The sequence below is a fragment of the Pimephales promelas genome, chromosome 5 (assembly GCF_988280905.1).
Source record: "Pimephales promelas chromosome 5, fPimPro1.hap1.1, whole genome shotgun sequence".
Classification (NCBI taxonomy): Eukaryota; Metazoa; Chordata; class Actinopteri; order Cypriniformes; family Leuciscidae; genus Pimephales; species Pimephales promelas.
This window is the reverse complement of record NC_142773.1, coordinates 27597901-27834745: the sequence shown is the minus strand read 5'-3', so window position 1 is coordinate 27834745 and position 236845 is coordinate 27597901. Positions and strand designations below refer to the sequence as shown.

The 236845-nt window shown below is 37.0% G+C and overlaps 12 protein-coding genes and 1 long non-coding RNA gene across 39 annotated transcripts; 8 read left to right on the top strand and 5 right to left on the bottom strand.

The window, feature by feature from the left end:
* Window positions 1-3636: 3636 nt before the first annotated feature.
* Window positions 3637-8549, bottom strand: and2 (actinodin2). The gene is made up of 5 exons (XM_039675877.2): window positions 8439-8549; window positions 8039-8121; window positions 7276-7314; window positions 5209-5351; window positions 3637-5058 (listed from the first exon to the last, which is right to left on the bottom strand). Exons 2-5 carry the CDS (start codon window positions 8100-8102, stop codon window positions 3757-3759), a joined length of 1548 nt encoding a protein of 515 aa, XP_039531811.2. The 5' UTR covers window positions 8103-8121; window positions 8439-8549; the 3' UTR covers window positions 3637-3756.
* Window positions 8550-15390: 6841 nt separating this feature from the next.
* Window positions 15391-26421, bottom strand: retreg1 (reticulophagy regulator 1). Of its 3 annotated transcripts, none has more exons than XM_089131231.1 (10): window positions 26079-26414; window positions 25265-25377; window positions 25152-25179; window positions 22274-22336; window positions 19703-19829; window positions 19083-19167; window positions 18633-18755; window positions 16973-17043; window positions 16722-16845; window positions 15391-15990 (listed from the first exon to the last, which is right to left on the bottom strand). In XM_089131231.1, the coding sequence occupies exons 1-10, from the start codon at window positions 26321-26323 to the stop codon at window positions 15533-15535; spliced, it is 1437 nt and encodes a 478-aa protein (XP_088987357.1). In that variant the 5' UTR covers window positions 26324-26414; the 3' UTR covers window positions 15391-15532. The 3 variants fall into 3 exon arrangements, with proteins under 3 accessions (XP_088987357.1, XP_088987358.1, XP_039533432.2); XM_089131232.1 differs by having other exon boundaries at window positions 22274-22315; window positions 25152-25182; window positions 25271-25377; window positions 26079-26413; XM_039677498.2 differs by lacking the exon at window positions 22274-22336 and having other exon boundaries at window positions 25152-25182; window positions 25271-25377; window positions 26079-26421.
* Window positions 26422-28073: 1652 nt separating this feature from the next.
* On the top strand, window positions 28074-29066 carry rnf182 (ring finger protein 182). The gene has a single exon (XM_039676264.2). It carries the CDS (start codon window positions 28188-28190, stop codon window positions 28932-28934), a length of 747 nt encoding a protein of 248 aa, XP_039532198.1. The 5' UTR covers window positions 28074-28187; the 3' UTR covers window positions 28935-29066.
* Window positions 29067-30202: 1136 nt separating this feature from the next.
* ranbp9 (RAN binding protein 9) lies at window positions 30203-43873 on the top strand. Its single transcript, XM_039676263.2, has 14 exons — window positions 30203-30861; window positions 33166-33277; window positions 35044-35096; window positions 35434-35601; window positions 36060-36082; window positions 37596-37780; window positions 37923-38035; window positions 39022-39130; window positions 39221-39375; window positions 39810-39951; window positions 40388-40509; window positions 40724-40875; window positions 41048-41159; window positions 43204-43873. Exons 1-14 carry the CDS (start codon window positions 30645-30647, stop codon window positions 43332-43334), a joined length of 1794 nt encoding a protein of 597 aa, XP_039532197.2. The 5' UTR covers window positions 30203-30644; the 3' UTR covers window positions 43335-43873.
* A 610-nt stretch (window positions 43874-44483) lies between these two features.
* nol7 (nucleolar protein 7) lies at window positions 44484-46354 on the bottom strand. 2 transcript variants are annotated; one of them, XM_039676265.2, is made up of 8 exons: window positions 46134-46353; window positions 45924-45984; window positions 45670-45725; window positions 45553-45581; window positions 45408-45450; window positions 45198-45319; window positions 45041-45118; window positions 44484-44950 (listed from the first exon to the last, which is right to left on the bottom strand). In XM_039676265.2, the coding sequence occupies exons 1-8, from the start codon at window positions 46256-46258 to the stop codon at window positions 44877-44879; spliced, it is 588 nt and encodes a 195-aa protein (XP_039532199.2). In that variant the 5' UTR covers window positions 46259-46353; the 3' UTR covers window positions 44484-44876. The 2 variants fall into 2 exon arrangements, with proteins under 2 accessions (XP_039532199.2, XP_088987360.1); XM_089131234.1 differs by having other exon boundaries at window positions 44786-44976; window positions 46134-46354.
* A 734-nt stretch (window positions 46355-47088) lies between these two features.
* Window positions 47089-48838, top strand: epdr1 (ependymin related 1). Its single transcript, XM_039675583.2, has 3 exons — window positions 47089-47461; window positions 47935-48143; window positions 48261-48838. Exons 1-3 carry the CDS (start codon window positions 47217-47219, stop codon window positions 48449-48451), a joined length of 645 nt encoding a protein of 214 aa, XP_039531517.1. The 5' UTR covers window positions 47089-47216; the 3' UTR covers window positions 48452-48838.
* A 660-nt stretch (window positions 48839-49498) lies between these two features.
* Window positions 49499-56809, top strand: stard3nl (STARD3 N-terminal like). The gene is made up of 9 exons (XM_039677680.2): window positions 49499-49640; window positions 51512-51796; window positions 51906-51983; window positions 53258-53335; window positions 53523-53576; window positions 53661-53778; window positions 53918-54016; window positions 56510-56565; window positions 56669-56809. Exons 2-8 carry the CDS (start codon window positions 51593-51595, stop codon window positions 56560-56562), a joined length of 684 nt encoding a protein of 227 aa, XP_039533614.2. The 5' UTR covers window positions 49499-49640; window positions 51512-51592; the 3' UTR covers window positions 56563-56565; window positions 56669-56809.
* A 1977-nt stretch (window positions 56810-58786) lies between these two features.
* On the bottom strand, window positions 58787-72786 carry LOC120482985 (immunoglobulin lambda-1 light chain). 15 transcript variants are annotated; one of them, XM_039677802.2, is made up of 6 exons: window positions 72680-72786; window positions 72289-72599; window positions 61999-62044; window positions 60486-60803; window positions 59670-59756; window positions 58787-59210 (listed from the first exon to the last, which is right to left on the bottom strand). In XM_039677802.2, the coding sequence occupies exons 1-6, from the start codon at window positions 72720-72722 to the stop codon at window positions 59071-59073; spliced, it is 945 nt and encodes a 314-aa protein (XP_039533736.2). In that variant the 5' UTR covers window positions 72723-72786; the 3' UTR covers window positions 58787-59070. The 15 variants fall into 15 exon arrangements, with proteins under 15 accessions (XP_039533736.2, XP_088987354.1, XP_039533737.2 ...); XM_089131228.1 differs by having other exon boundaries at window positions 61999-62041; XM_039677803.2 differs by lacking the exon at window positions 61999-62044 and adding an exon at window positions 61046-61091.
* A 1087-nt stretch (window positions 72787-73873) lies between these two features.
* On the bottom strand, window positions 73874-108678 carry amph (amphiphysin). 3 transcript variants are annotated; one of them, XM_089131223.1, is made up of 26 exons: window positions 108549-108678; window positions 102063-102143; window positions 96417-96471; window positions 96240-96334; window positions 94170-94265; window positions 93912-94019; window positions 93706-93791; window positions 89919-89994; window positions 88183-88265; window positions 87223-87361; window positions 86906-87028; window positions 86660-86761; window positions 86498-86521; window positions 86207-86233; window positions 84170-85873; window positions 83835-83867; window positions 83143-83184; window positions 82566-82718; window positions 82142-82195; window positions 81557-81604; window positions 81239-81292; window positions 80893-80934; window positions 79144-79440; window positions 77281-77454; window positions 75695-75796; window positions 73874-75132 (listed from the first exon to the last, which is right to left on the bottom strand). In XM_089131223.1, the coding sequence occupies exons 1-26, from the start codon at window positions 108615-108617 to the stop codon at window positions 75028-75030; spliced, it is 3972 nt and encodes a 1323-aa protein (XP_088987349.1). In that variant the 5' UTR covers window positions 108618-108678; the 3' UTR covers window positions 73874-75027. The 3 variants fall into 3 exon arrangements, with proteins under 3 accessions (XP_088987349.1, XP_039533163.2, XP_039533164.2); XM_039677229.2 differs by having other exon boundaries at window positions 85697-85873; window positions 108549-108672; XM_039677230.2 differs by lacking the exon at window positions 83835-83867 and having other exon boundaries at window positions 85697-85873; window positions 108549-108672.
* A 1298-nt stretch (window positions 108679-109976) lies between these two features.
* Window positions 109977-114419, top strand: otulinb (OTU deubiquitinase with linear linkage specificity b). Of its 4 annotated transcripts, none has more exons than XM_089131221.1 (9): window positions 109977-110056; window positions 110296-110460; window positions 110698-110802; window positions 111404-111474; window positions 111557-111672; window positions 111742-111882; window positions 112026-112142; window positions 112633-112902; window positions 113856-114419. In XM_089131221.1, the coding sequence occupies exons 2-9, from the start codon at window positions 110333-110335 to the stop codon at window positions 114084-114086; spliced, it is 1179 nt and encodes a 392-aa protein (XP_088987347.1). In that variant the 5' UTR covers window positions 109977-110056; window positions 110296-110332; the 3' UTR covers window positions 114087-114419. The 4 variants fall into 4 exon arrangements, with proteins under 4 accessions (XP_088987347.1, XP_039533817.2, XP_039533819.2 ...); XM_039677883.2 differs by having other exon boundaries at window positions 110593-110802; XM_039677885.2 differs by having other exon boundaries at window positions 109984-110056; window positions 110296-110351; window positions 110593-110802.
* Window positions 114420-117389: 2970 nt separating this feature from the next.
* On the top strand, window positions 117390-133364 carry ankhb (ANKH inorganic pyrophosphate transport regulator b). Its single transcript, XM_039677371.2, has 12 exons — window positions 117390-118026; window positions 120556-120772; window positions 121930-122048; window positions 123494-123577; window positions 123719-123889; window positions 124073-124207; window positions 124461-124553; window positions 126704-126799; window positions 128230-128359; window positions 129678-129801; window positions 129956-130055; window positions 132071-133364. The coding sequence occupies exons 1-12, from the start codon at window positions 117931-117933 to the stop codon at window positions 132209-132211; spliced, it is 1506 nt and encodes a 501-aa protein (XP_039533305.1). The 5' UTR covers window positions 117390-117930; the 3' UTR covers window positions 132212-133364.
* A 2701-nt stretch (window positions 133365-136065) lies between these two features.
* On the top strand, window positions 136066-138490 carry mycb (MYC proto-oncogene, bHLH transcription factor b). The gene is made up of 3 exons (XM_039675397.2): window positions 136066-136410; window positions 136674-137340; window positions 137628-138490. Exons 2-3 carry the CDS (start codon window positions 136683-136685, stop codon window positions 138152-138154), a joined length of 1185 nt encoding a protein of 394 aa, XP_039531331.2. The 5' UTR covers window positions 136066-136410; window positions 136674-136682; the 3' UTR covers window positions 138155-138490.
* A 1227-nt stretch (window positions 138491-139717) lies between these two features.
* On the top strand, window positions 139718-180954 carry LOC120481648 (uncharacterized). 5 transcript variants are annotated; one of them, XR_005623351.2, is made up of 6 exons: window positions 139718-139996; window positions 148815-148963; window positions 171116-171211; window positions 172973-173058; window positions 176556-176833; window positions 178219-180954. It is a non-coding gene; the product is annotated as an uncharacterized LOC120481648 (long non-coding RNA). The 5 variants fall into 5 exon arrangements; XR_005623352.2 differs by lacking the exon at window positions 172973-173058 and having other exon boundaries at window positions 139723-139996; window positions 178224-180954; XR_005623350.2 differs by lacking the exon at window positions 172973-173058 and having other exon boundaries at window positions 139724-139996.
* The last annotated feature ends 55891 nt before the right edge of the window (window positions 180955-236845 follow it).

The window sequence follows — 236845 nt, the reverse complement described above, 5'->3', positions numbered from 1 at the left end:
AAAGCACAAACATAGCCTACGTTTAGGCTACAGATAGCTAGGCTATTTAGGAAAAGTTAGCCTACATGTGCCACAATGCTACAGCCAGTTATTCTAGGCAACTTTGAAATATGCGCTCCAAATATTTCTGCAACAAATATTTTTCGGATTTTCAAGATTATTTTAAGTTTTTTTTTTAAGGATATGAATGCAGCCTAGAGCATGGATTCTTCATGTAAGCGAGGGCCGCCGGTATCGGAGCCCTACCTAGCTCAACAGCGCCCCACGAATTTTCAATGAAAATCTGTGGTGAAAAATGGAACTGCAGCATGCTATTGGGCCTGCTTATTTTGACAAACAACATCAGTCCACTTCAGCTATGAGTGCATCAGGTAACTAGTTGGCATGTCTGTACTTCCTATGTGGAGTAGGCATCAAATTAATGAATGCATAAACCCTTTAGTTTAAACATGCTCATGTACAAATAGCTTTAAGTCCATATAGCGCGGGCCGCGGGGTAAAACGTAACGCTGGGCTAGTTGTTACTAGGCTACTTCCACACATGCCAGCATGACAAACTTTGTGTATTTACTAGTTGCCATTTCAAGACTATATCGAGAATTAAAATTAGACAAATCGGATTTTATTTTAATCTCCACTCGTATGTAATAAAGTCTGTCAATCATCATCAGAGCGCCACCCTCAGGCTGAATAACGGAAGAACATTAGAATTCTGCCGAAACTGTGTCCAGACTAAAATGCGGATAAATCAACTCATCAACTTACAGTGTGCTTATAGCCATTGTGCATTGCACTCGTTCCTTGTGTGTTCTCAAATGGCAACCCGCACTAGTTGACGGTCGCCTTTAGTCTTTTTGGTGTGTTCAAGCGCAGCTAGTTCTTTTATGTCGCCTTGGTGTGTCCCGGGCTTTACACTTAATCAGTGTGAACACTTCATGAGTGTGAAAATAGTGCTTTAAAAAAGCCACAGGGTCAAAAATGCATAGTTCGAAACATCACAATACTGTATATATATCGGTCTGATTTCATTGGAATGCATGCATATTTCCATAATCTTCCCTGTTTTTTAAATGCATAATATAAGTGCATAGTTTAAAGCTTTTACTGTTCCACTAGTCCCAGTAAAAAAATTAAATTTAGGAATTCAGAAAATCAGTAGACCTATGTAGTTTTGCAGGTCGTGTTACAGTGATTCAGACTGTCAAAATATTCCAGAAGAGCAACAAAACTACAACTAGGCCTATATCTTAAATAAAATCTTTGAGAATAACCTGACAGTTGAAAATGTTCCTCATGGGTTATCAAGCCTTTGCACCATGTCATCACATGCTTCAGAGCCTGTATGAGGAGGTTGGACGTGGTCTCATATGCACAACAATGCTGACAATCTTCTGTTCTTCTCCCTCCTCCGTGAGCGCAAGGTTTGATCACACTAAAATTTAACTTGATCAATTTAGCCATGAATACATTTTAGCATTTTTTAAGAAACATCTATACATGTTTAAATAAACTGAAGTCTTTGATATTTATGCTCTTTCCCCAGCAGGTTTGCCTGCATGGCACAGACACTTTTTCATTTGAAGCTCTGTACAAAGAAACTGTCAACAGTTTTTGTACTGTAAGTATGTCATCCAGAGAGATTAACGCAGTTAAAACTGTTCATATAGGGCATCTCTCATTTTGGCAAAAGGTCACCTTCAGTACATGAGCCAACTTAAAATGGACATTTCTAGGTAGATATATGACCTTCGTGTAATTTTAAGGTGCATGTAACATCTGGTTTGAAAATCATTGTCAGACGCAGCTCCTTTAGGGCTAAATATAGTCAAAGTCAAACTTTATTTGTCATATGTGCAACTGCACCAAACAGCAATGATGTCAGTGCATTATTTGACAAGATCACAGGCCCTATGAACTTTGCATATATATATATATATATATATATATATATATATATATATATATATATATATACTTTTTCCAATTATATGTATATGAAAGCAACATTCTCTACTGATTTATCTATGGTCAGTTTTATTCAGTACAACACCACTAACACAGAGACTAAGTGTGCATGTTTACAAAATACTTTCATATTCATTCAAACATTTTTCAATGACCACGTTTTCATTTTGCAGAAGTGCCATCAAAGTAATCGAAATTTCTGTTCAAGGCCAGATCTGTCACTTTCAAGAATACAGTGTTTCAAACACAAACACACTTATTGACCACAATAAAATGAGAAACTCTGCAGCACTTCTGATTACAGCACACAGAAGTACACTAATTTCTGTTTGCTTATGCACAGGACATATTTACCCTCATTACCATTCAGGGCTCTTTCCCATCCACTTAATGACATTCAGCTGGTCCCGCAGGTATGCAGGCCATGGAGAGGTGCAGTCAGCACAATCCGGACTCATGCTGACTGAGGCATTAAGCAACAGTTCAAAGTCTCAGAGCCTTTTCTCAGTCCCCTCTCAAAGCCCACCTAAGGCCAATTAGACAGTAAGGAAAGAACCACAACAGACATGCCAGTGGTATGAACATGCAATGCTGCTGCTGAGTCTGCATCTGGGTAATATATCCTCACTGATTTCTAGTACTTTTACATTACATAAGTTGCCTGTCAGAATGAATTGTGTCAATAAAGTCTGTCATGCGTCCCTTGGAGAGAGCGTTGGATAATCCAGGGTATTTTTATGTTTTGTGTGCTTCATCAGTTCCCTTTTTAGGTAATTCCATCTATTTGCAGTGCACTTGCAGTATATGCATATTTTAACATGTTCACTGCTGTGTGAGTTAGTGTGCTGGCATGCTAAGCTCTTTTAAAACAGTCATCAAGATCCCTCTGGCACTTTTCATTTGCCTGAGGGATCTTTTGACCAAATGCAGTTGTGGGTGATTTAAATCGTGGTTTTACAATGAACTACATTTATATTCAACAAAGACATTTTTTTGCTGTCTACAGCAGGCCTATAGATTGAAGCGCAATAATGTATACTTGTAATACTTACTTATTTAAGTTTTTCTCTTTCATCTGTTTTCTTGCTCCCTTTTTTATAGCCTGACATTTTATCTTTACATGTGTTGATTCTGCAGGGGCATATTTCAAATAACATTAACAATTCAATACATTCATTTTTTGTCATAAGAGATGTACCAATATATCATATCAGGTGTTGTGACTTTTATATAAATCATACAGTTAACTTGAACTTAGTATCTTTTTTTTCAAATGCAATTTTTGAATGCAAGATTGCTAATTGTAGCCGTATACTGATGTTACAATATGTTTTTAATGCATACTCCAAGAAGAATTGAAAAACACCAATGTTTTATTTCAAGTAATTTATTTTTAATTGAAATAATGAAGCATAAAAATGCTGAGAAAGACATAGTTTTCATCAAAGTGGTTGAAGCTACATTAAATATATATATAAAAGGGATCTGATAACAAAACTAAAGAAAATGTAACACAGATTTAAGTGTTGAAGTCATATTCACGTACCCTAATCCTACACTATTTAATGCATAAATACATACTATTATCAATAACAAAACCCTCAAATCTATTAATTTGTTTCTCAGCATGACATTTCAGAACTGAAAATGTAATGTTAATCAATAGTTTCTAAAACATCAATGCAAAAACGATTCTTGAGTGACCCTGAATTGCTTCTTTTGCATACAGGCCTAAACTTGTGCTAAATTTGCATAAGCATGATTTTGTAAGTTCTGCTCCATTTTTTCTTCTCATTTCTTGTAGCCACCCATATATCCTCTCAGGAAGTCCTCGAATCGTGGCACTGGATACTCAGGGAGAGGATTGCCTTGACCTTGTTCTTGCTGGGCCGGCTCATCTTTGTGTTCTTTATCTTTGGATTCTGCCCTGCGCAGGCGGCAGTTGTAATCGATTTCTGGGTCACAGTCCGGATGGGGCTCGATTATGCCATCTTTAACCGTCTTCGCTGCCTCTGCTTGAGTGGACGGATTAGCGGCCAACCTCCCACAGTTGGGGTCGTACGGGTGGCAAAATGGTTTAGAACTAGCCGCACTGGCCCTCAGGTCTTGGTTGTCCACCGGGGTGCAGTCCTTATCGTAGAACATGTAGCAGTCATAACCTTCCTTGGTCTTGCCACGGACGCCCAGATGGTGACGAGTCTGGAACTCCGGGAGAACTGGAGGGGGTTTCCTGAGAGCAGCGGCTCCACCCATTAGACAATATGGGTCGTAGCGAGGGTCGCAGGCCAGATTGAGAGGCGCAGGCTCATCTTTTGGAGCGTACTCCAAGACGGGCGCACTGAGTCCAGTTAGCTTGGCAGCTGTAAGGGGGTTGCAGCCCTCTTCAAACAAAGGATTGCAAAACTTCTCTTTTGGGGTTTCCGAATTCTCTGCAGTTTGGGCTGCAGGTGCAACTACACTGGTGACGCAAAGGGGGTCAGTGGCGGGGTTACAGGAGGGGTACAGGTGATACAAACCTGAGGGGGATCTGGCCACCAGCTTGGGCTGGCAGTAAGGATCTTTGGTGGGATCACATCCAAGGTGAGCGTACGAGGGCAGAGGGCCGATCGAGGGCCTGTAGCCATAAGCAGCACGCAGGTGGTACTGCAGACACTCAGTGTCCGAAGGGTTGCAGATACGCAACAGCTCTGCTCTTTGCTCTGCCGACAGGAAAGGCTCCAGGACCGGAGCGTAGTAGTGAGCCAATGGGGTTTTCAGAGGCAGAGGCAGTAGATGGGACAGAATCGGAGCAGGGACCTTCGCTGGAGCGGGTGAAGGATCCTCTTCTGCAGCTTTTGGCCTAACGGCATAGAGACAGTATGGGTCGAGGTAAGGGTTGCACACCGTCACAGAAGCTTGCCTCACAGGAACAGGCATGACAATCTTGGCTTTGGGTTTGCTGGTGGATTCTGCAATGCAGTCCGGGTCGTTGGAGAGCGCACAGGCTTTATAAATTTCGCTCAGGTGCGTGAGGTAATGGTTGTAAGAGCGGCCCTCTTCTACTCTGTGTTTGTTTTGCAGGTAAACTCGGTACATGCGATCCATGTCCTCGATCTTTAGAGGTAATCACACAGAAACAAGATTGGGTTTATTGATTTATACTTGTCACAATTTTCTGTAAACATCTCTCAATAAACTTTTTAAAAAGAAATATATTCCAAAAGACTGTGACCATGTCTGTTAATCTCTTCTTTTGTTACTCACTCCTTCCTGGTTGTTGGTCTCCATGAAGTATTTATACCAGCCCCAGAAATCAGGCTGGCTTCTGTAATAGGCAACATTCCTCCTGTTGCGGACCAGCTTCTTCAGTGATGACATGCTGTCTGTCTTCACCTCAGAAACGGCCTCTATAATTGAACAAGGCACATGACAAAAGCAAGTTTCAACATATACAATCTCAATATAATGTCTATTGTTGTGTGTGTGTGTGTGTCGTGACGTTTATTTGTAAATGAAAGGGGTTTTTATGCATGTATACCAATTTTGAATTATAGATTAAACTTTTTATGGGTGCTTCATTTTTAGGCAAAACCAATGTTGGTTTTGCATAATGGCACGATAAAAACTTAAACTATCAGTTAAAAGTTTACACACTTGATTAAATTTACTTTTTCTCGTGGTTTTAAATTGTTTTTATCCAAAGTCTTAAACACGTTAACACTAAAGGCTTAAACACAGAATTTAAATAGAAATTGCACCAACATACGTATTTTTTTCATACACTACCATTAAAAAGTTTGGGGTTGGTAAGACATTTGATTGTTTTTGAAAGTCTATTAAAAACATAAAAACTGTAATATTTTGTGAAATATTATGAGTTATTTTCTATTCTAATAAAATAAATTCAGCATCATTACTTCAGAAATTAGTGTCACATGATCCTTCAGAAATCATTTAAATACACTCTCAGAAAAAAAGGTACAAAAGCTGTCACTGGGGCTGTACCTTTTCAAAAGGTAAGCTTTTGTCCATTTTAGGTGCTAAGATGTACATTTTAAGTGTTAATATGTACATTTTAGGTGCTGATATATACATTTTAGGTGCTAATATGTCCATTTCAGGAGCTAATATGTCAATTTTAGGTCCTAATATGTACATACATTTTAGGTGCTAATATGTACATTTAGGTACTAATATGTACATTTTAGGTGCTAAGTACATAGGTTATAAATGTCCATTTCAGGAGCTAATATGTACATTTTAGGTGCTAATATGTCCATTTCAGGAGCTAATATGTCCATTTTAGGTCCTAATATGTACATTTTAGGTCCTAATATGTACATTTTAGGTGCTAATATGTACATTTTAGGTGCTAATATGCACCACTATGGTACCAATATGCAGCCTTTGGGTACAAAAGTGTACCTTTTGAAAAGGTACAGCCCCAGTGACAGCTTTTGTACCCTTTTTTCTGAGAGTGTATGCTGATTTGGTGCTAAAGAATCCTGTCATATTATTATAGTTATATTATGATTAATATTGTTTTGGCTGCACTGTAAATCATGATTTGTAATCACAACATTTTTTCTTTTGTCAAATCAACTTAAATAATTTATGTAGTTCAGATAACATAATATTTTGAGTTTCTGATGATTAAATCAATCTCCTTCAACTACTCCTTGAACCTAAAATTTTAAGGCAACCAGGTTACTTATTTTTAAAGTTAAAAGTTAAACCAACAATATTTTTTACAGTGTGATGTCACTCTCTTTTTTCAGGATTCTTCAAAGTTTAGAAATAATTTAAAATATTTTTTAATATTTTCAGTCTTTATTGTAATGTTTGATGTCCTTGCTTAAAAATATGAATTATACATTATATCTTACAAATAAGATAGTTTAGATTCATACATGTATGTACAGACAGACATAATATTATGTCTGGACATAATTCCCATAATTCCATTTTTGTTATTTTATAGTTTTGATGACTTCACTATTTATAAATAATGAGCAGAAAAACCTTTTGACTCACAGTGTACGAGAAGTATTAATGTGAAAGAGAGGAAAATTCATTGTGGTGATTTGATTTCAATATTAAGATTCCTTTGATTCTATACTTTGCCAGTGTATCACATCCATGTGTTAAGATTAACAATTATATCAATTTAGAAGAAGGATGTTCTATTTTAGAGCCAAGATGAAGAAAAGCTATAAAACACTGAAACAATGCCAATTTAAGTGTACAAATGTAATAATGTTTAATAGCTTTATCTCACATTAGAGTATTGATATCGCTGCCATAAACACAGCTGATAAAAAAAAAACTCACCCTCTTTATTCTGCCCTACAGGACCAGCATTCAGAGAGTCTGTCACACATTGCAAAAGAAAAGAAGAAAAAAAACAGAATTGAACTAATATGAAACCAACGTCACACTTCTGAAAATAAGGAAAATGCCAACCGATAACTGACTAATATGCTCCTGTAGGTGCACAGCAGGCACTTTTCCCGTCAGTGAGGATTTGTCTTATTCTAGTGATTACTGCTCTGTCTTGGCTCTCTGAGAGCACTAAGTGCTTTAAAACGGGGCTTAAACTTCCGGGACCCCCTGCAAGTGTACCTGTTAAACTACAAAGGGATTGGGGAACCAGACCAGAGGCTGCTGCTATAATTACCATAGCTGTAAAATAAAATGAAGGATGTAAAATGTTCTGTACGTGCAACATTTGTGGCATATATCTGCACCTTGAGTTGGTCTCTTAAGATTTTTATAGCTCATGGAAAAAAGTACAGTTGGCTGATAATTGCAAGGCCAGCCTTTTTCTCTATGGAAACGGTTGCCTTCACAAAAGTGTTTACAAAAGGAGTAACAATACACAATGATCATTTGTTTTCTTAGAAATTATGCTTGCAAAATACTTTATTACAGTAACCGTTTTGTTTCAGAGCTTTCTTATTCATTTGGTTCATGCTTTCTAATGCTACAGTGATTTACGTTTTGACATCATTATGTCAGACGTGAGCTGACATTTAACTGTGCAAAATATTAAGGATAACAGAATATTTTTATTTTGATCAACATGGATTCTCACCTGACATAAATACAGTTGCAAGAGCCATTCCACAGATCATAGCAGATAGCGTAAGTCTGGCCATTTTTCTTGATTATTGAGTACTGAAAACACAAATTATCACTTGAGAGAGTGACCAGGAACATTCAAAGTAGAGCAAGACAGGGTTTTTCAAGAGTTTATTCTTAAATGACACACTATTTAACTATTTTAACTTTTAAAACATGCATGATTTCTTTAATATGACCAGATATAATTATTTTAAATATAAATCTTCATATCAGTAAAACAGATATGACAATCCTCCAGCAAAACATCTAATTTCAGTGGTCTCGTACTAACATTAATTTAATAAGAGTATTTTGGAAACTCTCACTATCAGCAACTGCATGAGAAAAAGGAACTTGTCAAAAGCACTTACCTGTTCCAGAAGAAATGTTTGAAAATACTTATAAACTGCTGGTGGGCTCTGAAGGGGCGGACTGAGCTCTTCACGCAAACCCCTTGCACTCCCCTTCAAGCCCTCTGTGGTGGATGGCTACGTTTTTAAGCAGCTCCATGATCATTAAGAACAAAAGGGCATGTCAGGAGCTTGCTGTTAGCCTTATTGGGATTGGCTCTTGCAAAATCAGCTCATTGACCAATGAGAGTCCTGTAATTAAGAAAAACAGCAAGATCCAGCTTGGAAGAAAGAGCCGGAGGGATGCAGAAATAATCAAGGATATACCTTTTTTACTGATTGATGAATGAGGTGCCACATTTTCCAGAGACAGACATGGAAAAAAAAATCGAGAAAAAAAAAAAACACACACACACACACGAACCTAGATTTTTTCCCCATTCTGCCATATACACTGTAAAAATGAATATGCTTTATCTAATTAATAGACTTGTGGCAACAGATTACAAGCAATATTATTAATTAAATTTAACAAATTAGAATTGAGTAATAATTAATCAAATTACTCCTTAAAGGTTAACCATTTAAAATGAGTAAAGTTAACACCAAAAATATTTAAGAAAAATATATCACTAACAGACAGACGTCAAAGATTAATTAAGAACTCTTTATTTTATATTGCCAACATTGAAGACACCTGATGTTAACATGCAGAATCACTGAAGGAGAAAGCCACACCGATCACCATAATGGTGACTTCAGTTTATGTTTTTTTTTTTGGTTGTTGTTGTAAGTTTTAGTCATTTTAAATGGTTAACTTTTAAGGAATTAATTTGATTAATTATTACTCAATTCTAATTTGTTAGATTTAATTAATATTATTGCTTGTAATCTGTTGCCACGATTTTTTTTTTTTTTTTTTTTTTTTTTTGATTAGATAAAGCATATTTATTTTTACGTACATAACCAGTTTGTGTAGATAAGATCAGTTTATATGTTATGGTAACATCTAAATTAGTTTTGTTCTTGGCAAAAATATTATTTAATATGACTAACCTGTTGCTAATGTTACAACAACAAAAATACATTTTGTGGACTAGAAATCGGCAGAATATGCAAATTCTACTTAATTGTTTTCATGGGTTTTGTTTTATTTTGTAGTGCATTACAATGAGAATCGATTATAAGACATGTTTATCACATTAGCAATTTTGTCACCATAAAACTTTTTCACCACATGCAAAAATATGTATGGGTGAGTTTAGAATAAGAATTTCTTCTGAACATACATTAATTATTTTTTTTTGCATTTTATTTTTATAGAACGATGTACACAATATTGTTAAATCGCCTGCATCATCTACCTCATTCAGGTGGAATGAAGACTTAAGTCGAGATGTTCATGGTGAAGTAGAAACTGTGTAATGTAAGCTATTAAAAAACAGCCCTTTGTTGTTTAAAAAAAAAATTAAACTCTCCCCAACAAGCGGATTCCTGTCAGCAGCTTTTTGAAGGTGTTATCTGGCAGTTTCTTCACACTCACTGAAGATTCCTCAGGAAAAGCAGAAAGTGTCAACCACTGTCATAAGAAACCAATGGCAACTGAAGGCCACAAGGTTAAAGAAAGCTATAAAAGATCAGAGATTACTGCTTTTTATGACCAGAACATCATAGATCAGAATTATGGCCTGTCATATAACATTGCAGGTGATTCCTTCAAAACAGCACAAAAATGTGGCTGCTTTTGACTCAGAAATGACAACTCTGTATAATATACTGTACAGTATATGCGAATAATGCGATTGGATGTTGAATGCTGTCCACTAAGATCCATTTATCACGATGAAGGGACAGCCGGATCAGCACGTCCAGTTACACATATAATTAAACTTCAGGCTTGCTGAAAACAGGTGTTTTACATAGCACATAAACCTGCAATCCAACCTGGAAGCAGCTGAGCACACAAACATGATATGGCCTCATAATTTCAACATACAACATGTAGAAGAATGCGACGTGCGCTCAGAATTTTAGAACAGCTGGCGCCACAGAGAAGACTTTAAAATCACTTAGAACACACACAAAAAAAACTTGCCCTTTGCTGTCATTAACTACCAATATCTACAAAATTTTGAACATCAAATGATTTCACAAACTTTAGTGGAATATGTTTTTCTGACAGGACTTGACATGATGTGTGGCATGATAGGTCAAGGTGGTCAGCACACCACCGGCCCATCTCACCCGGTCCGTCGGGGAGGTGGAGCGAGAGCGTGTGCGATGGTACCCGAAAGATGGTGAACTATGCCTGGGCAAGGCAAAGCCAAAAGAAACTCTGATGGAAGCCCGCAGCGGTCCTGATGTACAAATCGGTCATCCGACCTGGGTATGGGGCTAAAGACTAATCAAACCTGGTTCCCTCCGAAGTTTCCCTCAGGATAGCTGCCGCTCACCACACAGTTCCGGTAACGCGAGTGACTAGAGGCCTTGGGGCCAAAACGATCTCAACCTATTCTCAAACTTTAAATGGGTAAGAACTTGAAGCCCAGCTTGGTGGCTTCCGGTGGAGCCAGGTGTGGAATGCGAGACGCCCAATGGGCCGCTTTTGGTAAGCAGGACTGGCACTGCGGGATGAACCGAATACCGAGTTAAGGCGCCCGATGCCGACACTCATCAGACCCCAGAAAAGGTGTTGGTAGATATAGACAGCAGGACGGTGGCCATGGAATCCACTAAGGAGTGTGTAACAACTCACAAATGGTAACAAAAAATGTGCAACAAATGGATGGCGCTGGAGCGTCGGGCCCATATGTCGAAGGCAGAAGGAGGCTGGCTACTGGCTACGCGTGCAGATTTTGTTGGTTGCAAATATTCAAATGAGAGCTTTGAAGGCCGAACTGGAGAAGGGTTCCATGTGAACAGCAGTTGAACATGGGTCAGTCGATCCTAAGGGATGGGGCGATGGCCTCCGTCGCCCATGGCCGATCGAAAGGGACTCATTCTTGGGGTCATTCTTCTGCTAATTTGAAGGAGCTGCCGAATTGCAATGCATGCTCCTTACAGATGTAAATGCCACATTTTGAGCAGGTGGTGGAGATTTTTCTTTTTTTATGTTAGAGCAGAAACTGCAACACCCCCCCACCCCCTCTTGTCATGGATGTCTGCACATCCACTAGCTTTTCTTCATCTTGTCGAGTTTAAAATTGCTACACCAAAGATATGCATAGCTTTATAACTTTTGCATCAACTGCACTTGTATGAAAGGCAGACTTTGTTTTGGATCCCTCGCGGCTACATATTTGTGTTGCTGCAAGATGAAAGGTGTTATTATTGTCTAAGGACTGACTGCATGGCTGTGTTTGTGACTCTCCGCATGTCAGAAATTATCAATTAACTTAGACATAGACTGCTAAAAAAAAACAAAGCTGTGTCAAAGGTTCATGTCTGTCGGTAAAAAAATGTGTAAATCAAACCGAAAGAAAACAATGCAGTGAAAAGCACATTCTCTTGATAAATGCACAAACACACACAACCCTACACACACATCCTACACCACTGACACACACACAGAGAGAGAGAGAGAGAGGGAGAGAGAGAGAGTAGACAGAAAGGGTAAAATATGACCTTCAGGATATTGTTATTTGTCACTCGCCTAAACATCATGTATTTTATTTAGGCCCTACACACACAAACACACTTTTGTCAACGCAGACACACATTGCTCTCAGGCATCCACACATACTCAGAAACATCATTTTAGATCATTGAGCCATTGAAAATGCTTCATAAAACAGTTAGTAGTGCCCCTAGTGGAAGCCAGGAAAATAACGTGCATTTCCACCCATAGGGAATACCTATGTACAGTATGTAGTGACGTCATCTGGTGGAATAAACTATATAATGCAAATATAATGCTTTTGCTTCAAAATGAAAGGATGTTTCAACATAAATCATGATTCATGTATTAATGCTTTAAACAATGTTTTAATGGGTTTCAATGGGCCATTTTTGGTCATTATGCTGAGTGTTTCTATTTGATCTACACAGTGTGTGTTATACATATTTTACAAAATGGGATCAAACTGTTTACATTTATCCAAAAAGTCACAATTTTGCCAAATTACATACCATTTGCTTGCCAAAATGGTCAAAGAAATTATACTGCAAAAGACCAAAAATGTCCCCAATGCAGCACAAGGGTTAAAGGCCAGAGCACTATTCCTTCCCCTCTACACATAATGGCTCCCAAAAGCATTTAGCTATACAAGTCACTCCTAAAAATGCACAATGCATCATTGCATTATATAGCATTTATTTGAAGAAGAAAAAAAAACATATCACAAACACACTTTTCAAGCTCAAATTCACATGCTAAAACAATAGATATCTTGTTGAAAACAGTGGGCAGTTTCATGTCTGCAGTCAATGTGAGGAAATGCATGTTGTTTCTCTGACTGAGATGTAGCCATATGTAAAATAACTATATTTCTGCCTTGCATTTCCCAAGCCAGCAACACGATTTGTAAACAGCATTTTATGAAAAACTACAGACCTTACTCGGAAGAATTCAAGCTTGTTTTCATGAAAAAGAAAAGTAACAAACAGCCAAATATTGGATGGCACCATTTAATTTACACACCAGGAATGTGCCATGTATAATTTCATATTGTAAACCACTTTTCAAATTTCATTACATACTGCTATATTTATCGATTTAAATCGATTCAAATAATCTGTTTGTGCAACTTATCTGTATAGATTTAGATATTGTGATAAGAAAAGTAGGCCTCTCTGTGCAGTCTTTTGTTGTTTCTCTTTCTTACATTTAGAATAAATGAATGTGTGTAGCGACTTTTTGTGGCTTGTTTGACTATTATTTTGGCCCTAAGACACAAATCACACCACATTAAGCTACTCACTTCATAAAGAAATGCAGCGGTAGTAAAAAACATCTCCTGCTGGGCCTGAACCTTTAAAGGACCACCAGACGCAAAATTATGGAAGAGGTTCTTTTTAATCGTTTCAGTATGTTTAGCTATAACCATACAGTCACTCATATTGCAGTCAGACAATGTGTTAGTTTACTCTAAATCATGAATGCAATTGAAAACATTGGTGTTGTTCTTTTTATCTGCTTTAATCATGAAATGCTTTCATTTTTGTGCTGTTTGTAGCGTATACAGCTCATTATAAAATCCCACATGATGTTAGTTACCAAGCATAAATCATTGAAACATTACATTATTTTGTACTGCCGACTTGAGGAAAGGGTGATGTATGGATGGCGTGCTTTACAGGTGGAGTATGAGTAAATCACATGGTGTCATTTTTATGAAGAGGACAGTGCCTCCCCTTTACCTGGTAAACCTGCAAACATTGAAAATACCAGAGAGAATACAGTTATTATCTGGTTAATCATGCATTTGGTGACAATAACCTATACACTGAGGTACAAAAGTCTGAGCTCATTAGTGTTTATTATTGTCATTTAATTAACATAATTATAGATTTTCCAAAAATATATATAAAGGGGGAAAAGTCCCCGGTTTTTAATGTGAAATTCGCACCCCCTTTATGTTTTGAAGTCACGTCGGATGTTTTTCACTCCACCTCATTCAGAAAAAAAGAGAGAAACCCATATCTTTGATTCATATGGTTTTAATTACATTCTTGAGATTGTTTCTATCTATATTTTGATTATTCTCTTCCGCTCTGACAGACAAACTTGCACAGGCATATAAGGCGATCATATGTGCGTGGCAGCTATCTAGTAGAGATATATAGGTATAAATAATATATTTAAATTTTAAAAAATGATCAAACTGACACCTGATTAGAGTCATTTTAGGATAGCAGTCATAGTGAGTGGCTAGAAATTCATATTAAGCTACGTTACTATAGAAAGCGGTTGATACATCTCAAAACAAAACTCATAATACATCAGTAGTTTGTTAGAAACACTAAATTTAGATACACACCAAGCACCACACTGTGAACAGAAACAGTCTTGGTTATATGTGTCTCTGTACTTACATTGATGTAAAGGCAATTATGAATAATGGGTAAATTGACAAAAGACAACTTTCTTATCACAGAAAAAACAAATAATGATCCTCAAAGAGACAATTTGATTTGTATGATTGACTAAAAGTGCTATTGTCTTCTCTCTACAATGTTCTTTGGGATTAAATACATTTTCCATGTTAATTTTGACTGAAAATGAATGTTAAGGTTATTTGTGTATATTAAAGAGACAGTTCACCCAAAAATTATCCTTATTTACTCACCCTCATGTCATTCTAAACCTCTTTGTGGAACACAAAAGAAGATATTTTGAAGAATGTTTTGATTTGATCTATAAAATGAAAGTCAAAGGGGTCCAAAACAATATTAAACACCACTGATGGCAGAATACTAATTTTTAGGTAAACCATCTCTTTAAGCAGTATTTGATGAATGTTTATATGAATATAAAACATAATCTGTTCAACTTTGATGACTATCTGCTCTAGTGCCTAGTTGGTTCACTCTAAAAAAGGTGCAAATCGAAACAAACATGATTATCCAATCCATGCAAAGGATTTCACTAAGACCACCGGCTTTTCAAAAATCCTTCATAAAAAAATACAATAAAAAAAAGAAAATTAGAAAACAAAAGATTTCAAATACATATTCACCAGATGTGTACTTCACTTCAAGGTGTTTCTGTCATTTAAGGGCTGTCCTGATTGTCAGTTAGTGGGAGACCCTTTCTTTTTGGCCATGAAGCGTTTTAAGTTGAATAGAGACAAATATTTGGCAGCAAAATATGGAGTATCCTGCATCTGCCAGCCTTTTAACAGCTAAACTAATGACATTACTCTGGTCCATAACCCTCTGGTCATTGGCGGGTTGGAAGTTGACAGGAAACATTGTGAAAATAATTTCCTCAAATGACCAACTGAGATGGAGCTATGCCAAAACCAGCCACTATTGCATTCCCCGTGAAATACACAATTAACCTCCCTTCCAAAGATTGACTTTGTTTTTACTCTGGACCTTGCCCTGTAAACCTGACATTTATCCTCCCACCCACATCCCATCACAGAGGGAAGCGGACGCCCCTCTGAATAAGATCAGTGGCGCCCCAGAAGTTTGGACAGTAAGCCTGAAGAAGGTTGGCTAGGTTTAGACGGATCTGCACGGCTCGCCTGGTCCAGCCCCAGTTCACCTTCCAGCTGTTCCAGCTCTGATTGGTCCAACAACTCAAAGTCCTCTGCCTCGCTGTCTGACTCCTCCTCCAGGGCCTGGACCAGCGCAGGCGCTACCGCCGCCTCCAGGCGTTCCTGCATGGCCGCTGTGACAGCTGCCGTAATTACCTCTCCTGCCAGCCTCTGCACAACCTCCAGGGCCTGGACCACAGGTTCTTCCTCTGACTGTGTGGACCCAACCCTGCTGGGATGGGCTGGAGGGGTGGGCATTCCAATGCTCAGGTCTTCATCGTCCTCTCCGTTTGTCACTACGCCATTGTCCATGGAGGGAAACTCTGGTAGTCCACCGGCGAAGACTTCCTCGTCACTTCGCGGGTCTGAGTCTGAATGAAATACAGCAAATAAATAATATAGAAAAACAATCACATTTTTAAAAACTCAAGGCTATTCAACATCTCAAAAACATAGTTAAATGTGATTCTATTAAAAATTATATGTTGTTCTAGACATATAATTTCATTAGAAGAATATAATAGATAATCCTTTAAAAAAACAGCTATAACACATGAATAATGACTTTCTAAACAAGAGGTCTGGCTTACATTTTATTAATAATAATTTATTAATAATTTAATAAATTAAAATAACTGTATTGTATTATATTTTGAAATATAATGTATTGGTTTTTTTCAGAAAACAGAAGCAGAGAGTGCAATACGGGTACCTTTACATAACCACTGGTGGTCATTGGATGAACTGGAAGTAAACATCTAATTATGTAGACGAAATACTCCAAGGCATTCACGTGGTAAAGTTAACAGCCTTTAATGAACTGGGCTAAATCATTAAAACCAGTTAAAAGGAGATCTATGCGTTTCGGCAACAGAGCCTTCTTCCAGACCCGTTTTTAAGACAAATGTCTTGAAATACATAATCTGAACAATGTTTCGAGGGAGTAGTAACCGTAGGTCCGGGTGCACACCCGAGGTGTAACGGCCACTACGCTTCACGCCGCATCATCACATTGGGTGTGCATTATTTTTCTAATAATATGATGGCCAGTCGTCAATTATTCCTTACTTCATACATTTCTGTAAAAGATAAGAGAGCTTACCCTCAGAGTTCTCTGTCTGAGGTGTGTTTCCCTCTGAAAGGTTGAAAGTGCCATTGTCTGTCCACGTTACTTCAGAGACCTCTGTGTCTGATATAGACAGCTCTTTGCACACAGTGGAGTCCATCTGTAATAGATCTCTCAATATCAGCTCACACATAAACAGGAAATGTACATAATTATGTATATTATAATATTGCCATATCATGAAACTCTCAGAGTGTTCAGTGGCACATGATAAGCATAGGTGTGACCTTGGGGAAAAGTGCGGACAGATCTGCTTCAATGTTCTCTCTCTCGGCTTGTGACTGGAGTATCCTTTTCTCTGGAGAAGGGAAATAATATGATGAATGCAATTCAGAAATGACTTTAAATTAATCATGATTAATCACGATTTACCACATAAAAGTTTGTCAATATACTATATATATATACACACATGAGTGTGTGTGTGTGTGTGTGTGTGTGTGTATATATATATATATATATATATATATATATATATATACACATATATATATACACCTAAAGGATTATTAGGAACACCCTACTAATACTGTGTTTGACCCCCTTTCGTCTTCAGAACTGCGTTAATTCTACACGGCATTGATTCAACAAGGTGCTGAAAGCATTCTTTAAAAATGTTGGCCCATATTGATAGGATAGCATCTTGCAGTTGATGGAGATTTGTGGGATTCACATCCAGGACACGAAGCTCCCGTTCTACCACATCCCAAAGATGCTCTATTGGGTTGAGATCCATTTTAGTTCAGTGAACTCATTGTCATGTTCAAGAAACCAATTTGAAATGATTCAAGGTTTGTGACATGATGGATCCAGGTTCTCATTCTGTAAACGCCAAATTCAAACTCTACCCGTCTGAATGTCTCAAGAGAAATTGAGACTCATCAGATCAGGCAACATTTTTCCAGTCTTTAACTGTCCAACTTTGGTGAGCTCTTGCAAATTGTTGCCTCTTTTCCTATTTGTAGTGGAGATGAGTGGTACCCGGTGGGGTCTTCTACTGTTGTAGCCCATCCGCCTCTAGGTTGTGCGTGTTGAGGCTTCACAAAAACGAGTGGTTATTTCAGTCAAAGTTGCTCTTCTATAAGCTTGAATCAGTTGGCCGTTGGCCCATTCTCCTCTGACCTCTAGCATCAACAAGGCATTTTCGCCCACAGGACTGCCACATACTGGGTGTTTTTCCCTTTTCACACCATTCTTTGTAAACCCTAGAAATGGTTGTGTGTGAAAATCCCAGTAACCGAGCAGATTGTGAAATACTCAGACCGGCCCGTCTGGTAACAACAACCATGCCATCCTCAAAATTGCTTAAATCACCTTTCTTTCCCATTCTGACATTCAGTTTGGAGTTCAGGAGATTGTCTTGACCAGGACCACACCCCTAAATGCATTGAAGCAAATGCCCTACAACAGGTGTTCCTAAAAATCCTTTAGTTGAGTGTATATATATACAGTATATAGATATATTGATATGTATATAATCCATTTCACAGCACTACTTGAAATAAATATTTCATTTGAACAGAAAAGAATAAAAAAATACTCCTGTGTAGTTGAAAAAACAAACATATTGTGCTATGTTTTATATGTTTATTAGTGTAACGCTCTGTTAGCTTAGCAACATGCAAATGCCAAACTCCATTGAACTATATTTGTGGTGCAAGGAGATGCTCCAAATCGATCCATATCGGTTACTTATGAGTTTCCATATAGCAGTAATAACAGTTTCCATGAAGTTTAGGATCCCGCCTACATGGCTCATTGGTTTTTAGTAAAGCAAAGTCTAGTTAAGATGCCTGTGAGGCAGCATATGGTGACGATCTCTACTGGAAATAACGTAAAATTCAGATATGTAAAGACATTTTGTGTGTGAATGTATTTGAGACTAACCATGATTCTCCTTAATTTTCTGAATGAACTCGCCCACTCCAAAGTCCAGTTTCTGCAGAACTGGTTCCAACCACATCCCAAACTCATGTGACGACATCAAAGGCCAGAGAAAAATGCCCAGCACTGCAGTAAACAGATGTACAAACTATTAATGTAGGTGTCACACTTACCAGTGTTTATGAACCTGCTGACTGCTAGGAAGAAAGAGAAACCAGAAACTGAGAGAGAATCTCGTCCTGGTTCCATTACTAGGAATCCACTATCACATGACAAACAGACTGTCGGATGTTCTCGGGTGTGCTGGAGGTATATCCAGGATAGGGGCCGCTCTACTTAGCCATGACGCATGCTTACAATCACTTGAACATAAACTTAAATTAAAGGTAGGACAAAAAACTATTGGTTGTCTTTTTTTGTGTACAGTATAGGCAGCTCTAAATGACCACTTACCTAAGATGTATGAAATAACAACCCCTGGAATGTAACGTCCAAGTATTGCCAGAAAAGAACACATACTGCACACCAGCAGACAGAACTGCAATGACACACAAATTCACAATGTCTCAGTTCATTGCAAATGGATAAGCATGAAATATGTACTGTATGGAAATACTACACAACATACTACATGGAATACTTTGAAAAATGTAAGTATTATTTTTTTTATTAAATGACAGTTGCAAAAGCTGTCACTGGGGCGGTACCCTTTGTACACAAAGAGTGCATATTAGTACCTAAATGGTACATATTGGAACCAGTACAGGGTACTGACCAAGTAGCAGTTACAGCTTTTGAAACCTTTTTTTTCTGAGTGAATATATAAATATTAATTAAATCATATGAAATTGTATATAAATCATAATATTATTATTGATTAATACTGATTAATATTAATTATTATTATTACCATTAAAATAAAGAAATTAAGGCAAAATTGGGAAAATAATTAGAAGAAACTGAGACTTGTTACATGATACCCAAGATACAGTTTTCCTTACACATTGATACAATCTTGATGTGGGTGTCAAAAAAGAATGTGTTATGCGTCAACTACTCAAATCCATCCATACCTTGCCTGGATTCTGCTGCTTAAAAGAGGAAGTCTCCTCAATGAACAGCTTGAGGCTTGTCCAGAAGTCTGTAAAAGGAGATTCAGATCCAGACTTGCCCTCCTGGACAGAATCAATGACCTCCCAGCTACAATTAAAAGACCAGTAACATAGATGATCATTCATGCTCAACCAAAAGTATAGACTGACCCTTTCTGAACAAAGCACTTCATAATTCATTCATTCATTAAATAGTTTAAATAATTTATATTTCTTAAGGCTTAGTCATGTCAATCAGATGAAAAATGTGTGATGCTGCACAATCTGAACATATAAATGCGACAAGTTTTGACATAAATACATTTTTCCACACAGTCCAAGTCTGAATTTTACAAAATCAGGTCTTTAATCAACCGATTACATTAGCTATTCAGTGCGTATGCTTTTGAAGACAAAATCTAACACTATTGGAGTGAACGCTGCATGTTTGAAATAGTTCACAGTCTGAGTGATGATTGCAGACTTCTTCTCACTATCTACCAAAATAGGTTCATGAGATGAAAACCTGAAAAAAACTGATTTATATATAAGAAAATTATTGCACATCGAAATGCTTTGTGTATTTGAGGGTTCACCTCACGTTGCCATTCATAGATTCGGATATTCTAAAAATATATATGATTACATGGGTCCTTAACTGACAGCTTACATTAACAAACATATATTTAATCACATAAAAATGACTATTTACACATTGATGATTCTTTGAGTCTTCTGGGGTCAAAGTTAGACTCTTTGATGACATTAAATCACATTTGATGTTATATCAGCCCGTTCTCTGTTTCAGCCCATTCTCATCCCAAGGCATCATATGCTGACGCTTTTGACATTTCGTCTACATCCAACGCAATATCAGTAACCAGACAGTTTCTGGTTTCATTGACTTCCATAGTATATATTTTTTTCCTACTATGGAAGTCAATGAGACCAGAAACTGTCTGGTTACTCTGGGGGAGTTGTAAAATGAGCCTATTTCCAAGTATTTAGGCTTTTTACGGATAAAAAAAAAAAGGAGTGAATGGATTTTTTCCATTGTAGGGTGGTTGTGTCCACAGACTCCACACACGGCAAAGACACATTTATATGCAAACATATAAAAGTAAATCTTATAAAAGTAAATCTTGCATCCCATGACCCCTTTAATGCCTTTAATCTCTGGTTATGTGCCCTTACTTTTGTCCCCTGACAGCTGATGCTCATTTCCCATGACCAAAACAAACCAAACAACACCACCTAGAGTAGGTAAATGTGTCAAAACTTTTTAAACTGATCGACCCCAAATGTTAGCAAAAATATGCTATATTTTGCTAACCTAAGCAATTAGGCTGCCTCCTACAGATCAGCTCGAGCTGTGTTTCCTCCAAAAGGTCATTAACCTGTCACCTCCAACATTGCGGAGACATGTTTCCCCACCGGAGGTTTCCTATTAAACAGGGCGCATGGGGTGCATGTGACTATGAGGCAACAGAGCTCACATTAGCATTTCACCATCGACCATGTGGCAGATACAAACCAATGTGCCAGAGAAAGCGCAGCTCAGGCTTGCCCAACCCAGACCAGAGCTGATAAGTAGCGATCAATGAGGTCTAATACTCACATGACACTTATAAAAGTGTGAAGACGTTTCATAAGATAACATCTGTTACATCTTTCGAGAAATCTGGTTGTTGATTGACGGCATGGGGTGTTTGACAGTTAACACTATTTTAAATCGCATGGCATGTTTGCCACTGGTAAATACGCTGCTAAATAGGCTGCTATTACTGTGAAAACCAAAAAAAGTTAACACTTGCTGTCTCAAGCAAGTCTTAAATCTATTAAAACCAAAGACAATCTGTAGAAAAGCCTCTAAATGCCAACAACAGGTGACTCTGGATTCTGAAAACCAAACCGCTGGACTAACTGACTCCCATGCTAATCGCTAAAACAACACAGAAAGCTACTTGTCTGACACTCAAAAAGGCCCAGTGACAGGGCACTAAAATAGCCCAAAACAAACAGCTGAGGAATGGCAGTTAAAATCCAGTGTCTCTTAATTTGTAAAATAAGGGCAGCAGAAACACAGGCATTGCCAACTGCAGTATTTTAACAATGCTAATAAGCCTGTCTGTGAGTCTGTCAACTTAAACCTTATCACACATGACTGACAGGTTCCATTGCTGTGTGGCATACATGCACGTATCAATCCCTCTGCAGTCCTTGTAACAATCAACATGAAATTCCCCCTAGCAAATGTTCCAAAATAAAAGGCCATGGAGACCGCACAACCCCTGATGCATCTGATACATGATGACTGACATTTATAAAAATTCTGAAGAAGCTCATATCAGAAACATGACAACCAAGTGTGATGTAAGTAAGATTTAAGCAAGGTTCTTCAAAGACAAGTATTACTTGATATTATAACACTAAGTTATCAGAGATATACAAGACTAGCCAAGTCTAATGCACATAACACTAATGCTTCATATTCAAAGTTAACAACCACTCTGTCTAGTTTGTACCAGTTTCTTCAATACAGTTTTTTTTTACCTCAGTGCTGATCCATGATCTTCAGCGGTCATCTCAAAAGCTCTAGATTTCAACATGAAAAGCCTTCAGAAGGTAAGTTAGAAGGTGAGTGTGTCAGTGATAAGTTCCAGAGTTCAGACAGAGTCACAAATGAAGTGTCGCATGAAGCCACACAAGCTAGTGTTTATGTTGATCAAGGCCTGAGCTTCACTATTTCAACCAGTCAGGTCTAAAAATACCAGAGTCACATAGCATTCCACAAGCAGGCATCATACAGACAACGCTGGGGCATGAACACACACACACACACGTACAAACATAATACCCCCTTAATACCCCCTTTTCACAGAATGAGACATTCTAAAGAGTATTTTGAATGACTCTGAAAAATCATCTCCATACTGGTACATGCCATGGGTATCATTTTTACTGGAAAGACGTCACAAAAACTATATGTTCTTCCCATTGATTTATGATAATCTTATTTATGAATTAATTATATTGCAAATTAATATAGAACTATATGTTATGTAAATACTATATACTGGTTATACAATTGATTAATTAATTATATTTTCCCACAAATATTCATTTGGGGCAGGTGGTCACACTTTTGTTGGTTTTAAATGGTATATTATATTTTCACAAATGTCCATTCGGAGCAAATTGTCATGATTTTTTTTTTTTTTTTACATGTGTTTTGAAAGGTATACAATTTATGACTTAAAACATTTATTGAACAATTGTGTACATTTTGACATTTTGTCAAAACATTTTGACAAAAGACATTTTGTCTTTTCACAACTTTGTTGTTGTTGCTTAAAAGTCTATAATAGGCTGTGTTCCACCATGCCAGCTTTTCCTAGTAAATAATGGTGGATATATTCAAAAACATTTTTTGTAAGAGTTCAAGATATACAATATGTACAGAAACTGACATTTAAAAATTAAAATTCTCAGAGAAATATTCAGTGGAGTAAAGTGTAAAAAACTTGCCCGTCTCCCCAGTATATAAAGATAGTAACAGTCTTTTATTATTTATATCACTTATTTATTTATCTTATTATAATTTGGTCATTTGACTGTGATGAAAGCAACGTGACCGGTCAACAAACAGCTAATAACAGTAATCACGTCATAACCGTCTTCCTCCAATGGGCAGCTGAGTCTCTAACCACACCCTTTTTTAGTTAGTATACTGTGATGTGATTGGCTTATTGGTTAGGACACTCCAATTTCCTTCCAATAAGAATGGTGAGGAAATGCAAGATCACTCCTGGATGCACAAATGGCTGTGTCATTCTACTCAACCATGCACAGGCTGAAACATAAACTCAAGTTTCACAACATGACATATGCTACCACTGAACAAAACATTTATATTACTTAACTTCTGTTGGAATATAAAAAGACAAAAATAACAGACTCTTCTTAAAGCTCTTAATGTGAAAATACAATCACACTTTAACGTCTATGAAAATACATCAGTGTAAAAATGTTCCCCCTATTGCTGCCTTACATTTTGAAGTATCAAATGGCCTTCATTTCAACTAACTTTTTTTTTTTTTTTAAATCTTGCCAAGTTGCATAACTTAATGAGTTTGTAATAGGTTAAGTTTTTGATGAGTTAAAGTAATTGAAAAACATTTTGTCATGACTTATTGATCATATCAATTCTTACAGAAATGCATAAAGCGTTTTGATCCCATAGGTAATGGGGGGTGGGGGGTGGGGGGCATAGAGATCAGTGTGAAGATCCAGGCGAAGACAACTGTTGAAACAGGACTCAAATCAACAGCAGCCAGCAGAAATGAACAAGCTGAGGCAGTTCAGCAGCTGTTGGTCAAGTACTCAAGGTTTTAATGAGGCCCGCCGCACATAAACACCACACTGATGATTACTGCACTGGCATCTAACCCGCTGGGGCACAATGGTGCCATTGCATTTGTTTTCACCATAAGCATGCAAACAATGACAGAGCAAGTACGGTCAGAGTACAGCATGGCGCAACCCAGATTAAAATAATGGAAAGCCAAAGGGCAATGATAAGCAGTATTGGATAAATTCATCAAGCCTTCCACTAATCCAATACTTTAACAAATTTAGGCTGACTTTTCAATGTTCTCACATACGAAGATTTGATGAAAATATTGATTATATAATGTTTGTTGACATGCACACTCTTCAAACTGACTCATATACAAATTGAAAAAGGTCAACAGTGTCGAGCGTTCCTCAGGAGTACTTTGTTAGATTTCTTCATTAGTCTTGATCACACAACAGCGCTGGATATCAATGACATTTCTAAGCTCACATGACAGGCTATATGGATTGCTGTATGTCATCAATAATGCCAATGAGAGTCATAGGACACCCTCTAGTGGTTACAGGCTGGACTGTAGCAGTAAGGGGCATTTTTAAAAAAAAATGCTGTACAAGTTCATGATTAGTTCATGTAAACTGATCTAGTTGACAAATGTTTACCAATTAAACCTTATTGTAATGTGTTACCAAAAAAATGAATTACTTATATTCAGAACACAGTAAATTGATCAAGTTATTTATGTTACAAAATTACATTCTGTTCAAAGAAATTCTGTACATATAACACATCCTGAAAATGTGTATCAGGGTTTCCAGAAGAATATAAATATAACGGTTTTCAACATTGATCATACAATTCAGCTTTGCCTTTACAGGAATATATAGTATATATATATTAGTATTTAATATATATAACTGTATATATTAAACTGTATAACTATATTGACTGTATTTTTGACCAAATAAAGGCAGCCACGTGAGTGTAGGAGACTTCTTTCAAAAACATTCAAAACCTTTGAACTCTTGTGCATATTAGGTCAGAATTTGAAACTCGGTGTGCATGCTCTAACTTTACCTGCTTGTCATACTCTTCCATAGAGCAGCTCCTATAAAGAGGAAAAATAAACATCAGTCGAATATTGCTTCAGAGTAAAGTGACAAGTTAGAGCATTATGGGATGAAACAAACCCATACCTCTTGATCTGGAAAGAGCCACATCTCTCATTAGCTGTATCATCACTAACAGAGCTACACATATGGAGATAAAGCTGAACATTCGACAGGGACTGAGGGAAACAAACCTGCATGGAAAAATAAACATATAAACACCTGCACTGCTAAAGTCAACAGATATCTATCACGTATGTGTATAATGCTTGTTTTTTTTAAGATAAATGCCGTGAGATTATCTACATCTAATATTTGTCATCATACTTTTAAAAAAAGGAACACCAAATTACTACTTAAGTCATATTAACCCAAATACACTAGGCTATTTATCCACTTTCAACAACAAGATTTCTTTAAATCTGATGTAAGCATACATTTACAGATTTTGTGCATGCAGGGAAATGCAAATACAATTTTGAATAGAAAATTTACAAGTTTGTCTTCAACTATTTATTTATGTTATGCAAAGTAAACAATTGCACAAAAGATATGCCTGAAATACGGGCACCTACAGTATAGCAATGCAACTGTAGCCACGTTCATTGCTAACACAGATACAGAGAAGCTGGTCAAGGGAGAATGCCTTAAGCAAAAACATTGTTAGGCCTGCTGATTTAATTCGATTTAATGTAGTGCATTGGGAAGAGATAAAGACTGACCCATAATTATTAATGCAACATATAGGCCTATATATTTTTGACTCCAATATCATGCTGTCTTAAATGAGAATATGCGATATTTGCATGCATGCATGCATTCTGCATTCAAGTGATATAATAATAATAATAGCGTATGTGTGAATAAGCAAAATACGCTGCGTCATGTGTCTCACCAAAACGCTATATTTGTAGTTACGAAGAAAGCGGAAGTCCATAATGGTCTTTTCCAGTTAATCAGCTTTGATATTCGACACGCATAATTGCCTGCAGGGTGTCGGACTCCGGTAGGTTGCTCTTCCTCTTTCACCGCCATCTCTCTTCCACCTGAGTTGAGTGGTCTGGAAGAAGTCTCGCAGTCGGCGCTCTTGCCCACCGGCTCCACCTCTGAAGCATCCACGCATCCACTCTGATTAGCCATAGCAGACGATTCGCGAGCCCGCTCCCCGCTCCTCACGCGCACTGCCAGCTGATATTTATTTTGTTGTTGTTTAGTCGCTGACGTCACCCAGAGGCAGCCCCAGGTTGCTGTTGGGAACTCTTACGTCATCGTTAAATCGGCTGTGTGAATTATACCTGCTCTAGGTTACCTATTTATCCGTCTTATTGCTCGAAATTAAGCCAAATGAGCGTTTTCCTTGATTTCATTCTATACAATGAAATGTGTGCATTGTTTTCTTCTTCTTCTGCTTCTGCTTCTGCTTCTTCTTCTTCTTCTACTACTACTACTACTACTAGCCTACTACTTCTTCCTTTAGCCTAGTTCATCACCGGCCATGCACCATTCTAAAGCTTCTTCTTTATAACTATGCAACTTTTCCGGTCATATAAAATTGTATTTTTCTTCTAAAATATAAAATATGAATGATCTCAATAAACTCTTTAACCACTAGGGAGTAGTGTAGCTACATTTCTGTAAATTGATTGTAGAAGTAGTTAGCTACTAACTAACTAGCCACGTGTAAATATAATAATAATAATATAAAAATAGTCTATATAATGCTATAAAATTGCATTATTATTATTAATGTCTAAATGTTGTTTCTGCGGTTTAAAGTTGTAATGCTAGAGTGAGTGTACACACTGTAAAGTTGCTTCCTTACATTTTTAAGATGTTTAAGTTTCAACAAAAGTTGAAAACTGCTAAATGTATTTTTGATGAGTTAAAGCAATGTTTGTGAACTTATTGATCTTTATCTTTTTTTACATGCATGCACTTGGTTAAAAGTTAACATAATTGACAGCTGCTAACACTGATGACATTCATAAAAGATGTTATCTTGGCTGTAAGGTGAGAGATCATAACAGTAGTTGTGAAAATGGTTTGACTGAAAGGTCTTTAAAATATGTCATTGCTCATTATTGCACTATAGAACACAGATGAATATTGTTCTTGACTTGTCGGCTGATCAAATCTTAGTAAACAGATATTTTTGCTTAAACACATATTATTCCTGACAGCCTTAAGTCAAAACTACTTTAATAAGTAGCAGTTATATGATTTTGGCTGTACTTGGTACTGAGTCCCTTTGTTACCTCGCTAGTCACATTGTGCTCTAGTCCAATAAAGCAGAATATAGCAAAGTATGTATATATATATATATATATATATATATATATATGGAAGAAATGTCAATCAATTTTCAGTGAATTCTCATTGCACAGTAATACCTGACAATGAGAGACAGGCTCAGTGAACAGCAATGACCTAATTTTAAATGTTGCACAGTGAACTGTAGCCATTGCTGACCTGGCTGGTATTCAAAATTACAAGTTTAAAAGTTTATTTTAAGTTTAAAATAAGTTTAAAATGCTTTATATTTTTGTTTATTCTGAACATAAAGTAATTTCAGAAATAGAATTACAGAAACAAATATCTTTCTTTTTTTGGAGTAGTGTTGCATTGAGCAAGCGAAATCAGCACAGTGTACCAGAAAGTGTGGAGCTACTAATTGGACTGAATTTCAGTGGCAACAAAAGCCCTGGCTAGAAAATTCCAGCCCTGGTTTTACAGGGCCTGCTTTGTTGCTGCAGTGTTTGTTCTCTACTGCTGTGTTAACAGTTATCTTTTCGGTAGTGGCCTCTCCCCACCCTTCCACACAGTGCATGAAAGGTTCCTCGGCACAAACCCGTCCAGAGCCTCTGTGGCACAGTGAAGGCAATGCCCCGTTCTGCATAGGACACCATCCAGACACCAGGACTGACCCAGCAGCAGCCTCGCAACCATGTTCCCACACAGCTTTGATTACAACCAGCCGATGAGAAAACGTTGAGAGGAAGGAGACATGATGGGACAGCTCCCGGAGGATGTGGAGGGTTGCTTCACCACAGAGGAACTGGAATGCAAGATCTGCTACTGTGCTTACAGCCTGTCAAGTCGACGGCCCAAGGTCCTCGAGTGCTGTCATTGTCTGTGTGCCAAGTGCCTTGCAAAAATCCTCGATTTGGGCGAATCCTCTCCCAACGCAGTGGTCTGTCCGTTCTGCCGATACATCACGGACCTTCCCAGAGAAGCTGTGGATAGTCTACCGGACGAGTATAACCTGGTGTCGGCGCTGCTGTCCGTCCAGGCACGGAAACACCCGAACCAGAATGAAACCCAAGGCGAGATTCTTCTCAGTCCCAGATGCCTCAACTCCCTGGTGGGACACTCTGCTTCAGCTTCCCCCACCTCGATTCGTTCCAATTACGTGGTGATCACCATTATGGAGGCTCGGCAGGAGTCTGCTATTCCAGCTCCGGGGAGGGATTACCGCTCTTCTAGCCTGGACTCAATGGCCTCTGTTACCAATAGATGGACAGTGTGGAACTGTGCGGCCCTGTTGTGCCAGACCTCAGCGCGTGTCCTGGTCTGGTTGCTGGGGCTGCTGTACTTCAGCTCGCTGCCTCTAGGTGTCTACCTGCTTATCATGCAGCATACCACAACAGGGGTGTTGATGGTCAGTCTGGTACCTGTCAGTCTTCTCATTGTTATGGTGTACGGCCTTTGCCAATGCCTGTGTCGTGAGTTTTGGGAATGTGTGCCACCATAATGACCAAAGCAATAAGTGTAACTGTTATATTTGAAGATTGGATGTGCTTATATGGTCCTGTCGGTTTGTGGAAACTGAATTCTCCTGCTAATGGATAACCAATTTAGGCTACAGTGAACTGAAAATACAAACAATAAAAGTGTACAGATTTAATTTTGCATCATACAAATCAAAGTAATATTAGAATACTTAAAACTGGTATCCACACCAACAATATATTCACCATATATGATATATCTGTATATGATTGTTGAATGTGCCTTTTCGTGGCTGAAATGGTCAGTTCAATAACTCTATAGGCTTGCTGATGCACATTTTCTTTGTAAAAACAATTAACTTTTTTATACGCAATTCATCAGTGTTTGCAATATAACATCATACACTGAATCATGGGTAGGCCACATATTTTAATAAAAAATTAGTTTGATGTTGCCATTTTTCATTTGGAACAGAAATGCACGAAGAATGAAGAAACTAACATGCATATGTTTTTACAATTTGTGACAAACGTATGAATGAAACATTAATGTATATCACAATAATGTTGGAGATTGCACTTTATACAGTTTGTATAAAGCATCAAACCTTCAGATCATGATAAATTATACATTCCACTTCTACACATGCATTTGTTTGGGAAAGACTATTAGTCACATATTTTGTATATAAATATATTTCATATTCTGTTTTGTAAAACCTTTGATGCTGCCCCAACTAGATTAAATGCACTGACACTGTTTAACCACAAATCTTTTGGACTGTAAAACAACTAAATAAAAAATAATAATAATAAAAATGTAATTGTTAATTCATGTGGTATGGTCAATGAAGTAGCCTTATGTAAAATAAAGAAGAACTGATGTTTGTGTTTGAAGTTGTGAGGTTATGTAGCCTATATGCTTAGCAGCGACACATTAGGCTATATTTAAAATAATACATTATTTAATAATAAATAAATAAAAATAAAAAGCAGGAATATGTTAGGGTTAGATTAATGGCTAGGGGATTTTAAATTTCTTTAGCTCAATGGAAGTCACTAAAAAAGTCCCAACCTGAAAATGAGATGTATGGGGGTCCTAATCTGCACCACAACTGCGTTGTCCCATGACATGAAAAATGATTGATTAAACGAAACATTACAATTGGTAAATGTATATTCTCATTGTCCCAGCCATTTCAACTATCGTCGATAACAAGTCAAGTGAGAAAGAAGGGCATGTTATTGGTAGCTTGTGTCTAGTCCTGTACCAAGTCCTCGAGGAAGTATGACTGGACCTTGAGAGAGCCAATCAGAACGCTGTATTTCACACTAACAACAAACAAAAGATCGGGGTTCCCTTTTGCAGCTGTCTTTCTGCTGCTTTTACCTAATTTAGTCTGTCCGATCGGCTGGATGTCGTCCTAAATAACAAGGATCAACTTTCTGGATGTCATTATGTTTGTGTAAGTTGCCGTTTCGCTGTATTGGCGTGATTAATTCTCTAGCGTCTTGCTAACTCGCATCAGAGAGGCAGAGAGGTTGCGGGCTAATCGCAGTTAGCTGGCTGGCTAGCCAGGCGTCAGAACCGAATAAAACAACCCCGAAATCTCAGCGGCTATTCTCCTGCGGTGTCTGACAGTGGTCGCTTTAGCCACTGGACACTGTTAAAAAGCTGTCCAGCTAAAGATAGCTGGCAAGCTGTTGGCATCGACGGCAGAAATCGGATCGCGATGTCAGGACCGTCATCGGGCTGTGGGTTTCTGATGTCGGTTGTCGTTCACGGAGACTTGGCTCTCAATGAGCAGGAAAAAGAGCTCAACCAGCGGCTTAGACGCCTTTACCCGGCCGTAAACGAGCAGGAGACCCCGCTGCCCAGATCCTGGAGCCCCAAAGACAAATTCAGCTACATCGGCCTGTCTCAAAACAACCTCCGGGTGCATTACAAAGGTAACCAATGCTAACAGCAGCAGATGGACACAAACACCAAGTTGTTTACTAGCTAACTTAAATGTTAAAGGCATTAGCCATGTTAGCTCGGGTCAGGTTTCACATCTGATGATCAGTGATATTAAAAAGACACTTGTATTAGCTTCTGCGTACTCGTACTGTGTGCAAATCAAACCCATTGTTATTCAAAAAAGCAGCTAACAATATTTTCAAAATTGGGATGATCTTGAGTGATCATCGTGCGCATTTAGTCGATATTATTATACGAGAGTTAACAAGAAACTTTGGTTGGTAATACTAACTGCTAGACGACATGTTTGAATAAAAATAGCCTCCCTTTAGCATTATTTAGCACCATTCCTGAGCAGTCAGAATTGTATATTAATCGAAGTACTGCTTTTATATGATGTTTTATGCATATCAGTGTGTATACAGATATAGCATATAGCCTTTAAAAATGAATGATTAAGGTGTTAAGTTTAAAAGTGTAAAGTTCGTTTATTGTAATCAGCAATGAGATGGTGGTGAGTTTCAGCAGCGAGCTATAAAGATGCTTCAGTCATTTCCGGAAGCTCCTACTCTATAGAGTTTCGCTGCTGAAATGCAGTCATTGTCAACTCCTTTGATAACATGTTCTGTGTTTAAAAGGCCATGTCTTAATACGCACATGCTGATGTAGGTGCTGATCGAGCCTGTCGCATAAGCTCGAGCAAGGCCTTTGTGTGCGTGTGTGTGTTTGCGTTTATCTGCAGAGGCAGGATTTCTGCCATCGCGAGTATACAAGAAATTCATCAGATAAAGAAAAGCTGTAATATATGTATAATTGTATTAACACAATTAGTTATTAAATACGTTTTTTTAATTCTGTGAGGTGTCTGCCATTTCCCTCAGCTGAGTCATAAAGGTAGGCCCACAGAATTAATTAGGCCAGCCACAGTTGACGACAGGTAGGTTTCAGGAAGACTGCCTTAAATTACCAGTAGGCCAAGATGTCTTAAATGTAGACACTACATAACCTTATGAATCTTAATATCAGGGATTCAAGACTGAAATGTTACCACAAGTGACAAAAATGCCCCATATTAACATATGAAATAAGCCTGATATATTAAATAATAATTATAAAAAAATATTTTGGAAATGGAAGTTAAGTAAATCTTTAGACAAGCATTTTTTTGTATGTGTTTTATGTTTTGTCTTATATTTGATACATTAGGATTTTAATGGCCCATAGCTATAGTATGATATAAGTGAGAATTCAGAGCTCACACACACTTTTTATTCAGAGGGCCAATCTAATCAAAAATATGCAGTTTGTTGCAGATGTTATTATTTATATGGCCAGAGAGTAAAATGCTAACTTGTTCCAGAACATAAGAAATTGTGAAAGCTTGTAAATCAATGAGACTTTTAATAACAGGATAGCAGCCTACTTGCATACAATTTAATATAAATATCAGTTGTCATAGTACTATATGACCCAGGAATATGTCGTTATAAGATGATATTTAAATGCTTATGATTAATACTCAGTCTGTAGAACAGATAATGAAATGCAGTACAAAGAGGATTGAGAGATGTACAAGTAACATTCCCCAAAAGTATGTTGGTTCATATTTGATTCATACATTTTAACATGATTATTCTGGGGGGGGGGGGGGGGGGGAAATGATGCATGGATAATCAAGTAAACCTAAGTGGCTGAGTGGCGAATTCTATTCTATTGAGTGCCTGTCTAGTTGTGTGTTAATCATGGGTTTAATGCCTCTTCAGACACTTTAGGGACCTATAGCTTTTAAATATATTTATTTGCTGTCTTAGAGGTGAGTGTTGTTAAATATTGCAGCTAATATGAAGTGTTTTTGATGAACACACATAAAAAGCTTCCTTAATGGCATTAGAGAGATTGGCTATATATAGTATATCATACAATTATTTTCTTGTGTACATGTTTTATTTTGAGCATTATTTACAACTAGGTTTTAGAATTAACTTCCATGTTTGTTTGAGAATTTATTTCAATTAATAGCAACTGAACATTCACAATGGGTGAATGAGGGGTCAATTTCAAGGGGCAATTGTTGACAATAATAAATGCAAATTCACAAATATAGAGAAATGCATATATTTACATTAAATAAAAAAAAGCAATTGTGCAGTTAGTTGCTGTTGCTAGGCATAATATCAGCCTGAAGCATACGGCTCTCACAGCAAAAATATTGATTACTTTGCTATTTTTTTTGCTATTTCTCCTTGTGAGTGACACCACTTGCAGTTGTAAATTATTATGTTTATGTCATCCAGGTCATGGAAAGACCCCGAAAGATGCGGCTTCTGTCCGCGCAACACACCCTATTCCAGCTGCTTGCGGGGTCTATTACTTTGAGGTGAAAATTATCAGCAAAGGACGAGATGGGTATGTAAAGGATTCAGTATTTTCATGTCACTTTTTCATGGGAAACGTTTAAATGTGCACTCAGTATTTTTTGTTGATGTGGCAATGGGTTATATAACAGTTTTATATATATAGCATAATGCAAAAGTCTTCATTTAATAATTTCTTTTTAGAAATGCTGTTAGAAGTCAGCCATGATTAATTTATTCTGTGAGTGAAAATGTCAGATAATGAGAGGTTTACTGAGATAAAATGAGTATGGTCGTTCTGGTCATGTGATCTGGTCATGTGATCTTAACATGGCAGCCCTCACGAGGTGACCTGCACCATGTAAAATAAAACATGTTTTATTCAGTCCAGCGTTATTATAGTTGACTTAAATTAAATGAAACTTTTTTTATATCAGCTAGTTGGCGAAGTTCCCAACATTTCTCATGTTGTTTAACTTGATGAATGAAATAATTAAAACTGGAAAAAAATAGATATTTGAAAAGACGCAAACTAATAAGAAATTTAAAAACGTCAAAATTACTAAAACTAACTACATTATAATGAAGATGTAAAATGTAAAAATAAAAGAATATTTTATATATTTACTAAATAAAAAGAAAGTATTAATAAAATGTCACCAAAATAACAGATTCAGTCTCACATAAGTATGATTTTCAAAATCTTTCAGTCATACTGTTCATTTTCTTAAAGGAGTAGTTCACTTTTAAAAATCTTTTGCAGATAATTTACTCACCCCCATGTCATCCAAGATGTCCATGTCTTTCTTTCTTCAGTCGAAAAGAAATGAAGGTTTTTGATGAAAACATTCCAGGATTTTTCTCCATATAATGGATTTCAAGTCAAGTCAAGTCACATTTATTTATATAGCGCTTTTCACAATACAGATTGTATCAAAGCAGCTTCACAGTGATAACATGAAAGTAGTACAACACAGATCAATAATATCGTTAAATATTAAATAACCCCAACTAAGCAAGCCAAAAGCAAGGCGACAGTGGGAACCAAACGGTTCAAGGTCCAAACTACAAAAACTGTTCCGTGCAAACTACAAACTGTTCAAAGGGCTTTAAACGATTCCCAACAATGAATAAGGGTCTTATCAAGCGAAATGATCGCTCATTTAATAAATAAATAACAAAGTTTAAGTTTTATAAGCTCAAATGCTCACCTTGCTCTGTGACGCACGTTCGTGACTCTCCTGTTCAGACTCGTTCATCAAAATAAACAAATATTTTCCGAGTCAACTGGTTCATTTCGTTCGTTGAATGAACCAAATGTAACGATAAAAGGTTTGTTCATTTTGATGAACGAGTTCGAACAGGAGAGTCGCATAGAACAGAGCAAGGCGACCATTTGAGCTTATAAAACTTAAACTTTGTTATTTATTTATTAAATGAGCGATCGTTTCGCTTGATAAGAAGCTTATTCATCGTCTGGAATTGTTTAAAGCCTTTTGAACAGTTTGCACTGAAAGTGTCTTTTGGACCTTTTGGTTCCCATTGAAGTCCATTATATGGAGAAAAATCCTGGAATGTTTTCATCAAAAACCTTAATTTCTTTTCGACTGAAGAAAGAACGACATGGATATCTTGGATGACATGGGGGTGAGTAAATTATCAGCAAAAGTTTGTTTAAAAGTGAACTACTCCTTTAAGGATAAAACAATTGTAATTAGGACAAAGTTACTGAGTGCACCCTAAATGTTTAGGGTGAGCAATTTTAACTTCCTCCAATACAGACTTTTACATCAAATAAATGCTGTTTTCTGTGACCAGATACATGGGGATTGGCCTGTCAGCTCAAGGTGTCAACATGAACAGACTTCCAGGTAAAATGTACTTTTGTCACTGAAGTCACTGTACTTTTATTGCTAGTAACACATCAGCCATGTCATATTTTCAAGTTGTTAGTACTTTAAGTGTCTAGGACTCCCATTCTGTTTCTGAATCACTAAAGACAGGCAGGGTTTGAAGTTTAGATGCAATTAGTGGGCATGTTAACTTTATCCTCCACCTTGACACTCACAGACCTGGGGTGGTTCCTCTGTGAGTCTGCAGCTTGGCAGAGAGATAAGAGTTAGAACTCTTAGTGCTCTACAGTACATACATTGTACAGTACGTCTATCCCAAAAAAACAACAGTATGTGTCCAATGTTCTTCCCTTAGGTTGGGACAAGCACTCATATGGCTACCATGGCGACGACGGCCACTCCTTCTGCTCTTCTGGCACTGGACAGCCCTATGGTCCCACATTTACAACAGGCGATGTGATTGGCTGCTGTGTGAACCTCATCAACAATACCTGTTTCTACACAAAGAATGGCCACAGTCTTGGTAGTAAACATTTGTATTGCATATTATTAAGATTAAGGGTGTGATGACACTTGGCATGTTTAGTTTGATTAAAACAAACACTGGTGCTAGTACTCTGTTAGTATGGTTAATTTTGAATAAGCATAAGCGCTGAAAACGTGGGTCTCGGTCCGCTTCCAAATGAACTAAGTTTGGACCAAGTGAACCGAATTACACACCCTAAATGCCCATCTCAACTAAACTTTGGTTATTTGTTCTTTGTTTATTACTGATGTTTCAATAACAGTATAGTCCCCTCTATCAATTCAATAGGCACTTTAACATTACATGTACATCACTAGGAATAGGATAGTTTTAATTTAGGATGATTAAGGAGTTTATGAGAGGTAACACACCATGTATTCACACAGTTTAATATTGAACCTACATGGTTAAAGGTTAATTAACAATTAGTTGCTGATGTTTTTTCTTTCTTTCAGGGATAGCTTTTACAGATTTACCGGTAAGGCTATTTTTTCTTAATCACCTCTTATATTGAAGTTAAGATTGTGTTGCCATATTATATCATACCACATTATACCCTACCATTTAAAAGTTTGGTGTTAATGAGATTTTTTTTTTGTTTTTTTTTTTTTGAAAGAATGCAATTTGTATGCAATTATTTAATCAAAAAGGACAGAAAAGTTTTATTGTGAAATATTATTACAATTGAAAAAACTTTTCTATTTTAATACATTTTAAAATGTAATTTATTTCTGATGTCAAAGCTGTATTACAGCATCATTACATCATTCCAGTCTTCAGTGTCACATGATCCTTCAGAAATCAGTCTAATTTGGATTATCAATATTTTGTTGCTTTATATTTTTGTGGAAACTGTGATACATTTTTTTTTCTGAATAAAAGTATTATTATTATTATTTTTTATTTTTTTATCTTACGGGACCCAAACTTTTGAAACCGTATTGTATATTTAGTGGTTTATATAATATTATGTTTTATGTAGTTGCATCAGATAAATATATTTGGTTTACATTCCAATATGTGTATGTATGTTTCATTAAAATATCAAGCATCATTTGTATCTTCTTCACAGAGTTGTTTTTGTTTTCTCTGCCTGAAGGTCATGTGGTTATTGATCGTGTATATTTTTTCACTGTTACTGTTGTAATAATCTTCCATTTTTAGATGTTGTAGAGGAAGCCTTTGCTATTGTTTATCTTTCCTTTCTTCATCATTCAAGATGTTGGACTGACAGCCCCTAAGCATTTCTCTCGCTGACTGAACAGAGGCCTGTTTAGGGCTAAAACAATAATCCATTGAGCAGAAAACACAGTTGGCTGGCCACCAGCATTCATGTTGCTCTGAGTACTTCTGTGAAGTATGTCAGTTTAGCGGCCCTGACCTTTCTCTCTATTGGAACATGAGCACAGACCCTCTCAGAGTTATTCTCCAGAAAGCACCAAAAAATGACCAATATGTGCCTACCCCCTGATCTGACCCACAAGCAACATTTGGATTATGCCATTTACACATGATGCCAGATTGGACACTCAAGACTTGCACTAATGTTACTATCAGGAGATAATTAGTCAAGTGTTGATCTTGTAAGAATTTACTGTCCATTAGACATATTTTTTGGACTGTAATTCTTCTTCCCCTCTGAGGAACTTGTTTTATTCTGTTGATACTTTTGAAAAGCAAGTAAATCCAAATTTAGTCTTAAGGGTTTTAGAAAAAAAAAATCTTAAACATCTCATTTAGTTTTATTTTTGGAAAACTAAACCTGGCCCTCGACATGAATGTAGCCATCGAAGCTGGCATTGTGTTAAAGTAAAGAAAAAGAAAAGTTTACATTTTCGCATTTTACAAGCTATCAAGCAGTTGAGATTTGCTTTTTCCATCATTTCTTTCAAACTACTCTGATTTGTTTTATGAGATAGTCTTAAAACATTGTGCTTGCATTTACATGATTAACAAAAAAATTAAATTAACTGCATTTATTTTGCTTTCAGCCCAACCTGTATCCCACAGTGGGCCTACAGACCCCAGGGGAAGTCGTGGATGCCAATTTCGGGCAGCATCCGTTTGTCTTTGATATTGAGGATTACATGCGTGAATGGAGAACCAAGATCCAAGCCCAGATTGACCGTTTCCCCATTGGAGAAAGAGAAGGTGAATGGCAGGCCATGATTCAGAAGTGAGTACTTTTGATTTTGAGCATTTTTATAAGGTTGACGTCGTCAACATAGTTCAAAAACCTTCACAGATGTAAAGAATGCATGCTCTAGTCATTCTCCATTTCTCTTTCTGACTTATTTGCTTTCTTCTTATCTTCCCAGAATGGTGGCCTCATATCTGGTTCACCACAGCTACTGTGCCACTGCAGAGGCCTTTGCCAAATCAACTGACCAGGCCGTACACGAGGAACTTGCTTCTATTAAAAATAGACAGAGTGAGTCTCCCCAGTCGACAGAAATAGGCTGTTTAGACTCTGTCAGTCCTTTTGGGTCTGATTGTTCAAGAACAAGAAATCAAATGAACACAATTTACTTTCTTAAAGGTGCACTGTGTAACTTTTTTTGGTTCAAAATTAACAAAATTTAAATGAGACAAATACAAAAACATGTTTTTGTCTTAAAGTCCCCGTGAAATCAAAATTGAACCTATTTACTTTGTTAGCGCATATTACTAGTCTTGTGGTGAACAATTAATCTGTGCAAGTGAATATATATTAAAAAAATGTTTTACCTTAGTAATCTTTAATCAAAATATGAAAAGTTACTTCCGGTCTGGAACGGTTTCTTTTTCTGATGACGTAGGTTTCACAGTTTGGGTGGGGAAACGCTTAACCACTCCCCTCAAACCGTTAGTTTGCTATGGGCGAGAGATGGAGAGGAGGAGCGCTAGAGTAAAACCCTGCCCTCTGTTCAATATTCCGTTTCACTTGGAAATACGTCACAGCACTGGAGAAAAATCGTTTGCAACTTCCGGTTCACGTGGACTTTAATCTGATTCACTATGGTAAGCCGTTATAAGTGTTTATATTTTAGACAAAGCAGGTTACTTTTCATGTGAAATCGCGCAGGTCACTCGTCTGTGTGTGTCTCTTAAAATCCATAGACAAAAGTTGCTCCAGCTACTATGATGCATGTTAGTGTAGCAAAAGGTATTTGTCACAATAAGCGAGAAAGGTTGACATGGAGCAGCGAAATCTTTCTTAAGGAAAAAAAAAATGCAGAACAGAGGAGCTTCTGTTTGCAAAAATAGACTGCGACAGAGCTCGTTACAAAACAATTATCAACTCGGCCAACCGCTAGAGGGTCAAAAGTTACATAGTGAACCTTTAATGAAAGTTCTTGGTGTAATTCTGAATGATTCATCAATGCACGCTTTCAAGAAGTCATAAAAATCAATGCCGAGTAATGATTGTGATTGCAGAGATCCAGAAGCTGGTCCTGTCCGGCAGAATGGGAGAGGCTATAGAGACCACTCAACAACTTTATCCCAGCCTGTTAGAGAAAAGCCCAGACCTCCTCTTCATGTTGAAGTAAGAGTGATGTGTGCAGTTTTACAAGAATGGACATCAGAATCTCCTGTGAAGACACTGTATACATGATGTGTCTGTATCTCTTTCCAGAGTCAGGCAGTTCATTGAGATGGTGAATGGCACTGACAGTGAGGTCAGGTGTCTCGGTGGGAGGAGCCCCAAGTCACAGGATAGTTACCCAGGCTCCCCTCGCCTCTTTAACAGCCCTGTTCACAAAGCCAGCAGCTCCCAGGCCTACCAGACAGGCACGTGCACTACATACACACTAAAAAGAATTAAAGAAAATCTGTAATGTTTCTTCAGAAAGCATGGGTGATGAAAGTCTTACCAAACAAAAATCTCTTACGAAGAGGTAATCTTCACTGAAATAGCTATTTAGATAATAAATCAGGCCCTCTAGAGTCTAGTGGGCCCCTAATAAAGCTTACTATTATTTATTTAAGTTATATAAGCATAATCTTCATTTGAAATGCTAAAAACACTACAAATAAATAAGTTTTCATTAAACAGACATATATTATTACAGAAGTATCAGCTTAGATAGAAGGGCCTTCACATATTGTCTTGACATAGGGGGACTTTGTTTTAAAAAATTCAGGTTGAACCTAGACCAGAATGACACATTGATCATTAATAGGAGACGTTATCGCCGATAATTTGTTTTTCCATCTGTCTTCAGGTTTGGATAGTAATTACTGTAATGGAGTTTCATCAAGTAAAGGCCACACCTTGACCCACAGTCACAAATCGTGTCCCCCTACCCTGTCAAGTCCCGAGCTGGGTGTCCTGAATGGCAGTCGGAGCCAGCAGACCAACGTGAGGTATGTAAAGAGGGCATGAAATGATGAAAGGAAAATTCATCCTATCTGTTTTGTTAATGCATGTTATATATTAATTGTGAACAATTCATCCATGTATATGCTTCATTTTTTTGACCTTGTCATGTTTAGTCAAATAGTCAACTGGATCTTCCGGTGAAATGACATATTTCTCTAATCAAGTATGGCATGCTTCTCCAATCATTTAATTTGCTTAAACCCCTCTCCTCAACAATCGAATTCAAGCTCGTATTAGTTTTGTAGTGCAATGGCCACATCTCAAAAATACCTGCATTTATTTATTTTCTGTTACACATAAAAAAAGATTGGTCACTACTTCTGATTGATCGCAACTTAAATAACGAAGGGCAAATGATATAATAACATGACGATACAGCACAGAATAAGCCTGTTATCTCTTATTGGCTCTTCCTTGCAGTACTGAGGTGGAGATGGAGGTTGATCACTTCTCAAACGGAGTGTCTGAATCCTCTTCAAATGGATTTCTGAATGGCAGCTCTACACATGGGACAGAGCTGGAAGATTGTGATGCAGATATGGGTGAGTAGGTTAATTGGGCACGATCTTCTGTTAAATTCCTGTGTATCTGCAATGAGATTTGTAGTAAAGAGGTCAAAGGTTGTTGTTTTTTACCCCTGTGTGATCTGTATTACGAAACTGATGCTGTGCATGTGACTCCTAATCAGTTGGCCAATTATGTTATGCAAATGAATCCAGTGTGCCATTTTAAAAGGATTAAATGCTCTGTACACAGAAGTGGACAGCACTCAGTCTAAGAGGCAGTTGTGCGGCGGGAGCCAGGCAGCCATCGAGAGGATGATCCAGTTTGGCCGAGAGCTACAGAGCATGAGCGAACTCTTGCGCCGTGAGCGGGGGAAAAACTCGGCCAATAAGAAGATGCTGAAGGTGATTTCTTCTACTTGTTCTGAAAGTTGTATGTAGGTGCTGTTTGTATCTAATCACATTTATTAGAAAAAAATGAATGAAATGAATTTTGGTTATGATGGTAATGACCAGTAAACATGAAGATTTATCATGTGTTTTATGATAAAGCCTATTACTGTTTCCATTCCTGCAGGATGCATTCAGTTTGCTGGCATATTCAGATCCATGGAACAGCCCCGTGGGCTATCAGCTAGATTCCATCCAGAGAGAGCCTGTCTGCTCTACACTCAACAGTGCAATATTAGGTATAGCATCAGTCTTCCTATCACCTTTGATTAAATCAGAACAATTAAGTTCCACCTAGTCACCGCAATGATTCAGCACTCTTTCAGCACTGAGCAAAGCTCTTTAAGCTCCGAATTAATCGAGTGAAAAAGCCTAAGTGAGCAACATAATGCTGTTTATTGATAAAAAATCAATATCCCTGTAGTACAGCTAAGTCATGGTGCTGCAGGACCCCTATGGAAGGATCCTTGCATGCACATATCACAAGCACACATATTTTGTATGGATAACTGTCTAATTGCACATGTTGGTATGCAAATGTTGCATTACAATTTAAACACATTAATATGAAATACATGTATTTAGTTTATTATCTCATCTATCTAGGTCAGGCTCATGTAGTATTAGTAATACTGGAGTATTGGTTTATATATATCATTAGTAGCATTTGCACAACTTAAAAATAATATTTTTTTCCCCCTAACTTTTAAATGATAGTGTACACAATTTAAATATATACTCAAATGCATATCACAGTGTGATATGACGGTGTAGAAAGTTCTCAAGCTGCACGGACAGCGAAAAGAGAGTAGCAAAAAACACAAGCGATCAACAGAATACTGGAAATATTATCCTGATTTTCCTGACAATAAGCATTTAGATGTTTTTGTTTATTTTTGGCTCCGAATCCGATACAAGAGATGCAGTTTTAAGCAATATTATTTGTAGGTTTTTTTAAGAGGTTCACTAAGGCTGCATTTATTTGATGAAAAATACTGTAAAACATTAATATTGTGAAATAGTACAACAATTTAAAGATTCCCTGTGGTGAAAATCAAGTTTTTAATGTTGTTTATATGGCTAATGTGGTGTTTTTTATATATATATATATATATATATATATATATATATATATATATGCTTTAAGACAAGCCATGTGCAAATTCATAAGTCAACACGTGTTGAGTATTTTGTCGTTAGATCACTGCAGTTTTAAAGATAGTCTCAAAACGCTGTTTGAAATCACTGGTGTTTCTTGCGTCACAAACTACATTGTAACCAATCACACCAAAATACAGACGGGCTTTAGCATATCATTAACTATGGTGGGAAGTCTCAAGAGAAGCCAGGTTATCCCGGTATATTTTTGTACATAGGAAAAATTACTAATTACTGGTACATTTAGCAATATAGCAGGTGTGTTATGTATAGAATGTCAGTGGAGAAAGGCCTATAGTTCATCATAACATCCTAATATACATTATATTACGATGTTATGATGAACTATATGCATTTCTGCACTGACGTTCTAAGTTGTTCAAAGCGTTGGATGTTGATTTTTAGAAGGCAGCTGTCTGACTCGGAGATGAAGAACGGGAACATGATTTATGTAACATTAGCAACACATTAGCTGTGTGATAATGTAGTCAAGCAAAAGGCTAATCTTATTAATTACAGTTATGTGTCTGACGTTTTAAAGAGCGATACCATTGTGGAGCGTTTACCTCTATAAAGTTGACCAACCGAGTGGATCTCTGAGCTGGTTTTCATTTTTTTAAACGAAGCAAGTGTGTAGAGGAGGTGTTCCAACAAATTTTATTCATTTTGGTGATTAAAGGTGTGTTTTAGGGGTTAAATTATTGACTTACAGGGGGACTTTAAAATATCTGCTTTCCATTTTAAATAATTTATTCCTGTGATGGCAAATCATCTTTACTCCAGTCTCAATATCCTTCAAAAATCATTCTAATATGCTGTGCTCAAGAAACGTTTATTTTTATTATAAATGCTGAAAACAATTGAGCTGCTTAGTATACTTGTAAAAACCTTGATACTTTTATTTTCATTAAATAATAAGAAGTTATTTATTTGAAATAGACGTCTATTATAAATGTCTTTCTCACTCTGGATCAATTTAATGCATCCTTGCTGAATAAAATTATTTGTATTGACTCCAAATTTTTGAACTGTAGGTTATATTATTGTTTATCATGAATATAACAATTTTAATATTTTCATTTCAGCATTCAATCAATGTTTTTCTTTTTTTTTTTTCTCATACAGAGACTCATAACCTGCCAAAGCAGCCTCCCTTGGCGCTCGCTGTTGGCCAGGCAGCTCAGTGTCTGTCCGTCATGGCTCGCACGGGCAGCGGATCCTGCGCCTTTGCATCAGTGGATGATTACCTGCACTAACCCCTGGAGAATCATCCCTTTAAATGACCACGTGAAAGAGGCCCTCATCATCCCAGTCCATCCCAGAATCCCAAATAAACTGGGGCCAGCTTTGGCTTGATGAACTGAGCCTTCATATGGCCAGACCCATCCTGGCTCTCTTGATAAGACTGGATCCTCCTCACCCAGACCTAAACTGGGCCTAAAGACACATTAGGAGATGGGTCCTTAGAAGTCAGATAAAATCCCCAATCATTATGGTCTTTTTCTTTCTTTTTTTGTTCCTTTTGTCTTTTTTATTTTGGGGGAGGGGAGGGGAGGTGTTGTTGGGTGGGGGGTGCAGCAGGCTCTGATTGTTTGTTTCCTGATTTACAAGGCATGAGGAAAATTATTATGACATAATTAATGTTATTATCAGTAAACTTGCATATAAGATATATTTGTTCTTGGTTGAAAGCTGGCAGAGTGAGCGAGACCGAATAACTAAGGTCCCCCCACAGCAACACCCTGCTATTTTCAGGTCTCAGCTTGTGTACTTTACCGTTTAAAAAAAAAGAAAATATTGAAATTATATTAACAGGAGTGGAACATTTAGTTATCTTACAGTTAAAAAAAATTAAAACTGAGAAAATCTAACACTGCTGGAGTCATCCTTAGTGGTGGTATTTAGTATAGAGCGTTAGTGTGAGCTTTGAGTTATGCCCTTTTTTTTTGTGCAAGCGCACCCTCCCTCTGCCCAGCACCGCAGGATTGATGCAATGTTCGGACACTTTGATTTGTAATTGTATTGATGTCAATGGTCTTTTCATCCACCTGATTCCCTGATCTTTTAAAAAGTCCGTATTCAGGCGTTCTCTCATCATCGTTGCCTGAACTGTGTTTTTGTGCAGTTTGGATGTGCGACAGGAACGTGGTAAAATTAAGGTCATCATATCCAGTCTCTGAGAGGCAAGCCTGATCCATTGTTTTTTCTCCTCTTGTTTACCAGTCAATCTCTCAGACCATCAGTACTTTTAAAACCAGGAGAATGGTACAGTATTGTCATCAACACTGTCTTATCATTTTCAGTAATAAAACATAAATACCCAGTTGAACCAGATATACCAGTCTGTGTTTTGACACACTTCAGTGAGTGTTAAACAAATACATAATTAGACCATGAAGACTTAATAATGGCAAAATAGTTTTATTACAATATGTTAACGTTTTGAAATGCCACAACCAGTCATGTAGTTACAATGAATGTAAAACGTAACTAAAACAAGAAACTTCAGGCCGTAGATCAGGTTTACATTTATTAAAGTGTACAGTAAATATGCAAACATGAACATTTTTTTTTTACTTTCGATTTGAACAAGATGGAAGAACATAGTCCTTTCTATTTGTATGAGCAGACTGAATTTTATTTGATAATATTTTAACTATTCGTTAACAGAACAGGTACTAAATTAAAGGTGTCCTTTTGTAAAATGTGATGCATATGGTCAAAAATAGCAAAGCTCCCCAAGTTAAGGAAGGTTACAGTTCTCATGTGTTATACTTATAATTCTCCTGTTTTAGATCTCATGAAGAAACCATTTTCTGTTTGTGTATAAACCTTTTATTGGACTTTGTGATCTTCTTTATTAAGTCGGCATCTGTAGATGAAGAAAGACCACTCGGACTGTTGCTTTCCAAAATAAAACTCAAATAATATAGTTGTTAAATATGAAAATCTCAATACTCACCATATTTTTTATTCACAAACTCCACAGATGCACCTTGTCTGGCACCCTTTTTCATTTTGAGGGACAGAAGCTCTTTATCTGCAGAAAAATAAAACGAAATATTAGTTTTTCTACTAAATTTGGGTTTTAAAAAGAGGGTTTGAACATCTTATCTTACTGCTTGTTCTTTTTGTTCCTGGTCCATAAAGGCGGGACTGCATGAAGTCAATTGCACTTTGTTGCAGTGATTTGGCAGCGGATTCATCCTTCACTCTCTTTACACTGTAACTGTCTGGTAAACTGAAATCACATGTTTTTCCATTTATAAATAACATGAGGAAACCTTCCAGTAAGATGAATGTAAACAGCAAATTACTATTATTATTACCTTTCAGAGTTTGTTTCTGACGTGACATTTGTCTCCTCATCATCTATAAAATAGTTTTGTAACTCAATACTTAAATTGACCAATAGGAAAATATTTTTTTTGTGAAGTTACAGAAAATTCTGGTGTTACCGCCTTTGATTGTTACCTTTGGCGTTATCTGATAACTCAGCAGATCTAAAATAAGAAATTAACAATTTATTAGATTTCCAAAATGATACAAGGAATTAAAATGATTATTTTAATCTAACGTTAGAGAGCTTACCTTTGGGGTTCTGTATCAAATTCCTCCAGGAGGTCTTCAGGAAGACGTTTTCTCGTCTGAAAAAACAAAAAACAGATGTAACATTTCATTATGAAAAAAACATTTCATTATGGATTTATATTAAATATACAATTTATTGTGTGGATTAAGTGAAAGTGTATGTAATATGTTATTATAATATGTTTTTATTAGAAAAGTGTAACTGTTCTAATAATAACGTATAAGGTTGGTAACTTTTATTCACAACCCTATACCTTTTGTTCTTGAAACAACTGTTGCCTTTTCCTTCGCTTCTCCTTCAATAGGTTCTTCTCGCTGAAAACAAAGAGAGTATATATATATATATATATATATATATATATATATATATATATATATATATATATATATATAAACAGTTTAAACCCCATTAGCTCATGTGGTCTGTGTGTCTAAAGCTAGTGGACACACTTAACATTACAGACCTTTTAGCTGACTCCAGTGCATCTTTAACGCTCTTCAGAGCAGCACTTTTGGACGCATCAAAGGCGACCTCCTCGGGAAGTTCATCATCGCTGGACTCAAACTGACTCTGTGCCAATTCAGACATTTTATTAGTCTCTTTAAGTAAAGTACGCCTGACTCTGGTTTAGTACACACGTTGAACAGAATTCGCCATATTAAACACCAACAACGTCGAACATACATTAAAGACAGACAGACTAAAGACACAAGTATTGACTGCAATAGATGCTGCCATCTGGTGGTTCGGATGTCCCTGCAATTTCTGCGCGTAAACAAACTGATGCAAATGATAGTACTAGCATACGCCAGATACCTACACTTTTCAGTGAACAGAGATAAGTATATAACTATATATTTTTAATAATTTAATATTTGTATTTCATAATGCCCTATCATTAATTATTAGGTTACGGCAATGTAAAAAGTAATCTCTAGCCTAAATATATAATTTTTTAAATATTATTTTATTATGACTGTTACTACCACAATAATACAGACTATTATTTATAATATTGATAATTCAAAATGCTTGTGATTATTATAGCGAAATCTTATGGTTCCTTACAACAAAAATAAACAATATTATGCATTTGATTATTATTATTATTACCATACAAATTGTTGTTATTTATTATATTGATCATTCAAAACAGTTATGATTTTATTATTGTGAAATCGTATGGTTCTTTTCAGCAAAATAAAGAAACAAACACATGTAATTAATAATAATAATAATAATAATAATAATAATAATTGTATTTAGTAAATGTAATTATATAATGTTAATAGTATACATAGTAAATAGTAAAAAATAAACTATACTTATTTTCAACTAGTGGAAAATAATCTTATGAGCCGTCATACGGGTCATCTGACCAATCGGTGTTTCTGACGTGTTCGTGACATGATTGCTGGAGCTGGTGTATTTTTTCATTGTGGATTTGGGACACCAGCGCAAACACTGCGGGTGGGAAAAACACTCCAATCAAAGGCGTTGTGTCAATATTTAAATTTCATGGAATTATCGCTTTGCACTAACAGAAATGTCAGGCTTTGTGGTTTTTGTGCTGATATTGTCATTGTCCGCTATGGTGCCGTGTCTGGGCTCTCCTTATCCGTCAGTAGCGGTGGCGCCTCAGCCTTGCCTCGCGCCGTTACAGTGGGAGGGTCGGACCGTTCAATATGACCACGCCACGGGACGAAACACACGGGCAGCGGTCTCCTATGATGCACAGAATCAGCGAATTAGGGTTCTGGAGCAGAAGACAGGACACACACCTTGTAAAAAGTACGAATTAATCTTATGTTATGAATTATATTTTAATACTTTTTCTTATCACTGCAAAATACATTTTTTGTCTTCTTCTCCTGTACAAACATCTAAACATGACCCTTAGTTATTTTACGTGTACAGTCACTTAATTATGATTATTATTTAGAATAAATTGCTTCTCAAGTGAATGTATTTTGATTTAAGAATGTATAGATATTTGTACTGGAAAACAATACAGAAAAATTACAACTCCAAGTAAGATTTATTTATTTATTTTTTGCTTGCAGTGTTTTGAAATGTCTGAGGTGTTGTTGTTCACCATAGTGTGGTGGATACATATGATCCATTATAGTCAAAATTAGAATGAACACACACAGTTCTTGTGTTCTGAAATATTAGTAAAACCAGATAAAATTTAATTGATTTGAATTATATAACTGTAAATTTGCTTTGCATTCATTTATTTGTATTGTGCAATTCTCTTTGAGGTTCTTTGAGTACATCTACTTGTTCAAGAGTGGAGTGCTTTTCCAGATTGAGGAAGTTACCAAGCAGTGTGCAAAGATTGCTTTGACCGAGGCCTGGGACCCTTATGATATACCCCTGAACTCCACATATGAGGACCAGTACTTCATTGGAGGACCTGGAGACTTGATCGAAGTTCAAGAATGGTCTGATCGAAAACCGGCCCGCAAAAGTATGTTTGTTATAGTTATGTTGTAAATGTTGCATATTACATGTCCCTTGATTTTTATATAGGAACTCTAATATGGTCCTGATTAAATGAACTTTGCGTTTTCCCTGTCTCTCACAGATGAAGCTTGGGTTGGTGTGTACACTTTGAAGGACTGCTATCCTGTGCAGGAGACATACGCAAAGAACAGTAGCGTGACCACGTCCACTCGCTTCTTTGACCTTCAGCTGGGCATCAGTGACCCTGAGGTGTTCACCCCACCCAGCACCTGCCAGTCAGCACTGTCTGAGAAGATGACATCCGACTGCTGAATACATCACTCATCTCTACTCATCTCAGTACATATTAACCATAATACAGTAACAGCTTTTAAACAAACGTATAATACACCGACAAAGAGCACATGAATTGAGTGCAGGTACTGTTAAATATAATCAGCTTCGAAATAAACCAAGAATGTCAGTTTTATGTTCACTAGTTCTTGTTGATTTATAGTGTGAACTGTGCCTCATATTAATGAAGCCTCGTTTTTAATATGCCACATTTTTTGCTGTGTTGTGCTGATGGATTAATGTAGCCTAGTACTCTTCTGTTTGTTTTACAGTTAATATTTTGTTCATCTTCTTAATATTTTATTTAGCCTTTAGTTGTTGAAGAAACCTTGAATTTTAATTTTAATAAAATGGTTTACCTCACTACCGCAGTTGTTGAGTTCATTGATTTGAACAGTATAGAGCTTTTATAAGACAATTAACCAGTGATGTTTTGGATAGATAAATAATTGTTAGCTGTAGTTGAATACAAATAAATTAAATAGTAGCCTATAATGTCATCAAGTAATGTTAGCTTATTATAGCTTCTTGAGAACACAGTGACTCAAAAACTAAAATATCTGTATATGTCTTTGCATTAAATGCTATAAACATTACATTTAACATGAATGGAATAGATTTTTTGTTTAAAACTTAGACAAAAGCGTTTGGACAGCAAATAATGTGATGAACTACACTTTATTCCGCTAGAATGCTTTTGTGAATTTGTGGAGAACTGACTTCACACTTGTTTAAAAATCTAAAATGAGCAATGTTTGTTCTGATAGAAGCTCTACTAGTATCATTTGTGTGCAGATGCCACTTGTTGTTTTCTTACTAATTCACTGAATTCAAATGTTGACTTTTTGGGCTTGAGCATATGCTTTCTATAGTGAAAAAAATCTACTCAGACAGTTATATTATGTTATTGTTTGTTATTTACTTGATGGCGATGATGATTAGAACTATGAATTAATTTAAATTAGAATTGTGGGCAGGCCTGACGAAGTTCCAGATTCTACTGCATATCCCAGAATCCCCTTTCCAAAACAACATCACACTATTTCCTGTCTGACTGAAACTAAACTCATCAGAATCAGATGGTGCGGAATTTTCACCGAGATATATCCTCATTGATTTATCGGTTGACTGTATTACAACGCGTACTTTTATAAGGTTACTCACCAAGGTAAGCGACATGATCGATAACACACACATTTTTTTTGGTAAAGCAATGCTAATGTGACAAGAAGCCGCTGCTGTTTTCAGGTTGACTGCTTCAAATGTAACCGGATATATTGTTTTCAAGAGAGATTCATTGTTAGTTCAGGATTGCTTGCTTATTTCGCTTGTTGTTACAATTTTAGTTAGAAAGATAAAAATCTATGGTGTGCTATATTATGACACTATTTTTCACGTTTTGATAAATCTCGCCGGGTTTCCTGTTGCACTGGTGTATTATCATGCTAGCCCGTAGCATGTAAATTGGTTTGGCTGAGCTACAGTACGAAATAAACACTTCACAACGTAAACACAGACGAACTCATTTCAGTTAATTGTGTTGTATTTATATTTTCCATTTCAGCTAGAGTCATGGATAAAGCAATAATGCCAAAATGGACTATAATTGTTTGGGTGGTCCATATATAAATTACTGCATTTAAGTCAGTTCTCTTCTTATGTAAAGTTATTTTTTAGAGGAGGCAAAACAAACCTGCCCAGTGTAATGTTAGTCATTTGCAAACAATGCATGAAAATTCCTGTGCTCATTTTCGGTAAATGACATCAGTAAGAGGAACTTGTCCCACTAACCAAACAGATAGTTAACTTACTGTTCTCATAAACTCTTGCCTGTTTTTAAACATTATCTGGGGTACTTCTTGGTCTTCCTGGTAAGACTTGTAGGGGTAGATTTTCATCCTTGGTTTCTTTTATGAAGCCTATATTCATTCACTATAGGTGAATAATCTTTTCAATTGTGATTAAAATCGCAATATAGGAAACCTGAATCCACTTTAAGACATTTGGTTGATAGGTTTGTTTATCAGAATTGTCATGGTGTCTTAATTTAGGTACAAGTTCTTGTCTTTTTTGATCATGATCATCCTGCTCATTACACTGCTACTTAGCAAATACATAATATATAGACTCAAAATATTTATTTCAGTTTAATTACTATTGAGGTGTCAGGTGTGACAGAACATCCCATATGAGCTGTCATTTATACATGACAACCATGGGAAACGGTCATTGATGTACATTCATTATTTTACAGCGGAATGCCTCGATTGACCAATCAGAATCTAGTATTCCAGAGATGCATGTAATAGTGCAACAGTGGCCACTTTTTCAGCCTTGGTTTTGGAAGGGGTTTAAAGTTTTTATTTAACAATCAACAATGACACAAAGAAGAATCTGAAAATTGGACAACATGTACATGTGTACTTAACGTCTTTAATTAGGGAAAACTACAATCCCATGATTCATAGCGAATGACAAATTAAAAACAGATAAATATTGTTTATTCATATTGTGTTTAAACAACATACTCATGTACATTGGAGTTTGCAGGCATTTCTTACAATTTGATTGTTTTGATTCTCTGATTGGTGGAGATTTCTTTGCAGAATCATGGGTAATGTAGTCTTTCACCAGAATTCTGCTGTTAAACAAGATTACTTTAAAAGATAAGTTGAAGAAAGCAGGCTGATGGCTTCAGCAAAAGTAAATACCTTTGATCAACAATGCTGTAGGTTACAATAGGTCCATCAGTTAAATAAGTTATTGGTTAAAACCAATTCCCATATGGAGAACATGAAAGGGATTTTCACTTTCAACTGTTTCTCTCTATAATTGGTGTTAATGTTTTATTAGTCTTTTCTTTTTTCTTTTTAGATTATTATTATTTATTTTATTTTAAGTATATTCACTTAGTGACGGTACAGGATGTTTGGTGGTTTAGTTGATATGACGACGTCACAAAGTCCTGATCATACGACAGCAATAACTATAAACCTGTGACCACTGTGTGAAATGCCTCCACTTTCTGTGTCCTTTTAGAACTAGGCATGGCTACAGAGTCTGACTCTCCAGAAGTGTGAGTGTGAATGGAGTGACACGAGTGGACGAGACTGACGAATCATGGACAGCCAATGCAGTAGCAGTGTGGGGTCCCGGGCCACTCAAGGGGGTGTGGGAAACATCAACTCCACCCTCGTTTCTTCCCGTATCGAGTCTTATGAAGCAGGCGAGAAGAAGTGCATCTCCGATGTCCGAAGAACCTTTTGCTTATTCGTGACCTTTGACCTTTTATTCGTCACCTTGCTATGGATCATTGAGCTTAATGTATGTTGTGGTTTAGATAGATTCATCTCCTCTAGAGACTGTTAAGTTCTTTATATACATGTACACATACAGTATACAAATGTGTGTGTTAATTATTTTTTTCATCCAGGTCAATGAAGGTATACAAGAGCAACTGAAGGAAGAGGTGTTGCAGTATGATTACCACAAATCCTTTTTTGACATATTTGTAAGTAGTGGCCAATACGCTGCCCTCTATTGCAGGGTTTCCCAAACTGGGGTTCACAAGCCCCTTGGTTGCATAAGTTGACGCAAAGCTAATAATGAATTAATTCATAAAAATGTAAAAAAAAAATTAAAGTAATATTAAAAATAGTTTTTTAATAAAAACAAATCATTACAGTAATTAACCTAATATAATAAAATTAGCATATACATAACATCTTGTACACAAATCTATGACTTTTCTCTACAATATTTATATATATATATTTAACGATACATGTACGTGAGAAATATATATAATACCATGTGACTATTAACATCAGAGAACCCTGAACATGCAAATGAGTTATTAAATTATTGAAATATCAACATAAAGTCTCAGGATATGCTCAATTTTGACTTTCAAATTTGATTTTAAATGTTAAATTACCAACATTTAAGATGTGATTTAATATGAAACTGGTGTGGTTACAATTTAGGGCCAGTCCATTCCACAGTTCCCTTTTCAAAGATGACTACTCTCTCAACGTTGATGACCTCACTCATACCTCTTTCAAATCACAAGGTTTCTGTCCTGGAAAACTTCATTATTGATTTTAAAGGGATAGATTACCTAAAAATGTCATCATTTGCTCATCCCTATCTCTTTCCAAATGCATGTGTGACTATTTTTCTTCTGTGGAGGAAGATAATGTGAAAAAATTTGTTCATTGTTGTACAAAACAAACCTTACTGACTCTCATTATGTGGACAATTTTCAAATTATTGTGTTCCACAGAATATAGAAAACGTACAGATTTGAAACGACATGGTGGGTGAGGAAAAGATGACCAAATTTAACTATTTAACCCTTCTATCTTGGGTGACATGCTTTTGGGGTGCTTCTTTGATGTACAGATTCGGTTTTTCTTTGGTGTTTAATAGCTTTGTTTTAGTCTAAAACTTTTAGATCATTTAAATGTGCAAGTTTCTGTCTTAGTTTGATGCAGCGTTTAAAATTGAGTCAACATTTTTTTAAGACCGCTTGGTATTTGGAAAATTACCCTGTAGACTTTGCCCTGCAAGTTGCTGTGTGGATTACATTTATGCAAATACACAGTGATGTCATTTTAAAAGTGTTACCTGACAGCAATCTTTAAACAGAAGTTTTAAAGCAACAAATCTTTCATGAAATGTTGATAAACCGGTTCTGAAAGGTAGATAACACATTTAAGTGTGTCGAAAACACTACTGTACAAAAGTTTGCAGGCTCTTATGCTTGTATGTTTATCTCCTCAGCTCTTGGCTGTGTTCCGCTTTGCAGCCTTGATTCTTGCGTATGCAGTGTGTAAAGTGCGTCATTGGTGGGCCATTGCGGTAGGCAACCTTTACTTTATATTCCTCCACCAGAGGGCACTGTTGCTTTACTCACAAATAACGTGCTGGAACTTTGTTTTAGCAGTTTAATCAAACTATTAAACTGAGCTTCACGTAAACTTATATCTATAAAAATGTTAGCAATCAAATACAGATTCATGTAATGATCATCATATCTTCATTACAGATAACTACAGCAATCACCACTGGTTTCTTAATAGTGAAAGTAGTTGTGTCAAAGGTATGAGATATTTTTTTTAAATTTTTTACATTTTAGAATTACAAACTTTTTGCATTGATCTAAAAATGTTCTTCCTTTGTCCAGCTCCTGTCTCAGGGGGCGTTTGGCTATTTGTTACCCATCATCTCCTTCATTTTGGCATGGATAGAGACGTGGCTGCTGGACTTCAAAGTTCTGCCCCAAGAGGCTGGTGATGAAATCAGTGAGAATCAAATATCTAATTACAATGAGACAAGCGTTAACAGTGAAGGCTAATGGACGTAGATGACATTATAACTCATTTGCTCTTACAGTGTGTCGGTATCATTGTCTTCAGCAATCATGTGTGTCCTGTTTGATAGGGTATCTTTCAGTGCAGAGTGTGGCAGATCAAGAACCTCTTTTATACCCAGGACCTGTTTCAGAAGGCCAGTTCTACTCTCCTCCTGAGTCCATGGCAGGTAATGGCTTACTAAATGCCCACAAGCTGGACAACCATTAAAATGGTCCTCAGGGTTGCATGGAAATCTAAAATCATGTATTTTACCAATTTTTTTCTGGTTCTGGCACTTGATAAGCTTAAATGATTTGTGAATCAGCTGTGTAACATTTTGTTCTTTATTTATGTTTTATTTTTTATTTAAACAGAAATCACTCTTACAAATGAAAGATATAATGTTCTCACCACATTTTTACACCATGAATTTTCCAGGAAATACCACTGTCAGAGCTCAGGTGCACTGCGGTGTGCGCTAGAGATATTCAATGATAAATATGTATTTAGAGGTGTTGCAGTAGTATTAAATAACCTAAAAAAAATTAAACCATTACCATCTCCTATAAATAAATTACAAAGTGTGGATTTTACGCCATTATCATTTTATATCTTATACACTCTAAAACTAAATATAATATACAGACGAGTCATAGCATGTGTGTGTGTGTGTGTGTGTATATGAAGAGTTCAGATGCAAAAGCCTCTAAATGCCATTTGAAATTTTCTTCTTTAATGATGATTTTTATCAAACTCGTATATTTAAGTTCAGTAATTTCACTTAAATAACAATTAATAGGTAATTATCATTGCCATTTAAGTGAAATTACTGAACTTAAATATACAAGTTTGATAAAAATCATCATTAAAGAAGAAAATTTCAAATGGCATTTAGAGGCTTTTGCATCTGAACTCTTCATATATATATATATATATATATATATATATATATGAAGAGTTCAGATGCAAAAGCCAGATGCAAATTTTCTTCTAGAATAATGATTTTTATCAAGCTTGTATCTTTAAGTTCAGTAATTCCACTTAAATGGCAATGAAGATGACCTATTAATTGTCATTTAAGTGAAATGATTGAACTTAAATATACAAGCTTGATAAAAATGATCATTCTAGAAGAAAATTTCAAATGGCACTTAGAGGCTTTTGCATCTGAACTCTTCATATACTCGTCTCCATTTCTTTTAAAGTTTAACATTAGTTTTTCAAGTCAATCAGCAACATTTTGCCAAATATAATTAATGTCAACTGCATATCTTGCACCTATTTTCACAATGTTTGCACATTTCCCCCCCTTTTATCTTTTCTCTTTGGTCCAGTGTGGGGTACAATTAGATCAATTTGATCAGTCAGTAAAATGAGTTGATAAAGAAAGTGTACAAATGATGTTACCCTGACCTTAACTGATTCAGACTAAATTATTTGTTATATATACATACACACACTACCATTTAAAAGTTTTTAGTCTTTTGTTTTTATTAAGTAATTTTATTTCTATTTCAAATAATTGCTGTTATTTAGAACTGTTTACTCATCAAAGAATACTGATTATTGAACATTGATAATAGTAAGAAAGGTTTTATGAGCAATCTGTGGATCTATCTGTGGATTTACTCATTCATCTTCAGTAAATATCAAAATTGTATTGACTTGTCTTTGTATTGTCTTGGTAGATTGATTTGTTTACACTTCGTGACAAATTAAATCAGTACAGGGTGACCAACAGTCCTGTTTTCAAGGCCTGTCCTGGCTGTTTTTTATAAAGAGATGAAAATGTCCTGGTTTTCAAAAAACTGCTTGGAAAGATCAACTCTACAGCAAAATATAGATGGGCATATAGGATGAGGAAGAAAAATATATTTTGTTAGTTCGTTTTTGTAAGTTTGTGAAAGCTATTTTTGATCAATTTGGAGGTATTTCTTTTAGCTATTTATATATTTATTTTTCTAATACAGAAGAGATATTATTTCTATCATTATTTCATTCATTATTTTTGAAACCTGTCATAATAATACATGTTGAGTGACCTCTGAGAAGCCTTATGAATTTGTGTCTTGTAATATAACAATTTTCTATCCATACAAAGGAGGCATATCCTACTTTAAATGTATTGAAATTAATAAGGCATCTTTGAGTAAACTTCTAGTATCATTTGAGTATCTGTTTGTCGGGCAAAGTGTCCTGGTTTCAAAATTTGGTCACCCTAATTGGGGGCAACTAAACACTTTTTGACATGTGTCCCTTTATATTTAATGCACTAATTTTAAATGTTCACAAATGTCTTTGCATTACTCTAATATGCCTTTGTGTGCATTAGCATGAAAAGGGATCACTTTAAAGGGCTGATTTTATTCACACATTTGTTGCTCATCTTAGTAAACGGGGCTTCTGAAACATAGAGAATGAATACATACCCAAACGATTTTTATTTACCTTTATATTTTTGTTAAGAATATCTATCTATACATTTTTATTTCACAATATTATTTAAGTTTTTTTAGTGCTAAAAACAGCACAGACAACAAAATTATGTGTACTTTAGTAATGTGAGAAAATTGCAAGTATGAAAAGAAACATCCTTGTATTTTCGGCCCGTTTGTTGTGTGCAAACAATGACATCTTCACATGTTAAACACTCACTAAATATGATCTTTTTCTTCTCTAGATTCTGATGAAGACCTTGATGATAAACTTGATCTTGAGAAGCCCATCGTCTAGCAGGTATTCAAAAAATATGAATAATTCTTTTATCATTTTTCTATTCCTCCTTTTCTATTCCTTCATCCCAATCTAACTAATAGGATTGTATTTGAATTGTTATTAGGAGCTGACTTCTAGAATACAACAGCCTCTTTTAACGGTGCTCGACTTCGGGCTGTGTGTCTTAATATGGGTTTGTGTACGTGGGTTACAAGAACTAGACAGTCACTCTGCCTTAGATCCACCATCGCCATGATCAGCACTTTGTCACACAAGTGTAATCGCATTTTTGTCTGCGTCACTGAACAAAAACCTATTCTGCTTATACAACACTGAATTTAAATGTGTATTTTAAATTTAATCAAAAAATAATACCAGTGTTGACCAAGACATTTAGCTTTTTTTGTCACTTGACACTCTTCAACTGCTTCTGTGTAACAAAACGACTCATGCAGTACAGCTCCACATGTGTATTAACACATTGCTATGCCTCTGATCTCACATGCATCACTGGAGAAGACCTAAATGTGAATAGCAGTAAAAAGTCTCAGGTCTGCACTGCCACTCTTTAGTGTGTGAAGATTTCATATTTTCCGGTTTAATCTCTTGTGTTCGGAATGAACCGAGAGACGATAGAGACTCGATTCACTTGCAAATAAAGGACTGGCTAAGTTTTGCATGAAAAGCACTTCAATGAAGAAATACGACTTGTAATGATGCATGGATATGTAATACATTTTAATGTTTGTTTAGTTTCTCTTCAGTAAGCACTCCTAAACAAAATCATCTTAAAATAAATCTACTTCCTGTTGACTTGTGCCATGCTTACTGAACAAGGGCTTATGTACTTCGGGTCTGGGACCTTCAGTTTTCTATGATCTCCATATGTTTCCATCACAAATCCTCAAACATGCAGGATAATGGCAGATTGTATATTCTTTTTTCCGTTGTGTATTAAAACAATGTTTTTTATTAAATGTGTGTGTTTCTATGCATCAGTTTTTACAGACTGAAAGCGAGGGGAGCGGAAAACCCTGCCGAGAGTCAGTTTGCGCTCTCACGGATGCTCCTCGCCCACAAATAACAGCTTAGATTAACAAGACAAACAGCCTGCAGCCGCTAATAAATTATCAACCAATCATGCTGTGGTTAAACTGCTGCCTGTTTTTTTTTTTTTTTTTTCCAGTAAGCAGCTCCGCTAGTGGTGTGTACATACCCAACCACATTTTCCTACCGCAGCAGTTTCAATCACCAGCGTGATGTTTGCAAATTCATGTCTGAGGTTTTGATCTTTAAACTTCATTAAAACAGATGCAAGAAATGCTCTTTTTTAAAATTAATTTACACTCTAAAAAATGCTAGGTTGTTTTAACCCAATTTTGGGTCAAATGTGGACAAACTCAAACAGTGAGTACTCAAAATGTAATTTAAAATGTAACCCAATGGCTGGGCTTGTCCATATTTGACCCAAAATTGGGTTAAAACAACCCAGCATTTTTTAGAGTGGAGCTAAAACAGTAAACCATGTAAAGTATTAATAGATTAGATGATTTTTATTTTATTTTTTTAATTTTTAGGTTGTCATCTAGCAGACACATTAGTAGTACGTTTTATTATTATTTTACTCTATTTCCCAATTAGGTTTAGGGCTGTCAAACGATTAATCACATCCAAAATAAAAGTTTGTCTTTACATAATATATGTAGGTGCACTGTGTATAATTATTTTATATATATATATATATATATATATATATATATATATATATATATATATATATATATATATATACACATGCTTGTATATATTTAAGAAATATTTTCATGTATATACTGTAGATTTATATATAATTTATATTATATATAAATATTTTATATATAAATAATATTTTTTTTCTTAAATATACATGTGCATATATATATACAAAATAATTATTCACAGTGCACCCACATATATTATGTAATATCACACACTTTTATTTTGGATTAGTTTGACAGCCCTAGCTGATACACATTGTGGCACATAATTAAATATGTATCTTCTATATATATTGTATTAATGGTATTTGGATAAATACAAAGTCTAGGCAATTAATGTTTTATATGCATCATTTTATTTTAGTAGATTTTTATTTTATTTACTCTAATTCTGCAAGCATAAATTAAAAACATTTTAATTAAATTATTCATAATTCAAATTTTATTATATTATTATATTATATTTTTATATTTTTTTAAAAATATAGGTTTTGTCATATTTTATTGAACAAATTCAGAGAATGCAACAAAACAGATTATGATGGGAAAACAAAGCATTTTTATATGTTGGTATTTTAAAAATCAAAATATTGCATTTCAAAGATACAAAAATAAAACAGTTCTAAGCTGATCTACAACAAATACATTTAAAAGCAATACATTTAATCAGAGATAATATAGTTGCAGACATGCATCTTTAGAAATTAGCTAAACATACTCTATATGATAAACCTTTGTTTGCTTGATGTTTATCTTATGCCTTTAATCTCTAAGCGCTTTCTTTTTTATTTCCAACTTTTCTCTTTAATAGAACGATAAGGACAGCACAAAAATATACCCCGTTCTTCATGAGCATGACACCATACGCATAGACAAACAGGTACAGACTGGGTATTTGGTCTGAAGAGCCTGCAATAAAACAAAAACACATTTGAATACATTTAATGAAACATTTAATTTTTTTTTTTTCATATTGCACATAGGTATTTGAGGCATTACATGTTTGTGAACATTTTGTTTTTGATCAGCATCAAGAGTTTTGGATTTCAATCTACAAGGTTTTAATATTAACTAATGTCAACGACACATTTTTTGCACCCATAATGTAACAATGTGACTTTTTCTTCTCCCTTCTTTTTGGTCCATTGAGGGATAAATTGTGAATGAAATGATTCTATTCAGAGATAGATCAGAATGATTCATCAGATCAGTTGGTTAAATTACTTTATAAATGAAAAGAAAACGTACAAATGATTTTACTCTGATCTTAACTGATTCGAATGTTGGATTGGATTTTGAAATGCAAAAGTAATTAACAAAAAATCCAAATTTGTAAATACATTTATATTTTCATTTTTATTTATTCACCTGATATCTGAATTGTTGAGGTCTTATTGTCGGGGCTGCATGTTGGTTTCACAGTGGCGCCTTCATTGTTGTTCGCTGGGTCTTTATCTGGAATATAACAATACAGTCATTTTATTAATATACTGAATTGGGTAAAACAAGACAAAGCAGAATCCCAATAAAAGAGATTTATCTGAAAGGTAAAATTACTTATAAGCAGGCATATGAATATTCACATTTTTAACTGTCCATATTATAATTGAAGATATGTCATAATAGGAATCACAGTTAAATTAAATTGAATAATTTAATTCAATAAACCTATAGGTTTTAATGAAAGCAAAGATGTCTGATATATACGTTTAATTAGAAATATTAAATAATAACCCCATTAATTACAATAAGTATTAAATCTACATCTAATAAAAAATGTGTTCAAATTAAAAAATATAACTTTTACTCCACAAATACAAAAACATTGATATTGATATATAAACTTCTGAAACACATTACTTTGATACCTCTGATACCAATCACTCTAAATTGTAATGTAGAAACATTAAAAACTATATGTATTGTAAAACATTGTACTATATTATTGCATTATACAAATAAATTTGAATTGAATTTAATGTGATGTGTCCACTAATCCCCCATTAACATATAGACACAACAGAATTCAACATGCAATGTCAGATAACTATTTTCTAGAGACAAAAAAAAAAAAAAAAAAGATAAAATGTGGGCGATATACACTATAATATATATATATATAAACTTTCTTTCCAAGAATTCTAACACATTTAAATGTAGTAAATCTGAGTTTCTTCAAATTACCATTCTGCAGTATTTTACTTTGGGGACCCTTGCCTCCTTCATGGGTAAGAGTGCATTTATAGAGGTCTTCTCCAGCCGGGTTGTGATCTACAATCAATATACTTGTCACGATGACTGGATCAACATTCCTCTGCTCCACAACATTTTCCTCCGATACATCCGTCCAGTCTCCAGTATTGCTCTTCTTTTCCCAGGTGAATTTCACCAAGTCCGGAAACATGTCAGTGGCCTGGCATATCCTTGTCTGTTTGCCACTTTCTTTTGTTGTTGGTAGGTATGCTGTTAGAGTTGGTGACTTGGCCGTGTCTTTACCTTGGTCTTAAGAGAAATAGATGTTGAACATAACTTCAGTGATCATGAATGAATGTGATGTATCAGTGAGGAATGAATGGGTGAAAGTTATAGGGAAAATTTAAAAGCGCTTTGGTGGCCATTGGGTCTGTGACGGCACTATAAATGGAGTCCATTTACCATCAATAAGCAAATGAATATAAGCAAATAGAGGGTGACTGGAGAAAGTTTGCACATAACATAATTTTATGAATTTGACAGTTTCCTACCAGTTACGATCAGCCGGGTTCCAGTTCCAAATCTTTTGATCAAGCCCACCCAGATTAAGTCTATTACAAATACTTCTGAATAATAAAAAAAACCTTCTACTATGTTTTATAATTGACTAAGACAACTTGTTCACTCTTTCTGATGGTCTATACTATTTTAAAGGGTTAGTTCACACAAACATGAAAATTATGTCACCCACATGCCATTCCAAACCTGTATAAATTTAATCTTCTAGAACACAAAACAAAAGATATTTTGAATATTTTTTTTTTTTGACCATATAATACTAGTAAAGCCAGTGGAGTATAAAAACTACTTTGAAACGTACTCGGTTACTAACGGAACCTCAGTTCTCTCTAGAAATGCAGTCCATTTACCATTTACCATCAATAAGAAAATGAGAATATAAGCAAATAGAGGGTGACTGGAAAAAGTTTGCACTTGGAAATGACATAATTTCATGAATTTGACAGTTTCCTACCAGTTACTATCAGCCGGGTTCCAGTTCCAAATCTTTTGATCCTGTCCACCCAGATTAAGTCTATTACAAATACTTCTGAATAATACAAAACCTTCTAATGTGTGTTATAATTGACTAAGACAACTTGTTCACTCTTTCTGATATGTCTATACTATTTTAAAGGGTTAGTTCCCACAAACATGAAAATTATGCCATCCGCATGCCATTCCAAACCTGTATAAATTTAATCTTCTATAGAACACAAAATAAAAATAATTTTTTTTTCACAGTTTTTGACCATACAAGCCAGTGGAGTATAAAAACTACATTGAAACGTACTCGGTTACTAACGTAACCTCAGTTCTCTCTAGAAATGCAGTCCATTTACCATTTACCATTAATAAGAAAATGAGAAAATAAGCAAATAGAGGGTGACTGGAGAAAGTTTGCACTTGGAAATAACATCATTTTATGAATTTGACAGTTTCCTACCAGTTACGATCAGCCGAGTTCCAGTTCCAAATCTTTTGATCCACCCCACCCAGATTAAGTCTATTACAAATACTTCTGAATAATACAAAACCTTCTAATGTGTGTTATAATTGATTACGACAACTTGTTCACTCTTTCTACACTATTTTAAAGGGTTAGTTCACACAAACATGAAAATTATGTCAACCGCATGCCATTCCAAACCTGTATGAATTTAATCTTCTATAGAACACAAAACAAGATATTTTGAAGATTTTTTTTTCACAGTTTTTTGTCCATACAATAGTAAAGCCAGTGGGGTACAAAACTACATTGAAACCCTTTTACTTTAATGTATGGGGACAAAACTGACATATTTTTCAGAAAGTGTTCCAAAGAACGAAAGTCATACAGGTTTAGAATGATGACAATTTTCATTTTATGGGTTAACCCTTTAAGAAAATTCTCCTGTTTTATGTAAACAAGCACAAGATAGAAGTGAAACTCTCTGTTGCCAGCTGAAATCCAGAAATAATTTTGCAACCAACTTTAAAATGCTTAAAATAAGTTTAGCAGAGCTTAGTTATGGGATTTTTTTCTTACCTGTCACATATAGTCTTGTACCCGAACCAAAGACTTTCTTGTCTCCCACAGTCATTTATTCCTAAACAAAAAGATGAAGTTTGTGCAGAAGAGAATCTGCAGTTACCTTGTGTATATTGTTTTTAAAAATCCCTGAAGACTTTTTAAATATTAACCAAGAAAGTAAAAAAAAGCTATATCAATCTTGATTTTGATCACTAAAGTGCTAAAACACTTAATTTAGGCTACTTAGTGAACAGATCCAGCATGTGTTCTGTACAGTGTCATGTCACACTCTTTCCAGTAGAGGGGCTGCAATAGTTTATTTACAAGTCCTGCAAATCTGTCATCACTCACTCACGATGAACAACTTGAAACAAGCGGACAGACATGGAAAACGCGGCACGCACACACTAACTAAACTTTGAGTAAAAATGTAACACTAATGAATCATGTAAAAATAAATAGGCCAACACGCGACATCCGGTAAACACTGACTTATCTGAGCATCTTGTTGATTCCTTGAATCCTAAAGCTGAAGTTTCTTATTGTTGTATAAGTCTATATTTCATTCATAACCATTTAAATCTTCTCCCCATTTTCCATTACAGTGAATTGCATTTATTTGGGCTGAAAGAAATGCATTGAAATGGTAAACGGACTGTATTTTTATAGCGCTTCCACAGACAAAAAAATGGCCACCACATTCACTCACTCATTCACACACCATGCATGGCGCCATCCAGCTCGTCGGTCGGGACTCAGGACTCGAGAGCAGTGTCTTGCTCATGGACACTTGGTCAGATGGAACTGGATTGAACAACCAACTTTCTGGTGTGTAGACAACCGATGAACCATGTTGTTTGTTGCATTTGTTTTTATAGCCTAACCCAATATGTGGCTTTGGTTTTAGATTAAATCAGGAAGGAACCCCCGTGATGGGTTTTTGTACAGGTTTTCAGTATTTATAACTGCTGTGCTGCCTGAGACCCAGCAAGCACAGTAATACATTGCTGAATGCTCTTTTTTTAGTTCAGGTATTTTCAGAGCCAGGTTTTCGCGTTTCTTATCCACTTTAAACGATTCAAAACCAACATCATTGTATGTGCTACCATCTGCTATAGATGAATACAGTATTCTTTTTAAGGTTTGTCCCTCTTTTAGTTGATACCAGTGAATGTAGCTATTGCAGTTTGAAGGAAAACGACAGTCAATAACAACTGTCTTGTCCTTAGATTTGGTCGATGAGATTTTCTGTTGCAACTTCACATTTGCATCAACTAAAAAAAAAAAGTAAAGTTAATGAGAGTTATCATGTTTGCTTTTTGTGATAACATAATCCAATAATGGTATGATTGCAAATAATTATGATTTAAAAAAAAAAAAACCTTACCTCTACATAAATGTTGAATGAGGAACAAAAGACATAGCTGTATTTGAAGACTCATGATAGCAGGGAGTGTCTGGAGAGCGTCTTAAATCTGTGATGAGGAGAGATCATATGGGAGGTTTATTATATTAAGTTTCCGGCCCCTCATGCTAATTTGAGTTTGTTTTGTGGTTCATGATTCAGATGTAACAGATTATATACCGCTTCAACTCAGTCCTTCAGTATACACTAATATAATACAATTAGCACATAACATGTTGTCCACAAATCTATTACTTTTCTCTACAATATGCTGATTGGTAATGCAAAGTATTATCACATCATCAGCAGGGTATGTATATTTTCAAAGCCCAGACAACTGTTAATCATTTCCTGTAAATTCACCAGTCATTTAAGAACGAGGTTTGTGAGGAATCTTTTTTCCCCCACAATATTTTAGAGACAATCATCCAGCTGGCACAGCACCACACCAGAAACCTTTTCTGAACAGAACGGCATCAGAAGCAGAGCCCGATTTCTCTAACCTTTTTTAAAAAAGGTTGCTCTAAATACATTGTTTTTAGTCTAATAGCACTTACATTTTGATAGTTGACTGCATTTTAGTAGCAAATGCAGTGCTGTTGAGTTTCCTGTCGAGTTTGTATTTAGGGTCATTTTATAGATGTGACCCTCATTCAGAGCCCCTCATTCAAGAACAAGTTAACTAAATCTGTTTACTTTATTTCCGCTAAGGAAATAAATAAAATGAAACATGTTACACATATAATAGAAACATTTCTATTTATGAATTTGGCTGACACAACTTAAATTGTATCAAGACATACATTTTATTAGTTGAGTACATTTATTTATTAGTCCATTTTATTCCCAATTCCTTGAGAATTAAACTCATGGTCTTAATGTTATGTTCTTTCAAGAAAGGTTTGTGGTGTCTGATTCTGACAGGAAACCTTGCAGAGTTTTTGTGCAAGACTTTAGTATTTATGTGTACTGTGCTGCTACCGCTCCAGATCCAGCAAGCACAGTAATACATCGCTGAATGCTCTTTTTTCAGCTTGGTGATTTTCAAAGCAAAATGATTTGATGTTTTCTTTTCTGATTTTATGGACTCAAAACCTGCATCATTTTGTGCAGATCCATCATTTATGTTAGCATAAAGAATCCTCTTCAAGGGTTCTCCTTCTTTCTGCTGATACCAGTGGATGTAGGTCCAGCAGTCTGATGAAGTGTAGTGACAGTCGATAATGGCTAACTTTTCCTCTGCTTTGGTCAGTGAGATTTTCTGTTGCAGATCACCGGCTCCCACTGTAAAAAGCAACGACTCACAAATCAAACTACCTAGACTATTCGGTTAGATGTATCATAATGGTTATTATTATTATGTAACATTTTTTTTCTTTAAAAACAATCAATTACATTGCCAAATAATAAAAAAACTTGCCTCTGCATATGAACTGAAAAAGCAGGAAAAAGTAAAGCATCAAAAGAGCATTCATGGTAGCAGAGACAGTTTGATTCTGTCTTTACTCTGTGAAACATAGGAATTGAGCAACAAACAGGAAGTTACAATGCTAATAACTAATCTGGGTTACAGATGTGAAATACCCATACTGAGCTTAACCCAAGAAAAAGTTTGTTCCTTTTCAAGGATTTCAGTATTTCATTAATGGACTTTTCCACCACTTTTGAGCTCTCTCAGAAGACCTTTAGGGGTCACTGGGGTAGTACCATTAAAAGACATATTTGTACCTTTTTTACCCCTAAAGGTGCATGTTTGTACCTTAGAGTAGCAATATAGGTACCTTAAGGTATTACTCTGAATCTACAAAGTTGTCCTTTTAAAAGTACTCCAGTGACAAGCTGTTGTACCATTTAAAGTAAAATGTTTGCATTTTTTTTATGAGAGTGAATGTTTGGAGCACCCTATTAGTCTGCAACTAAAATGACTTCCAACTAACATGAGATTTCTATTCAAAGTCCTTGGACTTGCATTATGTTCATATTCTAAAGTAAATTTGCGACACACACAATGAACATTTCTGCCTATTGATAGTCTAGAAGGCACTACACACCTCGCAGGGGGGACATAACTAGGGCCCGAGCACCGATGGTGAGAGCACCATATTGGAATTGCTCCGTTTATTATTATTCTCATTTATTTCCATATACTTCTTTGTCTTTTTCTTGAAACACAATCAAAGCCTTTGAAACATACTGACTGCACTGCTGACATTACAGCATATCAGTGGCCCATATGTTATTGTTTAATGTTTTTAAACTCTGCATTGAATTGCATTTTGTTCATGAATTCCTGTTCATGTAACACTGAGAAGATGAGCACGTGGTGATTCAACTACATTTAATAACTATCATCCTCTCCTCTGTGCTGTTGTTTTTATCTGCAAGCATATTTGCTATACACCAAACCCATCTGTTTTGGGGTTCTCCTCATGCAGACAGCATCTGTCAAATGATTCAATATAATAAAGGTTTATTTTGATTTTGGCATTGTTCATGTTGTGGAATAGTTTCTCATGGTTTATGTCAAGGATGTCAAAGCCTTCTCTCACTGTGGCTGCCATCCCAGCATGCACAGTAATACATGCCAGCATGTTCCTCCTTTGTTTCTTTGAGTTTTATGCCATATGAATTTCCAATTTTTTCAGAGACAAAGTCTTTTGCTTCACTTGTAGCAATCCCAGACGCACTGATGTAGAGTAGTCTTTTAAACGTTTCACCATCTTTCTTGTGGTACCAGTGGACAAAATTACCAGAGCCCAAGCCAGTTACCTCACACCTGAAGGTCACAGTTTTACCCTTTAGCTTCACCAAAACCTTTTGATTTTGATTTAAACTCAAACCTTCCACACCTGTAAAGAAATAAAATGAAAATATTTATATAGTTATTTTAAATAAGTTTTTATTATGGTTATAAAACATAGGTATGTCTTATCATATTAACCTATTTCATTTTACAAATGACCTATTTAACCCCCTTTTAAAGTTTACTTACCATGGATCATTATGAGAACAACAGTGCACAAGTTTATGAGCATTGTTCAGTTGGTTATGTGAGGCAATATATGTTCATAAAGTTCCCTGTACACTTCTTTGCTCTCTTCAGCCAAAATATTCCATGCAGATAATTGTTTAGTGATGTAATTTCCTGAGGTGGAGCTCTGAAAATATGTGATGTGATTTGTTGATTAAAATATTTTAAAAGTTTGATACATTTCTACCTCACTAGACAAATATTCTCACTTACATTTCTATCTCACTGTATAAGTTCTATATCTCATCAGGATTCTCTTAAATTTTTCAGAAGTAATTTAGCAAAATGCAATTTTATCTAATAATTTATCTTAAAGCTAAAAAAAAAATGTAGCTCAATAGCACCATCCACTGGTGAAGACCTACATGTCAAACAAACAACTGTATAAATATTACAAATATAGGATAACATCTGAAGGGCTTGAGGGAAGTAAATCACACTGGTTGCATTGAACTTCAGGGACTTATAATAGTGGAGGTGAAATTTGGGTTCATATGAAAAAATTAGCTCCTATTCAAACGTGTCAATCTAATGAATACTAGGCTATCTAATGATAGTTTCCATGAGTTCATGTACAGTATGTGAGTAAATGTTCTCACTGTGGTTGCCTGTGTCCCAATAGGCGCAGTAGTAAACTGCAGCATGAATCGGCTTTGTGTTGCTCAGTTTGAGATTAAAGAGCTGTGTTCTGTCCACAGTGAAGTCATTTGCTTGGGGATTGTTGGTATCATAAATAAAGCTACCGCCTGCATTGATATAGAGTAGTCTTGATGGGGCTTCACCCTCTCTCTTTTGGTACCAATGGATGTAATTCCAAGATTGTAAATCGGTCACTTTGCAGGGCAGATATGAAGTTTTGCCCACTGCTTTGACCAATGTTGATTGACCTTGTTCCAAAGTCACTCCCAGAACAGTTGCTTCAATTGAACAAAACAAATGTCATACATTTAAAAATAATAATAATAAAGGCTTAATTTTAAATGGAACCTACCTGGGATCTCTGAGAGAAGGACAATATAAATGTATGCAAACATCATTCATCTGTGTAGTTGAAAAAGACGTTTGGAGAGCAATGCTCTTTTTTTTTTAGTCTTGAACCCAGCCCCGTATGCCATTCAAAAACAGTTTGCTGATGTCATTTCCTGATTGTTTTCAGCACATAACATTTCTTTCCTATTTAATTTCAGTCATCATGTTTCAGTCAATACATTTTAATATTAAGGCCATTTAGTTGATCTGAACTTGAGTAACTTCACACTTTTTACACATTATTTTTCAAAACATACACTTTAAAATAATGTACACATTTTTAATATCAATGTTTTCTTATTTAGGCTCAAACAATCGTTTACTTTTATAAACAATATGCATGTTTTCTGAAAATCATTCATTTTGTCTTCCATTATTTCAATCACATTTAAAATGATGTATTTAGCATTCTTAGATGATTTTTTTTTTTTTTTTTATAAACTTGACTAAATGGCTGCCCCATTTGTCATGATTAATTGTATTAGCCTTTTAATAAAACTAATGGTTTGGAACTTGCATATGTTCAATCAAGTGCTTTACCCCATTTATTTATGATCTTCACACACCATGTCTCATATTTCTTTTTAAACAAGCTCTTCATTGATACTTTTGTTACATAATAGCCATCCATTTTTGATGAAAAATGTTCGATTGTGGAGGAAGTGATGCCAAAGCTGTGGGACAGTAGTATTTTTAATGTAGATTCAAAATGTATTTAAAAACTAATTTTACACAAAAAATGGTCAAATGATTGTTTAGCTAAGATTGTTATAATCCCTAGTGTTATAATAAATGTAAATGTTAAATGTTCATAAATTAAGTTATACAGTAGATTAGAAAAATAAAATCTAGGTTATAGGATGGGATAGCTACATTTTAGAAAAGTAAAATTCAAGACATGATAAAACGTTTGAAATGTGTAAATGTTACCTTATTCACATACAAAAATAAAATTTTCATTTTAATAAAAATTAACCCAATGGGGTATGCTATAAAGATGACTAGACAACAGTTGAAGAAACCATTTTATTGTAGCATAGTGTTAACAGTCTGCACGGTAGGCTACAGTAGTTTTAGGGTTTAGAGACAATTTTGAACATTTACAGTTGTTATATTGACTACAAAAAGAAAAGTCCCAATTAAAATATTCGGAATGTCTCCCCCTTGCTGCTACTGTTTTTGTAAAGCAGGTTTTTGTAACGATTTCCTCTTATAGTCAGCACTGTGTTGTTATCATTCCAGAGCGCGCAGAAATACCATCCTTCATCCTTGAGATGCACTTTGGGGATAGTTATTGTCACTTGCTGATTTCTCACCGATCCAGCAAAATTACGGGGGGCTTCTGGGTCGATTGTATGTGTTTTTGCTCCTGCTTCAAAATATATTAATCGCTGGAAAGCTCCTCCTGGTTGAACTCTGTACCAGTGGACAACGTTGGACTGAAGCGTCGATGACTCCACATTGCACGTGATTATTGCAGATCTATCCTTTAGCCTAATGATCACAGCTTCAGGATGTATGGGAATATTTTGTCCATTTAAACAATCTACAACCACAAGAGAAAGTTAAAATGTGTTGAGTGTATTTGAAATTCGAATTAAGTCACTTTGTAATGGCTTTTTTTTAACGTTTAATCAACGACGAGTTAGTCAGAACTCAGTAAAATAAAAGCTCAGCGAGCGTTTTCTGTTATAATCCGTAGGCCTATTGCACATTACATCTATAAAAATGTAGTATTGTCATTATTTACGACTTTATGACATATTTACCTATCATAAAGGCACGTAGCTTACAAAAATACTGTTTTGTTTAAATTATTGTGTTTAAATGTTTTAAGATAGTTGTCAAATTAAGCCTGTGCGAGACGAACCTCAAAATATTATGGAAAAAAAAAAAAAAAAACTTTTAAAAAAATAGAAAATCATGAGTGAATAATCATAACCAGAATATACCAGAATACTAAAATCTCACCTATTATGACTATTAACAACCCAAATGTTATCATTCCAGACACTGCCATGTCTACATCTGTCATCCAGGAGTCTGAAGAATTATGAACATCTGCCAATCAGAAGGTAGCCTAATGATAATGACCTTGTGGTTTCCTCTTTATGAATATCTCATCGTCATCACTATCACAAGATGGTTTCTTACACAAGCTAAACCACGCATGGGTGAGGCAGCATTTAACACATGTAATTTAACCCTGGTTTATTAAAACTTCCTCCAGAACTTACACTGTTTTGCCATGGATTTAAAAAGATGGTGAACAGATGAAAATGTCCTATTGGCTGTGTTGGCAGAATATTTTTAATATTTATTTTTAATATTTAAAAATATTCTGCAATGACACTGTGATGATGACACTATGGGACCCAGAAATAGACTTTTGCCCTCTGTAGTGGTCATTGTATTTTAGTGAATTTATTTGACAGCATACATTTCACAGTTCGGATGTCATGTATGAGCAAATGCAGGGCTTTTCAGAGATGCCAAGTGTTTGGATGTTTCACCATGACATCAACTTCTCCTTGGTCTTAAAAAATGACTGAATTGTAATGGACTGCATTTATATCGCTTTCACAGACACAATTGGCCACCAAAGCACTTTACATTTTGCCTCACATTTAACCATTCAGTCACTCATTCAAACACCGACAGCAGTGTCAGCCATGAAAAGTGCCGTCCAGCTCATTGGAGGTTAGGTGTCTTGCTCATGGACACCTCGACACTTGGTCAGGTGGAACCAGGGATTGAACCACCAACCTTGGTTTGTAGATAACCGATAAACCACTGAGCCACTGCCACCCACTAAATTCATCTAGTGATCACATTTAGCACAGTTATGGAAACATGATAATAGTTATTGTTTAAAACAGACTACTTTTCAAACTGTTTGTCATAAATCAATATCTCAGGAAAATATTATGGGGTTTATAATCAAAAATATGACTCTCTCTTACTGTACAGTGCATTGATTTCATACATGACCTCCTTGGTCACCTGCGGCAGTTGCATAAACATAGCTGACAAGAGACTGACCAACTAGTTAGTTAGGGCTAATCACTCTTACACTTTATATTCAAATCTACGTTTTCATGTAACTGACTTTAAAAAAAAATATGACAGACTTAAAGACAAATTTTGATGACTAACTAGTAAATTAGTAAAACTAGTCTGATCATTTTATGCAACTGGCCTATTACTTAAATGTTGTATTTTGGGAGACACAGCAAGTGAATAGGGAAAGTCAATTATATATCACTATTCCAATGAAATATTACATATTTTGAAAATGCTGCCAAATATTACTACCGTTATCAAATTGTTTTCATTATATGTTGGCCCAAGAACACATTCATATGCAAATTAGATACATTTTATAGATACATTATTGAATGGGACTATGGATCATTTTACACACATATTTCATAAAGTAAAATGGTATATCAATTCATTTCTATAAATCTTTCAAGTTGAGATTTATCTTTATACAAAGTTTTGTTAAAAGTTCAAATTAATTGGTGAATGAAAAAAAAAAATTTTTTTTTTTGTATGACATAGTAAAATATATTTAGTCAAAAATGCGAAATTCACAATGTAGTTTAAAAAGTGCTATTACAAATTGGTCCCAGAGATACATTTGATACATAAAAGAAAAAAAGAGTCACTCATTTCTGCACTTTTATTTGTAAAATACTATTTTATATTACAGCCTTTACTCATGCATTTTTTCAAGTTTGGTTAATCCAGTATATTTGTTATGTCTGTCAGCTTCTGTAACTTCTCCAGTACCTTTTCAAAAGATTTGATACAGAAATGATTTGAAATGCATGTGAAAGGCACACTGCTGAATTGAGGACATGTGATATTTTGAGCAACTGAAAATTACAAACCTGTAAATGACCATAAATACGAAAAATAATTGTAACATAGTATAATTCTACTTATGTGACAATGATAAATACTTATTTATATCTTCACAATGTATAACAAATATGAGATACACCTGACATATTCCAAAATCATAATAATACAGTGTGTAAAATAACTTCTTACATACATATCAGTGCACAGCTGGGCAATAAAGTTCAGATCAGAAAAGATGCAAATACCATCATCCAGTCATCCTATAAAGCTTAATTCAAATTAAGATCTTAAACAGAAAATGACAAGTATATAAATATTAAAGTATTTGATTCATTAACATTTACCAGTATAGTTCATGTATAGTATGTGAGGAAATGTTCTCACTGTGGTTGCTTGAGTCCCAGTAGGCACAGAAGTAAACGGCAGCATGACTCTTCTTAGTGTCACTCAGTTTTAGATTATAAAGCTTTGTTTTGTCCACATTGAAGTCATTTGCTTGGGGATTGTTGGTATCACGAGCGACTGCACCTTCTTTACTGATATAGAGGACTCTTGACGGGGCTTCACCGTCTTTTATTTGATACCAATGGATGTAATCTGAATTGCTCAGACCGCTCGCTTTGCAGGGCAGATACACTGTTTTGCCCATTGCCTTGACCAACGCCTTTGGACCTGGTTCCAAACTTATTCCTAGAAATACTGTTTCGACAAAACCAAATTCAATACATTTAAATCAGTTTTTAATTTTGTATTGCTTTATTATTATAAATGTCACTTACCTGGCATTTTTAAGAGCAGGACAATATAAAGGTATAAAAACATCCTTAATCTGGTGAAAAATATACCTGTGTAATGCTGTCAGTCAGGGTTTCACATCTTTTGTATGATCTTCAAAAATAGGGTTCTGATGTCATTTCCTGAAATTGAGTTACCATAGAAACCATTTTAAAATGTTTTTTTTTACACTAACTGATTTTCAAGTTACATTAGATTATCCTCATATATCTGTAAGATATTAGATTTTTTTTTAGATTATGAGAATCAATACTTTAAGGTTATCAATACTAAGGTTATTTTAAATAATTAAACTTTTATAGTCTCTTATGCTCACCATATCTGCATTTACTTAATAAAAAACACAGTAAAAACAGTCACATTGAAAATATTATTAAAATCTAAAATAAACTTTTCAGTACCATACTCCAGCTTTCAGTGATCCTTCAGATATAATTTTAATATGCTAATTTGGATGCTTTTGTGAAAACAGTGGTGCTTTTATCAGGAATCTTTGATGAATAGAAAGTTCAATGAACAGCGTTTATTTGCATTTATTACATTTTATTTATTAAATATAATTTTGAAGGCATTTATAATATAAAAAAAATCTTTAAATGTCTTTACTGTTACTTTGGAACAATTTAATGCATCTTTGATGAATAAAAGTATTAATTTCTCTCTCTTTTTTTAAATCTTAACAAAATGTTTGAATTTTATTTAAAAAAATGTTAAGCAGCAAAAACTGTTTTCAACTGATATTAATAATAATAATGATAAATGTTTCCTGAGCCCCAAATCAGCATATTAGAATGATTTCTGAAGGATCATGTGACACTAAAGAATGGCGTAATGATGCTGGAAATTTAGCTTTGCCATCACAGGAATTATCGCATTTTTAAATGTATTAAAATAGAAAACAATTATTTTAAATTGCAATGATATTTCATAATATTAAATTTTTTTACTAAATTTTTAAAGAGCAGAAAATGCAGCCTTGGTGAGCAGAAGAGACTTTCAAACATTAAAAAAATGTAATAAATATACACTGCTAGTTCACAGGAAGGACAAATGTCTCCCCCTTGCGTTATATAGTTGCCATTACAAACAAAATAAAAAAAATTGTATGCTCTACAATGACCTTCTTTTACATTACATTTATACTAATGTTGTTTCCATTTGTGAGGATGAACCAAAACTCATATGAACTATTCTTTATTCACTTTACAGTTAAATTAGCACAGATATGTACATCACAGAAATGCTCTACAGTGAGGCTAACAATACGAACACAAGAGTGATGCTGTTTTTTTTTTTTTCAGAACCAAACAAAGACAGTGATTACTCTATGAACCAATCACATATATTGCATATTGTTTTTGATTTCCCACCCCAAACTTTCCCACTCATCATTGGCTTAAAAAATATAGAGTTGAATAAATACAATTTCTCCAAACATAAAACATCATTCACAAATTAATGTTTCCACGACCATTCAAGGTTAAGTTCTGCATTTATGTCATTGTAAATATAATACACATAATATCTGTAATTATAGGGAGCTACATGTTGTGTTTTGCCAAGCTGTATGAGCTAGGTGCAATATTTCAGATTTCTTCTCACAACATTTCTCATGCTGTAAACTCAACACATATCCATATTCATCAAGAGGACTCGAATCGATTAATTTGGCATAAACACTGAAAGTCTCCAATATCAAATATATGCCAAATACCACCACCATAGCCGCGCACGGCCAGCCGTGAAACTACAGAGAACACTAACGATGATGCAATGTCACATTTATATATCTCAGAAATATCTCAAAGAAAACACCTAAGTTTTGTGTAACACTTAGAATGGTTAAATAGGTCATATCACTACAAATTCTGATAAAATTCGCTGCAGAGCAACAAAGTCAATACAATACACTTGGTGCAGAGAGGGTAAGGTAATGTTTTTTTTTTTGTCTTTAGAGGGGAAACTCTCACTTTTGTTCTTCTTTCAACAGACAGGGATTACATGTGGAGGTCACCAGAGTTCCAACAAAGCACACATCAATTCGTTGCTGCTCACAGGTAAACAAACAAACAAAAAAAAAAACAGGGACTTTATCTTGGTTTTGCGAGAAAAGGTTGACCATACTATCACGTCATGCTTGGTTATTTTCTTTATGCTCCGAGTAGGTATTTGTGTCTCCGCCTGCTTCGTTTAGTCGCTTGTGTTATTTCCTCTTATGTGGTTTTTGCCTGGTCTGATTGACAGCTGTCATCAGTACATCAGACTTCACGGTGGATGGCTCTGTCTGTAAACGTCCATGTCCACAAGCCTTCTCGTGACACACTGAGGTCTTTTACTCCAGGCGCTTCGTAAAGTTTTCAGGAAACAGTCCTTTCTTAGCTGAGCTTCCGTGCTGTTGCCAGTCGCTCTCTCTGATGCCAGTGAGCCAACCAGCATCCTGCAGAGGGAATCAAAGGAGTATTCAAGATTCTGATTATCATAATGTCGAAACAAGAAAGCATCATAAAACAAAACAAAAGTTAAAGCCACACTATGCAGGATTTCCGTTTTTGTCAAACTGTGACCCCTAGAGTTGACTTGTACTGTCGTGACTAGCGCTCACGCAGAGATGTCTCTGCACTCACGGCCTGATCCCCTCCCCCTGTATACCGGACGATACCTCTTCAGTAGGATGAAAGCTGTAACGAGTGGAAATAAGGTGTGGTCACTTTAAGAGCTGCGCCCTGTTGAACTGTCGGCAGTCTGTATTGTATGCGCCTCGGCTCGAACACCACATGTATACGGCGCCGGGTTATTTCTTTTTGATGCTCATTTTAGCAGATATTTCTTGCCGTAAAGCAATTCGTTACACGAAACCTGATGTCATGTGACCCTTCCTGATGCTGCGGCCAACATTCAACCCGAAAATAGTCATATAACCATTGCAATAACTCCGAAGCTATTCAGTTAAGGTAAAACAAACTGCATAGCGCTGCTTTAAACATTTAAGCAAATCATACCTGATCTTCAGCTAGCTCTGTAGGTACCACCAAAACAATGTCTCCTTTCTTCAGCTCCAGTTCGTCTGGGTTTGCTGCTTCAAAATCATGCAACGTTTCAACCTACGAGTGTAAGAACAAGACTCATTAATACATGTGCATAAAAGCTCTGTTCGTTTTCAGCGCATTCATCTTAAAGTCACTATAACATCAAAATTGACTATTTTAATTTTTTTTTATGGAATATTGCTTTAATTATTATAAATGATTTATCCGTGCACACTGGTATTGTGCGTATCCCGTTTGCAGCGACATCTCTTCTCAGATGACACGACAGATGTTTACTGGCTACCCTACATTTTTTTCTGATTCAAGAAGTCGTTCCATTCGGATGTACTTGACAATAGGGAAGAATTGACGATCGTGGTAGCCTATCTAGCAGTCACATGTTTCCTGCGTAAAACATCCACTACTTTCACGTTTCTCTTATTTCATAAATGCAGTTGTCGGCATCTTTTGTCTCAGTTATCGATTGTAGTGAAAATGACATTAGAGGACTTCAGTAATTAATATTACTCTAGGATTGTAACAGTGTCTGATGTGTTGCTAGGCCAAATGTTTTGTAACCTGTAATGGATATATATATATATATATATATATATATATATATATATATATATATATGTGTGTGTGTGTAAGGTAAGAGTAGGTTTAGTCATTTTTAACTGTGCAAGGCTTCTGGGTGTCCGCCGCTTCCAGTTGTAAAAAACAGTTTGTTATGCTGCTTGATACTGCAAACTGATAATTGTTATCATGTTGTTTTAATATATCATCATAATCATGAACACACTGATTTGTAGCACAAATAGTTTTATTTTTTACTGCACATTCTTTTATTTATGGTGGCTAATGAATTGGAAGCCCTCCACATTGAAGTTATGGTGGATATGGGCAAAATCAATATTTTCTGGGCCACTGTGATTTTGCCAAGTAAGAAATGTTCCTGGATCAACATATTTTGTTGATCCTAGAAAAACATTCCTGTCTGAAAACCTTATCCCCACCCCACACCTAACCCATAACTTTTCCCTAAAATCAGAGGGAAATGATAGCTAAATAAAACTGATGTTTTATGATGCACCTAACCCTGGTTATTAGAATAAACTTGTCATAAACTGTAAACTTGTCCCTCAAATCTGATTGGTTGATTGGAATGTTATTTCAGCAAAGATGTTGATCCAAGAACATGTTGTACTTGGTAAGATCAGGTTCACCATATTTCCTGACCACGTGTTTACATTTCCATTATTCATTTAGCTGACGCTTTTATTCAAAGCGACTTACAATTGCTTTATATGTCAGAGGTCACATGTGTCTTGCTCAGGGACACATTGGTGTCTCACAGTGGATTTGAATCTGGGTCTCTCACACCAAAGGCATGTGTCTTATCCACTGCGCCATTACCACCCAAACTTAATTTACTTATTTGGCGAGTTGCTGTGTGATTAACAGGATAATGTACAGTCATTCGGTCATTATGGCAAAATAAATGTCTGAAAATGATTGTCCATTATCCCTTACTTCAGTGGTGTTTGCTTTATATTCACCTTGAAAATATATCCAGTAGGCATTCCAGAGGAGTTGTCAATGGTTGATTGGCATCCTGCGATCACCCCATTGTCAATGGATGCGATTGGAGATGTGAGATCACCATCCCGGTCATCATCACCCTCATTACTAGAGGCAGGCTCAATAACAACAGAAGGGATAGGCATCTTCTCCTGAGGTGAGGCAAACAAACAGCATCAATCAAGTGACAAACTTTAAAGGGATACTCCACCAATTTTTCATATTAAACTCTGTTATTCCCTTAACTAAGACGAGTTGATGCATACCTCTCTCGTCTCAGTACGTGCACTCAATCGCTCTGGCGTGCGAGACACTTTGATAGCACTTAACTAGCCCAGTTCATTCAATATGGGCCAAGCAGAGAAACGATCAAACACCTCCACATTTTCCCTACTTAAATACAGGTACACGAGTGACACAAAATAAAATGTTCCACTTTTCTAAGCGTGTAAAGTGGATAACTATAATGTATGGCGAAATACCATAGCTAGAGCTAGCATACCAGAACAACTGAGTGCACGCACTGAGACGAGAGAAGTATGTATCAACTCATCTTAGTTAAGGGAATAACATAGTTTAATATGAAAAAAAAAAAAAAACAGTGGAGTATCCCTTTAAGATTTTTAAGTATATTTTTGACCAACAACTTGACAGTTACATAATACACATGGAACAGATCACACATACTTTATACACATAATACTTGAGAGAATGTAATAAATTGAAAACAACTGAATAAAAGAACAATACCGCTTAACAATAAGGTCACATTTGTTACCATTAGTTAACTACATATGTTAACATGAACTAACACACTGAACAATACTTCTACAGCGTTTATTAATCTTCCTTACCGGTTAGTGCACCGTGAATGAACAATGCACAAATGTATTTTTGATTAACATTAACAAAGATTGATAAATTGTGTAAAAAATACATTGTTCATGTTAGTTTATGCTAGCTAATGCATTAACTTATCAAGACCTTGAATAATTGACATTTTAACATATCATGTTACAAAATAAACACTCAGTATAACATGTTTGTTCTTAAAGCATTTTGATTATAATTCTAAGTATCAGTGAGTTTAAGAGTGCAGTCCAGAACGGTTACAAAAATAAACCAGGGTCTTGTCAATGGTCTGCATACCAAATAGGGGTGGGGGAAAAATCGATTCTTAGATGCATCGCGATGCCAACGTAGACGATTCTTATTCGATTCACTAATGTCAAAAATCGATTTTCAAAAAAAAAAAAAAAGATTACATATATATGTGTGTGTGTTTTATATACATTTATAACGTAATATTGACAGAACGCAAAAGACGGAACTCTGAAGCGTGGAAGTGCAAACAGTCCGTCTGTGGCGTGCACATAGACGCGATAGCTGAGAGCGAAATCCAAGCACCCTCCTCGTTAAAAGCTGACGTGTGGAAATATTTTGGCCTCTATGAAGTTGAAGGGGGAAAGGGGCTGGACAAGAGCCACACTATTTGTAAGCTTTGTAGAATAAAACTAAACATTTCAGAAACACAACGAATATGAGAAGCCATTAGACACGTTTCCATCCATGAGGTCGTTGACGTTTTCCACGTCTCTACCGGTCGTTGTTTTATTATCAATTTACTACAAGTATGGTGCTAGTTCAGACACACATTTATTTTCATTTTTTGTGGTTCTTTGCAATGTTAATAAATTATATTGTACGTTAATTCTTTTTGGGTCATTACTTTGTACTTTTAAAGCAAAGTAATTAGTCACACGCACACACAATAATCGATAATCGCTTTAGCATCGAATCGCAGCCCTCTCCAAAGTGCAGAAACAAAGGGGAATATCTACCTCATCTTTCCCATTGTTTGCCGCACCCTCCTTACTGGTTTCATCCCCTGGTTGGGGCTCAACATTATCAGGAGCATCTCCTGGTTTGGGCTCAATATTATCGGGAACTTCTCCTGGTTGGGTTTCAACCTTATCAGGTTCATCTGTTGGTTGGGTCTCAACCTTATCTGGTTCATCTGTTGGTTGGGTCTCAACCTTATCTGGTTCATCTGCTGGTTTGGGCTCAACATTATCTGGTTCATCTCCTGGTTTGGCTTCTATTGAACTGGCCTCTTCCTCTGGTTTGGCATCTATAGTCTAGAAGAGGTGCCCAGGAGTGAGTGCCAGTGTTTGAACACTTAACACAAGCCACTCATGTGGATGGATTGGTGTACAGTACCACAGAGGGGAGCACTCAAGAGTGTCACAATGAGGGGTGCAGGGACCAGTTTAACTTCGGAAGTTAAAACTGTCCCTGATGTGGAATGGCAAGTCAGTTCTCAAAAAAAAAAAAAAAAAACTGACTTGAGTTTTACCAACAGTCAAGTACTTTGGCTGGGGGGAAATGTTCAATAGACGGCATGAAGGATAGGGGGTCATGATTCAAAGCGGATAACCACTGTCTACTGAATGAAGTAGCATGGATGAACATTCCTCAGATCATAGAGACAATATGATCTCAATATACATATGACGAACTAACTAAAAAGTTCAGCCTAACTCCAGAATATGTGTAAAATGCCCCCGCCCCCTTTTTAGTGTAAAATTCCAGAACCCTCTTTCATTTAAAACTGCTGAATTCAGATTCAACAAAACATAGATGCTAAGATTATATTGACACCTGAAAATGTTTGCCACAAGAACGTCACTTAAACAAAGAGAGAATATAAAATTACTGCCCATTACGGTGATGTAAGAATGGAGTCACCATAGAAACCGAAAATGGTGATTAGAGGGATAATAATAGTCATCTGTTAAGGCACTATTTAAAGGTTCAGTAAGCAGGGGAATTGTCGGGTTAGAACATCAACTACTAAATTGGCTTTAGTGTGTGCATCCTTATGTGGTCCAAAGCGATTGTAACATAAAAGACCAGGGGGAAAAAAAAAATGAAATGAAAATTAAACAATAAAGGTACAATCAGATATGGCAAAAATAGTGGCAGTGTTAGGCTTCTGATGATCTCTGGATCTAAAAACAAAGCTTTGTGCTTTGGGAACAAGAATAATAATTTATGAGCTGGACGGTGTTTGTTATTGTGCTGCCAGATGTTGCAACAGCTGATTGTACCCTGAAAAACTTAACATAAAACATACAAATATACAAAAAAGGTGGGTTAAAGGTTTTGATAAATGCCACAATGCATGTTAGAAATCCATCAACACATACTATTAAAAAAGCATTCTGCAATACTAAACAATGACCTATGTGGCTACCATCCTGTTCCATTTTTTTTCTAGCCATCAGTTTGGTAACCACACAAAGTTGAATATGAAGCCAGATGATGATTTAATATCAGACTAAGACTCTTTAAAATATTTGAATTATACTGTTACAAGATATTCAATAGTACGTACTAAAAACATGTCAGAAATTATCTGCCAATTACAGCGATTGAATAAAATAATTAAATGTATTTGCATGTGGCTTCATGAGACAAAACAATGTACAAACAAAAAATAACAGTAAATATGTACAGAGTAATGTTGAAATAATCACAAAATTATTTTAAGACTTTTTGATTTTTGATCTATTAAGACAAATAGTTACCGGAGTCTCGTCAATGGGAGACTCTTTATCTTCAAAGGTAGCCTACACACAAAGAAACGTGGTTATCAGCATCATTACACATTCATTTATTCAAATTAAAGACATACTGCAGTGATGAGTCAACAAATCTGTATCTGGTCATGCGAGTATCTGGCTTTTCTTCGTAACCGTTAATATCATCTGTATCAGAGTTAGGACGTTTATAATCATCTCTGTGAATTATTTCTGAACCTAAAACATGTTTAGAAGTAGGAATGTGGAATTGAATAATTAGTCTTCTTAACTAATAATGGAAAGTATTACTGATTTCATATTCGGAAGGCAATGATTATAGAAGTGAAATTACCAGAGCCGCCTCTGTAGGTGACTCCTTCTCTGTTTCTTGGACTGGAACAGATTCCTACATGCAAATAAAAAACATTCATGCTATCTCCAATTTCTGTTATACTTCCAAATAACACCACCTGTTTTTCTTTCACATCTTGTATCTCATACATAATTCATTTGGACACATTGCAAATGCCAAAAGGCTGTTTCTGTACAGAAAATGAGGATTTGCTAGATACAGTATGAAACCAAGCACATATGCGACAGTGCTGCATATGACTTGAGTTTCTCTTATGCCATTCATTATACATAAGTTATAAGTTTTTCTTATAGTTACCAGGGCTTCTTCACTGGGTTGCTCCTTTTCTATGTCCTCAACTGGGAGCTAAAAAATGGTTGAGACTTTTTCATCAACATTTAAAATCTCAAACTCAACCAAAGTCTTTGTAAAAACTGTAAATTTGTTAAAAAAAAAAAAAAAAAAAAACTGTAAACAGTATTGTTTTTTTAAATCCACTCCATAACTGTGCTTCTGACATCCTACTTTAGTTCAAGCAAAATAATAATAATATATATACTGCAAACTGATCCCAAAGCATGTGTACGTAAAAAACAAATAATAAAAACATTCAAAATTCACCACCATAAAAAGAACATTAAAAAAAAAAAGAACTGGCAACTGCATAAGAAAAAGAAAAGTCACACTCAGAGCTTGCACTGGTATAAAATATGTTCAAACGATATAATAAAACATCTATATTTACAATAGCATAAAAATAATAATAATATTAATCAAATATGTTTGAGTTACAGAACCCCAGAAAAACCTAGACAAATTTTTTTTTTTATAACAAACAAGATGGTAAGATGGACAATATGCAGGCACTGTTTTGAATTATTTTGAGAGGTTTAAGGCACATACCTCAGCCTGCTCTGATGGCTCAGTCTCAGCAGATACCGGAGACTCCACAGTGCTCTTTATAAACAACAGTACACAATAAATGGCTACAGCTCATTTCTGACCATTTTGATGTGTATAATTACATGTATATGTAGCCAAAAATGTAACATGAGGATTGTATCATGACATCAAGGGCAATAATAACTTTTATGCTCTGATGGAAGACGTTGATGATGAAGATGCTAACAAGACTGATGTTGAGATGAAAATGATGAAAATAGTATCAATATATTGATGACAATGATCACAACGACTATGAAGAGGATGATAATAGCAAAAATGGAAAGAATTGATGTGAATGACAAAAATGATGACAATGGTGTTGATGATGACGGTGATGACATTATTTCTGATGACGTTTAGAGTTTGACGCTTTGTCACTCACTGTGGCTGTCTCTGCAGGGGGGGTTGTAGCAGTAATCTCTGCTGGTTGTGTATCTGTAGGGGGAGTGGTGACGGGACCCTCACCACCCTCAGGTACTGAGGCTGGGGGTGCTTCACCTTCTCCTTCAGCTACATCACTCTCTGGGGCTTCACACTTTATATACATTTACAAGAAGACAATAAGAAACACTGCCTAATGACGCATTCACTACTGGACCAGTATCAAAACCCATAAGTTTAAAACAACAGTCCCTTTCAAAGTACCATCAATTATCTAGACTTTGCAACAAGCAATGACAGATGTATCCATGTACTGTAATGCAATCAGACTTCAAGGCACTATAACCATGGAGGAGCATAACAATAAAATGATTGATGAAAATACATATTAATTTTTTTATACTACAAAAAGGGGAAAAATAAAAAAGAGGAAAAACTATCCCAAAAAATATAACAATATTACAAAGAAACATTTATGGAACATACCTATTGACACCCACTGAGTATGATAAGTTATTTCTTGGATAGTACAAAGTATTACAGTCAAAATATTTACTATCAAAAGACTGTCAACTCACCATCTTATCAAATTCGGCCACAAATGTTGGGACTGTTGCATCCTAAAGAGAGAATAAAGGGATGGAGGTAAGCAAATTGAATTGTATGAAATCTGAAACATATAACCAGCTAGGATAGACTGGAGTTTTTTTTTTTTTTTTTTCGAAATTCCAGTGAGAAATATTTTAATGGATCTTTCAGGGAACAGGAATTAGTAGGGTTCATCATTAGTATTAGTCATAAAACAGGATTGTGTACATTAAAGCAGGGCCACAATTATTTTTAACACCAGGTTCTGCATGTTCATTGTAAAATTAGTGTCATCATTTGTGAAAATTAATTATTATTATTTTTTAAATATTCATTAAAATGGACCAATTAGTGTTATTGTTTGTTTCAAATGATGAGATTCATAATTTAATCTCTTTTTTACTAAAAGAGGCCTATTTCTTAAACTACGGGACACAATTTTTACAAAACAACACTATGAAAACTATATACTCAAAATATACTATTCAGTATCCTATTAACACTTAAAAATCAACATACTTTTTCAGCACCTTAAGGCAGCAAACTAAAAGCACTGCTAAAATACTTGCACAATCACTTTGGCCAATGTAGCTTCTGTGTTTGGCCACATTGACAGTAATTCATAATGGTATGAATTCTCTTTGAATCTACTGAAAAGCAAGCGTTCTAAACTCTGATTTACCTTAGAGAATCCATTAAAAGCTTTGTTGGACACCTAAACCGAATTAAATGAGTAATTAGCATGTAACCCGTCAAAGACATGTATTTTAATTGCACAGACTTGGAAAACTGTAAATTCTACTTGAACTTAGCAAAACCAACAAACGATCAAAGCAAGCAAAGGAGAGAGAGGAGAACAGGTCTTGGGGCTGTGGACTGTGGGAGGGGTTCCAGGGTCCGAAGGGTTTTGTAGCAGGAAAATAGTACTTCATCTGCAGGCAGGAAAGGAGGGGAGTATTCTTGCTGTAGTCTACTCTACACGCTAAGCTAAGCAGATTGTGGCAGGAAGTCAGGTACCTCTTCCAGCTCTGTATCTATTTCTTGGTATAACTTTCCGTATCTCCGGTTTGCAACTTCATCTTCAGACAGGTCTGAGTTCTCTGGCTCTTTATGACCGACCTGGTCTGCTGCAATGGTACCTTTAGGATTAGAGGGGTCTTGTGGTCCAGGGAGGGAGGCAAAGGGGTCTTGGGGTGGAACAGCCTCACCTGGCCAGCCTGCTGTAAAGTTACCTTGGCCATCAGAAGAGAAGAAGCCACTGCTATCGCTCACCTCTTGCCAGGAGCCCTTACTGGAGTTCTCAGAGTCTGCAGCTGGCGCAGGAAAGGCTGCCCACTGAGCAAACCCATTGGCATGTCCAGTTTTGTCATCAACAACATCAGAGTCTTTTCCTTCCTGAAAGGCCTCCTTTGTCCCAGTAGTTTCCCAACTCCCTGCCCACCCCTGGTAGTTTTCAGTGGTAAATGGACCCCCGCTGCTTTCATTGGCAAAAGGATCAGATGTTATCTCATTAGCAAATGGGTCTTGATTGCCCCCAGTGGCAAAGGGATCTGAGGGGAATTCAGCTGCAAAGGGTTCTGCTGCACACTGCCCTTCACCTCTTGACTGGGTCTCTGCAAATTGATCGGAATCAAACATACTCTTCGGACTCTCTGTTGGTAATCCTTCAGTAGCGAAAAGATCACTGCCTGTTGTAGAAAAAGGATCACTTCCAGAAAAGCCACTGGGATCTTGGTCTGAGGTGGCAAATGGATCGTTTCCAGTGCCAAATGGGTCATCCCCTGAAGCGGCAAAAGGATCATTCCCTGCACCAAATGGATCATGACCTTCAGCGCCAAATGGGTCTGAACTCAGAGTAGAATCAAGAACATTTTGAGGCGTATTTGCACTTGCTTTGGCTGGGTCTGAATGCGGCTCATCCGAGCTTTCATTTTCAAGCTCTGAGACACATGGTACTGCTTCAGGCTGATCGAAGTTGGCTGCAAATGCATCACCACCAAACACAGAGTCAGCAGGGGTAATCTGCTTGGGGAAACTGTCAGCCGTGTCCCAGTCTGCAAAGCACTCTTGGGCCACAGTGCCTCGTTCTGGTGCCACAACTGGATTCTCATTCTCGGCAGATTCAAGTTCATCATCTGCACTGACCCACCCACCGTTCTGTCCTGGAACATCACCCCATTCTTCGGCAGTCTCGTATTCTGACCCGGATCCATCTAAATCCACCTGGCTAGACAGGCCCCATCTGGAACTATCTCCCCCTACTCCCTCCGTGGCATCCTGAATCACCTGACCAAACTCATTGGTTAATATGATTCCAGGCATTGGTTGCAAGTCTACTGTCCCCTCTGCCCCTGTCTCTTCTGATCCGCAACCTGCCTTTTCTTCTGCCCATTCCACTTGATTTGTAGCCCAGTCTGTCTGACCTTCCTCTACACCCTCCTGCCCCTGTCCTGGATGCTGTTGCTTGGCCTCGCCACCCCCCACAGCACAAGGATCATAGTCTGGGTTTGGCTCAGGATAGTTTTCCGTATCCCAGGCTCTAACCTCATCTGTGGCCACCTCTTCCTGTGGCTCTGATGCTGCCTCTGTAGGCCAACCCTCGGAAGGTGGCCAGCCCTGTCCATCCAATGCAGGTTGATCATTTTCAGATTCCTCCGTAACTGCAGTGGCAGCAGAACCAAAGTCAGCTGCCCAGTTGGCAGTGAAGCCAGCATCTGCTGCCTGATCAGGGAAAAAAGGTAACAAGTGGTTAATGTCCAAAAAAAGCCTCCAACAGAGGAGGGGTTAAAGAAGACTTGTCACTGACAGACACAGTTTTGTCACAGACATGGATTAAATAAACTAAACATTAATATTCTGAACTAGAGTACACGAATTTGTGTAAAAAATGAGAAATGGCGGACAGATTTCTGTAACTGAAATCCTTTCATTTGAAAAATTAATGAACATTTAAGAAGTTATATTCTCTTGAAAGCTGGAGGTTAATTCTGCCATGAACTTCAATTATATTCGCAATTGCTTTCTACTGAGACACTCTCATCAGTCATTACTTACAGGCTCCGCAGGCTGTGCAGCATTTTCCTGGAAATAAACAAAGATATCAAAGGTATTTGCTGTCAAATTCATGCTCAACAGGAGCAATTGTAAGCTTTTCATGAAAATACAGCAACATCTTCACATTTCATGCCAATGCAAATTTATTGTTTCAAAAGAATACAAATCTAGGCCACTTCTTTTGACATCAAGACAGGAGACAGGATTCTGTCACCAAGTTACTGATAGCACCAAGATTTCCAAGAAATCAGCACGCATAGATCAAAGAGCAAGCAAAGAAAGCAGGCTCACCGTCCAAAGATCCCAAGGTAGTGTCTGTGAGGAAAAAAAAAATTCTTACTGATTGATTAATATTCCATGATCATAAAAACAGAGAAATTATTGCTAAACCTTTTATTTGACCTCTCACTGTCTCCCAATAGTAATACAATAAAGCAGAATATGAAGAAGAACCTGAGATATGGGTGATTGGGTCTGCCCGATAGGTGTACTGGCATCAGGCTTGAACGGATCAAAATCCAAGTCCAGTAGAGATTCTCCTGGTTTCTCATTTTGCTAAAATAAATGACAAAAATAAAATGGAGTTACTATTAAATAAGGTAACATGCTGTTCAATGACACTGCTTTACTCATAATGTCTCTTCTCTTTTTACTTTTTACATAGTACTTACAAAATAAGGCTACAGAATGTTCTCTCACCTGTGGTGATGTAACACTGATTTCTGGAAAGCCTCCATCGAACAGGTCGATTATCTGCTCTTGTTGGAGCTCCTTGGTTGGAGTAGCTTTTGGAGGAGGTGGCTTTGGAGGTCCCATCTTGAGCTGAGATGAAGATATACCATATGTGCCTTTGAACTTCCCAAATCATAACCTCACAAATGCTGATCAAGGAAAATAATTGTGCTGCAAATCATGAATGAACTGCAAACTTTATAGTTGCATATTCATTGTAAATGATGTGGAAAACCAGGAAAATCCTGATAAGCATTGTGTCTTGGAGGTGTTTCAGGTCCTACCTGTGAAGGTGATTTGGGTCGAGGTGGGCCTGGAGATATAGGCCTTAGTGTGTGGTTAGGGCTGGCAGCTGGGCTGCTGTCTGGGCTCTCATCATCAGGTGGGGTTGGAGTCCTGGCTAATCGCAGGGGCCCTGAGTCACTGTCAACACACACACACAAACTACATGAGCACTACTTGACAATTCATTATGACTTCTTTAATTCTGAATAAGAAGATCACAGCCCTTAGTGGATATTTTTAAGAAGAACACGTTTTAGCATAATTGCTAAAGGATAAATTCCTAAATGTTCCGGACACCACCCATCACCCATCACCCACCGGATTCACAAAACTAAACACAATCATCATTTGCCTCAAGCACAGTGCTGTTGAACTATGGGATTCTTCTGAACTACAAATCTATTTTGTGCACAGGACGTTTACTTACTTCTTCACTAAAGCATATTTTTTTACCTACTAAACTAAGAAAACTTTAGAGGAATTAAATCTCCAAAGCCTACACTATTGTCTATACTATTCTACTTACCGTTTCACTCTGTAACGGCAAAAACACAAACACAAACAGAGCCAAACCGTAGAAATGTTTGATTACAAGTATTAAAGTCAGTGATTATGACAAGATTCTTGTTTTCTTGTCATTTTTCAAGGTGGAAACTAAAATAAAACATTATGACATCAAGACTATTCAACCTTTCGCACTTATGTAGAACCATCAGTGCACATTATAGAATAAGTACATTATGTGAATAAGTACATATCATACAATAAGTACATTATAGGTCACTTGATGGAGTTTTTCGGTTCCTTGCCACTGTTGCCTTTGGCTTGCTCAGTTGGGGATATTCAAATTAATTAACCAATCATTAATACCATTGATCAGCTATACCAAACGTGGATGTTTTTGCACTAAGAAATGACATGTGCAGGGAGGTTAATGAAGGTTAAAACCTATTCCTTACCTGGGTGCTCCTTGAATCGTGAACATTTTGTCAGAATGCTGCTCAGCGAGCTTATTCATCACTTCATACAGCTTATGACAGAGCTAGATCCAAAACACAGAGAAAGAAAGAAATAATAATAATTATGAGAAGAAACTTGCCCTTGGCAGCCATTGATCTCTCTGTTCAGGAACTTTGGTGCTACTGAATAGGCTATTGAGCTATTCATGCATTAATGACCATAAACTTGTACAGAATCTCAATATAAAAACAGTATGCAAATAAATTAAAATGCTAATAATAATATAATCACCATCATAAACACTTAATGCTCAAATTATTTCACAAAGGTTTTCTGAATGTGAAATGAAGGGAAACAAATGCTTCTCACTCCTTAAATTAACGTAAAAATAGAGCATGTGTCAGTAGAGAGATGCATTGGCCTATGTGCTGATAACACTGACACAAACATAGCAGACCTTTGCAGTAGCTTCTGTGCCGAGCTGCACTGTATACCCCTTCAGGCGATAAAAGTCTTTAACAATGCCCACTGACGGCCACATGCTGTGTCTAATAATAAACACAATACCAGCCAGAGTTCCCTAGTCAGTGTGAACCCAGAATGACAGATACATTGTCCAGAGATAGTGTATCTAAAGAGGCAAAAATAATCAGCACTCAGTAATGTCTCTAACACTAGATGAAGAAAGTCTACAAAACCAGCATTCCAAAATGGCCTTAGTTATAATAATAATAATATGAAGAAGAAGAAGAATGATGCAAAGAAGAAAAAGCCCGGTCACCCATAGAGTGTAAATGAGTTGCAGGGATAGTTAAAAAGCCAGAATCAGAAGAGCGGAGATTACACCTTGGGGTGTAGACAGTTAAAAGTTCAGACAGGTATACTGGCGATAACTCACGCATGGCCTTGTAGATAAGCACGAGAATTTTAAAATATATGCGAAACCTCACAGGAAGCCAGTGCAAGGACTCCAAGATTGGAGTGATGTGTTCACTTGTCCTGGACCTTGTCAGGATTCTGGCAGCTGAGTTTTGAACATACTGCAATTTATTTGATAGGATCTGTTGATTTAGAGACCCCAGTGAGCATTACAATAGTCAATGTGAGAAAAAAACAAACATCTTGATCAGTTTTTCCACCATGGAGGAAGATAACATGGGGAGCCGTCTTGCAATGTTTCTGAGGTGACAAAATTATACTTTAACTGTGTTTTGGACATCAAATGTTAAGTTTGAATAATAAATATACCAGATTTTTTTATTTTGTTTGAAACTCCAAAGCAGATCAACCTTTAGGGTTCATGTGTCAGCTTTACATATTTGGTGGAGTGAACCAATCAGCATAACCTTAGTCTTGTCACTCATGTTGTTTAACTTGATGTATGAAATAATTAAAACTGGAGAAAAATAGATATTTAAATATTTGTGACATCCATATTTTTACCTCCGATATGCAGCGTTCAAGAAAGGCAACTGACAAGTTATCACCAGGTTTTGTTGTGAATGTGAATGTAAATCTGAGTGTCGTCTGCATAAAAATGAAACTTAAGACCAAGGGATCTTAGAAGTTGCCCCAGGGGAATGTAGCAGGAAATTTTCCCCGGACGACAATCACTGGTTACTCATATGTGACTAGAAACAAGTATGACTCAAAAGAAACATTTGCTTTGTGTTTCCTGAGCACCGTTTTTGTTGTTTGTGACATTAGGTGAAGACTATAAATTAAACCAACTCACAAAAGAGATCTCCCTGTGGAATCGAGCTTCCAGGCCGGAGACGTTCTTGAAGGTGCTCACATAGAACCCCACCCGACTGCAAAGAGGAAAGGAGAAGAATAATGATTAGGCTCCGGCATCCAACAAGTGCGCAATATCCTGAAGAAACATATAGACATTTAAGAGAAACAGATGGACACTGATGTTCTGTGGTGTTCAGAAATTCCTTGGTTTTATTTTTAAGTAGAAGCTCTTTACAAACCAATGGTGCATAGAAATATATATTTGCTCACACAAAGAAAACTTACAAGTAGTTTCATATAGAGTTTAATCAAAATAAAGATTCAAAGATTCATGATTTAAATCGTAACAATGTCTAAAAAGTATCAAAATTACTACATATGTGAAAAAGCATCCAAAGGCAAATGTGACGCACTAGCTCTGCGATGCATCCACGACTTCATGCATTAAATAGTCACGTTGGAAGGTAAGGTAGGGCGAAAAACTTCTTAAAAATCATCCGACATTGTTTTACCTTTAGTCTTTGCACATTCGCTTTTTAAACACTGGGTTGGTACTTCCACCGTGACACGTGACCTTTCCAACATGACAACGTAATGCATTGAGTCGTGGACGCGCATCGCAGAGCTAGTGCAAGACAAGCATTTGTGGTTAAAAAGTATATAATTTTTTATTTTTTATTTTTTTTTAGAAAATGACAGATTGTTCGGCTAGATAAGACCCTCGGCTGGGATCATGTAGAGCCCTTGGAAGCTGCATTGAAACTGCAATTTGGGCCTTCAACCGTTGAAGTCCACTATATGGAGAAAAATCCTGGAATGTTCTCCTCAAAACCTTATTTTCTTTTCGACTGAAGAAAGAAAGACATGAACATCTTGGATGACATGTGGGTGAGTAAATATCCTTCATTTTTAGGAAATTTTAATTGAAGTGAACTAATCCTTTAATCCTTATTTAACAAAGAATGGGGAAATCATATACTGTATGCAAGTCACTCCTATAAGCTAAAATGCACCAGTCCATGCTTGAACAGTACATCAGTAAAACCCCTAAAACTAAATAACACAAATCAAATGTAAAACGGACATTTTTGATGTCTGCAACAGTTATAAATGTATCTCGGGCATCTTTCTTTCTGTGCCGAGCTGAAATGAGCGTGGCTGGAGGGCCTGGTGCAGAGAGGAAGCTGATTGGATGGATTATGTAACCAGGCTGTTGCTTCAGTGAGCAGAAAGAGCCTCTCAGCTCAAAACAGAATACTGTTTACCAGAGCATATTCACCACACCATCCAGATGAACACAAGGTACATACACATTACTTCACTTGTATTATTTACTATGTTTTATTACTTTAAAACGTACTATAATTAAAATACTGTCAACAACAACACCCAAAATACTAACTACATCAGTTAAAGGGTTTCAAATTAAAATACTGTCATCATTTACTCAGCCTCATGTCGTTCCAAACCTGTATGACTTACTCTCTTCTGTTTTTCAACTGTTTTTGTCCATATAATGAAAGTCAATGGGGTCCAAAATAACATTGAATCCTATTGAGTTTCATTGACTGAAAAAAAAAAAAAAACACACAACAATTTCAACATATCTTCTTTTGTGTTCCACAATAGAAAGAACGACTTTCATTATATGGACAGGTTTATCATGCAGGTTTGGAATGATATGAGCAAGTTATATATATTTTTAATGTTTTTGGTGAACTATCCACAACACATATTACGGCAACACATCGCATATTGCTTAGCACAGCATAGCTACAAATATTTTTGGTTTCAACCACACAGAGTAAGTCAACGCAAATACACTTACAGCAAAAATCGATTTGTGCTCTAAATAAACTGATGACTAATTCTAGATATTCTCTTCTTTGTGACAAAGCAGATGACTCCTGTTGTGTAAACCAGCTATTTCTGGCAGGTTAACACATCTATCATTATCAATCCTGCAATTATCATCGACATGATTGTCGTCCATATCCAACGCATTCAATCAACATTTCAAAAATACACTTCCCTTTATCTCACACAACACATTTATAGCAACATAATTCCTTTAAACATCCAGATTAGCTCCAGCCAGCCAATCTATTGCTCTATAGCACAAAAAGCAAGCATTTTTGAAACAAGACAAATAGTATTCAATCTACATGCATTTGACAAATTTGCCCCAATGTCTTCTGCAGCATATTCCATTCTCTTTAAAAGTGACCTTACCTCTTCTATTGTATGTAACCGCTGCGATGTACTTTGCAGCTAGCATGCTGTGCAACTAATGGATAAATTTAAAAAACTGGGATGTAAATGTGCATTCCAGGAAGGCCTTTGGTCAAATTAAATCAATATTATCGGCCTTGTATTGTCAGGGCATCAGGCTGTAACTATAACTGCCACCCCTCTGAGAGTACAATAATTATACTGGGCATGAAACAGCAAGGCTTTAGTTATATAAGAGATTGGTGCTAATTATTGAGCTAGTCTTGCAAATAATGTTGTACACCAGTCAGTGTTGGATGTGAACAAAGGGTCAAAACGTTACCCACATAAAAATGTCCAACTAGAACAATGAGAACAATGAGAGTTTTGTCTCTGTTCACACTAAGGACAATTAACTAAATATAACGATAAAGAAAAAACATGAATGAAAAAAAATTTGACAGCCAATCAGAATCCATCCTGCTGTAACGAGCTTGCGCATTTAAAGTGACAGACAAGTACGCGCTTAGAATGAACAGAAAGATATCATCCGCTAGTGTGGACGCTAATATAGTTACAGTATCTTTATAGTTATCGTTCTTGGTGTGAATGGGCCTTAAGTCGTTTCCACATCATAGACATCGGTAATGAATCCATACAATCTTTAATCTGGTGGTTTCGTCACATCAAATATTTATTAAAAGGATAATTAACACAAAAATGAAACTCACCCTCATGTCGTTCTAAACCTAAGACTTTCATTCATCTTCTATACAAAAAAATAAGATTTTTTTTAAATAAAAAAACTTCATTGACAGTCTACATAACTACCACTTCAAAAAGTTCATGAATCAAGCGAGTTTTTCGAAATGTTCTAAAGAGACACAATCACTTTACATGATGAAGACATTGAATGCATCATGTCTTCACCTTTATTCACATTTAAACATTTATCAACTCACACATCAGTTGTGGTAAACAGAAACTATGTTCACTTCACGTGTGAGAACCAATGAGGTTCATTCTCGTGTTACGCATCACGTTTGAGCTTCTGCAAGAACCAATGAGGTTTGTTCCCTGTGTTACGAAGCACGTTTGTGCTTCCTCAAGAGTTTTGTTCTTGCATGTCCAGCAGATTCGTTTGAGCTTCTGTTTATGTTTGCTGATCAATGTTTTTATGTGAATAAAAGCCTAAATTCAATCTGTCCAACTAAACAGCTTGATTCATATGGATTAGTTTTACAATCTCTTTATAAACTTTTTGAAGCATCAAAATTGGTAGTTGAGCAGCTGTCAATGGAGGAACAGAAATCTCTCAGATTTCATAAAAAAATATCTTCATTTGAGATCCGATGGACACAGTCTTACAGGTTTGGAAGAATATGAGGGGGAGTAATTATTAATTTTTCATTATTTCACAATTTTCATTTTTGGGTGAACTAACCCTTTAATAGAATTAAAACAATAAACTAGCAAGAAAAAAAATCAGGAAAGCTCTTTATGAATGCTCTTCATTAAGAAAGTGCAACAATTAAACTCAGATTGCAGTAGCAGCCAGTCTTAAAATGTCTCACCTATCCCAGAGTGTGGGCAGCTCATCCTGCAGGCCAACGTTGAGTTCATCAAAAACCCTTTGGGCCTTTTTCAAGTCTTCCTCTGCCTACATGCACACAGATATGGCATATACGTTCAGGCAATAGCTCGGATCACAGCATCCCATATTTTCAGCAATAACAAATTGTATTCAGTACGTTTCAAAGGCCATACAAGACTGACATACTTTTGATATCTTCTTCTCATTCCTCATGGCTGAAGTCTGCAGGGTCTCAAGATGGTGTCTTGCACTGTCATAGTCAATTAACTTCCTGCTTCTCTTTGCTACGCGTGTCTGAAGGGAAGGAAAACACTTGTGGTTACTATGGTGACCCTTCAGCTGAATGTTTTTGCATTTACTTACAGCACTGTGCTGGCACATGTGTCAGCTTAGACAGTACTGATCATGAAAATACTTTAAAAAAAAAAAAACCAATTCAGGCACCTTGAGATCTGGGAACTGAGTCAGATATGATTCCAGTGTGTTGATGGTAGAGTCGACCAGCTTCTGATGGAAGTCCTCCCACAGAACATCACAGTTCTGTAGAGGAGACAGGACAGCCATTAGTAAGATTAACTGAGAGCGCTTGACAAGCATGGGAGATTTCACAGAGAATGTACTGTATAGCCCTCTTTAAACATTATTCAGCAGCTCCTGTAACATAAACAGATGCGTTTGGGTGTTGGATTTATGATTCAGCAGCAGGGAAATTAAAATCTAATTATGATCCTATTCATTCCCAGAGGATGCAAATCAGATTCAGGAAGCTGAATTCATTGCGCTCCCCCTCGGGGAGGTGTGAGTAAACAAAAATGAGCGTCCTTGGGTAAATGAAATTAAAATTCTCTGAGGACAGTGTTGAGTCACTGCTCCACTCCATACTAAAAATGACATATGCCATTATCCACTATTAATAACTCCCTCCCTCAAACCACATCATCTGTGTGTAGCAGGACAGATGGTATGGTTTGATTTTTTTTTTCTTGTTTTATGAATATGAAGTCATTAGTTTGTCACCTGAACTTGTTTTCTGTCCAAGTCAGTATAAAAATGTTCTGTCTCTGCTTGTGTAAAAGGTGTTAATAAAAACAATATGCAGTCCTGATATGTGGAAAAACAGCATTATTGCTTGTGTGATTCTAATAAAATAATTGTATTCAATTTCATGCAATCTTCAAAATGTATATCTGTATTAATTATAATATAATAAAACAATACATATAAAACATCATAGCATATCAGTATAAATTTTCATTAAAAAGTATTTTACAATAAATGTACATAATAATAAAATAAAAATAATAATACATTAATGTTGTTATTAATAATAATAATGAATATTATATATAAAACATAGAATTCACATTCATTCTGTTTCCTCCAAAAAATGGTTTTACAATAAACGTATATAGTCCTAAAATGCAATAAAATCAAATCAGAAATGTAATACAATAACAAAATCGAAAATAAACAATTATGATAAATTATCATTACATTAAAAAAAATTAAGCCTTTTTTTACGATTTACGCAATTGACTTAATTATAAAATTCCATCATATTGAATCGAATAATTCTTAACTATATTTTAATTAAATACATTAGGATTATTCAATTAAATTTTATGGAATTTTACTATTAATTAAATTGTGTAAATCGTAAAAAAGGCCAATTTTTTAATTAATATTATACATAAAAGATCATCATTATGAGTTTCTAACTCAGTTTTCGAAAATATAACATATTCTTTAAAAAATATTCTTCAATTTCTCTAATAACAAAAAGACCATTGCACTCATTTCTTTTCTCTGAATAACAGTTTTAACTCAGTTTTAATGAATTAATGCCAGCTATTAAATTAGCTGTATGGGAATTTAAACAACCCAAGGATTAGCATGACTAGTAGACATGACCCCTTCTGAAGCTACCTTATAAATTGTCTGTGAAATGGATGTGCATAGGCTGCATAATAGACCTTAACGGCTCAGTGACTTGACCCCATTTTCCCTAAAAGGTGCAGTATTTTAGCTTTGGCTCAGGTACTGAGACCAAATCCCTCAGCTAGTGTGAGAGACTGCCAAAACCTCTTTTCTGTTCTTAAACCCCAGATCTCACCAGAACAGATAAGAATGTTCTAGAGTTGGTCAGAGTTATCTTTGAACATAATGCGCAGGTTACCAGAGGCCCAGTATTTCATTTTCACCCACTCTCACAACAGCTCTTGAGAATATAAAACTGTGAATTGAAATCAACACCTATCCTTGATCTTTAGCAGATCTTTCGATGAAATGTTACATATTATGCAATTCCTCAGCATTTCCCACAGGCCATTTGTCTGATGGCTCTCATCTATTTGTCACTACTAATATCTAATATTTATTTTTCTCTTTAATATTTTTCTTAGAAAATATTCTTCCCTGTCATTTTGCTCTCTTTCAACGGCTGTTAAATGCCATTTTTGTTATACTGTAGTACTAACACTTGCACAGTCACAACTATACAACTATTGTAGCTACCTTTGCAATGGTCATGACATCATCCTTGCCGTGCCAGTCAGGTTCATATACTTCATGTAATGACTCTGTGAGGTTCATAGACGCTTGCTGCATCCCTAAAATCATTACAAAATGAGAAACAGGTTCAGTATTGAGCAAGCATGTGTACTTGTATGTGTGTATTTTGCAATGGTTCACCTTTCACAGCTGCTATGTAGGCCTTCATCTCCCTCTGTAGCCTAGAGCCCTCAAACTATGGATCAAAACACAAAAGAGGTTCATCACATCAGATATTAAACGATGGGGAGATATTGACAACATTACATCAACTTTCATATAGTGAGGTTTTATTTTTTCAGGTTTGTCAGTGAATAGCATGTTTAAAAAATGATGATCATCTGTGCTTTTATTTGATCAAAAATACAGTAAAAACATTATTGTTAAATATTATTACAATTTAAAATAACTATATTCAGTTATATATATATATATATATATATATATATATATATATATATATATATATATATTTGTAATTTATTCCTGTGATGCAAAGCTGAATTTTCAGCAGCCATTACTCCAGTATTCAGGGTCACATGATCCATCAGAAATCATTTTAAATTTGCCGATTTGAGGCTCAAGAAACATTTCATTTAAAGGTGCCCCAGAATGTGAAATTGAATTTATTTTGGCATAGTTAAATAACAAGAGTTCAGTACATAGACATGACATACAGTGAGTCTCAAACAACATTGTTTTATACTTATAACTTAAATCTCGTTTTTGAAAAACACCCCTGAAAAATAGGCAAATCTCCACATAACACCGACTGTGATGCAACAGTCGGGATCATTAATATGTACGACTCCAAACATTTGCATATGCCAGCCCATGTTCAATGCCAGGTGGGACTGTGCAGCAGAAGCATGGCAGTTGCTCAGTGTTTGGATGTACACATGAACACAAAAGTATTTTTTAGTTCCTTCATCCGAGCCTCTGAAGGATTAATGGGTTAATTTTATTTTCTCTGGAAATTTCCAAACATTTCACCGGCGACTGTTTCATCAACTTGGGCCAAGAGTTGGCCTCGGATCGAGCTACCAAGCAACACTTTCTGATGTGTAATTGTTGTTCAAGTTCAGACAGGTAATCTTTATCTCAAAATCGTTCAATGTTTATGCATCAGTAAGTCAAGCCAGTGGCTATCAACTTCACATTGTTTTTTCATTGTAAATATCAACTTCACATTGTTTTTTTAGTAGGATGAAAAAAAAAACTTATTTAAATTATATACAGAAAGTGATCAAAGAACAATCTTTCCACACAGCACGAGTTTATCTGGACACTTGCTAAACTCGTTATGAATTCAATGACGCACGTTACACTTTACAACAAAGCTCTTACTGTATTTACACGATCGTGTCTGCATTGGTGAAAGCATTAGAGAGAGTGCAGAAACTGTGTTACAACGATAATATCTTCATCCTCGCGATCGTCAGACTGTCCTCTGCTCGCTCAATGCTCATCATAGCAACATTTTTTTGTGATGGGAATAGATCTAAATACTTCAAAAACATTTCACGATTCGTTAATCTTGATAGCTGTAATAGTAAAAACGTATAATAGCTGTAGTAAAATTATTCGAGAGAGTTTGACATGTAATACATAGCTATTTCATATGCAAGCATGTCAGCCAATCACAGCAGTGGGCGGTTCCACTGAATCCCACAGAAGACACGCCCCTTCAAACAGAGCATTCAAATCAAGGCTAGGAAAAATGCCTTTTATTTATAAATTATGACTATTTTTGATCTAAAAAACAGACTAACATTATAAGGGCAACCCAGGAAACAAAATAATAATAATAATAATAAAAAAAACATTCTAGGGCACCTTTAATTATCAGCAATGTTGAAAACAGTTGTTGTGCTGCTTAAATATTATTGGAGGAAACCATGATGCACTGTTTTCAGGAATCTTTGATGAATAGAAGGTTCAAAAGAGTTTTAATCTCATCGCTGAATCTAATCACAGGAAAATTCTCTTCACACCGGAGAGTGTATAATAACTAGTTTATAACTGGTATATAATATAACAGTTTCAAGTGGTGGAGAATAATACCTGTGCTGAAACCATAGCATCAGATTAAAAGAAACCCGCAGGCAGACGTACAAAAAACCTGCTCTCAATGAGCTCTCCAGTCAATGCAGCAGATTGAAGTCATTTCATTCTCTGCATCCTGAGACAGCAAAAGGCTGCAAGGAGACTTGATATGAAAAGCCCAAATGGCAACCTCTATCAGCTCTGATAATCTTTCTCTGCACAACATGGTTAAAAAATGAACCTTTCGATGCAGCAGTCTGAAATTATCTCAGGAGATATAATGTGTCTTATATATTAAAACATCTCAGCAAAGATGCTAGGTGATGGGTGATGGGTTTGTGTGTGTGTGCGCGCTTGACTGAATAAATGGGATGGGGTTGTTTAACATCCACTGAATCTGGTGTAAGCTTGCAATCAGCCATTGTCAGATTTACAGTATTTCACGGCCCTTGATGCAGATAATTGATGTGCACGATGTCTCAGTGCAGTTAATGGTTCCATGTATCTGCTCCAACGGGTGTTTTATGAGCCAGACTGGCAGCATATGGTATGTGGGTTCAGTTTTGGCAGTGATTGGTGTCCTCCAGCTGTAGTGATTGACTCTGGCTAAGCAAATGTAATATTGGACCAATTCATTCTTCATGTACATCTCTCTGCGCACACCATCCATCACAGGGTGACTACAGAGCAGAGAGTCACTGATGTAGCCCAAAAGACAGGGTAGGAAGGGGTTAAAGTTTGGAGGTGAGAGAGGAGGGGAGGAGAGTGTTTCTGGAAGCACTGGCACACTGGAGCATAAAGCAGTCTAATCAGGATTAGTGAGGACAGGTGGAGAGGGTGGGATTAGACTGCTTCTTTTTCTTCAGCAAACACACACTTCTTCTAGAACTACACCTTCCTCACTTCACTTCACTTCAACAAATTGAATAGCATAGCTTTTCATCATCAAACAAATCAAATTGAGTCAAAATTATTTGGTATTAAATATGGAGCTGTTTAAAAGATGCCAGTTAAATAGTGTGCAGTAATTATGCTAATCTAATTTATATTGCTGTATATATGAACATGGACATGAACATATGGTACATTTCCAATTGTTGCGACATACGTAAAATTAAAGGGTTAGTTCACCCAAAAATGAAAATTAAGTAATTAATTACTCACCCCCATGCTGTACCAACCCCGTAAGACCTTCGTTCATCTTCGGAACACAAATAAAGATATTTTTGATTGAATCTGAGAGCTAGATCAGTCCTACATAGACTGCCTAAGGGACTGGCTCTTGACGGCCCATAAAGTCATTAAAGAAAAGGTTTAAATATTCCATGTGCCTACAGCGGCTCAAGTTTATAAAGCGACGAGACTACTTTTTGTGTGAAAAAACATAAATAACGACTTTATTCCACTATTCCATTACTTCTTTATGGGCGCATGCGCGAGAACTGAGACGAGGACGTTCTCCTTCGACTACTTCTTGTTACCGGCTGCTCACCACTTAGGAGTTTTACCGCCCCCTACCGTATAAGATGATGTGCTGATATAGCTGGAAGTGCAAAACTTTCTGTTTACAAGCAGAGGAAGATGCGCGCTGTACATACGCTTATCAATTTGCGTATTTTTCGCACTATAAGGTGCACTTAAAAGCCTTTAATCTTCTCAAAAAACGACAGTGTTCCTTATAATCCGGAGCGCCTTATATATGGATCATCATTCATTTTATACGGTAGGTGGCGGTAAAACTCCTAAGCGGTGAGCAGCCGGTAACAAGAAGTAGACGAATGAGAACTTCCTCGTCTCAGTTCTCGCGCATGCGCCCATAAGGAAGTAATGGAATAGTGGAATAAAGTCGTTATTTATGGTTTTTTTCGCACAAAAAGTAGTCTCGTCGCTTGATAAACACATGGAATATTTAAACCTTTTCTTTAATGACTTTATGGGCCGTCAAGAGCCAGTCCCTTAGGCAGTCTATGTAGGACTGATCTAGCTCTCAGATTCAATCAAAAATATCTTTATTTGTGTTCCGAAGATGAACGAAGGTCTTACGGGGTTGGAACAGCATGGGGGTGAGTAATTAATGACTCAATTTTCATTTTTGGGTGAACTAACCCTTTAAGCATCATGATGATTTCCGTTTGCCAATTACAATTCCCAAAGACGTTTTTCGAGATGTTTTGTGACTCACAAGCGTGAGAGCATTAAGACAGGGATGATTTAATAGCGTCTCTGATTTAAACGTTGAAAGCAAAATTTGATTCATTGAATCAGTTTTTCCCTTTAGTGAATCAATTCAAAAGGCTGACTCAAAGATTAATTTTGCGACATCAGTCAAAAATGTTAGCGTAAAATCTTGTTTGAACTATATTACAAAATAATATTAGAAAATTATGCTATTTCCATATAAATTATTTTAGTAAAAATACTGCATGTAGTTAAAATACTTTTACTTTGATTTAAATGGCTACAGTGGCTATTTAGTTGAAATGACAGTTCCTCTGATTAAAATAAAAACGTCCTTTCAAATACTTATATACTGTATAATAGCCAAAATATATTAACATGTTACATTGAGATATTGAGCAGCTAATGCAGAGAGGACTAGTAGCAAAGATATCTCTTAATAAAGAGAGAATTGAGAGAATTGTAAATGTAAATGTGTAGTGAATATGACATAATTCACCTTTGTTGTTAAGCGTAGTTCTGGTTATAAACGCAGCATGTTTGTTCTTAGCGTGTTTCTTCATGACTGTTCAGGGACCGCGGCCCCTTTAAATGCTCTGAATGGGTGATGACATGGGACGCTTGGGATGCGTTTTCTGTTTACCTTCTAAAAATAAATGACACACGCATTTGTGTGCTCAAAGTGAGAAGTTGTCTCCTGCAAATTACTAAAACAGTGCCTTTATTGTGGCATTACAGTGTTGTAATTACAGCAATAATGAGAATCATATAGACTGCAAAGACTTTTCAGACAAAATAGAAAATGTGACTACACCTTTGAAGTCTTTATCCTATTAGTGCAGAGAACTATTATAAGATAAAGAATATCGATGGACAATTTCCCACTAATATCGACCCCTCTCGTTTAAAAGTGATATATAAACACATAATGAAAGACAATAGAAAATTCTGATGGTTAAGCACAATATGGCTGTGGTGGGAAAATCAATCCAGCAAAGCAACCAGCCAGAAAAATAATAACTAATGTCTTTGAAACACATTTTGCACAAATTGAAAAAAAAAAAAGCAAATATTCACAGGGTATATACAGGGTATATATATATATATATATATATTAGGGCTGTGCAAAAGTTAATTGTGATTAATCGCATCCAAAATAAAAGTCTGTGTTTACATAATATATTTGTGTGTGCTGTATATAATTATTTTCTACAAATAAATACCTATGCATGCATGTATATATTTAAGAATTATTTGCGCTTAACTTCTGTATATATTTATAAATACATAATCTATATTATATAAATATAAATATTTTATATATGAATAACACATTTTCTTAAATATATACATGCATGTGTGTTTGTATTTATATATACAAAATAATTCTATACATCACACACAAATATATTATGTAAACACAGACTTTTATTTTGGATGCGATTAATCGCAATTAATTTTTGCACAGCCCTAATATATATATATATATATATATACCCAGTCATTATTTTACTTCTATGCTGTTTGGCTGGTTGATTTGATGGATTGATAGACTCATCTTACCTCCTGTCTTTTGAAGTTCTGCACACACTGCTCAAACTGTTCATCTTTTGTCTCATCTGCCTTTCCCAACTTCTGCAGAACCTAAAAGGAAAGAACGCAAGGAGTCAAAGCAAGTCATGTTGATTCGTTTAAAATATTTAGGACAAGATGTAACAGTTTTTTAGTTATCTGACAAAATACTTTAGTGTTGATGATGAGACCAAGTAAAAATCTATATTTTTTTCCAAACATCAGACATGATTCTCAACCAATTCCAAACATTTTTGTCATCCATACAATGTTTGCATTTCTATAAAGATGAAAGAAAAAGGCCAGCATGAACAGAAGAAGCATAGCATCCGATTTACACAGCATTTCTTATTGATTCAGCAGAGCCATGATTGAATTCCCACGAGGGAATCCTCTAACAGTGACTGAACACCCTGTGGACAGTATGACATGCACATAAAGAAAGAGCTGAGCAGGAGCGGGGGAGGAAGACCGGGCAGATATTTCACTTCCTAGTCTGTCAAGTCTTATTGCCAAAAAGAGGACTTCTGTCACATGACCACCTCAACCCACAGTGACTAACACATGAAAATGGCAGTCAGCTGATACTCAAACACTGCATTTGCTGAGAACAGGAGGGGTGCCTGTTTTGATTTGAACTCCGCTAAAAATATTGAAAAGCAACCTACTTTTTGACATGTCCTTTTTATGTAAAGGTTTAAACTGTTAAATATTTACATTTGACTGCTCAAGTCATACAACGTGCATACAATGACAACATTCAACCAATGGACATAATGTGAGCAGGTTGTGTGCAAACGATATACAATAGAAGTCTTTATAGTCTATTTCAAAGGAAATGGATGTTTTGCTTTGGCAAACATACACATAGTGCTACACCAACAACCTTCTGGGTTGTCCAACCTGTCCAGACAAACCAGATGTTATGTCCTTATAGACTATAACATCTATAACAACTATAAAAATTGTTATGTCAGGCTAACTAAAACCTGTACATCACGTGGTATGACTATTAACTGGTGTTAATTATAGTCTAATATTAGATTATAAAACCTACCATAATTTTTAGCTCCTTAAGGAAACAACCACAGATTGTGTGTTTCATTTAAAGTGTATGATTCAAAACTACACTGTAAAAAATAAATAACGTTGTATATGACTTTTTTACTTAAAAATTTAGCTCAACAATATTCCCTGAAAGTTGTTCCAACTAGCCTAAAAGAGTTGCTGATTAGTGTTTATATAAAAAATACTTCTGTAAGCATCAGATTGCAGATATATACTGTATGGCATTTCCTCTGGCCCGGGGAGGCAGTGCCTCCACAAAAAAAAAAATTGGATGAGAAAATAATGCATAGTACAAAAATAAAACAATGCAAACATTGCAAATTATGAATTAAATGTGTATAGATCACTTGGTCCGGCAGCGACACCAGCGGGTAAAGATACAGCATGAGTTGGCATCTCTTTTGCCTGCTCTGATCAAATTGATTTTTAACAGAACCTCTAAAGTCTAACGCATGCGGAGGGTTTAGTCGGGGGTAATTGAGAATGAAAGGGGGAATCCCTCCATTGATCAATGATTGGTTATGATTGATTCACCTGATAAATCCCACCTCTTGGTTGTTTCTACTTTTTTTTATAGTGTAATGTTGATTTAACCACAAAAATGTGACATTAAGTGTAACTGAGACATGATTTACGTTTGAATTTACATTTAAAACTGAATCTGAGGGAACACTGAATCATACAAGGATATTACTATATTCATATAAGGATATAAACCATTATTTACTGCCTCAAAAAACACATCTTAAACCAGATGCTAACTGGTAGATTGCGTTGGTCATTATGTAAATGGTACACTATCATCGGTTTTATGGAATTGCGTTCTCATGTTAATGTGCCTTGTTTAGTAAATCTGGCCCATAGTTTATAGTATAGTATAGTAAAGTAGTATAGTATAGTATAGTATAGTTCAGTATATAGTATAGCCTAACCTAAGACACAATGCCTGGAAATAGTATAGTATAGTATAGTATACTGTAGTATAGTATAGTATAGTATAACCTAAGACAATGCCTGGAAATAGTATAGTATGGTATAGTATATAGTATAGTATATTATAATATACGTATAGCATAATATAAAACCATAAGAAAAAACAACTGATAAAATTGACAACTTCAAATGTATTGTATTGCTAATTTATATTTTGCTGGACAATTTATTCATTTATTGGCTGAACAGACGTTTTGCATTTACAAACAAACTAAAGGTGTTAAAACAATGTTACACAAGGCAATTAAGACACTGCAGAAAGAGATAAATTAATACGTTAAGTAATTGTTAAAATTATTCAACATAATTGACGTCACGTGTAAACTGTACAGTACAGTAAAGACAGTAGCTCCCATCATGTGTAAAAGTGAGAGTATACAGTATGGCAAAGGGCTCAGTCAGTAAACCACAGGAACGGCCCCCTAGGAACATGAATAATGTCACATACAAAAGCTCCACATTACTCCTGGGTGGAAAGAACTTGCCATCTGGGTCTTTTCTTTGTAACACACTCACGCATGTTAGTAGAGGCTTTGATATAGATCAATAGGTAGTGTGTTGTGACACCAACATCCCATGATAGATATATGGTAAATGACATCAGGAAATATGCATCACAAAGATACAGTATTGACATAACATTCATGCAAAACATGTAATGCTCAGGCTCAATACTTTAATAATGCACACAAATATTTTTAAAAGAGATTAAAAAAAGAGGTCAGAGTATTATTCTGCTGTTAATAATAAAGGTACCAAATGTAACATTACTTTAAGCACTCTATCGCACCATAAAAATTAAAGACCAAAATCACTCTGGTATGTGCTCATCTGTATTTCAATTCTTTGAAATGCCCTAAACCTCACATCTAGTCTGAGAATCAACACCGACCGAACTCTCCAGAAGGCAAATAGTACTAACCTAAGACACAATGCCTGGAAGCATGGAAACACTATACAACAGAAGCAGCCAGCCTATGAAATATTAACACAGCTTAAGCCAAAAAACAGACACTCCACCCTACCTGATCAATTCAGGGGAGTAATGTCCTCAATTTTATGTTGACAAATGATCTTTCAAAAAGTGTTTTATAATGTTTACCAACCCCCCATAATTAATAATAATAATCTCATAGCTTTGCTAAACAACGAGGAAAAGCAAATCTCTTATAGCAAATGGAACAGTGCCATTCCAACAATCATACATGATTTCCCAAGATGCGGATGTTCATATTTATCCTGGAAATGACACAAGAGAAAATGACAAATCAATTTACATGCGGTTTCACCATCATTCTGCTTTACAAATGCATGGAAAATATTTGTAAAACATTAAAGGAGTAGTTCACTTTTAAAAAAACCTTTGCTGATAATTTACTCACCCCCATGTCATCTAAGATGTCCATGTCGTTCTTTCTTCAGTCGAAAAGAAATTAAGGTTTTTGATGAAAACATTCCAAGATTTCTCTCCATATAATAAACTTTACTGGTAACCAAACAGTTCGGTTTCAATGCAAACCGTTCAAAGGGCTTTAAACGATTAAAGATGATGAATAAGGGTCTTATCAAGTGAAACGATCGCTCATTTAATAAGAATAATAAGTTTAAGTTTTATAAGCTCCAATGCTCGCCTTGCTCTGTTCTGTGTGACTCTCCTGTTTGAACTCGTTCATCAAAATAAATGCATCTTTTTTCGTGTCATTTGGTTCATTCAACGAACAAAATGAACGAATTGACACGGAAAAAGATATGTTCATTTTGATGAACGAGTTCAAACAGGAGAGTCACACAGAACAGAGCAAGGCGAGCATTTGAGCTTATAAAACTTTAACTTTTTTTTTTTTAAATGAGCGATCGTTTCACTTGATAAGACCCTTATTCATCATCTGGAATTGTTTAAAGCCCTTTGAACAGTTTGGAGTTTGCACTGAAACTGTCTTTTGGACCTTGAACTGTTTGGTTACATGCAGTAAAGTCCATTATATGGAGAAAAATCCTGGAATGTTTTCATCAAAAACCCTTAATTTCTTTTCAACTGAAGAAAGAATGACATGGACATCTTGGATGACATGGGGGTGAGTAAATTATCAGCAAAAGTTTTTTTTTTTTTTTTTTTTTAAGTGAACTACTCTTTTAAGTTACAGCACTTAGCACTCAATGCTGCACCCAGTTCACAATTACACTGTCACAATGCTGCAATGTTCCTCTGACAGTATATGCAACAGGATTATGAGTGATCCCTCTTGATGTGAGGTATTCTGTCCCAACCAGAACTCAGATTAAAGGATCTCTTACACCCCTTATCATGTTATCTGGCCTGGCCAGGGTATTCTGTTCCAGAGGCAGTAAATTGTATACCTGCTCTTAAATGTGCTGGTCTTAACTCTCTAATGGAATCATGAGACATTGATAGAGATTGTGAACATTCTGTGCTGAACTGTGTGGCTTCATGATGCTCTTATGAAATCAGATCAGATTTGATGTGTCTGCATGGCTTCAAAAATGGATCCTCAAATGGTAATATTACTAAATGATAGGTCCTAGAAAAAAAAATGATAATAAAATATGACTAAAAATTATTATAATATAAATTAGGGAAACATGATTCTCTGTTGGCAATATACCAAAGCTCTGCTTTTCGTTATATCAATCTATAATGAGTCATCAGGTAGAAAAATTAGTGTCATGATTGATTGTTTGTTAAATACCACGAGGCAATCAAATATAACAGTCATTAATAACTGCCACAAGGATCCTCATTATGAAAATGTTTTCATTTGCCCGATGTCATTGTAGTGGTTGTGGTTTTGATGTCTAAATTGTCTCAGCAAGAACTGCACACAGCACTTAACCAGCTTCTTAAAAATAAGCCCCAAATTAAGAATAACTTGTATTGCGGTTTCTGGGGTTGGGGGAGTTATTTTTATTGATAGTTGAATGGTCAGTTACAAAAAAAAAAACATTCTTGCAATGGTTTTGCTGTATCTTTAAATGTTTGAGTTTTTGGGCAGTAGCTTTCATCTATAATGGGACATTTTTAAATTGTTCTGATGGATAATGACCTCAAGTCTTGCACCAGTAACAAATCAACTAAAGCAACCAAAAGCCAGCCTGCCTGGCCACTTTAAATAGACATGTGACATGTAATTAACTAATTTCAATGAATAAAATATTTTAATTGCTTTAATCTATTTACATTTATGAGGGGTTTATCAACTCCAAAGGCAGACAGATGATGTAAAGCTTATATTAAGTCTCCATCACGCATCTATCAAAAACTGTTACACAGTTACCCTGAAAAACACTGTGACACCCATAGTTCAAACATGACAACATGATACAAGGATTTCAAGGGAATCTTCACTTTCGATGTCTCACTACAGCTGGCCTTCGGTCTGTGAGTGAACGGTGGGTATTAAAAGAAAAGCAATCCTCTTACTGCAGCTCGGCTCGGGCTGGGAAAACCACTACTGCTCTGTTTACCAGACGCCTTCAGTTTACTAGCTGACAGACATTTCATTTTCAGTTCCCTACGAACTGCAAAACATTGCGCAGAAAAAGAAAAAAAAATCCGTATAACCAAATGTTATTCAGCAACTGAATACCATTGTCAAAGACACCAATCGAAAGCGATAGACCTCCTCGTCTATTTGGACTATTTCTCGTTTTAAACAGAGCGAGACTGCAGCGTGTCTCTATACGACCACATTAAGCGGCCTTCACGATCTCGTGGCCAGTAGGAAACCTCCCCTGCTAGTATGCATACCGCATAGACGAGGGCATCCCCCACCTCCCCTTCTCCTGACCTTGCAGGAAAATGACAGCTTCAACCAACATCTTAAGTAATACTGGTTTACATCGTCAGAAATGGCAGGCAAATCGATAAAGAATAACACCTAGCCAAAATAAGAATAAGCTAGGAAGTATGACATAGGCTACAATACAATAATACGTGTCACTGTATCAGTGACTCATTATAATCTTGTCATACAACGTTCAAACTGAGATCAATCATTTCTCCAACAAGAAGGTACATAACATATTTAAGGCCACAAAGTATGATAATAACTCCTCGAAGGTTTAAGTGGGATTTCAGTCATGGAGAGCTCCTTATAGTCGCTTTTAAATGGCAGTGCTTGCTAAGATTGCAGTCTGCGCATTTCTGACGCCAGCAATGATGTTGAAGGACTGATGCACTGAAAATGTAAAAACTATGCGTGAGGAAGGACAAATGAAAACACATTTTTCTCTAACCTAAATTATTTCAGGTTCAATCGCACACCTGAATTTCCTTACCCTACCCGGAGCATCTGCTGGACGCATCTTTGATTGAAAGCATCTTTGCTTTATAAAACGTCCTCTAAGAATCAAGTCATTTTTGATCCATCACAAATAAGAACATAATTAGACTCGTACCTTTTCCTGTGCCCGACTGAGCCTCTTTTGGACGTTTTTGGCAAATATGCCCGTCTTAATTTCAGCCATGGCTGCTAGTGCTCTGAGACGAGAAAGGCGACGTTTCAGCACCTCCAGAGCAGAGGAGAGCGAAGGGGGAGGAGCGACATTTAAAGCCACAGCGCGCGCCACAGACAACACTCACCAACACACGATTCGTCAATATTAAAATGCTGGATATCAAATGTGTTTGACAAATTCATCTTTATTTATTTCGGTAAATGTTACAATATTAGCACGTGTATGATGATGATGAGGATGCCTCGAGAATGTGCGCCATAATAATGTGCTCTACTGCATCTTGTGGTTGCTTTTATTCTTACACTCTTTTGCTCACGCTTTACGCTCCAATCCCGCCCTGCCGTTGCCTACTTTTGATGGTCCCTTGATGGCGAAGGACCACCACGCAATTTTTTTTAAAGAAATGTTTATAAATTGCATTTCTCCGTTGCCTTTTTTTATTTCTAATGTTTTATTTATTTTAATGCAGTAGCCAGCTACTATATAATATAAAGGATCCTCTATTTTTATTCACTACTATTGGAAATGTTAGGCTATAGCCTGCCCTAGCCTAGGCTACAACAATTCTGAATAAACTAAATGCTGTCATCTAGTGGATGACAAAAGTAGTGGATTATTTAAATAGGGATATACCTGATCTGAAAAACAGGCAGCTTGTTTTGGTGTTTCTAGGTAGAGTGTTAAAGTCCCCGTGAAATCAAAATTGAACATATTTACTTTGTTAGCGCATATTACTAGTCTTGTGGTGAACAATTAATCCGTGCAAGTAAAAATATATTTAAAAAATGTTTTACCTTGGTAATCTTTAATCAAAATCTGAAAAGTTACTTCCGGTCTGGAACGGTTTCTTTTTCTGATGACGTAGGTTTCACAGTTTGGGTGGGGAAACGCTTAACCACTCCCCTCAAACCGTTAGTTTGCTATGAGCGAGAGATGGAGAGGAGGAGCGCTAGAGTAAAACCCTGCCCTCTGTTCAATATTCCGTTTCACTTGGAAATACGTCACAGCACTGGAAAAAAATCGTTTGTAACTTCCGGTTCACGGGGACTTTAAATGTCTTCAATAATGTATTGGCTTATTTATATTTATAATTAATAAATATAATTATAAATAAATTTATAAATAAATAAATGTATAGACTTTATAAATAAATAAGTAAATAAATAAATACATTTCCACTAAATGCCGATAAAACTGTCATATTTTATTGAGCTATGGTGACCAAACACTAAGACCAAACATGTCACATTATACCGTAAGCACTAAGCAGACACAAAAACTGCATAAACAATTAAAACAAGCGAAGCGGACATGGCAACAGGAAGCGGCTGCGCGTGCGCGCTGGAATTTCCGGAAAACTACATTTCCCTTTAATCCCCCATTCACCGGAAGTATTTGTTTGGTCTGTAACTCTGTATCGTCCCCGTTTGGGAGGACAGTAAAAGCAGGTATGTTAAATACAAGCGCCGTTGGGGCAGTTTTGTCTGAGTGTGGTTAGTAAATCGTTGCATTAATAGTTACTATTTTCTATTTGGAATGGTGACGTCACTGCTGATATTGTGGAATCTGACTGAATGCGGAAGTGTTTCTGTTTGTTTGCATTGTGTTGTGCTGTAGTGCAAAAGTAAGGTAGTCACCTTCAAGCTTTTGATATTTACTATTTATTTGTATTTTCCATCTGCATCAGCCCACCATGCAGAGATGCAGGTTGGACCTCCCTGAACATGTGTCATTATGATTCAGGTACGAAGGATGTACAGAAACGCCAAACTGACCAAGTCAAAACCATGAAAAAAACAAAGTTTGATTCTGGCCAAAAGAGTCAGAGTAAAAAATCCAAAAAGAATAATGGGTATGCCATATAGCACTGATTTATTTGTTTTTATTGCAAGTTGAAAGTTATTATAATATTTGTTGATTGTAAACATTGTATATCTAAGCATATGTTATTCCATGTTGGACATAACTGGTCCTCCTCTCTTAGATCGTCACAGAGCACTCAAGGTCAGAAAGCAGAAGTGAAGGGCCGGGCTGCTGGAAAAGATGCTTATTCTCCTGGACCTAAGAGAAGCTCTGAATCTACACACAGTATGCAAAAACGTGCTCAGGAGGAGGCCAAATCTACTCATAGTGACAGTAATTCATCCCAGCAACATCTGATGAAGACGTCAAGGTCTGCTGAAGATGAAAAAGGGTAATCCTTTCTGTCAATTCAGCCGATTGAATGCAGTGCAGTATGGCTGTGTCAAGTACTCCTGAAGTCAAAGATAAATTACAGAAGATAAAATTAATACTCCTAAGGATAATTCTAGATGTCTACTGTCATGTGAAGTCGAGGTTAAACTAGCTTTGTCATGTCAAGGAGGAAGACAAATCATTTGGGAATACATTTACATTTAATTTACATTTCAAATTTTACATTTGGATTTCAAGAAAAAAAATCACTATCACTTTTAGTTTTGGTAAAATTCTTTTTAATAATTAATAGCTAATCTCTGGTCAAACAATTTACATGGTTTTATACAATGACAATTCACTAATATGTTCAATATACATTTTTAGACCAGGTTAATTTTGCTTTGACATAAAACTCTTTTTATTGCTATGTTGAAAATGTAATTTGACATGAAATAACAGTGTTTAATCACTTTTATCCTGCGTCACTCAATTACATGTAGTAGAGATTTATAACCATATTACCTGACCTGACAAATATTATTCGCCGTTTACTAGATTAAGGAAGTGACTTAAGTTACTATGCACCATTTTTTGTATTGAGTCTTATTGTTTCTTAGTGAGTTGGACCTGTACAGAGGACAAGAGGAAATAGAACAAGAACTGCAGGAGAAGCACCAGGCAAAGTCAGGTAGTGGCCAGTTTTGAATGTTCAGTCTGTATTAAAATGTTGGAGATATATTATCTGTGAGGTTGTTTTTTGTCTGAGCTAGAGGTGTCAGTGGCTGTTGGTGAGGCCCAGAGCAGCGTGTCAGCTGCAGAGGATCTTCAAACCTACAGCAAGAGAGAATGGAAAGGCAATACCACTAAAAGTCAGCTTATCCGAAAGGTGAGTGTTCTTCTCTCACACATTACTGTGCTTATTAAAGGAGCCTGCTCTCATCCACATCTTTTCTAGGGTTATGAAGCAATAGCCAGTGAATTCAATCTATGCATAGTAAGAGGTGATAACTATTGTGCCCTGAGGGCGACACTCTTCCAGGTGCTCAGCCAATCCAAACAGCTTCCCGCCTGGTTACATGACTCTGACATCATTAAGGTAATTTAGCCTTATTGTGTTTAGAGACATTAGACATCCTTATTACATCCCTACTAATTCAAGACTTCCACAAAGCAGCATAATAATATAGAATGTTATTATGTGTTAAATTAATTTGGTGCATTATGAATGTCTTGTTATAGTGGCCAAAAGAAATGCATTCTGATAAGGATTTTATTAAGGAGTGGCAGTTTCCATTTGAAAGCAGGACGAGCACAGTTCAGCATCTTGAACAATGTCTGGAATTACTGAAGAAAAAGGTTACTTTTGTTATTTTTCTTCATTGCTTATGTATGAATATATAAGTTTCTCATGCTCACTTATGTTTTTTTTTTATTTGATCAAAAATACAGACACATTTTTTAATTTTGTAAAATAGTGTTATAGTTAAATGTTCCTGTTTTCTATTTTAATATATTTTAAAATATAATGTATTCATGTCACGTCATGTTCTTTCAGCATCATTACTCCAGTCCTCAATGTCACATGACCCTTCAAAAATCCTTCTAAATTGCTGATTTGGTGCTTAAGAAACATTATCAATGTAAAAAACAGTTGTGCTGATTAACATTTTGTGGAATCCTTTGATAAACATAAGAATGGCATTTAAAAAGGGAAATAACTAGTAACATAAATGTCTTTAATGTAATTTTTTATCAATAAGTCTTTGCTAAATTAATGTATTACAATTTTACTGACCCTAAACTTAACTATACCTCAACTCACAATATTTTATTGCTTTGTCTTTAGTGGAAAGAGTCTGTTGAGTGTAAAACTCTTGAAGAGAGGGAGCGCATGTGCCAGGAGGTGTTCAGAGGTCATGATGAGGAGTATGAGCTTCTGGAAGCACTGAAGTTTTTGATGCTGAGGACTGCTATTCAGTTGCACTCCAATATGGAGAAGGGCTCTGACGTCCCAGAGTTCTGCTGGCTCCTCTTTGCTCGTGACTCATCTAATGGCCCCAAGACCTTCCTCACCAACCATCTCAGACATGTCGGATTTAGTGGAGGGCTGGAACAGGTGAACAAAAATTTGTTTACAAAATAATATTTCACTTTATTTATTTCTGGACCTGTCATGAATGAATAATTACTACTAGCCAGGTACTGTTATTATACTACTGTCAATTAAAGGTAGGGGTGGGAATTTCAGAGAGGCTAGCTTTGAAAGCATGAGATTACATAATGTTTCAAAGCACATAACATTATAATAATAATAATGATCATAAACAACTTACAGAGCTCTTATTTGTACCACCTGACTGCTGCAGATTCATTTGGGTATTGATAGTGTGGACAAACATATATATCCGAGTCTGAGGATGTACTGTAACAGGAGGATCTATAAAAGGCTGTCTACAACTCTGCATAGCATGAAATACACTGGTGACGTGTGGTGTCTGCGCGAGCAGGGTGTGTGGTGGTGGAATGTAAACGCAGATGTTGATTGGGTGAACATTTTGTGGTCCTGAGACTTCCACAGAAGATGTAGATGTTTTAATATTTAGACCACTTCTATTATTGATTGTTGTATTAGAGTGGCGCAAGAACTGAGCCTTGAGGGACTCCGCATGTCATGGACGTCCACTCAGACTTATGGTCTCCTATACTCGCATAATAACCTCTCCTTCCTAAGTATGACCTGAAGCATTTTTGGACTATCTCAGTTTTCCAAGTATGTCGTGATCGACAGTGTCAAATGCAGCACTGAGGTTGAGTAGTACCAGCACTTATAATTTCCCCCATCAGTATTTAATGAATATCGTTTATTATCTTCATGAGCGCTGTCTCTGTGCTGTGTTCCGGTCGGTAGCAAGATTGAAAATTGTCAAAGTATCCGTTCGAGCTTAAGAATAACAAAAAGTGTTTATAAAAAAAAGTTGCCTACCCTACCTTTAATTCATGCCATTGTTTAAATGGTTGATGTGATCGTATTTTTTATGAAGGAACCTCTACTGATGTAATGTTGTTTAGGTGGAGATGTGCCTCCTCGGTCATTCCCTTCAACAGACGATCCGGGTCGTGCGGCTGTATAAGTGTGACACAGAAGAGTTTATCACATACTACCCGGATGACCACAAGGAAGACTGGCCTCCTCTATGCTTGGTTACTGAAGATGACAGACACTACAATGCACTCGTACCCAAAAAGTCCTCCAAATTTGATGAACGCGGTAGGCCAAAGTGGAATCAACCCTCATATTGATTCTCAGAGATAAAGAGTACACAGCAATCACACACACAATCTACAGAACTCAGGAGTTAATGTACAAATCTGTGTGCTTTCCAAATTGTAGTTCTTGCATTTATGTTTTGAGATAATTTTTCCTTTCTTATTTTAACTTTGATAAGTGTAAAGATTTGTTATCCTTATGTAATTGCTACCAATGAAATTTTGGATAAAATGCATTTCAAAATAAATCTTTACAGTGGTTATATGAGACATAGCTGCACCTCCAGCTGGGATGGGAGATTATTTTCATTAGTTTACAAGGTTAATTATTGCTTTGCTTAATTACAATAAAAATTTAACCATAAATCGAGACTTGTTCTTTTGCTTTTCTAGATTTTTAGGTATTACATTAAGCTAGTTTAGTGTCCCATTCGTTTTAAGATCTCTGTTTTCTTCCACTGGTTTCTATATCTTCTTATACGGTCTTCTTTAGATGACTTCATCTTTTTTTTTTTAAATACATAAAATAAAATACCCCGCCCCCCTCACCCCATACCAGAAAGAAATAAAATGAAGAAATAAAGGAGATAAGTCATCCATATTACAAATATGCCCAAACATAGTTGAACTCTTAGAAAGATAATTAAGGAAGGGGCCCCAGACTTTAGCAAATTTTTTTAGAAGCATCAGCTTTACAAAAACAAATCCTTTCGAGCTTGAGGGCAGCAACCATTTCAGCCAGCCATTTATGAAAACTGGGTGGTACAACTTGCTTCCAGTCCATCAAGAACACCCTTTTGGCCACCACCAAACATAAGACAGTTGTTGAGAATGCGTCAATGCTAATATAGGGTCAGAACACACCAACAAAGCCATCTCAAAATCTGGACCGATTTCTTCTCCAGAAACGTTTGAGTCTCACAAAAAATATTATTTTAAAAACTCAGAAATCTCAGGGCAAGACCAAAAAGTATGAGCATGCGTCCCATCAGAGCTCTGGCATCTATCGCATAATGGGGAAACTGAAGGGTAAATTTTATTAAGTTTAGATTTGGCATAGAGTAATCTATGCAACACTTAACTGAATAAGTTGTAATCTCGCATTAATAGATCAGTTATGAATTCGCTTGAGTTCTTCTTCCCAAATCTCATTTGAGAAATTCATTCCCGTGTCATTTTCCCATGCTACTGATGTGATCTGAAGAAACTGGAAAATGACATGCAAACAAGGAAACAAACCGTGTCATTGGCATTAGGGGATTGACCCAAAAGACAATACATATTATGATCCTGAGGCAACCCCTAAAACTCATTAAAAGAATGGTAGATGACGTCATCTTAATGGTCTGACCATTTATGACTTTGAAGAGCAATGTACACAGCGTGGGCAGGAAATGAGAAATGGCCATAGCTCAATAATTCACAAGCATCTGATGCAGCATTACAACAGGCCGCCTCCATCTCAAATCAATTGCTCACTGAAACTAATCAAATGTCACGATGAAAGAGTAAAGAAATGCCAAGAGGAGGTGATTTAGACGTTTGTGAATGCAGGAATCTTTTCTGATTTTAATCAGTAAATGGTTTCAGATTTTGTGAGCATAATGGCTAAAAGCAGCATCACTTGATCTTGTATGGTTTACATATCATTGTGCCAAAAATGTATCATTAGAACATCTTTAAAATATTTCGGAGCATGTTTTGCTAGCACCTTCTTACAGTATGTTTCTGACTGGCCAATTCAATTTGCACTAGAAAAGAATAAGTCCTGTAACTAATGGTAACCAATGCAATGCAAAAGTAGCCTAATATGGTCTATATCTGGAGTTCCCAATCCTGTTCCTGGAGATCTACCTCCCAGCAAGTGTAATAAGGTAATTAAGACCTTCAGGAGTACTGAAAATGCCCCTCTATTTATGGCCTCGCTGATCTGTCCCGCAGAGACCTATACTTGGGAGCACTTGATATTTACAGACAGGTAGGCCTATATTTGGATCTGAACTCTGCTGGTAGGTAGATCTACAGGAACAGGACTGGTCTATATTAATAATAATTTAGTTGAGATGTTTCTAAGTCGTCCTTTAGTCCCCTTCGAGGTTTGCTGAGGCCCACCATGGTTGAGAAATTACTGAGCTATTCAATTATGTACTAATTTGAAGGATAATTATATCTTTGCTAGTTTTATTTGCATATAAAGTTTTTAAAATTTTGGACTGCGCAGATGTGATAATTTCTCTCTCTACAGAAGTAGGAGCAAACATGGAGCACAAAAGGAGATGTTGGTCACGGACACGGTCATAAAGATATGGAAATATGGGTAACGCTTCCTTTTACAGTCCTGTTACCCCATGTACATACTATGTAAGTTACTTATTATAGTAATTACACTTAGGCCACTGGTTAATAACTACTAAACCTACCCAGTACTTTCCACGTAAATACAGTACACCCAGGGGGTCTTGCCTGCTCCGCAGCCCCACCTGATGGCCAACAAATAAGGTGTTCGGTTTTTACTGAGATTCTTGAGCGTCACTAAATTTTTGTTTAATGTCAGGTCAAATTAACTTGCAGCCAGCCAGGTAAGATAAAGAGCAGGACGGCCATTTCATCCCCTTCTGCAGTGCTCAGACTTCTCTGGCAAGCCGTTATCAGCGAATGAACTCAATTTTGGTCAGCCAAAATGCTTTATATAAACATTCAGTTTACAGAGTAAAACAACATAATAACACAACATCATAATAGTGCTGAACTGAAGTTCGACAATGCTAAACAGGAACAGGAAAATAAAATAAAAAGAGGGCAAAACTTAAAAGAAAATAAATCTAAACATTTAATAAAGTAAAAAGTTTGTAGGACTTACAAATTTTACGAGTGCTTTTGGGTTAAGGGAGGAAGAAATTGTAGTGAAGTAATCGGTTTAGCACCGGAGTAAAGATAGTTTGCGGTTTGATTTTCAGATTTCTTTTCGCTGTGGTCCCGCAGTGCGGTGTCGTGGACATGCAAATGATATCTCATTTCGTTATTTATGATTTGTGAATTCGTGTAACGGTGTTACTCCGGTCCGAAATTATAATTTTTTTTTCTTCTGAATTTTAATTTTTAATTGGGTATAGCTCCAAAAGTCGGTCACTTAGAAGTCTGAACCCAGTGTCATCTTGACATCCAAGATTTGTGAACACCAGAAAAAAATGGTTTACAAATTGAAAACTTACACTTGTGAATATAAAATCTACATAGGAAAATAAGTAGATTATTAATAATAAAGCAGGCATTTGAATCGGCTTAAAAACAACATAAAATAACGGTTTTAGGATTAATGGAGAAATTCTTCAAGATATTGTACGAGATAAACCCACTAACATCTTTCCAAAGTTGCCGAGTAAAATTGCATGACCAAAATAAGTGAAGAAGAGTTTCAATTTTGGACAGCCGTGTTTGTGGTACGCAGCAGGTGACGTTAGAAGAGGAGTGGCCTTTTTGCAGCGCCGTCTCCCACGTGTTGTTAAGGAAGGATGATGATTTAAGTACAGTAAACCGAGTGGCCATCTGCAGCAAATAGCGACTGGCCGAGCGACTCCATGTCTATGGCTTGTGCCGCACTTAATCGCCGCGGCCGATTATATGTATCTTTTTCCTCTCCACTGATGGGTGAACAATGGAGAAGCCGTCAGCAGAAATTTCTGGTGACCCTCCTATTTTCCCATGCACCAGAACATTGTTTATGATGCTGTTGTTGTGTAGGAGGGCAGGGACGGACCTGATCTCGGTGGATTTCTGCTAGAAAACACTCAGAACTCGACAGGCGGTGACCGGCCTCTCATCCTTCCAGATCCGAGCAGCTGATGTTGGCAGTGCTGCCGCTATCTTCCCGGCGAACATGGTGAAATTCCCAGCGCTCACGCACTACTTGCCTCTCATCCGATTCCTGGTGCCGCTGGCCATTACCAACATAGCCATCGACCTCGGCGAACAGGCAAGTGTGAATGAATTGTCCGTTAAAAACAGCACTTCGTGACGTAAGATTGGTTGTGTATCCTCGGAGCTGGACCCTGCAGCAATGGCATCCCTCAAGAGATTTGTTTATCTTGCTCGCCAATGTATAGTATGTTGATAACGCAATTTATAGGTTAGGGCCATCCGGTGCTTTTATTTCGTAAGGAAACGGGCAAATAGCGGCCCTTCGTTAACAGGGCATCATCACAAACAACGAGCCGATCAGCTGTGTTCGTCAACAGCTGGCCATACAGCGCATCCAATAACGTGCGTCACTCTCGTCGAACAATGCAAAAGCAATCTGACAGAGATGAATGTGCACTTTTGGATGGGCTGATTTTGTATTCACCTCTGCGTGAACTGGCCTTGTTTTTGTCAACCATTAACAAATGTACTGCGGCTTACAGTATTTATTTATTTTATCGCAGTCTCTAACTTGCATGTTTAAATGGTTTGGCTATAAAAACCCTTGGCTGATATAAATATTTTATTCTCAATATCTTTATTCTCATATTCTCATCTCATTTTGATGCTCTTATGTTTATTCTCGAGGTTTTAATAAATAATGTCTACATATTGGAAAGTCTTTCTCATTATCATGAGTTCTAAAGATAAAAAAAAAATGTTCACACTATTTAAAATGTTTAAGATCATTGACAGAGCACAGTTACTTTTTTATTGAATGTTTGAGGGCTATGCCGACCAATGATCTGTGTTTGGGTTTTAAAATAATTGAATAGCATTATTTGACAATTTTGTGAAAAATGTAATAATTATGTAATTATGTAATTTTTAAAAAAATGTAATACTTATGTAATTGTTTAGCTACATATTTCACACTGGAGAATAAATGTTATCAATAGCTTAACAATTACATAATAATAATTATAATGGTTAAAAAAATTATTATATTTATAATGTTTTAGCGTTGTATTATAATGAAAAGTTATTGTGTTAAAAAGCAGAAATAAATCTATAAACTGGCTTTAAAAATTAGTTATTAGAAACACATTGGCCAGATCCAGCTTTTGCAATTGACAGTAGATTAGGAAATGTAGTGTGTTGATGCAATCCCTCAGTTGTTATGATGATGACAAATTATTATTTTTTGGTAATTAAAGATCTTTAAAATGAGAACATTTTGAAATGACTATGAATTTGATGGATGCAAGTCACTACACTGAAGAACTCATTTGATTTTGGGGAAAACTGGAATGAAATATTGCCTTTCGTTTTTGTTACAAAATACATTTTTCAAACTCATTTATAGCAGAAAGAAGAAATGTGAGTAGCAACCCTAAGAGCCTGCCTACCCACATTAACAGACAACCATTATCTCTCTGCACATTGTTGTAAGCCGTTGGAGATGAAGTGGCAGACAAAGAGAGTCAGAAGAAGGCAGCAGATAAGGAGGCAAAAAAAACATACATTTATGTGTCCTTTTGACTTGATCTCTTATTCTACAGGCCTTGCTGCTTATTAATTCTGTGACTCATTATCTACCGTTTCATCCAAATGAAATCTTAAGATTTAAACATATTAAGCAATGTTCTCCAGTTCCTGGAGGCCCACAACCCTGCAGAGTTTAGCTTCAACCCTAATTAAACACACCTGATCAGCTACTCAAGTGTGTGTGTGTGTGTGTGTGTGTCTGTGTGTGTTGAAGCAGGGTTGGAACTAAACTCTGTAGGTCTGTGGCCCTCTTACACAGTAAATTGTACAGAAGGTGCCACCAGGTTAGAGTAAAGGACAGGATAGCATGGTTATTTAATTGTGCAGTAACACTTACAAAGTAAAGAGCAAATAGAACTTATGTAGTACACCTCAGCTTTTTCCAACAGGTTTGACATCTGACACATTTACAAATAACCTTCTCACGTGACAGGGATAAATTCTGGTATATGAACAATTTTTACAGCTTTATTGTCACAATATAGTCGGCTATCGTTGAGACGATTTAGAGTTACTCTATCTCCATTTTCTTTGAGAGATTTCAGACTATTTACTGTTGATTCTGATCACACTTTTCAGGTGTTTATCTCAATAAAAGTCCATGAATACATGTAATTTTATAACTCTTCATCCTGTTTCTGCTTAGAAATGATATTTGATACAATTGATAGTGTTTGGACAGTCTACAGACTTTTACACTGTGATATTTAACAATTTCTTTTAAGCACATATTCGTTTTTAAAAGAGAGAGATGCCAGCGGTCTTGTGTAACACAAACTTATCCAGCTTACCAAATACCAGTCCTCAAATTTAGATCCTTTTCTGGGGGGCATGCCATGAAAGGCATTTAGTCAGTTGATACAGGGTTAGTGCTGTATATCTTTGCTATAAAACCTTCTTTGTGTTAAAGAATCCCATGAGGAGTGATAGTTTATCACCATTTCAATTCATCCCGATAATGTGACTAAATCTGTATTGTTTTAATCACTCTACTAGTCTGTTTTTTATATAATGCTGGAAAAAATGGTGTTTCTGATAAATGTGTATTCCTTTACAGGCTTTAAACAGGGGAATAGCAGCAGTTAAAGAGGATGCTGTGGAAATGCTGGCCAGTTATGGTCTGGCCTACTCTCTCATGAAGTTCTTCACAGGCCCTATGAGTGATTTCAAGAACGTAGGGCTGGTGTTTGTCAACAGCAAACGGGACAGAACCAAGGCGGTCCTCTGTATGGTCGCTGCAGGAACCGTGGCTATCATTTTCCACTCTCTCATTGGTCAGTCTACCAGTCTATCACTTCCTCACTCCACCTCTTCCATGCGTTTGTACTAAATGTACAGGGGAACACCGTTTTGTTTAGCACTTTTCTAAACAAATATGTCATGATGGTAGACTTGGTGAGCTGTGTTATGACTGGAGAAGGACCTCAAATGGTCTTAATCACGCAGACTCTACTCATAGAAGGCAGATGTGACTATTCTCTGGAAAAGTCATTGCACAAAGGAACATTATATTCCAAACACGGTTCATCCGCTGTGTTGTCGGCTTTTTTGCCAGGTTACTACATGCCTGTCCAATGTACTCCCTGTGAATGGAGAGGCCTCTCTGACTCATAGAAACTATCCAAACTCACGTGGGTAGTAGATTACCATTTATTTTCGTATATCTTCGTACATCCTCTATTATTATATTGTCATTAAACAAATTGGGGAAAAAAAACTGCACTCCTACTCAGCAGGAAATATGTTCTGCCACCCATAATTACCAGATTACCAATACTTAAGTGTGGGGGTTGTGGTTAAAAACGATCCAATCGTCTTTAAACAGTCTAAATTTACAGTGTAATTAGTCATTTTATTAGAATAATGAAGGATATTCACCTTGAATACGTCAGTTTCTCTACCCCAAATTCATTTGTATTTACATAAATAGCCATTTACACACAAAGCAAAAAATCGAGTCATTTTCAGCTGCTCCGCAGTGCCCATATGACAATTACTGCTATGAGTGCATGAAAAAAGAATGTTACCAGGGTAACCTCAAGGGATATAGAATACAAACCACCACTCTCTTGGAGAAGGGCTTTCATTTTTATTCACTATGCCAACACCTGTCTGCCGCACTTAATGATGTGCTTTTAAATGAAGAACTTACAGTCTGTTAACATAACATGGTCACTCTCCATCATCTTGAGTGTGGTCTCAGACATGTTATGCCCATTTGCACTGTCACTGAGTTTTATAGATCTGCGTCACCCATATGTGGATCACGTCACTGCACACATTACTGAGAAAAAGGGAAAACACATGGAATTTTTGACCAGAGACCAGAGTAATATAATATATTATTAGAACTTCTGTGTCCTTGCATGTCATTTGTGTACATTATTGATAAATATACAAATTAATCTTGTTCTCACTTTTCCTTATTTAGCCTACACAGATCTTGGCTATTACATCATTAACAAACTGCATCATGTGGATGAGTCTGTGGGGAGTAAGACCCGGAAGGCGTTTCTCTATCTGGCTGCTTTTCCTTTACTTGACGCCATGGTGAGTGACATGCCATCCCTGGAGATATTCGGTCGTAATGTCATAATGTGTTCTTGCTTTGACCGTCAGATCTGGCTCATCTGCCTCGCACAGATAGGCAGAGAGTATGTGTGTTTAATCGTGTGGTACAGCCAGGCATCAGAGCCTAGATCTGGAAAACCATCAAGCTCCTTTGGATAAATAACAGCCCACGTGGAACCTCCTGTGCCTCTCAGTGGAGGTTAAACTGCAGCAATGTTTTGTTTATATTGTTTTGTCTCTAGACTAAAGATTGAACCCAACTATTTTTTTATAAACAAATGGAAATACATTAAAATGCTAAGCAGCAAAACTGTTTAGGACATAATTAGAAATGTTTCTTGAGCATCAAGACTGAAGTAATGATACTGAAAATTCAGGAGTAAATTACATTTTGAAATATATATAAAAATAGAAAACAGTTACTTTAAAGTGGAATAATATTTCACAATATTACAGTTCATTTTAATATTTAATATTTTGATCAGATAATTGCAATATAAATCAGACCCAAGAGTTTTGAACGGAAGTGGATACTGTAATATAAAACTTGCGCAAATTATGGGAGGATCTTCGGTTAACCCTTGTGCATCAATTAAAAAAGTAACTCTTAGAGGACAAAAATGTCCATGTAAAAAAACATAAATACATGTCATAAATACCAACACACCCACACAAATATCGTCACATAATTTATCCAATTGGCTCTATAATATGCCAAAGCAGAAAACAGGAATAAAGCGATTATTTGTTTTATAGGCCAAACCTGGAAAAATGGCACCATCTGCTAAAAAATAGTAAAAATTAAAGAATGTAAGCCTTGCCAACAGAATGAATGCCTCTTAACAAAGATTGCAAAGATAGTTTATAGTTAAATGGCCCTGGGATTAAAAATTGCAGTTTTAATAGGTTTCAATAGGGACATTTTTGTCCAAAAGGTGCTGAGAGGGAAGTATTTTGTGGACCTAGTGAAAAAAAAATTTCAAAGGAAATGGGGGAAAAACAGACCATGAAAAACCCCTAAAGCTTATTGCCACTGCAATATTATTGACAGGTTAAATATCACTGTACTATTTGTCTACATTATGTAACATATGTTGCCTTTAATAAAAAAAATTCCATTAACTGCAACATTGAGTGTTCACTTTTTAATGTGATTTCCATAATTTTGACAGACAATAAATATTGTAGAAACAGGGGAGACTATTACATTTTAATTTGGTCATGTGAAAACAAACCTGGATTTTAATGGTGAGACTTTTGTTTTTTTATTTGATTTAATTAAGGATTTGTATTTGTTTATGTCAGTCTTTTTTTAGTACAACATTCCCAAACTGAAAGTGCCAATCTAAAACACAGTAGGCTCATCTGGAGAAATTTGTATTGGATTAGTGACAGTTGATATTGGCTCTTGTCGCTAATTTCAGGCCTGGACTCATGCAGGAATCCTTCTGAAGCACAAGCACAGTCTCCTGGTGGGATGTGCCTCTATTTCTGATGTTGTTGCACAGGTAAGATTAATTGAATTTCATTCTTTGATTTCAGATGCATTTTTTTAATGCTTTTCATTGACATGGTGTAATTTTGAATTTGAATTAATAATATATTTATCACTGTCATTAAAATCAGGGTCTTTCTCTCTCTTTCTCTAGGTTGTATTTGTGGCTATTTTGCTCCACAGTCACTTGGAGTGTGTGGAGCCTTTGTTGATCCCAATCCTCTCTCTGTATATGGGAGCTTTGGTACGCTTCACTATCGTTGGTTTGGGGTACTACAGGACCGTTCATGACAACATCCCTGACTCCAGTGGGCCAGAGGTTGGGGTACGTCCATTGACTCTCTTTACACCAATTCAACCAACTGCCATTTTATTGTGTAAATCTGTTTGTCATGCTTAGTTTAGTATCACAGCTACATTGGTCTATTTATTGGTTTTCTATACGCATTGCTCTTTGCTCTGCCCTCTCAAATGTGTGCTATATACTGACAATCATTCTGTGTAATAGGGTGATGCCACTATTAAAAAGATGCTAGGCTTTTGGTGGCCATTGGCTCTTATCCTGGCTACGCAGCGGATTAGCAGACCCATCGTCAACCTATTTGTGTCACGGGATCTGAAAGGAAGCACAGCTGCCACAGAGGTTAGTCTGGCAATAGCACTGATGCCTTTACAGTATTTAAATATCAACTTGTAGTCATAATCGTTATTTTCAGTCATTTAGATACAGCATATATGTGAATATGTAGCTAATACTTAAACTTAGCTATAGTGAAAGGCTTCAGCAGGTCTGCATGTTTTAAATATTTTATGTCACTCAGATATAGAATCATTCATTATAAACAGATTAGATTGTGGGTGTTTAAGGTTACCATCATTGTTCCGTTGTTTTCCAGGCTGTTGCAGTTCTCACAGCAACATATCCAGTGGGCCATATGCCATATGGCTGGCTCACTGAACTCAGAGCTGTTTACCCTGCATTTGACAAGGTAGGTAACTTTTTTTTTAAATCCTTAAACATACACTACTCAGAATGCTTAATGCTGACCATCCTCTGCATACAGTATATACTTAAGTTTATCATCTCCTCCCAGTAACGATCAGTAAACGTTTTTAATCAGTGTGCAGTTTTTTGCTTTTTTATTTACACTCACCGGCCACTTTATTAGGTACCCCATGCTAGTAACGGGTTGGACCCCCTTTTGCCTTCAGAACTGCCTCAATTCTTCATGGCATAGATTCAACAAGGTGCTGGAAGCATTCCTCAGGGAGTTTGGTCCATATTGACATGATGGCATCACACAGTTGCCGCAGATTTGTCGGCTGCACATCCATGATGCGAATCTCCCGTTCCACCACATCCCAAAGATGCTCTATTGGATTGAGATCTGGTGACTGTGGAGGCCATTTGAGTACAGCGAACTCATTGTCATGTTCAAGAAACCAGTCTGAGATGATTCCAGCTTTATGACATGGCGCATTATCCTGCTGAAAGTAGCCATCAGAAGTTGGGTACATTGTGGTCATAAAGGGATGGACATGGTCAGCAACAATACTCAGGTAGGCTGTGGCGTTGCAACGATGCTCAATTGGTACCAAGGGGCCCAAAGAGTGCCAAGAAAATATTCCCCACACCATGACACCACCACCACCAGCCTGAACCGTTGATACAAGGCAGGATGGATCCATGCTTTCATGTTGTAGACGCCAAATTCTGACCCTACCATCCGAATGTCGCAGCAGAAATCAAGACTCATCAGACCAGGCAACGTTTTTCCAATCTTCTATTGTCCAATTTCGATGAGCTTGTGCAAATTGTAGCCTCAGTTTCCTGTTCTTAGCTGAAAGGAGTGGCACCCGGTGTGGTCTTCTGCTGCTGTAGCCCATCTGCCTCAAAGTTCGACGTACTGTGCGTTCAGAGATGCTCTTCTGCCCACCTTGGTTGTAACGGGTGGTTATTTGAGTCACTGTTGCCCTTCTATCAGCTCGAACCAGTCTGGCCATTCTCCTCTGACCTCTGGCATCAACAAGGCATTTCCGCCCACAGAACTGCCGCTCACTGGATGTTTTTTCTTTTTCGGACCATTCTCTGTAAACCCTAGAGATGGTTGTGCGTGAAAATCCCAGTAGATTAGCAGTTTCTGAAATACTCAGACCAGCCCTTCTGGCACCAACAATCATGCCACATTCAAAGTCACTCAAATCACCTTTCTTCCCCATACTGATGCTCGGTTTGAACTGCAGGAGATTGTCTTGACCATGTCTACATGCCTAAATGCACTGAGTTGCCGCCATGTGATTGGCTGCTTAGAAATTAAGTGTTAACGAGCAGTTGGACAGGTGTACCTAATAAAGTGGCCGGTGAGTGTATATCATACTGTCTAACTTTGTCTCAAGGCAAGGGATGACCAAATTAGTTTAAATATCTTCCACCTTTTGTGCCAATACTGCAGTATGTCTATTATCTTGTTGTACTGTATGACAAAGCAATTATTTTTTGGGGAAACAGAGTGGGTTCATGGAGACAGACCTGCAGCTAGAGTCCCAGAGACTGTAATTAAAAAGGCGCACAGTGGTGTGGTGTTATTTATGGATATTATCCCATAGAAAAGGGACTCAGGATCCACAATAAGGAAGTCCACAGGAAATGGGTTGACATTTTCTGGTTGCATAAATGATCAATTTTTAATGGATAAAGATGATCTACGTATATTACTGTTTAAAAGTTAGAGGTCTGTAAGATTTGAAAAAGAAATGTTTTTCAGTAAGATCACTTATGCTCACCAAGGCTACATTTATTTGATCGAAAATACAGTAAAAAAAGAAATACTGTGAAAATATTATTGCAATTCAATGTAACTGTAATTAATGTAATCATGTGATGGCAAAGCTGAGTTTTCAGCAGCTCTTGTTCAAAAGAAACATTTTAGTATTGTCAATGTTGATAATATTTTTGTGGAAACAGTGATACATTTTTTTCACATAATAAATATTTTTACTGCGACTTTTGATCTATTAAATGCATTCTTGCTGAATGATAGTGTACATTATAGATACTCAAAACATTGTAGATTATAAAGAAAAAAATTAACTGCTTTCCTCACGTCTGCCGTTTGTCTCTGTTCTTCTCATTTTCTAGAATAACCCGAGCAACAAGTTGGCCAGCAGCAGTGCAGTTGTGACAAAATCTGACATCAAGCGCTTCACTTTTGTTTGTTTGGCTCTTTCTATAACAGTAAGTTAATCCACATTCTCAATCTTCAGTCTCTGTCTGGCTTTAAAAACGCGTATTTCATGTTTACTCGATAATCGATTGTGATTGGATGATAATTTTCTACATTTGATTAGCCATTCTCGGATGACAGAAGACTACTGCACCCTTTTTATAATCACCTAGCAAAAACAACATTATGAAAGAAGTAATATGGGACAAAACAAGATTTTTTTCCTAAGTTGGGACACTAAAAATAGAGCTGAAAACGTGATGTCTGGGCACCCTTAATAGGGGCATGTCTAATCAGTAGTTAAATCTGGCTACTTAGTTGTTGTTGTTTTTTTGCCTTTTGTCTACATGTTTACTTATTACGCTATATAGGTATATATATATATATATATACATATATATATATATATATATATTATATTTTATTTTTATTTTATATATATTATATTCTTCCATTTGTCCCCTGAATTTAAATTGCAGTAGACAAAAATCCAAATGCTTCTTATTTAGCTACTAAACACATAGTTGTAAAGCCGTAAGGAGTGCATTAGGATAGTGTGTTTTGTTAGTGTGAGTACTTTTAGAGTCAGGCTAAATTATTAATTGATGCTGTCTGCTTCTGTAACCGGGTCAGATCTTTCCTCCCTGACCTAGATAAAAGCTTGCTTAGTATTTCACTACAGTGATGATCATTATTATTCCATAATTTCACGTCTCTGTCAGAGGTGTGGTGGGAGAATCAGGATTGTATGAGTCTGTTTAATCTCTTATGTAAGCGCTATATTGTTTTGCCCAGATGGTCTCTTCACTGAAATGTTGCATGAATGCACCGCTATAGATTTAATTTAGTCATCTAGATTTTATATCAACATTTTCCTTAGAAATTCCCCCTTTGGACTTTATTGTTAATTAAATATCATTGATGGTTGGCTTGTGTTATTGATTTTAAGGAGTTGTAGCAAGTGTTGAGATCTGCTCTCAGCTCCTTGTGCCAACATGTCTGCAGTGGCCATATCTGTGCATGCATACGCTTCTAATTCTAGTGCTGTTACCCGCATCTCAAAGGCTCTTCTCCACCCAGATATACATAAACACTTATGAGTGTAAATGATAGTGTTTTGATAGCTGTGTTAACAGGGTAAGTATAATATACCAGCTTCTAGATGTGTGCTGGCTCTTAAATTAACACGCATACTACTATATTACTTTCCTCTAGATAACCAGTACCACCAGAATGCCTTTTCACAGAAATAACCAGGAATACACTCTTTTTCTTCTTTTTTGTCCTTGTTAACTGCTTTATATTTTACAATAGATGTTTGATTGATGGTTTGTGAGTGGTTTTATTGACTTTGTTATGTTACTGTATGTTATGTTATGTCATGTTATGTGTGAGATTGTCTATATAGTCCCATTCAGGCAGTCTGTCTTTCTCTATGCAGCTCTGTTTTGTGGTGTTCTGGGCGCCACACATTTCTGAGAGGATCCTGGTGGATATCATAGGAGTAGATCATGCCTTTGCTGAGCTGTGTATCGCCCCATTACGGATTTTCTCCTTCTTTCCCATTCCAGGTAATGCACTTTTAGTAAATTTCCATAAAGAGACAAACATTTTACATAATTTTGAGAAAATATCTCTATACAGATTTTTACAGTACAATACAAAGAAATGATGATTTTTAACCATTACGATTACTATTGATAGCTGAAAGCATAATCAAAATATTTGATAAACTAGCACGTAAAACACAGGACATACACTACTGTTCAAAACTTGGGTTGGTTAGACTTTTTGATGAAAGAAGTCTCTTATGTTCACCAAGGCTGTATTTAGTTCATCAAAAATAAAGTAAACTGTTAAAATAACTGTTTTCTTTGTAATTAAATAATTGTTCCAATCTTAAGTGTCACATGATCCTTCATAAATCATTCTAATATGCTTATTTGGTGCTCAGGATCATTCTTATTATTTGCAAAGTTGAAAACAGTTGTGCTGCTTAATACTTGTGTGGAAACCATGATACATTTTTACATTTTCATTAAATCATTTAGCAGACACTTTTATCCAAAGCGACTTTTTCAGGATTATCTGATAAATTGAGAGTTCAAAAGAACAGAATTTTCTTTGAAATAAAAATCTTAAATAACATTATAACCCTTGGTTTCACAGACAAGGCTTAGGCTAGTCCCAGACTAAAATGCTTGTTTGAGCTGTTTTAACTGAAAGCAACTTGGAACTGAAATATCTTAGAATATGTCAGTGCCATTGTTGTGTTTTGAAAATGCACACCAATAATGTTTAAAAAAAGCTTCTTAAATATCCTAATTGAACTAAGACCTAATCCTGGTTTAGTCTAAACTTTGTTTGCTAAACCAGGCCTAAATGCCTTTACTGTCACTTTTGATCAAATTAATGCATCATTTCTGAATAAAATTATTCATTTCTTTGGAAAAATGGTACTGAACCCAAAGTCATGGCACTGACTTTGTGAATGACCCAGGTTCAAATTCTGTTTAAATCTTAAATCTTAATTCTGTGCAAATTCTCCTGGGGCCTTCTCATGACAAACAAAAATGGTTTATCTAGGGTCTGATGTGCAGTGTATAATCAAATGGACAGATGGTCTTAGGGGGACCAGTTGCTCTTTAAAAAAAAAATTCCATTTGAAAAGACAAAGGTCAAGCTTCAGTTACAATGCCCCAGGCTTACAAAGGCTGAGAGAGAAATAATCACAATGAGAGCTCAAAGTACCTTCAAATTTGATTACACTTGACTTTTATGATATAACGATACTGATAGCCAAGCAATCACTGGCGTGTAAAACATGTTCACATGATTGCTTGAGACCGAATTTGCATGCACTGAATTCTCTTTTGTTTTTATCATCAGTGACGATTCGTGCTCACCTGACTGGTTGGCTCATGACCCTGAAGAAAACCTTTGTCCTGGCACCCAGCTCTGTCCTCCGCATCATTGTCCTCATCACCAGTCTCATAGTGCTGCCTTACATGGGGTAAGTGTGTTGTGCTTGATTCTACACTAGTAATGAGTAGAAACTTGAAACATACATATTACTAATTGTTGTACTTTAGTGCATCAGACTTGTAAATTTTATATTAAAATAAATTAGACTTTGTTAGAAAGCTTTTTATGCTCAAATTGTGCAGGGTACATGGGGCCACACTTGGTGTTGGATCTCTGCTGGCTGGTTTCCTTGGGGAGTCTACTATGGTTGCAATCGCAGCATGCTATGTCTACCGGAAACAGGTACAATAACACTGAAGCCTGTAGGTTTTTCTGATGATTGAAGTTGCACTTTAAAAAAAAAAAACTTTTGCTGATAATTTACTCACCTCCATGTCATCCAAGATGTCCATGTCTTTCTTTCTTCAGTCGAAAAGAATTTAAGGTTTTTGATGAAAACATTCCAGGATTTTCTCCATATAATGGACTTCAATGGGAACCAAACAGTTTAAGGTCCAAATGAGAGTTTCAGTGCAGCTTCAAAGGGCTTTAAACGACACCAGACAATGAATAAGGGTCTTATCTAGCGAAACGATCGGTCATTTAAAAAATAAATAAAATTTTTTAAGTTTTATAAGCACAAATGCTCGCCTTGCTCTGTCTGTGTGATGAGCGTTCGTGACTCTCCTGTTCAAACTCATTCATCAAAATGAACTAATCTTTTTTTGAGTCATGACTCGAAGGGTCCTAGATAAGACCCTTATTCATCGTCTGGTGTCGTTTAAAGCCCTTTGAACAGTTTGCACTGAAACTCTCATTTAGACATTGAACCATTTGGTTCCCATTGAATTCCATTATATGGAGAAAATCCTGGAATGTTTTCATCAAAAACCTTAATTTCTTTTCGACTGAAGAAAGAAAGACGTGGACATCTTGGATGACATGGGGGTGAGTAAATTATCAGCAAAAGTTTTTTTTTTTTTGAAAAAGTGAACTACTCCTTTAATTCAGTAAAAGAGCAATAAATATTCAGTTCTGCGAACACTATGGCTATGAATCTCCAGACATGTTCATCCCAATACTGTATTGTGTATTAAACACACACACACACACACAGGATACTGAGGGTAGTTATTAGAGTCCAGTCAAAAGTCCACTTACATAAATGTGTTTTCTCTAGCAGTGATTTTGTATGCTCATTTCAAAATTCAAGGAGGATTATTCAGTCTTCCAAGTTAAACTTTTGTCTGCACAAGTAAACACAATAAAACCACACTGATGTATAAGACAAGGGTCAACTATATTATAAATGTAGATTTAAGAACAAGGATTTCCCCCATAAACATCAGTTTGTCATTTAACATGTTGCAAAAGTTTTCAATTTTGTTATTTTTAACTTCTGTTCCTGAAAAATATATCACAGTTTCTATACAAATATCAAGGAGCTGTTTTCAATATTGATAAGAAACATTTCTTGAGCAGAAAAAAAGCATATGAGAATAATTTCTAAAGGATCATGTGCTTCATATTCAGCTTTGCCATTATAGAAATAAATTGCATTGTAAAATATATTAAAATAGAAAACAGATATTTTAAATTGTAATAGAATTTCACAATAATACAGTTTTTACTGTATCATATAATCGCAGCCTTGGAAAGTAAAGAGAGTAAACAGATCTTTCCGACCCCATACATTTGAACAGTATTGTACATTACTCTTTACTTTTTTATAATTTCTTTAAAGAAAACTCCTATTTTTAAAAAGCCTATGTTTTCTCATCTCTATTTCCCAACATACCCCATATAGTGTCACAAAATGCTCCATTCTTGTTTTGTTATTAAATTAAATAGTTATTTTACATGGCATCACTTTACAATAAGGTTTTCTAAGTTAATAATATGAAATAACATTGAAAGATACTTCTACAGCATTTATTAATCTTAGCTAATGTTAATCTCAACATTTACTAATACATTTTTAAGATCAAAAGTTGCATCTGTTAACATTAATTAAAGCACTGTGAACGAACAAACATTTTTATTAAGTAGCATTAACAAAGGTTAATAAATGCTGTATCATTGTTAGCTCATGTTAGTTAATGCATTAACTAATCTTAACAAATGAGACCTTTTACAAACTCTGCGTCTCATATATTTTATTGTAAAACCTTTGTAAATCATTCTATCATAAAATATCAAATTCAGCTTGATATGACATATTATATAAGGATGGCTTATGAATTATTTAAATATAAATAGGTTCTGTTCAATCAATGAAACCCAGTGCATTGGGGTAAAATGACTTTCTGCCCACACAGAAGAAAAAGAAAGACTCAGATGAAGACATGGCCATTGACGGGGAGGACTCTGCCCCCATGAACGAGGTCAGGGCCGGGGGCCACATGGATGACATCGTGGAGTTAAGAGAAGAGGATGAGGAAGAGCTGGAAGAATACTAAGCTGTGGATTCTAGGCTAAGCAGGGTGCATTGTGGGAATCGGGGCCTTCTTGCTTTCTCGGGCAGTGTACTTATTGCTTACTGTCCCCTGCTGCCGCCCTTTCCCTCTTGCCGAAGCACTTTTAAATGTGCACAGTTTAAATAAACACAGAGGGAGATTTAGATAGCAGTTATGAAGACTTCAGGTGTCCGCTGCAGCATATCTGTGTTACAGTACACACGCAGACATACAAATGCGTACATGCGTCTTCCAGCTGTTGTCAGGAGATTTTTTTTTTCTTCTGATGCAGGACAGTGAAGATATTAATTTGTACCAAAGCAATGTTGTGCATTTAACTTATTTTTTTTCCTGTATGCTGATCTTTAATGTGCTGCCGTCCTACACATTTCAAAGGAAAGACTTGCATCTTTCGAGAAGTTACATCATTCGCTTGGAATGTATTTCCTCTTCCTTCTACTTTACCTCTACTATTTCAATGAAAGGACAGACTTGATAAGATTTTTTTAGGTCCAGGGGCAGTCACCTGTGTTACTGCACAGTTTCAAGGACCAACTTTTTTTTGTGGCTTTTTGGCAAGAAATGTCAACAGAGGTTATATATACATATATATATAACATTTAGATTGAATGAATTTGATGGACATCTTAGAAAACAACAGTTTCAGAGTGACAAATGGTTGGAGTTTATGGGTCATCTAGAGGACCTATTTTTTTAAATATACATACCATATGTTTAGGTGTATAAAATATGATACATTTTGTATGGGTGATGTTGTGAATTCTGTATATTGTAGGAAAGGAACGAATTGGACTGTGTTTTCATAATGAAGTCTATTGAAAGTATTTATTTTGTATCTCAGGATGTTTGTGATGGAACATATTAAAGTAATTTAAAGTCTGATTAATGATCCCTCCCCATGAGCTGTTTTTCAAGTTTCTCCATTGGACAATGATACACAGCTGTTGAGGGTGTCTTAAACTGGTGTTTGTTTCGTTTAGATTATAGTAAGTGACATCTGGTTTAGCTTGTATTAGAGATTTCATGGACAATCCAAAGTAATGTTTGGTCCTCTTATTAAACATTGAAAATGTGGTTTAAAGTGGTCTATGATTAGGTTCTTATGTTCTGTCTGCTATTAAAATGAAGAAAAGTGGGTGTGTTTGTCACTTTTACTGCAGCTGATGAGAAGTCTGTTACACAGAAAATGGAAAATTATACTATAGATTTATCGATTAAAATGGTAAACTTAAAAAAGTCAACTAAATTATATAAAATTAACATCTAATTTGCATTGTGACCGACTGTCATAAAAATGAGAGCAAATACATGGATTTCATAGCGGTGAAAGGACGCCCCCTATTGTGCAACTTTGACACTGCAATGACATCTGACCACAGGAGGGTGAGTGTAATTTTAAAGCCATGTCTAGATGATCTCACACAGCCTGTTTTCGTTTTGTTTTTACAATCATTTTAAATTCGTTTGCATTAATTAATGCGTTAAGAGCCATCTTTACTACATATTTGCTAGTTGTACCTATAAATTAACATTAGTTAATGTCATATGAACAAACATCGCCATATCGTGTAATTAGTAATAATAATATAATGTCATGATGCCTAGTGCTTTAAAGTGATGTAGTTCAGCTAAAAATAACAATTCTGTCATCATTTACTTTCAAGACTTGCTTTCTTTCAAAACACAAAATAAGACATTTTGAAGAATGCTTCCTGATTTTGTCCATAAGCTTATCAAAGTCAATTGGGTCCAAAACAACATGGGATGCTTTTAATTTTCATTATAAGGACACTTTTTCTAAATATATATTTAGAAATTTTGTGTTTCACAGAAGAAAGCAAGTCACAGTTTTGGAACGACATGAGGGTGAGTAAAATTATGACACAATTGTCCTTTTTGGCTGAACTATCTCTTCGAATTTTGGTGTTTCCAGTTGTTCTGTTCAACAAACTTTAATTGTAAATAGAGTGGTCCATCAATGTCATCCTTTTTCATTAATCAACCCTTTGTTTGAGCTATATTTTGACGTGTATAGCTGTGATTAAACAGAAATTCCTGCACGTTGAAGTGCTGAAGGTCCAACACAGTATACAGTCCATTCCCATGGGGTCAGGCTTTCCCTTGTGCACACTTGGCTATGAGACAAAAACCTTTAATAGTAACTCTAATGTGAAAGCCCATCCCCACTGCCCTCAACACTCGGAGGCCCTCTCTCATGACTAAACATGGACCTTTGGCATTCTGCAAATTAAGAAAAGACGGGTCGAGCTGAATATCTGTAAAGTAGACCTGCGTGAGAGGGTCGGGCCTGATGAATCTGCTCAGCCATATATCTTATGTCATTATAAGCCTTGTTGAGTATGTCTTGAATATTATCAAGTCCACAAACAAAGCCTTCATGAACAAAATTCTGTTTCTCACATGAAGTTATTAATATGGCTTCAGAGGACTTGGAATATAGTCTTATGGGCTATTTTATCATGAATTTATGGGCTATAATATGGGCGTTTGTTCTTTTGGAATGTGGTTGAATTGGTCAAAGGTGACTGCTTACAAAATTGTTTTTGTTTTTTCCCCCTGAAAACCACAGTTACCACAAAAGCAGCACAACTGTTTTTAACATTGATAATAAGTAATGTTTCCTTATCACCGAATGATTTCTGATGGATAATGTGACACTAAAGACAGGAGGAAGGATGGATGCTGAAAATTCAGCTTTGCATCACAGAAATAAATTACATTTTTAAATATATTACAATAGAAAACAGTTGTTTTAAATTGTAATCATATTTCAAAATATTACAGTTTTACTGTATTTTTGATTTTCTTTTTTTTTTATGTGTATAAGAATACTTTCAAAAAACATTTTAAAAAATCTTGCTGACCCTATATTATTATTTGCCTAGGCTACAATACATTCTGAAATATTCTAAACACAATACTGTAAAGGATTATTAAGGATTATAAGAATGTGATAATTAAAACAATAGCCTTCACCAAACATTCATTCAACAATCCTAAAAAGATTAAACAGTTCCAAGGACACAACTTCCAAGGACACAACTTCAAACGGTTTAAAGTAAATATTTAATTCCTGTTCAATATAACAATCATTTAATATCTTAATGACTGCAGATAAACTCAATGTTTGTCTCAGTAGCATTTATTACAGATGACCACCAGAGGGAAGCACCCACTTCTCGGAGGATAAATCGAGACATGTTTGGTCCATAGACGGCCACTGTCTATGATGGACGGTTTGGCCCTTCATCCATCCATAGGGTATCCTTTGGGTCAAGATGATCGAAAACACCATATATCATTCTTATATTGATAATCAGTTATAATACTAACTTGGTTTGTTTTATAATAACGGTTATCATGATGATGATCAAATTATACATAAAAGTAGGCTAATGACAGTATTACTGTAATGCAAATATAACTGAATTAAACAATAACAAACAGTACAAGAAAAGGGAATGATTTCCATTCTCAAAAATAATCGTTCGATTGTTTTAAATTAGCTGTCAGGCATTTTAAATTGGGATGACAAGGACTTCAGTGGACTAATTTTATTCAACAGTTACATATTTGTTGATTTTTAGGTTGTATATAGCCTTTTACCATAAACCACAGACAGATATCAGTGGAGGGGAACTTGTAAAATGTGTAAATAAGAGGCGTTGGGTGCTAGTTCTCGGAATTATCCTCAAGCACAACTCAATATGCAGTGTTTTTATCAAAGCTCCGCCCCCATGTAAGTCCGCGACGACAAGTAGTTCCAAGTGTAACTCGTTTTCATTAAATAAGGTCGCATCTTGAGGATATTTTTTCATTGCTGTATACATTGTCATTTGGTCATCTGTTAGTATAATAACTAAGAAGATACATTAGTGATATGTTCATCTTTCTGCGTCAGGCAAATTTGGCGCGAACGGCGCAAGAATATTTAGAGTAAGGCAGGAGAAAAAAATCAATCCGTAGTATTAAAACCCGCGGGAGCAGCTGTTCGAAATCTTGCAGTAAATGACAAGCAGCCGCTCGGGTGCTGCATTCGCAGAAGTGCGCAGGGTGAGCGGCTCGACCCACTCCCACTTTGGACTTACTTTTACTTGATACTATACACTCACTGAAATCTGACCATATTGACGTTTTCATTCAGTTTCACCACAGCTACGGTAAGTCCTTTTAAATGACCATTTATAGACCATTTTCATTTATTTGCATTTATATTTTTGGCGAACTATTGGTCATTTAATTTGTTTTGGACCATAATACATCTGAGAATTTAGACATTTTAATTTATGGCTTCTGTATAATAATTTCTTAACACGTTCAGTAAGTTGATTAGATAAAACAGTAAGTTAGGGTTTTCATAATATGAATCACTATATTTAAAGGGCCAGTCGGAAAGATCTTAATCACACTTTCTTCTTCACAGGCACTCACCATGCCGCTGAATTCAAGTATGGCGTGTAAAAATTATGATTATGACTACGATTCATACCAGCCCTATTTTTATTTCGACAACGAAGAGGAGGATTTCTATAACCACCAACATGGACAACCACCGGCGCCCAGTGAGGATATATGGAAGAAATTTGAACTGCTCCCCACTCCGCCCCTCTCCCCGAGCCGGCGTCCCTCTCAGTCAGACCCCTTCCCCTCCACTGCCGACCAGCTGGAGATGGTTTCGGAGTTTCTGGGGGACGACGTGGTTAACCACAGTTTTATTTGCGATGCGGACTACTCCCAGTCTTTTCTGAAGTCTATTATCATTCAGGACTGTATGTGGAGCGGGTTCTCAGCCGCGGCGAAGCTGGAGAAGGCGGTGTCGGAGAGATTGGCGTCGCTGCAGGCGGTGAGGAAAGAGTCTTCCAGGTGTAACTCAACGGACGGCTGTCGGTCCAGCCTCAACGCCAGCAGCTACCTTCAGGAGAGCACCCCTAACTTTTCCTCGCAGTGCATTGATCCGTCTGTAGTGTTTCCCTTTCCGTTGACTGACAGCTCAAAGCCGTGCAAGCCATCGTCCACACCGATTTCCACAACAACACTGCCCCTGGATACTCCACCAAACAGCGGGATTAGCAGCAGTGACAGCGATTCCGGTGAGTAATAGTTTTGACATTTTTAAACATATTTTAATATACTCACTTGACGGGTCAGCTTAACGTACACTTTGACAAGTTTTAATTTTGAGCTGTCATTTGTTGCTTATTAATGGATTTTAAGACTAAGGTATGATCTTTTAGATTCGTGGTGATTAGAGCGTTAATCATGGATTGTAGCGTCAATTACGTAAGGGGACGCTCCCACCTGCGCTTGGTTGTCTAGTATGAATAAGCATGCAGAGCTGCAAATTGACGTTTTTTTTTTTACTTTTTAATCCTAATAGATGACGAAGAGGAGGAGGAAATCGACGTTGTCACGGTGGGAAAGAGAAAGGCTGTAAAGAAGCCTGACGCGAACGTAACGCATCAAAGCCCTGTCGTCCTCAAGCGGTGTCACGTTAATATTCACCAACACAATTACGCCGCCCAGCCATCCACGAGGAACGAGCAGCCTGCAGTCAAACGGATTAAATTCGAGAGCCACATCCGGGTTTTTAAACAAATTAGCCACAGCCGAAAATGTGCGAGTCCCAGGACGTCGGACTCTGAGGATAACGATAAAAGGAGGACTCATAACGTGCTCGAGCGGCAACGGCGGAATGAGCTCAAGATGAGTTTCTTCGCGCTGAGAGACGTCATTCCTGATGTGGCGAACAACGAGAAAGCTGCCAAAGTGGTGATACTTAAGAAGGCGACAGAGTGCATAGAGACCATGCAAGAAGATGAACAAAAACTGATCTCACTTAAAGAGCAATTAAGGAGAAAATGTGAACATTTGAAACAGAGACTTGAGCAGTTAAGCAAATCTTAAATTGCTTGGACTTAATTTAGGGACTGGACTTGTTTTAAGCATCCTTGTATGGTTATGCCCTGGCTTAAGTCAATACAAGGTCTTGAGGGTGTGGCAAGTAGTGAGCAATCCTACATTGATTTATACAAGTACACTGCCTCAATTTGAACATAACAGAGGTTGGATTTATTTGTATTTAATTTTTTTTAGTAATAAAATGGTCTGCAGTTCCATGTACTGTTGGCCTTAACTTAATGTTTTGTTTTTGTAAGTTTTGTACATATTGCACATATGTATTCAATATGCTGTTGATTTCTGAATCCTAAAATGCATTTCTCTATAAAAGTTTTTGACTAATCATGTCTTCAATGTGGATTCATTGCTTTTGCCTTCCAGTCTCATGATGACTCACTTCAAAGCCTTCATTAGGTAATCCATTAAGATGATTCAGTCATGCACCGATCCAATGTTTAATTGATTAGGCTCACATCCGGTATACATGAGTCTTGTTTTGCACATAATATACCTTGGCAATGCTATCATCTGTTTGTCAGTTTAGGGTGACTAATGCTTGTGTCAGAATTACATTCTCTAAAAGCATCAAAGCCAGTGCCTTGTGTAAAGCCACTTAGGTTGAATCACATGTCTACATTTTGATTTAGTTAAATACTGTTCATGCTCTTGGCTATACTGGCTCCAAATACAAGTTTACAGTGGGTTGGCTTTAGATAAGTCACATTTTATTCCACAAGAAAATTAAGATGTTTATAATTTCCCTTTATACACTTTACTATAAGGAAGATTTTTTTTTTCTTAATGTAAAATGTTAAGCCATTTAACTTGCTAAGAAGAGCTTTGATGCCCCTGCTGCAAAAAAGATGCTGCCTTCCCTTCAGTGGAGCAGTTTTGAAGACCATGTTGGGAATCCCATAGCTAAACTAGCTATAGTCTTCAGCTCACAAGTGCCACTTTTCTTAAAAGTGTCTAGGATTTGGTAGAAGGTATACATTAGGGATGGATGGGCAACATCAGTCATGGGGTGTTGCTGTCCTGCACAGTTTAGTGCTGTCCCTAATCAAACATTTGAACAAGCTACGTTCTGAATGTCTTCAGGATTATTAAGGCTACAGGCAGGTGAGTTTATTTTGTATTATTTGATCATGGTTACTTGGAGCTAAACTCCACAGGACATTGGGACTCCAGGACTGATGTTGCTAAGCCTTGGCATACATTCTCCTTTTCATACCCAGATTTAACTTTTCTTTATTTTCTCTACTATCATTGTCTTTTTTTGCAACCTGGATGTTGGAACTTAAGGAAACTATTCTGGATGCATTTTTCTCTCTCGCACATAAAAGCTCCTTATCTGTTCACTCTTATCAAAATACTTTAATGGTGCATGATATAACCAAATTAATACATAAAATAAAAAACATGCTCCAGTTTGTCAGGCATTATGAACCTCTTGGAGCACAAACATTCAAAAGGTAAACATTGTCATGTGATTTGATGGTCTGCGTCTGTATTGTAGGTAGGTAGACATAGGGTTAATGTGGTATTCACGATCAATATTAAGACGATAATGCAACTAAATAGACAATATATAATATAGGAAAGCTTTATGCGCCACAAGTTCATTCGTAATTGTTTTATGTAGTATGAAGTTGTCGCGCGGTGACGTCAAGCCCTGATCTATGCAAAGCGCTCACGATGCGCGTGCTGCTGTGAGCACATGGAGGAGAGAGAGAGGACGCACACTTAGCAGCCTGGCTAATGTAGCCTGCTCTGTGGCGCAAAATATTTGGAAATGAATAACATTTCATATCTGGAAAGTGAACTGACTTGCCTAAGGCGTCCAGAATGGTAAGATTCTTCTCCATTGTTGCGCTTAAGATGCAGTAGTCGTGAAACAAAAACTTCGCCTTAGCGCAACAAAATGTGTTTATGTTTTGTGGCACAGGTGCTTATACAGTAATCAGTCTACGTTTGAATAGGAAACTCGAAACAATTTAATAAAAAACATTATTTTTTAATATTACACATTAATTTTACCCAGTGAACTTTGCATGTGAATGAGCAGTGATTTATTCTGATTTGTCAGAGCCTGTTGATTTAATGAAACATATTGACATAATGTACTTTTTTTACATAAATAACTTTTTATACAGTTTTGCGACCGTTTTTTATACTGTTTTGATGTAACGAACAGTGCACTTTCTTTTTTTGTTGTTGTTATTGTTGTAACAATCAACATAATTTGCTAAAAGCTTACAGTGTTCCCAAAATGGAAGATTTTGTTGTTGTTGTTGTTGTTGTTGCTGTTGTTGTTGCTGTTGCATGTGTTTTGTGCAAATAGTTTTGTGCAAGCAGGTCCATCGTTAATTTTATGGTATGATAAATTCTATGTACCATTAAATGACTTTACCAGAAAAGTCCCACACAAATTTTAGTCAGCTTTGCAGATTTATTCTGAATTTGCAGGTCTTGTCACTGTGTAAGCAGTGCCTGTCTTTCTTCAGTACAGCGTGTTGACGGTTCATAAATTATTTTCTGTGTGGAGGCGCTCAGGCTATCATTGGATTTAGGACTACCCTGTAAGAGATTTAATGATCTTGATGTTGGTGGTGGACAGTCATGAAGAGGAGGTTCCCTTTACCGTGATGTCATATTAAGTCACTACATGGTCCTACTACCACAGACGGGCTGCTGTAGAAATAGGAATGGAAGAAATAATCGATCTTTGCAGCCAAACAACATTATAATTCTATACAAACAGCAACTGTAGAATTGCCATTCCAAACTTATATGCAGTTATTTCTTCCACGGTGGAACATGTTTGTTGATCTTGCAATGAAAGTCAATAGGGTCCAGTGTTGTTTAGGACCCCATCAGATTTCTTTACATGGACAAAAGGTTCTTTTGTGTTCTGCAGAAGGAAGGACGAGGTGAGATGATGTATTGTATTTATTTATTTATAGAGCACTTTTCAGGCTACACAGTAGCTCCAAAGTGCTGTACATTACAAGTGAATAAAGCAATAATGAAACTAAAAAACAAAGACAACAACCAACAATAAAACATCCATAAAAAAGTTAAAATGCAAGAGAGAACAGTTTCTTGAAGGTATTTGACGTAAGGGATGATCTAACCTCAAAAGACAAGCTGTTCCATTATATGTAAATGTACGTTAAATGTAAATGGCAGAATTTTCATTTTTGTGACACTGACACTTCCAAACGTGCCTTATATTCTATAACTAATGCAGGAACATTGTGCAGATCTGTAAAGGAGTCCTGACTCAATCAGATGGCTTATTTCAGTCTGTTACATTGCGGTTGAATGGCCGCAATGATTGAGTGCTCTATGCATGGGCCTCCTTTTCAATACAACTGAAATTTTCAGTTTAGGGTGATGTCTGTTGGATGGTTTGGTACCTCAGGTCAGCTGTCAGTTGACCTGAGGTCTAGTGGACGACCATATTTACAAGGAAGATTTAAATGGTGGAGCACCCTCAGGACTGTTGACATTGACATATCATCTGTCTCTCATATAAACTATACTGCTGACTTCATTATTCAGTGGTCATGAAGCATGGATTCAGATGCACCTAGGGAGATGTAGCAGCTGGTGGAGCGTGCAGAAATGATTGCTGCAGCAACATCGCTGAATTAGTTTTGATTAGATGAGCGCAAATGTTGAACTGAATGTGCTGGATGGCACTTTGTTGAAGTTAATGATCCAGAAACCAAGCTGGCTGGTTGTTCTCCCACATGGGAACACACGTTTACTGGTTAAGAGCATCACATTTTTATCTGATCCTGTTTTATAGCCACATGTATGGCTTATCAGCAGTTAAATGGAGGTTATTGTCATGTAGAGGTTTGAATAACTCCAAACCTCTTGAAATGACCACTTGGGTTGCAAACACAGAAACCTAAAATTTTCGGGACGGCAGCATTTTTCAAAATTTCAATCTTAATCGTTCTATTTTATCAGAAACAATCTTAACACAGGGCTTATAGTGTAAAATACCGAACTAACCCTTTAAGTCAAGATGGTTGCAAGATTTGATACTGTCACTGTAGTGATCATGATTGTAGTTTTGCCCTATCACTCATAATATATTTTTCAATAATTTTGCAAAACAATAGCCAATAATGTTTTTAGTGAATGTTTTATTTTTTTAGATTACCATTTTATTGCAGCAAAAACAGTTTTTAATATGCATCTTTAATTACAAGTAACAGTTCCAGATTTATTTAAAATTACACACAAAAATGAATGGTTCAATGAGGGAGTCAGTTGAGAACTCTATGAATCACTGCTGCTTCTTGAGTGTTTTTGTGAATCTTTTTGTTTTTTACTGACATTTTATCAGACAGTAGACATCTATTGTGACATCATAATTGAAACATTATGATGATCGTCAGTCATGAAAGTCAGGCCGGAACTCATGTTCTCTTTCATTTACATAACCTGACACTGTGTATTTGTCTTAATACACAAAGCCCAGAGAAATCTTTATTTAAACTTTGTGTGCCCCTGGAGTGACTGTTGTAATTGCCTGTTCAGTTGGTCCAGTTTTGGCTCGAAGGACTGACTGTTTAAACGATGAGTGTGAGGCTGACATGGTGCTAATGTCACTTAGTCTCACCCTGTACTCACACATGGGAGTCATCAGGGGCACTGGCTGCTTCCCAAATACTGAGAGAAGCAGCTCTGCTCTCTCTCTCTCTCTGTGATACTGGAGCATGCAGTGTCTCTTTAGGGATTGATATGAAACTCAATCTTCGGTAGCAGCGCCAGCTTCCATAAGAGGCTCTGATATTTAGACAAGTGCTCAGCTGTTATGTGTTGTGTGTGTTACATGGTTTGTAAAAGATGTCCAAAAGCTGAGTTGTCCTATCCTATTGCTGTTCTAACCCATTACCTAGTTCTGTGATTCAAAAACCAAATATGGATCACAGATCTGTTCTGCTATATAGGGTCGTGGATGGCAGGGAAAAATCAGTGCAGTATTCAAAATAAAATGCTGCAAACTGGTATGTTATTTTATAATACTGAGTACACTATGAATGGTATAATAAAAAGGATTATTTCATTTTATTTTCTGTTAGTGTTTCTATAATATAGATTCTACTCTATAAACAACTCTACCAATAAAACATTACAGTGTATAGAGCATCAGAATTTCCTATTTATTATAGGAAATATTACATAATACAAATCTCTCCCATCTATCAGATTTATATAATCTTAATTTCACCCCATTACTTAAATATATAGAAGGATGCTAAAAACATTTGATGAATTCGCCATTATCTCTTATAGGAAGAATCACTACAATAAAAATGTCTACAATGTCTATCGCTACAATTACACTGATTCCCATCCAACCCACTATGAAATGGTTTGGCACATTAAATAGCAAGATAAATATTTTTTACTGGAATTAATAAAACTCCTCGAATAAGCATCAACACATTAGAGAAAAAACAAGACATGGGAGGATTAGGGGCACCCAACTTTCATTATTATTATCTAGCTGCACAATTACAATATTTTTGCAAATGGATAAATAGTAATCTCCTTAACCCATGAATAAGCTGGGTTACAAGCAAGATTTAAAACAAGCTGAATTTAAAAAGATTCCATTGTCCGACCATTATACATTACTGATGTAATTAACGGGTTAGTTCACCTCAAAATGAAAAGTGTCGTCCAATAGTGAGCGTGTGATGTACAACACAGAAGCTTAGCGCAGTTCCTCTTTGTGAAATCTCGAGGCCCACAGAGGAGGAAATGAATAGTTGAATAAAGTCGTTATTTTTGTTTGTTGTTTGAGTGCAAAAAGTATTCTCGTCTCTTGATAAACTTAAGATTGAGCCACTGTAGTCACTCAGACTGTTTTAACAATGTCTTTAACTTTTCTGGGCTGGCAAGTTTCGATCCCTTAAGAAGCCTATGGAGGAGTGATTCAGCACTCAGATTTAATCAAAAATATCTTAATTTGTGTTCCAAAGATGAACGAAAGTCTTACGGGGTTAGAACAACATCAGGGCGAGTAATTGACAGAATTTTCATATTGGGGTGAACTAACCCTGTAAGGTTCATAATATATACATCAACATGACAATTCGTACAACATTATTAGTGTGGTGGAAAATATATAAAATAACTTGTATTCCAATAACACCACACTCCTTCTTTTCTAAATGGATTTCACTATTAATAAATCTCCACTTATTAATGAAAAGTGGAAAATTGCTGGCATCACACATTTGTCATCTCATCATCTGTTGTTCGATAACAATTTAATACATTTTTCAGAATTTTATGCAAAAATATATTTTAGGCAAAGATCAGTATTTTTATTACATACAATTAATTGTGCTCTTAGAACTAATATTGGCAAACTTCTTCCTAAAATGTTGCTTCTTATTGAGAAAAAAAAAATCAGCAACTCTAAAAAATTACTTGCTGAATTATACACTAATAAATAAATATTCAATACCTAATACCAATACCCCTTCTCTGTCTTCTTTCTCACTCCTCCACAGTCTTCTCTTCCCCACTTCCTGTTTCCCTTATGGAAAAGAGAGAGGTCATTTCAGGATCACATTGCCAATGGGTCTGTAGACCAGGAATGGACTGAATAAGTCATGATACCTGGCTTAAAGCACCTTATAACCACAGCTGGTGGGTCGTTCTAAATAATATCCCAGCGCCAAAGGCATAGACACAACCAGGTCATGCACCAATGATCTGGAAGGTTCTGCCAAGCGTTTTGGAAGGCCCTTCCAAGACCCTTGAAATGTGCATACAAGGAACTCGATCAAACCAGTCAATGGCCATTCAAAAACGGCATCGAATTGGAAATTAGTTTGTGTGTGTGTGTTTATCTGTATTGCTTAATAAAAGGAAAAAAGAAAATGCAGATGATCTCTTCATGTTAATTCTGAAGCATTCCTTGGTGGAAGGAAATGATCAGATCACATTTTATATCTCAAGCCTTTTACGAGCATTTTACGGATCAGATAGCAATTCCTAGAGTCCAGGTTCGTTCATCATAATTGACTAAAAGTGAGTGGCCTTCCCTTTCATGTTATGGGATGAGTAGTGACTTAGGACTCAATGACTCTTCCGTGCAAGTCCTCTGTGTCCCCCAGGGAGGCTTGAATTGCTCCGGCCGGCCCCTGTGTAAAGGAGAGGAGATAGCCGGCCATCTGGAGAATACGATACAATCACCACAGGTTCCTGCCATTTAAAGTGCTCCAACCCCCCCCACCCCCTCAGCACATCTCCCTTGGCCTTGACAAGTTTTATGGCACGTTAGTCTTCAGCAGTCATATACGTTGTCTTGTTTTCTTTTGTTTGATTATATCTGGCTATGATAAACCATGCTCAAACGTGGAATGAGAGAGCTCAGTAATGTGTCTTTTGTGGGTTGTGTGTGTGTATGTCACTGTGCATGTTTGTGTTGTGGTGTGCCTGTGTTTGTTAGGAGTATCATGTTCTTCTGCGCACACACACACACACACACGGATGTATAGACATATCGCAACCAAACACAATGAATTATTAAAATGGCTCATACCGTGTGCTGATTGGACAAAGCCACATAACAAATGTGAAACTTCATATTGAAAAAAAAAACAAAACATTTTTTATATACAAGTTAACTCTTTGTTTTCAAATAACATCTGGCGAAATTAGAGGAACCAGTAAATGATTCAGAGGAAATAATGCTTTTTTCTTTCTTTCAAAAAAATTGCTCTCAATATTAAGCAGCTTGTGATTGTCTTGAAATTTTTTGATGAAATTCTATCCTATTTTTTTTTCGAAATAAATTAAAAATAAATACTAAAAACTAAAATCCGTAATTTTAAATGCTACAATCAAAACTTATAAATTCTCAGTGTCTTCAAAGAATAATTTAAAGTGAGTGTTAGATGATGTTAGATAAAGAATCTTAGTACTTCAACATGGGCCTAAACTTATTTTATTTCAGTTAGTTGCCAAGGCAGCACTTTTTTCTAACATTAATATTGCATTTTATTTCAGTTTTATTTTATCGGAAATGTTTTGAATTATAACAACATCGCGACAAAGGTAATGAGCATATACAATTAACTATAAATATATAACTTCTTTAGTACGCATATATATATTTTTAGATCCTAATTGTTTTGTCATTGAGCTTAAAGTATTTTTACATTTACATTCAAATGCTGAACAGAAGTGAGTGTGTCAAATTCAGAATGAATGTCTCTTGACTTGATTTATTTAGATGTCCTGTGGTGGAGGGCGACAGAGTTTGAAAGGTGTTAGTTTAACTGGCAGGGAGCTTTCCAGAACAGATGGGACAGTAGTTGGAGATGTCATGTTCTACTATGATGGTTTTAATGCCCTCTTGAGTCTTATGATGTAATGGTGCTGAGCAGATGCCTGCACAGATCTTGATGTTAGAAAAAACCATGAAGTGTGTTCTCAGCAGCCAAAGGTCAAGAGCTCACTGTGACTTGAGTGGATGCTTGACTGAGTAATACATTTACCCAAGAGTTTATCTGGAGAATCTAAGTATGTCGTAAGTATAAGTAGGGGGTCTTATTTTAAATGTATTTCTAAATAAGGGTTCTTGCATTGGTTACAGTCAGTCTTTTCTTCCTTGTGGCACAAAAGAAACACCATGAGGGTGTTAAAGCAATAAACTATAGATGTAGGGCAATACAATACAACAGTTAAAGTTGTTAGAGGACAGCTGGCCAATCAGTTTCCTCCATATCCCGCTCAGGAGGAAATGTCTTTTTATAGTTCCTGATAGATATTATGCACTAAAGCTAATGCTTTCAAGGTTAGATAAATGTGATGCTCCTTAATAATATTTGTATGATATTTAATTTTGAATGATGCAGCACCATCATGTTGAATATGATAAAAAGCATAGAAGATGCACAGTTAAAAACTATATTAATGTAAGCTAAGCTATGTATAAAGAATAAATGTGCCCTTTGAAATCTGCAATAAAAATAAAGTGTACAAGTTTAAAGGGACAATGTGTACTTTTTTAAGTATTTTATTATTTAAAATCAATATTTTGTATTCATAACTATGTCCTCAATGCACGTACTTCAGAAAATATAACGAATAAAGAAGGCATAACTACTTATTACAATAGTTCATGTTTTTCACAGTCAGTAATTCATATAACATTCGTTTGTTCGTTGTGTCAAGATGCTGTTTGTTTGAAATAACAAACCTGTTCACGCGAAGGAACACTCGACGAAGGGCTATTAGAAGACATCCTGTCATAGCCTTTTGGTACATAATGGCTACCATAGATGCAACGCGCATTTGAAAAAGCAAGGCGCTGGAGAGCACAATTTGTTTGAATGCAAAATACATTTTCCCTGATAGATGGGAGAAATTCCTACTCAATGTCCATTTAATTCAGAGTAAAGGAGCAGTGACCTCTGGGATGCTGGTTCAATAGTTGTGAAAGACTCAGAATAGAGTTTAGAGTTATAATCAATGGATTTGAATGATTAGTTGGGCATTACAAGACAAGTTTGTTGCCTGAGACAGATTTCTTATTTCAAAGTAACAAGTTTATTTCTTGTTGTTTTCGAGAAATTACTCTTTATAAGATGTACTTTTACATGCTTATTAAAATAGGCATCTATATATTTTTTAAATGCAAGTTATTTACTTTATTGTGAACAGGTCATCCATGCACAGGCTTCATTTTAAATGTAAATTTTTTTTTTTCTTGTATTTTTTAGTAAAAATGTCATAACTCAATCTTCCAGTGAAACAACAGACATCTATCTGACATGCTGGAACATGGTGATATCCAATTATTTTGACTGCTTAAAATCTGCGCTTTTTTACAAACAACTGCAAGTTTGCATTCAGATCTGCCTCTTTCCAATCAACAACTGATTGTATGAAGTCCCTACACTAGTTTTTTTTTTTTTTTTTCGATGATCACTCAAATGTGTGACAATATGAATAAAATTGCCTTTCGCTACTTCTGTTACATTTCAACTTCAACAACGCAATACCTTCATGTGCTAGGTCTCAGTCTTAAAATGGAAGACAGAAATAATTTAAATATCCAATATCATCCTATACCTATAAAGTTAACAAATGCCTGTATCGTTTGATAACCCATATTGTGCATCCTTATATTTGTATTTGTACTGCTGTAATTAAACTCGCAAAATTATGCAAAACGTCTTGTTTTAAAACATAAGATTATCAAAAACTTTTATTCTGTCAGTATTTAGTGATCAATACATATCATGTAAACGTAATTAGTCTATGCAAGCAGTAAAGTCAAATTATCATAGGCTATTAAAGTTAAAAGGTGGATTTTTCCTTCAATTCTTTGAAAGCAAATTTAATGGTGGATTTTTTTTTTCCATCCTTTGTTGAATCACATTCATATTAGACCCTTAATTGAATATAAACAGTGTTTGATGTTTTCAGTAAAAGTGGATATTATGAATACTGTTTCTACCAGAGCCTCAGCCATAATGACTTTATTTAATTATGAGGCTTGAACAGGAGGAACTCTGTTCATAACCAGTGCCTTGAGGACTGACTCAGCCTGAACTGATATCTGTCTCTCTCTCTATCTCTTTCTCTTTCTCGCTCGCTCCTCTCACTCTCTCTGCAGATGAATCAAAGTGAATTGGATGTCCTGAAGTGCTTCACAAAGTGATTTAAACAGCCAAGGTAGCATCTCGCAGAAGACGTCATTATCAAACAGCTGAGCTGACTTCGACTCTTCCAACTAAGAAAACTCATCTGCGTCATCTATTCCAGGTGTGGCATCTGTTTATGGGATTGATGATTTGTAGAGCTCACATCCTAGTGCATCGTGTGAAGATCCTGTCCTTCATTCCATGTACAGTTTCACAGAGCTGACTGCCTCAGCTGTCCCATACAGACTTTTCCTGGAAGCGAGACTTGAGGATTTCTTCCAGTCTTCTTGGAATTTAATTTTTTTATTATTCTTACAGTTGCTTTTTGGGAGTCTTGTTTCAGCAACGTGCCACAGACTCGTATCCTCATGGAATATTCTGCATAATCGTCCTTATAACAGATATTGCTGTGTGTAGGTCATCACCCAGCTATCTACATTAAGTCAAAGTTGAGCAAGATCTTTCTATATTTAAACCGAAAGAGAGTCTGGAGACTCTACTCTTCCTAGTAGGGCTCTTCAAAATATCTTCTAGACAACAAATTATGAAATCTGTCCTTTATTTACTGATCTTCCAAGCTATGAATCCCTTGCTGTAATTGACTCTTTGCATGTAGCTTGATCGACAGGTGATCTGACCAATCATACTTCGCCATCCGCCATTTTGTCGGACAAAGCAGTAAGGAGAGTTAGTAGATTAACATGGGATGATTTAAACTTGAAAAGCAGAATGTAATGACACCTTTCTGCGGTTAAAACAACATTCCTTTTTATGTTCATTCATGTTTATTTGATGCAATAAATGAACTAGAAGGAAGAGATGATTGGATCATGAGCAACTTTAACTGATGCTCTACAGCGATCTGTCACGACACATTAAAGAGCCACAAAATGGTATTTATTGCTTACATTTCTTTAAAATAAAGACCAAATTTGAAAGGTGAGACTTTGTTTAATATTTTTAATATCAAAAGTAACCGAAAAATAACCTTGTCTGCGTCTATCAGCGTGTTGTCAGTGCGCAATGTATTTTTCACTGCGTGAGAACATGGTGTGTGTGTGTGTGAGAGAGAGAGAGAGCAGCGTAGCTTGTCGGACATAGCGACAGTAACTAAGGGGGGCGGGTTTTTGCGAACGGTCAATTCCAGCTCCATTGTAAGTCTTCTTAGAAGTCGTTGAGACCATGCAGTGAAAGTTCCATTAAATGGAAACAAATGTGTAAAAATTGTGCTTATGTTCTGTGAAACTTCAGGTTTCTGTTATGCATTATTTACATTTTGGTGTCAGCTAGAGGGGTTTTTTAATGGGCTGTAAAGAGTTGCTAGAGGTTCTGTGTAACATTTCTGTGAATTTATTTTTATTAATTTAAAAGTCCCTCAGAATGTTTGATCATCATATTTGGGTCCACATGTTTTAGTTAATTTTTGCTACTGAGTTTTAGGTGGGAATAATTGGTTGATCTCCCCATGTTACATGTTTTTTCCTTTACATTGGTTGTTTTGTGGGTGGAAGGCCTGATCATCAGCCCTTACTCAATATCGGCTCATTGTTAGGAAAGAGAATGATCTTACAGTTTGGCCTGACTCCACTGAGCTTCCAGTAAACTCTCCATGTTTAGAGGGTCTTTATGTCTGTGACACACAGTCTGTGACACACAGCCACACAAAACATAACAGAGTAATGACTTTTGCATATCTTCGCTAAATAACAGAAAAGAAAGTCAAGAGGAATCATCCATAGTGGTATTCCAGTGACCTGGTTTTCTACATAATTTGCCCATCGTACCAAGCCACAGCACCATCTTTTCAAGATCGGGTTGTTCAAAAAGTCCGCTTGTATGTCTTACACTGCCAGTTTTGCTATGTTATATAATCTAATTGAAACCAGTTAGTGCTTAAAAATAGCCACAGGCCAAAAAAAAAACAGAAACACCCTACAACCAGAGAAAAATACAAGACTTTCAATAGTTTTATGGCACTGCCCTTTTCCCTAGTAAAAACTCTCTTCAAATGGTTAAGAGCAGATGTGCATTTCTCATATATGCCAATTCATGGTCTGCAAAGTCTTCTTGGGCGGCGTTCGCTTTCTTTCTTGTGATTATGAATGAGCTGTCATTCGTTTCATTCTCTCTCAGTTTGTCTTTTCCTCCATTACACACTGATTTACTGATCTACCCTCTTATGTTCCCTCTCTTTTGCTGAGTCACAGTGTGTATTTAAAGAGCTGCAGTTAGAGACCGGAGCGGTATAACGGAATTCGCTTACACCGTGCTGCAGTTATATTACAAGTAGATGATCTAAAGCAGGACAAATGCTGTGATTAGCTGTGCACACTCCTCTTAGCATGTAGCAAAAACCAAAAAGACCAAACTAGGACAGAGTTGAGAGGCCTGCGTTCCTATTTTAGATCTGCAATCTTTAATGTCCAAAAATCGGCTCTGCTGTTCAGTGACCAGAGATTATCTTGACTAGGTGTTTCAGGTCAGTACAATACCTTAAAAATGAGACGATGAAGAGCAAACTATTAGTTACTCCCCTTCCCTATTTCATCTTTTAGTTAATTCGGTCTCTTTAAACAATTAGATCTTTATTCCTAGTGCACACTGGAGATGTCAAGGAGAGTGAAAGAGAGCAAGGAATGAAGCTATGCGTTGAGAACTGAAAACCTTCAGTTTATAAATAGACATGGTGTGTCTTCACTAAATAAGAGCACTTAAACAATCAAGGACTTTGAAGATTCCTAGACTATATGAAAAAATTCCCAACGATGCCAGGTCCCAACCCAGAAGGCCTCGTGCCAGTACGGCTTAACGCACGTTTACCGTAAACAGACTGGAATCCTGGCGTCTGTGTGAACAATGCACTGACTTGGCTGCCAAAACCGTAACCCTGTGTTTATGACCAAACCCACTTCAGAAGCGAGGCTCAGGATTGTGTAATGGCACGATTGGCTTTACAGTAATTATGGAATAACTTGGGTAAAATTTACCTTTAAAACCCAGTGGTCTCTGAAGGATGGTTCACTCTAGATGTAAGATTCTTGTGTGGTGGTTAGTGAGGTCAGTTTTGACTAAATCATAGTACTGGGTTCTGCAAGGTGTGGAATCTGTCCTGCTGTGTCCAGTCAGCGTGAGAGTGATAACGCACAGGAATGTTTTTCTGTGACTGCGCAACTTGTAGTTCCAGGTCTTTGCCAAATTACAGTAGCTTATTACACAGCTCTGTGTATCACTTGATTCTGATAGGTCAATCGAGCCATCCACCAGTATGGTAAAAACGGATAACCGAGGCTTATCTGGGTAACTGTCACTGAAGTAGGCACTTTGCGCTTTCTTGAAACTGTTTTTTCCTCATGGAAGTTTAGCTTTTGGTGAGCTAAAAATATTAAAACTCAAGTCAATATTTTGTGTACAGTTATTTAATTGTCATCAGGGTAACGTGGACTCTCTCTCTCTTGTTTTTATACAAACACAGCTGCTGCCATTTTGCTAATTTAATAGATTTAGCAACTGCTTTCTCCACGAATATTAAAAAAAAAAAATTTCGACTCAGATTGATATTTCATGTCTAATTATTGACTTATGTGGCAAGTAGCCATGTAATAAGCGGGAAAATGTAAATCCAGGTGGTTATTGCAGAGTAAACCCCTTCAGGCTGATTCAAGATCTGATCACCCTGCCAAGGTTTATTCTGAGAGAACAACCGGACAGATGTATGTTACCCCTTGCATATCTCATATCACACTTGGCACGACCCAGATACCATCAATCACTGAGAAACCAGTGAAGAGCTTGGGAAAGGTGTTCAACTTCAGCCTGAAAGACACTGCAGCCATCCATGCAACCAATCTTGAACTGGAAGGCTGGCTTGCTGCTTTGGACAAGTCAGGCCTACCTGGCAAGTTCAAAGCCTGGATTTACCAACACGGCATCCTCCCACAGATTCTCTGGCCCCTCCTGATTTATGAGGTTCCAATCTCCACCATCGAGGGCTTTAAGAAGGTCTCCCAGGGTGGGATCGAGATGAGGACAGGGTGGAGGTGGAGGGCAGCAGAGACGGTGGATGTGGCTGAGTCGTGGCTATGGCACTGGTGGGAGCAGTGTCTCATGGAAGAGCTGGCCTGGGTAGTGGCACAACATCTTGCTACAACAAGGCACAAGGGAAGGACAGGAGATCATTGGTACAGCAAGTGGTGCGGGCAGCAGTAGAGGAGGAGCGGGCCAGGAGGATGGTTGGAATGCGGCAGCAGGGATCCTGGACAAGATTGGAGAATGGAGTTGACCGCAGAGCTGTGGAAAGCAGACCCCCATTGCATGCGGTTCCTGATCCAGGCTTTATACAATGTACTACCGAGCCCATCCAACCTGTTCAGCTGAGGATTGGTGGAGTCACCAGCCTGCAACCTCTGCCTGAAGAGGGGGACCTTGGAGCACATCCTCAGCTGCAGTTTGAAGGCCCTGGGCGAGGGGGGCTACCATTGGCGCCATGACCAAGTCCTGAAGGCTATAGCGAATACCATCAGCTGTGGAATTGGCCACTGCAAGCGCCTCTGCCCAGTGGAGAACACCACTGCTTTCGTCCGGGCTGGGGAGAAGCCACCATTAGCTGCCAGGGCTGCCTCATCTGGCCTTCTAGCAACAGCATGAGACTGGGAGTTGGGAGTTGAAAGGTGGGATGCAGAGGGTTTGCTGGCCAGTCTCTCTGCAGGGCCTACAACATCCTGGGCATCATAGGGGGCACTAAGCGAAGGGCCATCAAAGAGGTCACAGAGTCAGCAGAAGTTGCCTCAAGGTGGCTGTGGATAAGGAGAGAGTACCACGGGGGGTAGGGCTACCTGGACACAAGCTGGGGCCGAGTGTGAGAGTGTATGCTGCTTGAAAAACATGAAGCTCTCTGTGACCCCAGGTAACATCACAGATGATGTGTCCAGGTTGCATCAAGTTGATGTATGTGAGCTTTACTGCCTGCTACAGCAAACAAACCAGGAAAAATAGACCCTGACTAAGCAAATATTAGAAATGTCTTTGAATATCTGAAGAAAGGTCTCTATTTATTTATCATAAAAAAAATCCTTTCAGTGTTTATCAAAAGCTCTTCATTTATCTGAAATTACTTTATACAGAAATAACTTAATATCTATGGGAAGCTCTATTTATTTATTATTTATCTATCAATGCAAAATTGAGTGCTCTTTCTTGTCTTCGTGCGCTCAAATGGTTTAAACATTTCTTGAATGTTTAAACTGACAGGACCTAAAACGTGCAAATGATAAACTTTCACTCTACGATGGTTAAACTTTGCAATTAATCTGAGAATCACATGTCAGACACGTAGAATCAAACTACGATCCCTATCCACAAATGCAGTATACGTTTTGGCAATTGTTTTTTTTTTTTTTTGACTTCACCCTAATCATAAAGGTAGAGGCATCAGTAACTGGTGAATATCCAACAGGGGGTCACAGAGGTCTGACAGACTGAAAAGATTATGACACTAAAGGATGTACCATCCCATCTGCTTCATCCAATAGAAGAGCAGTTCAATTGCTTAAGGGCTAATTTTGTTGTTTGTAGCTCAGCATGTGAGTAACCAAGACCAAAGTGAAGAGCTCTCTTAGGTTGAGAGGGCTCGTGTTGTGCCGGCAGTCCATCAAGGTCTAATTTATGAAGCACAGCTGTAGCCTGTGGTGACTTGTGTTGACCTCTGCTGGGTGGTTGTCACAGAGTAAAAGGAGTTCATGGCTCACTTGGGTTCTCGGTCACATTACTTATATTTCTAGTCATTTGTTACTTATATTCCTTATATTAGAAGATGTCAGGCCATGTTTCACAGATCTTGACATTTTATTTGGTAATCACCCCTCTCCCAGTTCATTTTGATGATTTGTGTTAATATCATTTGCATTGCATCAGGTTGCTCTCCACATGATCAAAATAATTCAACCACCACTATGTGCTAAACCCAAAGTTATCAGAATTTCTTGCAGAGTTTGGTGGGAAATATGCATATTTGAAGATGTTCAAACATGTTAAAATATTAAATAAATGGACTAAAGCTAAATTCACCCAGGTTCGATTTCTTCAGCGTGATCCCCATAGACATACTTGACTATTTAAAACAAAACCACTGATTTAAAACCCGCAAACAGAGGAAAGGTTTAGCAACGGAACTATGGGTAATTGAGTTTCCTTCCACTCAGCGCCGTTTATCGAGGGCTTTTTTTTCCTCTTTCCTTTCTTGAAAAGATGTCTGTGTGGATTTGTGAGACGTGGTGGAACAGAGATGTGATTGTATAGAGGAAGGTTTGAGCGTCCTTTCTCTGCTAATGCTAGCTAAGATGAATATTAGTATCCAGGAGCCAACACACATCCAGTCTGTTTATATAAACTCTCTGTTGTCCTTCTGTTCTTTCTCTGTTCTCTCGCTAACTCGCACACAGAGTCTATTCATACAAGCCCTCACACACACACAGACGCTATTTATACGATCTCACTCACACTTATGGCGCGCGCACATTTTTTTTGAACGATTGCGGCAGATATCAGTACCATTCAGAATTACAATGGGCATTTGTGTGCATTTACTGTATATTAAGTATACAGTATATAAAATATAATCGATAATTTATGTGTGTACGTGCGCGCATGCACGTACGCACGTGTGTGGATTTAGTGGCCTGCACATATTAGGTTTCATGAGTGAAAGGCCAGCGGGCCGGTTGTAGGGCCCTATAGCTCAGCTGCAGTGATATGTCAGTGGAGTTCTGTCAGATCAGACCTTTTCTCCCCACATCGGCGCCAGCCTGCCTTGCCCGGGACACTATAGAACCACTTACTGGAAGAAAGCATGCTTAAATATTTGCTTGGGTTGGGAATCATATAGGGTTATTGTTTTTGTCGTGAGACATTGTAGGGGCGATATTATTAATGTTTTTCTTTATCAGTCTTGAGAAAGGGAATTAGGGCTTTTGGAGTATGATAAACATTTACATGAGCACTAACAATGTATTGTCAAGAATTAGACAATTGAAACAATAGCTTGTGTTGCAGTAGGTTGGTTTTTGGTGGTTTTCCACAGTAAAAACTTTTATCTATGTGAGACAATGTTTTAATCTCTAGTTTGGCTTTACTTTTGATTATAAGCTAGACATTTTGGGCAATACAATAATATATTGACTGATCTATTCAATGGTTTTTATGAATATACTCATCCTAAGTGTTACTGCATGCTTTAATCAGGCGTCAGAACATTTTAATGAATTATGTAAAAAATGATATGTAGGAAACTAAGAAAATGGGCCAAATAATGACGGTGATGATAATAAGTTATCATCGTTTGTGTAATCATTGTTTGGGTCAGGAGTCCAGAGGTCTGTTTTCATCATGTTCCTGTGCAGCATTTGCTTGTTGACCTATGTAGAAGTACCTCACATATGTGACATTAGACTTGATGGCCTGGTCTGATAACACAGTAAGCGCGAGGATCAGGAGCTCTCTGTATCATCGTAACACCAGCATGCTTTTTGGGTCCCGGACTCCTGGTTGTATAGACCAGCACTATTTTGTTATGATGTCACTAAACGCGACCAAATTCCTATTGACCCGTGGACCCATGTTTGAAGCTGGGGATTTTACACTGCAGCTTTACTTTTGTCTCCCTACCTATCTGTGTACCACTATTTAAATGTCTTTTCCTGGGATTGAGGCCCATGGGAATAGCTGAAGATCTGATAGCAAAGCCGGTTTTTGTATAGCTTTGTTGCTCTTAGAGATTTGTTTCCATTAGCTAGAGGTGCTGCCCAGCTGAGAGAGTAAGCTGAGTACACACAGACAGGAAGATGTCACATTCATCTCCATTACAGACAGCAGAGTCAGCTGAGTGCAGCGAGAGAGGGAGGAGTTGCCTGAAGGGGCGGGATCATGAAAGAGGGATGGTCTTTTTTTCTAAATGAGTTTGAGAAGGTTCATTGAGTTCAGACTGAGTCATCATCACACTGTAGATCTCTCTCTCTCTCTCTCTCTCTGTCTCTCTCTCTGTCTCTCTCTCTCTCTAGCCTGTTGCGCAAAGGAAATACTCTATAGAACCATGATTCTTCCTGCAGCTGTTTGTGTAGGTTTCATTAGGGTAATTTGCAAAAATGAGTGCAGTGTTAAGCAAGTAGGAAATATTCTAGACAACAATGTTGTTATTGTTGACTAAAACTATTAAATGTTATTTTAAAATGAAGCTGATATAAAATAAACTATTAATATTTGAATACATGAAAATTAGAAATGACATTTTACTGAAATGTTTTAGTTGAAGTACTAAAATTACTAAAACTAAAATATCATAAATTGAATTAAATGACAAAATTACTGAAATTAAAATGAAAACTTACAATAAAACCTAAATCAAAATATTATTCTATAAAAGTACAGTTTATTTTTGTGCAGTCTTGCTAACTAGAAAATGGGCTTCTCTTTACTAGACTATATGTGCTGAGGTTTAGTGTTAAGCAAATTAACAACATCTTTTGACCGAGACATAGCTTTTATTCATTTAACAAAAGGTTTTTGGATTTGCATATAAATGTGATGTGTGGTATAAATGTATAAATGTGTGTGTGTGTGATATAAATGTAAATGTGAAAACAAATGCTAAAAAATGCAACAACAAAAAATATAAGATGTTCACAATATTTATTGTATGACTATGTTACATCTACCTTTTACTCTCATTTAAGAGCTAACATTCATTTATGCTCTTGGGTTTTTTTCTTTATGAATTTGATCAGCCAGACTGAAAAACTAGGTCTGTGGAGCTTGTAATATACTTTAGTTGCTGTTAATCCTTGACCTCCTGCCAATGATTATGCTTCAGGAGCGTATCAGCTGTAGTATTAAAATGAATATGATTTGCTTTCCCCCATGCATTCCCAGAAAGCCTTGAAATATGGCCATTCAAGCCTCTGCAGGTCTTATCATAGTTTAAATAGTCGGATACTTTAGCCGTTTAACATTTGCAATGCAAATCTCCTCTTTTCTGACTTCTCATTTTGATGTCTACTCGTTTTCATTTCAACCGTTTCAAGTTTACAGGTTCATCATAAACAGTTTGCGGTTTCCTTTTGTGTACAGCATAAGTGAACCTGACTAGTTACAATGCATAGCTGACATCCGTTAACATCCATGTTATAGACAGTCTTTATCAATGAATCACTATCTTTGACGCATCACAAGTAGTTGTGAGAACTACAAATAAGATGCTAATGGCAAACACATGTATTATTGGCTTTTTATGCATTGGATGGGAAAATATTAACCAGTGACTGTCCCCACACCACCTCCAAACACAACTTATCGCTTATTAAAAAACAAAACTTGCAGATTTCACACAGTCCTCTACCACCACCGCTTGACTAACCGCCTGTTGTAGATAGTGAGCGCATTGTTTTCATAATTCTCCTATAACAATGTACCGCGTTCATATTTTCCTGAAGAGGACTCCTCACCGCCTGACTCATGTGTGCTCAATGTGGTTGGCATTGCGGATTTCCTCTGATTCACTTGCTTTGGCTGGTTGATGCTTCCTCTTCTATCCATTAGCTATTACATCTCATTGTCTGATGTGATGAGGCCCGAAAAATAATGTGTTGTTGGAAAGAATTGAATCTTAGAATAGAAAGGATTGTGTTTGCCTTTCATACGTAAATGCATATAAAACAAGACATTTTTCTCTCAAGATGGTGACAGTGACTATTTAGTATAGGTATTGGGTTATCTTGTGTGAATAAAAGATTAGTATTATTATCTGCATCAGTAGTGGGGTGGTGATGGTGCAGTGGATAAGACACATGCCTTTGGTGTGAGATACCCGGGTTCGAATCCACTGTGAGACACCAATGTGGCCCTGAGCAAGACACTAAACCCCTAGTTGCTCCAGAGGCATGCAACCTCTGACATATATATATATAGCAATTGTAAGTCGCTTTGGATAAAAGTGTCCGCTAATAATAATAATAATAATATTAACTTTCATGCAAAATTTGGCATGTTGGTTCATTCATTCACTACCATTCAGAAGTTTGGGGTCCGTAAAAAATATTTTTAGTTCTTTTTAAAGAAATGAATACTTTTATTCAGCATATTTGATGTAAAGACATTTGTAATGTAACAGAAAAAAAATATATATTTCAAATAAATGCTGTTCTTTTGAGCTTTCTTTGCATCACAGAATCTTGGGGAAAAAAATCACTGTTTCCATAAAAAATATTAAGCAGCACAACGACTGGAGGATTAGCTGTGGGAGTAATCAGCTTTGTTTGGAATAAATTACATTCTAAGATGTATCAAAATAGAAAACAGTTATTTTAAATTTTAATAATATTTACATTTTAATTGTATATAATAATATTTTACTGTATTTTTGATCAAATAAATCCACAATTTTATTTTATCAAACAAAAGAGACTTTTATCAGAGAAAGGTTACATTTCTGTTCTACTAACTCTTGAAACTCTGCTTCTATTTTCTAGAACTGGAACTAACTGTTGTAATATATTATTGATGACAATCAGAAAGAACCTGAGATATATTTGAGTCGTTGAGCGTATTATTATGGGGACGGACATCCTCTTTTCATTTACTGTCTTCCCTTCTCCTGTCTAGCCTCTAGTGATTAAACATTATTCATGAAATCCTAGTTAGTCATTTAAAATATTTCAGGGAGACTGTGACCCATCATTTGGTTTGTTCCTCATTTTAAACTGTTGGAAACATTGGATAAGTTTCAAGTAGTTAGTATGTGATGTGGTTGGAGAATCACATCTGATTACTAACAACCCTCCAAACTGAATTCAAGAGTGAATTTTAGATTTGTTCCAGACATTTTTTTTAATTGAATTGAATTATGAAACTGAATGGCTGTTGGCATAGGCAACAGAAATTTTCTGTATCGGCAACAGCATAGGCAAATGCGTACGACGTCTCAATGTTCCTATCCACGTGTTTGACACATTAGGGGATTTTGGCTTTTATCTGGTTCCTCTTTCGTTGGTTTCTGCTCCTTTAAACGTAGTGGGGACTCTTACCTTTAAATGTGCATCAACCTCAAAGGAAACGTCAGCGGTTTGCGCATGAATGGAATGCAAGTGTGCAGATCTAATGGAACGTAAGCGAAAGTTTCTTCTGGGGGTTTCACTGTGGCTTATGTTCCCCCAGCAGCAGTTGATAATCGATCTGAATTTGGGTTGACTTAAGTTTCAGTGTTAAACTACTTTCTCTTTAGCTATAGGTTCATATATAGAGACAACATAAAGGCAAATGGTGTCTTTCATTGACCATGTATACACACGAATTTGTGTGCATCCAATTTACATACAAACATTTTCACAAACCAATCATAATTCACTTTGATTAACTTTCATACTAACATTTGTGTAGGCATGGTTGGTCGTTTTATGCAAATGACTAACTTTGGGCACACAGTCCCTCATTTAAAGTGCTCCAAATATAAATATGAATAATCCACATAATTATTATTGAATGAGACCCATTGACTTCTCAAGTGTAAACACTGACACTTCAATAACAGTGCACTTTATTTGAGCAGTCATTGTATGGCTTAACCAGTGGAGTTAGTTTGTCATTATTATTTAAAAAATGTATTTTGCTGTTCCTAGGCACTAACTCAACAGTAACTGAGGGAAATGAATCTTCCACATTTAATATATGAGAAACTATTAGATTAGAATATAACAAACAAGGAATATGCTTTTTTTAAAATTTATTTATTAATACTGCATTGGCAACTCTAGTCAAATGAATGACGACAGTACATGAAAACCTGTGGAATGCACATGTAAACCTTGTGTGGGATGTGTTGTTGATAGGTTACAAGCAGGTGATAAAGTGTATACTTTCTCCCGGTGTAATCTCATATGGACATATTAGTTATATTTGGGTGAACTCTTTGCTAAATGTTGGCATTGATTTGTTCTAAAGCCCTTCTCAGGTTTTGTGGTTTGTCAAGCATATTTTTCTGTTGTTTTTCTTCACTAGAGTGACCATATTACGGGGGTTTGTGCTGAGGATAGCATTGTATTACTCACTCCTTCCTGAAAATGTGTGGGGACCCTCCCCTCCAGTGGGCCACGGCCAAGAATGCAATACGCACCTCTGCAGCATTTGAATACAGCAAATTAATTTCCAACCACACACGCATCTCTCTCACCACAGGGAGCAAGACACCTGATCTGAGCGGAAAGAGAAACCAGACCTTACTACTAGATAAAAATAGACTGAAAAGAAAATAATCATTCCTTCACTCACGGAAATGAGTTGGGGTGCTGCCTTTTGTTTTTGATAAGATGACACAGATTCAACTCTGTGGTTATCAGCCGCTTTGCCTGGCCTCATTTGGAAGCTGACTGTGATTCCAGCTGACGGACACGGGACGCAATGTGAGCGTTGTGTGTGACGTGCTGTTACTGTGCTTTTCGGGTACGACGTCATTGCTGGAAGCCAGCTACAGATTCCCACCCTGTCCCAAAATGGAATTATGACAGCTGAATGCTCCACTGGACCAGCCGTCGCTGGATATGACACAGCAGGTGTTCCTCCCAACGTGGCGCTCAACATGGGGGGGGAAAAGCCACACGTGAAGGTGCTCTAATGCTGGAGCCTCCTGCAAGGATCAGGTCACCAGGCCTTGGATTGTGACGAGCTACATCTGCCTTAGCTGTGTCCTTATATAGCTCCATGCTTGCAGGAAGCTCTGAATATAAATTAATTTGACTGCCCATCTTTCACAAACTTGTACATATCACTTGCTCCCTGTATGTTTATGCTGTACTTTTTTTAAAGAATGACCTGTCCTGTGGCGGTGATGGTGCAGTTAGTTGTGTTTTGCAATTTAAGTGCAGCATATATTTCAAATGTATTTGAAATATTAATGTTGTTTTATTTAGTCATGATGATATTATTTGATGATGATAATTGATCATAATAATATCAACAATAACTATACATATTCTTGTTAAATATAACATTTGTATTATTGTTTTTATTAATATTATCATCAATAATAATTGTGGTAATAATAAAAAAATATAAATATAACAATTAATTATTGTTTTATTTATTATACACTCTACTTTCATGACCTCATGTTGATTAAGAGACCGCATGGTTGCATACTTTTATAAAATGGAAATCTACTAATAAGATTGTACTCTCACTACCTTGTAACACATGTCACTACTGTTAAATATGATTGTGATCGCAAGCTTCAAGGGTTAGTTCACACAAAAATTCTGTCAGTAATTACTCACCCTCATGTTGTTCTAACCCCGTAAGACTTTCGTTCATCTTCGGAACACAAATTAAGATATTTTTGATTAAATATGAGACTGGATCACTCCTCCATAGGCTTCTTAAGAGATCAAAACTGGCCGGCCCAAAAGTTATGAAAGACATTGTTAAAATAGTCTGAGTGACTACAGTGGCTCAATCTTAAGTTTATCAGGAGACAAAAAATCTCGAGGTCCACATAGAAGGAAATTAATATTTGAATAAAGTTGTTATTTTTGTTTGTTTTTTGCGTGTAAAAAGTATTCTCGTCGCTTGATAAACTTAACATTGAGCCGCTGTAGTCAGTCGGACTATTTTAACAATGTCTTTAACTTTTCTGGGCCGCAAAATTTCGAACCCTTAAGAAACCTATGGAGGAGTGATTTCATCAAAAATATCTTAATTTGTGTTCTGATAAACGAAAGTCTTACGGGGTTGGAACAACGTGAGGGCGAGTAATTACTGACAGAATTTTCTTTTTTTGGGGTGAACTATCCCTTTCAGTTGCCCTTACTAGTGTGATGATTTATCAATGAACAGACTTGATTTATCAGGGAGATGGCTGGGATAGTGTGTGATCTGACGGCGTGTAAAAGTGTTACAGGAACTAAAACCTGTGCGCCTGAGGCCAGGCCAGGTGAGCGCGGTCTCATGTGTCACTGTGTTCAGCTTTATTGACTTTCCCTTGGAGAAAATAGACAGCACAGGTGTATTGTTCGTTTCACTTGGACTTCCATATATTGGTCTAGATGGATGCATCTTGTATAATCCTAGTCAAATAATCATTGTTGCCTTGTGGTTTTTGACCTGTGTGAACAAACACCATTTTTTAAACATTAGGTCATTGTTACACTAAACCAAAGTAATGGTTAGTCAAAACAAACAAGGCATTTGTTTACAATACATGGAGTGTATTTGCTGCTGATCTTTCCACAAGAAACGGTAGGCATATGCTTGTCCAATCAGCATTTTGCATTCAGTCTCCATTGTGTCATGGAATCTATCATCCAGATCAAATCTGTCAGTGCTATAACAACAAGTGTTTAATGAGCAAATAATTAGTGTAGAGTGGTGTGGCATTGTTGTTTCAGCTCTGTTTACTACTTCATCCTATTGCTAGAAAAAAATCCTGAGATCCTACAGTGTCCTCGGGTCTTTCTCACAGCTGGTATTTTCAATAAAAACGGTTGTTTTATTAGTTTCTAAGAACACTTCCTTTCTGCCATAGCAGGTCTTCCTGGGTTTTTGTGTCTCCAGTGGGCGTCACTGAAGCTTTGAAACAGCTTGAAGGTCTTCCTCATCAATCTGACCCATTCCTCCTGTTTCTCTCATTGCCACCAGCAACCTCTTCTTTGCATGCTGTTCTTCCGTAGCTCAAGACTCCCCACCGAATTCACCTTAAACCCTGAGCTATTCATAATGTTTCTTTATTCTTCCCAAAATCCTTTTTGCTTCACAGTATTTTCTTTTATTGTATGATTCTGAAAAGAAACATTTGATCATTGTGACATTTTATTCTGTTCCTGAGGTACACATTTTTCTTCTCAACAGTGTGCCACTTGCCCTTGTGAATGAATGTCCTAGAGAGGCTGTTCCTGCCCTGTCACTCTGAGGGGCCTGTGAGCGTTTTCCCCCGGCTATGCGTGCAGCTGTGCCGCAGTAAAGCTTCCGCCGTCAGCAGCTGATAGTTATCTGTGTTTGCAGTGCAGCATCTGCATAATCAGTATGCGTGTCTGTGTTCTCACTCAGGATGAGCAAGTTCTCTTGTTCATACATTGGAGAACTTTCTCTTGTTTTACCTCACCCACATACAGTAGACTTGGCCTGGCACACTTCCAAAGCTGCTCGGGCACCTTGCTGGTTTGGATTCTGTGTGTACAATCATTCTGAAGAATGCTAAATCATCAATTATCATTTATGCTTGAATGAAGTTCAGTTTGGGCTCACTGTGGGGCTTTCATCTTAAGTTTAGTGTGTGTGTGTGTGTGTGTGAATTTTTTTATTTTTTTATTTATTTTTTTTTTTAAAGAAGTATCTTATGCCCACCAATGCTGCATTTACTTTATTAGCAAAAAACAGTAATGTTGTAAAATATCATTACAATTTAAAATAATATTTTAAAATATTAGGGGTGTCACGATTCTCCAAATCCTCGATTCGATTACATTTTCGATTCTAAGGTCACGGTTCGATTCGATTCTCTATTTTTATCAATCGGCCAATCAGGATGCTCTCTGTCTTACATGAGGCACACACGCAAGGTCTCTCGCTCTCTCCCTCTCTGTCGTGCTCGCAATACGGTTTGGGGCACAGTTTTTTTCTGTCTCGGCATCAATGAAAGAGGAGGGGGTTTAAGGTCTGTTGATGGGTCTCAGTTGCCATGCTATCTTTTGAATGGCTTTAGCTAAGTTAGAGGAGGTTGACCATAGACTCACAGCACTTCAACACGCGTGTTTTTTCCGCTTGACATGAGTCGTTACATGGGGGCGTGGCAGCATCGACGATTGTGAATTAATTTCGATCGATTTCGATTTGAATTCATTTCGATTTAAAATCGAAATCGTGACACCCTTATAAAATTAAATTTTTTCCTCTGATGGCAAAGCTGAATTTTCAGCGTGTGTGTGAGCTTTCTGCAATGAAATTGTCTACTGCAGATTTAAGCGTATCCAAACAGAGCCATTTTGCAATAGGGGAGGAAGAAATATATCGCAAACTTTGTGATACAGTTAAGGTAATGCTTATTTATATAACAACACATTTAGCATAATAAATGGAATATACACAAATGATATGTCACTCTCTATGGGGGAATGGAATAACATGATTTTTAATAAAGTCTTGCTTATTGCCAACGTTGATGTCAAAGTGTTTGGTAAACACCGCTTAATTGCTACAAATGTTCTAAGATCACAGAATTGTAATGGCTTGCCCCTTCAAACTGCCTGCATAACCATGTTTATTGAAAAAATCCACAGCATGTGGTTCAAGTCTTGACAAGGAAAGCCGTTTAAATTACCATCTCTTCCTATCCCTCACCATGATAAATTATGCAGGAGGAGGATTCATAAATCTTAAGATCGCAGGGTAATTACCTTTTTAAACAAGCTCACAAATAGAGCAATTACAATATTTCAGATCCCAAAGGGAGGCATTTGCATTGGTAATCAAAAGGACAGCAATTCTGGTAAACACAAATGCTGTGAGTTTAAATATTCACATCGGATCCCTCTCTCCAATCCCCAATTGCCCCCCTGAGCCAGATGAAACAGCTGACCATATTTGTTAATGACCCCCTAATAGAAAACAACACATACCCTTAGCAGTGAATCCGGGAAGAAAGGATTTGTATTGCTTTGTGAGGATGAGTGTGACATTCTCCGATTTCATGCCGTTATTCAACAGCTGGTGGATCCAAGCCAGCTTCACATGCGTCACGTGTAGCTGCAGTCACCTGACCTGTGTGGCGCTATTGTTGACAGCAATTGCCTGAAGACTGACTGACATTTAACTGAAGAATAACTGCCAGGCCAAATCATCTGTGTGTGTGTTTAGGAACAGTACGACCTCTGTATGTTCTATTTGCTCAGAATAAACTGTTTGTCACATGAGCATTTTCATGTTTAGCAGGGTGTCTTTACTTTTTACGCTTCAGGCTCTTGAAAAAGACTTGTAGAACGTCTTGTTGGCAGTTCATAGAGACATGTAAAAGGGTTAATTGTTTCTTCGGACTCTGTTTGTTGCCTGCAGGCGTGAACCTGACCCCAGTTAAAGGATGAAAGAGATGTTTGACTCTCGGCAGCACTGCAACAAATTCCTTGACTGATCAATACAGACTGACAGTAAACTCTCACGAGTCACAAATATTTTGGCCCTCATCTGGTTTGTTTTCGTATCTACTGTAGCAACCAGGATGTATATGTAAAGACTTTCTGTGATCAGAATATTTAATGTCCCACGTTCTGTTAATTAGTAAGAGTATTATCTTGAGAGTGCTCATTGGTCGGTTTGGTCTTTTAACTATCTTAGATTATCAGTATTATCTTGAGAGTGCTCATTGGTCGGTTTGGTCTTTAAAGGGTTAGTTCAACCAAAAATGAAAATTAAGTAATTAATTACTCACCCCCATGCTGTTCCAACCCCGTAAGACCTTCGTTCATCTTCGGAACACAAATAAAGATATTTTTGATTGAATCTGAGAGCTAGATCAGTCCTACATAGACTGCCTAAGGGACTGGCTCTTGACGGCCCATAAAGTCATTAAAGAAAAGGTTTAAATATTCCATGTGCCTACAGCGGCTCAATTATAAGTTTATCAAGCGACGAGACTACTTTTTGTGCGAAAAAAACATAAATAACGACTTTATTCCACTATTCCATTACTTCCTTATGGGCGCATGCGCGAGAACTGAGACGAGGACGTTCTCATTCGTCTACTTCTTGTTACCGGCTGCTCACCGCATAGGAGTTTTAACGACCCCTACCGTATAAGATGATGTGCTGATATAGCTGGAAGCGCAAAACTTTCTGTTTACAAGCAGAGGAAGATGCGCGCTGTACATACGCTTTTCAATTAGCGTATTTTCCGCACTATAAGGTGCACTTAAAAGCCTTTAATCTTCTCAAAAAACGACAGTGTTCCTTATAATCCGGAGCGCCTTACATATGGATCATCATTTTATACGGTAGGTGGCGGTAAAACTCCTAAGCGGTGAGCAGAGTTTTTTTCGCACAAAAAGTAGTCTCGTCGCTTGATAAACTTATAATTGAGCCGCTGTAGGCACATGGAATATTTAAACATTTTCTTTAATGACTTTATGGGCCGTCAAGAGCCAGTCCCTTAGGCAGTCTATGTAGGACTGATCTAGCTCTCAGATTCAATCAAAAATATCTTTATTTGTGTTCCGAAGATGAACAAAGGTCTTACGGGGTTGGAACAGCATGGGGGTGAGTAATTAATGACTTAATTTTCATTTTTGGGTGAACTAACCCTTTAACTGTTTTTTTATCCATTATCTTATTCGCTAATCTTATCCCAATCTCAGTAGATATATATATATATATATATATATATATATATATATATTGTTCGTTATAATTCTTGTATGCAGCAAGCCTGAATTAAATTGATCAAAAGTCACCGTAAAGTCATTTATATGGTTATAAAATAGATCTATATCAATAAAATGCTGTTTAAACTTTCTCACAACTGTTTTTAACATTGATAATAATAAGAAATGTTTCTTGAGCTCACCATATCAGCTTATTAGAATGATTTCTGAAGGATCATGTAATGACTGCTGAAAATTCAGCTTTGCCATGCCAGGAGTAATATTAAAATATATTAAAATAGAAAACAATTATTTAAAATAATATTTCTCAATATTACTTTAACTGTATTTTTGATTAAATAAATCCAGGTTTGATGAACATGAAAGACTTAGTGGGGTAAACTGACATTTGAAATCTAATTAAAATCTGTAAATTAGCCGACCTCTTGACCCCTCTGTATGTTGTTTTTGTAAGCTCATAGAGACCTGTGTCAGTTCTTTGAATTCTTCCTAGTATGTTGGTCCATTTGTTTGAAAGACAGAAAGTAACATTTACAAAGAGAGTGACATGTTTGATTATCTTATCAGTGCTCTGATAATGGGCCGAACATGCCCTGTACTGATGGATTGCACCGTCCTCAAAGGATGCCGGCAGAAATCCTACACAACATGGACAGGAACTCTGGGAGGTTTGTAAACACACTCTGAAAGCCAGCATAGAAGCACAATTGTCAATATGTATCTTCAAACAGCAGTGTTGAGATTACGCTAGCCTGCTCACTCACACACAAGTTAACATATTGTGCCAGACTTTCACCAAAGAGGCATTACGGCTGTGATGGGAACCAACCAGGCCCATTGTGTTACAAACAAGGAGTCTCAGTGAATGAGGGCTCTTAAAATACTCCTCCTGCTGTCCTAGTAACTCATACCCAGCAAATGTGGCATTGCCTGAATGAATGAATGAGTCTGCATAAAATGAGTGGTTTTAACCACATGTAGCCTGTCTTTCTCTGGAGGGTTTTTACTAACGCTATCTGAATTTGTATCCCTGCCGAGTAATGCCTTATTGTGTTGTTCATACTCTGACAAAATGGTCTTATCAAGAAAGAATTACTAGGTTCAAAGCTCAACACGAAAGGATGCACATAGTAATAATATTGTACACTTTGGTTTTATTGTAGCATGTGTTCAGTCAGTGGATCATTTCGATTAGATATTAGGTCACGTGTGTTTGGTGAGAACCACTATGTATTTGCTGTGTTTTTGCTTGTTATAACAATGGTTATGCCATCCTTGAAGAGAAGATTACATTTGTTTTAATCTAACACAAATCTGCTGACAGCCTCCCGTCATTCGATAAGATTAACCAATGTGTTGGCTGATGGATTTTTGTTTGTTTGAAATGCAATTTGATCAAACATGGCTGAATGTTGATGATAAAATGGTTCCCCTGGTATAGTTTCCAAACCCATGGCGCTGTTTGGCTACAACTCTTTTATTAAGAAACCTAAGCGCTTAATAAGTGAACTGCAGAATCCTTTTTAATAACACCAGTAAAACTTTATGGTTGTACTGTTGTGCTTTTTCTCATTGCGGCTGCACTTTTACGGGGTGAAGTAATGCTGTTTTGAAAATATAATGACAGTGTCTTTTTGTTTTTGAGCAAGCTGTGCTACATATAAAAATAATACCATAATGTTGTTGGTATTTTTTATTGTACATAAATTGAGTTATGATATTAATCTGACATTTAAACATCCAATGCCCTTTTTTAATTCTGGCCAATAAGTACCATATCAGTTGTTTGCCAATATTGGACTTTTTCCCCCCTCAATCCATCTGTCTGTCTTCCTATCTTTATTTGCTTCTCTATTTTATTTTAATTTGTATTATTTTACGTAAGCCATGTAACTTTTACATGGGTGAACGCCACTAATTTTCTTTTGAATGTGCTCAATTAACCGTATATATGTACAGGTTATTTTCAGAGGTGGGGAATCCACTCTGATTTCATTAGAGGTAACTTCTCGTCTGCTCCCACATGAAAAAGCCCAGTGAGCAGCAGAGCGTTGAATAGCACCTCTCTACTGACTCATCTGCTCCTCTCTTGGGCTCTCTTCATACCCTGAGGTGAGGCTGCAGTGGGCGTCTTCGACGTGCTTGTGATCTTTACTGCTCGGCTGACACCCTTGCCTGCCCCATATTCAATACTCGCTCTAAGTGCGAGTTGCTTTGGTGCTGGCATGAGCCAGACCTCTTTGGCAGGATTCAGGCGAGTTGGCCTTGCCAGGCATAGTTGGCTGTGTGTGTCTGGTTCCCAGAAGGTTGCTAGTATTCTAGTCTGGCTCTGATTCCTTGTTCTCACAGGACTTAGTGTTTATTTTTGCCTGCCCTACTAGTCAGCTACCTGTATGTTTTGTGTGTATGCGAATACATTTATTTGCAAGTTCATTTGAGTGCATTGCACACACAGTACATGTATATAAGACCAAAACGCTGAAGCAGTATCCAATGCTATCCGCTCACATCTCATCTGCTCTTGCTGTGAAACAACCTGCTGAGATTTCATATGTTATTTGATGATTTTAATGCACATGTGGTGGATTTGTCTGGAACAGATCGCAAGGTTTGCTGGATTATTATATTCATTAATGTGTGACTTATATTTGTTTTCCTGCCCTTGACTTTTAGACTTAAGCCAAGCACTCAGAATATACTATTAATCACATAAGACTCTGCGTCACTTGCTCTTCGTCTGTCTGTTTTGTGATGCTGTGTAGCCTATAATTGGACTAGACGAAATCTAATCTGTGTACACAAACTGGCAATAATTGTTAAATAGTTCACCGTTTGACTGCTAGTCACGCCTTGGATGTAAACTGTCATTCCAAATGTTATCTGTCATGGTACTTATGGTCATGGTGCATATAAACTGTGCTTTGGGTTAATTATAGTGTTATTTGGTGACTGGATACTTCAAAATATATATATTTTATTATATTATAAAGTATATCAAATGTTTTCACTGTGTTTTTCAGTATCCTCCTCTCCTTTTACATATTGCCCAAAATGGTCTTATTTGTCATTTTATATGTTTCTTTTCAGGTATATTGTGTATTGTCTGTCATGGAAAGGGACAAAAGCTAGCATACGTGATATAATTCACTGCAAGTGTTAATCTTTCCTCTCTACAATAAAAGTATACAGGTGGTGGCTTTTATTTATCATGTATTTCTTTAATGAATAAGGTTATCTTCTATGGAAGTATGTTTAGTATCTATGTCATCAAGGTTAATTTAGTATAGGGCATCAGCATTCATCATTAAATTCATTGAATAGCATTTTTTCCTTGTTTTATTGAAAGTAGACCCAGATACTGTAAACCTTATCACAAAGCAGATTTAGAAAAGGTGTAGACTAGTAAATAGATTCTGGCAAAGTCACACAAAATATTGTGTAGATTTAAATTATTATGTTTTTTTTTTTTTTAATCATACTAATAAAACTTGAATCTTGAGAGACCTGGAGCAGGTTTCTTGGCACTAGGGGTGACCAGGTTTTTTGGTATTAAAATTATGATGAAGAGAATTAATGAAACTGCTTCTTTAAATGTTTAAATGGCAGATTAGAAACTATGCTAGTAGTTGACAGGTTGTATTTCCTGTGTGAGATCACTGTGCAACATCTGCCCACTGTGAGATTGAGTTCAGAGACTATTTCCAGCTTGAAGTCCCTCATAAAACAGTGGTGAAATGATTGAATAAAAACTCAACTGTATTTCTTAATTTTTCTGAAGTTACATGAGCAGAACTCTGTGAGAACAACTAAATGAAATCTGCTTATGACAATAGTTAATGGGTTTTTTTTGTGTGTGTGTTTTTTTTTTGTAGGAGGAGAGAAAAATATTGAGAATGTAGACCCACAATGAGTCATATTCATCTTCAAAATGGAGCTTGTTCTTTTCCCTGAACAAGTTTGAGTCTGAGGTAAATCACTCTACACAGTAGTGCTGTCATGAACCTACATTGTTTTTGTCTGAGGAAAATATCTACACCTTGTCATAGAAAGTTATTCTCTGTTGTCAGAGTGTTCAATTACAAGAAAGCCCTGGTCCCTGAGAGTCAAGAAACAAAGAGTGAAAGTGTGAGGCAGCATAGATGAACCGTGGACTCGCTGGGGCCTAGTTCTTCTAAAATACCAAGCGTTTCCTGTGCTCTCCTTCACACATCTAAAACCTCAGCACACGAACAATTCTGAGAATTACCACCATCACACTCTTTATAAGGAATTAACCCCTTTGACACCAAAATAATGCCTAGGGGTTTCCTTATTGAGTTCCAACACAGTGTTAATTAGAAAACTGAAAGCGTCATAAAAGGTAACGTCTAGTCGACCAGTTGGTCTTAGGGAAGCCCTATTTAATTAGACTTGGGGTAATGATTCAGGGCCATGTCCACCATAATCCGATCAGGCACTTTCTTAAGGTGTGTTGTTCACACAGGATGCATTGTGTTCAAAACCAACCTGACAGGAAGCATAACAATGTAACCGAATGCCAGGGGTCTTACGTTTGTATTTTTTGGTTAATTTTAACTTTCATCTTAAATTGACACGTCATTATAAAATAAAATGCACGTGATGTGAGATCCTGAAAGACAACAAAAGATGCAAAATATGTCACATGCAAGTGACCTTTATAGCACTTTATACAGTACTGATTGTGATGAACGGGAAAATAAAGATTCATTGATGCAAAAAGAATTCAATTCAGCCATAGAGCAGCTCTAAAAAGTACATAATTTATTAAATGAGTTCAATTCGGCTGCAATGCTGTTCAGCAGAAGACTGTAAAGTTGAATTTTTATCCAATACTCTCAGTGCAGTCAAATCAGTAATATTGCTGAAAATGAAGTGTGCAAGCCAGAGGTGAACAAAAGACAAATAAGAACAAGAAAAAAAAGAAGTATAAAGTTAATGCTGGTATCATTTAAAAATGTTTAACAGACTATTGTTATAGATATCTAATGGCATTTTTATGTCTTAATTGCTTGCAAATTGTAAAGGTTTTAAGTTTTTTAATAAAATATGTTTCAAAATATTTAGTTTCTTTTTGGAGTCATAAATCTATTTTAGGGCTCGTTCACGTGTGTGGTTGGGTTCACTTGGTTCGTCCTGGTCTACCAATGCATTCTCATCCCAAGGCATCATATACTGATGCTTTTGCCAATACACATACATCCAATGCACATAGTGTCAATATTACACGCTTTGGTTATGGGTAGGTTTAGGTCTGGGGTAGGGTTAGGGTTAGACCACTAGGAGGCGCCTTCTGGCCCATGTATACTGTATCTGCGTCTCATATTTACACTAAAGGGTGCCATGTGCATTGGATGTATACGCATTGGCAAAAGCGTCAGTATATGACGCCTTGGGATAAGAACAGGCTGGGTATTCTTAGCGTTCACATTGGCATTTTTAACACTGAACCTAAAGATACTGAACCTAAAGGCACAGGGATAAGTTCACAACTTCACTGTTCAGCTTTTACGATGTATATTTTCGTGAGTGAACTTAGCGAACATGCATTTTTAATTCAGTTAACAAAAATGTTTTTTTTGTGACGGATAATAATAGCACTTAAAAGGGGACAAATTTTGAAAAAATTCATGCAAAATATTAAAGTTAAAATAAATATAACCTTTTAGACCCATTTAACTGACTATTTGACCCTTCTGACCCATCCATAGTGTGACAGAACAGAACAGTGGATGGTTTGTGCTTCGTTGGAAGATAAAAACACTGCTCCCCACCCAGATATGAACAGCAGAGATAGGTGAGACGAGTTTTGTACAGATCGGTGTTGGGGTTATCGCACCAACAGAAAGCACTTCCCTTTCTGATAGAGCTGACCGGTCTGTAGTAATCTCAGTTAGACTGAGCCACTTTTCTCTTTCCTGAGAAGCCAATCTCAGTGCTCCTTCTGCATAGACAAACCCAAATACTAGTCAAAATACTTGTTATCTCTCGGCCTGTGCAGGAATCTGTTGGGAAATAACGGGCTGATGTTAAGAAATAACAAAGTCCCTTCTTTGTCGAGGCTTAGCGTGATGTTGTGTTTTTGAGAGTTGGATGATTTGCATATAAATGGCGTCCTCAATGAACAAGACGGATCCTCATGCTCTATTGTACTTCAGTACTAAAGTGATGTGACGCTGTCAATGTTATAAAGGTATCAATCATTTTAAAAGTTCTTGAACATTGCTTTGTTTACCTAGTTATTTTGGTTAGTTATTGAGATCTTGTAAGCTTTCCACTTCCATTGCCACATAATCACTGTGGTAAACTGTTATTTGACCTATAAGGGTCATCAGTCATTCTGCCTGCCTGATTTCCTGCCAGTTTTGTTGATGTCCATCTGCTCCATAGATGACAGGGAAGGACAAATTCAGCTTAGTGGACCTGTCCTCTGCACAACCAAGGACAAAAGACAAGGTCACATTCCTTCTCATGATTCGATACAGCATCAGCAGTGCAGGGCGAATAAGAAGCGCAGTGTACAGTATTATAAATAAGAGCTGGAACAAACTAGACATTGAAAAAGTTATACAACACCATAGTGATGGGGACGAGACCGCCTATGCGGAGTCCGAGACCAGACTTGAGTACTACATCACTACTACAACATACACAGTTCCAGAAATCAAAGTTTAATTCTAAAAGTTTCCATTCAAAGTATTTTAATCAAGATTAATGGAAACGGGAGGAGTATTTGTCACACAGCCTTTTTTTGACAAAGGAAAGTTTTGTTTTACCATGAAACACGAAATGAGATGTTAAGCAGAATGCGAAGGTGAATTATGACCCGTGCACTTTTAATAATCATTCTAAATCTATGTAAATAGGTATAAAATAGTTCACACCAAAGCTACAATGATAACGACACAAACAATGAATAATAAAAACTTTGACAGACAATCAATATCAAACAGCTTTTTAATGCCGCAGACACCATAACTGGTGACACGACATTATCGTCAGTTGGTGTTGATGCTATGCGAATATAATTATTGTCGTTATAGTTATTGTTATAGTTATCTTTATAATTATCGTGAGGTTCTGCCAAACATCAACTTTTATTTTTCGCAGAATAAAGAAAATACGCGGGTTAGAACAACATGAGTGGGAAATGACAACACTATTTTTATGTTTGGATTAACTTTCCTTTAAATTCGCTAAAAGTGTGACCACTTTCACATCAACTTTTACTGTAATGTTCTGCGATGACACGCCTTGCTTAAGAAGACTAAACAGGGATTCCATCTTTAGTAGAAACCACCTCTTCTCTGTTCTCCCACAGTGTCCATTAGAAAGAACTGAGAGAGGAAGTCAATATTATGATGGGAGGATGTGTTTGGGTGCCGGGGTTTGGATGTGGTCAGTACTCTGTTGTTATTTGCTCACTGTGGGAAATCACTCTCGCGACGGACATGGCTCAATGAGTTATGGTTTCTGCTGCTTAGGAGCAACAGAGTTATGTAATAACTCATAATTCACTTATCACTAATAAATGAAATTCCTGTTTTGTTGGAATGCTAAGAAGGTCTAGCACTTTCCTTGACTGTCGGAATGACCTTGCGCGTCTGAAAGAGTGTTTAAAAAATGACATAAGCCACAAAATTGTTAATATTTATGAAGCGCTTGTCAGCACATAGAGACTTTGGAAAAACTGAAAAGGCAGAAAAAAACTGAGTAAAAGAAAGAGAAGCACGTGGTGGGAGAAAAAGGGAGTAGAAAGAAAGAAATTTTTGGATCGCACCTCCCTCGCTAACTCGTTCCTGTCACAGCTTTCCACCCATTGTGGATTGTTGTTATGGGAACAACCAAAAATCGCTTATGGAAGCGATAACAACAGCGTGTGTGGTTGTGAATTATGTGAATTTTAATGATGTAAGACGATCCATGAACATTTGAGGGATTTTTATGGAGCCTGATATATTTTCCAGCTCAAAATCTTAGTTGATTTGGCTGAAGTTGAAGGCCTTAATTCAATAATAAAGATAAATTACTGCAGTGTCTGAGATGTAGTGATCCATAACTATATAGGCTATACAGTTTTAAGCTGCTGAATCCATGTGAATCCCCCTCTCTGACGTAATTCAACTGAGAGCACGAGTCTAAAGAACGCTGAAGCTGAGAATGTGAAGTCTTCTGTAGGGAAATCTCTTGCTTACTGTGAAACTTGAGCAACAGTGTCTGCGCTACAGCTGTGCCGAAGTGTACTATAAAATATTCTGTGGTGGTGGAGCGTTTCAGGTCGGCTCTGTGATTAGCACACAAACGTGGAGTGATGTCTCAAGGCTGAAATTTAAATAAACAGACGATCAGGATCAGTTGCTGTCTTTTTTTCTAATACAGACTCTGCTAACCAGACGCTGCGGTCGATTGGACTTTCTGTACATTCTTTTAAATGACAGAGTGGAGTTCTAGGAAAAATATCTCTAGGAAAATCCTTAAATACTGAGCGCCCTCTCCTCTGCAGGAGAATGTTTTTTCCTACTTAGTTGCTTCTTTTTCCACTTCTCTTTCTGTTGCTTCTCTCCTTTGAAATAGAACAGACTGTACTGAAGATGAGGACAGTATTTGTGGAATCTAAATTATAAGGTGTTCAGACCGGCTGAGATCTTCTTTTGCCAAACATTTAAACTATTCCGCATGTTCAGAAGCTTTGTTGAAAGCTGTTTAAATGATGACATTAGATGGTCTGATTTGTTGTTTTCATGAATGAGACTAATCTAAGTGGTTTTCTCTGATTGTTTGTACATCTGTTAGGATTTCTTCATTAGTTGTGATGTTAAACAAGCAGAGAGTGTCTCAATAAAGCGTATTGTTATGGTTGTGATAATTCCATCTGTTGGCCTTAAGCCAGTGAACTCCATCTTCTTAATTGAATTTCTCTCATCTGCTAAATGAATGAATGAAATCAGCTTTGCACAACACTGACTGTTTCCATCTCACTGTTCCTTTTTCCATAATGTCAGGCATAACCTCTTTAAGCATGTACTGTAAATATATGTGGCATTACAATTTAAAGATTAAAAGCTCATTTACACCAGCCTTTACCCTAATTTAGATTTAAATTTATGCACTTTCTTTAAAGCTGTCTGATTTTAATTTTTTTTTTTTAATATGCTGTCTGACAGTAATCACATAAAGTGCACCTCATTGCTACATTACATGATTTAGTATTAGGGAATACAGGCAGGTTTTTCTTTATTTTTATTTAATCGTGTTTACAGGTCATACGCACACAAACGGTTACTTATTTTCTAGAATCCAGACGGCGTATCAGTCGCTTACCCTGTCGGTGAGGAATACGGTGAAAAGGCCATCCTGTGCGATAAGAGCGGGGCAGCTTGACCTGCAGAGGACTGGACTGAAAATGAACCGCAGCTAGGCAGTATTAGGAAGGAAAGACGAGGCTCTTACGTGGGAACACCATCCTGCTGAAGTCATGAATCACGCTGGCATCAACCGAACTCAAATCATAGCAGTGATGTCACCCTAGATGTAATGGTTGTAAAAGCTTAAGCAGGAGTCTTCAGAAAGGGGTAAAAATTTTTGGATTTAAAAAATTGTGAAAAAATGTAATGTGTGTTAAGAAAATCTAAATTTAAAATGCTAAGTTGTCCCTTTAAATATATAAAAAGAGTGATATTCATCCATATAAATATAGCATAATTTAAAAAAAATAAGAATTATTAATATAATTAAACAATAATATCAATATATGTATAAATAGATTTTTATACACTATGTATCAGGGGTCCCCGCTCTGTTTCTCTAAGGGGTGTTTGGAAGTAAAATGGTTTAAGCACAGTATGCACCGTTCAACCCCACAGTGACCTCACTGTATTATAGTATTAACATGCATATTAATCTGTGAATGCATTTAAAAGTCTATGATAATGCAAAGATGATAATGCCCTTATGTTTTAATGATTAGGTGAATGTAGATCTGTAATGAGATGGTTGCTCCTCTTGGGTTGAGGATTTCCTCGTGGATCCTCGGTAAAGCCCAGGTTAATGGAATTGCTTCAGATCCGAGAAGCCTCTGTTTAGATTAATGTGAGAGTCAGGGATGACGGGAGAGCGGGATGCTGCCAGCGCTCTCTAATAACACTGTGAGGGGCAGGGGTCGACGGAGGGCACGCCCAATCTGGCTAGACTGTTTCGTCAGTGGATCCTCTCATAATCCTCTTTCTCAGACTGCCACTGTGACCATGTGACCGCCTCTATAACAGAAACCATAAATCTGCAGCAGCTAAAGGGATTTTTGAATTGTAAACAAACTAGATCCACTGATTTTGCTTTTCTGTTTTTATTCCTTATTGGCATTCACAAACAAAGTTTTGAAAAGAAGCTAAATAAAGCTTTTCAGGTTTTCTTGGAAGGCATTATCCAAATTTGAAGAGCAGTTCTCAAAATATTTCCACCCCCTTGTTCAAGGGGGACAAAAGGCGTCATGTGCTTCCTCTTTTACAGTGAAGAAGAGGCTGTGTATCAGTTATCCGTACCCTCTGTCGGAGGTTTCAAATTTGACCAAATTCCTTTGTAAAGTGGTCTCGCAGCTCTATCATGCGATATTGTTGTACTTCATGGTTACTGGGTGGTCCTGTTACAGAAGTATGGCTTTCAGCTCTCACTCTTAATGCTGCAACTCATATTTCAGCATTAAATGCAGTATTATGGGTTAAACATCCTTTGAGGGGCTCCCTCGGATGCAACCGGCACATGCAACCTGTGTGTATTTGTTTTCATGACATGCACATTATGCAAAAAGGTATGCTGTTATGTGAACATTTCTTAGTTCTGTACAGTTTTATCTTTCATCTGAACTCATTTGACCGTCACATCCTCTGGTTTTCCAGCCCATTTATTTTTTTTAACTCGTATCACTTTTTCTTACTAACACTCTCTCTGTTCTTTATCTAAGGGCAGCAGGCCAGGCACACGTGTACCAGCACTCTGAAGAAGGCCAGTTCGGTGGAAAATAGCGAGCAAACACTCCGAAAAGGACACACGCTCCCTCAATGTCAGCAAATATTTAGTCACCACTTCAAAGGGAAGTGACAGTCGTTTGAAACCGAGGACTGAGCTCAAATTGGGCACTATTAGAGCAGGTGGAATGCATAAAGTTTAAGAACAATGTGATGATGGCTATATATTTTGATCTCTTTTACTAATAATGATGTACAGTTTTTGCTTTAATTCATAAGGCCAACGTGGTAACATGTTTTTGGAGGCAAGGCCCGCTGTTCTAATGGCTTAGAGAAATGCACTAATGAGGGCCTTGTAGTGAATGTGGTCCTTTGATAAAGTTGAATTAGAAAGATTGATTGTCACTTAACCATTTATAGCTACTATTCAGCTCTTTCTGTTCCCGAAGTGTTTTAAAATCACCCCTCTAAATCAGCCTCTGTGGAGTGGACAACAGTTTTTGGTGGGTTACAAGTATCATAAATATTGAATGGTGAAATAGAGAGGTGTACAACTTGTTCCCCCTAAGGGCTAATAGAGAACAGTGCGCATAGCACATTTATTGGGGTGTATAGGAACGTTTATGCATTATTTGTCTTGCTGTACATTAAGTTCTGAAATTTTTACTTTTAAACAAAGAGTTCTCCAAAATCACAATATACAGATATATGGAAATCTGTAATGAATGCTTATAATGTGACAGAGGAGGTCTCAGTAAAGACCAATTATTTTATATATTAATGTAATAGAAAATATTATTTTTGTAACACATATATTTAATGTTTTTGTTAAATATTATATATTTTACCATTTGAAAATATGGGTTCTTTAAGATTTATATTTAAAAGAAATTATATATATATATATATATATTATATATTTTATTTATTAGATATGTATTAGACATGTATTTCCATGTCTAACTCAGCTTTGTTGAGAGAGACACTGCACAGAGACAGGTAATACACACTCATCTCTCTCTCTCTCTCTCTCTCTCTCTCTCTCTCTCTCTCTCTCTCTCTCTCTCTCTCTCTCTCTCGATAATTAATTCAAAGAAATGTTATTAATTCATAGAAATGTATTCTTACTGCACTACTTTATCTTTGTTTCTGATTTAAAGCAGGTAGAATGCAAGTCGTAACTGACAGAAATAATTGTAATTTTGACCCTTTTGGTCAAATATTGTACTGCAAACATCAATAACAGCTTTAAGTCGTTAATGTTGGCAAATGATCATGGTATAAGCAGGATAATCCACTGCTAGCTGTGCTATAATAATTTAAATGCTTTGCGTTGATTGGTTCTTTGTAGAGTTATTCCTATACTAGAATCGGAAAAGCCGCCGATACCAATAAAAATTCTGGCATCGGTATCGGCGAGTACTTCTACCCATGTACCGATCCGATACCCATTTCTTAAACAATAACTAGTTATGCACGGTAGCTTTGCTTAACGCTGCAAACCGAAGATCAGTTCTTATTCGCTGCTCTAAACAGTGGTTGCATTTTAAGTTCTTTTTCACTTAAGGAAAATAAATATATATTGCTGTGAAATGTCAGATAATAAACATACTCTAGTTCACTGTATGTTTGTTCATGTTTTATTATGAGATAAGTCTAAAGCACACCATAAAATAATTCTTTCAATTCATACACGGCTAGTATGAATTGTATACACACCCAGGTATCGGATCAGTACTCGGTATCGACCGATACCCTGAGTCCAGGTATCGGGAAGAGAAAGGTACCGGAACATCTCTAGTTCTTTGCTTTCACGTCGTGAATTAAAATTGTTTAATGCGCGGCTGGATTATCCCTTACTTAAAAAGCCATACCGAGTCCGACCGGTAGTGTACATGCAGTTATTCGATAGAAGAACAATTAGTACAAGATGTGGAGTGTAATTTGCATTACATTTCAGGAAAACAGTTTCTTTCCACAAAAAAAACCCAAAACATTTATTCATGTTTCTTTCTGAGGCAATACATTGCAAAACGTTTGCAATCCATTATCTTGATTTTGCTGAATGTGGGTTCATCACGGGGTTAACAAGGTGCCGACAGAGTCATGACTTTTTTTTTTTTTCTTGGCATGCAGCCTTGATCCCTCTGGATTGCTCGACATTGCATCATTTATCTGTTCCTGTGTGTTTAGTGTAGTGAATGTGCGTCAGAGTGAGGGAGAACACGGAAATCCCCTTTTGCCACGTGGGATATGAACAAAGACTCCACTTTGGCCCAAACTTTCTCTCTTTTGGCTTGCAGCACAAGTGGTCCCGCCACGCTCGACTGCCGGCATTCACACTCCGTCTTCTCTCACTGCATACGGTACCTTCCCGTGGAGATTGGCTCACTTTGTTTTCTCAAAGATGAATGTCTCTTTGAACCGCTCGTGGCATTGGAGTGAACTGTTGTTATATTAGAGGTTCCAACCTTGTGGTGATTCATCGAAAAAGAACTATGGAGGAATTTGCTTCATCACAGAGCATATTCACTTGTTCAGATGTTCCTGTGTAAACAACATTCATTTTATGTGACCAAATAATGTCTCTTGAGAGAGATCCATGAACTGATTCTCAATTTATTATGTCCAGCCATCATCTATAGCTTCACTTTCACATTCGTCTTTTTATACAGAGGTTTGTATAATGTATGCCACATTGCTTCACCGTCATTAAAGGTGACCTTGGTTAATTATTGATCGGGTCATATGATTACAGACCTGACCTCTGTATGTTCTCGTCTAGCGCTCGGCTCAGCTTTCTTTCTTTTTTTGTATTCCTGGAGACCCTCATAAGATGAATTACGGCCTAATATTACTGCTGGGGGAGTGTTGGCGCCTTTACAGAGAAGTAAAATTTTAAATTACAAATGTAACCTCCACAAGACAAGAGGTAATGGACAGTCAGTATGTCATTTTCAGTACATAAACCCTGACATGGTGATCAGGTTGAACTCCTGTTTTATTTCGTAATATGTGACCAGCTGGCTCTAAAATGTCCTGCTTATTACACTGCTACTAGACAAATACATGGATTTGAAATATTGTTGTGAGTTTTTATTATGTTATTATGTGGGAAGGAATAGACCATGGAGTGATCGAAGATACATTAAGCGCAGATAGGAAATCATAATATGGTTAGCTATAGCTATTATTCAATCATTTGAACCCTGAATATTAGAATCAGGCACTGTAAAACAGAATTGGGTAATAGGTTTTGTCAGAATGGACTCTGTATCAGGCATGCAGACTGATGACCTGGTTAATGTCAGTATATCGAATGAAAAGGATGGTAGGACTGTGGCCTTGACCTTTCGGTGGCATTCCCTCATCCCCATAGCCCTTTGGCCCGAATGCTTTAATAAACCCTCATGAAATTAAACGTTAATGTGTTGTGTGCTGACTCAACAGCAGTTGCTCGGGTCACTTTGAGTTTGACTATTCTGGCCCTGGCTGAGGTTAAGTCAGTCACGAAAAAGGCACCTGTCACTTACATCATTTTGCCAGAGAATGATAAATGTGGGTGTAATGGCTAAACCCTGATGTGGATCGGTACAGAATTAGCTCCCATGATGAGAAGTAATGACCTCATAATTTACAATAGCAGTTTGCCTAGTGTTAGTGTGCTTGCTTGGGCTTTGCCGGCCTGTAAAGTTCACACAGTGGTCAAACCGCAGAACCTCAACCCCTGTTAAAGCACTTGTCACTGAAGTTATAGCAGGGATGTTTTTATATCTCTCTCAGTCCACAGATGTGCAGTGTAGTGAAGGCAGTGAGAAAGTACTCACTGCCTCTCTGGGGGGACCAGACGACTCCTGACTCAGCGCCAATCACTGTCCTCCTCACCTCGCTCCATGATGTCTGTCTGCATTTTAGTGAAACTCAATGAAAACAGGTGAAGCAGATAAAGTTTTTTCCCCTCGCTTTTACAAAGGGATTTTTGTATAATTAATATTTCTACTTTTATATAAAGTGTTCACTTTGTATTATTTTTATATAATTCAGAAATGTCATATATATATATATATATATATATAATTTTACAAATTACTTAACTATGTGGTAATTTAATTTATTAATATTAATAAAAAATAAAATGCACAATATAAAAAAATAGAAATATAATAGAAATTTAATAAAACAATTAGATAACTGAAATATTGTTAATTTCATCTCATTGTTTACTATTATTTACTTTTTATGGTTTCTTAAATGTTATATTTTATTTGATTATATATTCTTTAATATAATAATTCTAACTGAATTGTCATATTTGTTTTTTGTTTTTAGAATTAAAAAAAAATAGAAAGTATATTGTATAAAACTAAATACCAAATATTACATTTTCTCATTGTTTAACTTTTTGTTACCATCGTTCCTGTAGCTCAACTGGTAGAACATTACATGCGCTCATGGGTTCAATTCACATTTCAGAACTGAATTCATGAATACCTGGAATGCTTAGGATAAAAGTGTCTGCCAAATTAATTAATGTAAATGTATTTTATGTGTATTCAAATTTAGAGAAAGGACATGATCAAAGTGTTGGTTTGGCATAGATCACCATTCAGTGCGTGTAGATCAAAGTGTATAGATTCTATACAAAGTACATGGTAGGTTAATGACTTTCTAATTGGGATTATCCTTCAAGCTGTTTCATAGAATCAAACGAACAGTGCCAGGATCCTGCATGAGATCAATACCAGCTTAACAGGTCATTGTTTGTTGACCACTAGTTGATTTTATATATTGGAGAGCAGTAATAAAAACCCCAATACCCTGCAGTGATGTTCATGAAGAATGAAAGGTCACCTTTTATTTCTCTTTTTTCCCAAATCCTTGAGTTCCTCCTGAAGCTTTTGCTGACTGAATACTAATATATTTAACATAGAGGTCATGTAGTAATTTATATTCAATTCAACAGTGACTCTTTGCGGAAGAAAACTGATCGATAGCTGTGTAAACCCCCTGAACCGATGCTGCGTGTTTCAAAGAAAAGAGGTCGTTTTTATGTCTTATGGAGGTCTTAAGGACACAATGAGGTGGCTGTTGTCAGATGGGCTCTTACATCCCCATGAGAACAGTAAGGAGGATTTATTAGCCCTGCTTTGAGGACAGCAGCATACTAACTGGTTCACTGTTCTGAAGGTCATTTTATTCCTCCAGCCCTCAGATTTGTGTGCAGATCAGCTAAATAAAAATGCAACATGGCCACAGCCCTGTCAGATCAGCATAGTTCCTCCTTTATTTTAACCTCGTTGCCAAAAAAAAAAAAAGAAAAATCCAAAATGACTGGTCACGAGGTGATATAAATCCACTGGGACTTAAAACTCCAGTTTTCTAAGCCCCTTTGGCCCCCAAAGCCCATCATTTATCTAACATGTCTGGGAGGATGTGGAGCACCTGAGCCAGTTAGTCAGGATGTGATGGATCACCATACCTTCTGCCTCAGCTGTTTCCTGCTGATCCTCTCCCTGATTCCTCCCCCCTCTCTGTTTTCTTTTCTCTTACCAGTCTCCCCATCTCTTCCTATCTCTCCATCTTCCCGGTATTCCTACAACCAGCTGGGACCAGCTCCTCCATCAAACCCAATTGTCTTTGCGAGCTGACAGTTCCCAGCTCCACACACCCGCAGTTGACCTGCTCTTTATTTCTGTTGCCTAAAATAGCTTGGCTGTCAGCGTATCTGTGCTACTGTAGTGAGGTATGGAGGATTAGCTTTATCAAAGTCACTTGTAATGTCTCAGCGCTGTTCAAGTCTGCCACCAGACATTTTTCTGCATGAACACGTTTGATGCTTCTCTGATGTGTAAACCATCCTTAGTTTCTCTGGACAACTAAAAATACCTTTCAAAATTCTCCCACACAGGTAAAATAATGAACTGATGCCAATGTTGTTTCCATCACATAATTCATTAAATATACAGATATTTTTATACATGAAAGCAATTGGGATATTTTTGAACCATTATTTTATTTTATTTTTAAGCTCCAATGTTTTTCTCTATACAATGCCTTGCAAAAGTATTCATACCCCTTAATTCTTTCACTTTTTGCCATATGGTAAAATGCTTTAAATTACCTTTTTAAAAAGTAACAGTACACTACCCCATAATAAAAACTAAATAAGATTTGTGATGCTTTTGCAAATTAATTAAAAAAAAAAATAAAAACTGAAATGATTGCATTGCATTACAAGAACACAGGATTTTGTATTTGTATTATTTTTTTTCACAAGTTCCTATACTGGAACACATTGATAAACCTTTCATATGATTTTAAAGGTTTTTATTGAAAAACAATATTCAATATGCAAGGAGTAAATATTTACAGTGTTGACCCTTCTTTATAAATCCATTCTGGGCCAATTCCTGACTGATGGAGATCCATTCATTTCTTAGTCCTCAGAGTTTATCACAATTTGGGTTTCTGCTTGTCCACTTATCTTTTGAGAATTGACCACAGGTTCTCTATGGGATTGAGATCAGGGGATTTGCCTGGCCACAGGTCCAAAAAATTCAATGTAATGATCTCCGAGCAACGTCACTATCACTCTTACTTTGTGACATGGTGCTCCATCATGCTGGAAAATGCACAGATCATCACAAAATTGCTCCTGGATCATTGGTGGAAGTTTCTCTGGCAGGACATTTTGAGACCGTTCTTTATTCCTGGTGGTGTTTTGGGGCAGAATTGTGCAAAAGCCCACTCCCCTGGATGAAAACCAACACCACATTTGACTGGTCTCAGGATGCTTCCCTGTTGACACGATATGGTTCACCTTTTCTTTGCTGGACAATAGCTTTCCCAGATGTTCCAAAAGGGGGGCTTCAACAGAGAGAATAACTTTGCACCAGTCTTCTGCTGTCCAGTCCATGTACTTTCTGCAGAATTTTCAGTTTTTTCTTGGAGACAAGTGGCTTCTTTGCTGCCCTCTTTGACACCAGGCCGTCGCAGCTCTGCACTGGTGGTGAGACGATTCCTTCACCCACTCTTCAAGAGGAGACGGTCCTGCCGCTTGCTGGACACTCTCAGATGTCCTGAAGACTTCTTACTACAGTTGAACCTCTCTCCTTGACGTTCTTGATGATCTGATAAATGGGTCTTTCGGGTGCGATATTCTTTGCATCAACTTATCAACTGTTCTTATAATCCAGTGACAATGATACTGACTTGTACTCGTTCACATTTTGTTGTTATGTTAGCTGGTCATTTTGTGCCAGGGCCAAAAAACTGTGAAATTTGCCAATGGATCTTTGTGCAATTTTTTAAAAATGCTTCTGATTAATCTATGCAATAATCTATAAAACAATGTGAATCCACACTACAAAAAAACTGAAGAAGATGGATGGATGAAGAGTGTCACCCTGTAGTTTGAATGGAAGAGTTTGTTGTGTTATGTGTTGGTGGACAGAAAGTAGCATGAACAAGAAGCATTAAAGAACAGCTCAGCAACTGTAGACAGATATAGCATGTAATAGACTATTCTTAACACATAATGTTCCGTACCTTCTCTGATCGCTGCATGAACCATGATTCCTCTTGATGGTGTTTGACTTCTAATTCTAATGACTTCTGAATTCTTCCCATTCTAATGACTCATTCGGAGGTTTTTTTAATGTTTCCGAGTCACATTTGAAATAGCACACTGAATAAAATTGGTGAAACTGATAACATCTGGTGTGGAACCAAATTAATGTCCTATGCCAATTTGTAGCACACGATTGGGTTTTAAATAGGTGTTTTAGGCCATGAGGATTTAAAAATAGTAAAGCACTCCAATTTTGAACATTTTACATGGGCTGTCAGCAATATGATAAACACTCTCTACTGGAGTGTATGGCAGTTGGACTGATAAATGCAGTTCAGCTGATAAAAATCTGCTGTTCCTTGTGCATCAAAAAAATCCTCTGTTTCCATTCAGATAGAGATTTGGCCCACTTAGAAAGGCGTTATTTCTCGGTTTCTATAGCTGTCCTGTTCACAGCCACTAAGCAGGTGCGCGTCAGCTGGACTTGCCCTGTTCTGCAGCCAAGACAAGGATAACAAATGGCTTGGGGGCAGTTGGAAAGAGAGAGCGAGAGAGATAGGGAAAGAAGTAAAACAAGAAAGCGGCACAATTCTTACCCAAAAGGCCCTCATTAGGAGCAGAGAGGCATGTGAGGGAGTCAGCTGCCGGGGTGATAAAGGCAGCTGGAGGGATCCAGGAAAAAGCAGCACAGAGAGGCCTGTGTGGGACTGGACCCCAGCCAAACCCAGAGGCCCTCACTCGCATTATATAACCCTACAGTGGAAAGAAAACACAGCAACAGTACAGCTAGACCATATATAAGACCAGGAAAAGGGTATGCTTTGAATTACAAACAGCCCATTTAGTAAAAGGGGCAAAAGTGCGCTTTGCCCCAAGAAAGTTGTAAAACAAAGACGAGAATGGCTTTGATTATTGTGGCCTGTGATGTTGTCCTGAATGAGATTGTTCCACATAGTGAATGTTTTGTGTCCTTGCTCATTGAAAGGGTTTTAAATAATGTTCTTCTTCTAACATATAAACACCCAAATGTTCATACTTTGCATAAGTTCCCCTTTTGATTGCTGCTGAACTTGCCTTGAATTTGACGTGAAGGATACTGTTGCTTCACTCTGGCCTTGACAGGAGGGAGTTTAGTGACAGTGAAGCGAGGTTAAATTCTTGCCTGCATACCAGGGTTTTGCAACATTCAGAATTGAATTGAGAATGCCTTTACAATTCAATTTCTGGATTTGAATTGAGGTAGTGAGCATGATATACTATCACTTGTGTAAAGTACATGACCTTATTTCCTCCATTATACTAAAAGATCTGAAAAGCCCATACATTTACCCGTCCATAGACCCCTCCCGATATGAAATCAGGACAGAAGTGGACAAAAGAGATGGATTAAAACAGATAGACAGATAGATAGACAGAAAGATAGATAGACTAGTCTTACACAGTCCATTTTCTTGCACCAGTTGCTCAACAGCCTTTTGAACTCGTCCCTTCATAATAGACCTATAGCTCTCAATAAACACTGAGCATTTGGGGGAAAAAAAGGAGGGATTTGCATGCAAATTTAAGGTGACATTTCTGCTGAGCACATTCAGCCAGCCATAGAATGACAATAGCAGGATTAGCATTAGCACCCACCCCCACGTCACATCTCGCTCTGTCGGAATGCTGCGCTCATCACTTATCCAGCATCAATCCACAAGCATGTCCAGGCACGTCCCATCCCATTACGGATCCTAGTATGACCAAAAAAAAAACTTACTTTGGGTCCCATGAGATGAAATTCCAAATGGAATGTGATATTTAGTCACATGTAAGAGGCATTAAAATTCTACATGCTTTCCCTGTCTTTCATTTCTGAAATGGTTCCCCACAGATTCACGTGGAAGAGCTTTTTGAGACCATGAGGCAGTGGCAATACCTATTTGTTTATTATTAGCTTTTACCTTGAATACTTGAACTAATGTTATTCCTGACATTTTTATAAGAGATGTAAACATCATGCATAGTGTAGTGTTTTACATTACACAATGTTTTGTGTGTGATTCTCCTCAGTATAGATTTGTCTCCTGGCCGCTGCAGCCCTTTGCAGAAGCTGTGATTATCTGGGCTAGCTTGTCATCAATCAAACATCAGTACACAGACCTATAGTGACAGATAAAACCTCTCCCTTCCCTGTAGAGCTGAGACAGGCGTTCTCTCCCAGAGGCAACACAGCGGAGGTTTTCAGATCTGTATTAGCACATTTCTCCTGATTTTCTCTCAGGTTATTTTTGGGAAAGACTTCTTGTACACTGCCACAAACACTGGCTTTCAAGACCTAGGTGGTGTCTCTTCAAGTTATGTGTTTATTTTTTTGGCCAAGAATCACGGCTTAAAAGATTTTAGATGTGTCAGGACTGACATATTTCAAAATAGTTGTTTGTTCTGCATAACGGTATAGTTAGGTTGAGTTAACATGGCAATTAACGGTGGATTTCTTTGTTAAAGGGTGTTTGTTCATCCAAAAAATCTGTCTTTTTGTCATTCTAAACCTGCATTACTGAGTTTATTTATCCTTTATTTATGCTCCACAAAAGATTGTTATTGTGTATAGCATTTAGCAGCACGAAAATACACTAACTTTAACATTCAATGTTATTACTAGACAGTATTTCCTTAATTGCTGTTTTTAAAAGTCTTTTAGCCTGTGGTCATGGTATAAGATTTGTGATTAGGAGGTCAGGAATGTTCTTTTAATCGAGCGTAACGACCTTCTGTTTCTGTTAAATTGGCATAGTAGCTTGTGATAGTCAATGGGTTCTTCATGCCTGCAGCATGTCATGTTTCTTTATGAAGCCCGTCAATAGCCATAAAGAGACGACTGTGCAATGTCTCTGTTGATGTGAACAGACTCACCACATGATGTTCACTGAGGGTGCGATTCACTGACATCAACACACAGCAATCATTCAACAATGCCATAAACTGAACTGTTGTTTTCCATCTTAAAAACTTATGGGCACTTAAGGGATTATTGTTGTGTGTTCAGTGTTTATTTCCTCCCCCGTTGGTACTTTGAGTTGAACCTCAATTAGTTTTTTACACCCTTGAACCCCTAAAGGGTATAGAGGATATTCCTTTCGAACAAAAATAATCTTATCTTCAGTAAAACTTAACATAAAAAATGACTGCTACTTTCAGCAACAAGAAGGATCCATGAAGGACTTTACAACTGTGTTCTTTTAATGTGGCATGTTTATTTGCCCCAATAATTTGATACAATAAAATCAATATACGTCTGACAGAGAATCAACTTAATCAAACTGTCAAAAGCCCTCATACCCTGCCATTCCTGTTTCAGTATTGCAAGATTGTGAAAATATCAGTGATTTTTTTTTTTTAAATTGTGATTTTCAATTTTTCTAATCATTATTAAAATGAAAGTCTAAATTTTAGTGAAAAGTCATGAAAGATATGGAAGTTATGAAAGTCTAAGCATTTATTGGAGGTTATTAAGGAAAGATTCTGTACAACATTTGACTTCTGGTTGTTGAATAATTTTGTACATAAATTTAATTTATTATCAACTTTATGTTCTCAGAATGTGGATTATTAAACTTTTTGTAATCGTTTACTGATGCTTTTGTTGAATTATTTTCATAAAAAATTAAGATGTTGTAGGTCAAGGGGCTGAATAATTATGATTGGGTCTGGTTGTAAAAAAAAAAAAAAAAAAAAAAAAAGGACGTTACAAACAGAAGGACTAAACATCTGACAGCTGCAGGCCAAGACTAGAATTACTCACACACAAAAAAATGCTGGTGCCAAAATTTCTCCATCCAGTGCAACAGCCGCAGCACTGAACCAAGCTGACTATGAATACAAGTCATTTTATCCTGGTTTAACAGAGGCCAGGCTGTGTGTGTGTTTGGGGGACAAAACCCTTACATTTTTTCTTCTTTTGGAGGATTCAATATAATCAACTTCAATTTTTCATCCTTGATGTAGCAAAACGGGGAACATGACTTTCAAGTGCTTCTCTGGCACGTAATCAAAACTTCTTTTCCGATTTGAGGATGACACTGTTTTGAGTGACAAGGACACTCTTCGTCATGCTGTTAATTAATCAAAGAGAGAGTCTGTCCGTGTGGAATTGTCACGTCTAATACAGCTTGATATTCTGTTTGATATCGTCTGTCATGAGGAATCGTGATCAGTGACTTCATCATTGATCTCACTGCTGACTCATTATGCACCACTTGCATGCATCTTACACTGTCAGTGCCTGTTAAAGCACAAGAACAGACAAAAGTTTGCACACACTTTAATGAATTTGTGCTCCTTATGATCTTAACTTGGGATCAAAAAGCTATATTGCTTAAAAAATACATCCATCCATCCATCTTTTTCCACTTATCCGGGGCGCTTATCTTCCAGAGGGACAGCTGGGAGACATAGTCCCTCCAGCGCATGTCCTAGGTCTTCCCCGGGGTCTCCTCTTAGTGGGACATGCCCAGAACACCTTCCCGGGAAGGCGTCCAGGAGGCATCCGGAACAGATTCCCGAGCCACCTCACCTGACCCCTCTCGATGTGGAGGAGCAGCGGCCCTACACTAAGCGCCTCCCGAGTGACCGAGCTTCTCACCCTATCTCTAAGAGATCTAAGGGATCAAAACCTCAAGGCCCCTGGCTGCGCCTAGAAATACTGTCCATAGCCCTGCATGAGTCCAACATGCACTGGGAAGAAGTCTGACTTACTGCCGGCAATGTGAACCAAGCTCCTGCTTTGGTCATACAGGAACCGGACATCCCAGGAATCCTGGACCCCATACTTCTGGAGCACCCTCCACAGGCTGCCGCGAGGGGCACAGTTGAATGTCTTCTCCAAATCCTCAAAGCACATGTGGATTGGTTGGGCAAACTCCCATGAACCCTCCAGCACCATGTAGAGGGTGTAGAGCTGGTCCAGTGTTCCACAGCCTGGACGAAAAACGCACTGTTCCTCCTTAATCCGAGGTTCCACTATCGGCCATCTCCTCTCCAGTACCCCGGCACAGACTTTCCCAGGGAGGCTGAAATGTGTGATTCCCCCTGTAGTTGGAACACAACCTCCAGTCCCTCATTCTTAAAAAGAGGGACCACCATCCCTGTCTGCCATCCCAGAGGCACTGTCCCCGCCCGCCACGTGATGCTACAGAGGCGTGTCAGCCAAGACAGCTCCACAACATACAGAGACTTGAGGTACTCAGGGCGGATCTCATCCACTCCGTCGGGCCAGATCCGGGCCACATCTGGTACTTGTGGAATCAACGCGTATCAGCCGAATCTGAGCCGACACTATGTTGCTGTCTGGGACGTGAATATGGACATTTTTATTAGCATTAACAAAGATTAGTAAATGCTGTAAAAAATATTTTGCTCATATGTTAACTAATACCTATATTATTGTTGTATATGAAGAGTTCAGAGTGCCATTTGAAATTTTCTTCTAAAATGATCATTTTTATCAAGCTTGTATAATTAAGTTCAGTAATTTCACTTAAATGGCAATGATAATTACCTATTAATTGTCATTTAAGTGAAATTACTGAACTTAAATATACAAGCTTAATAAAAATGACCATTCTAGAAGAAAATTTCAAATGGCATTTAGAGGCTTTTGCATCTGAACTCTTCATATAGAAAATTATGTTTATGGAAAATATGTCCAAACTTATGACTAGCAGCATAAAGTATTATTTAAATATCTGTTATCAAAAATATTTCTTAAATATCAGTTTGTCGCGCACTTTTAACTTCTGGCAGTCATAAAACAAGCCCTTCTGTAGACCTAAATTGCAACTTCACCATGAATTTATATATTTTCTTAGTAACAAACCTTTTCGTGCATTATTTATGGCATTATTGGAAATGAACCAATTACTATTCTAAAAGCTGTGTTGGTATTTTAGGATCGGCCAGTCCTGTTCTCAATGCTGGACAGGCAGCAAATAGCACCAAGTGATTGGCTGCAGTCCCGGAGATTCCTCGTGGGGGTTATGTAGGACACCAAGTGTCCCATTATAGGACAGTGAAGGAGTAATATGCCAACACCTCATGCACATCAAAGCATCAGTGAGTTCACAACAACAATATCTCTGTTTCACAGTTGCTCTCAATAATTCACATCTGCACATTTACCAACCTGTGCCAAGATGTAGATCAGGTGAGAGCATATTCCTCCACTGCTCTCTCTTTGCTTTATAACTAAAACAGATCACTAGAGAGGGAAACCTCGATAGACACAGAGACATGTGGTTTCATTGGTGAGCGCATATCCACGTTTAAAGGAACTCTCTGAACTGTAACTAGAAAAAGACAAGCTTTTGTGGCTCTTCTGCAGACAGCCAGCAGGCCAATGAAGCAGTGCGAGCTGTCAGATAAGGAAGCCTGCAAGGGAATTGAGAAGAGGTTTCAAACACCTGAATACTATAAATAAGACAGATAGGGTTTTTTTTATCTATGTATTAAAGTTAGTTTGCGCCTGATCTGTTTAAAGACAGACAGGTGAGAGATCTAGAAATATCATCCAGCTGCACCTGTCATACATGCGGTTTTTACAGAGAAACACTAAAATGATTTCTTTCTCTGAATCAGGATCATTGGCTTAACAGTCACTGTGAAAGGGGAGCAAAACGTGGCAGAAAAATGGAGATATTTATATATAGAAATATACGGCCCATTCAACGTGACTGTCAATGGGCATGGCAAGTGTTGGGGTTCATGTATCCATACTCAGAATATATACCGAAGATCTTTTTACGCTATACTGCAAATACACCAGACCATTTTGATTGCATATGCTCTGAATTTGTTCAAAGGAAAATATTAGGTTAATACTTAAACTTTAAGAACATATATACATTTTTTATTTATTCATGCCATCTTTACTGGCCAAAATCTTATTTTTCCTCCTCAGAACTGTTGGTCTTACTCTTAACAAGAGAAAAATATTCGTTTGAGAATGATCAAGTCGGAAATCCCAATAATTGTGCATTGTATACGATTTATAATCTGTTTTAGTCCTTAGTTCCAGACAATAAATTGATTTTTGTATACACTACATTTAAAACAAAAACACATTTAAAACTTTTCAGCATCATTACTCCAGTCTCCAGTGTCACATTATCTTTCAGAAATTCTTCTTATATGCTCAGATAACATTTTTTATTATTCTGAATGTTGAATACAGTTGTGATTAATATTTCTTTGACAATCGTGATACTTTAAAAAAAATTTTTGTCAGGATTCTTTGATGAATGGAAAGTTCAAAATCATTTGTAAGTTTATAAATGTTTTACCCTTGGTAAATAATGTTTCTCGATATTTACTTCTGGTTTATAGAACTGCCGTATAAAGTAATGAATCAATTTCACACAATTTGCTGAAGTAAAAAAACTGATGTCATGAAGCACAGTGTGAATATAACGATAAACTTTTCTACAGGCTGTATTTACTGCAAGTCTGTTCATGCAAGCCTTTCTTTGACACAGTCTTGAAGTGTCTCCATTGATTTTTAAATTGCCGGCTATCTGATAAGACTCAACTCTTCGGCTGTTTTCTGAAGATATTTTACACAATGGCTCCAATGTGCTCTGAAAGCAGCTTCTCCATATACACTATTATGAAAAAAAGCAAATCATTCGTCACTGCATTGTGCGTGAGTCGTGACTAAGATTAACCGCTTACCATTCATTTTGCTCTGGAAAAAAAAGAGCGCATGCCAAAGACATCAGTTACTGAGACTATTTGCACTGGCAGAGATCCAGTGTACCATCATACTCATGCATAGACCTGCCACATGAAGAGCATTCATTACATTCATACAGTGTTACATGTCACAAGTGCATCCCTGCAGTTGTTTCACATGGAAGAAGCGATTTGAAAGAATGCTGCCTCTTGGCACTAATGCGTATGTTACTGCCTACTCAGCACTTTGCCATCTAAAATATTGTGTCGAGCTGATGCTGGGAAAGGCAATATTGCTTGTTACGTTCAAACAAGTCCCATCATGGAAGCCCGTGGAGGTTTACCGAGGGTGTGCCTAACTCTGAAATACCTGTGCCAGTGACAAATGGCTGTTAAAGTGCTCACTCAGTTCTCAGAGCAGATTCAACAAAAGCGGTGGCTCTCAGTATGCCGGAGGGAAAGAGCTGAAAAATCCATATGGTAGTTCCCTGGCCAGGTTCCAACTGCCTTTATTAATTTATGTAAATCTGTTAAAACCCAGTGAGTGAGTGTTATTTTTTGCCGCTTTCATGGATCAGAGCCCTACTACAGCTGACTTCAGGACAGAAATATTTGTGGTGTTGCATCCTATAGGTCTAAAGCAGGCCGGAGATGGAGGTGGGGTGAGGATCAAATCCTTTCACATGTGCTGTCAGGCTCTGTGTACACAACGGCGTCTCTCCGACAGGCTTTGTCACTCACATTGTGCATGTCCCATTATAGGGTGTAATTGGATCCTTTGCGGTTTTGGTTGAATTTGCAGTTCTGTTGTTCTTTTGCCTGTAATGTATTAATAGTCTCTTTTTTTCCTTTTTGGGGGGCGGGTCAGGATGGCCTTTGGTAATGTACAGGGACCCAAAATAGTATTTGAACATTTTTAGACACTTAAAGGGGTGTTTCATTCTAAATGAAAATTCTGTCATAATTTACTAAAGTTCCAATCCTTTATGACATAATATTTCAGCTGTTTCGGTCCATTAAAAAGAAAGAACGAAAGAAAAGTCAATTGGTTTCAAAACACCTTATTGACTTTTTTTTTCACCGTTCAAAGAGAAAAGAAAGTCATACAGTTTTGGAACGACATGAGAGTGAGTAAATGATGACAGATGTTTAATTTTTGAGTGAAATACGTTTTAAAGCAGGATTTGTCCTGTGACAAACTAGTTTGGTTCACATTCAGAAAAGAATAATTGTTCAGAATTTTGAACAATAAGTAATATAATTTCAAACCTAATTAAAAAAAAAAAAAAACTTTTTTTTCTCAAATAAATTTGCTTGAATTTTTCTGAATTTCCTTAACCTGTTTACTGTCACCCCCCCCCCCCCCTTTTTTTGAATAGACACGAAAATTAAACACAAACTTAAATGGTTGTAATTCAATAATGCTTTGGAATATAGACGCAAGATTGGTCTCGTTTTAAAGAAGACATTTGACAGATTTTTGTAGCAGTGAAATAAATTAAGAAAGTGAAACAGAAAAAAAAATAGAGAAGTTTGAGTTTATGGAAATGTACAATGTAAAAAAATTATTATTCATATTTTATATAAAATATATATTTTCAAAACTTGGGGTTCTCCAAAACTGCTGAAAAATCAAAGCCAAACATCTGAACAAGCTGTGTTTAAAATTTTAGGTTGATATCTCAAAAAATGAGCTTTCAGTAAGATTTTGTTTGGGCGCAGTACCACACTTTTTCACTAGGGCACAACCAGACTCCATTACTGCCCATATAAGGGCGCCTCCATTTCCATGAGTTATCTGAACCATTATTTCCACAATTTTCATACAATATATGAAGTAGACATCCTATTCAGAAGTAGTATAGGAAGTTTTAGATATGAATTCAACCTCTAAGAAACACATACAAAGAACACTTATGTGCGTTAGCTCGCTGCCACATCACAAATGGTGAATTTATTATTTTTTCTTTATATTTAAAACATTTTCAGACCTTTTTTTCTAAAATAATTGAACGCATGCAATGAAGGATGCAATCTTTTGAACTCTTGGCATAAAAACAAACAGAATTTCTTCCTTTTTTTCAGGATTTTTCATGTTCATCACTATTTCAAAATAAAGGTCTGAACACGCCTTAAGAGTATGAAAATATTCTCGTTGAAAATTGATAAATTATGGCTCCTCTGTAAATTATTTTGAAAATCAGTCACCAAATATGGAAACTAGAGATTGTAACCTTTCAAATGATACAGTTTGTCAATATTACTTAAGATCTTTTCTTAGATATTATTGTTTTAAAAATATAATGGCAAGCGTCCAACCTGGGGGATGGTGAAGGGTTAAAATAAGTGTCATGTGGTTTAATATTTTGTTATAATGAAATGTTATTCATAGTGCGGCCTAAATATTCAAATATACTCTAAAAATTGCTGTTATTTTTAAACCCAACGGCTGGGTTTGTCCGTACTTTATATATTTCATTGTAAAGCTCTAATCCACATGTTTTTCCAATACATTGAATTGCATTAGCCTCAGTCTAGTCAAATATGCACTATGAGTTTATCAAGTTCTTATTCATGAACTCATGAGGTTACGGTTTAGCGATTCAGAAAGTCTCCAAAATTACGGATCAGTAGTTCTCTAAAATAGAAGCATCCCCAGCCTCTCATCAGTGGGCTTAACTGAAGGAGACAGACTAAAGAATCAATTCACTCCACATAGCGCAGTCTAATGAGAACCAGCATGAGACACACTGTATAGCACCACCCTCGACCCTAAATAAGCATTGTTTAGGGCCTCTAAAGTCTAAATGATGTGGTTGGTTGTGAATAATGCACTTCTTGGTAGGATGTTTTCATCGATTGCAGATGGTTGGGTTCAGCCATAAAACCACAGAAAACGAGCACTGTTAAGTGTTATAGAGTGGTCACCCATAATGGTTAAACCCCCATTTTATTTTTGCGCATGGAAGGGTTCAAATCTAAGTGTCGTAATTAGTGGTTGGTCAGTCTTCACTGCCACACAAATGCTAGCTGTTAACTATCTTGTCTCTTTGAGGTGGAGTTGAACTTGTGCCCAGACAACTGCAGTGACTATTGTAATTATGCATCAGTTGGGAAGCCGACTCTGGCTGGCTAATTTGTGTGAGTGTGTTAGATGCCTGTGTGTGTGTGTGTGTGTGTGTGTGTGTGTGTTCCCTCTGTTCTGCCTGGACACAGAGTGTTCTTTCAGGCTTAATGTCAGCATTGGCTCAGTCAGGCTTTCCATACATCTCTCCAAACTGCCTCCAGACGCTACAACAACAAAGGAAATGTGGAGACAATGAAGGTTTTTATAGCATCCGGGGCTGTAAAGGCTTAAAAATACAGACATGTGAGAGTGTGTGATTCATAAAAGAGCTTATAAATCAGAAGTTGTGAGGTCTCCGAATGTTAGTAGTGATATATGGGAGTTCACGCTGAATGTGCAGAGGTATAGTGGTTTAAATGTGGATCGCAAGGAGATACTTGAATCTGTGCTCATCCTTTGAGCCGCCTCATCAGTCAAGAGATTCTTGAGGTGATGATGGCTCTGGTCCAAAACCTTTGTGAGCTGCCTATGTAGCTTGTGTTTTAAAACACTACACACTGCTAAAGCAAAGGCTGTTTCTGTTTTGACTGATTCAATCCTATAATGCATTTCAAAAAGCTTAGTGGAAAAAAAAACTCATCCAAGATGATGGACAAAATATGAAATGTTCATGTTTTTGAAAGAAAATGATCTTTTTTCCCACTACTGTTGCTTTAAATTGAAATATTATTTTATTATTGGAAATTACAGACGTGAAATTTATAATGTTGCGAATTACAAGTTATAAGGTTACCAAAGTCTCAACAAGGCCACTTTGTTGCTAAAAGACACCTCTAGCTGGTCAAAACCCTGTGAAGGAAGTGCCTGTGCATGGGGTCAGAAATATCTATTCTTTTCAATAGTGTGCTTGTACAAGTATTGGCTTGTACAAAATTTATTTTAAAGCAACACCAAGTAACTTTTCCTCTACGGTCGCCCTACAGGTTGGAAGCAGAATAGTCCATTACCGCTGTCGTAAATAATTTAACCTACCACAGCCTACTGTCGCACACACGCTCGTTGTTTATCCAGCACCGGCTTTAAACGTTGTCCACAGACAAGACTATGTTGCATGATTTCATGAAAGTATCATGTATTGCAACATCAGAAAAAAAACAAAACAATGACTATTGTAGCGCTTGACGTAAAGCAAGAAATGCGACCCGATCTGGCAGTCTTACATATAGCCGATATAGGACTGCAAAGGCGAATCCACAAGTGCCTTTCACCCTGTTACGACTTAATGAACCACTGAAACGATTTTGGAAACATTAAGGTAAAAAATCTTACTTAGTGTTGCTATGATAGTCCACTTTAGACATTCTACTGACTAAAAGACAATTAGCAATATTTGCAACAACATGTCAAATAACTATTACACTATTGGGAGACCTTTAGGATAGTGTTAGGGTAAGTAGAATAAGTTAATGTACTTCCAAAGTTACTTATCGCCACCTTTGAATAATAAGGTTTTATAATTCTGAGCGGTTTTGAGATATTGCTCTTCAAAATTTTTGCATTCCATTCGACTTTGTATAAAACCGTCTGGTTTTCTAAATAAAATGTCCCAAAATGTACACAACTTTTTTAAAAAACATCTCACAATCTAAATAAGTTGTCACAGAATAAGAATATGTGAATAACTCAATTTTGAAAAAATGTCAGAACCTTATAATTCAACGCATTCTCACCCCAAGGCGTCACCTTTGACCATGCTTCAATATTTGACGTTTTAGGCGCCCTTTAGCGTCACTTACATGACGCGATCCTACGGCGTCATCTAACTGACGCTAAAGGAAAGCGTCAGTTAGAGGACGCGGTTAGGTTTAGGGGTGGGGGTAGGGTACACGCGATCCTAGGGCGTCATCTAACTGACGCTAAAGGGCGCCTAAAGCGTCAGATATTGAAGCATGTCCAAAGGCTTCCCAAGGCGTCAGTTAAGTGACGCCTTGGGGGTGAGAATGGGCTGTATAATTCCAAGTTGACGTTTTAGTCAGTGGAATATCTGTTGGAGTCCATCAACATAAAGTGGTAGGAGATATTAAACAGACAGTCTACTAATACTAATAATAATACTAATAATAATAGTTAGTAAAATATTCAAATTGTACTATCTATATAAAGTGTCCATGTGAAGTTCAAGTGGGGGCATGTGATGTCAGACTGAAATCTAGCTGTGTACTGTATGTTTCATATCCACTAGTCACGACAGGCTCTCCCATTAAAGGGATAGTTCACCCTACCCCCCTGTTGAACAAAAAAAAAGGATAATTTTAAGAATCTTACCAATACTCATTTTGTGTTACACATAAGAAAATAAAGCCTTAAGGGTTTTAAATGACATGAGGGTGAATAAATAAGGACAGAATTGTCATGTTTGGTTGAGGCCTCTGACACACGCAGCGCCAGCTCATTCCCTTCAGCTTACTTCTGCAGAATGAGCAATTCGTGACACATGTTATTTGTAAACCAGAAGAGGGAAGGATGAGGAATAAGAAGAAGAAGTCATGATGGTGAAAAGTGGAATTAAAAGAGGAGAAGGAGATAGAGACAGAGGAAGAGAGAGAGAGAGTAAGAGACTGAGGGATATTTTTAGGAGTCTCCTCTCTGACCACTTCAGTGGCTCGGGCTTCGTGCCTGAGGCTTCTGGTTTCATTGTGCAATCCGGTATCCAAAGAGACGCCATTTAGCCAACCAAAGACAGGGCTCACTTTGTCTGTGTGCACCACAGTGAGGGTACCTAAAGACAACTTCAGCCTCCACTACTGCTACTCAATAAAAGGGAACAGCTGTATCGAGGCCACACTCCTAAAAATAAAGTTCCCAGTTTAATTAGGGGCCGTCAGGATTCCTCTGGATCCTGCCAAGAGGTCGGAGATTGGAGGGGAATCAAGGTCAACTGAAAAAAAAAACCAGTTAAAGCTTTCTTTGATCTGCCATTTCTTTTTATTTCAATATGTTTGTTGTATTAAAGAACACTTTTATTCATTTTGTATGTTTTAGATTATAGGCCTATATTCCAGAACCAGTTTTTATTTTAACTGCACGGTTGAACTGTACGATGCACTGTACACACGTGAAGTAGTTCCTGTGGGAATTCCAATTAACAAGCTGGTCTGGAGAACCATGGGATAGTTTAACTCTGCCCTGGCCACTGTTAATAAATAATGAGCAGCACATTACCTTTGTTTAATGATTCCATAAGCTTCTGATTAATATTGTAAAACTCCATATCCACTTTATGCTGGCATGATTCCTGTGGGAACTGGGAAATGAAGCTGAAAAACTGCTTGTGAAAGCAACAGTGTTGAAGAGACTTTAAGACCTGTAATTAAAGAAAACATGTACATTCTGTCATCATTTTCTCACCTTATTGTTATTGAAAATAGGACATTCCTCCTTCCAAAGAACACCGTTTTTGTGAATGAGAACAAGAGATTTTTCTTTTTACTTATACTCCTTATTTTCTTCTAATTAATTTTTACTTGAGAAAAATAAATGACTATTTCACAAAGTCAGTTGTTTGATCAACAGCAAACAACGTATTCATTCGAAAAGTAAATTGTTTGCTTAAATTATCTTTTAGCACACTTCTTTCTGAAGTAAGACATTTTAAGCTTAACAATCACAAGCAAAAATAATTTTTAATTTTCAGATCAACAGAGGTAATGATTCCCCAACACAATGCAGAAATGAACCATGCATTTAAGCATTGAATTGACAGAGGATAATATTCTTATCACCATGGCCTTTAGTCTCTCTCTCTCTCTCTCTCTCTCTCTCTCTCTCTCTCTCTCTCTCTCTCTCTCTCTCTCTCTCTCTCAAACACAAACATGCTTTTATTCTGGCTGATTCTTGCCCTCTTACCACATTATTCTCAATTATATCATAATCTATTATTCCTCAAACACCATATATTTCACTGAATGCAGTCTTTTTTAAAGGCATATACTCTTCGAATCAATAGCCATTGTCTAAGGGTAATAGTGCAATTATTGGTCTTTGGCTGCGTTGTATTGGGTCAATGGAAGCCTGGCTGTTTCAGCCCTCACTAAACCCCATTTTGATCCTCTATTTTAAGAATGTCATCAGTTGCTATTGATAGGAAGCAATTATGGGGGTCAGAGGTGAAGTGATTAGCAGTAATTATGGGGGAAAAAACCCCATTGACTGCTTGAATGTGCTTAGACGAGGTCACTGGTCACCATCTAATGTGACAGACGCATGGCTCAGCTACTTTTTGAGTAGCTAATTCTACATGTATTTTCACTTTGTTTTTAAAAAAATGTATAACCTAAAACACATGTTTTATCCACATATTTACAATACAAGTGTTATTCACATATTTAATTTAAATATTCGCAAAACTTTACTTTTGTATGTCAGGCTCTGGCTGCAATGAATTGCTAACAGGCTTTCACGGATTCAACCAAGTATGCAAGTGATCATTTCTGTTTCCTGATCCTCTTCACTTTTGAAGAGCTAACAATGATTGGCTGATGTAAATGAAGCTCTTGACTGAAAGTGCTATGGTTGGTTTGAGGCATTGTTGCTTTGATCAGTCATTAGTGATGACTTTGATAACCAATGTTGCCATGACAAATTACTCTAGTTACTTGAGTTATTTTTACTACGGTCTTTATATGAGAACTTTGTCATTTTATTCTATCACATCTGAAAACATTGTTGCAATGTGACGCAACAACCGCTGTGCTATTGTCCAATCACAGTCTATATTTGATGTACAATCATGAGGAGGATTTAGAGCGGTTGTACAAGGTATCATTTCTTACTGGTATGAAAGCATATAGTGGCCTCAGACTTTTTGGACACTTTTGGACACTTTAGTCACATTAAGATGTCTGCATGTCATTGCATTAAACACCTAATACACTCATTCTCGTGATAAGTCATGATCATTTGTACGAGATGGCGAAGTACAGAAAAAAAACGTATGACCTAAAGCTAAGCATAAACCACACCGTTAACATAACCATGTTTGTAGTAGAAATAAAAATAGATTTTACACAGTCAAAGTCAAATGATATCATTAAATTTTGTTATTTTCAAATTAGTACAACTGTGTTGGCATTTCAAATTTTGTCTATCACATTTTAACTGTTAATTTCTAGCATTGCTGAATGAATGCTGCTGAGAGATGGTATTTGTCTGGTGCTTTCTGAAATATTGGAGGTCTTGTTTGTGATGCGTGAATATGTATAATGAGCTGCGCTGTTGACAGAGTGAAATTCCCCTCAGAATTTCCTCATAAATCAACAAGGTGTGCTGACCAGAAGTCTCCATGGATATGTCTGTTTCCAAGAACTGGGAAACACATTCATTTCCAATAATCTCCCAGGCCTGACTCTTCACAGAAAGAGATACTTTTAACTATCCTGTGTGAAGTGCACACTTTAAATATTAGACACATCCAACACTGTACCAGATTCAGTGACAAAATATCTATACTGTAAACAGAAACATGCAATTAAACATGCAACACAGCTCACTTGTGAGCTAGTATTCATGATTCATATTTTCCTGCGCTCATGCCGCTGCTTCAGATAAACAACAAGCACTGACGGCAGCAGCACATTCCTGCTCTCACATGGATGCAGTATGTGTTCCCTACTTTCTAAGAAGGAGGCTCCTCACTGGTTGCTGTAAATCATATTTGTAACCTTGGACCACACAGTGTAGTGAGCTCAGCCCAGGCCACAGGAGAAGAGGACGGGACATTGAACGGAGAGATGCTAAACAGAGCAGGAAGTGCACTTATAAGACTGCCAAATTATTAAAGGAAATAAGTGCCTTCTATTGTGGCCAGCTCTGGAAATTCTCTAGAGGTACTGCTATAAAATGATGCATTAATGTATTAAATAATTATCAATCTCTCTCTCATACTTGTCTTGAAGTACACTCTCAGAGATTAAAGATGACAAGTGAGGCATATTTCTATGTGCATAAAGAAGAGCTCAATTTGAGGCTGATACATTTACGATACAACTACGATGGAAACACATTTAGTGAACAAATCTCTCGCTGCACAATTAAAAACGTCTCGGTTACGCATGCAACCCTCGTTCTCTGAGTAGGCAGAGACGTAACTCGAAGTGACTACGAAAGGGAACTTGACTTTGCCTCAACAGTGAATGTGATTGGATAACTGGACTCCAGTGGGCCGATTTCATTGCACAGCATCTATAATGTTGGTTTGATCATTCTGAAATGCATGAGCCAAAGTCTGTCTTTCAAATTATTTTGTATAATGACCTCAAGTCTCAGTATTTTTTCTGTGTGCTCTAAAACACAAGTCATTTATGATGTTGTAAAAACAGAGACACAATTTCCATTTTTATTACAGATCTTATTTATGCACCAATTTCCCAGCAACTGACAATCTTGTTCACTTGAAATCATGGGATGGGCGATATTCCAATTTTGAGTATAAGTTAAAATACGCAACGTTGAATGGAAACAGCTATTCAGATTGTATTAGTCCAGATGAAGGCCATTTACTTCAAAATCAAAGTTTATTTTCATTAAGTCAAAGTAGACTTTATTGTTCTCAAATGGAAATTTGGTTGAACACTAACTTTAATTGTATGGACAAAAACATTCTTTAAAAAACTTCTCTTATGTTCAACGGATAAAAAAAAATGAATGCATAAATGTTTGCAACACACCCATTTTGACTTTAAAATTCAAAGCATTTTGGTTCAGAGGAGGTGAATTTTGCAACTCTTTGTAAACAAATGCCTATGACATTTCTCACAGATTACTGTATGTGTCACATATCGCAACACCTTTGGTGGCAAATAATGAAGCTTTTCAAAATGAGAATTGGAGGAAAGTAAACCATTACCATGAACAAAAATCATCACTGCATCATCACTTGGACCACACAACATTTGTTGGGTTTTGTATAAGTGTGAACTGGAGGTGAGAAGGATCTTATTATTCACTGCCAAGGGCAGGCTTCAGTACCCACCACAGAGAAATTAAAAACTGTGTGTTCTTATTGGATGGGAAGAGTTAGTAGGGCCATTAACTGTTCAGTTAAAATGGTTAACATTTACCTGGTCACAGTTGTGTGCGCCAATTCAATTTTTAAGTTATGCAAATTCAATAGAAATAGAGTGGAGGGTCAATTGCCTCACATTTTTGCGGTATTTCTGTATACCATTAATAGAAATGGTAGGCTACTTCCTTGAAAAGAAATTTCAGCACAGCACTTAACAACCCATAATGAAATGACCCTTCACAATAGATGATAGCTTTACAATGAACTCTGTTAGAGAGCTACATATGGCCATTTATCTGTTCAGTAAATACTTTAATCTCTGTTGAGTAATGAAAACGCCATCTCTGCGTCGCTTTTTAATCCCTCATGTCTCACCATCTCCGAAAAGCCAAGTCAATGTTGATTCTCTATGTTGATTCTCGTTTTATTACAACGTACAGCGAAATCAGTTCGAAAGCATTAGGGGCCGTATGCTCTATAATCGCTCTTCGGTAATGTCATACAACGATCGATCAGCACCGTCGAACACACTTTATAATAGAGGGTAAGCACATTACAGTACATCACGGTAGGTGGGAGTCACTGCATTTAGTGCAAGGCGACGTTGGTGTTGAGCGTGAATGCCGATAAAAACACACAAAACACATCTTAAATGGGAAAGAGCCGTGCAAATGACCGGCTGAGGGGGTGTGTCCCGGTGGGAAAGTGATGTCGATGCATACCCTCCACAGGCTTACTGGTAAAACAAAAAACGCGTTTTGGAAGAGGAATTGATAATGTATTTACTCATTATTTAAATTGGGTTAATTTTGAGAGAAAAAGTTTCTTAGTGTACCTTTCTACATTTTCTTACATTTCTATAGAGATGTTATAATTTACCATTTATAACAATAATATTTGATGTTTGGAAAGCTGCTTGAAAGTGAATATGTCCTATTAAAAAGTCTAAGAAATACTCTCAGTCAGATGTGGCCTACTGTGTGTGAGCTTAAATGTCTCTGACTACAAAGATACATTTCAGCATTGTGCCACCAAACAGATCAGCTGTCTGAACCCCTGTGCAATTGTTTTAGTTTAATGAAACTGCATCAAGAGCAGCACAGCTATTTAATTCCCATAATGGCTGCAGCTTTAGGTGTCGGCACAGAGTGAGGAGTGCTGAGTGGGGTATCTGATAGCTTTATCTACTCCTGTTTAATTAAAGTGAGTGAAGTTTTTGTGTCGGGCCAGAATATGGTTAAGTGTCAGAGTCAATTCACAGAACTCATTTGCCACATGCCATATTGTGCATGCTTCAGTACATACAGCTTGCATGTACTTTCAGTAAAATGTGATTTTGCAAACCCTTAAGATTATTATTATAAAAAGCATAAGGATTTATAAATACCCTATAGCCTAATCCCTGCTGACTAGACAGTTCTAGTAAACTTCAGATGAACTTGTGCATTTTTAATTTCACAGCACTGACTAATTCATCACCCAGACGTCTGAAGAATCCATTTTTTTGCCGCTGTACATGTTTTAGCGTCTTAGAGCGTCTTCTTTTTGTGACTTAAAATAAAAGAAACAACAGAAAACGACCTTTATTTACCCACCTGTCCATCTTTTAAACTACCAGTAAAAAGATAAAATAGTAAGAGCAGTAATTGTAATGAGTCATAGTCATTCTCTGTTGTCTTGTCCCCCATCTATACCCTGTGGTCACACAGGACGGTGGGGGTGGGGTGGGGGGGACTAATTCACTCTAAAAGAAATGAAATTCACTATGCTCTGAACCATTGTACCTTGGCAGCGGTCATGCTGAGCTGCTGACAATGTCAGAGCACATTACACTCGACGCGGGATGGTCGTCTTTGGAGCAATTATGGGAGACACCTACTTCTGTCATAACCATTATAAAGGGACAAGTTGACCTACTGCCGGGTGTTTCGTAATGTGAATTTGAGAGTATTTAACTCCTGTGTGATAGAAAAAAATATTTTCCTAAGTCATTTAGGTTTACACAATCACTGCAGCTTGAAAATGTATGATAGAATATCTGATAGTGATGGCGGTGCTGGGCAACTCTGATGGGGGTCATAATGAATAAAGCTTTCAGAGCAGAACCTGCAAACAATTATGGATTAGATGACTGGCGGGTGGTCTTCGTGAGGGCTGACCACAAGAGGATAAAGAAACATGTGGCACACAGTAGCTGAAGCTACAAGAAGCCAGTGTGGTCACAAGACTTCTTTTTCGTCATGGTTTGGTATGGGTTGTTCTCCATTGGTCGACTTTTTGCCTTCCAGATCATTTTGTTCTTCAACATCTGCAATGTAACGTATATTTAATTGCATGCAATTCAAGTATCTATCAAGTATCTATCAAGTAATTCTACAGACTAGGGCCTTTTATTGTTCTATCCCATTGTTTACAGCATGGCATGGCTGTAAATATCTTTCACAAGTATTGTATCGCTACTTGGTACCTTATCTTGAAGAAACATATAGTTTAGATGAATGTTCAAAGAGCGGCATGCGTGGGCATGTGCTGATATGCTTATATAGCCTATACTTTGTTATTTTGCCTCATAAAATAAAGGTAAAAAATTCCACACACAAAAAAACAAAAAAAAAAAAACAATGTTTGACTCACTCGGCACATTTGAAGATAATTTATGACCTGGATGCAGATGTAGAGATTTAATAGAATCACATGCAAGTGTGACATAAATGCGATTTCACAGTCCAGTTGAGTAAACCTGTCTGATAATGTGTACTTTACAACAGAAGATAACGATATTAGACAGCAATGGCAGAGAGCACACGCAGGAAACAGCCGTGACAGCTGCGCTTTGTTCTTTGTGTACCCAAAATGCCGACCCCTTTCTTATCTTAAAGATATATGAGTGATTTCCTGCTTTCTCTTGGCACACATTCATAGCCTGCTATGTGCCTGGCACTGCTACAACAATTTACCAAGGAAGGAAATGCCATATATGGTCTGGTAGATCTGCCATTATCTGATATAGTATTTGCATAAAATTATTGGCATAAAAGTACTGAAATGCAGGTGTTAAGTGCAGTTCAAGGACATTTTACTCTGGAGCCAAAATATATCAAACCAATTTTTTTCCAAGCTCTAACATCACTTTTATATATTTTTTATTTTATTTTTTATCACTTTTTATTATTAATTATTACTATTAATCTACAAAGTATTAAATAAAATAATGATGTTAAAAAGAACAAACTTTTTGTAAAATGTTAAGTTTGGAAGATTTTCTTGTGCTTTATTGTTTATTTTATTGTTAATCTAAAGCAATGATATTCATGTCATATGACTTAAATGTCCAAATGCTTATTGTATCATGTGTCATGAAAATTAGTGCCATTAAGTCCTTTTGAAAATGGCAGAAACTTTTTTTCAGAAACGTAATCCATTAACTAAATTCTCATTATGCATTCAAAATATTTGCATTATATCAAATGATTTGGCTCACCACCCACACTGACAGTTGAACTTTTATTCAGCACATTTTCAAAGAAGCCCATTGCAGTATATCGCATTTCACTGCATCGAGAAAGTATCAGCGGTTCATATCCGAGACTTAATTTTTGACTGCTTTTCTCACATTTGATCCTCAACTCCTTTTAACTCCAACTGCAGCTGCCAAAAGAAAGCTCTTTGAACTCTAGCCTTGAGGTCAGCCCTGTCGGTCTCTGTCTCTGCTGACTCACAGATATATGTTGCTGTCACTCTTTACACAACAAAGAAGTTACAGTATAGGCGCAAACTTCGTATTATTCATTTCATTTATAATGAATACTACAGTTATAGCAGGAGTTAAAGGGGTGTAACACTTTTCCCCCATTGTCACACTCAGAGTCTGGTTTTATCTGGCCTGTAACAGTGGTTCTGCCATTCTTCCACTCAAACGGCACCAGACACCCATCGTGCTGACGTTCCATGTTATTGGAAGAGCCGATTTTCTTTTTCCAGCTGTTATCAGCGCTCCCGGACATGTGAAGTGGAGCCAAGAGGATAAATCCATCCTGCCAGTGAACAGCAACCTGAAACTGGGTCAGGTAGTTTTGCCAAGCAGCTGGAGCAGTAACCAACAGACATATAGTTTATGAATATTCAGCCCATTCTCACCCCCAAGGCGTCACTTAACTGACGCCTTGGGAAGCATTTGGACATGCTTCAATATCTGACGCTTTAGGCGCCCTTTAGCGTCAGTTAGATGACGCCCTAGGATCGCGTGTACCCTACCCCCACCCCACACCTAAACCTAACCGCGTCCTCTAACAGACGCTTTCCTTTAGCGTCAGTTAGATGACGCCGTAGGATCGCGTCATGTAAGTGACGCTAAAGGGCGCCTAAAACGTCAAATATTGAAGCATGGTCAAAGGTGACGCCTTGGGGTGAGAATGCGTTGGAATATTGTTTCAAACACAATTATGACAGACATATATGATTAGAGAGCACAATATATCGGTACCATAACCAATCTTTTTTTTTTATTCTTTTGGTATACGTTGATATTGGATATTTCATTGTGCATGGTTTGATATTTGGGATTTAATTAAGTTAAACTGTGTCTGAATACATTTTTGATGCTTTTTGAAAGAAGTCTCCTATGCTCAGTAATGTTGTGAAATATTGTTTAAGTTTAAAATAACTGTTTTCTATTTTATTATTATATAATTAGGTCCCACTATATAGAAACTAAAATTCAAGCATATAATTGAGGGGATAATCCTGCCTCTCTCTAGCATCAGGCCACAGGTTTCCAGCCTTTCAGCTGAAATTGAAATCAGCAGTCTTTGAAAGGCTCAAGGCTGAAATCTATTCTATTTTGAATGTGTGGATCACAGATTTGACAGCAGTGTGTTAGCATTTGAACAAAGTGCTGTAAATCTAGTGTTGTCGTGCAGGTTGTAGATAAAGTCATGAAATAAGTGTGTAGAATTTTGAAAACTGTTCAAGCAATGAAAAACGAACTAGAGTTTGGACCTCATGAACTGCTGCTGTGCAGACTGTAGTTAAAGTTTTGCACATGTAGCTCCAGTTGTGCTCACTGTCGTTTAGTAATCGTTTAAAAAAAACGTAATATTGGTGCATTTCTAACCTAAGACCCGCATTGGCATTGTTAGCATCAGTTTAGCAATATTCAACCCTTGTATGTAAAACACGTAATTGAAGCTCCTTTAGAGGTTTCAGGTCCGAACAGCTGAAGTTTTCAGACACATAAAGTCCACCTGTCATAGTTGAAGTTGGCAGTTACTTTTACATGGGACCATAAAATCCTGTTGTTAGTCAACATGGAGTGTGTGTCAGTGTATGTGTGTGTGTGTAGGTTCATATTACATCATGTTACAAATGTCCCCACGAGGGAAATGTGTTAATAAACATACTAAATTCTATTTTTTTTTTTTTTGAAAATGTAAAAATACAGAAAGTATGTGATTGGTTGTTTTAGGGCTAGGGTGTAAAGGGATATTAAATATACTTGTACAGTAAAACCATAACGTCTATGGAGAGTCCCCACAAAGAGAGCGAACCAGCTTTATGTGTGTGTGTGTGTGAGTGTGTGTGAACATTTGCCTGGGCAAACAGGGAAACAGTGTCATGAGTGAGCAATATAGTTTGGACATTAACTTGGAAACCCTAGGCATCTGCTAATTAAACATGGGTCGTAATGAGATAGTGAGACAGACCTAATCCTGGGGCCTTGCTAACACAGGACTTCAGAGGACATGTGAATAGACTTTAATGTGATAGTGCTCCTGCCCAATAAATACAATAGCGAGGGGGGCATGAGATGCCGATGAAGTGGTGACCACTGTGACATTAAAAATGTAGTGTTTTGGCACTGAGCTGGTGAGCATATTGGCAGTATAATTGAGCTGTATGTGCTTTTCTATCTGTTTCAGTGTATCATAACTGCTGTTCCTCACTATGAGTGAGCAGGCGATTGTGACCAGCTGCTCCGTCTTCTGTAGTGTGGAGCAGATTACTCTAATACCCCATAATCACAGTTACATAACCCACACACTCATCCTTTGTTGTGATTTCAAATTCTCTTCTTTGAACTCACAAACAACATTTTTTTTCTAATCTAACAATGCTGCATTGTCAGGAAAGTAACATTGCATTTAGCTTTCATCACAACGCATTCTCACCCCAAGGCGTCACCTTTGACCATGCTTCAATATTTGACGTTTTGACGATCCTACGGCGTCATCTAACTGACGCTAAAGGAAAGCGTCAGTTAGAGGACGCGGTTAGGTTTAGGTGTGGGGTGGGGTTAGGGTACACGCGATCCTAGGGCGTCATCTAACTGACGCTAAAGGACGCCTAAAGCGTCAGATATTGAAGCATGTCCAATTGCTTCCCAAGGCGTCAGTTAAGTGACGCCTTGGGGGTGAGAATGGGCTGTTCATCAGCCATCGTAACCACGTAACGTCTCGGTTATGTATGTGACCCTCGTTCCCTGAGTAGGGAATGGAGACGTTCCGACGAATGGGGTTTTGCTTAGAAAGCCTATCTACTTCAACTCTTACAAAACGAGCCAATGGCAAAGAAATGCCATTGGTCTGCAAAATTTGAATAGCTTTTCTCCGCTTTACCTCGTGGGTATAAAAGGAGGACGCGATATGTTTCTTCGCTGAGGAGCCAAGGCTGAGCTCATGAATAACAACACAGGAACAAATGAGTAACATAATAGTAACATTCTATTAACTGTGAACTAACAAGAAACACAGATTACTAAATTAGTAAGTAATAGTGCTCAGTTGAATAAGGTAATTCATTCAACTAGGCGCCATTACTTACAAAGTAACCTAATCAAAGTTTCTTGTTTGTTAAAAGCAGTTAGTAGAATGTCAATATTCAGCCCATTCTCACCCCCAAGGCGTCACCTAACTGACGCCTTGGGAAGCATTTGACCATGCTTCAATATCTGACGCTTTAGGCGCCCTTTAGCGTCAGTTATATGACGCCCTAGGATCACGTGTACCCTACCCCCACCCCACCCCTAAACCTAACCGCGTCCTCTAACTGACGCTTTCCTTTAGCGTCAGTTAGATGACGCCATAGGATCGCGTCATGTAAGTGACGCTAAAGGGCGCTTAAAACGTCAAATATTGAAGCATGGTCAAAGGTGACGCCTTGGGGTGAGAATGCGTTGCAATATTGCGTTAAACATTTCCTCCCGTGTATTTGTTCATAAATGACAGAACATTATTCTAAAGTGTTACCCAGAAATAAATTAGCATCATACCGTTTTAAAATGGAACAGAGAATATGTTATAAAAGTAAGAGCATGGTAAAATGGCATTTTCAGGGGGCTAATGAACAGCTTTGCATGACCAGCAAGAAGTGATTTATGGGTAACGCTTCCTTTTACAGTACAGTACTTACAGTGTGTACTAACCTAGAAAGTATTGGCTAATATAAGGTAAGTACATGGAACAGTGGTAGGTTTAGGGGTAGGTTCAGGGTTAGTACTAGTTATTACCCAGTAATTGTAGTTACTAATATAAGTACATAGTATTTACATGGATAACTGGACTGTAAAAGGAAGCGTTACCGATTTATGACGTCTCTTAAAATTAGAAGGGAGATAAGCTGAACTGATCATAAAAGATGCATTGTGCTGTCTGCTTCATCTCAGCATTTTAAATCATGTTATAAATTTCTATTTTATTTTTATTTTATTTCTGAATCTATTAATATTAGCTGTGTCTCGCTTTTGCTTTAGTTTGTGTAAAACTTGAGGAATCATGTTGTCCAGCATGTTTTGAGAATTGCTTGTTTTACTTGCCTATAAATAATGATAGTAACTTTTAGTTCTAACCCAAATTCTAAACATTCTGTTTAAATTTGATTTAAATCTCAAATTTTCAATATGGTCTTAAACTTTTGGAAATCACTTTACACTGTGTACAATATATATATATATATATATATATATGTGTGTGCACTTTAAAGCTCAATTCATTGCTCCTCTTTGAAGATACGGCATGTTTGACAATGCAGACTATGTGATTTCAAAACTAATGGATTACAGAGTTTACACAGAGTCTGATTTCCTCAGACTAGTTAAACGACTATTGACTTACTGACAAAAGTGACAGTTCACTTATAGTTTAATTAGTTCACATATAGTTTAATTATATATATATATATATATATATATAGCAGCACAGATACAGTGTTACACTTCCAGGAATCCCACCATTTTAGCACCAAAGGGAAACTCCCATGGATAAGATGAAGACCTCCCTCCACTTTCATGCGCTGAGGAGCAAAGGTGAAGACTTTCAAAAATACGTTTGGCAAATTAGAATGGGGCAAGATAAACATTTTGGTGTGCGACTTTTAATGATGAGAGATGTAGTTTAAACATCTTTTAAATTTTAAATGACTACAAAATTATACTCTAAAAAACATAATTATAGCACTAAAACCATAGCAGGGCCATTTCTGATTATTAAACTTAGTAATATTTATTTAATATTAAGTCTTAGATGAACACTAATTTTGAGTCTTGCATAACCGTGTGACGAACTACAGTCCAGTTTCTCCGTATTAGGAACTTTAATTTTATACTTGTGCAACGTATAGCTACCTAAATAAATCTGAAGCAGTTCTTACAAAATATATAATCTAAAGCATACCTACAGGTTTTACTTTCAGTGAAATTCAGTGAACTTGGGAACCTTTATCTCTTTATTGTAGATGTGCACTTTAAAGCTCAATTCATTGCTCCTCTTTGAAGATACGGCATGTTTGACAATGCAGACTATGTGATTTCAAAACTAATGGATTACAGAGTTTACACAGAGTCTTATTTCCTCAGACTAGTTAAACGACTATTGACTTACTGACAAAAGTGACAGTTCACTTATAGTTTAATTAGTTAAGATGGTAAAATATCAATTGAATAAAAAGTGAAAAGCATACAGACACTATTGTACTTTATTTACTATTATGCAATCAATTTTGCATGTACAGTATGTTTTGTTAATGGTTGTCTATGGAAATAATTCTTCTGTTTATTGATGCAGAGCAACAATCGAATGTGTTCCAAAACAATTTTGGATGTGCTGCATTACTCATATTATTTACACTGAGAAAGTGTGTCTTACAAAACCCATCTTAGAATGGTTTTCCATGATTTTGGAATAACTGTGTTTGGCATAGATGTGAGAGAGCTTGTCAAATAAATACTTAACAATATTTATCCTTTTGAATTAGTTTTCAAGAAATCTATCAAAGATGGAGCCATCGACATCAAATTAAATCAGAATGATAAGGTTAGATTGAATTATAGATTTCCATATGACGCACACATAATTGTATTAATTTCAGTAAAACATGAGGAGGCCATAATCCCTCTAATGTCTGTAATGGGCCTATATGATTTGTTTCTATGAAAGACAGCTCCTGTTCCAAATGCCCCGCTGATATCAGATATCTTCTAAAGAAAGTCGATAGCACAATAAAAGCTTATAATTATTCAACAAATCTGTAATTGAGAAGCAAAGGATGCACATGGTGTAGAGTTACAGCTCAGTCACATGGCAGATTCTTTTGTTCTGAAGTTTAATGTTCATGGGGGTGAGGAAGTCTATGGAACATTATGAATGACACTATGTAAGACCTATTTAGTTTTATTTATTTATTTTTATTATCATTTATCATGGTTATAAATGCCAGTGAGTCAGCAAAACCTTCTGCCTATCTTCTGTCCATACAGGGACAGTCCCCCTGATGTACCCTGGGCTTTAGTGCTCTGCTCAGGGACATAATGTCTTTTGCACTTTCCCCCATTTATGTGCAAATTAGGAAACAATAGGAAAAAGGAAAAAAATTGGGAGCAAATCACATTAAATGTAATTAGGCTTTTGTTGACATAAGGGCTGCTCACGGAGCAAAATCGTTCCGAGTTACTCAACGTTAAATCATTCACCTGCATAAAAGGAAGTGCTGGTCCCGACAAAGAAGGATATTTGCTTTACCAGACTCAACAGATTTTACAACACAATATTTCAGCATTACTTACAAAGAAACACTTGTCCGTGTGTGGTCCAAGTTATGGGGACAAATGGGGAAATCAGTCACGCGGGGTGGTTGTATAAACATAAAGAAAGATGAATGCAGTAAGTTAATATTTAATAAATCCAACATGTCATTTGAACAGGAACAGAGCAGCATTCAACACTTCCACAATTAACGTGTGAGTCATTGATACATTCACTCAACCAATTTGTTCAAAAAATGATTGTTGACATGCTGATGATGTCACTGTCAAAAGGATTTGTGTTGGCATAGGAAAAATAGACATTGTAACTACATGTACAGTATGCCACTGTTATCATGCTGTTATTGTGTTTAACATGAATTACTCTTGTATTGAGAATACATAAGAAGATGGATGCAAATGAGCCCTATCTTATGAAAGTTCGTATCTATAGCACGAAAGTCATTTCTCGTGCCATTTATATGCCAAAAATAGTTTTTGCGTGTATATGATACGTGTTTTTCGCATGCATATGATACGCACTTTTTGCCGTATAATAAGTACGAACTCCCCACCCCCCTTCCCCCTAAACCTACCCAGAGGGTTTTCAGTGCGTAGCATATGCATTTTTGGCGTATAAATGCCACGAGAAATGACAATCGTGGTATAGATACACACTTTCATGAGACTGTGTTGGTTAGATGGACAAGTCTTATAATCTAATCTAAGCACAAACAGAAGGTGCTGTGCGATTATAATCTCAAGCTTTAGCATAACATTTTGTCATTCGTGTTTTTAACAGGTTTTCCATCAATTTGTACTGCCTTCTTACAGATAACAGGGAATAAAATACTAGTCTAGTTTAGGTAATGTGAAATTATTAGAGATAATGGGCTATATGCACGCATAAGTTCCGCATTTGACGTAAGGATGCTCGTCCATTTCCGGTTGTGGAGATTAAAGCGGAGGAAAACCGGAGAAAACGGGATTATGGCAGAGTCTTCAATATTTACTGTCCTCCCGTCTTTGAAACGAAACGTATACGTTTAGATGTAATTTTATATATAGTTATGTTTATTTTATATAATTTTATTAAGGAGCATAAACACAACGAGGGGTGTCTGTTTTATCTGTTTTTGTGACTAACGTTTCATTAGTATAACCATGGAGTATAAAATTCAATATAAATTCTCGGTATTGCATTGGACTTTATGATCGGCGGAAGTTATCGAGCATCCTTAATCCTTCACCGGAAATAACGCCGTGCATAGAGCCCATTATGGCTGGAATGACGCATTGATGTAAAGATGATTGGTCATCATTGATCATGAAAGAGACTTATATGTGGATGACAGACCTGATCGTAGTTTAACCACATATAATCAAGCGAAGAAAGTGGGGGATCTTAGTAATGCTTCATTATGAATTTACTGAATCACCCAAGTGGAACTAAATTCAAGTGCAGATTTGTACTAGAACGATTCTCCACATACGAATAAGAAGGCACTGACAGAGTAAGTCCAGAATGTTCCCATTGAGATCTCCCTGGACAGTGGGCACAGGTCCAGCATTGTGCACTATTTTTCATGTAATGATCGATTGAAAATTTGATGTTATGGAAACCCCATAAAAGCCTCTGTTGTGTTTGAACTCACCTCACACGGAGGTGAAGAATGGCCCCCGCTCGGCCTCTAACACATCCTGGGAAGTTGAAATTCAGTGCACGCCCTCATGGCACTATTTATATTTCCAGTCATCTGGATAAAGACAGAAAGAGAAGGAAACAGAGCAACAGGTCTCTCTCTGACTACCCCTTTATCTATGACTGCAGCCCTCTCTGACCCTCTCAACATAATACTGCCTTTGTTGCCAAAGCCGTCTGCGCTGTTCCTTGTTGCGCAAGAGTAACTTCAACTGTCACAGACTACAACTGACTCCAGAAGGAGAGAGTGTGTTTATATATCAGCAGGCAAGTGTTGTTTATTTACCCTTGAGTAAAATCGGCAGCCCACTGAAGTCATGGACCGTAACAGTGGGAGATCCCCGAGGACTTCTGTGGTACAAGCTACAAGCTGTGCAAAAACATTCCACCTAAACACATCTGATTTATGACTCATATAATCAGAAAGAAATAATGCCGTGTAAAGGCAAAACGCACTAACTACACTTTATTTTTCTGTGAAATTACGTTGTGTTACTTTTTAGTAGTTTCAGTGATGGCTTTGCGGTGTTTTGTGTGTTGAAGGCATAGTGTTGTCATGATATGGCAATTTCCAACTTGAATACGACAGCCCGTTCTCATCCTTTAACGTCATATAGAACGCTATATGCAAAAACGGCGCTATACTACGCACATGGCACCCTTTATCGTTAATATAACACGCAAACCCAAGACGTCATAAATCCTTTAGCGTGAATATGATACGCAGACCCTACCCCACACCTAAACTTAGCCCTCACAGCACGTGTTATATTAACGATAACGGGTGCCATGTGCGTAGTATAGCGCCGTTTTTGCATATAGCGTTCTATATGACGTTAAAGAATGAGAATGCATTAAAATACGATACCTTGAAATAAATCGATTTTCGATACCACTTCTGATACCACTGGGAAAACTGCCATATATACCACCATAATGGTGGTTGTTATTATCTCATTTTTTTCTTTTTTTAAATTTGAGTAATTTTGTTGCAATAGCTTTCACACTGAACAGGAAGACTATTTGAATTGTTGCACTAAATTTACAAAAAAAAGACAGGTAAACAGTCAGTAATAAAATAGGAACAAATAAACAAATTGCAAATGATAGGGCAAATAAATACAATAGAATAAAGAGACAAATGAAACAAACACGGCTTTCAGTTTATCAGGTGGGTCAGTAGTATTCAGGTAAGTGATAAAGAAATTACAGAATGCTAATCAAAGGTAAAATAACACGGATACAGTCTTCATTATAAAATGAAATACAGATCGATGCTTACAATTAAAGTTACAAATGTGATTTTCTTTGTCTTTAATTCTTTGATTAATATGACAAACAGTAACCGGTTTATTAGGCTGCTGTCCCTTTAAGGCCGTGTGTCCACCAAAGCGTTTTTCCACGCCCCTGGCGTATGTTTTCAATTGTTTTCAATGGGAGTGCCGCGTTTTTTAAACGCCATGAGCGTGACGAGGCGCTGAGCTTTTTTTTTTCACGCTGAGGCGCCGAGCGCCCAGCGTTTGGTCGCTGGGAGTTGAAAAATTTTCAACTTTGGATAAAACGCAGCGCTCATCACTGTCACTTTTTACTCAGCTGTCCAATCACACTGGAGGAGGGGCGGGACTAATACCACACCAACCAACTGTCAACATTCAAACTGCTGCGGATATTCTGTATGTATTGTAGGAATGTACGTATTTCCCCATTTAAGCACAATAAGTCACAAAATTATTTTTAATTTGATAGTTTTGGAATCGCTTAGATATTTCAGGATTGATACATATCGTTAACACCAAGTTAAATAAAGAGTCCTTTCACAGCAATGACACGGAAGAACCATCTTTGGGTTCCCCGAAGAACCCTTCACTGAATAGTTCTTAAAATATTTTTTTTTTTCCTCAGTATGAAGAACATTTTAAAAATTTAAAGAACCTTTTGTGGAATTTAAAGGTTCCATAGATGTTCATGGAACCATGGATGCCAATAAAGAACCTTTATTTTAAAGAGGGCACTGTAGAAGTGTAGCAGAAACGCTCTTGCAGAAAAGCCAATGAATCACCTAATCTCAGATTTATCAGCAAAGTTAATTAATCAAAGACTCAGGTTAATATTTAAAGGCAGTTTGGTTTGGAGTTGGGCATGAATTGGAATTGGGCTGGGTTGAAAATTTGGTGTTAAGAAAACTATGAGCTTAACATACCAGAAATCATGCGTCATATCAATGGAGCACTTTTCATGTTGTGAAAATAACATCAAGAATCCAGGCTGTCTGATGTGATATGAGATTAAGGGCATGTGTGAGGAGGAACCCGCATTTTATTTCCCACCTTTGTTGTGTAATATAAACAGTTTGAGTATGGTGGTTAATCTTAATGGGATAGATTACGGATTACCCTATATACCCAATGTAAATTCTGTCATAATTTAATACTCACCCTCATATTATTTTAAACCTGTATGACTTCTTTCTTCAATGGAGCACAAAAGAAGATATTTAGAAGAATGTCTAAGCATATAATGAGAGTGGATAAAGATGAAAAAGAGCCTTAGGTTTTGAGCAACATGAGGGTGAGATATTCACACATCTCAGCTGTCATTTTAGTTTGTTGAATTGATGCTGAGGCCTGAGTGAAGGTGGAGAACAAAAAGTGAGAAAGAGCTGTTTGCACCTCTGTGGTTTTTAGAGGCAGCAAGAGTTGATCCAGAGTCTCCAAATGTCTTTTGCACTTTGGCCCATCTTTGTGTGAGCAAATAAAGGAAAGAAAGAGAGAAATACCTGAGGAAATCATATATAGAGGTAATGAGGCTGTTTGTTGACCCAGGGGCTATACCCACATGGAAGAGCGTTGCTCAGAGGGATAATTGTTTGTCTAGTTATTAAAAGTTAAATCATTCATAGCAGACTGTTGCTGGATCCATAAAGTGAAGTGCTGGTTCCTGCTAACTGCTATGTAAAGAAAAGATATTTGATGCACACATGTTTTGCTTGGTTGTTTTTACAACACAATATCTTAGAAGCTTTTACAAGAAATTACATAAATAAATACAAAAAAAAAAAAAATGGGTTTTTGTGAATAGATTTTAAAATAACTGTTTTCTTTTTAAATATATTTTATAATATACTGCCACGTCCTTCAGAAATCATTTTGCTGCTCAAGAAACATTTCATTTTATCATAAATGTTAAAAACAATTGCGTTGGAAACTGAGATACTTTTTTGAGGATTCCATTGTAACATGTATTTACTGTCACTTTTGATCAAGTCAATGCATCATTGCTAAAAAAAATATTAATTTAATTTACTGTATTAGTTTATCATTTCAGATCTAGTTTACTTTACTGTAAATAATTTACATACATTAATTTAATATTTTTAGTAATATGCAGCATAAAAGTTAACGTTAATTTAGGCATTTTTATTGACAAAGGATTCGAAGATGCAAATCAGGTTAGATTTTATGGACACATGAGATAAAGATAAATGGCTCTCAGATCTATAAGCAGAAATAAAATTGCTGTGCATTCAAATTCAGCATCAGTTTTATCCAACCTCCTTCTTGAAGACAAATGGAAAGAAAATTTTTGACTTTAAATGTGAATATTTCATGTAAATTTAAATTTAATGTGAAATCATTGGAGATGATTGATCATTATTGATCATGACAGAGACTTGATAAGATGAGATCCCCCGTGATTTTACCACATCTTCCCTCAAAAGGGCGAGTTTGCCCTTTAGCTTCTGGCTCTGAGAATCCATTATCACAAAAAAACCAAGACCATACATTCATAGTCTGACATCTATAGGCCTTATGGTGCTTAGTGCTGCTGCTCCACCTGCAGGCCTCACACATAAACTCTAACCTCAGGGAACTTTGTCACACCTATAGACATTCAGTCAAATACCCAACGATTGCATAGAAAAGGCAAGGATTTGATTTGTTTGTTTCCTCCTTTAAATTTGTCGATTATTCACCCCACATAATTTATGTATCATCACCCAGTCAAACTATTGGAAATATGTCCACAGCTTCTGCAATATTCATGGAGTCACATTAGCTGTTGTATTGAATGTACAACCAAAGAGGCATTTAAATTGGCAGACAAAATTAGCATGGTACATGGGACCTAACCCTTGAATTAACCCTTCGATGAATCCACAAACACAGCATTCATGAACTAGAGCTGCTGCTGAGGAGAATCTGCCTGTCTGTTGGTAATTGCTGACTGTGAGTCAGACACAGGCCAGTGTTTTGACTGGAGTGGATTAGGGAGTACACAAGCTAATTACAGTAATACGATTACACAACGACAGCTGGACCACTGCCACTGTCTTGCAGCCCGATCCCACCCACGGAGCAGTTCAGTACACCTTAAACACTCCGAACAGCTCCCTTAAAGAGACAGCTGACCCAAAAATGAAAATTCTGACCTTATCATTTTGTAACACCCTGTTAATCCCAGCTAATTTGATTATGCTTTCAGGTGTTGATTTTCAAATACAAGAAAAAATATGGCTAAAACAAAAAGGGTTTTATATTCTTGTGGGATCAGATTAGCTGACTTCATACAGGGTCTAGTACTTTCATCCCCCCTTTTATGTAACCATTTTAAATCCATTTTTTTTCACCCAGATTTGACCTTATATTGAAGAAAAACTTTTCTTGCTGCTGAAAATGTCTTTGAGTGGACATCAGAGCGGACGTCCCATCAGGAAGTGCTCCTTGTAAGTGTTTTTATATGCCTTCCGTTAACATTGACAGCATCTGCTGAGCTCAACAGGTCAAAACAGACGGACCTTTTGAATCAGGTACATGAGTGTGACATTGAGTCCAAAATCAGATCTGTAAGCTTAAGATAGGAATGGTTTTGTTATAATCTGTTGTGTTCCGAGAAAAGTCTTATGGGGTTCTTCCTCTGTCATCATCTGCATGTTGGGTCATATGGATTTACACTGTTTGACAAGTTACTGCTGCAATCTGCAGATTCAAGGCTGCACTTATTAATGTCATCTGTTTCCCAATGAGAATCAGTATATGCACAAATACACTTACACACCACAGGAAAATAATAGAACATGTCAGAATGTGTGATACAGCCGCAGGGTCACACCAGCAGAGGTGGACACAACTTCATTACTTGAGTGAAAGTACAAATACCACTCGTCAAATATTACTCCATTACAAGTAAATGTTGTAAAGACTGATTTTTACTTAACCCATTCAGACCCTGTGTCCATTACAATGGACATTACATGTCAGCCCCCCTTTTTTAACTTCTGGTGCATTTCACCTAGTTTAAAGCCTGCACTCCATGAGATTGTCATCTAATCAAATGCCAGTAAAGCTCTGCATGTAGTAATTATATATATATAAAAAAACTCTACATTGAAGAGAAGCATGGCAGCACTTCACTCCAAACACAGAAGCAAGCAACATTTTCTAAGGTGTATTTACATTTTGTATATATTTTTGCCAGTATTTCATAGTTTGTATGTAAAATAGAAAGATTGAACTTATTAATAAAAGTTAAAAATCGACTGTAGAATTGCACGTTTTAAATCAGGATTTTTTAAAATGTGTCTGTCCATTAGAATGGACAGTAAGTTTGAAAGCCTGTTACTGAAGTTACATTTTCAGTGATGCTGATTGAAATTTCTTTTATAAAAAAATATATATATATATATCAGAGTACCGATACATTTTTGAAACTTTTTCATGTGCAGAATAAACAGTTCTGAAGTGCTTGAACATATAGCTGATGAAAATATCTCAGATGTTGACTTTATGTGGAGTAATGAGGAAGATGGAGATGTAATATATCCACATATAAACCTTTATAAAGTAAAATAACTTCCAGCCGAAAGAACATACGGATTTGACTTAAATCTAAAGCGCAACTTAAATATGAATATTTTAAATATTTTATATTAATATAGATTTTTTATGGATAGATGCAATTTTATGATGGATAGATGCACTTTTATCATGGATAGATGCACTTGTATCATGGATAGATGCACTTTTATGGACTTTGCAAACAGAAACAACCATTTACAGCCAATATAAAGCTTGGAAGGGCCAGGACATTGTTTAATATAACTCTGATTGTTTTCGTCTAAGAGAATGTCATATACACCAAGGATGGCTAGAGGCCAGGTTGATTAAATCATGGGCTAATTTGAATTTTTGGGTGAACTATGCCTTTAAAGGTATAGTTCAACCACAAATTATATTTGTCATCACTTACTTATATAGAAGGCGAAAACAGGACGTGAAAGAAGCTGTACGTTCGAAAATCAGTATTCATAAAAGGGTAGGCGAGAAGTTCCCGGATGATCTCCTGCTTTCGCCCAGATATTTGAGTGCTTCTCCGATGGTACTCATCTATCCCAGGAGACCACGCGAGAGGATACGTCACTATCAACATCACGGAGATCAGTGGCGCAGGTTTTCAAATGTGAGTAAACACGGTTCCTTGTGTTTAACTCGTATGTGTTAAACTACTATAGAGTAAACGTTTTAACTGTTGAAGGTATAAAGGAGTTAGACAATATTGTATAGTTGTGATTTTGCTGTAAACACATGTTTTATTATGTATAGCTAGTTAACAGGGGAGCTCCAGTAAGTACACGTAACGTTACGTTTCTAAAGTGGATTTACATAACAGTACACCTTTATTTAAAATGTCTTTTACACCAGGAAGGAAAATATTGTATAAGTATTGGAGATGAGCACATCACAACATGAAAAATTCATCTGAGTCTAAGGTTATGTGTGCTGCGCTATTATGTAGGATAATTCACTGTTGTCAACACTGTTAACATTAGACAAATGTGCTGTAAATAAGGCAAATAAACAAATCTATAAAGTAACTAAACATGATATATATTTAATTTGTCCCTTTTAGTGTTGATATATTGAGGAACATTTAAGTTGGATTAAAAGTGAGTTAACACATCAATCTCAGCATGTAAATGCAGTGTTGAGCTCGTAATGTGAATCTTGTCTGTATGTTACAGGGACAGGAGAACACACGTGTGTTTATCCAGTGGAGAGAGACTCATGATGCTGAATCATGTCATCAAAGGATTTGAGTGAGTGTACTACAGAAATGGATACAACATCTATTAAATCTTAAGTTGTAGTTTATTTGAATGATTGTAATTTCAAATGGAGAAATTACAACACTTTTCTGATTCCTGATTTTTGTAGAGCTTTTGTGGTGGAGCAGGACCTGCAAGGAAAGATGGTGACAGCATTTGTTGTGGAAAAAAAAGGTTTTAGGGAATTTTTATTCCCTCCATTTTTGCACTCAGATCTAAGTCCCATGGCCCTCCATCAGAATCCATAGTTTCAAGAAGATTGGAGAAACTTATTTTTTCGCTCCAAAAAAAACCGACAGGGTTACCACTGTCGTTTTTTTTTTTGGGGGGGGGGGGGGGGGGGTGTCGAAATTTTGAGTTTCTCTGATCTTTTTGAAACTCTGGATTCCGATAGAGGGCCATGGGACTTAGATCTGAGTGCAAAAATGGAGGCTCTAGACCCTTCCAGAGCTGAGATATTGAGATATTTATAATGGCATAAATGCTACGTGGAATCTCAATATCTCAGCTCTGGAAGGGTCTAGAGCCTCCATTTTTGCACTCAGATCTAAGTCCCATGGCCTTTACGTTTTTTTTTGGGGGGGGGGGTCAAAATTTTGAGTTTCTCTGATCGTCTTGAAATTCTGGATTCTGATAGAGGGCCATGAGACTTAGACCTGAGTGCAAAAAAGGAGGCTCTAGACCCATCCAGAGCTGAGATATTGAGATCCCACGTAACATTTATCCCACTATAAATATCTCAATCAGCTCTGGAAGGGTCTAGAGCCTCCATTTTTGCACTCAGGTCAAAGTCTCATGGCCCTCTATCAGAATCCAGAGTTTCAGGAGGATTGGAGAAACGTATTTTTTTGCACCCCAAAAAAAACGACAGTGTTACCCCTTACGTGTTTTTGGGGGGTCGAAATTTTGAGTTTCTCTGATCGTCTTGAAACTCTGGATTCCGATAGAGGGCCATGGGACTTAGATCTGAGTGCAAAAATGGAGGCTCTAGACCCTTCCAGAGCTGAGATATTGAGATATTTATAATGGCATAAATGCTACGTGGAATCTCAATATCTCAGCTCTGGAAGGGTCTAGAGCCTCCATTTTTGCACTCAGATCTAAGTCCCATGGCCTTTACGTTTTTTTTTGGGGGGGGGGGGGTCAAAATTTTGAGTTTCTCTGATCGTCTTGAAATTCTGGATTCTGATAGAGGGCCATGAGACTTAGACCTGAGTGCAAAAAAGGAGGCTCTAGACCCATCCAGAGCTGAGATATTGAGATCCCACGTAACATTTATCCCACTATAAATATCTCAATCAGCTCTGGAAGGGTCTAGAGCCTCCATTTTTGCACTCAGGTCAAAGTCTCATGGCCCTCTATCAGAATCCAGAGTTTCAGGAGGATTGGAGAAACGTATTTTTTTGCACCCCAAAAAAAACGACAGTGTTACCCCTTACGTTTTTTTGGGGGGTCGAAATTTTGAGTTTCTCTGATCGTCTTGAAACTCTGGATTCTGATAGAGGGCCATGAGACTTAGACCTGAGTGCAAAAATGGAGTCTCTAGACCCTTCTAGAGATGAGATATTGAGATCCCACGTAGCATTTATCCCACTATAAATATCTCAATATCTCAGCTCCGGAAGGGTCTAGAGCCTCAATTTATGCACTCAGGTCTAAGTCCCTTGGCCTTCTATCAGAATCCAAAGTTTCAAGACGATCAGAGAAACTCAAAATTTCGACCCCCCCCAAAAAAAAAACGTAAGGGGTAACACTGTCGTTTTTTTGGGGATGCGAAAGTGTGTGTGGGAACAGTGTTACCCCTTTCGTTTTTTTTCGTTTTCGGGCGAAAAATTAAGTTTCTCCAATCTTTTCAAAACTCTGGATTATGATAGAGGGCCGTGAGACTTTGACTTGAGTGAAAAATGGAGGCTCTAGACCCTTCCAGAGCTGAGATATGAAAATTCAAACTTTCGACCCAAAAAAAAAAAACGACAGTGTTACCCCTTTCGTTTTTTTCGTTTTCGGGCGAAAAATTAAGTTTCTCCAATCTTCTCAAAACTCTGGATTATGATAGAGGGCTGTGAGACTTTGACCTGAGTGCAAAAATGGAGGCTCTAGACCCTTCCAGAGCTGAGATATCAAAATTCAAAATTTCGACCCGAAAAAAAAAAACGACAGTGTTACCCCTTTCGTTTTTTTCGTTTTCGGGTGAAAAATTAAGTTTCTCCAATCTTCTCAAAACTCTGGATTATGATAGAGGGCTGTGAGACTTTGACCTGAGTGCAAAAATGGAGGCTCTAGACCCTTCCAGAGCTGAGATATAAAAAACTCAAAATTTCGACGCAAAAAAAAAAAACGACAGTGTTACCCCTTTCGTTTTTTTTTTTCATTTTCGGGTGAAAAATTAAGTTTCTCTAATCTTCTCAAAACTCTGGATTATGATAGAGGGCTGTGAGACTTTGACTTGAGTGCAAAAATGGAGGCTCTAGACCCTTCCAGAGCTGAGATATCAAAATTCAAAATTTCGACCCGAAAAAAAAAACGACAGTGTTACCCCTTCCGTTTTTTTCGTTTTCGGGCGATAAAAATTAAGTTTCTCCAATCTTCTCAAAACTCTGGATTCTGATAGATGGCTGTGAGACTTTGACTTGAGTGCAAAAATGGAGGCTCTAGACCCTTCCAGAGCTGAGATATCAAAACTCAAAATTTCGACCCGAAAAAAAAACGACAGTGTTACCCCTTTTGTTTTTTTTCATTTTCGGGCGAAAAATTAAGTTTCTCCAATCTTCTCAAAACTCTGGATTATGATAGAGGGCCGTGACACTTTGACTTGAGTGCAAAAATGGAGGCTCTAGACCCTTCCAGAGCTGAGATATCAAAACTCAAAATTTCGACCCGAAAAAAAAAAACGACAGTGTCACCCCTTTCGTTTTTTTTCATTTTCGGGCAAAAAAATTAAGTTTCTCCAATCTTCTCAAAACTCTGGATTATGATAGAGGGCTGTGAGACTTTGACTTGAGTGCAAAAATGGAGGCTCTAGACCCTTCCAGAGCTGAGATATCAAAACTCAAAATTTCGACCCGAAAAAAAAACGACAGTGTTACCCCTTTCGGTTTTTTTTTCATTTTTGGGCGAAAAATTAAGTTTCTCCAATCTTCTCAAAACTCTGGATTATGATAGAGGGCTGTGAGACTTTGACTTGAGTGCAAAAATGGAGGCTCTAGACCCTTCCAGAGCTGAGATATCAAAACTCAAAATTTAGACCCGAAAAAAAAAACGGCAGTGTTACCCCTTTTGTTTTTTTTCATTTTCGGGCGAAAATTAAGTTTCTCCAATCTTTTCAAAACTCTGGATTATGATAGAGGGCTGTGAGACTTTGACCTGAGTGCAAAAATGGAGGCTCTAGACCCTTCCAGAGCCGAGATATCAAAACTCAAAATTTCGACCCGAAAAAAAAACGACAGTGTTACCCCTTTTGTTTTTTTTTCATTTTCGGGCGAAAAATTAAGTTTCTCCAATCTTCTCAAAACTCTGGATTATGATAGAGGGCCGTGACACTTTGACTTGAGTGCAAAAATGGAGGCTCTAGACCCTTCCAGAGCCGAGATATCAAAATTCAAAATTTCGACCCGAAAAAAAAAACGACAGTGTTACCCCTTCCGTTTTTTTCATTTTCGGGCGAAAAATTAAGTTTCTCCAATCTTCTCAAAACTCTGGATTATGATAGAGAGCTGTGAGACTTCGACTTGAGTGCAAAAATGGAGGCTCTAGACCCTTCCAGAGCCGAGATATCAAAACTCAAAATTTCGACCCGAAAAAAAAACGACAGTGTTACCCCTTTCGTTTTTTTTCATTTTCGGGCGAAAAATTAAGTTTCTCCAATCTTCTCAAAACTCTGGATTATGATAGAGGGCCGTGAGACTTTGACTTGAGTGCAAAAATGGAGGCTCTAGACCCTTCCAGAGCCGAGATATCAAAATTCAAAATTTCGACCCGAAAAAAAAACGACAGTGTTACCCCTTTTGTTTTTTTTCATTTTCGGGCGAAAAATTAAGTTTCTTCTATCTTCTCAAAACTCTGGATTATGATAGAGGGCTTTGAGACTTTGACTTGAGTGCAAAAATGGAGGCTCTAGACCCTTCCAGAGCCAAGATATCAAAACTCAAAATTTCGACCCGAAAAAAAAACGACAGTGTTACCCCTTTCGTTTTTTTTTCATTTTCGGGCGAAAAAGTAAGTTTCTCCAATCTTCTCAAAACTCTGGATTATGATAGAGTGCTGTGAGACTTTGACTTGAGTGCAAAAATGGAGGCCCTAGACCCTTCCAGAGCTGAGATATCAAAACTCAAAATTTCGACCCGAAAAAAAACGACAGTGTTACCCCTTTCGTTTTTTTTCATTTTCGGGTGAAAAATTAAGTTTCTCCAATCTTCTCAAAACTCTGGATTATGATAGAGGGCTGTGAGACTTTGACTTGAGTGCAAAAATGGAGGCCCTAGACCCTTCCAGAGCTGAGATATTAAAACTCAAAATTTCGACCTGAAAAAAAACGACAGTGTTACCCCTTTTGTTTTTTTTCATTTTCGGGCGAAAAATTAAGTTTCTCCAATCTTTTCAAAACTCTGGATTATGATAGAGGGCTGTGAGACTTTGACCTGAGTGCAAAAATGGAGGCTCTAGACCCTTCCAGAGCCGAGATATCAAAACTCAAAATTTCGACCCGAAAAAAAAACGACAGTGTTACCCCTTTTGTTTTTTTTTCATTTTAGGGCGAAAAATTAAGTTTCTCCAATCTTCTCAAAACTCTGGATTATGATAGAGGGCCGTGACACTTTGACTTGAGTGCAAAAATGGAGGCTCTAGACCCTTCCAGAGCCGAGATATCAAAATTCAAAATTTCGACCCGAAAAAAAAAACGACAGTGTTACCCCTTCCGTTTTTTTCATTTTCGGGCGAAAAATTAAGTTTCTCCAATCTTCTCAAAACTCTGGATTATGATAGAGAGCTGTGAGACTTCGACTTGAGTGCAAAAATGGAGGCTCTAGACCCTTCCAGAGCCGAGATATCAAAACTCAAAATTTCGACCCGAAAAAAAAACGACAGTGTTACCCCTTTCGTTTTTTTTCATTTTCGGGCGAAAAATTAAGTTTCTCCAATCTTCTCAAAACTCTGGATTATGATAGGGGGCCGTGAGACTTTGACTTGAGTGCAAAAATGGAGGCTCTAGACCCTTCCAGAGCCGAGATATCAAAATTCAAAATTTCGACCCGAAAAAAAAACGACAGTGTTACCCCTTTTGTTTTTTTTCATTTTCGGGCGAAAAATTAAGTTTCTTCTATCTTCTCAAAACTCTGGATTATGATAGAGGGCTTTGAGACTTTGACTTGAGTGCAAAAATGGAGGCTCTAGACCCTTCCAGAGCCAAGATATCAAAACTCAAAATTTCGACCCGAAAAAAAAACGACAGTGTTACCCCTTTCGTTTTTTTTTCATTTTCGGGCGAAAAAGTAAGTTTCTCCAATCTTCTCAAAACTCTGGATTATGATAGAGTGCTGTGAGACTTTGACTTGAGTGCAAAAATGGAGGCCCTAGACCCTTCCAGAGCTGAGATATCAAAACTCAAAATTTCGACCCGAAAAAAAACGACAGTGTTACCCCTTTCGTTTTTTTTCATTTTCGGGTGAAAAATTAAGTTTCTCCAATCTTCTCAAAACTCTGGATTATGATAGAGGGCTGTGAGACTTTGACTTGAGTGCAAAAATGGAGGCCCTAGACCCTTCCAGAGCTGAGATATTAAAACTCAAAATTTCAACCTGAAAAAAAACGACAGTGTTACCCCTTTTGTTTTTTTTCATTTTCGGGCGAAAAATTAAGTTTCTCCAATCTTCTCAAAACTCTGGATTATGATAGAGGGCTGTGAGACTTTGACTTGAGTGCAAAAATGGAGGCTCTAGACCCTTCCAGAGCCGAGATATCAAAACTCAAAATTTCGACCCGAAAAAAAAAAACGACAGTGTTACCCCTTTCGTTTTTTTCATTTTAGGGCGAAAAATTAAGTTTCTCCAATCTTCTCAAAACTCTGGATTATGATAGAGGGCTGTGAGACTTTGACTTGAGTGCAAAAATGGAGGCTCTAGACCCTTCCAGAGCCGAGATATCAAAACTCAAAATTTCGACCGGAAAAAAAAACGACAGTGTTACCCCTTTCGTTTTTTTTTTCATTTTCGGGCGAAAAATTAAGTTTCTCCAATCTTCTCAAAACTCTGGATTATGATAGAGGGCTGTGAGACTTTGACTTGAGTGCAAAAATTGAGGCTCTAGACCCTTCCAGAGCTGAGATATCAAAACTCAAAATTTCGACCCGAAAAAAACCCGACAGTGTTACCCCTTTCGTTTTTTTTCATTTTCGGGTGAAAAATTAAGTTTCTCCAATCTTCTCAAAACTCTGGATTATGATAGAGGGCCGTGAGTCTTTGACTTGAGTGCAAAAATTGAGGCTCTAGACCCTTCCAGAGCTGAGATATCAAAACTCAAAATTTCGACCCGAAAAAAAAAACGACAGTGTTACCCCTTTCGTTTTTTTTCATTTTCGGGCGAAAAATTAAGTTTCTCCAATCTTCTCAAAATCTGGATTATGATAGAGTGCTGTGAGACTTTGACTTCAGTGCAAAAATGGAGGCTCTAGACCCTTCCAGAGCTGAGATATCAAAATTCAAAATTTCGACCCGAAAAAAAAACGACAGTGTTACCCCTTTTGTTTTTTTTCATTTTCGGGCGAAAAATTAAGTTTCTTCTATCTTCTCAAAACTCTGGATTATGATAGAGGGCTTTGAGACTTTGACTTGAGTGCAAAAATGGAGGCTCTAGACCCTTCCAGAGCCAAGATATCAAAATTCAAAATTTCGACCCGAAAAAAAAACGACAGTGTTACCCCTTTTGTTTTTTTTCATTTTCGGGCGAAAAATTAAGTTTCTCCAATCTTCTCAAAACTCTGGATTATGATAGAGGGCTGTGAGACTTTGACTTGAGTGCAAAAATGGAGGCTCTAGACCCTTCCAGAGCCGAGATATCAAAACTCAAAATTTCGACCCGAAAAAAAAAAACGACAGTGTTACCCCTTTCGTTTTTTTCATTTTAGGGCGAAAAATTAAGTTTCTCCAATCTTCTCAAAACTCTGGATTATGATAGAGGGCTGTGAGACTTTGACTTGAGTGCAAAAATGGAGGCTCTAGACCCTTCCAGAGCCGAGATATCAAAACTCAAAATTTCGACCGGAAAAAAAAACGACAGTGTTACCCCTTTCGTTTTTTTTTTCATTTTCGGGCGAAAAATTAAGTTTCTCCAATCTTCTCAAAACTCTGGATTATGATAGAGGGCTGTGAGACTTTGACTTGAGTGCAAAAATGGAGGCTCTAGACCCTTCCAGAGCTGAGATATCAAAACTCAAAATTTCGACCCGAAAAAAACCCGACAGTGTTACCCCTTTCGTTTTTTTTCATTTTCGGGTGAAAAATTAAGTTTCTCCAATCTTCTCAAAACTCTGGATTATGATAGAGGGCCGTGAGTCTTTGACTTGAGTGCAAAAATTGAGGCTCTAGACCCTTCCAGAGCTGAGATATCAAAACTCAAAATTTCGACCCGAAAAAAAAAACGACAGTGTTACCCCTTTCGTTTTTTTTCATTTTCGGGCGAAAAATTAAGTTTCTCCAATCTTCTCAAAATCTGGATTATGATAGAGTGCTGTGAGACTTTGACTTCAGTGCAAAAATGGAGGCTCTAGACCCTTCCAGAGCTGAGATATCAAAATTCAAAATTTCGACCCGAAAAAAAAACGACAGTGTTACCCCTTTTGTTTTTTTTCATTTTCGGTCAAAAAATTAAGTTTCTTCTATCTTCTCAAAACTCTGGATTATGATAGAGGGCTTTGAGACTTTGACTTGAGTGCAAAAATGGAGGCTCTAGACCCTTCCAGAGCCAAGATATCAAAATTCAAAATTTCGACCCGAAAAAAAAACGACAGTGTTACCCCTTTTGTTTTTTTTCATTTTCGGGCGAAAAATTAAGTTTCTCCAATCTTCTCAAAACTCTGGATTATGATAGAGGGCCGTGACACTTTGACTTGAGTGCAAAAATGGAGGCTCTAGACCCTTCCAGAGCCGAGATATCAAAATTCAAAATTTCGACCCGAAAAAAAAAACGACAGTGTTACCCCTTCCGTTTTTTTTTCATTTCCGGGCGAAAAATTAAGTTTCTCCAATCTTCTCAAAACTCTGGATTATGATAGAGGGCTGTGAGACTTTGACTTGAGTGCAAAAATGGAGGCTCTAGACCCTTCCAGAGCTGAGATATCAAAACTCAAAATTTCGACCCGAAAAAAAAACGACAGTGTTACCCCTTTCGTTTTTTTTTTTCATTTTTGGGCGAAAAATTACGTTTCTCCAATCTTCTCAAAACTCTGGATTATGATAGAGGGCTGTGAGACTTTGACTTGAGTGCAAAAATGGAGGCTCTAGACCCTTCCAGAGCTGAGATATCAAAACTCAAAATTTAGACCCGAAAAAAAAAACGGCAGTGTTACCCCTTTTGTTTTTTTTCATTTTCGGGCGAAAATTAAGTTTCTCCAATCTTTTCAAAACTCTGGATTATGATAGAGGGCTGTGAGACTTTGACCTGAGTGCAAAAATGGAGGCTCTAGACCCTTCCAGAGCCGAGATATCAAAACACAAAATTTCGACCCGAAAAAAAACGACAGTGTTACCCCTTTTGTTTTTTTTCATTTTCGGGCGAAAAATTAAGTTTCTCCAATCTTCTCAAAACTCTGGATTATGATAGAGGGCCGTGACACTTTGACTTGAGTGCAAAAATGGAGGCTCTAGACCCTTCCAGAGCCGAGATATCAAAATTCAAAATTTCGACCCGAAAAAAAAAACGACAGTGTTACCCCTTCCGTTTTTTTTTCATTTTCGGGCGAAAAATTAAGTTTCTCCAATCTTCTCAAAACTCTGGATTATGATAGAGGGCTGTGAGACTTTGACTTGAGTGCAAAAATGGAGGCTCTAGACCCTTCCAGAGCCGAGATATCAAAACTCAAAATTTCGACCCGAAAAAAAAACGACAGTGTTACCCCTTTCGTTTTTTTTCATTTTCGGGCGAAAAATTAAGTTTCTCCAATCTTCTCAAAACTCTGGATTATGATAGAGGGCCGTGAGACTTTGACTTGAGTGCAAAAATGGAGGCTCTAGACCCTTCCAGAGCCGAGATATCAAAATTCAAAATTTCGACCCGAAAAAAAAAACGACAGTGTTACCCCTTTCGTTTTTTTTCATTTTCGGGCGAAAAATTAAGTTTCTCCAATCTTCTCAAAACTCTGGATTATGATAGAGGGCCGTGACACTTTGACTTGAGTGCAAAAATGGAGGCTCTAGACCCTTCCAGAGCCGAGATATCAAAACTCAAAATTTCGACCCGAAAAAAAAACGACAGTGTTACCCCTTTCGTTTTTTTTTCATTTTCGGGCGAAAAATTAAGTTTCTCCAATCTTCTCAAAACTCTGGATTATGATAGAGGGCCGTGAGACTTTGACTTGAGTGCAAAAATGGAGGCTCTAGACCCTTCCAGAGCCGAGATATCAAAATTCAAAATTTCGACCCGAAAAAAAAAAACGACAGTGTTACCCCTTTTGTTTTTTTTCATTTTCGGGCGAAAAATTAAGTTTCTCCAATCTTCTCAAAACTCTGGATTATGATAGAGGGCTGTGAGACTTTGACCTGAGTGCAAAAATGGAGGCTCTAGACCCTTCCAGAGCCGAGATATCAAAACTCAAAATTTCGACCCGAAAAAAAAACGACAGTGTTACTTACCCCTTTCGTTTTTTTCGTTTTCGGGCGAAAAATTACGTTTCTCCAATCTTCTCAAAACTCTGGATTCTGATAGAGGGCTGTGAGACTTTGACTTGAGTGCAAAAATGGAGGCTCTAGACCCTTCCAGAGCCGAGATATCAAAATTCAAAATTTCGACCCGAAAAAAAAACGACAGTGTTACCCCTTTTGTTTTTTTTCATTTGCGGGCGAAAAATTAAGTTTCTCCAATCTTCTCAAAACTCTGGATTATGATAGAGGGCCGTGACACTTTGACTTGAGTGCAAAAATGGAGGCTCTAGACCCTTCCAGAGCCGAGATATCAAAATTCAAAATTTCGACCCGAAAAAAAAAACGACAGTGTTACTTACCCCTTCCGTTTTTTTTTCATTTCCGGGCGAAAAATTAAGTTTCTCCAATCTTCTCAAAACTCTGGATTATGATAGAGGGCTGTGAGACTTTGACTTGAGTGCAAAAATGGAGGCTCTAGACCCTTCCAGAGCCGAGATATCAAAACTCAAAATTTCGACCCGAAAAAAAAAACGACAGTGTTACCCCTTTCGTTTTTTTTTTTTCATTTTCGGGCGAAAAATTAAGTTTCTCCAATCTTCTCAAAACTCTGGATTATGATAGAGGGCTGTGAGACTTTGACTTGAGTGCAAAAATGGAGGCTCTAGACCCTTCCAGAGCTTAGATATCAAAACTTAAAATTTCGACCCGAAAAAAAAAAACGACAGTGTTACCCCTTTCGTTTTTTTTCATTTTCGGGCAAAAAAATTAAGTTTCTCCAATCTTCTCAAAACTCTGGATTATGATAGAGGGCTGTGAGACTTTGACTTGAGTGCAAAAATGGAGGCTCTAGACCCTTCCAGAGCTGAGATATCAAAACTCAAAATTTCGACCCGAAAAAAAAACGACAGTGTTACCCCTTTTGTTTTTTTTCATTTTCGGGCGAAAAATTAAGTTTCTCCAATCTTCTCAAAACTCTGGATTATGATAGAGGGCCGTGACACTTTGACTTGAGTGCAAAAATGGAGGCTCTAGACCCTTCCAGAGCCGAGATATCAAAATTCAAAATTTTGACCCGAAAAAAAAACGACAGTGTTACCCCTTCCGTTTTTTTTTCATTTCCGGGCGAAAAATTAAGTTTCTCCAATCTTCTCAAAACTCTGGATTATGATAGAGGGCTGTGAGACTTTGACTTGAGTGCAAAAATGGAGGCTCTAGACCCTTCCAGAGCCGAGATATCAAAACTCAAAATTTCGACCCGAAAAAAAAAACGACAGTGTTACCCCTTTCGTTTTTTTTTTTTCATTTTCGGGCGAAAAATTAAGTTTCTCCAATCTTCTCAAAACTCTGGATTATGATAGAGGGCTGTGAGACTTTGACTTGAGTGCAAAAATGGAGGCTCTAGACCCTTCCAGAGCCGAGATATCAAAATTCAAAATTTCGACCCGAAAAAAAAAAACGACAGTGTTACCCCTTTCGTTTTTTTTCATTTTCGGGCAAAAAAATTAAGTTTCTCCAATCTTCTTAAAACTCTGGATTATGATAGAGGGCTGTGAGACTTTGACTTGAGTGCAAAAATGGAGGCTCTAGACCCTTCCAGAGCCGAGATATCAAAACTCAAAATTTCGACCCGAAAAAAAAACGACAGTGTTACCCCTTTCGTTTTTTTTTTTCATTTTCGGGCGAAAAATTAAGTTTCTCCAATCTTCTCAAAACTCTGGATTATGATAGAGGGCTGTGAGACTTTGACTTGAGTGCAAAAATGGAGGCTCTAGACCCTTCCAGAGCTGAGATATCAAAACTCAAAATTTCGACCCGAAAAAAAAAAACGACAGTGTTACCCCTTTTGTTTTTTTTCATTTTCGGGCAAAAAAATTAAGTTTCTCCAATCTTCTCAAAACTCTGGATTATGATAGAGGGCTGTGAGACTTTGACTTGAGTGCAAAAATGGAGGCTCTAGACCCTTCCAGAGCTGAGATATCAAAACTCAAAATTTCGACCCGAAAAAAAAACGACAGTGTTACCCCTTTTGTTTTTTTTTCATTTTCGGGCGAAAAATTAAGTTTCTCCAATCTTCTCAAAACTCTGGATTATGATAGAGGGCCGTGAGACTTTGACTTGAGTGCAAAAATGGAGGCTCTAGACCCTTCCAGAGCTGAGATATCAAAACTCAAAATTTCGACCCGAAAAAAAAAAACGACAGTGTTACCCCTTTCGTTTTTTTTCATTTTCGGGCAAAAAAATTAAGTTTCTCCAATCTTCTCAAAACTCTGGATTATGATAGAGGGCTGTGAGACTTTGACTTGAGTGCAAAAATGGAGGCTCTAGACCCATCCAGAGCTAAGATATCAAAACTCAAAATTTCGACCTGAAAAAAAAACGACAGTGTTACCCCTTTTGTTTTTTTTCATTTTCGGGCGAAAATTAAGTTTCTCCAATCTTTTCAAAACTCTGGATTATGATAGAGGGCTGTGAGACTTTGACCTGAGTGCAAAAATGGAGGCTCTAGACCCTTCCAGAGCCGAGATATCAAAACTCAAAATTTCGACCCGAAAAAAAAACGACAGTGTTACCCCTTTTGTTTTGTTTTTTCATTTTCGGGCGAAAAATTAAGTTTCTCCAATCTTCTCAAAACTCTGGATTATGATAGAGGGCCGTGACACTTTGACTTGAGTGCAAAAATGGAGGCTCTAGACCCTTCCAGAGCCGAGATATCAAAATTCAAAATTTCGAACCAAAAAAAAAACGACAGTGTTACCCCTTCCGTTTTTTTCATTTTCGGGCGAAAAATTAAGTTTCTCCAATCTTCTCAAAACTCTGGATTATGAAAGAGGGCTGTGAGACGTTGACTTGAGTGCAAAAATGGAGGCTCTAGACCCTTCCAGAGCCGAGATATCAAAACTCAAAATTTCGACCCGAAAAAAAAACGACAGTGTTACCCCTTTTGTTTTTTTTCATTTTCGGGCGAAAAATTAAGTTTCTCCAATCTTCTCAAAACTCTGGATTACGATAGAGGGCCGTGAGACTTTGACTTGAGTGCAAAAATGGAGGCTCTAGACCCTTCCAGAGCCGAGATATCAAAATTCAAAATTTCGACCCGAAAAAAAAACGACAGTGTTACCCCTTTTGTTTTTTTTCATTTTCGGGCGAAAAATTAAGTTTCTTCTATCTTCTCAAAACTCTGGATTATGATAGAGGGCTTTGAGACTTTGACTTGAGTGCAAAAATGGAGGCTCTAGACCCTTCCAGAGCCAAGATATCAAAATTCAAAATTTCGACCCGAAAAAAAAACGACAGTGTTACCCCTTTTGTTTTTTTTCATTTTCGGGCGAAAAATTAAGTTTCTCCAATCTTCTCAAAACTCTGGATTATGATAGAGGGCTGTGAGACTTTGACTTGAGTGCAAAAATGGAGGCTCTAGACCCTTCCAGAGCCGAGATATCAAAACTCAAAATTTCGACCCGAAAAAAAAACGACAGTGTTACCCCTTTCGTTTTTTTTTTTCATTTTCGGGCGAAAAATTAAGTTTCTCCAATCTTCTCAAAACTCTGGATTATGATAGAGGGCTGTGAGACTTTGACTTGAGTGCAAAAATGGAGGCTCTAGACCCTTCCAGAGCTGAGATATCAAAACTCAAAATTTCGACCCGAAAAAAAAAAACGACAGTGTTACCCCTTTTGTTTTTTTTCATTTTCGGGCAAAAAAATTAAGTTTCTCCAATCTTCTCAAAACTCTGGATTATGATAGAGGGCTGTGAGACTTTGACTTGAGTGCAAAAATGGAGGCTCTAGACCCTTCCAGAGCTGAGATATCAAAACTCAAAATTTCGACCCGAAAAAAAAACGACAGTGTTACCCCTTTTGTTTTTTTTTTCATTTTCGGGCGAAAAATTAAGTTTCTCCAATCTTCTCAAAACTCTGGATTATGATAGAGGGCCGTGAGACTTTGACTTGAGTGCAAAAATGGAGGCTCTAGACCCTTCCAGAGCTGAGATATCAAAACTCAAAATTTCGACCCGAAAAAAAAAAACGACAGTGTTACCCCTTTCGTTTTTTTTCATTTTCGGGCAAAAAAATTAAGTTTCTCCAATCTTCTCAAAACTCTGGATTATGATAGAGGGCTGTGAGACTTTGACTTGAGTGCAAAAATGGAGGCTCTAGACCCATCCAGAGCTAAGATATCAAAACTCAAAATTTCGACCTGAAAAAAAAACGACAGTGTTACCCCTTTTGTTTTTTTTCATTTTCGGGCGAAAATTAAGTTTCTCCAATCTTTTCAAAACTCTGGATTATGATAGAGGGCTGTGAGACTTTGACCTGAGTGCAAAAATGGAGGCTCTAGACCCTTCCAGAGCCGAGATATCAAAACTCAAAATTTCGACCCGAAAAAAAAACGACAGTGTTACCCCTTTTGTTTTGTTTTTTCATTTTCGGGCGAAAAATTAAGTTTCTCCAATCTTCTCAAAACTCTGGATTATGATAGAGGGCCGTGACACTTTGACTTGAGTGCAAAAATGGAGGCTCTAGACCCTTCCAGAGCCGAGATATCAAAA

Coding starts and splice junctions, on each gene's coding strand:
- and2 (XM_039675877.2), bottom strand. CDS start 8,102: ATGGCCAGACTTACGCTATCTGCTATGATCTGTGGAATGGCTCTTGCA. Junction 5,352..7,275: donor TGTAGGGCAGAATAAAGAGG/GTGAGTTTTTTT, acceptor GTTCAATTATAG/AGGCCGTTTCTGAGGTGAAG. Junction 5,059..5,208: donor AGACCAACAACCAGGAAGGA/GTGAGTAACAAA, acceptor TTACCTCTAAAG/ATCGAGGACATGGATCGCAT.
- retreg1 (XM_089131231.1), bottom strand. CDS start 26,323: ATGGCTAATCAGAGTGGATGCGTGGATGCTTCAGAGGTGGAGCCGGTG. Junction 19,830..22,273: donor GATCATGGATCAGCACTGAG/GTAAAAAAAAAC, acceptor TTTTAATTGTAG/CTGGGAGGTCATTGATTCTG. Junction 16,846..16,972: donor TGTCCGCACTTTTCCCCAAG/GTCACACCTATG, acceptor GATCTATTACAG/ATGGACTCCACTGTGTGCAA.
- rnf182 (XM_039676264.2), top strand. CDS start 28,188: ATGATGGGACAGCTCCCGGAGGATGTGGAGGGTTGCTTCACCACAGAG.
- ranbp9 (XM_039676263.2), top strand. CDS start 30,645: ATGTCAGGACCGTCATCGGGCTGTGGGTTTCTGATGTCGGTTGTCGTT. Junction 39,131..39,220: donor GACCTCCTCTTCATGTTGAA/GTAAGAGTGATG, acceptor ATCTCTTTCCAG/AGTCAGGCAGTTCATTGAGA. Junction 39,952..40,387: donor AGCCAGCAGACCAACGTGAG/GTATGTAAAGAG, acceptor TCTTCCTTGCAG/TACTGAGGTGGAGATGGAGG.
- nol7 (XM_039676265.2), bottom strand. CDS start 46,258: ATGTCTGAATTGGCACAGAGTCAGTTTGAGTCCAGCGATGATGAACTT. Junction 45,451..45,552: donor GTTATCAGATAACGCCAAAG/GTAACAATCAAA, acceptor ACTATTTTATAG/ATGATGAGGAGACAAATGTC. Junction 45,320..45,407: donor TCAGAAACAAACTCTGAAAG/GTAATAATAATA, acceptor ATGTGATTTCAG/TTTACCAGACAGTTACAGTG.
- epdr1 (XM_039675583.2), top strand. CDS start 47,217: ATGTCAGGCTTTGTGGTTTTTGTGCTGATATTGTCATTGTCCGCTATG. Junction 47,462..47,934: donor GGACACACACCTTGTAAAAA/GTACGAATTAAT, acceptor ATTCTCTTTGAG/GTTCTTTGAGTACATCTACT. Junction 48,144..48,260: donor TCGAAAACCGGCCCGCAAAA/GTATGTTTGTTA, acceptor TGTCTCTCACAG/ATGAAGCTTGGGTTGGTGTG.
- stard3nl (XM_039677680.2), top strand. CDS start 51,593: ATGGACAGCCAATGCAGTAGCAGTGTGGGGTCCCGGGCCACTCAAGGG. Junction 51,797..51,905: donor TATGGATCATTGAGCTTAAT/GTATGTTGTGGT, acceptor TTTTTCATCCAG/GTCAATGAAGGTATACAAGA. Junction 53,577..53,660: donor TGAAAGTAGTTGTGTCAAAG/GTATGAGATATT, acceptor TCCTTTGTCCAG/CTCCTGTCTCAGGGGGCGTT.
- LOC120482985 (XM_089131224.1), bottom strand. CDS start 70,065: ATGACAGATGTAGACATGGCAGTGTCTGGAATGATAACATTTGGGTTG. Junction 62,623..69,261: donor CTGCGCGCTCTGGAATGATA/ACAACACAGTGC, acceptor TGACTGTGGGAG/ACAAGAAAGTCTTTGGTTCG. Junction 59,757..60,485: donor AAGTAAAATACTGCAGAATG/GTAATTTGAAGA, acceptor GTTATATTCCAG/ATAAAGACCCAGCGAACAAC.
- amph (XM_089131223.1), bottom strand. CDS start 108,617: ATGGCTGAAATTAAGACGGGCATATTTGCCAAAAACGTCCAAAAGAGG. Junction 80,935..81,238: donor CACCTACAGAGGCGGCTCTG/GTAATTTCACTT, acceptor CTTTGTGTGTAG/GCTACCTTTGAAGATAAAGA. Junction 75,797..77,280: donor CTACTGGATATATTTTCAAG/GTGAATATAAAG, acceptor TTACACTCGTAG/GTTGAAACGTTGCATGATTT.
- otulinb (XM_039677883.2), top strand. CDS start 110,333: ATGTGTCATTATGATTCAGGTACGAAGGATGTACAGAAACGCCAAACT. Junction 110,461..110,592: donor AAATCCAAAAAGAATAATGG/GTATGCCATATA, acceptor CTCCTCTCTTAG/ATCGTCACAGAGCACTCAAG. Junction 111,673..111,741: donor AAAGTCAGCTTATCCGAAAG/GTGAGTGTTCTT, acceptor CATCTTTTCTAG/GGTTATGAAGCAATAGCCAG.
- ankhb (XM_039677371.2), top strand. CDS start 117,931: ATGGTGAAATTCCCAGCGCTCACGCACTACTTGCCTCTCATCCGATTC. Junction 118,027..120,555: donor CCATCGACCTCGGCGAACAG/GCAAGTGTGAAT, acceptor ATTCCTTTACAG/GCTTTAAACAGGGGAATAGC. Junction 123,890..124,072: donor CCAGTGGGCCAGAGGTTGGG/GTACGTCCATTG, acceptor TCTGTGTAATAG/GGTGATGCCACTATTAAAAA.
- mycb (XM_039675397.2), top strand. CDS start 136,683: ATGCCGCTGAATTCAAGTATGGCGTGTAAAAATTATGATTATGACTAC. Junction 137,341..137,627: donor CAGCAGTGACAGCGATTCCG/GTGAGTAATAGT, acceptor TAATCCTAATAG/ATGACGAAGAGGAGGAGGAA.